Source organism: Rhinoderma darwinii, chromosome 5 (assembly GCF_050947455.1).
Source record: "Rhinoderma darwinii isolate aRhiDar2 chromosome 5, aRhiDar2.hap1, whole genome shotgun sequence".
Classification (NCBI taxonomy): Eukaryota; Metazoa; Chordata; class Amphibia; order Anura; family Rhinodermatidae; genus Rhinoderma; species Rhinoderma darwinii.
In genome coordinates this window covers 24,692,032-24,951,829 of record NC_134691.1, presented here as the reverse complement: position 1 = coordinate 24,951,829, position 259,798 = coordinate 24,692,032, and the positions used below count along the sequence as shown (strand labels likewise).

General features: G+C 43.6%; 4 protein-coding genes across 8 annotated transcripts; 3 read left to right on the top strand and 1 right to left on the bottom strand.

Annotated features, from left to right (window-relative positions):
- The first annotated feature begins 33,538 nt into the window (after positions 1 to 33,538).
- Positions 33,539 to 38,017, top strand: KLHL38 (kelch like family member 38). Its single transcript, XM_075828078.1, has 3 exons — positions 33,539 to 34,888; positions 36,130 to 36,235; positions 37,734 to 38,017. The coding sequence occupies exons 1-3, from the start codon at positions 33,539 to 33,541 to the stop codon at positions 38,015 to 38,017; spliced, it is 1,740 nt and encodes a 579-aa protein (XP_075684193.1).
- An 8,361-nt stretch (positions 38,018 to 46,378) lies between these two features.
- NTAQ1 (N-terminal glutamine amidase 1) lies at positions 46,379 to 190,549 on the bottom strand. Of its 4 annotated transcripts, XM_075825768.1 has the most exons (7): positions 190,455 to 190,549; positions 190,116 to 190,277; positions 189,739 to 189,838; positions 182,865 to 182,915; positions 178,797 to 178,945; positions 176,118 to 176,242; positions 46,379 to 48,179 (listed from the first exon to the last, which is right to left on the bottom strand). In XM_075825768.1, exons 2-7 carry the CDS (start codon positions 190,181 to 190,183, stop codon positions 47,878 to 47,880), a joined length of 795 nt encoding a protein of 264 aa, XP_075681883.1. In that variant the 5' UTR covers positions 190,184 to 190,277; positions 190,455 to 190,549; the 3' UTR covers positions 46,379 to 47,877. The 4 variants fall into 4 exon arrangements, with proteins under 4 accessions (XP_075681883.1, XP_075681882.1, XP_075681884.1 ...); XM_075825767.1 differs by lacking the exon at positions 190,455 to 190,549 and having other exon boundaries at positions 190,116 to 190,411; XM_075825769.1 differs by lacking the exons at positions 46,379 to 48,179; positions 190,455 to 190,549 and adding an exon at positions 166,322 to 166,931 and having other exon boundaries at positions 190,116 to 190,392.
- On the top strand, positions 119,737 to 144,340 carry FBXO32 (F-box protein 32). Its single transcript, XM_075825764.1, has 9 exons — positions 119,737 to 120,135; positions 129,093 to 129,214; positions 129,431 to 129,480; positions 130,298 to 130,390; positions 135,931 to 136,024; positions 137,133 to 137,317; positions 137,868 to 138,050; positions 138,829 to 138,972; positions 140,596 to 144,340. Exons 1-9 carry the CDS (start codon positions 120,023 to 120,025, stop codon positions 140,683 to 140,685), a joined length of 1,074 nt encoding a protein of 357 aa, XP_075681879.1. The 5' UTR covers positions 119,737 to 120,022; the 3' UTR covers positions 140,686 to 144,340.
- Positions 190,550 to 190,646: 97 nt separating the features above from the next.
- Positions 190,647 to 237,050, top strand: ATAD2 (ATPase family AAA domain containing 2). 2 transcript variants are annotated; one of them, XM_075825765.1, is made up of 28 exons: positions 190,647 to 191,029; positions 195,488 to 195,645; positions 195,875 to 195,924; positions 201,999 to 202,164; positions 202,371 to 202,473; positions 204,833 to 204,923; positions 205,752 to 205,895; positions 206,802 to 206,928; positions 207,228 to 207,335; positions 207,510 to 207,618; positions 211,384 to 211,499; positions 211,878 to 212,052; positions 212,466 to 212,554; positions 215,072 to 215,231; positions 217,206 to 217,296; positions 217,409 to 217,720; positions 217,879 to 218,011; positions 221,884 to 222,070; positions 222,447 to 222,632; positions 223,342 to 223,477; positions 223,590 to 223,786; positions 225,807 to 225,966; positions 226,428 to 226,550; positions 226,938 to 227,072; positions 229,081 to 229,395; positions 232,167 to 232,288; positions 232,806 to 232,934; positions 235,786 to 237,050. In XM_075825765.1, exons 1-28 carry the CDS (start codon positions 190,847 to 190,849, stop codon positions 235,819 to 235,821), a joined length of 4,041 nt encoding a protein of 1,346 aa, XP_075681880.1. In that variant the 5' UTR covers positions 190,647 to 190,846; the 3' UTR covers positions 235,822 to 237,050. The 2 variants fall into 2 exon arrangements, with proteins under 2 accessions (XP_075681880.1, XP_075681881.1); XM_075825766.1 differs by having other exon boundaries at positions 190,648 to 191,029; positions 206,805 to 206,928.
- The last annotated feature ends 22,748 nt before the right edge of the window (positions 237,051 to 259,798 follow it).

Sequence of the window (259,798 nt, the reverse complement as noted above, 5' to 3'; positions counted from 1 at the left end):
GCGTCACCAAGACAACGGCCGGTAAGTATGAAAATCGTTTACTTTCACTAGGGAAAGTGCTGTCCCTTCTCTCTATCCTGCACTGATAGGGAGAAGGGAAGCACTTTTCCCGCAGTCTGCAGCAGCTAGTCCGCATCAATGTACTGCACATTTTGTGCAGATCCGCTGCAGAATCTGCAACGCAGATTCTGTGCGGCATCGATGCGGACAGTTGCGGAGGAATTCCGCCATGTGTGGTCATGCCCTTAAACACAAGGAAAACTGATCGCGACTTATATTTAGAAATAAAAACTTGTCTTGAATAGTTTTGTTTCTACATCGCTGTTTTTGTGTTATTATTTTCATTTTCAGATAAAAGTTTCAACAATGTTTCTTGAAAAAACATTAAACTCCCATTTGTGATCAAATTTACAAATAAACAGATCTTATAGCAATAAATATTTCATAATATATTGTATAAAGAGTCGTCAAATCCTCCTGCTCCACAGCTGCCGTCTGTGTTGGGGGCAATTGCTCAGGACCTTTGTTTTCTAATTAACCCTTGAGGACAGGCCCCCATCAGCAATCTGACAATGGAGTGGTAAAATATTCGGCTGCACTTGGGCAGAGTGTTCATTCACCCGGAGCGCTATACCCGACCATGGCAAAAACTGGCAGCTGATATATGGCAGTACCAATCCCTCTGTCTCCTGCCCTGTATTGTATCATCAGTGCAAGGCAGGTAGCTGAACACAATCAGAGTGACTGACCCTGGACTTGGAGTCTAGAGAGGTGAGTTACCCACTGGACACTGGGTATTTAACCCCTACACCTCCAGGGATATAGCCGATTAACCGATTTCCAGCCTTAAACCACCAGGGACTCCTATTAATCCCATTCACTATCCTTAACCACCAGAGATAGAGACTGTACCATTAAATCCTTTGCTGCCCTAGACAACCAGGGAAAGAAACATAAGTCCCTTCACTACCCTAGACCACATGGGATATCTTCTTTAACACTGCCCCCCTAGACTACCAGGGATGTCAACTTTAACTCTTTCACTGATTTAGACTAAGAAGATAGTCATACCACCTCATACCAATTACCATCCAGAATTAAAATCTACCACTTTAGCAACACTACAACTTGAAAATAGGCAACCAATGAGGCGGGGACAAAGTTTATTTTAAAAAGGTTGTTCCGGAGAGAAATTGATGGGATATCGCTAAAATATTCTGTGTACAAATGAGTAGGTAGACCTTATAATACATAGGGGTGTTATGTGCCAATGGGATGCTTCACTAATTCCCAAAAATAGCCAAAATGTTGAAATAGGCACAGAAAATATTAACGACAACAACCTGTTATAGTTGAGACAAGATATATTCTTTGTATAAATATAATGTTATACAAAATCACTATAAAAATAGTGCAAAAGTGTAAAAAGTAATCCCCCTGTATGTAGAAGTTCTTTCAGTCAGATAGGGCGGTAAGGTGTCATGTTTTCCGGACTTGAGATCTGGAGGACTTCAGCAGAGACCTACATGGAGGAAAAGTCGGCGTTTGAGTACGCCAGGTGCGAGAAAGGGGGAGGTCCCCCGAAACATCGCACCTGGCGTAGTCAAATGCCAACTTTTGCACTATTTTTATAGTGATTTTGTATAACATTATATTTATACAAAGAATATATCTTGTCTCAACTCTACAGGTTGTTGTCGTACATTTTTTCTGTACCTAATTCTACATATCGCTAAAATATGCCATCAATAACTGAACGGGATAGGTCTAATCCCCGGCAATCGCTAGAACAACGTGGCAGCTGTGCTAGGCAGCTCTGCTTTCTCTAAAGGCTGCATCGTGAGCCCATTGGTCAATGACCTACCACACGGCCTCTAGAAAAAACCAACTGGAGCTTCGATCTAGCGATCGCTGGGGTTCACAGCCGTTGGACCCTTGCTAATCAAACAGACAACCCTTTAAGGCAGTCTGTGTTACCCCTGGGGAAATTTTCAGTGTTCAGGTTTGATGTCATGGTCCCTCGTGTCTAGAGGTTTAGTGCCACTTTCTTAATGTCTTTAGGTTCGGTGTTCTTGCCTTTCATTTCCAATGGATTTTCTCCCTCATCCTTGGTGTCCATTGCTTTGCCATCTTTGTCGTTTTTGTAACTTTTACATCTTTAAAATAAAGGTTTGACTATCATGGGAGCCTCTTTGAAATGTTGCTATGTGGCCCTATCCTGTCTAGATCGACCTCCAGCTATTAGGACTATATATAGGACTAAAGTTTATTGCCAGAAGTCAGATAGACTTTGCCATTATCCCTGTTATTTCAAAAACAAGAAAACAGAGACTCGGCCATCAACATTCATTTTCCGCTCTGTTTACAGACGTCTCCTATTGCAGTTATTGTAGGACAAGGAACTAGAGACGTTTCTATAGCACCCGTAAATTCTTGTACCTGGATAATCTTTGTATATAAACATTTGCTGGAAAAACAAGGCCAGGACATGCTGTGTAACTCACAACCCCACAAACCTCACCGCCAAAGGCAGGTCACATGTGACAACACCGGCAGCCAGCGTCCAGCTAATATTAGCATCTCCTCTGCTGTCATGCCTGCCTAGAAAGATTCACAAGTTCCTTCACAGTAAACAAAGTTAGAAATCAGAACCTAAAAGACAAGGATTGTTCTGCAGGCAAGAAAATGGCGTGTGGACCATTGTAGCCTATGTGAGGAGGCCGCAAGACAAGAGGGAACGTTTATCCAGGTAAATGATCTATCTATCTATCTATCTATCTATCTATCTATCTATCTATCTATCTATCTATCTATCTATCTATCTATCTATCTATCTCATATCTATCTATCTATCTATCTATCTATCTATCTATCTATCTATCTCATATCTATCTATCTATCTATCTATCTATCTATCTATCTATCTATCTATCTATCTATCTATCTATCTATCTCATATCTATCTATCTATCTATCTATCTATCTATCTGTCTGTCTGTCTGTCTATCTATCTATCTCATATCTATCTCATCTATCTATCTATCTATCTATCTATCTATCTATCTATCTATCTATCTATCTATCTATCTATCTATCTATCTATCTATCTATCTATCTATCTATCTATCTATCTATCTATCTATCTATCTATCTATCTCATATCTATCTATCCATACCTGATGGTAAGCGTGAGCACATGTAAGGCTTTGTTCACATCTGCGCCAGGGTCCCGTTCCGATGTTCCGTCTGAGTTTTGTGTCGGAACGGGACCCTGACTGACACAAACGGAAACCATAGGTTTCCATTTCCATCACTATTAATTTCAATGCTGACGGATCCGGTGCCAATGGTTTCCGTTTGTCTCCGTTGTGCAAGCATTCCGTAGTTTTGACAAAATCAATACCGTAGTCCACTACGCTATTAATTCCGTCAAAACCTATGGTTTCCATTTGTGTCAGTCAGGGCTCCGTTCAGAACGTCAGAACGGAGCCCAGATGCAGATGTGAACGAAGCCTTATACAGATATAGTAGAACTGAGTTTGTTATTTGGCACAGCTTATGCTGATATCACAATGTGTTATCTATGGTTTTTCATAGAACTTTAGCTGCAGGTAAACCTACTGCATTATCCTAACTCAAAGTTATCATAACGCACAAAATGACACTTTCAGCTCTGCTACGTCTGTAATGATTGCTCCACATGGAGGATTTTTTTGTAATCAGTTGTTTGCTGCAATTGTATATGATTACAAAAAAACTGTGAACATAGGTAAACAAACTTGAAGCAGCAGATATCATAGTTGCCATCATTTGATTTTTTTTTCCAGGGACACTTAGGGTCTGGTGTCTTTGGTGGGTGTGCATGGGGCGTGGCTTATCTGATTGGGCGTGGCTTTCCAGAATTTCTGCATACAAATAAACAAACAAACATTTCTGCACTAGTTTGGCTGACAACTACTATGGTGGCCGGTATCTTTCTGGTTTTCTGATTGTATACAGGCAGGTGATGTCTCACTTCGTGACTAGGCGATATGTGCTGACCACTACTGGTAGTGTAAAAACCAGCGTAGATAGTGCCACACTTAGTGCCTATTGTAGATGGTGCCCCAGACTGCCCCCAGTAGATACTGCCACACACTGCTCACTGTAGATAATGCCACATGGCCCCCCCTGTAGATATTGCCACACACTGCTCCCTGTAGATATTGCCACACACTGCTCCTTGTAGATATTGCCATAGACTGCTCCCTGTAGATAGTTCCACATGGCCCTCCTGTAGATAGTGCCACAGTGCCCTCTGTAGATAGTCAATAGATAATCTATTGATTCCATCTCCCAGGGCACAGAGGATTCCACCCGAGGGATAGCAGTAGGGCACCTAGAGAAAGACCATTACTAATATCAATGCAAAGCAGTAGCGTTGTGCCTATACTTGCACAACAAAACTAGGTGAGTGAACCAGCTCACTATGCACTGTTATCTATATACCTTCAAAACAGTATTACCTTAGAGGAGCGCCTTTTTCCTCTTCTCTTCCTTTTGTTTTTTCCTTGCCACACAGCACCCTGTAGATAGAGCCACCTAGCCCCACTGTAGATAGAGCCACACTGCCCCCTTGTAGATAGTGCCACACAGCCCCCTTGTAGATAGTGCCACACAACACCCTGTAGACAGTGCCACACAGCACCCTGTAGATAGAGCCACACAGCCCCACTGTAGATAGAGCCACACAGCCCCCCTGTAGATGATGCCACACATCCCCCTGTAGATAGGGCCACACAGCCCCCATGTAGATAGAGCCACACAGCCCCCTGTAGATAGAGCCACACAGTCCTCTCTGTAGATGAAGCTGCACAGCACCCCGTAGATGATGCCACATAGCCTCCCTGTACTTGATGCCACACAGCCCCCCTGTACTTGATGCCACACAGCCCCCTGTACGTGATGCCACACAGCCCCCCTGTACTTGATGCCACACAGCCCCCCTGTAGATGCCACTCTTTGGTCGGGGATTCCTCTGCTGGATGAGACCCTGAGGTCACTGTCCATAGACAGTGACGTCAGCGGATCCTCCTGGACCGGAATGTGATGTCAGGGGCAACCCCAGAGCATGAGTCCCAGACGGAGCGCTGCTAACGCTCTGCCTGGGACTCCAGCTCTGCTCCTGCCATCACTATTTATATATAGACAGTGATGTCAGGGGCTTCCCCAGCCGGAGTCCCGAAGCAGAGCGCTACTAGCACTCTGCCTGGGACTCCTGCTCTGCTCCTGACATTACTGCCCATATATGGACAGTGATGTCAGGGGGTTTCCCAGAGCAGGAGTCTCGGAGCAGAGCGCTAGTATAGTCTCTGCTCTGGGACTCCTTCTTTGGGGAAGCCCCTGACATCACTGTCCATATATGGACAGTGAAGTCAGGGGCTCCGTATATGAGCGGAATCCGAGGCAGAGCATCGGCAATTCTTTAGCCGGGGATTGCGCTGTAAGAGGTGCCCTGCCCTGACGTCACTGCCCTTATATGGACAGTGAAGTCAGGGGCTCCTACTTAGAGCGGAATCCTCGGCCAAGGAATCGGCAACGCTTTGGCCGAGGATTCCGGCGCTCCAGGAGGAGTAAATGCCACAGCAGGAAGCGGATAGTTACCTGCTCTGCCATAGTATTCAATTGTATCTGTGTCCTGAGGAGGCAGATACAATTCAATGTAGCAGTTGCCAGGACAAGTCCCGGGACAGTAATTTGCCAGGACTGTCTCTGTCAATTCAGGACGGTCCTGGCAAATTCGGGACTGTTGGCAAGTATGAGACATTTGTCAATTTTTGGCATGGTTGAACCTTCTTTTGTATGGAAAACTAAATGCATTTATGTTTTACGATTTGTCTAGGAATGCTGTAGATTAAATGGACACTGAGCATAAAATCTGTCTCATCTGTATTTTTTGTACAGGTAAATACAAAAAATGGTTCCCTGTTATCAGCCATTTCAGGCTGATGAGGGACTGACGATTGTATTCTTCTATGGGAAGGCTGAGAAGAAGCTCAGAAAACTCCCTGCCCTCATGATCAGGACTTTATCTCTCATACATTAGTGTTGGGTACATACATATGGGTGATTGATATTAGCCGCGTGTCTGTATATTAGTACGGTATGTGTGTACATACAGAGTGTCACTGACAAGATTGAAAAGCTTTCATGGGAGCAGAGGAGCCATGGCATTGCCCTGTAACTTCAAGCACTTGACCCGGGACTATAGAGTTCGTTCAGTCTTCATAAAAAGGGTTATGACATGACTTGGATAAGTAGAGTCGTGTAATATAGATTCTACCTTAAACCCCTCACTAACTTCTCCTTAATAAAAAACAACACATGAAACTGAGGTTGGATTGTAATGGCCACAGCGGCCGTTTATTATTTATTTACAGAAAATAAAATTTTCATAACAAAACATTATATCAACATAGAATTCCCCAAAATTGGAATTCTTCTAAATACACAGAAACAGACCCCTAGCAGGGTCAATATATAAAAAACAATAACATAACCAGAGGAAGCCCTTGAGGTTACTGCAAATTAGAATAGCCATCTGCCACCACCACTTGTTTTTACCTCCAGCTGTAACCCGGCACAGAGGCACCACTTACCTCTGCAGATGGCTTTGCCCATAAAGCACTTCAAAGGGGTAACACCCAAAGAGACCTTCCACATATTTTTACTGACCAACCTCAAGGACTCCCCCGCCACTGCAAAATAGGCCTTGACCACCTCAAGCCTGTGAGCTCCTACACACCAACACCCCTCTTTCAATCCCTTCTGCCAGGGACAAACTCCATAAATCCATCCCAACCTCATTTAAATGCACACCATCCTGTCTCCAAAAACAACCTTTCCCTGGACTCCAGATCCCTGGGCCTAACCACAACTTCCCTGTCAAAAATGCTGAAATCGCCCTATTTACCTTAATGCGGGCCTCATTAAGTCTGTCAACTGAGCGTGCATAACGCCATGTTTTCCTGGGCACAATATCAGAACAGACTGTGACCAAGCCCAGGTGCAAAGCCCATAAGCACAACAAGTCATGCTTAACCTCTCTCACTAAGGGCAGATTCACACGAGCGTTGCGTTTTTGCGCGCGCAAACAACGCGGCGTTTTGCGAGCGCAAAAAACATTTGACAGCTGCGTGTGTCATGCGTGTCTGATGCGCGGCTGCGTGATTTTCGCGCAGCCGGCATCATAGAGATGAGGCTTGTCGACGCCCGTCACTGTCCAAGGTGCTGAAAGAGCTAACTCTTTCAGCACCCTCGACAGTGAATGCCGAACACAACAGCGAAAAACATGTAAAAAAAAAAGATAAAGTTCCTACTTACCGAGAACTTCCCGGCCGTTGCCTTGGTGACGCGTCCTTGGTGACGCGTCCTTGGTGACGCGCCTCTCTTGACATCGGGCCCCACCTCCCTGGATGACGCGGCAGTCCAAGTGACCGCTGCAGCCTGTGATTGGCTGCAGCCTGTGCTTGGCCTGTGATTGGCTGGAGCTGTCACTTGAACTGAAGTGTCATCCCGGGAGGTCGGACTGCAGGAAGGAGACAGGAGTAATCGGTAAGTTAGAACTTCGTTTTTTTTTTACAGGTTCATGTATTTTGGGATCGCAAGTCACTGTCCATGGTGCTGAAACAGTTTAACTCTTTCAGCACCATGCACAGTGAATGTCTTCCGACGTCGCGGACCGGAAATTTTTTTGCCGGGTTCGGCCAAAACGAGTTTGGCCGAACCCGGTGAAGTTAGCTTCGGTTGTCGGGGTTCGCTCCTCGCAAAGACACTCCGTTTGGATGCTTGGAAACAGAAAAGCACGTGGTGCTTTTCTGTTTCCATTCATCCTTTTGACAGCTGTTGCGCAAACACGCAGTTCGCACGGAAGTGCTTCCGTGCGACATGCGTGGTTTTCACGCACCCATTGACTTCAATGGGTGCGTGATGCGTGAAATACGCAGAGTTATTGAACCTGTCGCGTATTTTGCGCAGCGAACAAACGCTGCGCAAAATACACGGACTGTGTGTACTGCCCCATAGACTTCTATAGGGCATTGCGTGCCGCGCGAAAACCATGCGCCCTACACGCTGCCAAATCACGCTCGTGTGAATCCCCCCTAAATCACGAAATGGGCGCACACCCAAGTCGTTTCCCCCGACAGGCAGCACCAAGATCTCAGCTGTGCATAAATCTGAAACTCGTGTAAAACCCTGTTCCAGACGATGCCTCGAATCCCCAGCCAATGCAGGACAGCGTCGTCCCGCGGGATCCGAAGTTGATGGCGAACATCAGCCCTCAGGGCTCCTCAATGCACAAAGGAGTGCCCCAATATCAATACAAGACAAGGGCGTGAACCTGTAATGAGAGAAAAACACACTCACACACTTATAAACCATACAAGTACCACACTCATAAGCGACTAAACTCAACAACCTACATGACGAACAGCATTATATCAGATGTGGGCGAACATAAGTGCGGAACCGGTTAGACTCCCATCTCCCAATACGCCGCACCCCAGCGTCATCCAAGCCCCATCGAACAGCCTCTGTCGCTGCGACAATACGGAAAGAATGTGAGGAATAATCTGCAGCACACACCCCAACCACCATCAAACATCGTTTAAACACTGCGCTAAATTGGAACCTAGATAGAAAAGACACATCCTCGTGACAAAGCAAAGGAAAACCCTCTAACTCGACCCGTACCCCCAACTCATTAAAGCAATGAACTGGACACATCGCCAACCCCGCAATAGCAAACAACACTATTCTCTTACCCCGACCAGTTTGATCCGTTTTTGACCGACGCAGAACAATCTCCACTCTATCATCAAACAACTCCACGTCGTCCTGACGAAGGCCGCCCGCACGTGACACACTTGGAGAGACCAGTTCACCCAGTCTAAACGCCCCGAAAAATGCTAACGAAAAAGCCAGTCGAAACAAAACGCACTTCAAAAACCGAACTACATACATCAATCACCGCCGTACCTAAGGAGCAGAGAAGCCGGAATGAAACGATCAGCCAACAATCTCCCCCTACGTAAACCCTTCAACGCTTGACAGGCCAAAAATTCCTTAGCCACATCCTTGTACCCACACAATTTCAAACCAAACGCTAAAGCGGACACAAACTTGTTCACCTTAGACACAGAAAAACCAGACTCATACGCGTCCCCAAGCCAATACAAAAAAGCCACCAACCTGTCCCGGTCAGACCAGACGTCACCCAACAATCTCGCCCAAACCTCCCACTGAGACCAGCCAGCCACATATGCAACCCACGTAGACCTAGCCAATGACCGCTTAATCAATGCTTCTGCTGCAGTGAAACCAGCTCCCATAGATGATCCGGGCAAGCCGTGCCGATCCGATCTGCTTCAGGCGCCAGCTGACGGAAACGATCCCACTGCGAGTGAGAAAGAGTGTCAGCAACACAATTTTCAACCCCAGGCACATGCACCGCTACCACCCAAGCATTTAATGACAGACTAGCACTAAATGCCGCAACAACTAAACAACTGGGGGAGAGGACACCGAGATATTGTCACGAAGGGTCTGTGGACCCACTGGGCCGTACCGCCTTGGCGGTATGGCAGCTGGCCAACAGGGCTCAGGTCAATGTCTATAGTTCGTATAGGTACCTGTGGCAGCTCGGACAGTAGCAAGGCAGGCTCGGCTGGGAATAGGCAGCAGGTAGACCTCAGGTGAGGTGAAGCAGGTCAGGCATGGTATACAGCACGACTTTGGCTCAGCACAGTACTCGACCAGGATGGTATGGAAAGCAGGGAACAGGAACAGGAACAGACCATTGCATAGACAAACTAGGGAAACAACAACAAAGCTCAGGCATCAAAGCAGGGGGCTGGACCCCTCTTATAGTCCAGGGTACTAATGGCCAGATGTTCATCAAAGTCCGGTGCGCGTGCTGCCCCTTTAAGAGCGGGCACGAGCGGGCGCGCACACCCTACGGGTTCCGGCTGAGGTGAGTGGAAGCGAGCACTGGCGTCTCCTGAAGAGGAGGCAGGGACTCGCGGCTGTCAGGGGGAGATTGGAGCTGACGACCCGTAGCCACGGACATGACAGTATCCCCCCTCTTACGCACCCTCTTCTTAGTCGGATACTCCTAGTGTAACGTCTATGGCCGCGGTCTGTCGTTCTAACTTACCCCTTGATGACCGTGGCCATGGACGTCCTGCTGCTGTGCTGCGTCTTCCCCCTGTGAGGCGCCAGCACACACTTCCAGGTGTCGAGCCTGTCTCCCGGAGGGTGCGCACCTGAAATTCATCATCATCAACTCATGAACTCCTGGACTATAAGGCTGGGTTCACACAAGCATGTTACGTCCGTAAAGGACGGAACGTATTTCGGCCGCAAGTCCCGGACCTAACACACTGCAGGTAGCCGGGCTCCTAGCATCATAGTTATGTATGACGCTAGGAGTCCCTGCCTCTCCGTGGAACTACAGTCCCGTACTGAAAACATGATTACAGTACGGGACAGTTGTCCTGCAGCGAGGCACGGACTCCTAGCGTCGTACATAACTTTGATGCTAGGAGCCCGGCTCCCTGCAGTGTGTTCGGTCCGGGACTTGTGACCGAATTACGTTCCGTCCTTTACGGACGTAACATGCTCGTGTGAACCCAGCCTAAGAGGGTCACCGCCCTTCTTATCCTCGCCTGAGCGTTGTTGTTGTTTCCTTTAGTCTGTCTTGCAAATGGTCTCCTAAGTGTCTTCCAGCTTCCCAGTGTTTCCCGTTCCTGTATCCTGTTTCCTGTTTCCCGTCTATCTGTACCATCCTGGTCTACTGCCGGGATGAGCTGTTGTCGTGTTGTGCTGCATCTCCACGACTGTTCTACTACTCCACGTCCGACGTCTACCTGCTGCCTGGTCCCAGCCGAGCCTGCCTTGCTACTGTCTACACTGCCTCAGTTACCCTTTTCTGGACCATAGACTCTGTACCATACCTGTTTGGCCAGCTGCCATCCCGCTATGCGGTACGGCCCAGTGGGTCCACACCCCACCTCGTGACAGTACGCCTCGTGACAGTACGCTCAGACCATGGACCCTGCTGGTCAATTTAAGGGCATGTCACCCTCCCAAGCCATGCAGGAGGACCTGCAGGATCTCTGAACAAGACAGGATCAACTTCTTGTGGCAGTGGACTCGATGGCGCAGCAGCTAGGGGCGCTAACTGCTTCCATTTCCTCTATACAAATTCCTCCGACCGACCTCCTGCTACTTCTCCGGGCGGTTCTTGTTTGGATTCCCGGTTCTCGCTGCCATTACCTTCTCGGTTCCATGGAGACGCAAGTACGTGCAGGGGATTTCTGAGCCAATGCTATTTCCATTTTTCCGTGCACGCCCGAGCATTTCCGTCGGACGGAACCAAGATCGCCTTCATCGTGTCTCTACTTGCTGGCAAGACCCAATCTGGGAACGACAGGGACCTGAGACTCAAGACTTTCAGGGGTTTGTGCGGTTGTTCCGTACTGTTTTTGAGGAGCCAGGACGTGTTTCTTCCGCAGCCACGGCTATCTTCAACCTTCGCCCAGAGGACACCTCCGTGGGCAAATACACCATCCAATTCCGGACCCTGGCAGGAGAGCTGTCCTGGAACAATGAGGCCTTGGTGGCCTCCTTCTGGCATAGCCTGTCGCCCAGAATCAAGGACGAACTTGCTGCCCGAGACCTACCACCTGCCTTAGACGACCTGATTCTGCTGGCTACTCGGGTAGATATAAGGCTCATGGAGAGGTCTCATGAGATGCAACAGGAGAGACGGCTTCCTAGACTGGCGCCCAACTTTCAACAACCCCACTTGCCTTCATCTACTGCTACGCCTGAGGTACCGATGCAGGTGGATGCCTAAAATTGTCTATACAAGAGAAACAGCGCAGGCGCACCTCTGGTCTCTGTCTGTATTGCGGCCTCGCTGGCCATGTCGTGCGTGAACGCCTAGGTTTGGTTGGAGAGACAACCCTGGGCGCAACTGCATTTAATTGTGAACTCTCTTCCAAACTGTTAATTGCCGTGACCATCGTTACTGGCGAGAGGCTCCATCTGGTTTCTGCCTACCTGGACTCTGGCTCTGCAGCTAATTTAATCCATCAAGACCTTGTGGATCTTATCCAGTTGCCCGCTGTCCGCCTGGAAAGGCCGTTGATTGTTGCCTCGGTAGATAGACTGCCTTTGCCTGATCCAGCTTTTTCCGTTACCAAGCCATTGAGACTTCAAGTGGGAGCTCTTCATACTGAGCTCATCTCCCTGTTTGTTCTGCCCAAGGCCGTCAACCCTGTGCTGCTGGGTTTGCCTTGGCTCCATTTGCACGCCCCAGTCCTGGATTGGAACTCCGGAGAGGTTCTCCAGTGGGGTCCCAAGTGTCTCGACCGCTGTCTGGGTCATATTCATCCACCGCAGCCTTCTCCGCATCAGTCATTGGCAGGGTTGCCTCCGTGTTTCTCTCAGTTCACGGATGTCTTCGACAAGAAGGAAGCAGAAACCTTGCCACCTCATCGTGCCTATGATTGTCCGATCGACTTGGTTCGTGATTCATCCCCTCCTCGCGGTAGAGTATACCCTCTCTCCCTGCCAGAGACTCAGTCTATGTCGACCTATATTAAGGAGAATCTGGAGGGGGCTTCATTCGTAAATCCTCATCCCCGGCCGGAGCCGGGTTCTCCTTTGTCAAGAAGAAGGATGGATCCCTCCGTCCCTGCATTGACTACCGAGGCCTCAATCGGATTACGGTGAAGAACAGGTACTCTTTGCCTTTACTTTCGGAACTGTTCGATCGCATACGGGGGGCAATTTTTTTTTCTAAACTGGACTTGCGGGGTGCCTACAACCTGATTCGGATTTGTCAGGGTGACGAGTGGAAGACCACATTTAATACTCGTGATGGGCACTATGATTACTTAGTGATGCCCTTCGGCCTGTGTAACGCCCCCGCGGTCTTTCAAGAATTTGTCAATTACATTTTTCGTGATCTCCTCTATATCTGTGTTGTGGTGTATCTCTATGGCATTTTGATTTTTCCCCAGATCCAGTAACTCATCAGAGTCATGTCCACCAGGTGGTGCTTCGTTTAAGGGAGAATCATCTTTACGCCAAGCTGGAGAAGTGCATGTTTGAAAAAAGATCTCTTCCCTTCCTGGGCTACAACATCTCCGATCAGGGCCTCAAAATGGACCCCGAGAAAGTAAAGGCTGTCCTGGAGTGGCCACGTCCCCAAGGCTTAAGGACCATACAACGCTTCCTGGGATTCGCCAACTTCTACGGGCTGTTCATCCCCAACTTCTCGTCATTGACAGCCCCCATCTCTTCCCTCACAAAGAAGGGTATGAATGCCAAAATGTGAACTTCGGAGGCTGAAGCCGCATTTGAGACCCTGAAAAAAGCCTTCACGTCAGCCTCTATTCTTCACCACCCTGATGTGTCCCTACAGTTTTCGTTAGAGGTGGACGCTTCCTCTGTTGCTGCAGGTGCACTGATGTTCCAGAGAGGTTCTAAATGCAAGACTGTGGTATGTGGCTACTATTCCAAACTGTTTTCTTCCGCTGAGCACAACTACTCGATTGGGAATCGGGAGTTACTGGCCATCAAGCTGGCCTAGCAGGAGTGGAGACACCTACTGGAAGGTGCAGTCCAGCCTACACTGGTCTCCACGGATCACAAGAATCTGACCTATTTACAGATGGCTCAACGGTTGAATCCTCGTCAAGCCAGGTGGTCGTTATTCTTTACTCGATTCCAGTTCGAACTCCACTACCGACCTGCCGACAAGAATGTGAGGGCCGATGCCTTGTCTAGGTCATTCGAAACAGAGGACACTGTGGATTCTCCACAGAATATTATTGATCCTTCCTGCATCTTCTCTGTGAACCCTCTGCAGGTTAAAGACATTCCTCCAGGAAGAACTTTTGTACGTCTGGCAGACAGAGGAAGACTCCTTCGCTGGGGTCACAGTTCCAAGCTGGCAGGTCACGCGGGGACTTGTAAGACCCAAGACCTAATCGCCCGTCAGTTCTGGTGGCCCACGCTGCCCAAAGACGTCAGGGACTTCGTCTCCTCATGCATGGTATGCGCAGATAATAAAGTTGCCCACTCCAGACCAGCTAGTCTTTTCCAACCAGTGCCTGTGCCTGATGCCCCCTGGCAGCATGTTGCAATGGACTTTGTCACGGATCTCCCTGTGGGTTGCAGTGTGATCTGGGTGGTGGTTGATTGATTCTCTAAAATGGCTCATTTTGTGTCCCTGACTTGCTTGCCTTCTGCTGCTCGACTGCCTGACCTCTTCATACAACACATCTTCCGTCTGCACGGCTTGCCCCTGCATATTGCTTCGGATCGAGTGGTCCAGTTCACTTCGAAGTTTTGGAGAGCACTCTGCGGTCTCCTTGGTGTAAAGTTGGACTTCTCGTCGGCCTATCATCCCCAGTCCAATGGGCAGGTCTAGAGGATTAACCAAATTATGGGGAACTATCTACGGCACTTTGTTTCCAGACGACATGATGACTGGATGCAGCTGTTCCCGTGGGCAGAATTCTCCTATAATAACCATACTAGTGAGTCTACTACCTCCAGACCGTTCTTCATAGTCCACGGCCAACATCCTCGAATACCTCTTCCTGTCTCTACTATTTCCCAGGTGCCTGCAGCTGACTCGACTTTCAGGGACTTTCTGCAAATATGGCAACAGACCGGATCTTCTATTCTGTTGGTGGTGGATCGCATGAAGAGAAAAGCAGATACTAGAAGACGGGATCCTCCTCAGTTTCTTCCAGGTTCGAGAGTCAGGTTGTCTTCAAAGAATATCCGACTGAGGGTGCCGTCCTGCAAATTTGCTCCTAGGTTCCTTGGACCCTTCGAGATCCTGCTACAAATTAACCCGGTGTCGTACAAGCTGCAGCTGCCTCCTACACTCAAGATACCTAACTCCTTCCATGTCTCCCTGCTGAAGCCCGTGGTCCTGAACCGCTACTATAGGACTCCTAGTTCCGCAGTGGCTCCTGGCGATTCGTCAGGGACTTTCGAGGTAAGGGAGATTCTAGCCGCCAAGAAGGTGGTAGGAAGGACGTTTTATTTGGTGGATTGGAGGGGACCATACCTGTTTGGCCAGCTGCCATCCCGCTACGCGGTACGGCCCAGTGGGTCCACAACCCACCTCGTGACACCTAGAAGACAGCCAGACCTTCGTGCCAGGGAGAAATTGAGGAGGTTCTCTTCTCCTTGTGTCAGCCTTCCGTTTCATGCGGTCGACTGCCATTAGGACGGAGGATCGAGTCTGCTGCCAGATCTGCAGGAAGTCTCTAAAAGTGGAGTCAGCCGCTGGTACCTCGGAAGTATCGGGCACCAGGAGAGGAATTCTTGGGTGTTGGTCGTAGACAATTAAGAACGGTGTATTCCTTGTAGACTCGCTGGTGCGATTATTATATGAGAACTCAGCCCATGGAAGCAGCTGCACCCAGTCATCATGCTGCTTGGAGATGAAGTGGCGTAGGTAGCTCTCCAAGATCGGATTGATCCTCTCGACCTGACCATTGGACTGAGGATGGTAGGCTGAGGAAAAGTCCAACTTCACACCGAGCAGTCCGCAGAGGGCTCTCCAGAACTTCAAGGTAAACTGAACCCCCCGATCAGACACAATATGCTGCGGCAAGCCGTGCATGCGGAAGACGTGTTGGATGAATAGTTTGGCCAGCTGAGGAGCAGAAGGAAGACCGGTCAGAGGAACAAAGTGGGCCATCTTTGAAAACCGATCCACCACCACCCAGACAGCACTGCATCCGGCAGAGAGAGGCAGGTCCAAAATAAAGCCCATAGCTTTATGCTGCCAGGGAGCATTGGGCACAGGCAATGGCTGGAGCAGACCAGCAGGTCTGGAGTGAGCAACCTTGTTGGCTGCACATACAGAACAGGAAGAAACAAAGTCCATAATGTCCTTGGGCAGCATGGGCCACCAGAAATGATGAGCAATCACATCCCGGGTCTTACGGACCCCCGCGTGACCTGCTGGTCTAGAGGAGTTTCCCCAGCGGAGGATTCTTCCACGATCAGCCAGGCGCACAAAAGTCCTCCCTGGGGGAATGTCCCCAACTAGCAGGGGATTGACAGAGACAATGCAAGACGGATCAATAATGCTCTGTGGAATCTCCATGTGTCCTCTGTCTCGAAGACCTGGACAAGGCATCGGCCCTCACATTCTTGTCGGCCGGGCGATAATGGAGCTCAAACTGTAACCTGGAAAAGAACAGTGACCACCTGGCCTGACGAGGGTTCAGCCGTTGGGCCGTCTGGAGGTAGGTCAGATTCTTGTGGTCTGTAAAAATTAAGATCGGATGAGCTGCGCCCTCTAGTAGATGTCTCCACTCTTCCAGAGCCAATTTGATGGCCAGTAACTCCCGATCCCCAATCCAGTAGTTGCATTCTGCAGAAGAGAAGAGCTTAGAGAAATATCCACATACCATTGACTTGCCCTTGGGACCTCTCTGGAACAAGAGTGCACCAGCACCGACAGAGGATGCGACCACCTCCAATGAGAACTGCAGAGAGACATCCGGATGATGGAGGATAGAAGCTGACGTGAAGGCACTCTTCAGGCTATTGAATGCGGGCTCTGCCTCGGGAGTCCACACCTTGGCGTTCATGCCCTTCTCAGTGAGGTTAGAGATAGGAGAAGTCAGTGAGGAGAAGTTTGGAATAAACTCTCTGTAAAAATTGTCGAATCCCAAAAAGCACTGTATGGCCATCAAGCCTTGAGGACGTGGCCATTCCAGGACAGACTTTACCTTCTCAGGATCCATCTCGAGACCTCGATTCAAGATGATGTAGCCCAGGAAGGGTAAAGTATCTCTGTCAAACACGCACTTCACCAACTTGGCGTACAGACGATTCTCCCTTAACCATAGCAGAACTTGACGGACATGTCTCTGATGCGTCACAGGATCTGGAGAAAAAATCAAGATGTCATCAAAATAGACCACAACACAAACATAGAGGAGGTCACAGAAAATGTCATTAACAAACTCCTGGAAGACCGCGGGAGTATTACACAGGCCGAAGGACCTTACTAGATACTCATAGTGTCCATCACGGATGTTAAATGCAGTCTTCCATTCGTCACCCTGGCGAATCTGGATTAGGTTGTAAGCCCCACGCAGGTGTAGTTTAGAAAAAATCTTGGCACCACGTATAAATCAAACAGTTCAGAGATCAGTGGCAACGGATATTTATTCTTCACCGTGATCTGGTTGAGACCTCAGTAGTTGATACAAGGACGAAGAGAGCCAACTTTCTTTTTGACAAAGAAGAACCTGGCTTCTGCCGGAGAAGAAGACTTTCGTATGAAGCCCCTCTCCAAGTTCTCTTTCACATAGGCGGACATGAACAGAGTCTCTGGCAAGGAGAGAGGATATACCCTACCATGGGGAAGGGATGCACCAGAAATCAGTTCGATTCGGCAGTCATACGCCCGATGTGGAGGCAATGTCTCCGCCTCCCTCTTGCTGAAGACGTCAGAAAATACAGCATACTGACCCGGCAATCCTGCCAATGACCGAGGCAGAGAAGGCTGAACCGAACTAATCTGCACCAGGCAACGGCTTTGACAATCAGGACCCCACTGAAGAACCTCTCCAGAATTCCAGTCCAGGACTGGGTCATGCAGTCGGAGCCAAGGCAGGCCCAGCAACACAGTTAACAGCTTTGGATAGGACATAGAAAGACAGAAGTTTGTAGTGAAGAGCCCCTACTTGGAGCCTCAGCGTCTTGGTCACAGCTATAACTGGGTCTGACAGAGGTGGTCCATTTACTGAAGCAACTGTCAACAGGCTCTCCAGAGGGGTGGTGGGTAATTGAAGAAGGTCCACCAGGTCTCTACGGATGAAATTAGCAGCGGATCCAGAGTCCAGATATGCAGAGACCTGATGCGTTCTCTCACCGGACACTATGATCACAGGTATGGACAATTTAGACTGAAGTCCTTTCTTACCCAAGGTTGTCACTCCTAGCAACCCTAGGCTTTGGGATCTTTGGGGACACAGGCGCACAAGATGGATAAAGACAGAGTCCAGAAGTGCGTCTGCGTTGTCTCTCCTGGGTGGATAGCTTACACTGGTCCATTATCACAGTCTTCTTAGGAGGATCGACATCTGAGGACAGCAGGGGTTGCTGCAAAGTAGGAGCCAGACTAGGGAGGACTCCCTCCCGATGAACCTCTTGGAGGCGTTCTCGGATCCGTATATCAATCCGGGTGGACAGAAGGATGAGTTCATCCAGGGTAATGCGGCAGATCTCAAGCGGCAAGTTCGTCAATAATTTTAGGAACCAGTCCATGCCAGAATGCAGCCACCAGGGCCTCATTGTTCCATAACATATCAATGGCGTACTCACTCACGGAGGTGTTTCCTTGGCGTAGGTTAATCAAAGAGGCCGCTACAGATGAGACCCGACCAGGCTCCTTAAACACCATACGAAAAGTCCGGAGGAAGGATTGGAAGTCATGGGTCTCTGGTCCTTGTCTCTCCCAGATAGGGTTCGCCCATGCAAGAGCCTTGCCATTGAGGAGAGAGATGATGAAAGCGACCTTTGCGCCATCACACGAAAATGTCCTACTATACAGGCTGAAGTGGATCTGGCACTGATTCAGAAATCCACGACAGGTACTTGCGTCTCCATCATACCGGTCAGTGGCAAAGAAACACGCGGGTCAACACTGCCAAGAGGTGTAGTCTGAGGATCAACACTGCCAGGAGGTGTAGTAGGAGGAACGGCAGCTTGTGCCTTTAGGAGTTGGTCCTCTAGAGACCGGAGGTCTAGCATATCTGCCCGCATCTCTTGAGACATCTTCATGGTCTTGAATCGACCAGCGGGGTCCATGGCCTGAGTGTACTGTCACGAAGGGTCTGTGGACCCACTGGGCCGTACCGCCTTGGCGGTATGGCAGCTGGCCAACAGGGCGCAGGTCAATGTCTATAGTTCGTATAGGTAACTGTGGCAGCTCGGACAGTAGCAAGGCAGGCTCGGCTGGGAATAGGCAGCAGGTAGACGTCAGGTGAGGTGAAGCAGGTCAGGCGTGGTATACAGCAAGGCACGACTTTGGCTCAGCACAGTACTCGACCAGGATAGTATGGAAAGCAGGGAACAGGAACAGGAACAGACTAGTAGACCATTGCATGGACAAACTAGGGAAACAACAACAACGCTCAGGCATCAATGCAGGGGGCTGAACCCCTCTAATAGTCCAGGGTACTCACGGCCAGATATTCATCAAAGTTCGGTGTGCATGCTGCCCCTTTAAGAGCGGGCATGAGCGTGCGTGCACACCCTACGGGATCCGACTGAGGTGAGTGGAAGCAAGCGCTGGCATCTCCTGAGGAGGAGGCTGGGGCCAGCGTTTGCCAACTCATGGCTGCGGCTGTCAGGGGGAGATTGGAGCTGACGGCCCGCAGTCACGGACATGACAGATATTATTGATAGCCAATACCACACCAAGATTGTCGCAGTGAAAAAGAACCTTCTTGTTCTGGAGCCTATCCCCATAAATAGTCACAGTGACCACGATGGGAAATAGTTTGAGCAGGGCCAAGTTTTTCGTCAAACCACCCTCAACCCATTTGGACGGCCACCCCCCAGCACACCACCGACAACCGCAATATGCCCCAAAACCACCCACACAAGCTGCATCCCTAAACAGGTCCAAGTCGGCAGAGTCGAGTGCCCCAGACATCCAGAGGGACCGCCCATTATATTGCCCCAAAAAACTATTCCACACCCCCAAGTCTGCCCGATGTTCAGCGCTCAACCGCATGAAGTGATGTGGCACTTGCAAGCCCGCAGTCGCAGCCACCAAACGTCTACTAAACACTCTACCCATAGGCATGATTCGATACGCGAAATTCAACTTCCCCAATAAGTACTGCAAGCTGCGCAACGTAATCTTTTTGAGACGACATGCCTGCTGCACCTCCAAACGAAGAGCCCCCAATTTATCCTCAGGAAGTCTGCATTCCATTGCGATAGAATCAATTTCTATGCCCAAAAAACGAATAACCGTAACAGGACCTTCCGTTTTGTCAGGAGCCAATGGGACACCAAAATCCCTCATGACCCCCTGCAAAGCATACAGGATATTAGCACATACCGAGGATCCACCCGGACCAACACATAAAAAATCTTCGAGGTAGTGAATTACGGAATTCACCCCCGCAACCTCCCGCGTTACCCACTCTAAAAAATAGTTAAAGGCCTCAAAATACGCGCATGACAATGAACAGCCCATGGGCAAACAACGATCGACAAAAAACTCCCCCTCCCAAAAACAACAGGATGTACCGGCAAAAGCAGGAACGCCACCTCAATGTCCGTCTTTGCAAACAGTGCTCCTTCCTCCACTGCCCTAACTAAACCCACCGCCTTGTCAAAAGATGCATACACCACCGAACATAACACTGGATCTATGCCGGCATTAACTGACGAGCCCTTTGGATAAGAGAGATGGTATATCAAACGAAAGTTGTTAGGCTCGCGCTTAGGCACCACACCCAACGAGGAAAACAGAAGATCAGCCACAGGCGGCTCCAAAAAAGGACCCGCCATGCTACCTAACACCACTTCTTTCTGGATTTTCTCGGACACAACGTCGGAGTGCTGGTAACAGACCGAAGGTTCCGACGAGTGACTGGAACTTCGTATGGGGGAGGGGGAATAATAAAACCTACACTAAAACCATCGTAAATTAAACCTACCCCCGCCCTATCCGGATATCTACTTAGAAAGAGGGCCATCCTTTCCAACTTCACTGGCGTCACCCCCTTGACCAGCTAAACCCGACTGACTGCCTTCTCTCTTGCCCTTTCGCAAGCACTTAGACGAACCATGGGAAGACCCGCTGCAATTGGAGCAAACGTGCTTGAACTTGCACGTTGCTCCAAATTCACATTGGCCGTCGTTAAATTGCCAGCAAAACCCGAGTTTGGATCCGGAACCCTGACCGGACTGGCCGACCTGCACCGCAGACCCACAGCTCCCTGGAAAGGACTGACCCGGCTTAACTGGAGCAGTTACCTTTAACCATAACTCAATATCCTTCTGATCCCACCTAATGCTTGGCCTCATCGCCTTCCGCTGACAGAACTGCTCGTCGTAACGCAGCCACGCTAGACCTCCGTAAACACGATGCGCCTCCCCAATAGAATCCAAATAACAAAAAAGGGCAGAACAATTGTCTGGCGCCTTCTCCCCAATCACGCTAGCCAATATAGCGAAAGCCTGCAGCCAATTGACAAAAGTCTGCGGAATGAGCCGATAACGCCGACGTTCCTCCTCCTCCTTCTTACTCTCATCCCTTTTTCCCTTATCCAAATTAAATTTAGCCAGGGGAAGGAGAGAAAATATTTCAACATACTCGTCTTTCCAAATACGTTCACGAACTTCCTGTTTCAGTTGCGCCCCCAGCGGGCCCTCAAAGCACACATACACTTCACCCTGCGCCCGATCATCAAGCCGAACCCTGTTCCCATTCTGTGAAGCATCCGTCTGCACTGAAACCGCCACATGGAGGTAGCTGAGGGCTGGGAGCAGACCTGCTCGAATGGGCGGGATCTATATCAGTATCGATCCAGTTCATTTAACCCCTCAGATGCGGCGCTCAATAGTGAGATCCGTATCTGAGTGGTTTTGGAGGGAGAGGGCTCCCTCTCTCACCCCATCGGCATGCCGCAAAGCGATCACAGGGTGCCAGTGTTGCTATGACAGCCAGGGGCCTAATAAAGGCCCCCAGGTCTGCCTCTAGTTAATGCCTGCTAGGCCATGCCAGAGGCCGAGGCATGGCATAGCAGATGCCTATCAGTTTTACACAGGCAGGCACTAATACAGTACACTGCAATACAGAAGTATTGAAGTGTATTATAAAAGCGATCAGATGATCGCATAGTGAAGTCCCCTAGTGGGACTAATAAAAGAGTTAAAAAAAGTTTAATAAAAATTATAATAAATAAAAAATGAAAGTTTAAAAAAAATGAAAAACCCACTTTTTCCCCTTACAAAATGCTTTATTATGAAAAAACAAAAGAAATTTTAAAAAAGTTACACACATTTTGTATCGCCGCATCCGTAACGACCCCAACCAGTGGCGTAACTACCGCCGTAGCCGCTATGGCTGCTACAGCGAGACGCCACTGAACACTACGGCAGAGCAGGGAGGTATCTCCCCGATCTGCCATTAAACAAAAGACATGTATACCCTATCCACAGGATAGGGGATACATGTGTGATCGCTGGCAGCGATAAGGAGAACGGGGGACTGAAAGTCCCCTGAAGTTCTCCATCACAAACCTCGGACTTCCGGGGTCTGTGTCGGCAGATCCGTAGAAATGAATGGAGCGCCGGTCGCGCTTGTGCGCATGCTTGACCAGCGCTCCTTTCATTTTTATTGAGCTGCACAGACGCCGGAAGTCAGAGGTCAGTCATGGAGAACTTCGGGGGACTTTCGGTCCCCCGTTCTCCCTATCGCTGCAAGCGATCACACATGTATCCCCTATCCTGTGGATAGGGGATACATGTCTTTTGTCTTTTCACACTGTAGGTCGCATTTTTTTGGGGGGTTGGGGATGCTGTATAGCGTTCCCTACAGGGGGGGCTGTATGCCGTTCCCTACAGGGGGGGCTGTATGGCGTTCCCTACAGGGGGGGCTGTAAGGCGTTCCCTACAGGGGGGCTGTATGGCGTTCCCTACAGGGGGGCTGTATGGCGTTCCCTACAGGGGGGGCTGTATGGCGTTCCCTACAGGGGGGCTGTAAGGCGTTCCCTACAGGGGGGCTGTATGGCGTTCCCTACAGACCCCCCCTGTAGGGAACGCCATACAGCCCCCTGTAGATAACGCCATACAGTCCCCCCTGTAGATAACGCCATACAGCCCCCTCTGTAGATAACGCCATACAGTCCCCCTTGTAGATAACGCCATACAGCCCCCTGTAGGGAACGCCATACAGCCCCCCCCCCTGTAGATAACGCCATACAGCCTCCCCTGTAGATAACGCCATACAGCCCCCCTGTAGATAACGCCATACAGCCCCCCTGTAGATAACGCCATACAGCCCCCCTGTAGATAACGCCATACAGCCCCCCTGTAGATAGTGCCATACAGTCCCCCCTGTAGATAACGCCATACAGCCCCCTCTGTAGAGAACGCCATACAGCCACCTCTGTAGATAGCGCCATACAGCCCCCTCTGTAGATATCTACAAAGGGGGCTGTATGGCGTTATCTACAAGGGGGGGCTGTATGGAGCTATCTACAGGGGGGCTGTGTGTAGCGCTATCTACAGGGGGGCTGTGTATGGCGTTATCTACAGGGGGCTGTATGGCGTTTTCTACAGGGGGGGCTGTAAAAAAGGCACTATCTACAAGTCCATTTATAAGCAGAATCCCCGGCCAGAGTCAGCAACGGGGATTCCGCTCAAGGATTAGCCACTGACATCACTGTCCATATATGGACCGTACCGTCAAGGGCTTCCCGAGCACAGCACTTAAAGTAGCGTTGTGTCCGGGGAGCAGGGTTGCCAGCTGTCTCTGACTGGGGTGACCTCAGTCAGAGACGCACAGACCGTCATTGGGTCGGTGCCGGGACCAGTAACGTGTGAGTCACCTGGTCCTGACCTCATGTCCAGAGACCAGGCAGGGGGGTGCAGGGGTGCTTAATTAGCGTGGGAAAGTTACAAGCAGGGCTGTGACAGGTGAGTCTCACAGTCACTCCCAGTGCATACTGCATATAGCGGCAGCCAGTCTGACTCTGAGTCTCTGACCAGTTACCACCCCCACGCAGCAGACAGACGGTGCCGGCAGGAAAGACTGACAGTGCCTGCCATTATTGAATTTACCCTCAACTACTACTGTTTGGCAGGCATTGAACATGATAGCTTCTATAGTCTAGTAGTTAGCTTGTTTGCCTTACGCTTGAAAGGTTGCTGGTTCAAAACCCAGCAGGTCTTGTTTTTAAAAAAAATATTATTAATATCTTAATTGTATTAGGCTAAGTTCACACTAGCGTTAATATACGTTTACCTCTCTTCCGTCAGAGGAAGAGAGGATCGATACATTGAAAAGAGAGCAACGATTTCATTAGAATTACCATTGAATTTAATGGTAATTATTTTGTATCAGTTGCCTTCCGTTTGTCTCCGTTCGCTAGGTTTCCGTTCTTTTGAACGGAAGTAAAAGTTCTGCAGACTGCACTTTTGTTTCCTTTAAAAAAAAAACGGAAACCTAGCAAACAGAGACAAACGGAAAGCAATGGTAATTCTAAAGGAAACGTTGCTTTCCGTTTAATGTATTGCTCCTCTCCGTCTCTGACGGAAGAGAGGTAAACGTATAGATACGCTAGTGTGAAAGAAGCCTTACTTTAATTGTTTTTTCATTCAACTTCAGTTGTGCCCGTGCTCTTCTTTTTACTATCCCACTCGTGTGATCACTTATAAAAGGTGTTAGTTATGCTCTTTATAATCATTGAGGCCCAATGCACACGACCGTGCCCATAATCACAATCTGTGATTACGGGTACGGCCGGCCGCGGATGGCTGCGGACAGTGATCCGCATTTGCGGACCATGCTCCCATTATAAAGTATGGGAGCATGGCCCATAAAATAAAAAAAATAGGACATGTCCTATTTTTTACGGAAGGTTTCTATGGCCAAAGAAATGAATGGGTCCGTAATTACGGTCGTGTGCATGGGGCCTTACTCTTGATTTTGTAATGTGTCCGTAAAAATTTTGGTCTGTCCGTGATTTTTAGCTCAGTTGTCCAGAAATTTCTGAAGTGAAGGTTGGCAACCCTGCCGGGGAGTCTTCGTCGAGCGGAGGATCTCCTTCCGCCCTGAACTAATTCTGAAGCAGGGAGCTGATAGTTCCCTGCTTCAGAATTAGTGGCTACTCCTTGAGCGGAATCCCAGTTGCCGATGATCTGGCTGGTGATTCCGCTCCTAGAGGAAACCCCTGGGGTCACTGTCCATATATGGACATTGACGTCAGTGGCTCCTCCTGGAGCGGAATCCCCGGCCAGAGTCGGCAACGGGGATTCGCTCAAGGAGTAGCCACTGATGTCTCTGTCCATATATTAACAGTGACATCAGGGCTTCCCTCTAGGAGCGGAATCCCCGGCCTATGCTCTGGCTGGGGATTCCGCTCCTAGAGGGAACCTCAATGGCGTTATCAACAGGGCGCGGGTAGCGCTATCTACAGGGGGGTGGCACTATCAACATGGAAACTGTGGGACTATAAATGGGCACTATCTACATGGGCACTGTGGCACTACCGAGAGGGCACTGGCACTTTATATATGGGCACTGGCACTAGAGGCAGCTTTGGGGGTATTATACTGTATAAGGGCAGCTAGGGGGCATTGTACTGTATGGTGGGCCAGCTATGGGGCATTATACTGTATGGGGCAGCTATCGGGCATTATGCTGTAGGGGGGCTTTAAGCTGTATGGGGGCAGCTATGGGGCTTTATACTGTATAGGGCAGCTATAGGGGCAATATACTGTATGGGGGAATCTGTATGGGCATTTTACTGTATGGGGCAGCTATGGCGGGCATTATGTTGCATGGGGCAGCTATGGGGAATTATGCTGTATGGGGGAATTTGTTTGGGCATTATACTGCATGGGGGAATCTGTGTGGGCATTATACAGCATGGTAGAATCTATGTGGGCATTATACTGTATGGGGGCATTTGTGTTGGCCTTATACTCTATGGGGGCATTATACTGCATGGTGGCAGCAAGAGGGCAATATACTGTGGCACTACCTACATGGGCACTGTGTCACTATCTACAAGGGCACTGTACTGTATGGGGGAAACTATGGGGGCATTATGCTGTATGTGGGAGCTATGGGGGCGTTATGCTGTATGGGAGAATTTGTTTGGCCATTATACTGCATGGGGGCATCTGTATGGGCATTATACTGCATGGGAGAATATGTGCGTGCATTATACTGTATGGGGCCATCTGTGTTGGCTTTATACTGTATGGGTGCATCTACGGGGTATTATACTGTATGGTGGCAGCTAGAAGGCATTATCCTGTGTAGGGGCAGCTATATGGTATTATACTGTGTGGGAGGCACTATGGGAGCATGCGTGGGCTGAATCCGGTGTGTATGGGTGGGGATTGGGTGGGATTAGAGGTGTGGCTTAAAAGAAAAAAAATTGTCACGAGGGTCCCTCTTTGCGATACTTGAAAGTTGGGAGGTATGAAAGAAGGACAAAAGGAAGTTCCTCAGCACAAAATATAAGAAGAGCTTTATTCATTAATCTTTAAAGAATCCAGGGAGGGCACAGGTTGGGCGTGTTACATTATTTAACACACTCGGCGAACACCGTAAAAAAATAAAACAAAAGACAATGCAAGAATTGCTTTTTTCTGTGCATCCTGCCTTAAAAAATGAGAAAAAAAGTTGTCCCACAAAACAAAAGCCCTCATACAACTGCATCAGCAAAAAAATAAAGAAGTTATGGCTCTTCAAATATGGAGACACAAAAACAAATAATTTTGAAAAATAAGTGTTTTTACTGTGTAAAAGTAGTAAAACATAAGAAAAATATATAAATTTGGTATCGCCGCAATTGTAACAACCCGCTGAATACATTTTTTTGTATTATTTATACCACACGGTAAACAGTGTAAATTTAGGACGCAAAGAAGAGTGGCAAAATTGTTGGGTTTTTGTTATTCCACCCCAAAAAAAGTGTATAAAAGTTACTCAATAAATTATATCTACCCCAAAATGGTGGTATTAAAAAATACAACTTGTCTCGCAAAAAACAAGACCTTATACAGCTATGTCGTCGCAAAAATAAAAAAGTTATAGCTCTTTGAATGAGACGATGGAAAAATGTAAAAAATATCTTGGTCATTAAGGTCTAAAATAGGCTGGTCACTAAGGGGTTAAATTTCTCCCAAAATGTATAATAATAATAATATTTTTTTAAAAAAAGCATTTTATAATATACGATTATTTACCGAATGTCTTCTTTTTAGTTGGCAGAAGAGCAATGCCAGGATTCAGATGAAAACCATCATCACATATAGACAGGCCCACCTGCCAGCACAAATTACTGAGCCCTGGTTCCTGGTTTTGAGGTGCCCCTAAATTAATAATTATGGGAAAGTTCATGAGCAGGGGCAGACTGACATATATATTTTTTTTCTTTACATATATCACATATATTTGTCTTTACTAATTAAAATCAGTATAGTTCAGTCTATGGAAGATGTTAATAAATTACAAGCTGATTTCGACACACTGACTGTTTGGGCGCCCACTTGGCAAATGAGGCTTAATGTAGATAAATGTAAAGTTATGCATCTGGGTACCAACAACCTGCATGCATCATATGTCCTGGGGGGGGGGCTTTATTGGGGGAGTCACTTGTTGAGAAGGATCTGTGTGTACTTGTAGACAGGGACAATTCTAGCTTTTCTGCTGCCCGAGGCAAAAATTGAAATGGCGCCCTCCAGATCTTGATTGACATCCCCCTAGCTGTTCTACATCTCTAGCAGCCTCCTCCAACACTTGCAGATGCCCCGTTGCCTTGTACTCCCCTGGCATGAGCAGTGCAGCGATGAAGCCGGGCAGAGAACACCTCGACAGTGCCTAGACAGTGCCTCCCAGAGAGCCCCCTGTAGACATTGCCCCACATAGAGCCCCCTGTAGACAGTGCCCCACATACATACTGCCCCATAAAGCCCACTGTAGACAGTGCCCCCCATAGAGCCCCCTGTAGATAGTGCCCCCCTGGATATAGTCCCCTACATAGATCCCCCTGTAGATAGTGGCCCCCATAGATCCCCCTGTACATAGTGGCCCCATAGAGCCCCCTGGAGATAGCGCTCTTGTAGATAGTGCCCCCTAGAGATAGTGCCCTACATAGATCCCCTGTAGATAGTGGCCCCCATAGATCTCCCTATAGATAGTGGCCCCCATAGATCCCCATGTAGATAGTGGCCCCCATAGAGCCCCCTGCAGATAGTACCCCATGTAGATTGTGCCCCCTGGAGATAGTGCCCTACATAGATCCCCATGTAGATAGTGGCCCCCATAGATCCCCCTGTAGATAGTGACCCCTGTAGATAGTGCCCGACATACAGCCCCCTGTAGATAGTGCCCCACATGTAGCACTATCTAGAAAAAATACAGTGAAAACCTGTTCCATGTAAAAAAAAAAACGCAAAATACAAGGGGGCACTCCCTCCTTCTGGAGAAAAAAAGTTTCAATCTCAAGAGACGACAAGCCTTCTTTACTGTGAGAACTGTGAATCTGTGGAATAGCCGACCGCAAGAGCTGGTCACAGCAGGGACAGTAGATGGCTTTAAAAAAAAGCTTAGATCATTTCCTAGAAGGAAAAAATATCAGCTCCTATGTCAATGAGTAGAATTCTTGTTTGATTGTTGATCCAGTCAGATTGCCACTTGGGATCAGGAGGGAATTTTTCCTTTTTTAGGCTATGTTCACACGGAGTATTTTGGGGGAGGAATATCTGCCTCAAAGCTCCAAACGGAATTTTGAGGCAGATATTCCTCCCCCAAAATACTCCGTGTGAATAGCAATTATCGCGCCGTTTTTCGCCCGCGGCCATTGAGCGCCGCGGGCATAAAACACGCTTTCTCCTGCCTCCCATTGAAGTCAATGGGAGGTCGGACGCGGAAGCGCCCGAAGATAGGGCATGTCGCTTCTTTTTCCCGCGAGGCAGTTTTACTGCTCGCGGGAAAAAGACGCCGACGCCTCCCATTGAAATCAATGGGAGGCGTTCTCGGGCCGTTTCTGCCGAGTTTTGCGACGCGGTTTCCGCGTCAAAAAACTCGGCAAAAGACCCCGTGTGAACATAGCCTAAGAGAAGATTGGTTAAAGCCTTATGGGACACTTTTATATTTATTTATCTAATATTTTAAGTTGTTTTAAAAAAAATAAACTTCCTCTGGATCAATAGGGGCAAAACAAAGTTATATAATTTCTCCCATCCCTTGGTTGGACTTTATGGACATATTGTATGTCTTTTTTCAACCTTTCTATGTAACTGTTTTGAAACATATAATTTTTCTTACCAGCTTTTATTTTCAGATTGCATATTTTTTATTTTATTTTCTCTAAATGATTATGGGGTACCATCGTGCCTGAGCAGCAGCTCTGCTCTGTTAACAGCATTTAGAGATATGGACCATAGGAGAAAATAGTCTGGAGCTGACCAATTAGTTTCAATCTAGAGTGTAGTAGGCATGCTCTAGTGACCTGTGCAGTGGTCATTGTTCAGAGAGGGGGAGGAGGGGAGCTGTGTCCATCGCCTATTGTCAACGGTGGATCCTGTGTTATCTATATATAGGTGTTACCTGTCAGTGTAATCCTGCCTGTGATGATAATGAGATGACTGCTGAGCAGTGATCTCTACAGAACAGGAAGGATCAGTCTTTTATGAATAGCGGATCCTGTGTTATCTATTAAGAGGTGTTACCTGTCAGTGTAATCCTGCCTGTGATGATAATGAGATGACTGCTAAGAAGTGATCTCTACAGAATAGGAAGGGTCAGTCTATTGTGAGGCTCAGTGGCCAGTGTGAAAAAGATTTTAGGATTCTTTTTTAATATAGATAATGACATAGGAAAAAAAAAAAAACACCAACAATTCTTAAAAAATATGTTTAACATAAAAACTTGATTTAAACAATAGATCATTATGTGATGACACATTCCCTTTACGTGAGTACCCATGCTGGGGGACACTGTGCTTATCATTCTCTCTATATTCTCCTAAATAAGCTGAGAACCCATAAGTATACAGACATGGAGGCCGCACCATATTCTTCTACCTTATACCTGTGTGACAGGAACCTGTCTAAGTATCAGCGGTGGCTGATGATAGAAGTTTCTTTCCCCCCTGTGTAATACTAGGGTGGTACAAGAACTGCTGAAGTCTGTGATGGGTGACAAATAGATAGATCTCCATAGACTCAAGTAGAGAAAGTAGTCACCGAGCCGGATCCACACTGCTGCTAAGCAACTGTCCCAGTCTGATATATAGAGATAGAAGCAGCAAGAAAAATAACAGGTGAGAGACTGACACATGGAATACCACAATGGTACACGTGGGAAAATTTAGTTTTGGCCGGAATTTCCCTTTAAATGTTAAAAAGGCATAAGTCCTCCTCAAAAGCAATATATTAAACCTAACCAAGTGTATCATCCCACAAGCGGTTAGAAAAGAGCCCATGATTTTAAATACCTGGAGGCCCAGTTACCGAACGTAAAAACACCCGTAATCACGGGCCGTAATTACGGCCCATAATTACGGGCCCATAGACTTCTATTGGCCACGGGTACCTCCCCGTATGCTTACGGGAAGGTGCCCGTGCCGTTGAAAAATATAGAACATGTCCTATTTCAGGCCGTAAGGCCCATAGAAGTCTATGGGGCTCCCGTAATTACGGGCGACTACGTGTGTGCACCCGTAATTAGGGGAGCGTTGCTAGGCGACGTCAGGGGATGGTCACTGTCCAGGGTGCTGAAAGAGTTAAACGATCGGCAGTAACTCTTTCTGCACCCTGGACAGTGACTTCCGATCACAATATAGATCAACGTGTAAAAAAAAATATAAGTTCATGCTTACCCAGAACTCCCTGCATCTTCCTCCAGTCCAGCCTTCCGGGATGACATTTCAGCCCATGTGACCGCTGCAGCCAATCACAGGCCAGTCACAGGCTGCAGCGGTCACATGGACTGCTGCGTCATGCAGGGAGGTCGGGCTGGATGTCGAAAGAGGGACGCGTCACCAAGACCACGACAATACGGGTTGAATACGTGTGACCAAGGACCCGTATTTACGCCAGTATTTACGGGAGGGAAAAAATATGTTCGTGTGCATGAGGCCTCAGTCCACTCCTTTTGTTCATGGTGCAAAATTATTGTAATGATACAAAGGACCAGGTGGAGAGTAGAATGAAAACTGTAAATGGTAATAAACAACGAAACCGGAACTACAGCCATCAGACCTAGAATAGGTAGTCTGTCCAGACTGGCCAAAAGTGAAGTTATAAGCCAGGACAGTCAAATATAGAATGGGGCTAGGGAATTGCCAGAAGAAGACCAGTCAAAACAACCCAGTGTTAAGAATTAATGCTGCGAAACAACATAAAAACATAAAATTAGTAGCAGAGTTGGAGACAAGTCTGAAGACTTTAGGTGCATCGTACTTCCTTAACCCGTTAGTGACCGCCCCATAGTGTTTCTACGTCGGTCACTAACGGGCCTTATTCCGATGCAATAGATTTTTTACGTCGCTGAATCAGAATAAGTAAACAGAGCAGGGAGCTGTCAAATCTCCCTGCTCTCAGCTGCCAGAGGTAGCTGAGGGCTGGGGGCGTCCCTGCTCGAACGTGTGAGATCGATATTAGTATCGATCTCACCCGTTTAACCCTTCAGATGCGGAGCTCCCTCTCATCCCACTGACAACCGGCGATAAGATCGCCGAGTGTCTGTGTCTCCGATGGCAGCCGGGGGCCTAATAAAGGCCCCCAGGTCTGCCTGTAGTGAATGCCTGCTAGATCATGCCTCTGGCATGACCTAGCAGATGTCTGTCCGTTTTACACAGACAGGCATAATACACTGCAATACAGAAGTATTGCAGTGTATTATAAATGCGATCAGATAATCGCATAGTGAAGTCCCCTAGTAGGACTAGTAAAAAAGTTAAAAAAAAAGTTTAATAAAAAATGAAAAACCCACTATTCCCCCTTACAAACTGCTTTATTATTAACAAACAAAATAAAGTAAGAAAGTTACACATATTTGGTATCGCCGCGTCCGTAACGACCCCAACTATAAACTTGTTACATCATTTAACCTGCACGGTGAACGTCGTAAAAAATAAAATAAAAAACCATGCAAAAATTTCTGTTTTCTTTGAATCCAGCCTTTAAAAAAATGTGATAAAAAGTGATCAAAAAGTCGCATCTACTCCAAAATGGTACCGATAAAAACTACAAAAAAAAGCCCTCCTACAATTGCATCGGCAAAAAAATAAAAACGTTACGGCTCTTCAAATATGGAGACACAAAAATAAATAATTTTAAAAAAAAAAGTGTTATCACTGTATAAAAGTAGTAAAACATACAAAAACTATACAAATTTGGTATCGTTGCAATCGCAACAACCCACTGAATAAAGTTATTGTGTTATTTATACCACACGGTAAACGGCATAAATTTAGGACGCAAAAAAGTGCTGCAAAATTGCTGGTTTTTTTCTATTCCCCCCCAAAAAAAGTTAATAAAAGCTAATCAATAAATTCTATGTACCCCAAAATGGTGCTATTAAAAATTACAACTTGTCCCGCAAAAAGCAAGACCTATGTCGACGCAAAAATAAGAAAAGTGTATAGCTCTTTGAATGAGACGATGGAAAAACGTAAATAATTTGCTTGGTCATTAAGGGGTTAAAGTATCTTGTAAATAAGCAATGGGATTTGCCAAGAAACTAAAAGAAGGATCTAGAATCTAGATGCTATCTATTAAAAAAAAAAGTCCATTGCCAAGTCATCTGTACTGCTATCTGCAGCCATGGCCATCCAATCCTATTAATGGTCTCTAACCTTTGCAAAAATCCCAGCATGCCCTAACAGCCACGACATACCTACTACGATATTGATAGGCTTTCAGTGCATGCTGGGAGTTGTGGTTTTGTGATTTTTGAAAATGTATAGAACTAGAGTGTGTATATGTCTGGTTAGGAATCTGTCCCAATTACCATTCTGATACAGCCTCTTATGTTAGAGAGTGGAATCTCGGATTAACCTCCATGGGGAGCCCTGGATTTAAAGGCCAATTCTTTTAAGACCTTGACAACATCATTAAATTTGTAAAAAACAAATGCAGCTATACCATAGAATATTACTTTATAAATTCCTGATCTGAACCCAGTGTAAAATAGAATAAACTCTTTTTAATTCAGATCCCAGACAGACCACAAAATTAATTTATACATGTCATAAAATAATTTAAACCCTAGATCAGACCCTTAAATAAATTTAGACCAGACCCCTTAAAATATTCAGACCCCAGATCAGACCTCTAAATGAACCAGACCCCAGGCCGGACCCCTACATTTATCATACCCCTAAATGCAAAGTCGAGGGTTCATGTATGTGGGGAGTCGGCCGACAGCTAGCTAAAGAGTATTGGCACATTTACTGAAACCTGAGAGGGGATCATTTCCAGTAAAATCACATACAAGCTTATATTGTGAGGAGATTAATATTTTTCTACTCTTGTGAACTTTTTCTGAGATCATCAACCAGAAATCATAGTTAATAGTGAATTAAAACTGATAATTCTCCTTTTTTATAGACTGGAAGAGGACAAGAGGACGTCGACATTAGTATGACTTCTGGCACGGTCTCTCTCCCACACAAGCTAATGTGCTGTAGAATTTTTTGAATTGGGGACAATTTGGAATAATCGGGTCATCATGGATGGTACAACAAGCGAAGTCTTACTCTTCCATGATGAAGACTTCTCCAGTGACTTATTGAGGCAGCTGAATAAGTTGAGAGAATCCAGATTACTTACTGATGTTATCATTTGTAGCGATGACTTTGAGTTTCCTTGTCATAGGAACATTTTGGCCTCCAGTAGCCCATACTTTAAGGCAATGTTCTGCAACAATTTTAAGGAAAGTAGCCAGGACAAAGTGGTTTTAATTGGTATTGACGCAGATACACTTCACCGGATTATTGTCTACGTCTACACCGGGGAGATCCTTATAACACTTGACAATGTCTTTAGTCTCATTCAAGGTGCTTCACTACTACAGTATGAAAAACTTTTGGGAACTTGCTCAAAATTCCTCCAGGACCAAATGACTCCTCAAAATTGTTTAAGTATGATCCCACTTTCGGAATTCTTTAATTGCAAGACCCTCAAAGTAATGGCTAGACAAATGTCCTTACAATATTTCAAAGACGTGTCCCTTTCTGAAGACCTGAAGGATCTTGGTGTCTCGGAACTGTTGGACTATATAGGAGATGATGACCTTTGTGGTGAAGAAGAACATGTATTTGAAGCTCTGATGACCTGGATCAGACACGATGAAAAAGGCCGAAGGTGCTATATACAAGAATTATTTCAAAAAGTCAGACTCCAGTATGTTCATCCAACTTTCCTTTTTCATTTCATTGCCAATGACCCTCAAATTCAGTCTTCAATGCCTTGCAGGAGAATGTTAGAATCGGCATGTAGAGTACTGTTTGCTCATAACGCAACCATCTCCCCCAATGTTAAGCCCTTGTGTCATGTCCCACGTCGCTTTTCTCATCAAGAATTTCTCATCAATGTTGGGGGCCGTAAAGACAACCAGCAGACCACCAGAGACGTCTTGCTGTATAATGAGAAAACCAATCAGTGGTTGAAGCTTGCCAAACTCCCAATACGTCTACACAAGGCTTCTGCTGTTGGGTTGCATGGAAATGTGTATGTCCTAGGTGGGTTATCCATTGGCAACAAAGGGAACACTGTTGCCTCAAGTGTTTATATTTTATCTCTCAAATTAAACCAGTGGCGCATGGGAGAACCCATGCTTGTTCCGAGATACTCTCACAAGAGTATAGGATTCAGAAACTATATCTTCTCAATGGGTGGAATTGGAGCAAAACAACAAGTTCTGAGCTCGGTGGAGAGGTTTGATAGCATTTATAACTCCTGGGAGGCAATGGCTAGCATGCCCGTCGCTGTCCTTCATCCAGCAGTAGCTGCCAAAGACGAAAGGATATACCTTTTTGGTGGAGAAGATGTGATGCAGAATCCGGTCCGACTCATACAGGTATTTAAATTCATAGCGTCAGCCCAGATTTATATATTATGTAAGAATGTAAAAAATAATAATTACATTTACCAACACCAGCTCCTCTATACCACTATGGAGCTATAACCTCATTGGTGTAAAGTCGGAGGATATGAAGGTACGGTATGACACTGTAGACTTCTAAGGGTGTTCTATTACCGACCCATACTTCTGGGAGATAGAACAAAGATATAATGAGGCCAAAGACTAAGTTATGAGATTTTTAGTCCCGGACTAAAAGCCAAATCGGAGAAAGAAAGTGCAACACTGACATCCGCAAATCATCGGAAGGGAATGCACCTGGTCAAATTAAATATTTTCTGATAACATTGAGTGGATAAATCAATTTATAAGATAAGATGTAAGATAAAAAAATGTACAGATGATCACTTTTAAAGTTACGGCATACTTTTGTGAATTACACAGAAGTTTGTTTGCACTTGGTGGTATTCTCCTTTAATTATGTATCATCTTTAATGTTTTATGTGGGAGTTGTGCCTTGAGCAGTATAGAATTAGAACAATATGCATGTGTGTCCTTCGATCCTTCTTGGGATATAAAGGGCTGTTCAAAAGTTGTGTAAATGAATATCTATTGTTTTAGAGTAAGGTTTTTACCCCACGTGCATTCCTTTTATAAAGCAACCTTCTAAAAAATACATGCATTTATTATAAAAAATAGAGACAATGCTATAGTAGAAAAATAGAGATTTTTGAGGGGTGGATTATTTGTAGAAAAATAGCTTTAAAAAAAAAAAAAGGGTACTGGGTACTGTGCCTAGCATCCAGCTGGAAAGGACATTTGTGAGGAGCATTGTGAGATACTGTCTATAAGACTGCCGCTCTAAGCCAATGGGCATGAATGGGAGTGTCCTCAGCAATGGTAATTGGATGGGATGGGCTGATTGACCGGTCTCTCCTCATATGGTTCCTCCCAAATGTCTTATTAAGCTGGATGCTAGTCACAGTGGTTAATAGCATGGTCAGCCACAGGTCCCCCACAACAGTAACAGACAGACAGATTCCCATATATGGGGCGGAAGGGCAAGAGTAGGTAAAGTTTATGTAGTTATTTCCTGTAATGAATCTAGAAATCATGGACACAACTATAAACACTATGGGATCCTTGTGATGTGGATTCACGTCTGTAAAGCAGAACTTTACCTTTCTTCGAATAAGATGAACATATCAATTGTGTCAATTTTTGTCCTTCTGTTTTAGGTTTATCATGTTTTCAGAAACATGTGGTTCAGGATGGAGACAAGAATGATCAAAAATGTCTGTGCCCCGGCAGTTGTTGTTGGGGAGAAGATGATAATAATCGGAGGTGAGTTCTTAATATAAAGTTTCAACACATTGATTATTAAGCATTTGTACCTACTTGTTTGAATCAATTTTAAGGTGAGTTTGAGAAGCGGCAATATTTTATTTTTCCTGATAGGCATTAAAGTGCCTCCATTAACAGCACCAGCAGAGTGCACCCCATATACAGTGCCTGACAAGTGCACCCCATATACAGTGCCTGAAAAGTGCACCCCATATATTATGCCAGCAGTGTCCCAAATTAACAGTGCTAGCAGAGTTCACCCTATATACAGTGCCTGCAGAGTGCCCCTATATACGGTAGAGTGCCAGAAGAGTACCCCGATTAACAATGACAGCAGAGTGCACTCCATATACAGTGACTTCAGAGTGCCTCCATATACAGTGCCTGCAGAGTGCCTCCATATACAGTGCCTGCAGAGTGCCTCCATATACAGTGCCTGCAGAGTGCCTCCATATACAGTGCCTGCAAAGTGCCCCCATATACAGTGCCTGCAGAGGTCTCCATTTCTATAAAGTTCCCTTTTAAGTGTATAAATACATATGCAGCTAGCTTCCCTTAAATTGGCTGTTCAGTTCAGAAAACCCATTTTAAAATATACTAATAGGGAATTCTGAATAAATAGATGGGTGTCTCCCGTTCAGGATCATAATCTATTGGACTAAGCAGAAAATGGCTGTAAAGAGTGTCTCTTGCTCTGGAGGACCCAGCATGTCCATGCGTTACATGGACATCCCATAATGTAAATAGAAACTGTGTAATACTTTATCTCTCCTGTGGTGGCGCTGCAGGGAACATGAATGAACACTTGCTGACAGGTTCCCCCACTGATTACAGCTGATTGCTTGAATGTCCAGGAGTGGGATAACCTGTAATCATTTTATCTCCGGGGGACTATTCTAACACCAAGGGATTATCCAAAGTAGACAAACCCTTTAATGATGGCCTTTTGTGGGAGTGCGGGAGTTCTACCCCACTTATGTTAGTGTTTTGAAAAAAATTGTGGAGACCCCAAAATAGAAGGTGCACTTTCAGGTGTACTAGTGTTAAAGGTATTTAAATGCTAGCATAAAATTAGCCTTTTTGGTGGGAAGGATGGAACACAGGAAAATCTAAAATGGGTCCCCTTTGGTTGCTGGTTCAGGCCATCAAAACCCACTATAACTTGACAGGGGGGACTAAGTTGTTGCAAGACCCATCTTGAAGGGCGTTGGTTCAGCCTGAGCTGGATGCATGACTTCACATCTAACCTTGCCCTTGCTAAATCAATGGCTGTACAGAGCATGTCCTACTATGGGGCATTATGAATGCCACTCTAGATGTGACTAGAGTACACAGTTGTGGGCTAAAAGTAACACTACATAACTTCTTCTAGAAGGACTACATGAGGATTGTGGGCCAATAATCTGGACATTATGCGTTATAAAACAAAATTTACAAAACCATTTATGCCGTGAATGTTCGCCACAAAGCTGAATCTCTCGCCATGATTTTGTTTCAGGTTACACCAGAAGAATAATAGCCTATGATATGACAAAAAATACCTTTGTCAAATGTGCCGACATGAAGGACAGAAGAATGCACCATGGTGCCACCGTCCTTCAAAATAAAGTTTACGTCACAGGCGGCCGGTGTTTGACCGTGGACAACACCATAGAGGACTCTGATTCCTTTGACTGCTACGACCCTCATACCGATACGTGGACTTCAAAGGGGAAACTGCCTAGTAGATTATTTGACCATGGCTGCCTTACTCTGCAGTGTATCCCAACACATTTCCCATAGCAAAGCCGAACGTGTGGCCAAGATGAAGTACTGTCAAGAGGGGGTCCAAGAATGCTTCATAAACTATGTGACACGTGCAGTGGTGTACTAATAAGAAAGGGGGCCCCATATTAAAATGGGCCCCTATTATAGTGTATGGGTTTGCCACCCAAGACAGAAGCTCCTGGTGTTTGTTCTCCCCTCCACACCCTTTTAATGTCCCTTGGGCCTAATCCCCACCATTTATTTTTTGCTAACATAGGAGTTGCTCTGGAGTGTGGAGTCCTGCACAGGTTCTCACCACCCATAAGCAAAGGGGATGGGACGGCTATTACCATGGTTACAGACTACAAACTTTGTGTAGTCTGATGTTGCAGTCACATTAGGCTATGTTCACATCTGCACTAGGAATTGCATTTTTTGTTCCGTCATAAGAGCAGAAAAACAGAATTCAACGCGGTGACATATGCATAACATGACGGACACCAACTGTGCCTTGACTTTAATGGCTTCCGTCGGGTTTCTATAATTTTTGTCGGAATCTGAAATGGTGGCTCCAACGCAGGTGTAAACGAGGCCTTACACCACTCTGCCTTCTTTGTAACCTACGAGTGCTCGTTCTCCTGATCATTTTCTCACGTAAAAGGCCTAAACACATGACAGCAGGATCACACTACACAGTTTGTAATCTGTTTACCATGGAGACACATGTAAAGTTATACACCTGGGTACAAACAACCTGCATACATCATATGTCCTAGGGGAGCTACACTGGGGGAGTCACTTGTTGAGAAGGATCTGGGTGTACTTGTAGATAATAAACTAAATAACAGCATGCAATGTCAATCAGCTGCTTCAAAGGCCAGCAAGATATTGTCGTGTATTAAAAGAGGCATGGACTCGCGGGGCAGGGATATAATATTACCACTTTACAAAGCATTAGTGAGGCCTCATCTAGAATATGCAGTTCAGTTCTGGGCTCCAGTTCATAGAAAGGATGCCCTGGAGTTGGAAAAAATACAAAGAAGAGCAACAAAGCTAATAAGGGGCATGGAGAATCTAAGTTATGAGGAAACATGAATAGAATTAAACCTATTTAGCCTTGAAAAAAGACGACTAAGGGGGGACATGATTAACTTATATAAATATATGAATGGCACATACAAAAAATATGGAGAAATCCTGTTCCATGTAAAACCCCCTCAAAAAACAAGGGGGCACTCCCTTCGTCTGGAAAAAGAAAGGTTCAACCTGCAGAGGCGACAAGTCTTCTTTACTGTGAGAACTGTGAATCTATGGAATAGTCACCGCAGAAGCCGTCACAGCAGGGACAGTAGATGGCTTTAAAAAAGGGTTAGATAATTTCCTAGAACAAAAAAATCTAAGCTCCGATGTGTAGAAATTTTTTACTTCCCTTTTCCCATCCCTTGGTTGAACTTGATGGACATTTGTCTTTTTTGCAACCGTACGAACTATGTAACTACGAACTACTACGTAACATAGGCCTGTATAGGAGCTGTAGGCACAAAAGTAAAATAGTTTTTTTTTTAATTAAATTTTTTATTAAGCTTTTTTGTAAGGAAAAGTGGAAAGGGACGTGGGGGGACAACAGTAATGTATTATAGTAAATATCTCTGCTGAACAATAGAAATGAACTACGTTTAGCATATAGGTAATCGTGTATATAATACAGGCTAAGTACTCTATAAAGTGTATATATGGTAAGTATGTCTTGTGTGTATTTGATTTAAATGTATATTAAAAGGGATCCAGGTGTAAAGTTAGTGTATTAGTGGAGGGTCTTAGATGTTGGGTTATCATAGTTAGAGGAAGACTTCTATTGCTTTTGAATTCTGTAAATGTGACCACTTGCCCCAAATAAGATGGAATTTATCAAGGTTTTGTTCTCAAATTTATTTATTTTGTTCAAAAGATTTGATTGTGTTTATTTAGTTCAATTATTCCAATTTTGTCTGTGCCTCTGTGTCTTTCCAACGCCTGATTATGAGTGTTTTGGCTGCATTAAGGAGTGGTTTAATGGCTGATGTGAGATATTGTATCTAAATTGAGCAGGATTAGTTTTGAGGTAAGAGTCATTTTTTATTCCTTACATGTTGTAAATAATTCCTTGAATAATGTTCCAGAATGGTTTAATTTTAGGGCAGGTTTGCCAGATGGGTCATTGCCTGCCTCTCTCTTTATTACAACCTCAGCATAGAGGAGATTGATTTAAAATCAATTTTATACAACATTTCAGGCGTTTTATACCATCTGGAAATTATGTAAAGAAAAGTTAATGTTACTCCTCCCCCTGGGGTCATCTACACCCATAAAGGGACTGAAGGAGGATCACAGATTCTCCTCCTCTCTCTGCATGCTGCCAGCACGTCTCCGCAGCCCCCCTCCAAACGGACTGAAGTCAGAGCTCCCACATCAACCTGCTATAATTCAGGATAGATCGCAGCTAAAACTATGTCTTGTTTTAAATCTAAGATTCTTGACTTTAAAACAAGACTTAGCTGTGATCCAGCAAGAAGGTATCAGATATGTCCTTGACTACTGAAGTGCCTCCCTGCCACAACGTATGAGATATATATTCCCATCTTAAAGGCTATGTACACATTCGAAAGTATTTTTTTTTTAAGTCAGTGGGTCTGGTGCATGTCACGAAGGGTCTGTGGACCCACTGGGCCATATCGCCTTGGCGGTAAGGCAGCTGGCCAACAGGGCACAGGTGAATGTCTATAGTTCGTATAGGTACCTGTGGCAGCTCAGACAGCAGCAGGGCAGGCTCGGCTTGGACTAGGCAGCAGGTAGACGTCAGGCGAGGTGAAGCAGGTCAGACGTGGAATACAGCACGACATGACTTTGGCACACCACAGTGCTCGACCAGGATAGTATGGAATGCAAGGAACAGGAACAGAAACTGGAACAGGAACACACTAGGAGGCCATCACATAGACAAACTAGGAAACAACAACGCTCAGGCATGGAAGCAGGGGGCTGGACCCCTCTTATAGTCCAGGGTACTCTCGGGTCAAAGTTCATCAAAAGTCCGGTACACGCGCTGCCCTTTTAAGAGCGGGCATGAGAGCGCGCGCACCCTACGGGATCCGGCTGAGGTGAGTGGAAGCGGACGTTGGCGTCTCCTGAGCAGGAGGCTGGGGCCAGCACTTGCCAACTTGTGGCTGCGGCTGTCAGGAGGGGATTGGAGCGGACAGCCCACAGCCACGGACATTACAGTGCAACTTTCAAATTAGTTTTTATTAAAAATTATTTGTACTTTTTGAGATACAGCTGCTCTGTATACAGAGCAGCTGTATCGTTTGCTAAGACCTGAATCCGTCAGGTCCACTGGACGGACGAGTTCAGTGTCAGCGGGTCCTGCGTCTCTGACATACAGGATCCACCTGTAACAGCGCGATCCTGTGTGTCAGAGACAAGCAGGACCAGCTTCTACTGAACCCGTCAGTCCCGTGGACCTGACGGGAACAGTATTCAGCAAACTATATAACTGCTCTGCATACAGAACAGCTGAATCTCAAAAATAAAAATAATTTTTAATAAAAACTAATTTGAAAGTTGCACCAAACACACTGACATATTTTTTTTATTTTTTTTTTTAATTAATATCGCTTTTAAAGGTGTACATAGACTTTAAGCATTTGAGATATATCCACAAGACATAGGTCCCACCTCGGGGGCCATTACCTATTGGGAGAACCTGGTCCAGTGAACGTTTAAGCAGTGTTTGGCACACTGGGTTGACACTGCTCTGAACTGGTTATATAAATGCCAAACCAAGGTACAGGCACTGCGTGGTAATATGGTACAGTTGTAATTATATAGGCATTTGATATTAAGAAGTACTGCAGGAATATAGTTAAATTAGAAGATGTCCTTATAGACGGGTGTGATAAGAATACATCATTCTCATTACACACAGTATACTCCAGATTTGACTTCACTTAGTCATGTCTGACATCTCTGTATATTAGGGCACGTTACGTAATGAACATAGATTTCACTCATTGACGTTTTTTACTAGTATAAGTCAATTTTTATTGGATCTTTATATCCACGTTGAAATTACAGTCATTCTTGAAGCTGTCATAACTGAATGTAAAGTATGTGCACCTTGCAAGATCTTCTACTGCCCATACTAGATGGGTACATTCTCCGGATAGGGCGGCATTTCTTGGGTATGACTAATATAATAGATTGCTACCATGCTAATTTGGGACTATACCAACTAAATGAACACAAATTAGTTGTCATGGATACCTCTACGCCAGAGGGTATATTGAGATAATTGGGGGTTCGTCCTCTGCCCTCATTTGGACTCCTCTCTGTTAATTAAGCCACCAGATGTGTCCAGCATGGGTCTCAAATATGGAAGACTACATCCACATCAAATCTGAATTCAGAATTCTGCTGGTTTCTGGTTATTAGAGAGCAGTGCATTGTGGGCGTTTAATGGACAGTTAGGCCCCATGCGCACGACCGTAGAATTCATCCGTAATTACGGACCCATTCATTTCTATTGCCCACAGACACCTTCCCGTATATTTACTGGATGGTGTCCGTGCCATAGAAAGGCTCCGCAAAAGATAGGACATGTCCTATTTTTTGCTTTTTACGGCCCGTGCTCCCATATAAAGTAGATGCAGGTGGCTGTCCGCGGCCATCAGCGGCCGGCCGTGCCCGTAATCATGGTCGTGGGCAGGGGGCCTTACACAGCTGTTTCTCAGTTATTAGGTCACATGTCTGACAGCAGGGTGGAGCTAAACTGCTGTCTGATTCCATTGGCGACCAGCACAATTTTTTTAAGCAGCTATGAAAATAATACATAAAAACCGAAATAATTGTACAAATACAGTAAAACAGTACATTAAACTTAACCTTCAGGCAAAAATGGCATACTGTATTATGCCTAGTACTGGGCCTGGGTCGGTGGTGATTGACAAAGATATTCTGTGATATGGTCAATAGAAATGAATGGGTCCGCAATTTTATCCGTAATTACAGATGAAAACTACGGTCGTGTTCATGGGGCCTTAATCAGTTTAGCCTAAAGTGTTTCTTTAACTAATAAAGTTTTGGGCCTAGGTGGTGTACAGCTCTATGCAGGATTGTTGTGGTAAATATGATATAAAGACATGGTAGCGCAGATCCCCAAAAAATAATAAATCAATAAATAACACAGACAATTGAATATTGGATAATAAAGGCCACAATGTTTATTAAAAGGAATGTGTTGCTAGAATTTTTTTTATTTTTTTTTAGTTAAACTATTATTATTTGAGTGATTACACATTGTTTTAATTTTTTAACAAGTCAGGAAATATTATAAACTAGATCAGGGGTGGGCTTTTTGACTCGCGGGCCACAATGGGTTCTAAAATTTGACAGAGGGGCCGGGCCAGGAGCATTTGGAGGGAGTGTTTGGGCCGGATATACTAAAGCATTAAATGGAGTGTGTGCAAACCTCATAGCACAGTAAGAACACTACAACCCAATTTATTAACTGTCTTTCAAATGTGAAAAATAGCCCTTATCAGTTAATAAATTTGTCTCAAGGAATATGCAAGATATGGCATTTACATACTATTTCGCAGATACTGGGAGGAGGAAATGTAAATAGATTAAAATAACATACGCACTGTGATTTATCAAGATTGCGTCTGTTTTTAATAAGTTTCAATCGAAGGTGCAAAGTTAAAGAAATCAACATTTATTGAAAAATGGAATCACTTTCAACATTCAAAACATATTATTACACAACGAAATACTCAAGCTCAATAATATCTACTTGTGTTAAACTCCGCAAAATCATGGATGGATTGTCCTGACCGCGCGCTCTACAAACTCGCCACGGACACCCTCGCCTTCACGCGCAAACAGTACACGTGTATCGTTGCCAAGCACACAGACATAGGCTGTATTAAATATCCTACCTGCAGCTGAAAATTTAAATTAAGAGCGATGTGCGGCGTGTTAATTAAGCTACTGTACCGCTGCTGTGCGTAAATGCGCATTGCTCTTAATTAAAAGACGCACTTCCAAACTTTCCATATGCATTTTTTCATAACACAGCAGAAAAACTCACCATTTCAGTGGGAACATTGTTGTTGGTCTCCCTTTTTTGCCAGTGCATCAAAGTCTGGAGTTAGTTTTGTTGTGGCAATTCTCAGGACAGATCTGAGGTGTTGGTCAGTTAACTTGGATCTGTGATGGGCTTTGTTGATTTTCATGACGCTAAACGTCTGCTCACACACGTAGGTCGAGCCAAACAACACCAGCATCTTTTGCGCCGTCCTCCGGAGGTTTGGAAACGCGGTCTCGTTAAGTGAAGCTGTCCACTTTCCTTCTCTTTGGTCCGCTCATTTTCACAGAAGGGCTTAGGGCATGACCACACATGGCGGAATTCCTCCGCAACTGTCCGCATCAATGCCGCACAGAATCTGCGTTGCAGATTCTGCAGCGGATCTGCACAAAATGTGCAGAAAATTGATGCGGACTGGCCGCTGCGGACTGCAGGAAAAGTGCTTCTCTTCTCCCTATTCAGTGCAGGATAGAGAGAAGGGACAGCACTTTCCCTAGTGAAAGTCAAAGAAATTCATACTTACCGCCCGTTGTCTTGGTGACGCGTCCCTCTTTCGGCATCCGGCCCGACCTCCCTGGATGACGCTCCAGTCCATGTGACCGCTGCAGCCTGTGCTTGGCCTGTGATTGGCTGCAGCCGTCACTTACACTGAAACGTCATCCTGGGAGGCCGGACTGGAGACAGACGCAGGGAGTTCTCGGTAAGTATGAACTTATATGTTTTTTTACAGATACATGTATATTGTGATCGGTAGTCACTGTCCCGGGTGCAGAAACAGTTACTGCCGATCGCGTAACTCTTTCAGCACCCTGGACAGTGACTATTTACAGACGTCTCCTAGCAACGCTCCCGTCATTACGGGAGCCCCATTGACTTCCTCAGTCTGGCTGTAGACCTAGAAATACATAGGTCCAGCCAGAATGAAGAAATGTCATGGTAGTAAAAACAATACGCTCCGCAGCACACATAAGATCTGCGGACTTCATTGCGGAATTTTGACTCTCCATTGAAGTCAATGGAGAAATTCCGCCATGAGTCCGCAACCAGTCCGCCACTGCTCCGCAACAGACAGAGCATGCTGCGGACACCAAATTCCGCTCCGCAGCCTATGCTCCGCAGCGGAATTGTACGCATCGTGTAAACGAACACTGCTAAATTAAAGTGAAAGTCAATGGAGAAACGGCTCCGCTGCGGATTAACGCTGCGGAGTGTCCGCAGCGGAATTTAAGTGAAATTCCGCTATGTGTGAACCCGCCCTTAATGGTGACGTGAAACGAAGTGAAAATTAAAGTGAAATAAAGAGAAATACGCGCCACATTAACAACGGTCAATGTGTTTTGAGTGCGCCATCTATTGGGAAAACGTGGGCATTGCAGGGAAAGGGGAAAAAAAAGGAGGTTTTTACTATAATTTGGACAAGTTCGGCGGGCCGGATTAAAAAGCCTAACGGGCCGTATGTGGCCCGCGGGCCGTAGTTTGCGCATGTCTGAACTAGATTCTAATTTATAACATTTCCAGTGCTGGTCACTAGAGGGAGCAGTTCCCAAAATTGTAGCATGGTCAATGTGGTAAAGCAACCTCATTGCTTTATGCTGCAAATTTGGGGTAGACACACTCTCTCCTCTAGTGTCCTCACACAATCCCCGCTCCCTTATTCTGGCTAGTGCCAGGAGAAGGAGGGGGTTGAATCTTCAAACCTCCTACACTGTTTGCCGCCATTATCTGAGCGACTGCACAGTGTAGGAGGATTAGATACAGTGGTAATTACACAGTATAACACGAACATACACAAACAAAATACACACATCACATACACAAACATAAAATACCTGCTCCTGCCGCCGCCGCCTCTGCTCCTATTCCTTGCACCTTCGCTTCCTTAAACATATGGCCAGAAGCCACGGCCGGAAGTCGTCATCTTACTGTCCGGCAGCGGCTTCCGGTCCACATGAAAATGGCGTCGGATTTCGCTCTGCTAACGAGCTTCGTTTTGGTCTGTGTGGGAGCGGCGCATGCGCCGTTCCCACACAGACGGCGTACGCTGCAGAGAATGGAACGGCTCCCGTTCGCATTCTCTATGGGGATGTATGTGCCGTATTTCATCTCTGTATGTGTTGTTACTCGACACATACAGAGATGAAAAAAAAAATAGCAGCCCCCATAGAGAAGTAAAAGTAAGAAAAAAAGTTAAAAGTAGAACACAAGAACACAAATAAATTTATTTTATTTTATTATCATACTAAAAGCAATTTGATAAAAACAAAATTCATGACACCTTCCCTTTAAGGGTAACATAAATTCAATAATAATTAAAATATATAAATCAACATAAATTAAAATCAAGAAAACCAATAAAAAATCCAGCTTTTATAATAAAAGACCAAGTCTGCCCAGCATTAGCTGGGTGACAAAACCCCTCTAACAAACATCGTGACAGGAAGGAAATTCAGAACATAAAGGAGTGAGGGTGGGCGACGGTCCGTGCTTCCAGACGACTGCTTGACCACGAAGAAAACTCACTCATTTATAGATCAGATTCCCGCCTTTTTGGAATCCAAATGTCCAATCAGCTGTACCTAGGAGAAAAACTGCCTGGAAATAGAAGAAGATTCTGGAACATGCTCATGCAATTAGCACAGCTGACCTCGTCCAATCAGCTGTTCACCAGGAAACATCTGCCTGGAGATAGAAACAACTGGAAACCGCTCGTACCACCTGTACAGCTTACATAGGGGATGTCAGTATGGTAAGTACCATTCTACTACATATGGAAAAAAGAAGGGGAAGGGGAAGGAAAAATACACAAACACAAATCCATGCTACATAACAGACCAAAATACCAATAAAACAAATTTTGCGGGGCTCGTGCGACCATGTGTCCCTCAAGCAAATAGCTCGGGGCCCCTGTCAGAAGTGATGGAAAAATACAGAGTCTCTACACCGGCCGCGGCCTCAGCAGACAAACAAACACTTCTCACACTTGAGAGGCAGTCTCATATACAACTGTGGCCCAGGTTGGCTGGCTCACTCGCAGGACATGTCAAGCGCACTCCTTCCTGATATAGGAGTAACGTCCTGGATAATTTCCGGCCTAGTCTGGGCCCTACTGGCTTGCTGACCTGCTTTCTGCTCCATTTCGCTCTCACTTAGGGCACGTTCAGACGTGGCGGAATTGCTGTGGAATTCTCCAGCGGCCGTTTTTTTCATTTCTTTCTATACATTTTTAGGACAGTTAGTTCAGACGTTGCGGAAAATAACTGTGCGGAAATTAGGCTGCGGTGCAGAATTTTCCCTCCGCAGCATGCTCTTTCCATTGCGGAGAAGAAGCAGAATTTCACTGCGGATTTCAGCCGTTGCAATGCAAAAAATTTAATCTGTGGCAAGTCCAGCGTGATATCTGCAACGTCTGAATTACCTGTCAAATATGCAAATGTTGGTGCAGATTCATTGCGTAATTGCCCCAAATCTGCACCAACATTTGCAGCTGAAAAATTCCACCACGTCTGAACGTGCGCTAACTCATATGGGGAGACTTCTGCCCATCATCCACTGACCACATCGATGCACCGCACACGTACACTTGAGGAGACTCCTGTCCGTCACCCACACAGCGGTTCTCCAACTCAATTGGACGGTGTCTGCCCTTCACTCAACAACCACAACGATGCACTACACATGCACATGTTGAGAGGGTCCTGCCTATCACCCACACAGTGGTCCTCCGACTCAGAATGGAGGCTCCTGCCCGTCACCCGCAGAACAGTTTCTGGACCCCTCAGACTAAACAGCCGCAGCTTACTCTCAGGGCTTTTGCCCACACTGAACACCACATTGGCGGGAACACTGCCCTTTTATAACGTAAATGCCGCTCCCAGTGGCCGGAGGTGGAGCAGTCATGCTGAGATGTCCTGGAGCTTTTATGGTCTGTAAAAGAGCTAGCTAAGATGGCGTCTGCACCGTTCATCCCCGCATTAAGCAAACTTAGATCCACAGCGAGCCAACCACCATTTGTCTTATCTGTCACTAAAACATACGTTACAGGGCAAAACAACATGTCTCCTTCCTGGATAACGCCTCCTGGAGGGAAAAAAAAATACGTTAAAACAGCACACTTAAAGATACAGGGCACAAATTAAACCAACCATACCACAATGAATTGTTGCTAGAAGTGGAATGACCCTTTTAAAGAAACAGCATATTTATATATGTTACATCAGTATTCTGGCCACATTATTAATAATGCACATACATTTTGGGTGCCACACTCAAAACGTCAAAAAATCATTTTGGGTGCATCCAAAAATACATGATATATTTTTTTTCATTCACTCCCCTCCGACACAAACAAAAGTTCATCAATAATATGTGTTTCCCAAAATGATGCCATACAGCTCGTCCCATACAAACCAGGCCCTATTAAAGCTACATCAATGGAAAAATAAAATTGTTCTTGGAATGCGGTTATGCAAAAATAAAATGGCTGCATCCTAAAAGCTTAAAGGGGTTTTCCCCATCAGAGACATTTACGACATAGCCACAGGATATGTCATAAATGCCAGTTAGATGCGGGTCCCACCTCCGGGACCCACAGCTGGCTGAGCTGTGCTGGTTCTGTAACTACCATTCAGTTCTATGGGACTTATGGAAACAGCTTCCGTAATTCATGGTCGGAAATCACGCGCTACAGCCACAACCAGAGGTGGGACCCCCATCTATTGGACATTTTTAACATATCCTGAGGATATGTCATAAATGTCTCTAATGGGAAAACCCCTTTAAGGCTCTGTTCACATCTGCATTGGTCATTTCCGTTGTTCTGCTCCGTCATAAGAAAAGAACAATGAAAAAGACGTCAGTGACCGACCTGTCATATGACAGGCGCCAACAGCGCCTGCCGGAAACCATTGACTTTAAAGGGTTGTCGGGTTTCCGACATTTGGTTGTACTAAATAGTGTTACAGATTTTTTATGTAATCTGCAGCGGTGGCTCCTAACAGAGCATCCGACGCAGATGTAACCGAAAACGGGTTGTCCTTTTTGGATAATTCCTTTTTTTCCTTGACAATAAGCAGATCTCCAGGTAATCTCCTGCAGGGACCCGAGCGATCAGCTCTAATGTGTGGGGAAAACCTGGTAGCAAGTGTTCAATTTCCCTGCTGTAAGGGCACATTCACACGTGGCGGAATTGCTGTTGAATCTCGCTGTGGACAGTCCGCAGTGGAATTCTGCAGCAGCCGTATTTTACATTTGTTTCTATACATTTTTAGGAAACTTAGATCAGACGTTGTACAAAATAACTGTGCGGAAATCAGGCTGCGGCGCAGAATTTTCCCTCCGCAGCATGCGCATTATGTTGTGGAGAAGCAGCAGAATTTCACTGCGGATTTCAGCTTTGGAATACAAAAACTGAAATCTGTGGCAAGTCCGCTGTGATATCCGCAACGTCTGAATTACCTGTCAAATATGCAAATGTTGCTGCAGATTCGTTGCGTAATTGCCCCGAATCTACACCAACATCTGCAGCGGGAAAATTCTGCCACGTGTGAACATGGCCTGAGTGTGACGATAACAATGATGTGATGATTGCTCTTTATCTGTAGTTGCGTAACCTTTGAGTCATGTCATATTTCTACTCACAGATCAGCAGTAATTTCTCTCAGTTTTACAAGGTCATTTTAATAATAAATATAATTGCAGTCAGGAAAGATCCCGTGTTCTACTGAATCACAGACTTCACCAGTTTTATTACTGTACTGTGATGACATCTACGGCCTGTACATTATGTACCGCACAGCCAAGAAGTCCTGTCCCGATGGATAATCTGCATCTCTATCCACAGTACAACATACTTAGTAACTATAATCTGGAAAATCCCAGTTTATAAGCAGTACATGAAGAAAATGGGGTAGTATTATAGTAGTTATATTCTTGTATATAGGGGGCAGTATTATAGTAGTTATATTCTTGTATATAGAGACAGTATTATAGTAGTTATATTCTTGTATATAGGAGCAGTATTATAGTAGTTATATTCTTGTATATAGGGGGCAGTATTATAGTAGTTATATTCTTGTATATAGGGGGCAGTATTATAGTAGTTATATTCTTGTATATAGGGGGCAGTATTATAGTAGTTATATTCTTGTATATAGGGAGCAGTATTATAGTAGTTATATTCTTGTATATAGGGGCAGTATTATAGTAGTTATATTCTTGTGTATATAGGGGCAGTATTATAGTAGTTATATTCTTGTATATAGGGGGCAGTATTATAGTAGTTATATTCTTGTATATAGGGGGCAGTATTATAGTAGTTATATTCTTGTATATAGGGAGCAGTATTATAGTAGTTATATTCTTGTATATAGGGGCAGTATTATAGTAGTTATATTCTTGTGTATATAGGGGCAGTATTATAGTAGTTATATTCTTGTATATAGGGGGCAGTATTATAGTAGTTATATTCTTGTATATAGGGGGCAGTATTATAGTAGTTATATTCTTGTATATAGGGGGCAGTATTATAGTAGTTATATTCTTGTATATAGGGAGCAGTATTATAGTAGTTATATTCTTGTATATAGGGGCAGTATTATAGTAGTTATATTCTTGTGTATATAGGGGCAGTATTATAGTAGTTATATTCTTGTATATAGGGGGCAGTATTATAGTAGTTATATTCTTGTATATAGGGGCAGTGTTATAGTAGTTATATTCTTGTATATAGGGAGCAGTATTATAGTAGTTATATTCTTGTATATAGGGGGCAGTAATATAGTAGTTATATTCTTGTATATAGGGGCAGTGTTATAGTAGTTATATTCTTGTATATAGGGGCAGTATTATAGTAGTTATATTCTTGTGTATATAGGGGCAGTATTATAGTAGTTATATTCTTGTATATAGGGGGCAGTATTATAGTAGTTATATTCTTGTATATAGGGGGCAGTATTATAGTAGTTATATTCTTGTATATAGGGGGCAGTATTATAGTAGTTATATTCTTGTATATAGGGAGCAGTAATATAGTAGTTATATTCTTGTATATAGGGGCAGTATTATAGTAGTTATATTCTTGTGTATATAGGGGCAGTATTATAGTAGTTATATTCTTGTATATAGGGGGCAGTATTATAGTAGTTATATTCTTGTATATAGGGGCAGTGTTATAGTAGTTATATTCTTGTATATAGGGAGCAGTATTATAGTAGTTATATTCTTGTATATAGGGGGCAGTAATATAGTAGTTATATTCTTGTATATAGGGGCAGTGTTATAGTAGTTATATTCTTGTATATAGGGGCAGTGCTATAGTAGTTATATTCTTGTATATAGGGGCAGTATTATAGTAGTTATATTCTTGTATATAGGGGGCAGTATTATAGTAGTTATATTCTTGTATATAGGGGGCAGTATTATAGTAGTTATATTCTTGTATATAGGGGCAGTGTTATAGTAGTTATATTCTTGTATATAGGGGGCAGTATTATAGTAGTTATATTCTTGTATATAGGGAGAAGTATTATAGTAGTTATATTCTTGTATATAGGGGCAGTATTATAGTAGTTATATTCTTGTATATAGGAGCAGTATTATAGTAGTTATATTCTTGTATATAGGAGGCAGTATTATAGTAGTTATATTCTTGTATATATGGGGCAGTATTATAGTAGTTATATTCTTGTACATATGGGGCAGTATTATAGTAGTTATTTTCTTATACATAGGGGCAGTATTATAGTAGTTATATTCTTGTATATAGGGGCAGTATTATAGTAGTTATATTCTTGTATATAGGGGCAGCATTATAGTAGTTATATTCTTGTATATAGGGGGCAGTATTATAGTAGTTACATTCTTGTATATAGGGGGCAGTATTATAGTTGTTATATTCTTGTACATAGGGGGCAGTATTATAGAAGTTATATTCTTGTATATAGGGGCAACATTATAGTAGTTATATTCTTGTATATAGGGGGCAGTATTATAGTAGTTATATTCTTGTATATAGGGGGCAGTATTATAGTAGTTATATTCTTGTGTATAGGGGGCAGTATTATAGTAGTTATATTCTGTTATATAGGGGGTAGTATTATAGCAGTTATATTCTTGAATAGAGGGGGCAGTATTATAGTAGTTATATTCTTGTATATAGGAGCAGTATTATAGTAGTTATATTCTTGTATATAGGGGCAGTATTATAGTAGTTATATTCTTGTATATAGGAGCAGTATTATAGTAGTTATATTCTTGTATATAGGGGCAGTATTATAGTAGTTATATTCTTGTATATAGGGGCAGTATTATAGTAGTTATATTCTTGTATACAGGGGGCAGTATTATTATAGTTATATTCTTGTATATAGGTCCAGTATTATAGTAGTTATATTCTTGTACATAGGGGGCAGTATTATAGTAATTATATTCTTGTATATAGGAGGCAGTATTATAGTAATTATATTCTTGTACATAGGGCGCAGTATTATAGTAGTTATATTCTTGTACATAGGAGGTAGTATTATAGTAGATATATTCTTGTACATTGAACAGTAACAAATGTAAACTATGTGACTTCTCACTTAGACCATGTGGAGAATGCAGACAAGGTATCCACAAGGTTTATAGATACATAAGCAGATGAGGGCAAATAAGGATACCATATACACAACGTTACTTTGCTATAGCAGTGAGTGTCTGGTGTAATGTATACATTGATATCCAGATGTGATGACAAAAACTGTCTGTGTAATGGAGCACAGGCTGGCATTGTTGAAGACACTGTAGTTCACATTTTTAAGGGGGTTCTACAGTGGGTCATGTGCTGACTATATAGCTGGCAGTGTAATCGGGGCACTGGCAAATGCTTGAATTGTTATGAAATTATTTACTGCAAATGGCAAATGCAACGTTTATGTACTTGTCCACAAATACCTTCCAATAGTAAACTTAATTTAAATACACTTTTTTTAATAACATTTTCAAATACAGGAGTCATCAGCGGTGTAGATTATTATAGTTGCAGTTGTTTTTATTGCAGACTCAGGGTAGACTCCAGGTATATAATTAGTACGGACCATTAAGACCAAAGAGTAATAGACACCAGGAGCAAGTGATCTGCTTCTCCACCAGGTGTTAAGTACTGAAGCTTATGGCTCTTTTAAAACTAGGTTCCATTATCATTTCAAAGCCTGGAGCCACCAGAGGAAGGGCAGGCCTTACGTTGAATGATGCCCGGTGTGGTATATTTCTTTGGTACCCCCCATATAGAGCACTGACATACAGTGCACAGATAACCTTGCCATACAGTGCCTAATTATAAGCACCAGACAGTATGGTGCCTAAATCACAGTGCTGTACAGTGCCACCACCATCATACACTGCAAACATAATATACTGTGCATAAGTAGTATACAGTGACTATGTATCAGTGTCACACAGAGTAAATACCACCATACAGCGCTCAAATAAAACTAACATACAGTGAACATATAACAGTTCTATACATAAAGTAATCTAATACCAGTGCTATCCAGGGTCTAAATAATACTGCTATACAATTAAAATGATTGTCTATGGTCGCAAGCCTTAAGCGCCAGGCCATCTGTGGCACCCCCTTCAGCAGAGGATGGTAATGCACCCTGTGCAATTGCACAGGTCGCAGACATCTAAGGCCGGCCCCGACCAGGGGATCATCTGTAGGCTAGTCTAACCGTAGTCATCACCTATTTTTGGAGAAAATGTGTCTGAGATGTGTGATTGTATGTTTGTGCAGTTGTGTGTGTGTGTGTGTGTGTGTGTGTATGTGTGTATGAGGTGCAAGCTGGATGTCACTCAACTCAGTTTGACAGTTTTCATATTGACAGTTTTCATGAACCTCCCGTATATATATTATGTATGTATTATAGCACTATATGTTTAGCACTACTGTATAATATGTTTATAATGTATTTACCACAGTACGCTATGTATGAAAAGTATACAGAACTCCATATTTTGACTATATTCTCATGTTCCCGTTTCTCTCCATTTGCACACTAACCCTTCTTAAGGGTTGTTTCTCTGGTTTCTTGAGAGGAGCCACGCACTCGCTTCTTATATTGTTTAAGAAGTTAGATTTATGAAGAAAACAGACGGATTAAAGAGCTGGAAGATTTCCTAGAACAGATCAGTCCGAGACTTTCTAAACATATCCATTCTCAGAGGAGCTTGGCTGCTGTTATGATTTTGTTAGGAATCGTCTGTACTTTACAGAAAGCAGCAGCGGCTTTCATGAAATGTATATTTTCATTCATGGTAACACAACAGCACAATGCCATCCAAGTAGCATGAATACCAATGTGGATACCGCCTGGACATGGCACATGTTTTCTTTGCAAAGTACACGCTGTGATTTGTATAGAGTTGCCGGTAATTTTGGTATTCAGTAATCTACATGTCCCTGGTAGAGACAGATGGGGCATTATACATACTATGTAGCTGTATATTCAGCTATGGGTGGGATCCTTGCACCTAGTGGCTTACAGGGCATCTTTTATCAGAACAGACCCCTTTAACTGGAGGCAATTTTGCCATTTTACAATTCAATTTAGATAGAGCAAACCCTCTAAATGTACAAGAAAATGTGCATAAACTTTCTTTTCCCCCATAATGTCAGCCAAAGTGCTTCCATTAGCACCGCCCAACAAAGTGACCCTAATATCAAAGTCAACAGTGTCCCTATAAACAGTGCCATCAGAGTACCCCTATAACCACTGCCATCAGAGTGCCCCTATTAAAGTGCAAGCAGTGTTCCCTATAAACACAGCCCTCAGAGTGACCCTATTAGAGTGTTCCCTTTAAATAATGCCATCAGAGTGCCCCTATAAACAGTGCCAGCAGTGTCCCCTATAAACACTGCCATCAGAGTGACCCTATTATTAGAGTCATCAGAGTGTCCCCTATAAACAGTGCCTTACGAGTGCCCTTATAAGCAGTACCTTTAGATTACCCCTATAAACACCGCCAGAGTAACCCTATTATTAGAGTCATCAGAGTGCTCCCTACAAACAGTGCCATCAGAGTGTCCCCTATAAACAGCGTCTTCAGAGTGCCACTATAAACAGTGCCATCATAGTGTCACTCATAACCCATACCCACATACCGTCACTGCTTTATTTATTATAAATAACATCAAAATTTTGAGCTATTTCATTTCATAATATATATTTACAAATTACATGAATGGCAACAACTTGTGAAAAATTAGTATACATAAAAAGCAGTGAATCTTGCATTGTTGCCTGAGGCAGCATGGAAAGATGCTACGTACATCCACATTTGAGCGCCACTTTATAGCCAATACATAGAAATGATCTAACTGTGTACATACATGACATTACTTATCTTATACTGATCCTGAGTTACATCCTGTATTATACTCCAGAGCTGCACTCACTATTCTGCTGGTGGAGTAACTGTGTACATACATGACATTACTTATCTTATACTGATCCTGAGTTACATCCTGTATTAGACTCCAGAGCAGCATTCGCAATTCTGTTAGTTGTTATAAGAAACAATCAGTAAGCTTGCTGACAAACACGTCTCTAACAGCTCATCTGAACTCCTGAGCTGCAGCTTGTAGATAAATTAACTAAAGAAGTTGTCCAAAAATAAAATATAATATTTTTCTTTTAGATGAGGCAAAACAGCAATTTTTCAATTGGAATCATTTAAAATAAATGTTTTAGTGTCCAGATATTTCTGTTACATATTTGGTATGGCGCCCCCAGTGTTCTTCTAAATATCACCTAGTGCATTCAAAGCAGATGAGAAGAATCCGCTGCTAGTGTGCTGTTTCATATTGGCTGGCCTGCACAATAGCAGGAAGCTTCTGAGCATATGTGACCACCAGCACTGGACACATTAGGTAGAAGAGGGTGCCATAACATGTATGTAACAGAAATATCTACACACAGGAGAATTGATTTTAAATGATTCCAATAGGAAAATTTGTATATTTTCCCTGATCTAACCAAGAAAACTAATATTTTATCTTAGGACAACCCCTTTAATGTTTGGAGGAGGGGGCGGCCTCTGATTGACAGACAGCAGACAAAAAATGGTGACAGCACACTGCGAACACTAATGTAACCTAAACTGCTAAATATAAATAAATATGCATTACATGCTAAATCTATTTACAAAAGGGAGGTTCTTAGTGCACATTTTGATCAAAAAGTGTTTGCCCACCTGCCACGACAAGGCGACCTCTGTAAGGTGGGGACCCACTCTGCACATACACCCAGAACTGGGACTAAGCCTACATATATATCTGGGGATGGTAGGAACCAGCATTAAACTAATTAAAATCACCCAGGGCAGAATGGGAGGAGTGCAAGAACAAAAATGGAGGCAGTCACTAACCCCACATATATGGATCACATAAAACACAACAAAAATTTGAACAGCACATTCCAACAAAATTATACAAAACGTGTATGCAGGTGCAAGAACACCTGCGACTGCAAATATACAGCAGACAAAAAAAAAATGGCGACAGCACACTGCGAACACTAATGTAACCTAAACCGCTAAATATAAATAAATATGCATTACATGCTGAATCTAGTTCTCATTGACAGACAGGCTAGCCTACCAATAACAGCAGAGAAGTCTTCCTGCCATGATTTACAGATCGTTCTTCCCCCATCATCCTGTCAAACTCACAAAGATGAGCAGCGCAATGTCCCTTAACCCGGTAAGGAAATGTGTCATATTGGCCTACAGGAGTTTATTTTTCTAGTTTTGCCTCACTGCATATTAAGAGACCTAACTTTTTCTTTTTATCACTGACGTTGCTGTGTGAGGTCTTGTTTTTGCATTTCGGTGTGTATTTTTTTTTAGCTATAACAATTTTTGCCCCTATATAGTAGTTAGCTGCCCTAATATAGTAGATAGGTGCCCCCATATAGTAGTTAGGTGTTCACATATAGTAGATAGGGGCCCCCCATAAAGTAAAAGGTGCCCCCATATAGTAGATAGGTGCCCCATATAGTAGTAGGGAGCCGCTATATATTAGATAGTTGCCCTCATATATTAAATAGGTGCCCCTATATAGTAGATAGGTGCCCCATATAGTAGTAGGGAGCCGCTATATATTAGGTGCCCTCATATATTAAATAGGTGCCCCTATATAGTAGATAGGTGCCCCCATAAATTAGATAGGTGCCCCCATAAATTAGATGCTTCAGGAAGCTAGACTGGCGTCCACATTAATGTCTAGTACGCCACGGGCCTAAAACAGCCTGTGGCTTACTAAAAATAGTTTGGGGCAGGGAGCTAATGGCTCTCTGCTCCGCCATAGTAAATGATGAGCCGCTCCTTCAGGGGTCTGGTGCTGCCAAGCCCCCTTCCCCTCCAGACCCGTCTTACCCTATGCGACCACGATCGATATGCCCCTGGGCCTGCTGCAAGTGCACAATTTTCCCAATGGTTAAAGTGACTCTGACGTGGACAGCCATTCATCTACAAGGGAAATGTCTGGTTGGCCGCCACTTTCCCTGGCAAGATCAGCTGTTTGCTGGAGGTGCCGGGCCTGCGGTGATCAGCTGATAGCTATGGCGGCTCTATCCTGATGAGACAACCCCTTTAACACTTGCAAAGGAGCTGAGCTTATTAGTGAAGTTTTGGTGGCACCTACGCAAAAATTTTGCTGCCCCTGCAGTCAGGGAAAGGTACTTATCTTGCCTCAAGGATGGTGTACCCCTGTATGTGATATGTATAGCTAGTTTCCATCAGAAGATTACATTAATAACAATGACGATGGTAATAATAAGGGTGATGGTGTTTATAATGGCTCCTCACAAACAGCAAGCAGCAGTCACTGTGTCTTCTCTGTGTAATAATACGTCACAGCGTGCACCGACTCTCCACGAGATGTTTAGTTTAGAAGCCTGTACAAACTAGCAGTGTTTATAAGAGCTGCCAATTGTTGTGTTTTCTCCTCAGAGGTTATGCAAGAAGTTGGCACCGTATTTCTAACTGTGATCTGAAGTAAACCTTGAATATCACTGGTGCATTTTTATTTAGAGCATAAAGATGTCTTAAAGCATTGAAAGAGATTGTCAACAGAGTCAAGAATTAGCAGTTTGATAAGATGCGATAAGAGTCATAAAATGCAAGACGACTACTGCTTATCCTCATCCAGTATGAACGTGTATGTTCTCCTTCATATTGTAACCTTATTTATAGCTTAAAGCCTACAGCCTGCCATGTTTGGCATGATTGCGGTAATTGTGTGTGACACCTCCTTCTCCTCCAAACGATGTCCTTCCTGTCGCAGTGACCAGAGTCTCTTCTCCTAACAGGATTAACTGTTATGGTCACAGACTATAATTCCCAGGGCCTGGGAGAGAACAAGGCATGGAGGCTCGACCCATGAAGAGAGCAAGGCATTGAGGCTCCACCCATGAAGAGAACAGGGCAGGGAGGCTCCACCCATGAAGAGAACAGGGCAGGGAGGCTCCACCCATGAGGAGAACAGGGCAGAGAGGCTCCACCCATATAGAGAACAGGGCATTTAGGAATGCTTGAACTACGGAATGGAATACAGATACATAGAAACAGGTGGGTTTGTGCATAGACATATGGGTTATGTTCAATTAGTAAAGAGGAGTTCTTACAGAGGAATGATACTTTAATGTCTTGAGTCTTAAAGTCAAATCATATCTAGAACTGCATTAAGAATTCTACTGCTTTCCAGTTAACACTTAGCTTACAAGACCCTCAATGCCTTGTGAGAGTAATTTTTGCAGCACTGAAGGGAATTATGACAAAACATCCAAAGGTTTGTTCAAATACATGTTGCACTTAACTGAAGTCAGTAAAGAAAATAAAAGTGCAACCACTCCCCATCACTTTGGCTTTGACAGGACTCCACATTTGGTCCTTGTCCCCAAGATGCCAGACTACATGCCCCTCATAGGTTTTTGCCCCAATTATATAATATGGCTAAAACAAGCAGTGGGATTATCCTTGTGACCCCCTAAATGTTGAAACAGGTAGGGTTGCAGGAGAAGGTTGAGCTCTGCAGCACTACATGTGAGTGTACATGTGAGTGTAAATGTGAGTGTACATGAGTGCATGTTTAGGTGTGCGTTTATGTGTATTGTGTGTGTCAACCATCTATTTGCAAAATTCCTCTATAAGCCAGTAATGTAGCCTGTGGATTAAATAATAGTTTTTTAGGCTAACTAGATGTTTGTCTGAAGAGGGTTGCATTTGAAAGTTTGAAGAAAGAGAATGTTTTATATGTTCTGTGGCCGAGGATTCAAGAGGAGGGAAGAGGCAGTAAAGTAGTCATAGAGGAGAGAGTGAGAGAAGAGGGGAGTAGAGACGAAGGGTAGAGAAGAGAGGAGAAAATATGAGAGTGGAGGAGAGGAGAAGGGTGAGGAGAAGAGAGAAGAGCAGAGGAAAAGAGAGAAGAAAGCAGAGGACCACAGGGGAGCTGAGAAGAGAGGTGATAAAAGAGAGAAGATGAGAAGAAAGGAGATGAGACTAGAGGATAAGATAATAAAGGAGAGTAGAGGAAAAAGAGATAAGAGAAAAGGAGAGGAAAAGGGTGAAGAGAAAGAAAAAGGAGAACAGAGGAAAAGAGAGGAGATTAAAGCAGAGGACAGCGTAGCCGAGGTGAAGAGAGGAGATGAGATGAGAAGAGAGGTGATTAGAAGAGCGCAGAAGAAAGGAGGATAGAGAAGAAATAGGTGCAGATGAGAAGAGAGGAGCGCAGAAGAGGAGAAGAAAGCAGAGTAGAGGAGAAGGGTGACGAGAAGAAAGCCGAGAAGAACGATGAGAGCAGAGGCAAGGAGAAGAATAGAGGAGATGATAGGGGAATAGAGAAGAGGAAATAGATGAGAGCAGAGGAGAGGAGAAGGGTGAAGAGAAGAACAGAGGAGAGCAGAGAAGACACGACAGCATAGGGCAGAGGAGAAGAGAGGACAGCGAGGAGAGGAGTAAAAGTGAAAAGCGCAGAGTAGAGCAAAGGAGAGGAGAAGAGAGGACAGCAGAGAAGAGAAGAAGTGAGCAGAAGAGAGGAGAGCAGAAAAAGAGATGAAAGCAGAGGGTAAGAGATGAAAGCAGAAAAGAGCATAGGAGAAGAGAGGAGAAGTGAGTAGAAGAGAGGAGAATTGAGCAAAGTAGGAGAGAGCAGAGTAGAATAATGGAGAGGAAAGGAATGAGAGCAGAGGAGAGGGGTGAAGAGAAGAGGAGAAGGGTGAAGAGCAGAGAGAAGAACAGAGTAGAGGAGAAAAGAGGACAGCAGAGGAGAATGGTAATGAGAAGAGAGGAGAGCAGAGTAGAAGAGAGGACAGCAAAAGAGAGCAGAGGAAAAGAGTTGAGAGCAGAGGAAAAGAGTTGAGAGCAGAGGAAAAGAGATGAGAGCGGAAAGGAGAGATTCAAGCAGACGAGAGGAGAAGAGAGTAGAGTGGAGATCAAAGTCATAGGCAGTGGAGGTTCTGTTTGGGATACACTTATTAGCTCAATACCAAATAACAAGGAATAATAGTCATATACAATCTACATTCAATTACCTATTTCCATAAAGTGCAACTTATCTATTCGTGTTATGGTTGTAATAACACTGCAAGGCAACAGGAACGTCTATAGCAAATTACAGTGTTCCAATGACTAAATGACACTGACAAGTTCTCACCTGGATGACATAGTACACCTCTTAAAGTAGTTATTTAATAGGACCCGTAGATCATAAGTGTCTGGTGGCCTACATACAGCTCTGATCCTGTACTTATCTGAGAATCCTATTATAATTGTTAGGATACAATGGTGATATCCAGGTGTCTCCTTTCTCAGTGACCTCTCCAGATTAACTCGTCGCTCAGCTTGACAGCCGAGGAATGAATTCATGTTCTTTTTATCCATTTTCAGATGCTAAAACCACAGTGTACAGTGTGAAGTACAGCTGTTAAACTACTGATGTTGTGTGATTCTCCTGAACCTTTACCCCAGATCTACAATGTCTTGAGGCCTAACTTATAGTTCGTGGGCCCTAATGCAAAATCTGAAACAGGGTCCCACCTACAATATGCCATTTATAATACTGGTGTGTTCTCATGTGGCAGAGGGGTCTTTGGGCCCCCACTGGCACCAGGGATTGGGTACAACTGCTACTTTTGCACTGCTATAGCTACGTGTCCCAGCAGCAGCTAAACAGATTTTTACATGAATATACTGAATCAAATCATAAACTATATATCCCCAAGCTCAGCATCTTCCCCTATATCCTATGCTGCTCTCAAATAGGAGACAGATCCGCCTTAACTGTGGTCTTTATGATGTTGCCTTAATGCAGCTAGCTTTAGGGCTTGTCCACACACAACGGAATTGCTGCAGAGAATTTCTGCAGCAATTCCGTTGAAAAACGCAGACCTTCCGCTGAGGCAAAAACGCACCATTTCCTGCATTTTTTACGCCGGAAAATGGTGCATATTTTGCAGCGTTTTTTTACAATGTTAGGAGATAGAGGCATCTCCTCTGAAAAACGCAGCAATTCTGGCCATTTTCCGTAGCAGGAGTTGACATGCTGCGGTCCGAAAAATACGCACTGCAGGTCAATTTCTGCTCTGAATTTTTACGCGGCATATGGATGAGATTTGTTAAATCTCATCCACTATGCTGCTACTGTATTCTGCTGCGTTTTTCCGTATGAAATACCGGCCGGAAAAAACGGGGCAATTCCGTAGCGTGTGGATGAGCCCTTATAGTTGTACTCAGAAAATTCCCCCTCCCCTGAGATGCCCATTAGGGGTCCAATGTGAAACATGCCAAATGTGGTATGAGGATACGTGGTGGTTTCCTTTCCTATATCATCTTCTTTTTGCCAGTCATTGGTGCCAAGATGGATCACTCAATCACTCAACAAACTTTGGGATTGCAAAGAAGAAAGAAGTGTCATGTGGTCCTTCCCAATGCTGCTTATGGGGCAAAAGGTATAACTACAGGAATAAAATTCTCTATAAATGTTTATTTGCATATGCCCAAAAGCTTGAAAGTAGATAAAATGTCCGGGGTGTATGAAGAGTATATAGTTCACTGGTGCCCCACAGCTACTTTGTAAAGAGTAAAGGGATCATAATATAGCTTCTATCCCATGGTTCTCCAGCCAAGTGTTCACTAGTGTCAAGACTTCTCTTGTGGATCCCGATCCACGAACAGGTCTCATTACAGAAATCCAGCGACAGTGGCAGAAGGTAGGATGGTGATGTGGGTCCCAGAGGTGGATATGCCATAAATATCCAACCTGGGATTACCCCTTTAATCTTGTCGTGCCTCAAAGAAGTGAAAAGCCAAATGCTTGTGTACCACTGTAACAGTTGTCTTTAGTAAAATATCTTATTCAACATATCTTTGTTCTGCCATTATATTTTTCTTAATGGAGAACCATTCCAGTAAATCCATTTTACAGGCGGACCCCATGTGTAGAGGCTGCCTGTACAGCTGCCCAAACTACACATATGCTATGTCCACCATGGTTATCAACTCTTCTGGTGAGTGATGAACCTTATCAACTTCTCAAGAGGATGCCTATACCTTGTCATCTAGTACAACAGAGATGTGAAAGATCACAAGACTGAGGAGGTAAGGAGTGGGGTTGTAACTAGATCATACCCTGCATAATACTCACTTTTCTATGTGGTTTTGTGAAACAGAACCAAGGAGCAACATCACTCCATCTAGAAGTTTTGTGTTTTGCTAAAGGCCCTTTTACACCGGCCGATAATCGGCCGGTGCAGCAAGTGCTGATCAACGAAACATCGTTGATCGGCGCTCGTTTGCTCCTCTCACATGGACCCGCCAAGCAAAATCCGCCATGTAAACACAGCCTTAATGTGTTTCCTAACAGTTCTGGAGATATTACCTTTAAGAAGAATCGTTTTTTCATTCTAACTGAGCAAGTTTGCACAGAGCTGGAGGAAAAAGATCATTACCAAAGTGTGTTGGAGATAGCAGGCGATGGCGTAACACCCCAAGATTAACAGCAGCAGGTGAGCAGATTGCAGTCACACTACAACATGATGAAATGGGAACACAAACTAGTTTATGGACACTCGAACTTTCAATGTCAGAAGATAAAGGGTTAAATCAGTGGTGGGATTCACATTTTTAATAGGGTCCTTACCTGGATGACAAAAACATACATCCGGGGTGCCCACGGTGTAGTGTGCCATGTAAAAATGTAAAATGAATCCTACTTCTATAACTAAGTAAAATAATAATATACTGTGATGGTGTGCAATGTAAATACATTTTATTGCTTAGTTATAAAATCCTATACATTTTCTAAACTTGTGTGACACCGCCCCTTCCCAGGCTAGAGTAAAAAACTTGTTTGTGACACTGTGAATACATACATACCAACCCACACTCCATTACATATATCCATTGCTTATGGACCTATATGTGCCCCTGAATAAAATAAACACGTCACAATGTGCCCCCTGAATGAAACAAAGGCTTAGGCCTCATGCACACGAACGTGTGTTTGCGGCCGCAATTCATTTCTACGGGCCAATGCATACGATAGTGGTTTCCACGGTCCGTGCATTGCCCGGGAGCCTGAACTGCAAAACGATAGGACATGTTTTATTATGGTGGCATTTTGAGGTCCAGGCTCATTGAAATGAACGTACACGGCCAGGTGCACAGCCCGTGATTTGCGGGCAACCCGCAGATGACACTCCGAGGCCGTCCGAGCCGCAAATCACGGGCCGTGCACACCACTATGACCGTGTGCATGAGCCCTCAGACAATGGACCCAGAATAAAAAAAATTGTCCACATTGCATGAATATTTGCCATTTGATTCACAAAGGTACTTGAATTGCCTAAGTAGAGTCATGTGTTATTGAACATTTTGCTTATCCTTATTCCACCCATTCGCTCAAGAAACAGACACGTGACACCGAGGTTGGATGTGAAATGGCCACAGCAGCCGTTTATTAATTTACATTGTTTATAAAATGCAATTTGATCAGAAACATTCGGATAACTACTTAGGAATTCAACCAGAGAATTCCTCCTATAATTCACATGACCCAACATGGGTCAGAATCATAAATAACAATTAACATTAACACTAATCAGAGCAGGGGAAGTCCTTGAAGCCATTTTTCCGATATGTTTACCTCGAGTTAGCCATCTGCAACCACCACCAACTCTTTACCTCCAGCCGTAAACCAGCTCGGAGGCACCGCTCACCTCTGCAGATGGCTCCAACCACCAGAAGACCACTTCAAAGGGATAACACCCTATGAAGTCTTCAAACAATGTACCTTTTTGGGGGACGCACACCCCCGATGCGACCCCCCCACCATTTCGTACTGACCAACCTCAAGGACTCCCCCCGCCAGCCGTTATGACACCTGGACCTGCTTCTAAAATGAAAAAACAACAAGTTACATGAGCTTACAACAAAACAGAAATAAGAATAGACAAACACACACACACAAAACGAAAACAAGGGACACAACCCAATTAAAGGGCGGGAGCTCGTGATTTTTACGTGCTCTTTCTCCCGCCGCTGCTTCCGGCTCAATGCCGAAAACAGCGGGAAGAACTGATAACGTCCCCTAACTCCTCCCTTCCCCTTCCCCAACTCCTCCTTATACTCCCTCCTTCTCTAACGAATTAACCCTTTCCCTCCTATGTCAGTCATGGAGGCTTCCCTCTGAAGCCCTCCGTGCTGCGTCCAGCCTCTTCTTTACTTGCCTAAGTAGAGTCATGTGTTATTGAACATTTTGCTTATCCTTATTCCACCCATTCGCTCAAGAAACAGACACGTGACAACCGAGGTTGGATGTGAAATGGCCACAGCAGCCGTTTATTAATTTACATTGTTTATCAAATGCAATTTGATCCGAAACATTCGGATAACTACTTAGGTATTCAACCAGAGAATTCCTCCTATAATTCACATGACCCAACATGGGTCAGAATCATAAATAACAATTAACATTAACACTAATCAGAGCAGGGGAAGTCCTTGAAGCCATTTTTCCGATATGTTTACCTCGAGTTAGCCATCTGCAACCACCACCAACTCTTTACCTCCAGCCGTAAACCAGCTCGGAGGCACCGCTCACCTCTGCAGATGGCTCCAACCACCAGAAGACCACTTCAAAGGGATAACACCCTATGAAGTCTTCAAACAATGTACCTTTTTGGGGGACGCATACCCCCGATGCGACCCCCCCCCACCATTTCGTACTGACCAACCTCAAGGACTCCCCTCGCCACAGCGAAACAGGCCTTGACCACCTTAAGCCTGTGAGTTCCGCCAAACCACCACCGCCCTTTCAATTCCTTCTGCTAGTGCCAGGCTCCACAAATCAATCCCAACCTCGGTCAGATGCACTCCATCACTCCTCCAGTAGTTCCCCTCTCCCGACTCCAAATCCCTGTGCCGCACACAAATGCCCCCATTCTTGGCCACAAAACGTGACACTGCCCGATTCACTTTAATGCGGGCCTTGTTAACCCTCTCCACACACCGTGCCAGCCGCCAATGCTTCCTCGGAAACTATGTCGGACCAAACTATCACTAGGCAGGGATAAGATGCCCATAAACACAACATATCGTGTTTGATATCCCGCACCAACTCCCGAAAAGGGGGCGCACCCCCAAATCATTGCCCCCCACGTAAGGACCCGAACCGACTCCGACCGCAGCTAAACATTTTCTAAATACTGCGCCAAATTTATATCTGGACAAAAATTACCCATTTTCGTGACGTAGCAACGGCAACTCGGGCGCCCCCACACGTAGCTTAAAAGCAAGCATACACGCAACCGGACCCATCGCCGATCCCAGGAGGGTCAGAATCAGAAATAACAATCAACATTATTAACACTTAACAGAGCAGGGGAAGTCCTTGAGGCCATTTAAACCGGATTTCCTTTTAGTTAGCCATGTGCAACCACCACCAACTATTTACCTCCAGCCGTAAACCAGCTCGGAGGCACCGCTAACCTCTGCAGATGGCTCCAACCACCAGAAGACCACTTCAAAGGGATAACACCCTATGAAGTCTTCAAATGATATACCTTTTTGAGGGACGCATACCCCCGATGCGACCCCCCCACCATTTTGTACTGACCAACCTCAAGGACTCCCCCCGACACAACTATGCGCTTCCCTTTTCCCATTTGGTCAGTTTTTGACCGCCGCAACAACAACTCAAGTCTATCCCCATATAGACCCACATCCTCCAATCTCAACACCCCTGCCCGATCGGTACTAGGCGAAACCAACTCGCCAATTCGAAGCGCACCAAAAAACGCTAAGGAAAATGCTAACTGAAATAACTCAAAAGGTGAATGACAGACAGACCCTAGCGATAAACCCAAAGAACCGAGGAGAGCAAAATGCACGGGCCGCCTCCGATATGCTTTGGCCCTACCTCGACGCAGACCCTTCAAAGCTTGCCCTACCAAAAAATCCTTAGACACATCCCGTAGACTCCGCAACTTAAAACCAAAAGCCAATGCAGAGACGAAACGATTGACCTTAGCCAGGGAAAAACCCCGCCTCCCAAGCGTCCCCCAACCAATACAAAAGTGCCACCAACCTGTCTTGATCCGTGCTGACGGTACCCAAACCTCTTACCCACTCTTCCCACTGCCTCCAACAAGCAGAATAAGCACTCCATGTCGTACGTGCCAACGACCTTTCAATCAACCGTTCTACGGGACCGAAACCAGATCCCAGAGATGTTCCAGACAAGCCAAACCGGGCAGCTCCGCTCCCGGTGCCAATTGACGGAATCGATCCCACTGTGACGAGAAAGATCTGTCAGCTCTCCTGTGTGGTGTAGTATAGAGGATCTGTCAGCTCTCCTGTGTGGTGTAGTATAGAGGAGCTGTCAGTTCTCCTGTGTGGTGTAGTGTAGAGGAGAGGTCAATTCTCCTGTGTGGTGTAGTATAGAGGATCTGTCAGCTCTCCTGTGTGGTGTAGTATAGAGGATATGTCAGCTCTCCTGTGTGGTGTAGTATAGAGGATCTGTCAGCTCTCCTGTGTGGTGTAGTATAGAGGATCTGTAAGCTCTCCTGTGTGGTGTAGTATAGAGGAGCTGTCAGTTCTCCTGTGTGGTGTAGTATAGAGGATCTGTCAGCTCTCCTGTGTGGTGTAGTATAGAGGATCTGTAAGCTCTCCTGTGTGGTGTAGTATAGAGGAGCTGTCAGTTCTCCTGTGTGGAGTAGTGTAGAGGAGAGGTCAGTTCTCCTGTGTGGTGTAGTATAGAGGAGAGGTCAGCTCTCCTGTGTGGTGTAGTATAGAGGATATGTCAGCTCTCCTGTGTGGTGTAGTATAGAGGATCTGTCAGCTCTCCTGTGTGGTGTAGTATAGAGGATCTGTCAGCTCTCCTGTGTGGTGTGGTATAGAGGATCTGTCAGCTCTCCTGTGTGGTGTAGTATACAGGAGCTGTCAGCTCTCCTGTAGGGTGTAGTATAGAGGATCTGTAAGCTCTCCTGTGTGGTGTAGTATAGAGGATCTGTCAGCTCTCCTGTGTGGTGTAGTAAAGAGGATATGGGCGGTCTGACTCAATGATTGACAACTTTTCCAGTACGAGCGTGCTTAGAGACATAGCTGTCAATTGCTGAGAACAATCCCCCACTGGACTCCTAAGCCCAGAGGTAACAGTGTTTTTGATAAATTACAAATTATACTGAATCCACAAAACCATATATCAATCTGCTCAGCATCTCCTGCTCAATAAAATGCTGCCTGCAGATAGGGGAGCATGTGCAATGTGACTTATGGACCACCCATTCCCTAACTTAACTCTAAGGCTGGGTTCACACTACCTATTTTCAGACGTAAATGAGGCGTTTTATGCCTCGATTTACGTCTGAAAATACGGCTCCAATACGTCGGCAAACATTTGCTCATTCATTTGAATGGGTTTGCCGACGTACTGTGCCGACGACCTGTCATTTACGCGTCGCTGTAAAACGACGACGCATAAAAAAAACGGCTCATCAAAAGAAGTGCAGGACACTTCTTGAGACGTAATTTGAGCCGTTTTTCATTGATTCCAATGAAGAACAGCTCCAAATTACGGCCGTAATTGATGCCTTGCAAAACGCAAGTACATGCAATTACGTCTGAAATTACGGAGCTGTTTTCTCCTGAAAACAGCTCCATAATTTCAGAAGTAAATGCGGTTATCGTGTGCACATACCCTAACTGGTTCCTGCTCATTTAATAACCTCCTACCAATACCTATGCTCAAAACCCCTTCCCATTCATCAATTTGTTTCTACTACATTCTGCCACGGATGCACCCTGATCCGCTGCTCTCAGATTTGTCTATAGATCGATTATACAGGATTGAACTGATGACAATGTACTTATTTTATTACAGATTTGCATCTATGCCCATTTTTCTGGTGAAAAAAAAAAGTTTTTCTATTTTTTTCTTTTACAGTTTACAATTGATTTTATGTCTTGATCACTTTTGTTACTCAATATTTTCATCTGTTATTTTATGGACTGATCAGTCACATGTACATTTCCTCTCTCCATGCTTCCTGGGTGGGCAGGCTCTCCCTAATGTGAAGTTACTGCTGTGTACAGAACTCTAAGCCAATCAGATGTCTCCTCTCTTCTGATCCCCCAGAGAGAGGGGGATAGAAACTGCAGCTGCATCCCCCTCCTCCCTGTCTACTTTACTGTGTAATTATTGAGGAATGTTTTAGGGACTGCGGGTGGGGTGCTGCATATTTACAGAAAAAGGGGGACTACAGGCTGATGGGAGATGAGGAGTATGTACCTAATGAGACATATTACAAAGTTGTATGATTTTGAGGGGAAACCAGATGCGGTGTGCGTGACTCACCCCTAAATATATACCACATCCCCTTAATGTTAGCTAGTTTGCCCTTATAAAAGAGCAAGTCGCAGTGCGCCATTAATAGTGTCATTAACTATTCCGGTATGTGCCGCTATGTTTAAAACAAAAAAAAATAACACCTAGAACCAGAACATAACCTGTATCTCATACCTGTGGTAGGAACACGAGCCATCGAATCACATGGGACATACTTAAACAGATTGTGTTTTATCATTCATTCTGGATTTATTAATACATCATTAAAATCTACAAAAAAAAGTTTAAAAACCTTGAACATACTAGACCTTCTCAATGAATAAGAATATCATCAAAAAGTTAATTTATTTCAGTAATTCAATTCAAAAAGAGAAACTCATATATTCTATAGATTCATTGCACACAGAGTGATCTGTTTCCAGCATTTTTTTTCTATTAATGTTGAAGATTATGGCTAACAATTAATGAAAACCCCAAATTCAGAAATTGTGAAAATTGGGTAAAAGTTGAAGATTGTAGACGCATGGTGTCACATTCTAACCAGCGAATCAACACAAAACACTTGCAAAGGTTTCCTAAGCCTTTAAATGGTTCAACAGTCTGGTTCAGTGGCTACACAATCATGGGGAAGACTGCTGACTTGACAGTTGTCCAGAAGAGAAGTCATTGACACCCTCCACAAAGGATAGCCACAAAAGGACATTGCTAAAGAAGCTGCTGTTCACAGAATGATGTATCCAAGCAGATTAATGGAGAGTTGAGAGGAAGGAAGGAAAAAGTGTGGTAGAAAAAGGTGCACAGGGATAACCACGGCCTTGAAAGGATTGTCAAGAAAAGGCCATTCAAGAATCTGGGGGAGACTCACAAGTGGACTGTGGCTGGAGTCAGTGCTTCAAGAGCCACCGCACACAGATGTATCCAGGACCTGGGCTACAACTGTCACATTCCTTGAGACAACCTCAGAAACGTCTTACCTTGGCTAAGGAGAAAAAGGACTGGTCTGTTGCTCAGTATCTAAAGTTTTGTTTTCAGATGAAAGTACATTTTGTATTTCATTTGGAAATCCAGGTCCCAGGGTCTGGAGGAAGAGTGGAGAGGAGTCAATCCAAGTGTCCTGCGATCCAGTGTGAAGTTTCCACAGTCCGTGATGGTTTGGGGGCCGTGTCATCTGCTGGTGTTGGTCACTGTGTTCTATCAAGTCCAGAGTCAGCGCAGCGTCTAGGAGGAAATTTTCAAGCACTTCTTGCTTCCCTCTGCTGACAAGCTTTTTGGAGATGCTGATTTCATTTTCCAGCAGGACTTGGCACCTGCCCACACTGCCAAAAGTACCAATACCTGGTGTAATAACCACAGTATCACTGCGCTTGATTGGTCAGCAAACTCGCCTGACCTAAACCCCATAGAAAATCTATAGGATATTGTCAAGAGGAAGATGAGACAAAACAATGCAGACGAGCTGAAAGCCGCTATCAAAGCAACCTGGGCTTCCATAACACCTCAGCAGTGCCACAGGCTGATCGCCTCCATGCCACGCCGCATTGATAACACCTCAGCAGTGCCACAGGCTGATCGCCTCCATGCCACGCCGCATTGATAACAACTCAGCAGTTACCACAGGCTGATCGCCTCCATGCCATGGACGCATTGATGCAGTAATTCATGCAAAATGAGCCCCCACCACATATTGAGGGCAGATACTGGACATACTTTTCAGGACGACGACATTTCGGTATTAAAAATCATTTTTTAAATTGGGCTTATTTAATATTCTCATTTTCTGAGACACTAAATTTTGGGTTTTCATTAACTGTTTGTTAAGGATCTGCCAGGCACAGCTTCTGTATCCACGCCCATAGGTAATCAGTCTGCACCTGCTTCTGTGTCTGTGAGACTGACTCCATCTTCCACCACTCAGGATGGCAGGCTGAGGAGTGGGAGAGCCTATTACAGCCTGGCCAGACGGAGCTAGCTCCCGCCCTCTGTCTATTTATACCTGCCTTTCCTGATCCTCCTTGCTTGTGATTCTTCTCGTTTTGTTTCCTGGCCCTGCTGCAGCTTCTTGTACCATTTGACCCTGCTTCATATTGACCTTGGCTTACTGACTACTCTCCTGCTCTGCGTTTGGTACCTCGTACACTCCTGGTTTGACTCGGCTTGTTCACTACTCTCCTGCTCTGCGTTTGGTACCTCGTACACTCCTGGTTTGACTCGGCTCGTTCACCTCTCTTGTTGCTCACGGTGTTGCCGTGGGCAACTGCCCCTTTTCCCTTGCTTCTGTGTACCCTTGTCTGTTTGTCGCGCACTTATTGAGCGTAGTGACCGTCGCCCAGTTGTACCCCGTCGCCTAGGGCGGGTCGTTGCAAGTAGGCAGGGACTGAGTGGCGGGTAGATTAGGGCTCACTTGTCTGTTTCCTTACCCCCATCATTACACTGTTACCATACTAATCAACATTAAAAGAAAAAAATGCTGGAAATAGATCACTCTGTGTGTAATGAATCTATATAATATGAGTTTCACTTTTTGAATTTAATTACTGAAATAAATTAACTTTTTGATGATATTCTAATTCATTGAGAAGGACTAGTACTTTGCTTTATGGTTTTTGTACTTATTTTGAGTGATTTTGTGCCTGTTTCTCCATGTGTATCAATGGCTGCTTTCAGAACTCTGCTGATCGCCATTGGAGAAGGCTAGTGTTGTATCTCAATTTCACTGTCAGACATGCCAACAGCCGAGCTCTTAGGCTTTGCCCTAGAGATGAGCAAATTTCTCGAAATTATCTTTGGGTCCGATTCCATCCCAAAAAATTTGCCATAAATCACAAGCACCTCGATTGCCCAGATGCCGTCTAGGTCTGTATTTAACCCCTTTCAAGCTCTTTAAAGCCAATCCAGCATTAATAATGTCATCCACCTATACCCCTCAGGATTGGCAGAGGGAAGGATAACTGCAGTGCATTTTGGGAATGTTGTATGAAGGGCAAACCGCCCAAAGTAATTTTTCTTTCCTTAGGCGTTTGTGTTATCCGCCGAGCGTATATGTTTTTAAACACTAAAAAAGTATTTCAACTTATAGCTCGGCCTAAGCATAGACTATAATGGGTCAAACGTAGACCAAAATAGTATCCGTTTGGTCTGTTTGTCATGGTTTACATTGGGATACTGTTTTTTGAAAGTACTGAAAAACGTAGTCTGCTGCGCTATTCTGTACTTCAAAAAAAGGTTTACGCGAGGTAAAGTTTTTTTAGTACTGATCTCAATGGACGACGTAATGCTATACATTTGTATCTGTTTACATACAGTAAATATATCCGTATACGTTTTTTTAAGGTAAAAGACGGACAGAAACGTATATAGACGTATGAGTATTCGCTAAACGTAAACGCTATAAAAAACACCAACGTAAACAGAAAATGGTACACGTTTGTAAACTTTTTCAATGGTCAATGTTTTTATTTAAAAAACGTATACGCCCAGCGGATGGCACAAACGCGATGTGAATGGGGCCTTACTGTGTAGCAGTCAGCTGAGCCCCCACAATTCAATGCTTTCTGATAACAGGAAACCAGCAGTATTCTGAATTTCTCCTTATATGTAAGTAGACAAGAATACAACAATATATGTAAGGTAACCTGGCAGATTCAGTCAGTGGAGGTAAAAAAAAATACCAAAAAAAACAAATCCTGTATAAATAGCAGCTAGGACGCCTGTGTGAACAGAGACTAACTCTAAATCGGTGAAGAAAAAGTTACAAAAACACTAAATTTTTGTAAATCATAAATGTGGAAAGTTGTTTTTTTTTTTTTCTTTAATGGGGTTGTCCACTTTTTACAATCCTTTTTGTTAGAAGGCTCCCTCAAAAATAAGTGGATCCAAAGTTGGCTGCTACTGGGACTCCTAGCGATCACTTGTAATCTAGGGGTAAACCAGGCATCATGTATTAATTTTGCCTACAGCGCCACCATAAGGGAAATGAAACATTACATAGTTCCCGTTGAAATAAAAGCTCTATGTATGTAATCCATGAACATGCCGGGTAGCCACTAAATGAGGGTCTTGAGACACTAAAACATATAGAGAAAGTGCCTGGTACTGTATGTTATAGGGGGAGAAAGGAGGGGTATAAGTGCGGGAAAAAATTGGTGGGTTAAGGGGATAGAGGAGGGGTTATAAGAGTATAAATATTTGAGGTCAAGGGCAGTTCACCCTCTTACCTGCTGTAGCTGCAAATGTCTGGTCCTGTGTGAGTTCTTCCTCTGCGGTCCAGGGCATTTTCCAGAGTGTAAAGATGGCGGATGAGAGAGGTGGCACAGCAGTTTGCCACGGACGGAACGAGTTGGCTAGAGGTGTTCCTGGCTGTGGATCGCGGGCAGGAGGTGCTACCTGCAGCGGTCGTCGGTGGAAGCAGCAGTGTTGTCCCGTCGGCGTCAGAAGTTAGAGGTAGGCCGCGCCAGATTTCTCTGCCTCCTCCTCGTTTGAGCCCCAGCCCACCTTCAGCCACTCAGAGGCGGGCCGACACCGTTCACTCATCTCAATCGCCTGCTTTCTCCTTCACCCGGTCCCGATGTTGTGCCGCCCACTCCACTGGCTAGGGGAGCGTCCGCGGTTTTTCCCATCCAAGCTGCAGGCAGTGCAAGGCCTCAGGCGGCCGCAGAGGCTGTGTCAGGTATTAATGCTTTTTTCCGGCCCACCAGCTTTATCCCTCTCACAACAGGCCGGGTCTGAGAAGGGAGCTGGGGAGGGGCGGTTTCAGAGGCGCAGCCACCAGTCACCAGCAGGCTAGGAGTGCGGTCTTTGACATCTGCTGGTAGTTATGGGTATGACACAGAGCTGGGGAGAGAGGTGGTAAGTGGCCTGTGGTTTCCAGGCACATGCACTGCGCACAAGCAAAATTTTCCTAGCAGATTGTCGTGCGGTAGCAGTGATTTGCTGCCTTGCGGGCAATTTGCGGATCGTTGTGATTTTCCTGTTTCCCTCTCTGAGTTTTCTCTTCCAGGTGAGGTGTCAGCGAGATGCAGACGGCGAAGGAGACGGCATGGGAGAGGACATCGGTGTGGTGGTCACGGGCGTCTACACCTTCAGGTTGACAGATATCACCGTTCCCGGGGTAGAAGTGTGTCATCCAGTACAGCATTTTCTTCGCCGTCGCAGTCGTCATCTGGAGCAAGTACACCCAGCCGCACGGGAAGGAGACACACCAGGAGGAGTCGTCGGGAGCAAAGGTATCAGCTTTCTTCTTCGGTTGTTCCGGTTCCAGAAGCCGCCTCAGCCTGTCCACCTGGTGGGGATCTGTCTGTGGTTCCTGCATCCGTGATGGGAGTTGATGCACCCTCGGAAGCCGCGAGGATGCCCTTATCCGGTGAGTCTCCATGTGGTAACGCATGGCTTCCAAGGGGTGATTTATCTGCTATCGATTTAGTTTCAGCGTTTAATAGTTTGTTGGATGGTTTGTGTACAAAAGGCAGAGCTTCGGTTCCGTTGGCTTCGCCAGGGGGGGCTCAGCCTGAGTGGGTGGCTAGCATGGCTGGCTTGACATTTCGTGATTCATTGTTTTGTGGTGTTGCTCCTTTAGGTACTCACCTGTCGGCCGAGATTAAGGACAAGATATGGACACATGAATTCGTGGATATTTGGTCCTTGGTTTCAGTCGATTATGTGACGGTGGATTAGGAGCACGTTGTTCGAAAGAGGTTCGGAGAAGAAGGTTAAAGTTGCGAAAAGCTTTGGCAATTGGCTACAGGGTTTTTCTACCTTGGCTCATGTCATTTGTCAATGTTTTCCCGGAAAAAGGGGCCGAACTGTTTGTGTATTTAGATACTATATTCAGTACTCACAAGTTGCACGGAGGTGCAGCTTGGTGGAGATATGACAAGGAATTTCGCCGTCGGTTGGCTTTGACGCCTGACATTGGTTGGGCGTCGAAGGCAACGGACGTGTGGTTACAGCTAATTTTGGCTCAAAAGCAGGCTCGGCCCTTTCAGGCAGGAGCCGCAGTTTCGGATTCAGCACCCGGTACTGCGGCGCAGCGCCCAACTGGAGCATGTTGGCTCTACAATGAGGGACATTTCAGGTTCTATTCTTCCTGCAAGTTTCGTCATGAGTGCTCCGTCTGCGGGGGTGCACATACCGCACTTCGCTGTTTCCGATGGGCAAAACAGCCTTCCAAGGTGGGTCCTGCCGGTGCAGCAGTGAACTCCGGTAAACACTCCCGCGATGGAGTCGTGGTTCGCCAGGTATCCCAAGAGACGGGAAGCAGACCTGCTAGGTCGGGGTTTCAGTGAAGGGTTTTTCATTCCTCATGTTTTTTCTTCGGTTTTGTTGTCAAATAATTTTAAATCGGTGAAAGAAAACATGGGTGTGGCACGGGAAAAAGTGCTGAATTAAGTGTTTTTAGGCAGGATGGCGGGCCCCTTTGGGGAGCCACCTTATCCAAATTTATGGGTCTCCCCTCTTGGCTTGGTCCCCAAAATGGAGCCTGGGAAGTGTAGGTTGATTCATCACCTTTCCTTCCCTCGTGGGGATTCAGTTAACGATGGGATCTCCAGAGATGAGGCTACAGTGTCTTACACGTCTTTTGATGTGGCTGTGCGGTTAATATGGGAGGCGGGCGTAGGTGCCTTGCTTGCTAAGTCGGACATAGAGTCGGCTTTTCGTTTATTGTCCATGGATCCTGCCTGTTTTCATTTGTTGGGTTGACGTTTGGATGAGCAGTTTTTTGTAGACATGTGTTTGCCTATGGGGTGTGCCATATCATGTTACTATTTTTAAATTTTTGGTTCCTTCCTGGAATGGACGGTTCGTTTTAAGACAGGTATTTCATCAGCTATTCACTATTTAGACAACTTTTTGTTTGTAGGTCTGAGTGATTCGGGGATATGTGTTTACTTGTTGAAAACCTTTCGAGTTTTAATGTCTGAATTTGGTGTCCCGATAGCAGAGGACAAAACGGTTGGTGCTGTCACGAATTTGTCATTTCTGGTTATCGAAAATTGATACGCAAGAGATGGTTTTCAAATTACCTGAAGATAAGCTTGCGCGTTTGCTTTCCACCATTGATGAGATTGTTTTGGCAAAAAAGGTTACCCTGAAGCATCTTCAGTCACTGTTAGGGTATGTTCACACGGCTTATGTACGGACGTAATTCGGGCGAAAATGCGGCTCGATAGCGTTGGCAAATATCTGCTCATTCATTAGAATGGGTCTTACGATGTTCTGTGCACAGGGTAATTTTTTTACGCCCCGCTGTCAAAAGGCGGGGCGTAAAAAAGACGCCCGCGTCAAAGAAGTGCCTGTCACTTCTTCAGACGTAATTGGAGCCGTTTTCCCTTGACTCCATGGAAAAACAGCTCCATTTAACGTACGTAATGGACGCAGCAAAAAGCGCCTGCACATGCCATTACGGCTGAAATTATGGAGCTATTTTCACCTGAAAACAGCCCCGTAATTTCAGCCGTTACGGACGCTGCCGTGTGAACATACCCTTAGGGTTGCTGGTTTTTGCTTGCAGGATGGGTCGCGTTTTCTCTAGGTGCCTATCATTAGCGACTAGGGGTATTTCACGTTCACATTTCATTCGTGTCACTAGACAAATGAAAGATGATTTGCAGGTGTGGCAGACTTTTTTGCGATCCTTTAATGGTAGGGCGATTTGTCAGAATGAAGAGGTTTCCAGTTTTGAGTTGCAGTTGTTCACAGATGCTGCTGGCAGTGTTGGTTTCGGTGTGATTTTTAGTGTGGAGTGGTGTTTTGCATGTTGGCCTGTGCGCTGGAGCAGTATGGGTCTGACTTTGAATTTGACACTTTTACAACTTTTTCCCATTGTGGTCGCAGTATAATTGTGGGGTTGAAGATGTTGAATAGTCGCATATGTTTTTGGACGGACAATATGGCAGTGGTGCAGGCTGTTAACAATTTGTCTTCCAGATCTTTTCCGGTTTTGGCGTTACTTAGGCATTTAGTCCTGCGTTGCATGCAATTGAATATTTGGTTTCGGGCCACACAGGTGCCTGGCGTGGAGAATAAAATAGCAGATGCCTTATCTCGTTTGCAGATGGGGGACTTTCGGGAGCTTCATCCGGGAGCACGACAGGAAGGGGAGCGTTGCCCTTATGGGCCCTGGTCAAGGGGAACTTGCTCGGCTAGCCCAAAATTCTATTGTACCCGGTACATGGCGGAGCCATAATAAGTCCTGGGCGGTGTGGTTGGAATTCTCTGGCGGGGTTTTTCCTATGAATGATGAGCGTAGTTTTGAGGTTGCTTTGGTGTATTTGTCTCGGATGCGTGCTAATCGTTCTTCTGTGGCTGCGGTTGCGAAAGGTTTGACTGGTATTGCGTTTATGTTAAAGTTGTGGGGTTGTGCTGATGTTACTAAAATGTTTGTTATTAGACAGGCATTGAAGATGTGGAAGAGGGAACATGTTGTGAAGGATGCTAGGAGGCCCATCACGTATGCTTTATTGCAAAGGATTTTGATCGTTGTTCCGGCAGTTTGTTTTGATCCTTATGAGTCTGTTTTGCTACGCACTGCTTTTTCTTTAGCCTTTTTCGTAGAGTTGCGGGTGAGTGTATTGGTGTCGTCGAGTGCAAAGCGCTTTGGGGGTCTTATGTTTGCGGATGGTTTATTGGATGTAGAGGTGGTCCGGGTATGTGTGCGAATATCCAAGACTGACCAGATGGGAGTTGGTGTTTGGTTGTGTGTGAATTCCTTGGTTGGTGAATTTTGTCTGGTTCGTTTGGTGCGTGAGTTTTTGTCTTTTCGAGCGGATGGTGTTCCTTTTTTGGTACATTCTAATTCTTTGCCACTTACCCGTTTTCAATTTGGAGCCATTCTTAAATCTTGTCTGGTGCATTTGGGCTAAGATCCTGCTGAGTGTGGGACTCATTCATTTAGAATAGGGGCAGCTACTGAGGCTAATGCGTTAGGTAAGGGGGAGGAGGATATTAAACGTCTGGGTAGGTGGAGTTCAGCTTGTTATAGGTCCTATGTGCTTCCAGATCTTGTTTTGATTTATTTCCTTGTCTTTGCAGAATGTCGGCCGCAAGTATGGATAATTGGCCACTCTTTTGTTTTGTGGGCGGCTCGTCGGGCCGAGTATCGTCCTTTAGGCCTCAGTCTTGGCGTGTTATCGGCTGATGTACAATGGAAGGGGATCAGGGGGCTAAGGTGGGTTTATTTGTTTCCAGTAATAGTCGAATTTAGTCGGGAATGTCGCGGTCCAATTGTGCTATTTTTACATGTTGGGGGAAATTATTTGGGGATGGTGAAATTGACTGAGTTATTGTCCCTTATTAAGGCTGATTTGGGGCATTTCAAACAGATCTTTTCTGATTGCGTTATTGTTTGGTCCGAGGTGATTGCCAGTAAACATTGGCGAGGAGCTAGGAGTGTCTCGGCCATCGAACGGTCACGAAGGCTATTAAATGTTCGAATTTCGAGGTTCGTTCGTTCCATTGGTGGTGTATCGATTCGTCATTTGATGTTGGAAGGCGATAATGGGGACTTATTGTTATTTGATGGTGTTCATTTAAATGACATCGGGATCGACATCATGCTGTTGGATCTGCAAAATGGTGTGGAGGCTGGTTTGGCATTGTGTGGTGGGGGTGGTCGGAGTACCGCGTAGGTGTTCGCGGTATCCTTCTTGGCGGAGATAGGCTCTGAAGAATTAAAATTCGTGAGAAGAACCTAAATGCGTGCCGCTTCCCAGTGGGTGGCATCACAGGATATGCTAATGAGTTAAGTGGATACTTCAGGGCCATGTGAGAAATGTTGTTGTTAAATAAAGATGTGGCCATTCCCACAATTTTCCAATAAACAGGTTTCTTTGCTTTATTTAATTATTAAAGTTGGGTAACGATGTTTAAGCGACATTTAGTATAGTTATAATATTATTACATGCAGTCCTGAATGGAGGACCTCCACTGTCAACTCAGAATGTCATAATGGGGAAATTAAAACTGGGTTCTCTAAAAAAAGACAACCTCTTTAAGGGTCAAGGCTTGCGTGCTGCCATTATACTGATGCCACAAGTAAGAGCTGTGGTCCTGCCCGTCATCATTACGCACCCGCGTTATGTAATACCGTCATCCAATGCAGGATTCATCCATTATACAGTATGACGATTATATAATGTGTATTGCTGCCAACAATAGGACATTCCTGACATGCTTGTTCTGACTTATATAAAACCATTGTGTGTCATACTACAAATATAAGAAAAGTTTCAAGGTGTTCCTGTCACTAAGAATATATTGGAACGTGCGGACCACAGTGACCAATGAGATTGCAGCTTTTATATGTCAAGTGTATGCTCAAGGGGTTGTCATATGATAACAACCCCTGTCCACATGACTTATTAGGCTATATGGATGTCATAGAAGGGGGATACCGCAAGGTACCCCCTTCTATGAGCCAGAATTGAGGTCCACTATAAGAGTGGCTCTGGACCCACCATGCATTACATGGTCGGCCATTCATTTAAAGGGCCGAATGCACTATATCCAACTAAATAATTATAATTTTTTTAACCCTGGGTAGAGCAGAGTTTTCACATGACTGTGTTGCTCACAACTGACACCTGGGAAGATATGGCTCATACATTTCTTGGTATAAGAAAATACGTGTCATGAAGATAACAGACATGAGCAATTTGAAATTTTTTTATTAGCGTTTTTCTTTGAGGGTATGTTCACACGCTTAACAAAAAACGGCTGTAAAATACGGAGATGTTATCAAGGGAAAACAGCCTCTGATTTACAGCCGTTTTTTATGCATCAGGCATTTTTTGCGGCGGTTTTTACGGCTGTTTTTGGAGCTGTTTTTCTATTGAGTCAATGAAAAATGGCTCCAAAAATCAGCTCAAGAAATGACATACACTTCTTTTTACGAGGCTGTTTTTCTTTACGTGGACGTTTATAAAAACGGCCACCTAAAAAACGCCCCGTGGGAATTGAACACTGTTTTCCCCATTGAAATCAATGGGCAGATGTTTGGGGATGTTCAGTCCGTGTATTTTTTGCCGTTTTTCGGGGTGTTTACGGCCCGAAAAACTGTTGAAAATAGGTCGTGTGAACATACCCTAAAGGGGCCTTCTTGTTTTTGTATTTTTTTTTTGTTTCTTTTTTTAATATAATTTTCACCTATTTTCAAGATCTTTGCTTGGATTGTATAGGTTTGAGATCAAGCGGAGATCTTGAAAATGGTAGTAAATTGATACACAAAGTATATTAGAAAGAAGAACATATAATGAATGAAACATAAAAAGAAAATCTTGAAACTATTTTAGTTGTAGAAAAATTACAGCAAGGGGACAAAAAGTCTTCTACTGTCACCTCCTTCCCCCAGATTGCTACCTGGCTGCAGTAAATCTTCTACTGAATGTGGGTGACGAACATGCACAAGAGATCCAGCTCGTCTCCACCATGGTTACTTTACAATGGTCTAAATATATGTGGGCAGGGGCATTGCTGGGACCCCATTTATTTGTTGTAGTGTCACACAGCTTTCCCAGACTCCGGAAAGGAAAGTCTGTCTAGTAATGCAGTGATACATCCAGAGGCTTTATATTCAAAAGTTCCTGAAAGTTTTCCAAGACCAGACAAGACTAATGACAGAATGGAATTTTTAATAACTTGAAAGAAGAAAACAACTCGAGGATTTACATCTACTGCCAACTTTTTAATTAAAGGGGTATTCCAGTTAATTAAAGGGGTATCTGGCATAAATTCCTCAAATGGTTTAAGATCCCTGCTAGCTTCTATTGAATAGGGGCTTTCCAGTGTTTATTTCCAGTGGCTATAAAAATCTGTCCTGGTCATGTGATCGACAAGTGCTCATCTCAATACAGGATACAGCTCTGATACACATAGGAGGAATATATAAAATGGTTTACACCAGTTATCTGACATAAATAAAATTACAAATTTTGTTGCACGTTAAAGTTGTGCGAAAAGGGGCGGAGTTTAGCAGAAAGGGGCAGGGCATTAGACAGAACAACAGATTTACCATAATTTAAGCCAGAAACTGGCGTCAATTATAGAGCATGTCTATCAGGTGTAGATTTGCACTTCTGTCATACGGACAGCCAAAAATACGCCAAATTTATTAAGCTGTGCATCTCCTTAATAAATTTATTGCGTTTCTTGCTAATGTAAATTCGTGTAAAATAAGTGTTTGAAATAGCCCCCCCATACTGTTACGAATCATACACCTGTGTGTCCATGACTATGGACAGATTAATATCCACTGGAAATAAACAATGTAGGTCCATATTCAACGACTGCAAGCAAATATCTTGAAAACTGTGAGGAATTGATACAGAAAGTATATTGGAAAATTGTATAACTTTTCATTCTACGTAGAATAACTTTTATTCGTTAAAACTGTAATATCTCTTTAAGGGGGGAAATTCCCCCTGGTTACTTGTTTTCTGGATATTTTTTGTGGCACAGTTCATTGTCAGTGGCGTAATGTAACCGGCAGATTTCCCAGTAGATATATTATAGAAAGAAGGACAAACGTATTATGAGAAAATGCATTTTCTTTGTGTATTTTGGACTCTTTCAATCATTGACCAAGATTAAGGTAATTTCATTTACAATGTTTTGCTGCAGTATTGAGTTACGGAGGATTGTGGCTTAATAATTCAGCTGTTCAGTCAGCTGCATGTTCTATTCGTGGGTCCACGGTTCTCAAATGTTACAATCTGTGCCGTATTCATAGACCAGCTCTCCACAAATACATCTAGTGAGAAGTATTGGCCAATAATTGATCACATGTCCCCTGGACGCACGCTCGGTAACAGGTTTTAGTAGACAACATTGTTCTGTTACATAGTGTCAATAGTCAATAAGATGTCATAGAAATATTATACAAATACTATATACACTATACGACCAAAAGTATGTGGACACCCATCCTAATTGTTGAGTTCAGGTGCTTCAGCAATACTCATTGCAAACAGGAGCATAAAATCAAGCACACAGCCATGCATATCCATAGACAAACAAAGCTAGTAGTATGGGTCGTACTGAAGAGCTCAGGGACTTGATCTGCTCTGGTCACCTATAAGTAAAAGCGTCTGTGAGTAACAACAGCTCAGGAAGGTAGCGGTAGACCACGCAAATTCACAGAGCGCAGCTGCGGAGTGCTGAACCATGCGATATGTAGAAATCTCCTATTCTCCGTTGTATCACTCACTGCAGAGTTCTACACTGACTCTGGAACATCAGCACAAGAACTGGATTCTCCGGAGCTTCATGAAATGGGTTTCATGGTCGCTACACACAAGCCTAAGATCATGCACAATGCCAAGTGGCGGCTGTAGTGGTGTAAAGCACGTCATCAATGGACTGTGGAGCGGCGTCTTCTCTGGAGTAATTAATCACATCTCACTATCTGGCAGTCTGATGCAGGAATCTGGGTTTGGTGTATGCCAGGAGGACGCTACCTACGGGAATACAAAGTGCCTTGTGTTGGCAGTGGAGGGATAATGGTCTGGGGGAATTTTCAGGGTCTGGCCCTTTCAGTGAAGGGTAATATTAATACTTCAGTATACAAAGTCAATTAACATAATTGTAGCTTACAACTTTGTGGTAACATTTTGGGGTTCAGCACTTTCCTGTTCCAGTATACTATACCCCTTGTGCAAACAGTGAGCTCCATAAATGCTTTTTTGGCGGAATGGGCACAAATTCTCCACAGACACTCTCCAAAATCATGTATAAAGTCTTTCTAGAAGAGCGGAAGCTGTAATAGCTGCAAAAGGGGCCCAACTCTATAATAATACCGTGCAACATATACATGCGATGGTCCCGGGTCTTCATACTTTTGGCCAGATAGCGTATATATATATATATATACACACACACACACACACACACACTACATATATTTGTATGAATAGACTGTATATTTATGAAATCTGCATCTCCATAAAGCTGTCAGCAGAGGGAAGAATGAAGTGCTCTAAAATGTCCTGCTAGACGCTGCGCTGACTCTGGACTGGATATAACACAGTGGACCAACACTGCTGCTCAGTGTCCAAAGTCCTGTTTTCAGATGAAAGTAAATTTTGCATTTCATTTGGAAATCCAGGTCCCAGAGTCTGGAGGAAGAGTGGAAAGGCGTCAATCCAAGTTGCTTGTGGTCCAGTGTGAAGTTTCCACAGTCATTGATGGTTTGGGGGCTGTGTCATCTGCTGGTGCTGGTCCACTGTGTTATATCAAGTCCAGAGTCAGCGCAGCGTCCAGCAGGACATTTCCCAGCACTTCATGCTTCCCTCTGCTGACAGCTTTATGGAGATGCTGATTTAATTTTCCAGCAGGACTCGGCACCTGCCCACACTGCCAAAAGTACTAATACCCGATGTAATAACTACAGTATCACTGCGCTTGATTGGCCAGCAAACTCGCCTGACTGAAACCCCATAGAGAATCTATAGGGTATTGTCAAGAGGAAGATGAGACACCAGACCCAGCAATGCAGAGGAGCTGAAGGCCGATATCAAAGCAACCTGGGCTCCATAACACCTCAGCAGTGCCAAAGGCTGATCGCCCCCATGCCACGCTGCATTGATAACAACTCAGCAGTGCCACAGGCTGATCGCCACCATGCCACGTCGCATTGATAACACCTCAGCAGTGCCATAGGTTGATCGCCTCCATGCCACGCCGCATTGATAACACCTCAGCAGTGACACAGGCTGATCGCCTCCATGCCACGCCGCATTGATAACACCTCAGCAGTGCCACAGGCTGATCGCCTCCATGCCACGCCGCATTGATAACACCTCAGCAGTGCCACAGGCTGATCGCCTCCATGCCACGTCGCATTGATAACTCCTCAGCAGTGCCACAGGCTGATCGCCCCCATGCCACGCCGCATTGATAACACCTCAGCAGTGCCACAGGCTGATCGCCTCCATGCCACGCCGCATTGATAACACCTCAGAAGTGCCCCAGGCTGATCGCCTCCATGCCACGCCGCATTGATAACACCTCAGCAGTGCCACAGGCTGATCGCCTCCATATCATGCAACATTGATAACACCTCAGCAGTGCCACAGGCTGATCGCCCCCATGCCACGCCGCATTGATAACACCTCAGAAGTGCCCCAGGCTGATCGCCTCCATGCCACGCCGCATTGATAACACCTCAGCAGTGCCACAGGCTGATCGCCCCCATGCCACGCCGCATTGATAACACCTCAGCAGTGCCACAGGCTGATCGCCTCCATGCCACGCCGCATTGATAACACCTCAGAAGTGCCCCAGGCTGATCGCCTCCATGCCACGCCGCATTGATAACACCTCAGCAGTGCCACAGGCTGATCGCCTCCATATCATGCAACATTGATAACTCCTCAGCAGTGCCACAGGCTGATCGCCTCCATGCCACGCCGCATTGATAACACCTCAGTAGTGCCACAGGCTGATCGCCTCCATGCCACGCCGCATTGATAACACCTCAGCAGTGCCACAGGCTGATCACCTCCATGCCACGCCGCATTGATGCAGTAATTCATGCAAAAGGAGCCCCGACCAAGTATTGAGGGCAGATACTGGACATACTTTTCAGTAGATCAACATTTCGGTATTAAAAAACATATTTGAAATTGGCCTTATATAATATTCTAATTTTCTGAGACACTAAATGTTGGGTTTTCATTAACTGTTCGCCATAATCATCAACATTAACAGAAAAAACTGCTGGAAATAGATCCCTCTGTGTGTAATGAATCTATAGAATATATGAAAGACACTTTTTGAATTGAATTACTGAAATAAATGAACTTTTTGATGATATTCTAATTCATTGAGAAGGACTAGTATATATCGCATATACCTGAAAATAAAAAAAAATATTGTCTCAAGTCCTTGCGTTGTGAGCAGTTCTCAGTTTCATCTGTTTCTCAGAACGCTGGGTGACATCCAACATTGCCGCCATTACAGCTTTCACAGAGGTTGCCAACCAATCTACTCAGATTCCTTTGGCAAACCCGCCTAGTTATGCAATCATATATCCCCACTCTCGTATTGCTCCACAGTTAGGTATAGAGTCGGCCTGGTTTACCCTGAGCACAGATCAAGAAATGATCGAGCCTCCAGTTACACAGAAGAAATGAATGTCCCCTTTCAATTTTATTATAAATATCTTTATTGCTTCATAGCCCGAAAACACAACGTGCCCTCATAGCGGATAGACAAAGGGTGGGCAACAATGTTACTATAAGGAGATGTTCACACAAGGCGGATATGCTGCGTAAAAGCACGCAACGTATCCGCACTGGTCGCCGCAGGAAATTCAAGGCCAAAAAACAGCACCAAATTGTGGTACAGTTTTTCAGCCAGAATGTCCACTGCGGAAAACTACATGTTAAAAAAAAAGTTCCATACGTACCCGTAGCCATAGCGATGCATCCCTCTTCCGTCCTGCAGCACGTCCTCCTCAACCCATGTGACCGCTGAAGACTGTGATTGGCTGCAGCGGTCACATGAGATGAAACATCATTCCAGAAGGCCGGCCTGAACGAAGTAGCATAGAATTCTGGGTAAGTATAAATCTTTTTTTTTTTCGCGTTGCGTTTTTTGCAGAGGAATCGCTGCTTTTCCGATGCAAAATCGCAACATCTACTATTTGTTGTGGGTTTTAACTCCCCATTGAATTCAATGGGGAAAACCCGCAACATGAAAGCAGCAATTACGCAAATACAATTGACATGCTGCGGATTAAAAAAACGCACCACAGGTCAATTTCTGAGTGTTTTTTTTCCGCTTATCATTTATGCATCGAGTGGATGAGATTTGTTCAAATCTCACCCACTCTGCTGCTACTGTATTATGCTGCAGATTTTCCGCAATGAAATCCATTGCGGAAAATCTGCACTATTTACGCTACATGTGAACCTGGCCTAATGGTGACAGTGACATTGCCCCATAGTTGTTCTCCCCCCATAACAGTAAGTCACAGTGCCCCATAACCATGACAGTCACAGTGCCCCCATGACAGGGACAGTCACAATGCCCCTATAAATCAAAACCACAGTGCCCCCACAGTACTATCAGTGAATACATATCATAGAGGCAGTTCATGCAGCTGCTATGGGGCCAAGGGAAAATAGTCCCCGCTCATGCTAGCCTTTCCCATTTTCTGGGCCTGTCTGAATTTGCATAGAGCCCCTTTCTCTATAATCGCAGCAACACTGGTACACCAGTGATGGGAAATGCTGCCCTTCTATTGTACAAAGGGACTGGCAGGTTGTGGAGCAACAAGATGGCACATTATGATAGCATGAACCAGGAGCCCTATTCTGATTTTTGCTCTATTATGCCTTTGGCACATGATTTTTTTTATTTTGTGGGGGGGGGGGGGGGGGAATGCCCTTTGGTTCCATTGATTTTAATCATTTAAAATGCACAAACTGCTGACAGAAGGATTGCCAAAGGACTGATAATACACGGTAATACCGATATCTGATGTATTATATTAATGGAGTACTTGGCTACGGTCAAATTTGCAACATCTAGATGGTAATCGCAGCGAAGCTCCAAGCCATGGACATGAATAGTCGTGCGTTGTACCCGTTACATGGAGAGGTCATATTATACAAGGTTCCCGCGTTCAGGGATCATTTCTCCAGACTGATGTCTGCGGGTCACGATCTGACGTGTTGTGTTTTCTATTATTAAGGTCTTGGGCTGCAGCCACCAGAATGTTTGAGCTCATGCAAAGAATATTCCCCTGGGGAAAAATATCTGTATATACACAATCTCATTCATAATAGCGCATTTCTTCCCAGCAATATCGATGTCAGTGATCGGTTATATGAGGTTTGATATTTATACATTTTTATAATACACATATTATACATGGTCAGGGTCGGATTGAGCGAAAGCAAAAAGGACAAATGCCCAGCGGCCTTAACCACCTTGGGGCCTCCACCTCCTAGTACCTGGGTCTTTTCTGACTCGGAAATTCAGTGGATTAGCGTTAATGTTTATTGCCTGAGAAAGTGGGGAGATAAGTAGCTGTCAGACACCTCCGTCTCTGCTTATCTCTGGGGAACAAAGGAGTGGGCACATTGACATACAACGATTCTTTTTGTTCCGAACAGCAGACATCAGGGGCAAAGAGGCTACCCCCATCCCCATCAGATTGTCGGTGGATCCCATTGACATCGGGGGGATCTGCTGACAATTATCTAATGTGTATGGTCAACTTCATATCACGCTGTTACGAATGGTGGCCTCTGCTATTTTTTTTCCCAGGGACCTCTACCAACCTTGATCAGCACCTATAGGTAATGTTTAATGTTGTATCTCATATACATATAGATAAGAAAATAAGTAGTTACCATTAAAGAGCCATTCCAGTTCCAATTCATATTATCCTCAATAGTAAAGCAAACCTTCCTATGTTAAACGGCACAGCAATTTCTGAAATTCGTTTTTGCCATTTTTTATTTTGACTATTCCTCCCAGCTTTCTCCTGAGCTCATTGCTGCCCCCTACTGAGTAGTGCATTTTGATTAAGCTGCCAATGGAGTGGGGGAAGGGAAGTGACAACTGCTATGAGAACATTTCTGGGTCATAAAACTGGTTGTCAGTTCTCAAGCCCAATTAGGCCTTTTTCACACAGGCACTCCAAAAAAAACGACGTGTAAACACGTAAAAAACGCTAGCATTTTTGCAAAGCGCTTTTTAAAATACAGGGGTTTTTGACGCATTTGACGCGTTTTTCTAAGATCTGACGATAAAAGTTCTTAGAATGTGGGAGTGATCCCTCATTCTTAATGGGTCACTAAGAATATTTATTTAGTATAGTGTATATATGGAAGTCCTATGTAAATATTAATTTACATTCTGTTTGTGCTAAATGTGCTTTTCCCCACAGAGTTGCAGTTCCAGAGGAAGACATGTCCCTGCTATGTATTATTTGACAATAATATTGCATTGTATTTACCACTTTCTAAATCTCTACGTGGAATTTTGTATACAGTTTAGGACACCAGTGCACAAGAAAAACATAGTGGAGCTTGAGAGGGTTCAAAGGTGGGTAATTTAAGTAATACATGAAATGGGTGGACTACAATACCCAGAAAGATGATCAAAATGACAGTTATTTCGTTTAGAAAAATGATGGCTGAGGGGTGACCTAATAACTATGTATAAATACTGTATATGAAAGGTCAATACAGAGATCTCTCTCATGATCTATTAATACCCAGGATGCTAACTATAACAAGGGGGCATCCTCTACCTATAGAGGAAAGAAGGTTTCCACACAAACATAGAAGAGGATTCTTTACTGTAAGAGTAGTGACACTATGGAAATCTCTGCTAGAGGAAGTTGTGATTGTGAATTCACTGAGAGAGTTCAAGAGGGACCCGGAGGCTTTTCTTGTGTGTAATAATATTATAAATTATGGGTACTAGATTACTAGAGATATGGTGCTGATAAAGGGATTTATTCCGATTGCCATATTGGAGTTGGGAAGGAATTTTTCCCTAAGATGAGAAAAATTGGCATTTGCCTCATGGGGGTTTTACCTTCTTCTGGATGAACAGATAATAGGCTTTCTTTTTTGGCTTTACAAACTATGTTACTATGCATTGGTTGTGGTTCACAGGTAATGATGGATGCTACTATAGCTTTAAGGAATTTGGCGCCAGGAGAAATGGCCTAAACGCCATGTTAGGAGGTAATGCTGTGCCATAGCAGCTGTGCGAATGTTACCAGTGTAGCTACACTGCATCCTCGCACTGGGGGCAGTGTTTAGTCTTTAAAAGTTGGCTGTCTCCACCTGATGGGGTTCAGTACGCAGGCTACGGCCCATCTGGAGAGAAGTGCTGCTAGGGAGCCTAAGTACAGGGTGGGTCCGGAGGGTGCCCTCTTTCCACGACTACCCTGCACACATTGGCCCTACACCACCTGGGCCTACATTACAAGCCTAACAGCGAACCAGGTGGTCAGATTTCTGTCGCATATAGCTGTTCACCTCACTACAAGGATTCACGTGACCTGTGGAAACAACATCACGAGACACCCAGGTTGGTTTTCCACGGCCAGTGAGCTGCGGACAAGAATGAGATTACCATGTGCAATGCCAAATGTGGACTGGAGTGATGTAGCTCAAGCCATTGGACTCTGTAGAAGATAAAACCTTTTTTTCTGGAGATCTACTGGCTGTACCACTGCCATGACAGCTGCTTGGAGGAACCAAACCTCAAAGTGTCTTATTACATGTCCGTACAGCAGGCAAATGCTACAGTACATTATAGGGGGTCAGCTACCACCCAAGAGCCACTGGACCCACCATATTTCACTTGTACAGAATGAATAGGTTAATTTGACAGACATTAATGTGCAACAATTGGGCCCGTTAATTTTACAAGCCCCAGTTATTCTGTTGCCCCGTCCCCATGAACCCGCAAGATTTATGGTTGGTATGAGCATGAAATGCTGCGTAAAAGTCATATTGTTCCATTTACCCTAGAAGGACCCACAAATTACAAAAGTTGAGGACCACTGTACATGGGAATTGTGATAACATGATCTTTATATTGCAGTTCTTTTTGTTGCAGTACGATCATGTTATCCCCTTCCCGAAAATACCCTCCTGGCCCCAAATGACCATGTTAGAATGGTGGCCCTGTGAGAGGACATAGGAAACCCCAGAGAAAACCCACACAAACATGGGGGAAGCATACAAATGAGGCCCTTGTCCGGTTTTGAACTCAGGAGCCAGGACCTAAGTGCCCATGATACATGACCCCCATCGTCTTATACACAGATCAGCCAGTCTCTTACTGACTCACTGAGAGGATCTAGGCCAAAGCAAATAATAAGCCGGCAAATGCCAAGGGAGACTTCAGGAACCACAGAGGTACAGTAACTTCTATATCTAATTATATAATGAGCCATTATGCACAAAACTAGGTTAGCCCTAGAATAGTCTGTCTATGTGAGGACTCTTCCAAGACACCAAGTTTATAAACTAAAAAATATCCCTAGAAATGTTTATTGAAACCCTTGTGACTGCACCATGAGTTCTGGACCAAGTTCTGTATTCTTTTCATGTTAATCTGTGTATAAATTGTACTAAAATGTGTTATGCAGCTTATTAAATCCAGTATTCTTCCTCCAGATTCCCTGTCACCATCATATAACTTACAATCTTTCTTGTTTCTGCCATGTTGTTGTCTAGTGTGCTTTTTCCCCCTCCTATTTTGTTGTTGATTTGTTGTGTAACCCCTCAAGCTGCCTATTGTGACAATTTCCATCAGTTCCTGTGTTCGGCCGACACTCCATTCAATACCTCCCAACAAGTAATCTTGATGCTGGAGGGAACGAGAGACACAGAACCCCTGTTCTGGCAATCAGTAACGGTCCCAGCTGTTGGACCCACACCGATCTACCAGTTAGCACCTATCCAGTGGATTGGTGAAACATGGTAAACATTCTACACAACCGGAATACCCCTTTAAAGCAAGTCTGTGCAGCATTGGGAAGCAGTCTATTGTATATCAGACAGAATTTTCTGGAGTCATTTAAGTGCATAAACATGTATTGAAATGTACCGTGACTTGGGTTGCCACCAGGACGGTAAACTACCAACTTAACCGGTGTTAATCCTGGGAGTCAGTGCCAGTAAAAAAAAATTCCAGCGATAGCAAGTTTTGGTAATTTTGGATAATAAGACCGTGCATGTGCAGTCAGGTTACTTCTAATTTGGACTAGATACTGCTCTTTGCCAGGCCGACCTTACATAGTTACATTGTTACATAGTTAGTACGGCTGAAAAAAGACACATGTCCATCAAGTTAAGGGAAGGGAAAAGGGAAAAATTTCTACACATAGGAGCTAATACTTTTTTGTTCTAGGAAATTATCTAACCCTTTTTTAAAGCCATCTACTGTCCCTGCTGTGACGGCTCCTGCGGTGGCTATTCCATAGATTCACCGTTCTCACTGTAAAGAAGCCTTGTCGCCTCTGCAGGTTGAACCTTTTTTTCTCCAGACGGAGAGAGTGCCCTCTTGTTTTTTGAGGGGGTTTTACATGGAACAGGATTTCACCATATTTTTTGTATGTGCCATTAATATATTTATATAAATTAATCATCTTAGTCGTCTTTTTTCAAGGCTAAATAGGTTTAATTCTTTTAATCTTTCCTCATAACTTAAATTCTCCATGCCCCTAATTAGCTTTGTCGCTCTTCTTTGTATTTTTTCCAACTCCAGGGCATCCTTTCTATGAACTGGAGCCCAGAACTGAACTGCATATTCTAGATGAGGCCTCACTAATGCTTTGTAAAGTGGTAATATTACATCCCTGTCCCGCGAGTCCATGCCTCTTTTAATACACGACAATATCCTGCTGGCCTTTGAAGCAGCTGATTGACACTGCATGCTGTTATTTAGTTTATGATTTACAAGTACACCCAGATCCTTCTCAACAAGTGAATCCGCCAGTGTAGCTCCCCCTAGGACATATGATGCATGCAGGTTGTTGGTACCCAGATGAATTACTTTATATTTATCTACATTAAACTTCATCTGCCAAGTGGACGCCCAAACACTTCGTTTGTTTAAATCCGCTTGCAATTCATGAACATCTTCCATAGACTGAACTATATTACATAGCTTGGTGTCATCTGCAAAAATATAAATAGTGCTATTAATCCCATCCTCTATATCATTAATAAATAAGTTGAATAATGGTGGTCCCAGCACTGAACCCTGGGGTACACCACTTATAACCGGTGACCATTCAGAGAAGGAATCATTGACCACAACTCTCTGGATACGGTCCTTGAGTCAATTCTCAATCCAATTACAAACTATATTTTCTAAACCTATAGTCCTTCATTTACCCATTAGGCGTCTATGGGGGACAGTGTCAAATGCCTTTGCAAAGTCCAAAAACACTATATCCACAGCGGCCCCTCTGTCTAAGCTTCTGCTCACCTCTTCATAAAAACAGATTAGGTTAGTTTGACAATTTCTGTCCTTAGTAAAACCGTGCTGGCTGTCACTTATAATGCTATTTATTGTCACATAATCCTGTATATAGTCCCTCAATAGCCCCTCAAACATTTTCCCCACGATGGATGTTAAGCTTACTGGTCTATAATTACCCGGGGAAGACCCAGAGCCCTTTTTGAAAATAGGCACCACATTTGCCCTGCATCAGTCCCTTGGCACTATACCAGTCACTAGAGAATCTCTGAATATTATGAAAAGGGGGACAGAAATAACTGAACTAAGCTCTTTAAGAATTCTAGGCTGTAACCCATCTGGTCCCGGGGCCTTGTGCACATTTATTTTATTTAATTTAGCTTGGACCATCTCTACATTCATCCAATTCAGTATATCAGCCGATATATTAACAGCACTGGCACCGGCTACATCAGCTGCTCTTTCTTCTGTTGTGTACACAGAGCTAAGGAACCCATTTAGTAACTCTGCCTTCTCTTGATCCCCTGTTACCAACTCCCCATTACCACTATCTAGGGGTCCTACATGTTCAGACCTTGGCTTTTTAGCATTTATACCTGCCCTGAGAATGTCAGCAGCTTCAGGACTAAGACAAGAGGGAGATTGGGGCTGGCGGGAGTTTGCAGCGGTCAAGGCAGCAGAGAGCCGGAGACCCTCACATTCAGCAGACGGACATGGGTACACTGCTTGCCTGTAAAGCCCCGAGAGTCAAGAGCGGAGGAGGAGACTGAGTTACAGGAGTCATTGTCTGTCCAAAGCTTCCAGAACCAAGTAGCAAATCATATTCTAGGTGAAGTCACATCCCAAAACCACTCCAACATTTCTCCCCCTAGAGCAGGGGTCTCAAACTCGGCCGGGTAAGTGGGCCGCATATAGAAAAAATGGGAAGTTGACGGGCCGCATTACTTTCAAATTTGATACAATACTAAATTATTGTTAATCAATTAGTTATTTGAACTACTATAACACTACAATACTATAATAATAATAATACTACTACATTACTATAACAATACCACATTTCTATAATAATACTACATTACTATAATAATACCGCTAGGTTTAAAATTTGAGATATTTCTCCACGTGCTTATTTCAACAATCCAGCTTTCCATTTTAAGTGTCGCTAAATGCAGTCCGGCGGCTCAGTTAGCACACATGTAAAGATTGGGCAGCCCCTTTTTAGATAGTGCCACAGTGCCCTCGGTGGATGCTGCCGCAGTGCCCACGGTGGATGCTGCCGCAGTGCCCTCTGTGGATGCTGCCGCAGTACCCTCTGTGGATGCTGCCGCTGTGCCCTCTGTGGATGCTGCCACAGTGCCCTCTGTAGATGCTGCCACAGTGCCCTCTGTGGATGCTGCCACAGTACCCTCTGTGGATGCTGCCGCTGTGCCCTCTGTAGATGCTGCCACAGTGCCCTCTGTAGATGCTGCCACAGTGCCCTCTGTAGATGCTGCCACAGTGCCCTCTGTAGATGCTGCCACAGTGTCCTCTGTAGATGCTGCCACAGTGCCCTCTGTAGATGCTGCCACAGTGCCCTCTGTTGATGCTGCCACAGTGCCCTCCGCAGATGCTGCCACAGTGCCCTCCGCAGATGCTGCCACAGTGCCCTCCGCAGATGCTGCCACAGTGCCCTCCGCAGATGCTGCCACAGTGCCCTCTGCAGATGCTGCCACAGTGCCCTCCGCAGATGCTGCCACAGTGCCCTCCGCAGATGCTACCACAGTGATGTCAGGGGCTTGCCCAGAGCTGGAGTCCCGGATCAGAGCCGCTTCTAGCATTCTGCCTGGGATTCCAGCTCTGCTCCTGACATCACTGTCCATATATGGACAGAGCTGTCAGGGGCAACCCCAGAGCTGGAGTCCCGGGCAGAGTGAAGGTAGGCTCTTCCTGGGACTCCAGCTGTGCTCCTGACATCACTTGGACTCCTGCTCTGGGGAAGCCCCTGACATCATTGTCGATGTATGGACAGCGATGTCAGAGGCTTCCCCAGAGTCCCAGAGCAGAGCCTATACTAGCGCTCTGCCAGGGACTCCACTCTGGGGAAGACCCTGACACACTGTCCATATATGGGCAGCGATGTCAGGGAATTCCACAGAGTCTCGGAGCAGAGCCGATACTAGTGCTCTGCACGGGACTCCGCTCTGAGGAAGACCCTGACACACTGTCCATATGTTGACAGCGATGTCAGGAAATTCCACAGAGTCCCGGAACAGAGCCTGTACTAGCGCTCTGCCCGGGACTCCGCTCTGGGGAAGACCCTGACACACTGTCCATATATGGACAGCGATGTCAGGGAATTCCACAGAGTCCCGGAGCAGAGCCTATACTAGCGCTCTGCACGGGACTCCGCCTCGGTGGAAGCCCCAGACATCGTGTGTCCAAACATGGGCAGCGATGTCAGGGAATTCCACAGAGTCCCGGAGCAGAGCCTGTACTAGTGCTCTGCCCGGGACTCCGGCTCTGGGGAAGCCCCAGACATCGCTGTTCATATGTGGACAGCGATGTCAGGGAATTCCACAGAGTCCCGGAGCAGAGTCGATACTCCGCTCTGGGGAAGACCCTGACACACTGTCCATATATGGGCAGCGATGTCAGGGAATTCCAGAGTCTCGGAGCAAAGCTGATACTAGCGGCTGTGTCCTGCGGGCCGCAGATGATAGCTCCAGGGGCCGCATGCGGCCCGCGAGCTTGAGACCCCTGCCCTAGAGTATATTTACACGTGGCAAGAGTACAGGGGTGTAGATATCAGGGGTCCAGAGGTAGCATTTGCAAACGGGGCTAAAGGACCCTCTGCAATACCAGTATTATAGATAGCACATGGTAAGTGGTGGGATCTGTTACATATTTTGCATTATCGCCCGGGTGCTTCAAGTTATGCCTCTGTAAGATACATACTGACAGAGACTAAAAAGTTGGGTCACAACCCTTATCGAAGATGCAATACCTCCCAACTGTCCCGGATTCAGCGGGACAGTCCCAGATTTCAGGCGGTGTCCCGGGCAGTGGGTGGTATGTCCCGGACTGCCGGTGTCAACTGTATCTGCTTCCTCAGGACGCAGATACAGTTGAAGCCAATGCTGAAGCAGGGAACCGTCAGCTCCCTGCTTCAGCATTAGTACAGAGGACTCAACGGGCGCAGCGCTACTTTAAGCTGAGCCCGGGGAAGACCTTGACGTCGTTGTCCATATATGGACAGTGACGTCAGTAGCTCCTCCTGGAACGGAATCCCCTGCCAGCGCATCGCCGATAGGTTGGGGTCCTATATAAATGAGCGACATAAGGTAAAAACATTTGTGTGGCGCGCTGCGAGCTTTACGCTTCATGCAACGCTTTTCAAAATCTCCCTGATGACCCTTCTCAAAAATTGGCCAGTATGGGTATAGAAGTGTAGTGTTTGGATGCTGGATCCGCTCACTTACCAGTGCTTCAGTGTTAGGGTATGTGCACACACAAAATTAAAAACGTCTGAAAATACGGAGCTGTTTTCAGGGGAAAACAAAACTTGCGTTTTTCGCTGCGTTTTTTACACCCGTTTTTGGAGCTGTTTTTCTATAGTCTATGAAAAACGGCTCCAAAAACGGCTCAAGAAGTGACATGCACTTCTTTTTCGCGGCCGTTTTTAAAAAACGGCCGTGTAAGATAACGGCCCGCCGGAACAGAATGAAGTTTTTCCCATTGAAATCAATGGGCAGATGTTTGGAGGCGTTCTGCTTCCCTTTTTTGGCAGTTTCTCGGCCGTTTATGGCCCAAAAATAAGCCGTGTGAACATACCCTTAGGGTATGTTCACATGAGTCAAAAACGGCTGAAAATTCCGGAGCTGTTTTGAGAGGTGTTTTTTGAGGCGTTTTTTTCTAGACATTTTTGGAGCCGTTTCTCCATTGACACAATATAAAACAGCTCCAAAAACGACTCAAAAAGTGATATGCTCCTTCTTTTTACAGGGCATATTTTTACGCGCCATTTTTTAAAAATGGCGGCGTAAAAAAAGTGCTCCGTCTCAAAAAAGAAGCGCTGTTTTTCTCATTGAATTCAATGGTCAGATGTTTGTAGGCGTTTAGTTACCTTTGTTCAGGCGTATTTCGAGGCATTTCGAAACACAGCATGTGGACATACCCTTATATTCATGGGGGAGGTCTTGTGGAGGGATTGTGGTCAGCAGAGGGTGTGCTCGGACTGGATAGAGCCTGTTGATGTTGTTCTGGGGTCTACTGCATGAAGGGTACATCTCTGACCAGTAGTAGTCTTGAGACATCCACCACTGTTGTCAGAACTTTGGAGAATTTTGTGCAGAATGAAAGCTGTAATGGGGGGGGGGGGGTGTCACAGAGATTAAGGGTTAATTCTCTTCTCTCCAAAGATGATTCATGCATTTGACAGGCAAGGGATTAAGAAAAATAAACCTGTGGCTGGAGATATTTAAGGTGCTGCAGCCTCAAATATCTTCCTTTGTCAACTCAGGAGACTGCACATACTAGACTGTATGACATCTCTCCATGTAGACTTTCAGCCTAGGTGGCTTCCCATCTTGGCTTATGATCAGACACAGACCAGCACAAAGGACATAGTGCGCTTCAGTCCATAGACCACCCCTTAATATTCTGGGAGAACACATAGTAACATCGTGCTAGAAAAAAAATGTATTTAAAGCATGCCTGTCACTCCAGGTGAATTTTCAGAATAAACCTTCATGAGGGACAGGCTCTAGCTGCTATAATGTTCTCCCACACTCAGAATCACTGCACCCTGTGCCCCTGTCTATCGTTCTGTGCCTGCTTATAATGAACTCTTAGGCTGGATTCACACGAGCACATTACGTCCGTAATGGACGGAACGTATTTCAGCCGCAAGTCCCGGACCGAACACACTGCAGGGAGCCGGGCTCCTAGCATCATAGTTATGTACGACGCTAGGAGTCCCTGCCTCGCTGCAGGACAACTGTCCCGTACTGTAATCATGTTTTCAGTACGGGACAGTAGTTCCACGGAGAGGCAGGGACTCCTAGCATCGTACATAACTATGATGCTAGGAGCCCGGCTCCCTGCACTGTGTTCGGTCCGGGACTTGCGGCTGAAATACGTTCCGTCCATTACGGACGTAATGTGCTCGTGTGAATCCAGCCTTAGGGTATGTTCACACGCTGTGTTTTCAGGCGTAACAAAAAACAACAGTAGCTGAATGCCTACAAACATCTGCCTATTGAATTCAAAGGGAAAAACTGCATTTCGCTCAGATGGGGCGTTTTTTTTACGGCCCGTAAAAAGGAGTATGTCACTTCTTGAGCCATTTTTGGAAATGTTTTTCATTGTGTCAATAGAAAACCAGCTCCAAAAACTTCTAGAATAAACCGCTTCAAAAACTTTTTCAGACGTTTTTGATTCTGCGTGTGAACATACCCTTAGATCTGGGGTCTCAAACACGCGGCCCGCAGGCGCATGTGGCCCTTGAGGCTGTGATCTATGGCAGTGATGTCAGGAGCAGAGCTGGAGTCTCAGGAAGTGCGCTACTAGCACTCAGCCCGGGACTCCGGCTCTGGGGTTGCCCCTGACATCACTGTCCATATATAGACAGTGATGTCAGGGGCTTCCCCACAGTTCTGGAGCAGAGCCTATACTAGTGCTCTGCTCTGGAACTCTGACTCTGGGGTTGCCCCTGACATCACATTCTGGTCCAGGAGGATCACCTGACATCACTGTCTATGGACAGTGACGTCAGGGGCTCCACCAGCAGAGGAATCCCCGGCCTAAGCGTAGGCAACGCTCTGGCTGGGGATTCCACTCCTAGAGGGAGTCCCAATGGAGCTATCTACTGGGAGGTGTGTGTGTGTGTGTGTGTGTGTGTGTGTGTGTGTGTGTGTGTGTGTGTGTGTGTGTGTGTGTGTGTGTGTGTGTGTGTGTGTGGAATTATCTAGAGAGGGCACTGTGGCATTATCTACAGAGGATACTGTGGCATTATCTAAAAAGGGGCTGCCAAATCTTGATATTCTTGTGTCTGCCAAACGCTGCCAACTGAGCAACCAGACTACATTTAGCGACACAAACTGGAAAACTGATTTGTTGAAATAAGCATGGGGAGTAAACTTACAAATTTCCGTTAAGTTTAACCCTATCGGTATTATTATAGTAATGTAGTATTGTTATAGTAGTTTGAATAACTAATTGATTAACAATACTTTTGTATTGTATCTTTGAAAGTAATGCGGCCCATCATCTTCACCTTTTTTTTATATGCAGCCGAGTTTGAGACTACTGCCCTAGATAGTCCTGGATAGAGTCCTGCTTAGCTCCCCATGTTCTCCCAGCCTCAATACTGCGACCAATCCTTTGCTCGGACTTTCATGCCTCATAGTTTTTGTGGTTTTTCAGTGAGTGCAGAGATTCTGAACAGTTACAGACATTACAATAGCCAGGTATAGCGGAAAAGATGCATTTTTCTTTCACAAGATATATTACAAAGTTTATTATCTTTGAACACACCATTGATTTATGAAATAAAAATGTACGGTACACTTTAAGGTTTATTAACCCATACAGGGTTCGGATTGAGTACACATGGATAAACTGTTCGATCGGAGCATAACTTGTGGGGGCAATCATAAGAGCAGAGTTTACCAAGCTGGAGGGTTAACCTCAAAACCATTTTTTTGGGGGAGCCCAAGCCTCCTCCTCTACAGGAACTACCTACTGAAGCATTATAGTAATGTGGAGTGTTAGATAAAGACGTCTTGTTCCAGAGAGGAATCTCTAAAGAGTTTCAAGAGCCGTGATAAAAATATTAGCATGCATTAGCTGGATTATGCAATGTTCGAAGTCAAAGGTGAAGGGCTGAAGGAGGTGTGAAGTAATGCCAGTCTATGCCTCCTTCCTATGCTCACAAGTGTGAATACAAACTTAAGTGCTATCATATAAGATTGGCATGCCACACTCGAGAGACACTGGTGGACATTCTGTATTTAAAGACCAAATTAAGACCAAACTGTAACGTGATATGAAGAGCAATTCCAGCAATTGTGAATAAATATTAGGGCAAGTCTAAAATAATCACAACTTTTTTTATGGTCCTCCTAAATAGGATCCGAACTAAAGACTACGATACAATTCACTAGTGACAAAATCTCTTCCTCAGTTGCGTTATATATAAGACAAGATCTTCTGACGCCCAAGGTGAACTTTACAAAACTCCAGGTGACACAACTTCTCTAGTTGGCTCTAGTCCTTGACTCACAGCCCTTAATATATCTCGTCAGATACAGAGCTCTAAAATCCCTGTCATAGAGTTAAATGATAAGATTCTGGATACCTGCAGCCACCACTAGAGGGAGCTTAGAAGTTTACTGTATACTGTGTTATGAGAGATGAGCGAATCGAATCTAAACAAATCAAATTTGGTCCAGATTTCCCCAAAATTTTGAACTTGTCGAAATCGGAAGCTTTTGGGGTTCACAGCACTTGGATCGCAGTGCTGCTGTTCAAGGCCCACTATTCCCCCTGGCTCAGCTATGTCTTTAAACAGTGGACCGTGGTGGTGATCCCGTCTATAGCTTTAAAGATGGCGGCGATCATGTGAATCAAGAAGGCGGCGGTCATGTGATTTACTCACATGACCACCATAGCTCTCAAGATTGAGGTGGTTATATGATTCAAGATGGCAGCAGTCATGTGCTTTACTTACATGGCCGCCTCCTTAACACCTGTTCTTTTGCGCCGATGCATGCAGAGATACAGGAGATTCTGCTGTATGAACTTGCGCATGCGCTGAACGTGTTTAAAGCCTGTGCAGAAGGCGATCATGTGAGTAAATCACATGACCACCATCATCTTGAATCACATGGCCATCACCATCTTGAGCGTTATGGCAGTCATGTGAGTAAATCACATGACCGCCAACATCTTGAAAGCTTTGGATGATAACACCGACGGAATCCAGTTTACAGACAGAGCCGATCCATGGGGAGCAGGGGGCCTTGAACAGCAGTGCAAGGGTAAGTAATAGGGGTAGTTTTTAGGGCAATTAAGGCACTTTTGATTCCCGACATTTTTTTGGGGATCGAATAGAATCGAGAAGAATTTCAAGAACTTTGCTAATCTGTAGTTATTATTGAGTTCAATGTATTACGTAATAAGTAATAAGCTTCTCCTAGTGGTGGCTGCAGGAAACCAGAATTTTCAGAGAACCTTTCACCTGGCCAAAAACGGCAACCGACATCTAAGATTGCCAACGCCTCACAGATTTAGGCCTTATTTACACGAAGGTGTTTCACGCGCGTCGCACGGACCTATGTAAGGCAATAGGGACATTCAGACATTCCGTGTTTTTCACGCAGCGTGTGTCCGCTGCGTGAAACTCACGACATGTCCTATACTTGAGCGTTTTTTGCGCATCACGCACCCATTGAAGTCAATGGGTGCGTGAAAATCACGCGCAGTACACGGACGCACTTCCGTTTGCTGCGCGTGATTCGCGCAACAGTAGATCAAGAAATGAAGGGAAAAATAAAACCACCTCCTTCATTTCTTTTTCTATACCTCTAAACCGCATATCATAAGGATGGCATATGCGCGAAAACCACACAGCCACGCACCAAACACTTATGACACACGGAACTGCAACGCCCAAAAAACGCTGCGTTTTTTTGCGCGCACAAAACGCACTCGTTCGTGTAAATAAGGCCTTACTCACTGCCGCCCGTGCTGATGATCGTAGGTGCGCCGGAGTACATGAGCAGCCATGACGCTGTCCGCTCTGATTGGTTGGCATCAGAGTGGCAAGGTACACTCCTCTTTCAAGTGAGCAGTGTTATACACCCACTTGATAGTCAAAGCCCTCATTTGCATGTAGAGCGCCAAATCAAAGGCACTGATATCTCAGCAACAGTGGTAGCTAGAAGAAGAAAAAAAAACGCCAAAATCTGTGAAACGCCAGCAATCTAAGGCTACATTCACACAAGCGTGACAGATTTACACGCGTAAATCTGGTCCGTGTGCGTTGCGTTATTGCATCTGTGCTTTGCGAGTGGCAAGTGTTTTTCACGCACTCGCAAAGCACATTTTTTTTTCCAAAGGAATTGATGTGCAAATCACGCACCGCACACGGATTCAATGGGCATGTAGGTGCGTGAAAACTCCTGCATGTGTGAACGGTCCCATTGAAATCAATGGGGCCGTCTGCTGTGCGTGATTTTCATGCGCAGCACACGGACGAAATTCGTGTGAATGGGCCCTAAGTGAAATGTCAGTTGCAGAAGACAGGTCCTTTTTAAATCTATGTCTTGTCTATGCGGGGGATTTGGAGCTATGTATCAGAAAACCAAAGCTCCGACCACTATACAGATATATTAATGAATGAATCAGAACAGATATGTGAACTTATTTAGATCTGAAAAAAAAATTGTGTTCAATGGTAGACATTCACTTTAACTTTTGTGGACTGCGACTGCATTTATGAAGGTCCGCGGGGACAGTAGACACAGTCGGACTAGAGAACCAGAGGATCCTCCGGTGGGCCCAGGCTCTAACACAATAATGGGCCTTACAAGGTCTAGAGCCAGTTAGGGTATGGGCACACACACTAATTATGTCCGTAATTGACGGACGTATTTCGGCCGCAAGTCCCGGACCGAACACAGTGTAAACATGATTACAGTACGGGAGAGTTGTCCTGCAGCGAGGCAGGGACTCCTAGCATCGTACATAAGTATGATGCTAGGAGCCCGGCTCCTTGCACTGTGTTCGGTCCGGGACTTGCGGCCGAAATACGTCCGTCAATTACGGACGTAATTAGTGTGTGTGCACATACCCTAACTCGCCACGAGGGTCTATTTCCTCTGGGATGATTTACAAATGACCTATTAGACCTTATTGATGATATGTCCTTTGTGTACAATGATAACAATAAGGACTATGATGAAATGAAAAGTGGACATGTGCATGTTTTATATCGATGAAGGGTGGGCCCTCAGAATAATCTACTCTGGTGGGCCCTAGGGACCCCAGTCCGACGCTGACAGTAGATGTGTGATGTGCTCAGATGCTCCAGCTCAGAAGTGAAGTGTCCCTGGAAACTATTTTGAAGTGTTGGCATCTCCTCCTACATGTGTTTCCATTTGGTTGATTAGTATCTTGCTGTATTACCCCATAGAAGTGCCCTGACGACTGTGCAGAACTTATTTTGGCTGCACTAGTGATTGTAAGAAGAGAAGTCTCATGTGACCCGGGGCTGAGCACATGGTTCATAACTCCTATTCCACCTGTTATTAACCGAAACTCATACATCTTAATCTATAAACCCCTGTGCCAGGTCGAAACATGGCACAATGACAGTATACCATCAGCTGGTTAGTCGGTGTTTAAAACTTTGTGGCTCATTCATGAATTTACTATGGCTATACCTCTGTGAGCTGTGTACAATGCCTTTGGTGAATAGAAGCAGCTGCACAGAGCTCTATTGCAGAGCTCTGGTGAAGAAATGGTTGTTCTTTTCTGCTGTTAGATGGTCAAAGATGGCTGACTGCACAAAAATAAAGACCTTTTTTTTTAACCATGTATTACAAATGTGTTCATGCCTCAGTTTAATTAGATATAGTAGGAATAGTAACAAAATACATTTAAAGTTATTGTTCACTCTTGAATATCATTTCGTTTTTGTTATCTAAATTGGTGAAATATTTTGCACTGAAAAATTTCTTAATATATCTTTATAGTAGTTTCCATTTTTTTCAATACAGAGTTCGAAATCTCCTGCGTAGATGTAAATTTAAAGGAAAGGTGTCGCGAAAAAAAAAATTTTTATATCAATTTTCTTTTAGTGTTTTATTAAAATAAATTGTATTTATTTGTGAGTTTGTGTTTTACTTTTTTTTTTTCTAACTTTTACTTCTCCATGGGGGCTGTCATTTTTTTTTTCATCTCAGTATGTGTCGATTAACGACACATACAGAGATGGAATACGGCACATACATCACCATAGAGAATGCGAACGGGAGCCGTTCCATTCACTATGGTGTACGCCTTCTGTGTGGGAACGGCGCATGCGCCGCTCCCACACAGTTTAAAAGGAAGGTCTTCGGCCGAGCGACATCCGGCGCCATTTTCATGTGGACCGGAAGCCGCGGCCGGACAGTAAGATGACTACTTCCGGTCGCGGCTTCCGGACATGTGATTAGAAGCAAGGACTAGGAGCGGAGGGAGCAGATGGAGCGAAGGGAGCGGCGGCAGCAGGAGCAGGTAAGTTATGTCTGTGTATGTTCGTGTTTTACAGTGTGATTACCACTGTTTGTAAACCTACTACACTGTGTATTCGCTCAAAAAATGGCAGCACACAGTGTAGGAGGTTTGAACATTCAACCCCCTCTCTTCTCCTGGCACTAGCCAGGATAAAGGAAGGGGGATTGTTTGAGGACGCTAGAGCGAGTGTGTCTTCTCATATTTTGCAGCATAAAGCAATGAGGTTGCTTTACCACATGCCAATGCTGCAATTTTGGGAATTGCTCCCTCTAGTGACCAGCACATGGAAATGTTATAAATTAGAATCTAATTTATAATATTTCCTGACTTGTGAAAAAATTAAAAATGAGCGTCCGTGATTTTCACGCACCCATTGACGTCAATGGGTGCGTGATGCGCAAAAAATGCACAAGTATAGGACATGCAGTAAGTTTCACGCAGCGGACACACGCTGCGTGAAAAACACTGAATGTCTGAATGGCCCCCTTGACTTGCATAGGTCCGCGTGAAGTGCGTTATTTTCACGCGCGTAACACGGATGTGAAATATGCTCGTGTGAATTAGGCCTAAAACTGACAAGCACCCGCTAGGTCATACCTCAGACATGGCCTAGCAGGCATCCACTACAGGCAGACCTGGGGGCCTTTGTTAGGCCCTCAGCTGCCATAGAATCTATTGGCGCCCTGCGATTGCAATCACAGGGTGCCGATGGGGTGAGAGAGGGAGCACCCTCCCTCCAAAACCACTTGGACTGGGCCCTGTGAAAAGGCGTATTGGCGGTCGTTAAGGGGTTAAATCAATGTCTGTGCAGGGGATTTGGAGCTTTGTATCAGAAAAACAAAGCTCTGGCTGCTATAAAGATATATTAAGAGATTAAACAGGACTGAATTTTTGACCTAAAAACGACATGAGGTGGGGATTCATTTTAAGCCACACATTAGGGTTATCTAGGGCCGAATCGATGAGTACACGTACTCACATACAAACACACACATGTACAAAGACACACAGACACACACACACACACACACACACACACAGACAGACACACACACACACACACACACACACACACACACACACACACACACACACACACACATATATATTTATATGCAGCCTTGTACATAGTTTATATTTCCCCATGTATTTTTAGCCACAAGCGGGATTAGATTCCAGAAGAAGAAAAAAGAAAAACCTTTTCCAAAGTAAATATTTTCTCGTCTCACTCTGCTGAGACTTGCTGTTGTTTTTGGCAAAATATATGCAAAGGAACAAAGAAAACGGCCATGTAAATGATCATGTGTATATGGATCTACCTCTTGTGCCGACTCTCGCTGGACGTGAGCAAAACCAGCGCCATAATTCTAACAAAATGTAGTAACAGTGACACCACAGTACTCCCATAACAGTAATAGCCACAGCCCCCCATAACAATGACAGACACAGTACTCCCATAACAGTAATAGCCACAGCCCCCCATAACAATGACAGACACAATAATGTAAAGTCTTCACAAAATTACTCGTTTTTTTTGTCAAAAAATTATATTTGTAAACTGTAAAATGTGGACACACCCAATATATGTCCACAATTTTACAGTTTACAAATAGTATTTTTCTACATAAAAAGGGATACAAAAAATGAAGGTACAAAAAAATATATTAAAATATATTAATAATTTCATAAAGACCATAAAACTCACTCGGAGGTTGTAGTCGGAGGTTGTACTGAGCCATAATACGACCATATGCATGAGCCCTAAGGCTGGGTTCACACGAGCATGTTACGTCCGTAATGTACGGAACGTATTTCGGCCGCAAGACCCGGACCGAACACACTGCAGGGAGCCGGGCTCCTAGCATCATAGTTATGTACGATGCTAGGAGTCCCTGCCTCGCTGCAGGACAACTGTCCCGTACTGTAATCATGTTTTCAGTACGGGACAGTAGTTCCACGCAGAGGCAGGAACTCCTAGCATTGTACATAACTATGATGCTAGGAGCCCGGCTCCCTGCAGTGTGTTCGGTCCGGGTCTTCCGGCCGAAATACGTTCCGTACATTACGGACGTAACATGGTCGTGTGAACCCAGCCTTAGGCTATGTTCACACCTGCAAATCGCAGACGTATTTCGGCGAGTAATACACCACAAAATACACTTGCAATACGCCTAGAAACAGCTCCCAATGAATCCAGTGGGAAATACGCTGTGTAGTTAATACGAGGCATATTTTTATGGCGCTTAATTCAAATACGTCTCGTAAAGAAAAGCGGCACGTCACTTCTTGAGGCTTTTTTGAGGCAGATTTTTTACATTTTCAATGAACTCTGCCAAAAATGCTTTGAAGAAACGCTTCAGAAATGCTTGGCAAAATTGCCTCAAAACTCCTAGTTTCTGGGAGCTGTTTCTAGTCTATTTCGGGGCACATAAGTCAGCAACCCGTGTGAACAAAGCCTTATTTTAAGGGAACACTCAAGTCACTAAAAAAATTATATTCATGTCTCTGAAGGACACCAGTGATAATAAGACGTGAAATATGTAGAGTGGGAATGTGTAATTACTTTTTTCTATTGTAGTTATGTCCCATAATGCACCATTTCCAGTTGTCTTGAAACCTAAGGCCCCATGCAGACGCCCGTAAAAATCGTCCGTAATTGCGGTCCGCAATTACGGCTCCATTCACTTCTATTGTCCATGGACACCTTCCCGTTTATTTACAGGAAGGTGTCCGGGCTGTAGAAGTGTACCGCAAAACATAGGACATGTCCTATCTTTTGCTTTTTACAGGCCGTGCTCCCAGACTTTGTATGGGAGCACGGGCCGAAAATGCGGACGGCTGTCCGCGGCCAGCCGTGCCCACAATCGCAGCCCATGATTACAGGCACGGCCGTGTGCATGAGGCCTTACTTACCATGGGCGGAGAATAGCTGTCACATGACCTAACTGACAACTGTGTAGGGAAAATAAATCAATTACCACACAGCTAAGGCCTCATGCACACAAACTTATTTTTTCCTCCCATAAATACAGGCGTAAATACGGGTCCTTGGTCACACGTATTCGACCCGTATTGCACCAGTATTTACGGACCCGTGCCCGTAAATACGGATCCGGTGTCACCCGTATTCCACCCGTATTTACGGGCACGTTTTCGCTGCAAAATTGCCAAGCACTAATCGACAGCCCCTTCTCTCTATCAGTGCAGGATAGAGAGAAGGGGCAGCCCTTTCCGCAGTAAAAGAAATTGATACTTACCCGGCCGTTGTCTTGGTGACGGCGTCCCTCTTTCGACATCCAGCCCGACCTCCCTGGATGACGCGGCAGTCCATGTGACCGCTGCAGCCTGTGATTGGCCTGTGATTGGCTGCAGCCGTCACATGGGCTGAAACGTCATCCCAGGAGGCCGGTCTGGAGGAAGAAGCAGGGAGTTCTCTGTAAGTATGAACTTCTATTTTTTTTACAGGTAGCTGTATATTGTGATCGGTAGTCACTGTCCCGGGTGCTGAAACAGTTACTGCCGATCGCTTAACTCTTTCAGCACCCTGGACAGTGACTATCCCCTGACATCGCCTAGCAACGCTCCCGTAGATACGGGTGCACACATTACATTAATTACAGGAGCCCCATAGACTTCTATGGGCTGCCCGTGCCGTTATTACAGCCTGAAATAGGACATGTTCTATATTTTTCAACGGCACGGGCACCTTTCCGTAAGCATACGGGGAGGTACCCGTGTCCAATAGAAGTCCATGGGCTCGTAAAAACGTGCCGTAATTATGGGCGTTTTTACGTTCGTGTGCATGAGGCCTAAAACATTTCCTGGTGTGTGAAAACATTATCATGGAGATGACAGCCACAATCTGCTACAATGTAGAAACCATACTGTAACATCAAATAAAAGTTAGAGAAAATATTCAAACAACAATAAAGTTTCGTTTATGACTGGAGTTTTACTTTAGCGGTTAATATTCAATGATGTTAGACTGGCGGGACTGTGACAAAAAGATCTATGTGGCACCCCCCCCCCCCCCCACCTTCCCTTCACATGATGCAGTTCATGGATTAGTCACTCTGTTAATATTTAGTGTCTAGTGAACTTTACTGGTTATCGGTTGTCACCACTTCCTCGTTTGACATGTAAGCTGTTATTATATTTCAGTCTTCAGGAGCCGGCCATAACATATGCTTATGACAATGCTCGTATTTCTAAGAATTCACTTCCTTGTTGTGTTACTATGGGGGGAGAGCGAAGCAGTTGCCCATAGGAACCAATCAGGTTGCTTCTTTCATTTTCAAAAGGGACTCTGAAAAATAAGAGCTGAAATTTGATTGGTTGCTATGGGCAACTGCTCCAATTTTCCTTTGAATCAATGTCACACAATGTGTTTTAATACACAATCGTCCATCATCTTTGAAATTGTTTGCCAATAGTTAAGATGGTTCCCACCGCCACCATTAAAGGTGTTTACCGGTTTCTTTCAATTGATGTCCATCAATATTAGATAGGTAGGGGTCTAAGAATCGTCACCCCTGACGATCAGCCATGTGTAGGGACAGCGGCGCTCGTCCCCTTCATTATTGAGGCTACATTCAGACGAGCGTGTCTGATATGCGCGCGTAAAAAAACGCTGCGTTTTTCCTACATGTCCGTGTTAGTTGTGTATTGGCATCAGTGTGCTTTGCATGTGGCATGCGTTTTTCACGTCCGTGCAAGCACTTTTTTTATTTTTTTCATTTCTCTGCTTTTCTATGTAATTGATGCATAAAACACGGACAGCACGCGGATGTCGTCCTTGTGCTGTCCATGATTTTCACGCAGCCATAGAGTTCAATGGGCAAAAATGCACCAATATAGAAGAGGCTGGACGCAGCTGCAGGCTTAAGGGAAGCCGACATGACCGTCCTGGTAGGGAAAGGGTTAATGTTACGAGGTCAGGGAAAGTTGAAGGAGCTGAAGGAGGGACGGGGAGGAGTTAAGGGGGGCGGGGGGGCCGTTACTGCGCTTCCCGCTGTTTCTCGGCATTGAGCCGGAAGCAGCGGGAGGAGTAACACACAGTAAGCAAAGCTCCCCGTTGCCCGGTTTTTTAGTAATGGCAGAGGCCTTGATTTTAGAGCGGCTGCGCGCCGCTGCTGTGCACCACGGTCCCGGATGGCTGGAGGAGACCGTGGCTGCATTAACGCGGATCCCGGACGCCGTTTCGCCACGTCGGGCACGGCGTTCGGGGTCTGTTGTAAGGGACAGGCTCCCCTCCCCCGGCCCCCCTACGAGCATGGCTATGGCGGCGGGGGGGGAGTCGGCAACAACCGCTCCTGCGCTGGGCAGGCAGAGAGCGGTGGAAGGGGTGACGGCGATGCAGGCTGTGTCGACCCGTCCCTCTCGGCGGTCCCGACCTCCAGAGCGCCTTAGTCCGGAGGTAGTCCCGCGGACACGGCGTCGCAGAGGGAGCCCGATCCCGGACGCTGCAGGCCAGGCAGCTGGGAGGACCGCCCCTTCCCAGGCCCTGCGTCCTGGCAGGAATCCCAGGCCGCGACGGGGTCCGGCGGTAAGCAGGGAGTCGCAGGCCGGGCTCCCTGTCACCCCTCCCCCATCAGATGGAAGATGTCGAGAGCAAGGTACGGCCGCCCCGCATGGTGATGTTCCGGCCAGGGGGCAGGCTTCGTCAGGATCGTCTAGACGGACGACTAGATCTGCAGCGACGTCGAGGCAACAGGTCCGGTCGGAAGTCTGGGTCCCGGCGGTCGGGCGGCAGGTTGCCGGCCCATCGGTCAGCGCGTCCTCATCCCCTTTCCGAAGATGTCGTTGGGAGGGACAGTCGTCGGCGAGAGAAGAACTGGAGGAAGGTGAACTGGACGTCTATCGTCGAGGTCAGGATGGTCCGGCTGACGGGAACACAGCGCCTGTGCAGCCCGGTGAGTGTATAACTCCATTACTGTCTTATCCAGCGATTTTTATGTCGGGTGTCGGCGGGGGGGCTGCTAGCATAGCATCGGGGGCCGGTAGTGGCGCGGGCGGACGCGACGGAACGGGTTTGGCAGATTTAGTGGGTTGCTTACGGGAGCTGGTGGGGCGCCTTGATAGGGCCGCGGCGCCGGTTGTAACGGAAGTGTCCCCTGCGGTAGTTTGGGAAGGCCCCAGGGACGTGGGATCGTTGCAGGCGCGTCCTGTGGTGGCGGTTAGAGAGGCGGTCGCGGTGTCGGTGCAGACTGAGGCACAGAAGGACGGCGATCGAGTGCGCATGGACGATCGTGCTCGGGGGGAGGTGTATGTTTGTTTTGAGGGTCCGTTGGGGGCGCATTTAAAGCAGGAGGTGCGTGATCGGATCTGGAAAGATGAATACGTTGAAATTTTTTCTCTCTTGCCGCTGGCTAAATTCAATTTGGATAAGAGCAAGCGGGATGAGAGTAAAAAGGACGAGGAGGAACGGCGGCGGTATAGGCTTATCCCGCAGACGTTCGTTAATTGGTCGCAGGCGTTCGCCATATTGGCTAGTGTGATAGGGGAAAAGGCGCCGGAAAATTGTTCGGCGTTATTTTGTTATTTTGATGCTATTGGGGAGGCTCATAGGGCGTATGGGGGTCAGGCGTGGCTGCGATATGATGAGCAATTCCGTCAGCGGAAGGCGGTTCGGCCGGCGATTCGGTGGGACCAGAAGGATATTGCTCTCTGGTTACGGGTTACGGCTCCGGTTAGGCAGCCCTTTCCCGGGAGCGGTGGCCAGGGAGGCCAGACTAGTCAGAGTGGACCAAGCGGCGGGGGAAAGGCGGGGTTTTGCTGGCAATTCAATGAAGGCCAGTGCAAGTTTGGGGCCACGTGCAAGTTCAAGCACGTGTGCTCCGAGTGTAATGGTGCATCACACGGGGCGGCAAAATGTCTGCGGAAAAAGAGGTCCGGGAACCAGCACGGGGCTGGTCAAGGGGGTGTCGCCGGTGAGGGTGGAAAGGATGGCCCCTTATCTAAATGAGTATCCGGATAGGGCGGCAGCTAAGTTGCTTTATGAAGGGTTTAGTGTTGGTTTTGTTATTCCTCCGCCTCCTTATGAGGTTCCGGTTACGCGGAGAAATTTAAAATCGGCTTACTTGCATGCGGAAGTCGTGTCGGAAAAGTTGTTAAAAGAAGTTTCGTTGGGGCGCATGTCGGGGCCATTTGTGGAGTCGCCGGTAAAAGATTTAGTTGTGTCCCCTTTGGGTATTGTCCCTAAACGCGAGCCCGGAAAGTTTCGTTTGATTCAACATTTATCGTATCCCAAAGGTTCGTCGGTAAATGACGGGATTGATCACGAGTTGTGTTCCGTAGTTTATACCTCATTCGATAAGGCGGTGGGGTTAGTGCGGGCTGCGGGTCCGGGGGCGCTGCTAGCAAAAACCGACATCGAGGCGGCGTTCAGGTTGTTGCCGGTCCACCCAGAAAGCCAACGGCTGTTGGGTTGTTTTTGGAATGGGGCCTTTTACGTGGATCGGTGCCTTCCGATGGGGTGTTCTCTTTCTTGTGCATACTTCGAGGCGTTTAGTAGCTTCGTGGAGTGGGTAACGAGGGGAGTATCCGGGGTCGATTCGTTGATCCATTACTTAGATGATTTTTTGTGCGTTGGCCCGGGGGGTTCGCCGGTTTGCGGTAACTTGCTTCATGCCCTGCAGAAGGTGGCGAGGGATTTTGGGATCCCTTTGGCGCCGGAAAAAACGGAGGGCCCGGTAGCGACGATTTCTTTCTTGGGAATCGAAATTGACTCGGTGGCAATGGAGTGTCGGCTCCCGGCGGATAAGTTGGGTGCTTTGAGGCTGGAGGTGCGACGGGCTTGTAGAAGGAAGAAAATGTCGCTGAGGGAGCTTCAGTCGCTGCTGGGGAAGTTGAATTTCGCCTGCCGGATTATGCCGATGGGGAGGGTGTTTGGTAGAAGGTTGGCGGCGGCAACGGCGGGAGTGCGGGCGCCGCATCATTTTGTGAGGCTCAAGGAGGAGCACCGAGCTGATCTTCAGGTTTGGGATGACTTCTTGGGCCAGTACAATGGTCGCTCGCTATGGATGGCCCCAGCGCAGGATACGAGTGATCTGAATATTTTCACGGATGCGGCTGGGGCGGGTGGCTTTGGAGCTTACGGGGGGGGTCCGTGGTGCGCAGGTCAATGGCCGGCTAGCTGGGTGTCCAGTGGATTGACGCGGAATCTGGCCCTGCTCGAGCTGTTTCCCATCGTGGTGGCGGCTACCATTTGGGGGGACAGGCTCAGGGATAAGAAGGTCCGTTTTTACTGCGACAACATGGGGGTGGTGCTTGCCATTAATAACATCACGGCGTCCTCTCCTCCGGTAGTTCAATTGTTGCGACATTTAGTGTTGGTGTGTTTGTCGCTGAACGCGTGGGTGGTGGCGGTGCATGTCCCGGGTGTACGGAATTGTGTTGCTGATGCTCTTTCTCGCTCGCAGTGGGACCGGTTTCGGGAATTGGCCCCGGGAGCGGAACGTCTCGGTTTGGCGTGTCCGGATCATCTATGGGATCTGGTATCGGTCCCGTAGAGCAGCTGTTACAAAGGTCTTTGGCGCGCACGACGTGGAGGGCTTATGCTGCTTGTTGGAGGCAGTGGGAGGAGTGGGTAAGAGAGTTGGGTGATGTCAATACGGATAGAGACAGGTTGGTGGCACTTTTGTATTGGTTAGGGGATGCCTGGGAGGGGGGGTTTTCAGTAGCGAAGGTGAACCGGTTTATATCCGCGGTGGCGTTTGGGCTTAAGTTGCGGGGCTTGCGGGATGTATCGAAGGAATTTCTGGTATCGCAGGCTTTGAAGGGGTTGCGCAGAGGTAGGGTGGAGGCGGATAGTAGAAGGCCGGTGTCGTTTGCTTTGCTGGGCTTGTTGGGCGGTTCATTGGCATCGGTATGTCGTTCTTCAGATGAAATGGATTTGTTTCGGTTGGCTTTCTCGTTGGCGTTCTTCGGAGCATTTAGAGTAGGTGAGTTGGTGTCGCCAAGTACTAAACAGGCAGGGGGGCTGAGATCTGGGGAGGTGAGCCTTTTTGCAGATCGGTTGGAGGTATGGTTGCGTAGATCAAAAACTGACCAATTAGGGAAGGGAAAACTGATAGTTTTGTTCGCTCTCCCGGGGTCGGTCATGTGCCCAGTAGAGTGCATGCGGGGTTTTACAAAAAACAGGGGGTCTCCAGATTTGCCTTTGTTACGTCATGTGGACGGGTCGTTCTTGTCCAGGTTTCAGTTTGGAGCTGTTTTTAAAAAATGTTTGACGGCGGTTGGGGTTGCAGCAGGCTCATATTCATCTCATTCCTTCCGGATTGGCGCAGCAACGGAAGCAGGGCGCTGGGGGTTGGATGATGAGGGGGTGAGGCGTATTGGTCGTTGGGAGTCTAAAAGGTTTAAGTCTTATGTCCGCCCCCATATGTTGTAATTTTGTTGTTATGCTTGCAAATGTTATATGGTGGTGCCTAACTGTGTTTTCCGTTTCAGATTCGCCTCCTTGTCTGGTGTGGTTGATGGGTCATTCGTACGTGCACTGGGGGGCTTTGAGGGCGGACGTCCGCCCGGATGGTCGCCAGTTGCGCATTCCGCGACAGGATGCGGTTGTGCATTGGCTGGGGTTTAGAGGTATGTCGTGGAACAGGGTGTTGGCGGAATTCCAGACATATGTGCGGCTCGATAGGGTTCCGGAGGTTTTAGTGTTGCACGTGGGTGGGAATGACTTAGGAGTCCGCCCTTTTCGTGAGTTGGTGCGGGATATCAAACATGATTTGTTGTGTTTGTGGGTATCTTATCCCAAGTTGGTGGTAGTGTGGTCGGACATAGTCCCAAGGAAGCATTGGCGGTTAGCTAGATCGGTGGAGAGAGTCAATAAGGCTCGGATAAAAGTTAACCGGGCGGTGTCCCGTTTTGTGGCGAAGAACGGGGGCATTTGCGTGAGGCATAGGGATTTGGAGTCAGGATTGGGGAATTTCTGGAGGAGTGACGGGGTTCATCTGACCGAGGTTGGCATTGATATTTGGAGCTTGGCTATAGCAGAAGGCATAGAAAGGGCGGTGGTGGTGTGGAGGAACTCACAGGCTTAAGGTGGTCAAGGCCTGTTTCGCGGTGGCGGGGGGAGTCCTTGAGGCCAGTCAGTACAAAATGGTGGGGGGGTCGCATCGGGGGTATGCGTCCCCCAAAAAAGGTACATGGTTGAAGACTTCATCGGGTGTTATCCCTTTGAAGTGGTCTTCTGGTAGAAGGTATGTCACTTGAAGGCTTCATCGGGTGTTATCCCTTTGAAGTGGACTTCTAGTGGTCGGTATATCACTTGAGGGCTTCATCGGGTGTTATCCCCTTGAAGTGGACTTCTAGTGGTTGGAGCCATCTGCAGAGGTGAACGGTGCTTCCGAGCTGGTTTACGGCTGGAGGTAATTAGTGGTTTGCAGATGGCTAATTCGGTGTGTTCTTGAAAGGAACATCTGAAGGGGCTTCAAGGACTTCCTCTGCTCGGGTTAATGTTAACGTTTAATTGTTATTTATGATTCTGACCCATGTTGGGTCATGTGAATTATTAGGAGGAATTCTCTGGTGGATTCCTAACTAGTTATCCGAATGTTTCGGATTTAAATTGTTTTTATAAAACTGTGAAATTAATAAACGGCTGCTGTGGCCATTTCACATCCAACCTCGGTGTCATGTGTCGTTACTAAATGGGGATGGGGGATAGTATGGTTTAAGGTTAACACACGACTCTACCTAGGCAGGTCAAGAAGAGGCTGGACGCAGCTGCAGGCTTAAGGGAAGCCGACATGACCGTCCTGGTAGGGAAAGGGTTAATGTTACGAGGTCAGGGAAAGTTGAAGGAGCTGAAGGAGGGACGGGGAGGAGTTAAGGGGGGCGGGGGGGCCGTTACTGCGCTTCCCGCTGTTTCTCGGCATTGAGCCGGAAGCAGCGGGAGGAGTAACACACAGTAAGCAAAGCTCCCACCCTCCCACCCTTGTTTTGTTACTCCTTAGGTCTTATGTACGTCTGGCTATGAGCGTTGTGTTTTATTTTGTGTGCTTATTTAACATGTTTTTCTTTTTTCCGGAGTAGGTTCTGTTGTCATGGCAGCTGGCGGGGGGAGTCCTTGAGGCCAGTCAGTACAAAATGGTGGGGGGGTCGCATCGGGGGTATGCGTCCCCCAAAAAAGGTACATGGTTGAAGACTTCATCGGGTGTTATCCCTTTGAAGTGGTCTTCTGGTAGAAGGTATGTCACTTGAAGGCTTCATCGGGTGTTATCCCTTTGAAGTGGACTTCTAGTGGTCGGTATATCACTTGAGGGCTTCATCGGGTGTTATCCCTTTGAAGTGGTCTTCTGGTAGAAGGTATGTCACTTGAAGGCTTCATCGGGTGTTATCCCTTTGAAGTGGACTTCTAGTGGTCGGTATATCACTTGAGGGCTTCATCGGGTGTTATCCCTTTGAAGTGGACTTCTAGTGGTTGGAGCCATCTGCAGAGGTGAACGGTGCTTCCGAGCTGGTTTACGGCTGGAGGTAATTAGTGGTTTGCAGATGGCTAATTCGGTGTGTTCTTGAAAGGAACATCTGAAGGGGCTTCAAGGACTTCCTCTGCTCGGGTTAATGTTAACGTTTAATTGTTATTTATGATTCTGACCCATGTTGGGTCATGTGAATTATTAGGAGGAATTCTCTGGTGGATTCCTAACTAGTTATCCGAATGTTTCGGATTTAAATTGTTTTTATAAAACTGTGAAATTAATAAACGGCTGCTGTGGCCATTTCACATCCAACCTCGGTGTCATGTGTCGTTACTAAATGGGGATGGGGGATAGTATGGTTTAAGGTTAACACACGACTCTACCTAGGCAGGTCAAGGACATGCAGTGAGTTTCACGCCACGGACTCTCGCTGTGTGAAAACTCACGCATGTCGGAATAGCCCTACTGAAATGAATGGGTTCATGTGCTGTGAGTTATTTTCATGCACAGCACACGGACGAGTATTACGCTCGTCTGAATGAGCCCTTACACTGTTCTGCATAACACAGCTCCGTATTTTTAGCGGCTGTGCCTGGTATTATAGCTCAGTCCCATTTACTTGAATGTGTACTACTAAAAGTACAGAGCTGTGCCTGGTAAACACTAAGGCTGGGTTCACACGACCATGTTACGTCCGTAATGGACGGAACGTATTTCGGCAGGAAGTCCCGGACCGAACACAGTGCAGGGAGCCGGGCTCCTAGCATCATAGTTATGTACGATGCTAGGCATCCCTGCCTCGCTGCAGGACAACTGTCCTGTACTGTAAGCATGTTTTCAGTACGGGACAGTAGTTCCACGGAGAGGCAGGGACTCCTAGCGTCGTACATAACTATGATGCTAGGAGCCCGGCTCCCTGCACTGTGTTCGGTCCGGGACTTTCGGCCGAAATACGTTCCGTCCATTACGGACGTAACATGGTCGTCTGAACCCAGCCTAAAGGGGACGCGGCGCTTTCAAACAGCAGATCGGCAGGGGGCCTATTTTAAGGGTATATTCACACAGTGCAGCTTTTGTAACAGAAGAGCCACCATCGCATGGAGTCTCCACACATTTTGATCTGGCCCTTCTCAGTAGGTTATAATATAATCCATTTTCTTTTTTTGACCCTGCAGAGCTAATATTCTTTTGACGAAAAATTCTCGGTTGGTCACAATGATAGGGGCCCCCCAGAGCAGTATTGCTTGGGGGACACAGGATAGTACAGGCATATTTAAATTATTTGGTGTTACTATCGTTGTTTGGGTAATTTTAATGCTGTTTTTAGGTGTTTGGGTGTTGGTTTCTCCCCCCCCCCTTTTTCTGTTTCAGGTGGTACATACCTGTTGGCTTCTAGATGCCCAAATGTTGTTACTAAAGATTCTGCCCAGCACCAGGAGTGGAACGTGATTGGCAGCTCAGTTATTTTGGCGGGAAGATATCCCTTTATAAAGCCACGGTCTTTGAGGTCCGGTGACAGTTCCTGACCGTTCCTGCAACCAGCGCTCACCTGCCCTCCCCAAGAATTAGATTTTCCCCCTGGCTATCGCAATTTTTTATTAGGCTGGGTTCACACAGAGTTTTTTGCAGGCGGAAAATCTGCCTCAAAATTCCGTTTGCGGCGTTCTTCGCAGCATTTTTTGTCCGCTGCCATTGTGCGCCGCGATCATAAAACGCTGCGAAATACGCTTTCTCTGCCTCCCATTGATGTCAATGGGAGGTCAGAGGCGTAACCGCGCGAAGATAGGACATGTCCCTTCTTTCTCCCGCGAGCCGGTTTTACTGCTCGCGGGAGAAAACCGCCTCCACCTCCCATTGAAATCAATAGGAGGCATTTTCGGCCGGTTTTTGGCGAGTTTTGCGGTGCGGTTTCCGCGTAAAAAAACTCTGTGTGAACCCAGCCTTAGGCCTTATTCACACGAAGCTGTGTTTTTTGCGCATTGCAGTTGCGTGTGTCATCAGTATGTGCTGCGTGGCTGCGTGATTTTCACGCATATGCCATCATTATGACACTCTGTTTTTATGTTTACAAACATAAAAGCAGGAGGTGCTTTTATGTTTTCATTCATTTATTTTACAACTGTAGCGCGAATCAAGCGCGGCACACGAAAGTGCTTCCGTGGGCCGTGCGTGATTTTCACGCACCCATTGACTTCAATGGGTGCGTGATGCGCGAAAAACGGCCAAGTATAGGACATGTCGTGATTTTTACGCATACACTGAAGGTCTGAATGGCCCCATTCACTAACATAGGTCTGTGCGACCCACGTGATTTTCACTCGCGTATTACGGACGTATTAAATGTTCGTGTGAATAAGGCCTAAGAGGGGGTTTTGTCTCCCAGCTGGGTGGACTTCTATTGCTGGGTGGACTGATTGATTAAAAATGGTTTATTTATTATATGTGGTTTTTATTATATTGGTTTTAAAAGTAATTTATTATTATGGATTATATTTGGTAACCCTTAATAAAAACATTGCGGCCTTTTCATCCACATATCTGTTTTCTGTGTCTTAATTACTATATATAGTTTATTTGAATTGTGCCTCGTACCTTCATGTTTTCTCCACGTTAGTCAGGCACAGAGACAAAAACAGCTCTATGTGATGAATCCAGGGTGAACAGAGGCGTAACGTGAAGCGCCTGGGCCCCCATGCCAAATCGGTAACTGGGCCCCGATGCCAAATCGGTAACTGGGCCCCCATGCCAAATCGGTAACTGGGCCCCGATGCCAAATCGGTAACTGGGCCCCCATGCCAAATCGGTAACTGGGCCCCGATGCAAAATTGGTAACTGGGCCCCCCAACTATCTGGAATTATTAATAGTACTTGCCTTCTAATAGGGGTAGAGGTACATATGGGGCCCCCCTAAACTCCAGGGTACGACTTCAACCTCTGCACCCACTATAGTTACGTCCCCTTAATGTGAAGACTCAGCAAGCAACTCCCTATATCTCATCTTCCTGGATCTCTTTAAATGTGTCACATGGGATAAGGTAGGGGGATAATGGGGTCCACTCATGGGCGTAACTATAGCCGTAGCAGCTCCTATGGGACCCAGAGGTAGAGGAGGCCCATTCAGATGCAGAAAAAATGTTCATTTTTGTGGGGAATAAGAAGTTGACGGGGTTCTGCTATCCAGCATTACTTTGTGGATTCTCTGATATATGGCGCTATTATCCATACCTTTAAAGGGGTTTTCCAGAGAGAAAAGATTAATGTCCTATCTTCATGATAGGCCATCAAAATCGGATCAGCATCCCCGCCAATCAGCTGTTTTGAAGGGGCCGTGGCAATCATACGAGCACTGCTTCCCCTTTAACGCTCATGCTGCTCAATACTGTGAAACTCCGACACACTTGTAGCAGCGGTTCACAGTATTAGGCCTTATTCACGCGAACGTGTTTAACGTCCGTGATACGCGCGTGATTTTCGCACGGACCTATGTTAGTCAATGGCGCCGTTCAGACAAGATTTTCACACAGTGTGTGTCCGCTGTGTAAAACTCACGACATGTCCTATACTTGGGCCTTTTTCGCGCATCACGCAACTATTGAAGTCAATGGGTGCGTGAAAATCACGCGCAGCACACGGAAGCACTTTCGTGTGTCGCACGTGATTCGCGCAACAGTAGATAAAGAAATGAAGGAAAAAATAAAAAGTCTTCCCTCATTTATTTTTCTAAACATCAAAATGTCATAAGGATGGCAAATGCGTGAAAATCACGCAGCCACGCACCATTCACTGATGACACACGGAACTGCTGCGTTTTTTGCGCGCGCAAAACGCACACGTTAGTGTGAATAAGGCCTTACAGCCTTTTTCCATTCACTTCTAATATAATGAACCGCCGCTACAAGTCTTTCTGCGTTTGACAGCATAAGGCGGATGGTGCGTCGGCTGCATTTCCCGGACTGAGCACACTGCAGGGAGCCGGGCTCCTAGCATCATATTTATGTACGACGCTTGGAGTCCCTGCCCCCCTGCGGGAAAACTGTCCCGTACTGAAAACATGATTACAGTATGGGACAGTTTTCCATACCGGGCTTAAGGAGTAAGGGCTGATTCAGACGTGCGTGGCGTTTTTGCGCACGCAAAACACACAGCATTTTGCCTGCGCAAAAGCCACTTACCTGCTCCGTGAGGCAGCAGCATATGATGCGCAGCTGCGTGCTTTTCGCGCAGCCGCCATCATTATGACACGCCATTTGGATGTTTGTAAACAGAAAAGCACGTGGTGCTTTTCTGTTTACATTCATCCTTTTGACAGCTGGTGCGCGAAACAGGCAGTTCGCACGGAAGTGCTTCCTTGCGACCTGCGTGGTTTTCACGCACCCATTGACTTCAAGGGGTGCGTGATGCGCGAAATACATGGAGATATTGACCATGTCGCGCTTTTTGCGCAGCGGACAAACGCTGCGCAAAAAGCACGGACTGTCTGTACTGCCCCATAGACTTGTATTGGTCTGTGCGTGGCACGTGAAAACCACTCGGCCCACACGGACGCAATACACGTTCGTGTGAATCCACCCTAAAGGGAATGAAGGGGAAGCAGCGCTCGCACGAGCACAACGGCTTTTTCAAAACAGCTGATCAGCAGGGTTGCCGAGAGTCGGACCCCCACCGATCAGATATTGATTGCCTATTCTGAGGTAGGCCATCAATTTTCTCTCTCCAGAAAACCCCTGTAATTGCTACTTATGCGGCTGTTTCAGTCTCCTGTCACTAGGTGGTGGGGCCCATCTCAATTTGTTACGGGGCCCTATAAATTCTAGTTACGCCCCTGTCCTCAATGCAGTCATATCTTAATGTTCATGTTGGAGTGGAGCTAGGCTTTCAATAAGAAATGTGTATAATATCTGCTGTTCATTATCAGCCTATAATGACCTACTTGTTGCAGAACGTCCTACAAACAACCCTCCGCACAGCAACCCGAGCGGTGACACATGTGACACCGTCATTATATTCCTGTTTACAAGGCAGGTCAATCGTACAAGGGTTAATGTTTCAGTTCCATGTAAACCCCGCCATTAGGGGAACATCAGGGAGTGGTGGCGGACTTCACCTGATGAGCAGGGGGGGTGCTAGAGCGACAGCTACACTGTGACAAGGCTGCAGCTGTTGCTCTCAGGACAGAGCCTACAGATTGAGTTTCCAATTTTGCAATAACAAAGCTGAGGTATAAACAAAGCCACATGTCAGAGCCGGAGGCCGGGCCTGCGACTTCCGGCAACAAAAGCCTGGACTATAAATAGCATAGAAAAGGCTGGGAACAGCAGAGAGAGAACAGTGCAAGAAGATATAGAGGCGCAGAAATCAGCCGATACCCAGGACAATAGCTCACATCATATAGGACCATGCCTTTCCTAGGACAGGACTGGAGGTCTCCTGGCCAGAACTGGGTCAAGACTGAGGATGGCTGGAAAAGGTTCCTAGAGGAACATAGCAACTTCGTCAGTGACATCAACAGGTCAGTAATAACAAATTTTATCATTTCTATACAGAATAATGTATATCTCATCCAGATCCCATCTATAAGGGCTGGATTACCTGTACCGGCTTCCGTATATACTCAAGGACCTAGTTCTGTATATAGATGTAGCAGAGCTGAATTTGTTATTACGCACTTTGGGGCTGCATTGTTCGTGTTAACTCTTTGTAATAGATTTACTGTGAAAGGGCAATGATAACACGCACAACTCGGCTACATCTGACAAAGACGGTGCTTTTCTGGCAAACTCAACGATTTAACGTCTAGCAAACTCGGCTCTGCTACATCTGCACATCTATTATTAAGCCAGAGAGAATCTGTTTGTTTTTTAAAATGTTAAATGTATATGGTTGTGTTTATAAGGCACAAACCAGTAGATTTCAAATACATACAAGGGATTGGTGTCCCCTTTGTGTTCCCAAGAGCTTGCAATCAAATAATGTAACGCAATAAACAAATAATGTCTCTATTTTAAACAACAGGGGTATAGCACATCCCATTGATAAGGGACATATTTACCATAATGACTTATAATGGAACAATACAAGTCCCAGAATGTTGCTTAGACCTGCTGGGAGTTGTAGTTGCACAACAGCTGGAGAGCCACCGGTTAAAAATTTGCTGCTGTATGAGATGAGATTTAATTTGGTGCAATGCAGCTACGTTGTATCAGAGCGGGTATAGTAGCATTGTAGAATGTCGGATATAAATGACCTCTATAGCTACTATGGAACTACAAGTCTCAACATCCCCAGCCATGGGGATTTACCGCAGCTGGCGTGCCGTGATTGCTATTCCTGCAGGCAGCGATACAGCGGATCTATAATAAGGCAACGTAAACAGTGACTCGGCCGATGGAGTTTTCTAGAGATCAGTTTCTTCGCGACGCAGAGCTGTTGTTTTTGTTTCCCTTCAAAAAAGCATGTGACCTGCAATGCCCCCTGCTGCCCTGTAGGTGGCGATAGAAGCAATCATTGGCAGAAATCCTGGCACATCACAGGCAGGGTGACATTGCCCAGAATTGCTGGCAGCGGATATCACCCTGTATACTGTGTGGATATTATATGTACGCTGTATGCGGTGACAGTGGAACAGAGACGCGGTATCGGAACTTATAATAACCGTGTTGGCTCTGACATGGCGCAAATGTTTTGATTGCAGAGATGACTGAGTAAAATATATACGTATAACTAATCGCCTGACTATAATGTTAATAAAGTCGCTGTCAATATTTAATCCCGTTAAGCGGGCCGTAGACGCATCATCGTTCGGTTTTTATGGCGGATAATGGATAATAGGCGCCTATATGGGTAAAGGCATCATTTCCGACTAATGTAAATCCATCTAAATTCTATCGCTCAGAAAATTGGACACACTTTAAAAAAAATGTTGCCGCCTTTGTAGCATTCAAAGGGGTATTCAAACCATGGTGAGGGTTGTACCTCCGGGACCGTCACGTATCAGAATAAGTCAAGCAAAATGGCTGACGACGGCCAAGAAAGCGAGAAGAAGGAGAAAGAACGTCGAGCCCTCTCTCAAGTCTGCGGGAGTTACAGGGACAGTAAGAGTATGTTCACACAGAGTTTTTGACAAGTTTTTTGACGCGGAAACCGGTCCGAAAATGTCTCCCATTGATTTCAATGGGAGGCGGAGGCGTCTTTTTCCCGCGGGCGGTAAAACTGTCTCGCGGGAGAAAGAAGGGACATGCCCTGTCTACGGGCGTTTATGCCTCTGACCTCCCATTGACATCAATGGGAGGCAGAGAAAGCGCATTTCGCTGCGTTTTATGCCCGCGGCGCTCAATGGTCGCCGGCAAAAAACTCTGCGAAGAAAGCTGGGAAAATCGGCGTGCAGGGAGAGGAAAATCTGCCTCAAACTTCCAAACGGAATTTTGAGGCAGAAATTCCGCCTGCAAAAAACTCTGTGTGAACATAGCCTAATAATTTGCTTCGCTATTTTTGTGACTCCCATAGACTACAATGGGGAGAGCCGTGCACATAAGGGACCCCTATTCGGTCCCAAAGGTGGAGCCCCCACCCCCCTATAAGACATTTATGAGGTATCCCAAGAAATATGGAATCATTATTTTACGACAAAAATTTCCAATTTGGGGACATGCAAATATTTCAACAGAAAGTGGATTATTAATTATAGTAATCAAATAAAATAGAGGAACTTTTTCTATCACTGCCTGGTCTTCATTTCGATTGCAAGCTCTTGAGTTTAGGGAAATCACTCAAGTGCGTCATATTTCTTAAGAGAGTCTTTCAGTTTTCTTAATGAACATTTATATTTTTGAGAGCATACATCAGCAGCACAAACCTCTCTCCTGTCCTGGTAGTTTGCTACAATGTATCAGAGAAGGTAAAATTGGAGTCTTAGGCTGGGTTAGCCCCGAATTACGTCCGAAAATGCGTCTCAAAAGCGTTGGCAAACATCTGCCCATTCATTTGAATGGGTCTTACGATGTTCTGTGCCGACGGTCATTTTTTTTTACGCGCCGCTGTCTAAAGGCGGCGCGTAAAAAAGACGCCCGCGTCAAAGAAGTGGCTGTCACTTCTTCAGACGTAAATGGAGCCGTTTTCCATGGACTCCATAGAAAAACAGCTCCAATTACGTCCGTAATGGACGCAGCGAAAGACGCCTGCACATGCCATTACGGCTGAAATTACGGTGCTGTTTTCTCCTGAAAACAGCACCGTAATTTCAGTCGTAACGGACGCTGCCGTGTGAACATACCCTTAGGCTTTGTTCACATCTGCGTCAGGGCTCTAGTCTGACGTTCCGTGTGAGCTTTCCGTCAGAACGGAGCCCTGTCTGAAACATCATTGATTTCAATGGTGACGGATCCGGTGCAAATGGTTTCCGTTTGTCACCGTTGTGTAAGGCCCTGTTCACATCAGCGTTGGCTTTCCGTTCCGGGGTTCCGTTGGAGGTTTCCGTCGGGTGAACCCCGCAACGGAAAGTCAAACTGAAACCACAGCTTCCGTTTCGGTCACCATTGACGGAAACATTGCTAATGGTTTCCGTTCGTCAACATTCCGGATGGTTTCCGTTTTAACGACGGAATGAATAGCGCAGTCGACTACAGTATTGATTCCGTCAAAACGACAGAACCCTTACACAACTGAGACAAATGGATGGTTTCCGTTTGTCTCAGTCAGGGCTCCTTTCTGACAGAAATCTCCAACGGAACGCCAGAACGGAGCCCTAGCGCAGATGTGAACGAAGCCTTAGCTGTTCACAGTGGATTTTCTAGAGTGAATACAATTGCAACAAAACCTCAGGTGTGAAGAGTATTAGGTCTGTAGTGGTATTTAGACTTTGGATATAAACCAGAGAGTTTAAATTCACAGCAAGCAGAGTTCTTCATTATACAACGATTATGCTTTATTTATACAAAACCGGAAACCATTAAATTGTAACTAAAGTATAAAAAAAAACTTTTCACATGTCATATTGACCTGTGAGAAGTTTTGATCGGTGGAGGTCCGAGCACTGAGACCCCCGTCCATCGCTAAAACGAAGCTGCAGAATCGCTTAGGTCGGCTTTTTTTTTCTGATTTTATATTAGGGTATGTTCACACGACAGCGTCCGTAACGGCCGAAATTATGGGGCTGTTTTCAGGAGAAAATAGCCCCGTCATTTCAGCCGTAACGGCATGTGCAGGCGCTTGAACGCCGCGTCCATTACGGACGTAATTGGCGCTGCTTTTCATTGGAGTCAATGAATAACGGCTCCAATTACGTCCCAAGAAGTGACAGGTACTTCTTTGACAGCAGCGCGTAAAAAAATTACCGTTTGAACAGAACATCGTAAGACCCATTCAAATGAATGGGCAGATGTTTGTCGACGCTATTGAGGCGCATTTTTGGACGTAATTCGGGGCTAAAACTCCCGAATTACGTCCGTAAATAGTGTGTGTGGACATACCCTTAGGTTATGTGCACACGATGAGAGGCTTTTACGTCTGAAAAGACAGACTGTTTTCAGGAGAAAACAGCTGCCTCGTTTCAGACGTAAAAGCTCCTCCTCGCATTATGCGAGGCGTCTTTGACGCTCGTAAATCTTGAGCTGCTCTTCATTGACTTCAGTGTCCTGCACTTCTTTGCCGAGGCAGTCAATTTACGAGTCGTCGTTTCACAGCTGTCAAACGACGACGCGTAAATGACAGGTTGTCGGCACAGTACATCGGCAAACCCATTCAAATGAATGGGCAGATGTTTGCCGACGTATTGGAGCCGTATTTTCAGACGTAAAACGAGGCATAATACGCCTCGTTTACGTCTGAAAATAGTTCATGTGAACCCAGCCTTAGGAAATTCCCATAATCACTCTCATCATTGCAGATATATTGGGAGCTATGATACGCCACTTTCTGCCTATATAATATGTCATTTATAGACCTTCGTGTCTAAGGATATGTTCACACGACAGCGTCCGTAACGGCTGAAATTACGGGGATGTTTTCAGGAGAAAACAGCCCCGTAATTTCAGCCGTAACGGCATGTGCAGGCGCTTGAACGAGCGTCAATGAATAACGGCTCCAATTACGCCCCGAGAAGTGACAGGTCCCTTCTTTGGCGCGGGCGTCTATTTACGCGCCGTCTTTTGACAGCGGCGCGTAAATATACGCTTCGTGTGAACAGACAAACGTCAGCCCATTGCTTTCAATGGGCAGATGTTTGTCAACGCATTCAAGCCGTAATTTCGGACGTAATTCGGGGGTTAATACACCCGATTTACGTCCGTAATTAGCGTGTGTGAACATACCCTAAGATTGTTACTCCGTCTCCTTTGCCGTCAACGTCTTCTGTGATCTGCTGTTGCGTAACATGTGACATGTGACAATGACAATCTTTCCACTTGCTTAAAATAATCCTGTTTCTGGGGAAGCTGGGGGTGACAACTGATATGGACGTCATTACAGCTCCCACAGGGGTCATCACCCAGCTTTCCTAGATGCCTGATACATTCCTGCTGCCTAACTAGACGCATTTGTCGAAGAAAAGAGGTGGATCCAGCGCTGATGAAAATGTAAAAAGAAACTTTTTCCAAGTTTTAATTCAATAGGTTAAAATAAGGATCGATAGAAAAAATGATGGAGTAATGGTATCCTGTGTAGCCAAGATGATAGGTTTATAGAATGGATGGCCTACGCGTTTCGAACGCCGCTTGCGTTCTTAATCATGGCTTTTGTCATTCAGGAGTCCGAGAAAAGATGGGTGACAACTTTTTGGGTAGCTTTAACAGTGGCCATAATGGTAGTCACCCAGATATTAAGGAAATATTCTTTTTATAATCTGCTGTTGCGCAAGAGCCAAAACAAATGCAAACCAAGGGGCTTATTTAAACTTTATATTTTTAACTTATTTAATTGATTCCATTTTCATACAAGACTTTACTTTTCTGGTTGTTTAAAGATGTTGTATGAGTTAAAAAAAACAAAACATGGCTGCTTTCTTCCAGAAACAGCGCCTCTTTTACTCATAGGCTGTGTCTGGTATTGCAGCTCAGCCCTATTGACTTGAATCTACTCATCCTGAACTCCCTGCTGCATGAATAGAATTCTAGAACTACAGAATTTCCATAAGAGCTGTAATACTTACACAGGCAGCATAGTGGAATAAAGTAGCATGGGGTATAATAGAATTTTTCACAACAATGCAGGTGTATTTGCCACTCAGGGTTTGTGGAAAGCTGGGTGACAACTCCTATGCGAAACAATAGTAATTTTTATTAGTTGGATTACACTTCCAGATTATTGTCTTTCACAGAGAACCTGTTTCTTTGATATGAGCTGAGCTTAGGAAGCTTTCCACCTTACCATGGCCCCCCGTTCATTGTGGTATTGTGGCTCTGCCTTCTAGCGCAGTTGGCCCTGATACAAGTGAAGGGGTAAACCATTTGAAAGTTAGGGGTGTTATCCAGGCACCCCGTTCATGCTGTACCCACTACAGAAGCCGCATTATATGAAGGATTTGTAATCCTTTCAGAAATCCGCCTGGCTCTAACATATCGCTGTTCATTTTCTCTATTATATAACCTATTGTTGGGCAATATTTGGAATAATAAAACGATTATTCTGCACAGCCGGCGCACGATTGTTGGCGCCCAATCAGCTGTCAAGAAATGATCCTTTTTAGGACTGTAGGAACTATTCCCAGTAACGCTTCATTTTTGCAATTAAAGGGAACCTACCTATTTATTACACTCTACACATGCCACAATAATCCCAGCCCTGCTTAGGGTATGTTCACACGAGGGCGTCCGTAACAGCTGAAATTACGGGGATGTTTCAGCCTGAAAACATCCCCGTAATTTCAGCCGTACCGGCATGTGCAGGCGCTTGAACGCCGCGTCCATTACGGACGTAATTGGCGCTGCTATTCATTGAAGTCAATGAATAACGGCTCCAATTACGGCCAAAGAAGTGACAGGTCACTTCTTTGACGCGGGCGTCTATTTACGCGCCGTCATTTGACAGCGGCGCGTAAATATACGCCTCGTGTGAACAGACAAACGTCTGCCCATTGCTTTCAATGGGCAGATGTTTGTCAGCGCTATTGAGGCGCTATTTTCAGACGTAATTCGGGGCAAAAACGCCCGAATTACGTCCGTAAATAGGCCGTGTGAACATACCCTTATTCTCACCCCCAATTAACACCTGTGTTGTCATCGGGGGCGTAGCTATAAGCGGTGGAAGTCGTACAAGGGCTCTGGTGCCTGTGGGGGCCCAGAGACCCCTTTGCCACATAAGACACCGGTATTATAAATGGCACATGGTAGGTGGGCATTCTTTCCAACATTTAGATCCCCATTTGAGGGACGTTGTAAGCACTGCCCCCGATTTGCCTGAAAACACTCACAAAACCTCATAGAAATGGCCCTTTTGGGGCCGATTTGTATAAGCAGTTGCCTTTTGAGGTCCATTTTGCGGGACAATCTCATGAAAAACAGGCCTTTAGTAGGTATGGGTGGGGGCCCTGTAACAGATTTTGCATTAGGGCTCTGAAGCTTGGTTACCCCTCTGTGGGTGAAATAGAGGGGCGAGTGGGCATATGAAGGGACAATGTACAGGTATGATCATAGTCGTGTTTTGCCAATAGCTTGCCCAGAGGAGTTACTTAAACTTCCCGGGCCCCGATGCAAAATCCCGGGCCCCGATAGTACTGCTGTCCCCTTTTGTGGTAGAGGGGCGATTGCCACCTAGGCAACCCCTGTTTTTACGTCCCTGGGCTTATCTGAAGTCAGTGGCACCAGGGTCTTTTATAGAAGCCGTGTTAGTAAATGTTCTAAAATTTGCATCATTTGGCAACCAGACCAGGTCAAATTTTAACGGAAAATGCAGCTATTCGTTTGTGACGGTGTCACTTTAAGTTAGCAATGTTGATGCCATGAGAAGTAAGCAGCAATTGTTATGTTACTAGCTCAGCTCTGCTGCACCGGCATGTTGAGGCTTGTCTCTGTATAGCTATATATTATTATTGCCCTCTATTTCGGTACTATGAGTCATTGTGAACTATAAAAATAAAAGATAAAACTCCCCAGGCGCCATTCCATATCCATACATCATGCCAGGGAACTTAAAGGGGTTGTCCATTTTTTTTTTTTAAATAAAATGTATTGAAATAGACACAATGAGTATATTAACATATTGCAAAACAAACATGATCTGATCTTGTTCGGAACTATATAGTGGATTAAAACCAGTATAAATGAACACAAATATTCCCATTCAATGACAACAAGCAGAAATCTTGAAAACTGTCAAAAATTAATACAAAGTATATAAAAAAGTTGAATGATTACAGGGGTTTTACGATTTTCTGTAACTCAAACGTAATCCTTGTATAATGAAATGTCCTGCCACTTTCTAAAATACTTTTGGGCAGATTTAATACGCACTCTACGCCTGATTTGTGGGGTAGAAAAGTCTCAATTTACGCAAAAACGACTTAATGAAAGGGGGCGTGGCCTGTCACACCCCGCCAGAATCTGTCGGAAATTATAGCGAAGATATACGCCAGCTCGTAGCTGGCGTAGATTTAACTTTCAGGCATACAGGCGGCCAGGGATGCACCTAATTAATTAAAAGGCATGCACCTGTCCTAATAAATCTGCCTCTTTGAGTTTTAATTTCTTATTGTTTTCAAGATCTCTGCTTGCTGTCTGTGAATGGGAAGATTCTTGTTTACACTCACAAGCTGAGCTATTAAAAGCCGTGCACCAGTCTTAATAAATCTGCCACTTTATGTTTCAATTTCTTACCATTTTAAAGATCGCTGCTTGCTGTCTCTGAATTGGAACATTCTTGTCTACACTTAATGGCTGAAAACCCACACAGACCTCATTATTCTCACAGCTTTGTTACACTTGTATCCAGTCTAGGCAATTTTCTGTGACGTAAATAGTGCGGACTCCAGATTGATACCATTTACCTGCACTGACACATTGTAGCAAACTATCAGGACAGGAGAGGGTTTGTAATGCTGATGCATTTAGGTCACAGACAATTGTCTAGATCAGGGGTCTTCGGCACTCCAGCTGTTATAAAACTACAATTCCCAGCATGCCCTAATGGCCTATGGCCACAATAATAAAGCCTTTGGCTGTTAGGGCATGCTGGGAGTTGCAGTTTTACAACAGCTGGAGTGCCGAAGGTTGCTGACCCCTCGTCTAGATTGAATGCAATTGCAGTAAACTCTTAGCTGTGAGAAGTATTAGGGCTGTACAGGTTTTTAGCCTCTGGATACAAACAACTATTTTCTTATTTACTGACAGCAAGCAGAGATATTGAAAATGGTAAAACACAGTGTATATTGGAAAGATGTGTAATTTTTCATTATACAATGATTAAGATTTATTTACATAAATCTCGACCCTACATTAAATATGGTCAGGTCTAAAAGATGGAATTCCTTTGTCTTCACAGTTATTGCCACATGGAAAACAATGTGGAAAACAATAAGGAGAATCTCATTACAAATCTGAATTACGATATCGCTGCTAAGAAGAGAAAGAAGGATTTTCTCAACAACAATACAAAGACACAATGTAAGTCCCTGTGAATGTGTCCCTTTACATCTCCGCACACCCGTGTATGGGCTGCATATTCATTGCTTCATTACACAGAAGACCATTATAATGCAGTGTATAGGACTGATACATTGTTCTAAAATAAGGAAGGATTATTCTATACTAGGGCAACGGGGAAAGAGACAAAATAATGAATCGTCCTTTCACCTAATTCTGTATCTAATTTTGTTGCAGATTTCTACCAAGAGAAGTGGATCTATGTACACAAAGGGAGCACCAAAGAGGTAAGATTGGTGGATTTTCGGGACTTTGAGCACCATTGTATTCATTTCTTATCTACTCTGTAAACTGGAGAGCAGTGGAGCAAACTATAGCCAGTTAAGATTATGGAAATGATCATAGCAGCAGGAGATGAGTGTGCTGATCTTGTAGGAGACAGTGACCTGACCACTTGTGATAAGGGAATGAAACACATAGCCAATTAGATTATCGGAATGATGACAGCAGCAGAAGAGTGCGCTGAACTTCTAGTAGGCAGTGACCTGGCTCTCCATTGTGATAAGGGAAGATATGGCTGTAGGCGATAGCTTCAGTGCCATGAAGTGAGCAGGAATAGAATACCTTGCAGCCAATAGGAACATGGGAATGACGACGTCAACAGGAGTGCAGCGTATTGATTTTGTGGGAGAAAGTGATCTGTGATTTAGAACTGGGTTGCATGTGGCAAGGTAAATATCATAAAGGAGGTGGGCATACAACACTTTGAAGTGAATAGGCTCATGGGAATCAAGATATCAACAGGAGAGCTGTGTATGTTGACTTTATAGGAGGCAGTGACCTGTTCATTGATATGGTTAAGAAATGGGCTGCATGAGACAGGGGCGAGTAGAGGTCACAAATTAATGGTGGAAGCCAAATTCTTATGGACATCCAAAAAGTTTTCTCACTGTCCTGTTAACCCAACCTGAATCAAACCCTCGTGACTCATAGCATAGGAATAAAGGGCAGTAATAATGCATAGTTAGACCCAACATGCCAGTCCAGCAGATTAAAAAAAAGAAGTATTCACCTATAACGCTCAAATTTTCTTTGTTTCTACAGCGTCACGGGTATTGCACACTTGGCGAGGCGTTCAACCGCTTGGATTTCTCCACTGCCATCTTGGACTCCCGGAGGTTCAATTATGTTGTACGAGTGAGTATCCACAACGTTGTTACTCTGGGCCCATTAAAGAATTTGATGGAGAAATATTTTTTTTTTAAAAAGTGTATCTTATTCCCGTACATTGCCTTCTGCCCATATGTTATACTGGGATTATCTATTCAGCTGTGGAGCGTCAGGGAATAACCTAACATTAGGTATCTAGTTATTCAAAAATATTCTCTGAAGCAGTCACTATTTTTGTCATAGCAGAAATTCAACGGAATAGGAGGGACAGGAGCATTTGCCGACTATTCTATTGTGTTGTCCAACGAGCCTTGAATATAGGTCAGGAACAAATATTATTTTTGCCCAGGCTTTTTTCCATAATAATATTTACCTTGGACTTGGCAGGCCCGAATAAAATGTAATTTACACAGTTGTCTGTGTGCCATCCTAGGAGCATCTGTGTAATCGCACTGCGTAACCAGATGCTTTGTGTATTCATTTCAAAAACAAGAATACCACGTGTCTTGGCAGAACCACTGGATGGGTCATAAATCATATTGCATTGCTGAGACTCGTCTTGTAAACTGTGCCGTGACTGGCCAGCAGAAGATAGCTTGCTTTCTATGTCTCCTTAGCTGCCCTTTTTGTACAGCCTTAACAAAAACTTCTAATTTTTCCAAAAAGTTTACACACTTTTTTTTTTTTTTTAAAACACACACACACACACACACACACACACACACACACACACACACACACACACACACACACACACACACACACACACGTGTGGAAGGAAACCGGGGATCCAAAGAGAAACCCAAACAAACACGGGGAGAACATACATATTCCATGTCGATTTTGCCCATAGTGGGATTAGAACCCAGGACCCAATTAGAACAATCACATCCTGAAATTTGAAGTGTCCCAAAGCAATGTCCAAAAAAGTTTAATCATTCTGTCACAAAGGGCGATGACAGATAAGGGGTGAAAACAGATCCACTATGATGTCCTCTGTTTGTTTTGGGATAAGACCCTTTATATGTTTTCTGAACGATCACTCACGACTTGTCTCATAATCCTACATGGTGAGGAACAAGTAGCAAGAAAGAGATAGAATATATTGCTGGTGAATCTTGGGTAATCCTTGCAAAAGTGATTGCATGAATCTTTGTAAGCGCTCAGGACTAACGAAAAGTAATTAATGGTGCAGAATACAGAAGGATAATCTCTGTCCTTGTGGTCGATGACATCACCTCTGATGAATCTCTCATGGTGATGTCATCTTCACATGATATCATGTTTTTTTTTATATAACCTGGAGGAAGGATGATCTCAAGCTTTTCAATACTGAGCTCATGTTTGTTTCTGTAAAGTATTAAAATAAATCTGTCTAAAATCTGCAGTCAAGAAAGAGTTGAGGGACTGATCATCTTACATTAAAAAGTGCAGTCACACATAACACATATTACAATACTAATTATTTTATCATTAGTTTACCTGCTATTTTTGCAATGCCCCCCAATTGCATTATTTTAACTATGAAACCAAATGAGGTTGTCACAGCCACACCCTTTTTCCCGGCAACATGTGTTTAAAGGAGAACTCCATTCAAAAGATTTTTCCAACAGCATTCATTAGTAGGCAGATATCGAACTGACTTTCTGTGTCAACCCAGGATAGTCATCATGGACTGGCAGGAATCAGTTTCTAACCATCCTTAGACCCCCTATATTCTATGCCAGAATGTGGGTGATTAATCGTCCGTGGGATCATACAAATGATCCCACCAGCAACATGCCAGACTAAACTGACGGACCAGGGAGAAAAAACAAACAAAAAAAAAAAGACTGGCGTTGCGCCAAACAGCAAATGAGAAGCCGAATTCAGACAATCATGCTATACACTTCTATTTTGAGCCGACCACAGTCAAAAAATACAACTTAAGGCCTGATTTACACCAGCGTGTGCGTTTTGCGTGCGCAAAAATTAACAGCTGCGTGTGTCATCAGTGTATGATGCGCGGCTGCGTGATTTTCTCGCAGCCGCCATCATTTTGACACTCCGTTTGGATGTTTGTAAACAGAAAAGCACGTGGTGCTTTTCTGTTTACATTCAGAGAATGTCAGCTGTTGCGCGAACCACGCAGTTCGCACGGAAGTGCTTCCTTGCGACCTGCGTGGTTTTCACGCACCCATTGACTTCAATGGGTGCGTGATGCGCAAAAAACGCAAAAATATAGAACATGTCATGAGTTTTACGCAGCGGACACACGCTGCGCAAAACTCACGGACTGTCTGCAATGGCCCATAGACTTGTATAGGTCCGTGCGACCCGCGAGAAAAGCACGTGCGTCGCACGGACGTATATCACGGTCGTGTAAATGATGCCAAACTCACCACATTTTTGTCAGACGTTAGTCTGCCGCCAGTTATCCCGAACCATCGTTGCATAGAATTTTCAAACAATGGTCAGCCCTCAATAATCTTATGTGTATGGCCAGTTTTAGGATAGTTCATCAATGTCTGATCTGTGAGGATTCGACCTCAGGGACCTTCCTGATCAGCACAATGGAGGGGCCCCTTCATTTTTTATACAAGCAGAGCGGCTTGTCAAGTTAATTACACCGACCTGCAGTACTAGACACAGCCACACTCGTATGTATGGGGCTATGCCAATGTAAACAAAAAGGGAGACACAGCAATCCAGTGTGGAGGTCAGACCCCCACTGATCAAACATTGATGGCCTGTCCTCAGGATAGATCATCTATGTTAAAGTCCCAGAGAACCCCTCCCCTGTAAAGGTGTTATACAGGATTAAAAAATACATGGCTGCTTTCTTAAAAAAAAACAGCACTACACCTGTCTATGGGTTGTGTCTGGTATTGCAGGTCAGCTCTTGAAGTTAATGGGTCTAAGCTGCAATACCGTATACAACCTGTGGACAGGGGTGGCGCTGTTTTTTGCTAGAAAGTAGCCATGTTTTTCTAATCTTGTATAAAGCCTTTAGGATCAAGCTGTTTATGAACATGCGTTATGTCCACCCTGAGGAAATAGGAATTGACTCCATGACTGAGTCTATGCCAGGTCCCCTCTATCTGTATGGCACTTGGGAAAACATCTGTGAGCAAAAATGTTAAAATTAGGGGAAAAAAGTTTTTGTTTTGTTGGCTGATAAAGTTGAGAGAATGATCGATACAATGTAATCCACGAACTGTTACATGATCCACATCATTCATATTTAAGCCAAAGTAAATCCATCAACATTTCATCACATCCCGGAATATATAATACAATAAAATTACTATCGTTCTATCCAATTTTTCATAACCCCCTGGATATAATTCACAGATCACTACTCTGTTAATCAGTCCTTGAGTCGTCGTCTTCTTCTGTGAAGCTGATAAAAATTCTATTCAGTTGCTCCTTAGTTCTATCTGTTAGGATGTACTCACGCGGTGCGGTTTTGCCACGTGTTTTGGCGAAAACGGCACCCTATGAATACACCTTACGGGTATGTTCACACAGCCTATTTTCGGCCGTTTTTCGTGCCGTAAACGCCCCGACAAACGGCTGAAAATACAGGGGCTGAGCGCGCCCAAATATCTGCCCATTGATTTCAATGGGAAAAATGGCATTCCGTTCCCATGGAATGTTTCTTATGCGGCCGTTTGTAAAAACGGCGCGTAAAAAAACGCCCAGTAAAAAAGAAGTGTATGTCACTTCTTGAGCAGTTTTTGGAGCCGTTTTTCATTGTCTCAATAGAAAAAACTCCAAAAACAGCCGTAAAAAATGCACAAAAAAAGCTTGATGCTTAAAAAACGGCTGAAAAGAAGAGTTTTTTTCTCTTGAAAACATCTCCATATTTTACAGACGTTTTTGCTTTAGCGTCTGAACATACCCTTACTGGGAAAGCTGATTGCTAATAAATATGGCTGCCATAAGAACTCCCACGGGCGCTGTCCCAGATTCTTGAGTATCAGATATGTCTCTTAATGTGGCAATAAGGGACCAGGGAATGGATGATATACATTGATACTGTGACTGGCACTATTACATGGGCACTATGACAATACTAATGTGGAGAGTTATATGAGCATTGATATGGCTATACTGGTATGATATGGGCACTTATGTTGTAAACAGCATTATATGGCAACTAATATAGCGGTTAATAAAATATGAAGTTGGTGGGGGAAAATGTCTAGGTTTGCCCGGCCGCTGATGGTTGACTCATAGCAGTAGCAGGTATTTATTTTTGTAAAGTATATTTGGCTTTAGACTGATCAATACATTCCTGAACTCTGCGTCCGGAGGTTGCGCACAGGGTTGTGTTTGTGTTCTCTGGTGCCAGTCACATGACGTACAATCCGGTCGCTGACAACCTGTAAGATAACGTTTTGCGGGAATGTTTTTGTTTGTTTAAGTCCCAGTCATCGCAGTGAATAAATGACTAAGCTGTGTAGACTTCCCCGCTGCGTTAAACTAATATATAACTGATTGTTCTGTTCCAGCAAATACAGTTACAAAAAGATTAAAAAATTTGCAAAAATTCTAAACAATTTGCTCGATCCTAATGCTGGGGGGCAGCCGGGGTAAGCAGGGAGCCGACTGCCCCTAGTGGGAAGACTAGTGTTGATTTGTGCAACGGAAAGGAACCTGATCCCCTCCCCCCCCCCCACTGAGTCATGATGCTGGCGTCCTACTGACAAGTCACATGCCGGTGACAGTACAGAGTGACGGCTGCAGGTGGATGACACTTGATGATGGGCTGACAAAACTATTTTCCATATGGCCATATGACACCAGGCTGTGCCAGTCACCCATTCCGCTTCATAATCTCGGGAACATTTAGTAGTAAATAAATAAGGTATGACATGTCACCGCCTCTGTACTATTGTAGTGTGTATAGCGCTGGGGCCATCTGGCAATGTTGTGCCTTGTTGCAATGCACTGGGTTGCATAAGACTCAATGGGAATGAATGCTTGGCATGAAACCATCGGAAACGTTCAGTATTTTATAACATTATAGATTCCATTCTTTTATCACATGAAGGGCATATGGTGCTCACCATGCAAAGCAGATTGACGCCAGCACCAGGCATGCACGGGCATATGCCAGGGTATACTAAGTGCAACGTTTGTCAAGGAGAGAATAGGGTAAACAGGGGGGGGGGGCATTGTCGCTCTCTCGACCAAGGACAAACATGCACCTAGAACAAGCCTTGACGCAGAGCATCCAATTATAAGCAGATGTTTCCCCAACCATTGAGACAACATCGATGCCCACCTTAAAGGGATATTTCCATCTCGCACCCTCACCCTCGGCTCTTTCTGTAACTCCCATAGACTTTAATGTAGAGAGCCAAGTATTGATTTCAATGGGAAACTAGCTGCTTTGAACCGGCGAATGACAGTGACAACCTCTCTGGGAGCAGTAATGGCGGTCATATTGGTAGTCACCCTGCTTTCTAAGAAAAAGCTGTAACCCACAGAAACAATTCTGTATTTCTGTTCATTACCTGGTAATTAGTATATGATACACTTCATTGATGATTTAAAATGATTATTTTCTTTTCTCCCAGCTCTTAGAACTGATTGCCAAGTCTCAGTTGACGTCCCTGAGCGGCATCGCCCAGAAGAATTATATGAACCTACTGGAGAAGGTTGTACATAAAGGTACGGGCAAAGTATCTCCAGGGAATCCCACTGACCATGACCATCGCCAGGTTCAGGATGTTTCCCATGTTTATAATCCAGAGGCACCAAATTAGACAAAAAATACATATATATTCCCTGGAAAAGTCTTCCTGTTAAGAGTCACCTTTAAGGCCCTGTTCACACGGAGTTCAGGAATTTTGAGGCAGATTTTGAACTGCCTGCGCTTTTTTCCCGTGTTTTTTCATGCCGTTTTTCGCCCGCAGCCATTGAAGCTAATATAAGGACTGCGGGCAAGAAAACGCCCGTGAAAAGCGCTAGCAGGTTTTTCTGCCTCCCATTGATTTCAATGGGAGGTCAGAGGCGGAAACTGTGGCAAGAAAGGAAATGTCGCTTTTATTTCCATCGAGCGGCCAAAAGCCACCTGGGAAAAAACACCTCTGCCCCCCATTTAAAAACAATGGGGGACCATTTCTTTGCGCTGATTCTGATGTGGTTTCCACGTCAAAATCAAGCCAAAAAAAACTGTGTGAACAGAGCCTAAGACTCGGACCTGTTCATGCAGTCGGATACCCCAGCGATCTAAAGATACATGTTTGTGGCGGAACACCCCTATAAGATATCAGTAGTTCCTGCCCCTTTCTGTGTCAATAGGACAATGAAGAATGGAGTGAATAGGGGTAAAAGTGGCAATTGTCCCAGGACCTCCACAATCTCACATTTACATCACACCTTGACCCTGGGGACAGTTTGGAGGATTTTTGTATAATATTATATAATAAATATAGACACGTTTCGTGTTTTAGGATATTTCGCTCATATAAGAATAGAGTCCTAGGGTGTGATGAGGAATAATGCAAGTATGAGGAAAGAGTAATGGGGAAAAAGGTCTACACGGCCTTTATGCCAGATTAGGTTTTGTAACCTATTTACTATAAACCAGTAGGGGGTTTGAACGCTTCTTTGTTAGTTGGGTTGGGTTTCCCAACATTAAGCAGATCATAGTGTCCCGCAGCTAGGACCATCAGCGATAACATTGTAATTACATTATTTCCTCAGTAGGAGCTTGTCCTGTAACTAAAGATTTTCTTGAATACTAAATCAAATTTTTCCTTTTTTTCAATGTCAGTTCTTGAAGATCAGCAAAGCATTCGTCTGATCAAGGAATTGCTGATAACCCTGTACACGTCCCTGTGCACCCTGGTCCAAGGAGTGGGCAAGTCTGTCCTGGTGGGGAACATCAACTTCTGGGTTCACCGAATGGAGACCATCTTGGATTGGCAGCAGCAGCTCAACAACATCCAGATCACCAGGGTAAGATGATAGATAGATCGATCGATCGATATGGGATAGATAGATAGATAGATATGGGATAGATAGATAGATAGATAGATAGATAGATACTTTTCTTTATCTATTTGCTACTGATTTTAAACTAATGTTTTGCTCTATGTTCAGATACAAAGCAAAGCTCTGAATTCCGCTGATTTCCTGTTACCAGTGAGCAGTGCATTGTGGGAGCATAGTGACAGTTACAGTTAGAGCTCAGCTGTTAGGTCACATGTCTGACAGCGGGGGGGGGGGGGGGGAGCTAAACTGCTGTCTGTTTCTAGGAGCAACCAGAAGCATTTTGAAAGCAACTCTAATTAGAGATGGTGAGAACAACATACAACAACTCAAAAGCAATACAGAAACAATATAACAAAAGTATTTGCAAAGTTACTCAACTTTTTATGTAGATTTAATTTGTGAAATGTTGATAGAAGCCGAATTTAGCTTTAAAATCTGAAAAACAAGTGCGGTGTCATCATGTGCAGTTCTCCACATTCCTCGTAGCTTAACGCATTGTCTCTTCTATCTTTAGCCTACGGGTAAAGGAATGACCTTAACAGATCTGCCCTTGTGTCTGCAACTGAACATCATGCAGAGGTTCACAGATGGCAGGGATATCGCGTGTTTGGGCCAAGTGTCCTCAGATTTGCAGGTTCTCAGCGAGGACCGTCTGTTGTGGAAAAAGCTCTGTCATTATCACTTTACGGAGCGGCAGGTAACTCGATCCGCATGCACAAAACACATTATGTCCACCTTTCACAGCGTTCCGTCAGTCGTTACAGTATCCGCGTACACGAGGTACACAGGGAGGCCTCTCCGGTCACTGCGTTCTCATTAGCGCTTCATCGAACACTTTGGAAAAAGTTCAGATGGGTGTACAGAACATGTTTAGTAGAAATTGACCTCAATTCATTGCTGGGACTAAGTCCAATGAGAGATGACTGTGGGAGTAGTAATAATCTCATACTGATCTGCCAAAGCCCCCTCCCCCACCAAATTAATGGAGTAGAGCACTTAACAATTAGCTATAATACTGTGATTGGTGCTGGACGTTCATTGTGTTCTAGTATTACTCATCCTATTATTACTTTTATTTTTAAATCATAATTTCAGCCAAAACTAAAAACATGGCCGTGCTCTCGGATCTATAAATGCAGTAAATTTATGTGATCTAAGCTCATTTATAGGTGCTTCAGAACTCTACTGCCTTCAATGTCTGGAGTAGTAGTCGTTACAACTTGTTCACCATATTAGTTCTCAGGGAAGATAGGGATGATTTTTCTTTTACTCCGTCACCTAGAGGGTGCTCCTCCTCCCTCCCTACCTCAGCTCTCCCTGGCTATCACAGCAGGCATGATTGATCAATCAGTGACCGGATATGTATTTGTCCATCAGGAATCAGACCAAAGCCTTCATCCTACATTATCGATAAGATTAAATAATAAAGATAATAGCATTTTTATATCTAATAAATTTTTTACTGTTATTTGTAGATTCGTAAGAGGCTGATCATGTCAGATAAGGGGCACCTTGACTGGAAGAAAATGTACTTCAAACTAGTCCGGTGTTACCCCAGAAGAGAACAGTATGGGGACACATTACAGTTCTGCCGTCATTGTCACATCTTGTCCTGGAAGGTAAGAAGCAGAGATGATGGGTGTAGAGGTTCAGCTGGGTCTTCCACCTAGACACTAATGACTAATGAAGATACATGTTTATTGTGGAATAAATAAAGACCAGCTCCCCATAACATCAGCCAGAGTGCCCACATAACAGAACCAAAGTGTGCCTATAACACAATCGGAGTTCCCCCATAAAAGAGTTCCAGCCAGAGTATCCCTATAGCAGTGCCAACCAGAGTGCCTACATTATAGAGCCAGGGTGCGCAACTAACAGTGCCAGCCAGAATGCCCCCAAAACAGATGTTAGACTGTCCACATAACAGATGCCATAGTGGCCACATAGCAGAATTAAAGTGTCTCCATAATCGAACCACAGTGTCCCCATAACAGTTCCAGCCAGAGTACCCCTATAACAGTTTCAGCCAGAATGCCCCAAAACAGTTGTCAGACTATCCACATAACAGATACGAGTGCCCACATAGCAGAATTACAGTGTTACTATAACAGAACAAAAGTGTCACCATAATAGTATCACAGTGTCCCCATAACAGTTCCAGACAGAGTATCCCTATAACAATGCCAGCCAGAGTGCCTACATTACAGTCAGAGTGCCCAACTAATAGTACCAGCTAGAGAGCCCCATATAACAGTGCCAGAGTGCCCACATAACAGATGCTAGAGCGCCAACATAACAGAGCAAGAGTATAACCCTTAAAAATTAAGAGTGACACACAATAGTTCCAGCCAGAATGCTATAAAAATGCCGGCTAGTGTCCCATAACAGTGCCAGTCTAAGTACCCACATAGCAGAGCCGGAGGGCCTACGTTACCGAGCTAGCTAGAGTTCCCTCATTATTATTGACAGCCTGTACCATGCTGCTAATCATAGTGGCCCCATAACAGAACCACAATGTCCCCATAAACAAAAAGCAGAGTGCCACATAACCGTTACAGCCTGAATGCTCTTATAACAGTGCCAACCATAACAGTGCCAGTCAGAGAGGCCACATAACAGAACCATGCTGACCAAATAACGCAGTCTGAGTATCCCATAACAGTGCCAGCCAGAGTGCCCCCATAATTCCAGCAAGTGTCCCATAACAGTGCCAGTTAGAGTACCCACATAACAGAGCCCGACTGCCCACATAACAGAGCCAGCCAGGGTTCCCTCATTAATATTCACAGCCTGTGCCATGCTATTTTATTTACAATGCATTGCATTTTGCAAACCACGTCTAAGAAAATCACACTAATGTCTTATAAATACTACGATGAATTATATTTACCAGATTACCAAATTAAACATGAACAAGTAGGATTCCTATATACGTATAGTTCGTACATGGGCGTGCTCGGTATAAAGAAACAGTGCGGTCCTTGAAGCTGTAGTCCCCGTTATCACCATGAGCACGTCCTGTGTTCTCTTCAATACCCTGAAGTCTGTACAGAGTTATTATAAGTAGAATATTGCCTCCTTGATACTATCATTGCATGAAATTCTAATTAGCAAGACTGACACCTGTTGGCCAAGCGTAGTATTACCATTTTTGCAAAAGTTCATTATGGCAAAATAGACTCAACCATAATGTTCCATGTATTTTATTCAAAGCCTTAAACTTTAATTTTTTTCCCTCCTAGGGAACAGAGCATCCCTGCAAAGCCAACAACCCAGAGAGCTGCCTGGTTTCTCTGTCCCCACAAGATTTTATCAACTTGTTCCGATTCTGAACCCATTGGCTGAACATAACAAACTGATGACTTCCATGGCCGAACTTAATCTGTAAATATTGTAAATTTCTTATATGACATTGATCGCTGCTTTTGGAAATGGCGACGTTCACCATGAGAGTATGCGTCTGAAGAAAAGATTAACAAAGTCGAAACAGAAAAACTGGTGGATTTGGATCAAAGAAGCTGAAATTGAGGGGATACTGATTATATAAAGTACCTCCATTTTCCGCGTGAATGAATGTGGGCCCCCATGAATGATGTCATAAGTGAACTATTATAAAGAGTTTATTAGGATCTACGCCAAACGGCCCATTTTACTGTAATCCAAGTGTTAACTAGCGCCCCCATCCAGAGAACTTACACACTACACGTATCTCTACCTCTTCTTCACCCTAAAACAATAGAAGTCACACGTCTCTTGGAAGGACGCAGGACCGAGCAGTCAGGTGTGAATAAGTGATAAGAGTAAATGTTTATATTGAAGAATTGTGAGGATAAGAGAAATTTCGAGGATACGTCAACAAATTTACGTTATAGCAGTAAACATTTACTCGGTGTCTTAAGCTTTTTAATGGGGAAGCTTCGTTTTGTATAAAGACAAGTTACACAGCACTTTTTTTAAGCACAAAACTATGTATATTTTCACACAAAATGCACTTTTTTACTTTTTATATTTGTTTGTCTGTTTGCAAGCTTTCGAAAGCAGGTTTCTGTAAATTCTGGACAGAGGGCCTGCAATCTTCACCCTATGTGGGTGGTGTATAGGTACAATGACATATCATGTTAGTGCAATGATGTAAAACACTAGGCAAAATTATATTATAGTATAGTATAGTGCAATACCATCTAGTGGTTGAGTTGGGTTGTGGTTAGTAGCTTTTGTTCCGAGACCCAGGGACTTCAGATTAAGCCTTTTCTCTCGGCTACCCAGACCAGCAAGGAGAAGTTGTTTAGGGCTCTCTGTATTCTAGAACTCTGCATGTTGAGATGTCAGTCATGAGTATCATCTATAGTGCAATACCATCTAGTGGTTGAGTTGGGTTGGGTTGTGGTTAGTAGCATTTGTTCCGAGACCGGACTTTAGATTAAGCCTTTTCTCTCAGCTACCCAGTAAGACCAGCAAGGAGAAGTTGTTTAGTGCTCTCTGTATTCTAGAACTCTGCATGTTGAGATGTCAGTCATGAGTATCATGTATAGTGCAATACCATCTAGTGGTTGGGTTGTGGTTAGTAGCTTTTGTTCCGAGACCCAGGGACTTCAGATTAAGCCTTTTCTCTCGGCTACCCAGACCAGCAAGGAGAAGTTGTTTAGGGCTCTCTGTATTCTAGAACTCTGCATGGTGAGATGTCATGAGTATGGTGTGACGAGTTGACTTCTTCCTCTAGGCTCCTTCCCATAGTAGTCTTGGTTACAGTCCTATTACTGCTTTTTGTTTTTCTTACCTCACCAGTCCATAGTTGCCAGCCATCCAACGGATTTATGTGATGTGGCATTAATATAAAGGAACTCATTGTACCACAATGATCAGGTGGCATTTTTAATTACGATTTGATAGTTAATCTGGAGCTCAATGCTCAACATATTTCTGAATAGATCATCCAGGATGACATTGTATTGGCAATTGGTCAATGACTATCATGTTCTTGCCAATAAATGAAGATGAACTCGTGTACTTTTATGTTAGGGTTCTCTTTTTAGGTGTTGGGCACCAGGGGATGACATTTGTCTTAATTTCTTGGGGATGTCCGCTGTATTACCAGTTGTCCATAAGCCGGGAGACTTTCCTCTAATGTCTATTCACAGCTTTGAATCAATTTCTAGCTGTCTAGCAGTTACTCAACCCAGCTCCAACCAACCAGTGGTGATCATGGGAGGATGTTTAGCAGAGATATTGAGCAGATCTCCAGCTACAACCCAGTACGTGATCTTCAGGATTTTACTCTTGCAATTGTGAGGTGCTGTGATGATGGCCTTGAGGTGGCCAGAAGAAAATGTATATCTAATCTAACAACATGTCTCCATCTTATACATCTTCAAGGAACAGTCTCCATTTTCCTACCCTTGAAAAGTGGCCATAAATTAAGGATTTCAAACGGCCATTTTCTGTACGACTTTTCGTTCATGGTTGGACTTTGATGGTGGTCATTCTGGACAACAAGTCCATATCGTAAAACGACAAATCACTGATCAATCTCTGCTTTGATCTGTGGCCTGGTCTGGGCTTCTAATTGGTTGGGCATGAACCACTCTACAGCACTGAACTGGACAACAACCATAAAAATCCAACATGGTAGATCAACTTTTTTCACAGATATCCGTCTTTGGTCGGTCTTGAAAAATCTCCACAGTTGGCAGAATTGGTCTTAATTCGCCATTTTGGCCAACTAAAATCTACTGTATTAGTGTATGGCCAGCTTAATTTGTTATAAATGGGTGGCTAGGTGCAGGATAGTTGAAGGCAGAGGTTGGCTCCATCCCAGTTTCAAGAATCTTAGCATTAGGTGGTATGAAGCTTGATGTTTCCTTTAAAAATGATATCTGTAAGGTTATGATGAATGCTCCCTGGTGAGTTATCAGTCATTATGATACTGAATATTTGCCGGAGAGGAAATTCACAAGTTTTATGTAAAATGGTCTCTAAGAACCTGCTGCCCACATATGGTCAGATATGATTTTAAAAGGTTCCTGTAGCCCTTAAACTGAGATCTCAATTACATTAGCATTAGTCCTGGCAACCAAACTGAGGCATTGAATAGAAGCTGCTTTCTTAGGACCGAAAATGAGAACCTCCTTTTTACAGATCAGCGGTCCTCATCACTATTGGTCCCTTATCAGCTGTAATGATAATGTGTTGATCTATAAGACAAGTTCCCATGTTTGAAATGCCCCAGAATTTGTCATCATGACTTTCTTATCTAAGTTAGAGATGTTGGACAAGGTTAATATAGATGCCCCCGAAGTCTTCTCAACTTTTGCATCCAAAAATTGGGCAGTAGCCAAGTCCTCTACGGCTAAATGTGTAGATGATGGCAATTGCAATCTAGTGTACAATATATATATATATATATATAAAATATATATTCCAAAATGGGATTTGACTTTTCCACTTTGCATATCAAACACATATTTTTTTTTCTGTGAAAGATATTGAAAATACAAATGTACAATTTATAAACTTGTTTTGTAGAGTGTGTACGATATCTTCTTTCCTACATTTGGGATGCTGCAGCACTACAATATGTATGGTACGGAAACTACAATGTAAAATAGATTTCTTATAATGCAGAAACATCTACAAAATTATATTGTATTGAATAGGGAGAAACACTTTTTTTTTTCCCCCTATCCATACAGTGGCTTACATGCCATAGAAGAATACCACACCATAGGGGCAGACCATATGGATGCTATGAGACCCTTGGAGAAATGTGGTCCAGTCCTGGTTCTTCTTTGCTTATATTTACTATCCACCTTATTTCTTTTGTGATACATCTGCCACATTGCAGAGAACTATTCCGTGGGACAGATGGTTAACTACTGTGAGAGTATGATAATAAGAAGGACCATAAAGCTGTTCACCCATCATGACCTGTGAAATTTTTACTGTATGAACTCATACACTGCAATAAAACATGACATACAAACATTCTAAGACACTTCCTGTCATTCTTTGTGATGGTTTCTTTAATATCAAAAGGGGTGTTTGCAACTAAAAAAACAGGTCTTTTTTTCCCCAGGAACCGCGCAATTCTTGTCCATGGGCTGTGTCAGATATCGCAGCCCGGCCCCATTCACATGAATTTAGCTGAGCTGCAATATCAAACGCTCTTCATAGTCAAGAGTGGGTCAGGACTTGAATGTGGCTGAGCTACTATACCAAACAGAGCCCATGATCAAGAGTGGGTCAGGGTTCGAATGAAATTGAGCTACCACACCAAACACAGACCATAGTCAAGAGAGTCAATAGTGGGTCAGGACTTGAATGTGGCTGAGATAAAACACCAAACACAGCCCATGGTTAAGAGCGGGTCAGGACTTAAATGACATTGAGCTACCATGCCAAACACAGCCCATAGTCAAGAGTGGGAAAGGATCAGAATGAGGTTGAGCTACAACACCAAATACAGCCCAAAGTCAAGAGTGGGCCAGGAGTTGAATTGGGCTGAGCTGCAATACCAGACACAACCCATGCTTAAAAGTGGTGCTACTTCATTAAAAAAAAAACTATTTTCTAGTCTCATACAACCACTTTAAGTCTAGGGATAAACATCAACTGTCATTATAAGGAATTAACGTTCATTGAGTCTCACATTAAGGCGGGATTCACACGACAGGGCCCCGCACGAGCCCGAGTGTCGGCCAGGAAAATTGGCCATTTTGCCCGGCCGGTTTGCATAAAGTTTTGCATCCGTTCCAGTCCGGGCAGATCTGGACAGTGACATCAGCGGCAACTCCTGAAGGGGAATCCCCATGTGTTCGGGGATTACGCTTCAGGAGTTTCCCGATGTCACTGCCCAGATATGGACAGAGACATCAAGCGCTCTGTCCAGGAGCGGAATCCCCAAAAACACGGGGATTCCTCTCCTTCAAGGAGCTAAAGTGGGGCTAGCACATAGCAGAGCGGGGAGATACCTCCCTGCTCTGCTATAGTGGCGTCGCTACAGTAGTAGCAGCCGCAGCTGCTAGCGGCGCCATGGAAGGTGTCGCCGGGCCAGGGCGCTTTTAAAACAAGCAGGGGAAGGGAGCCAGCGCAGTGCTCCCTTCCACCTGCTGTACACCCCGGCCCTGCCACACAGTGTATCTCCAGCGTAGCCATTCGTCCGAATGGCATCAACTCCTCCTCACATGATCTCTGCGCTGTGAGGAGGAGATAGAGCGCAAGCGACGGAAAACCCGGCCATCACTCGGGACACATTCCGGTGATGGCCGTGTATTACCCGGCCCCATAGACTTCTATGGGAGCCGGGTGGCCGGGTACCCGGCCGAAAATAGAGCATGTCCTATTTTTTGACGGCCGGTTTTCCCATTAGGGGTCTATTATTCCTAATGCAGCCGGGTACCGGCCGATTTATGAACGGCCGGCACCCAGCCGGGAAACCCTGTCGTGTGAATGAGGCCTAAGTGCAATTAAAGAAACAATACCCTATTTCCGCACTACTAATCCCCAATATTGTAGAAACCATGAAAAGATTCTAAAACATAACTTTTATTTAATACATCTAGTAACCTAACACATTTTAAAAGGTATACAAGAGTACTGTCATATAACACTAAGGGTATGTTCACACGGCGGGGGTCCGTAACGGCTGAAATTACGGGGATGTTTCAGCCTGAAAACATCCCCGTAATTTCAGCCGTAACGGCATGTGCAGGCGCTTGAACGCCGCGTCAATTACAGCCGTAATTAGCGCTGCTATTCATTGGAGTCAATGAATAGCGGCTCCAATTACGGCCAAAGAAGTGACAGGTCACTTCTTCTACGCGGGCGTCTATTTACGCGCCGTCATTTGACAGCGGCGCGTAAATATACGCCTCGTGTGAACAGACAAACGTCTGCCCATTGCTTTCAATGGGCAGATGTTTGTCAGCGCTATTGAGGCGCTATTTTCAGACGTAATTCGGGGCAAAAACGCCCGAATTACGTCCGTAAATAGGCCGTGTGAACATACCCTTAAGGCCTCATGCACACGACCACATTGGTGACACAGTGAAAGCATCACTAGAATGACGTGCAAAGACCTACATGAAGAAACGTAACTCGGGATGCATACGTAACTCGGGATGCATACGTAACTCGGGATTCATACGTAACTCGGGATTCATACGTAACTCGGGATGCATACGTAACTCGGGATGCATACGTAACTCGGGATGCATACGTAACTCGGGATTCATACGTAACTCGGGATGCATACGTAACTCGGCATGCACACGTAACTCGGCATGCACACGTAACTCGGGATGCACACGTAACTCGGGATGCATCCGTAACTCGGGATGCATCCGTAACTCGGGATGCATCCGTAACTCGGGATGCATCCGTAACTCGGGATGCATCCGTAACTCGGGATGCACCCGTAACTCGGGATGCATCCGTAACTCGGGATGCATCCGTAACTCGGGATGCATCCGTAACTCGGGATGCATATATATTTTTTAAATACTGCCAATGGGGAAAAGTATAAGGCTGGATTCACACGAGCATGTTACGTCCGTAAAGGACAGAACGTATTTCGGCTGCAAGTCCCGGACCGAACACACTGCAGGGAGCTGGGCTCCTAGCATCATAGTTATGTACGACGCTAGGAGTCCCTGCCTCTCCGTGGAACTACTGTCCCGTATTGAAAACATGATTACAGTACGGGACAGGTGTCCCGCAGCGAGGCAGGGACTCCTAGCGTCGTACATAATTATGATGCTAGGAGCCCGGCTCCCTGCAGTGTGTTCGCTCTGGGACTTGCGGCCGAAATACGTTCCGTCCTTTACAGACGTAACATGCTCGTGTGAATCCAGCCTTAGCTTCAAATAAAGAGTACTTTTAGGTGCACTTTCGTTTGTGGCACAACACCCTTTTTAATATTTGGCTTGTTTTTCCAACATCTATTTGCATGTTCGTTCTAATGCAGGTTGTCTCAGATTTTGGTAGTTCCGGTTAATGTTTTAAGCAAGGTCCTTCCAAGCAAATAAAAGCTGTGGCCGACCCCCGCAGATCAAACAGATATAAAATGTGTGGCCTCTTACTTCAACGCCGTCATAGGCGCGAGCAGTCTAACCCTTCCTTTGTAGTTTTCTAATGTGTCTTTAAAAGTTTTCATCCTGTTCTTTTTCCTCTACTGGCCTTGACCTGAGTATATTCCCCCAGTGTCCCAGATGTTCTACCGTTCCTCTCTAAGGCTATGTTCACACGGAGTATTTTGGGGGAGGAATATCTGCCTCAAAGCTCCAAACGGAATTTTGAGGCAGATATTCCTCCCCCAAAATACTCCGTGTGAATAGCAATTATCGCGCCGTTTTTCGCCCACGGCCATTGAGCGCCGCGGGCATAAAACACGCTTTCTCCTGCCTCCCATTGAAGTCAATGGGAGGTCGGAGGCGGAAGCGCCCGAAGATAGGGCATGTCGCTTCTTTTTCCCGCGAGGCAGTTTTACTGCTCGCGGGAAAAAGACGCCGACGCCTCCCATTGAAATCAATGGGAGGCGTTCTGGGGCCGTTTCTGCCGAGTTTTGCGACGCGGTTTCCGCGTCAAAAAACTCGGCAAAAGACCCCGTGTGAACATTGACTTTAATGGGAGGCAGAGAAAGCGTATTTCGCGGTGTTATATGCCCGCGGCGCTCAATGGCCGCGGGCGAAAAACGGCGCGAAAATCGGTGTGCAGGGAGAGGAAAATCTGCCTCAAACTTCCAAACGGAATTTTGAGGCAGATATTCCTCCTGCAAAATACTCGGTGTGAACATAGCCTTATAGGCTGGGTTCATACAGAGTTTTTTGCAGGAGGAAAATCTGCCTCAAAATTCAGGTTGGAATTTTGAGGCAGATTTTCCTCTCCCTGAACGCCGATTTTCGCCCGCGGCCATTGAGCGCCGCGGGCATAAAACGATGCAAAATACGCTTTCTCTGCCTCCCATTGATGTCAATGGGAGGTCAGAGGTGTAAACGCCCGAAGATAGGGTATGTCCCTTCTCTGTCCCGGAAGCTGGTTTTTCCGCTCGCGGGAAAAAAACGCCTCTGCCTCCCATTGAAATCAATGGGAGGCATTTTCAGCCATTTTTTGGCGCGCTTTCCGACACAGTTTCCGCTTAAAAAAACTCTGTGTGAACTGGCGCTAAGACTTACCTATCTCCTTAGTTCTAGGCAAGTGCGTCTGCGCTTACCCCCTGAGCACCCAGTGTTTCGGTTGCCTTTTCCCAGTATACAGACGCACACATCTATAGTGTCTCCAGGACGACGCTTTATATATGACCAATTAAAGTCATGCGCATTTGTGCCCCATGGCGATTTTTACAAACGTGTTTTTTCGTCTTATTCAGCTGTACTTTTAATATAATTGTTACTTTTTCCATATTAAAGTGTTAAATAAACTGCTGAATTTAGAGTGCAGTATGTGATATAATATTTTGACATTGTGTCAGTTAACCTAAATGGCGGCTCATTTGTTTGGAGCCACAACCTACAGCCAAATGTCTTGTCTGAACTGAAGGAGTCAATTCCACATTAAAAAAAAATTCTGTCTGTGATTTTTGCTAAGTTGTAAAAAGAAAAAAAAAAAAAAAAAAAGAAGGTAAATCTGAATAAAAAGGTCCATGTAGACACCAAGTCCAAGTACCTGGACCCTGTACGGCACTCCATGTTACATATTACGGAAAGGTAATCCTGGAAAAATACCGTTGTAATATGGCATATAGCAGGGTGACTGGACCCTAAGCTTCTGACTCGGCATGTGTAAATGTAACAGAGACAGCACCAGGACTCTTGGGGTACCCACTGATCAGCAGGACCTTCAGTGTTTATCTAGACATAGCGGCACCTCCATACTGTGGCAGTGCCTTGTACTGGAGCTCGGACAAACAGATTGCTGCGGCCCACCGATCACAAGTTAAGGATAGATTATCAACATATCTTATATTTATCACTAGTTTAGTAGCTTGTAGTTAAAAGCTATGTAAACCTTTGAAAATGTTTTATTTTTATTTAAATAAAAATGTCTATCAGGATGCCTCTCTGGTATATGTGGTAGATGCAAAATACCTCCCTCGAGGTATCTCAGACCACTCTCCCCTTATGATAATTTTGGGATTCCCTTTAGTTGCAAAACGGAAAATATGGAGAGTGAGTCCCCTATGGCTCTCCTGTACAGAAGTTGCGACTTCTCTAGAACAAGAAACTACTGGTTTCTGGAATACTAACCTGGGGTCTACTGATCGCAATCTGGTGCCAGCAAGATCTTTGCATAGAAAGGGTCTAGCTAAACAGCGTATAGGGTTGGTGGCTGAACTGGCTGTGGTGAAGGAGGAATATCTTAGGTCTTGGGACCCCTCGACTTGACTACCTTCACGGCAAAGCAACGGGAGTATACTCTTCTACGTACTGAGAACAGAGGGTCTTTGAGCAAGGGGATAAGAATGGTCTCTTGTTGGCTTACTTGGCTAAAGAGGAGACCACACCAAATCCTGTATTAGAAATCACCTCGCCTACTGGGATTCTGGTCAGTGACCCCTTAGCTATTAATGACATCTTTGCTAAATTCTAATTTGTACTCATCCAAGGTTTCAAGTGACCCCTGGAAACATACCTTGATAACATTGTATTCCCCACCCTGGACAGTGAAGCTGATCTGACCATAGAGGATGTTACAGAGGCTATTAGTTCCTTCCCAAACAGAAGAACCCCGGGTCTGGACTCATACCGACCTATCTCACTCCTTAATTGTGATATTAAAATATTAGCCAAAATTTTGGCGATGCGTATGCATGTTATTCATCCGGACCAATCTGGCTTTATGCCGGGGAAGGCCACTGATGTTAATCTTCGGAGACTCTTCACTAACATATCATCTAATATGGAATTAGGCGGCACCAGAGTTATTGCCTCCTTGGATCTTGAAAAAGTTTTGACTCGGTGGAGTGGTCCTATCTGTGGTCTGTGCTAGGCAAGTTTGGATTTGGCCCTAGATTTATCTGGTGGGTACAGTTGCTATACTCTCAACCTACAGCAAGTATTAAAACTAATTGTCACATTTCCCCTTCATTTACACTAGCCTGAGGAACTCGGCAAGGCTGACCGCTATCTCCTTCCCTTTTTGCACTGGCCATTGAGCCACTAGCACTTGCTATAAGGGCTTTAGGATGGAGGAGAGGGAGGAGCGTGTCTCCCTCTACGCAGTTGATACTCTCTTATTCCTCAACTATCCAGGTCCATCTCTGCAGGCACTATTGTCATTGTTCGATTTATTTTCCTCCTTCTCTGGGCTCCGTGTCAATTGGTCTTTGGTGACGGCGATAGATGATGCGGCTAGGAGTGTCGTACTTCATTCCCCAATACAGTGGGCAGAAAAAATTACTTATCTGGATATAGTGATCAGCTCTAATATTGGTAATTTTATACCGGACAATGTTACTCCACTGGGGCAGTGACTTAGGGTGGACTTTGATAGATGGAAACACCTCCCTCTCACAGTCACATGCAGGATTAATCTGTTCGAAATGAAGGCCCTACCTAGATTTTTGATAGATGGAAACACCTATTGAGTATGGTGGGCTGGCCCTCCCGAATCCCTATCTCTACTTCCTTGCTAGCCAACTGGTATATGTTTTGGTGGTGGTTTACCCATAGACATTTTAATCCCTGTACTGAACTGGAAGCCTCCTTTCTTTGTTCCTATAAAGCCCTGGAAAATTCTATCTATAGACAGGCCCCCACCACAGGGCATGCGCTTACAACTCTAATGCAGACTACTCTGAAGGTTTGGCAGAGATCAATGCTGCTCTTTAACTCAGAGGAGCAGTCCTGGTCGCCTAGAACCAGGACTCTGGTATAACCCGCTTCTACCACAGCTACGAACACTTCCTAATCCTTGTCAGTGGGCAAATCTGGGTATATTGACTTTGGAGGATGTGGTGGTGGTGGAAGATAAGGTGGCTACTTTTACACAACTTAAGACTTAGCACCAGATCCTGACCCATCTCAAGTTCCAGTATTTCCAGCTTAGACACGCTCTTTGGTCACAATTTGCAGGATATGTTAGACTATGTACATCCCCGGTGGAGGATTGGGTGACACAGGAGACGTTGGCTAAACCATTATCTGCGCTTTATAAACAGTTGATAAGGGTATCTTCCAATAAACTTGATAGAGCTCTGGACCGATGGTCTCAGACTCTTCCCTCTGTATCTACTGACGACCATAAGGAAATGCTAACCGCTCTAACAGGTCCCTTAATATCTGCAAGAGATCGTATAATTCAATAAAAAAAAGGATTCACCAAATCTAATTACACAACTTGCAAATTGTTTAGGCTGGGACGCATACCTGCTCCTGTCTGTCCACGTTGCCAGAGAGATAATGGCTCCTTCTTGCATATATTTTGGGAGTGTCCAATTATTAATAATTTCTGGACTGAAGTACTGGAATTTCTTGAACTTAAGGTCGGACTCCCTCGTCTACTTGAACCACGGGTTTGTCTTTTATTGCTGGTGGAAGAACTTATATCCACTGTAGCAGTTAGGTCTCTTATGATGCTCCTTTTGTTTTATGCCAATGAAACACTACCCCTGAATTGGAAACATCCTAAAGGTTCCTACATTATCAGCATGGCTTAAATTAGTAAACTCTACCCTGCCACTTTTTAAGCTCACCTATGAAGCGCGTGGATGTCCTGTAAATTTGACAAAATATGGAGCTCCTGGATAGCCAATCCTCATACTAGCTTATAGACCTGACATGGACTGGGCTAATTGGGCCTGGGGTTTCTGACGTCTGTTTGCTCCCCCTTTCCTCTGCACTGCAGAAGAACTTTTCCCACATTGAGCAGGGTGCTCCTGAAGCCCGGGCTGTTGCTAACTCGGGCTTCTGGGCAACGATCAGAGACCACTAACATAAACACACTATAACGTTACTCAAGTGTCCTGACAATGAATATACATGACCTCCAGCCAGGACGTGATGTCTATTCACAATCCTGACACTTCTGTAGCATCTGTGTGAGATTTACAGCAAGGCAAGCGTAATCTTGCGAGATTACGATGTAACCTTGACATTTAAAACGATATTATGCTTGCCTTGATATAAATGAAAATATAAAAATTTGATAGAAAGTGATCAAAAAGTCGCACGTACTCCAAAATGGTACCTATAAAAACTACAAGTCGTCCTGCAAAAGAAAAAGCCCTCATACAGCTGTATCGGTGAAAAAAAAAAAAAAAGTTACCATCTTTTAAGAGCCATAACACAAAAACAAATAATTTAGAAAAAAATAAATGAATTTTTACTGTGTGAAAGTAGTAAAACATACAAATATGGTATGTTCGCAATTGTAACGACCCACTGAATAAAGTTATTATGTTACTTATACCACACGGTAAACGGCGTAAAATTAAGACACAAAAAAGAATGGCGAAATTCCACTTTTTTTCCACTAAAAAAGTTAATAAAAAAAACGTAATTAATAAATTATAAGTACCCCAAAATGGTGCTATTAAAAAATATAACTTGTCCAGCAATAAAAAAGTTATAGATCTTTGAATGCGATGTTGGAAAAACGTGGAAAAAATGCTTGGTCATTAAGGTTTAAAATACCTTCGGTATTAAGGGCTTAATTAGCCCCTTAACGACGAGCGACTGATATATCCGTCCTTTACAGGTGTTAGTTCCCACGTAGTGATGAATATATCCGTCGTTTTTATTGGGTGGGCACTGCGTGTACCCACGCGATCAGCGGCAGGAACACAGCTGTTATACACAGCCTGGCTCCTGCCGCAACTACCGGAATTGAAGCGCCCTCAGATTGCGGCAGTTTAACCCATTAGATGCCGCTGTCAAAAGCGACAGCGGCATCTAATGTGTTTGACAGAGGGAGGGAGCTCCCTCTGTCACCCCATCGGCGCCTTTGGGTTTCCATGGCAGCCGGGGGCATAAGAAAGGCCCCCAGATCTGCCTTCAGCAACTGCCTATTAGGCCATGACAGAGGCATGGCCTAATAGATTGCCTGTCAGTCACTTTTATTTAGTAAAAGTGTAAAAAAAACAGTAACACATACACATATATGATATCACCACCATCGTAAAGACTCAAACAATAAAGCTAACGCATTAATTAAACCGCCGGGTGGACGGCGTCCAAAAAAACCCGCCAAAAAATATGGCAAAATGCCTTTTTTTCTGCCATTCCCACCATAAAACAAGCCCACATATGGCTACATCAACGGTAAGAAAAAAAAAAAGTTATGGCTCTTGAAATGCGGCGATGCAAAAACAAAAGTAATTTTTTTTTTTTTTAAAGGGTTTTTGTTTTGCAAATGTAGGAAAACATAAAACCTCTACATATTTGGTATCCCCATAATCGTGGCGAACCATAGAATAAAAGGTAACATGTTATTTATGTCACATAGTAAACGGCGCTAATTTATAACGTGAAAAATGGAAAAGCTGTTTATTTTGAATTCTTTCCTACAATAAAGTTATTCAATATATTATTATCCCCAAAAATCATGCAATATAAAAATATAACTCTTCCCACAAAAAACAAGCCCTTATACGGCTATGTCGACGGAATAAAAAAAAAAGTTACGACTCTTAGAAAACAAAAACGAATCCTTCGTCATTAACGCACAAAATGGCCCGGTCATTAAGGGGTTAATTAGTATATTAGTTTTGTTTTTTCGCAACTGATCTACCTGTCAATATCTGAGAAAATGTATCTGTGTGTTCTTTGTTCATAATTGACCTGATGCCTTCGGTACTATTGTATTGCCTGTTCTGCATACCACTCAGGTTAATATATTTTTGTACTTGTACCATTGTTTTGATATGAGGAGGTCTTAATAAAATTACCTTTAAAAATAAAATAAAAATGTCTATCAGTTTGATTGGTCCCACTTTGTAATTACATTTTATTAAAAATAATTTTTACTTTTTGAGAAACAGCCGCTTTATATCCTGTATAGCTCGATATACAGCTCGATCCTCCATGTCAGAGACACATAGGACCTGCTGACACTGAACCCGTCAGTGCCGCTCATCTGACGGATACAGGTTTCAGTGCTAGATACAGCTGCTTTGTATACAGTATACAAAGCAGCTGTATCTCAAAAAGTAGAAATAATTTTTAATAAAAAGTAATTAGAAAGTTGCACAAATCACACTGATAGACATTTTTATTTAAAAAAAAAAAAAAACATTTTCAAAAGGTGTACATAGGCTTTAAACGGCACTGAATAGGTAACCCCCAATTGTTTGACCCATTGACTGCTGAACTTTTAATATTCTCTTTCACATTTTTTTTTGCAAAACTTGGCAAACAAAACGTGGCCTTAATTTATACTGTAGTAAATGTAGTCAGGTCTCGGCTATGGTTTGCAGTGGCAGCTTCTAATATAATCATATACAATTCCTGTTTTTACCACTGTCTAGACACAATCCTATCACTGAAACCCTGCAATGAATGAAGCAAAGCGAAACAAGACGCATCACAGAATTACATATCCAGCTTGACTGCATCTCCTGCATATCATAATAATAATCTTTATTTATTCAGCATATTCCGCAGCAACTTTACAATTTAGAGGGAACATGTACAGACAATATCAGACATTACATAGTGACAAAACGAATATACAATTCACACAAGAGGAGTGAGGACGCTGCTCGCAAGAGCTTACAATCTACGAGGAAATAAGGGAGACGCAAAATGTAAAAAGTGCTTGTTCAGTACAATGGTGCCGCCATCTTTTATACACATGGGGTAGTAACATAAAGCTGGATGATAGGTCACCAGCCAGTACCGGTGTATGACCAGTATATGTATCCGCTTGCCAACTCTCCCAAATCGTTTTGAAGACTCCCCGGAAATAGTAGCGATCTGACGGACTCCCTGACCCAGCGTCAGGATGTTGTCTGGAGCTGCGACCGGAAATGCTGGGGTGCAGGAATGGAGAGAGATGAGAGTATCTGCGCGTCTGGTCTGAGCTCTGTATAAGTGGATAGTTTGGTCTGGAGTGTGTATTAGGGTCATAGTCTGGATTGGGGGTCAGATTTAGGGGATAGTCTCAAGTGCAGTCTTTATTTAGGGGGGAGTCTAGTCTGCGGTCTTTATCTAGGAGGTCTGGGACCTATATTTTTTAGGGGTCTGGAATCTTTATATGTTTAGGTGGTCTGGTGTGATCTCCCTGAAGGCCATTTCCGAAGTTGGCTAGTATGGCCTAAGGCCTCATGTACATGGCAAAGTTGCATAGATCTTGTATAGAGGTAAAAGGAGTCCATAATGTATCGTATCACCAATCCATCCAGTATGGGGCCTCTACACAACACAGTATTTCCCCTAGCAGCATTGGCTTCATAATATGACATGCAATTGAACAAGACATGAATGAAATGGAGGCTCATGGAGGAATAGTACGGGCCCATAGATTTCTAGGATAATATGGCTTTGTGCATGAGCCCGTAAATAAACTGCTGACTTAGAATTATTCAGGTCTCGTAGCTGGTCATCTAAGCTCTGCCATCTGTTTCTGGTCTTTTAACCCCTTAATGACCAAGCCATTTTTCCATCGTCTCATTCAAAGAGCTATAAATTGTTTTTTTGCGTCGATATAGATGTATAAGGTTTTGTTTTTTGCGGGACAAGTTGTAATTTTTAAATAGCACCATTTTGGGGTACATATAATTTATCGATTAACTTTTATTAACTTTTTTGGGGGGGGGGGGGGAGAATAGAAAAAACAGCAATTTCGCCTTCCACTTTTTTGTGTCCTAAATTTACGCCATTTACCGTGTGGTATAAATAACACAATAACTTAATTCAGCGGGTTGTTACGATTGTGGCGATACCAAATTTATATAGATTTTGTATGTTTTACTACTTTTACACACTAAAAAAACTTTTTCCCAAAATTCGTTTTTGTGCCTCCATATTTGAAGAGACATAACTTTTTTATTTTTTTGCCGATGCAGTTGTATGAGGGCTTTTTGGCGGGCGTAGATGCGACTTTTGATCATTTTATTGCATTTTTTTTTAGGCAGGATTCAAAGAAAACAGCAATTTTTGCATTGTTTTTTATTTTATTTTTTACGACGTTCACCGTGCGGGTTAAATGATGTAATAACTTTATAATTAGGGTCGTTACGGACGCGGCGATACCAAATATGTGTTTTCTTAATTTTTTTTCACTTTTTATTTTTTAACTAGTCCCACTAGGGGACTTCACTATGCTATGCGATCCTCCGATCGCATTTATAATACACTACAATACTTTTGTATTGCAGTATATTAGTGCCTGTCCGTGTAAAACGGACAGGCATCTGCTAGGCCATGCCTCTGGCATGACCTAGGAGGCTTACAGTACAGGCAGACTTGGGGGCCTTTATTAGGGCCCCCCCCCCGGCTGCCATAGAAGACAGCTCCCTCCCTCTCTCCAAAACCATTTAGATGCGGCGCTCGCTAAGGAGTGCCGCATCTGAGGGTTTAAACGGGTGAGATCAATACGGATATCGATCTCACCCGTTAGAGCAGGGATGCCCCCAGCCCTCTCTGGCAGCTGAGAGCAGGGAGATTGAACGGCTCCCTGCTGTTTATTTATTCTGATGCAGCGCCGTAAAAAGGCTATTGCATCAGAATAAAGCCCATTAGTGGCCGCCGTGAGAACACTATGGGGCGGTCACTAACGGGTTAATACTCAATATTATTTTATCGTTTTGTGCCTGTATTATGTGCAAGAGTTTTGAAAATTAATGTAATGCCGGGTAAAGGTAATTTTGCCAATATAATGGCAGGTTTTGTCTTTAATATCTGTAACGATAAAAACCTCAGCTCATTGGTATTCAATCCTTTACGATGTTCAGATGTTTCAGTATTTATAGTTTGTCCTCTGCTCATGTAGAACAAAAAAAATCTCTCACACCTGACAAAAGTTCTATTTTCAGCCCCGTAAAGGTCGTGTCCTGCCTATAATGGACGGGGCGGACCTGAGATGTCCCAAGGTTCCCATAGAAAGTTTTGGCAAGTAAGAGCGCTCCATTAAAGACTGAACATTGCTTAAATCAGGATGTCACAACATTTGTGTCTCTCTGAAGATCAATTTTTCAAGCAAAGTAAATCGGATTAAGCAGCAAATCCCAAATATTAGCCCATAAAAAAGTAATGTAACCATTTTCTAATAACATTATAGGATGGATCAATCACATTCCTGAACCGGGACCGATATTGGCCTTATCAAAACTGACAAACCACAAAACAGCAGAATTCCTTTAGTCAGGAATCCGATAATCCAGAAACTCTGATAATCCGGCAGAAAACTGCAACGTGATGTGAAATTTCACAAGACTAGACACAGAAGACTGAGAAGAGAAGCAATAAGGAAATTTATTATAGTAGCAGATGAGGATTTTGTGTTTCCAATCTATTTTTGGCTTTGTTCTTGACTCTTCTTTACGCTTTCAAGGGTGAAGCTACAAAGAGTGAAACACGTTGGTCTCCGCTGGTTAAGCTTTGTGAAGTGGTCACTGAACTGGGGTTGTTCGAAGTAGACACCCCCTTTAAGAATGCTTTGACTACATGAGTAAAGGTATGTTCGCACTTGCGTCATGACTTCCGGAAGCATAAGGATCTGAGCAAGTCTGACGGAGGGCCAAATTGTGATGTTTACGACTGGGTCAGAGCATCTCCAAAACGGCCGGTCTTGTGAGGTGTTCCCGGCTTACAGTGGTTATTACCTACTAAAAGTGGTCCAAGGAAAGACAACAGGTGAACCGGCGACATTGTCATGGGCACCCAAAGCTCATTGATGCATGGGGAGAGAAAGCTAGCCCGTCCAGTCCAATCCCAAATCAGAGCTACAGCAAAATTGCTGAAAAAGTTACCGCTGGCTATGATAGAAAGGTGTCAGGAGATGAGGAGCATCACGGCTTGCTGTATATGGGGCTGCATAGCCACAGACTGGTCAGAGCGCCCATGCTGACCACTGTCCATTGCCGAAAGCCCCTATAATGGACACATGAGCATCATAACTGGACCATGGAAGAAGGCGCTCTGGTCCGAAAACTTATAGCGTCTTTTACATTTTGTGGATGGGCGGGTGTGTGTTCGCCACTTACCTGGGGAAGAGATGGCACCGGAAAGCATTATGGGAAGTAGACAAGCCAGTGTGCAGTGTGATGCTCTGGGCAATGTTCTACTGGGAAACCTTTCGTCCTGGCAATCATATAGATGTTACTTTGGCATGTACCACTTACCTTAACATTGCTGCATACCAAATACACCCTTCATGGTAACGGTATTCCTTAATGGCGGTGGTTTCTTTCAGTAGGATAATGCGCCTGTCACACTGCAAAAATTGTTCAGGAATTGTTTGAGGATCATGACGAAGGGTTCACGGTGTTGACTTGGCCTCCAAATTCTCCAGATCTCGATCCGATCGATCATAAGTGGGATATGCTAGAAAAACAAGTCCGATCCTTGGAGGCCGCACCTCACATCTTACAGGATCTGCTACGGCCATCTTCGTGCCAGATACCGCAGGAACCTTTAGAAGTTTTGTGGACTCCATGCCTCAACGGGTGAGAGCTGTTACAAAATGATCCTATATCAATCGACCAATCTGTTGTCTTTGGCAAACAGCCTGTAAATTTCACACCACGTTTGCAGACATCACACTCATTTACAATAAGTGCCTTGTTGACCTGTGCCAAATCACAAACACAGATCTGCTATATCTCATTATTTTTCTAAACAGATAAAAGAGTTTGCGATCTATTCCTTCATTTTAATAATGAAACAAGTTTGGCTCATGAAGGACATTGCTTCGGTCATCTCCCAAATTCCCCAGCAGATTAGCATTTATGGTGGGGTGGGAAGTTCCCACGATCGCACTTCATTCCTGCTGGATGATCAGCACAAATCTATGCGGGTGGCCGGTCCAAGTGTCTGTTTACACGGCAGAGTATGACAACCTGGACAGGACAACATTAATGTGTTTTATCAGTGATATATATCATGGCCTTATTTCATCATCTCAATAGTTCATGTAGATGCTGAACTAGAGGGATCACTTCATCATATTACAAATATATTTAATGGAATAATCCTTAAATTCTAATATTTCTTCTCGCCAGAATTGGACAACACGTGGCTTTTGAGATGGTTTGGGACGTGCTCAGTCCGCCAGAATAAACAGCACTAGAGCAACAAGGCTGCGGAAACGTCCATCAATAATCATGGCTTGTTCAGACGGGAAACAGCATGTGCTTTTTGCTTATATATATATATATATATATATATATATATATATATATATACACACACACACACACACACACACACACACACACACACACAATGGTCACTTTTAGGTCAAATGAACCCCTGGTTATTAAAGGGGTTGTTCATCATAGACATGGGTGGCATATGCACCAATGTCTGATTGGTGGGGATCTGACTGATTTGAGCCTCATCAATTAAGACCTTGGTATCATATCCAAGCAATATACCACCAATTTCTCTCAGCCAATCACATGGCAGCTACTCAATGCCAATAGGCTGCAGATATGGTCAAAAGGTTCAGTTCTTCTTCAAACCAAACACCAGAATTGGGATGAAATGTGATATAGAAGGACTTAACGCCCTTTTACACTGGCCAATTATCAGGCAAACAAGCGTTCACAGAAAGCTCCTTCCTGATCATTTCCCTGTGTAAACAGGGCAACGATCAGCCGGTGAACGAGCAGACGCTCGTTTATTAGGAGATTGCATCGTTTTAACTACTTAATGACCGCCCATCGTCTTGAAATCAGGCGGTGCATGTCCTAAGTCTACAGCGACGTCTTTTGGCGTCGCTGTAGAAGAGGCTTATGAGTGCTCATATGAGCGGTCATCCTCTAAGCTGGAGCTGTAACTAACAGCTCCTGATCTTAGAGCAGCCTGCTGAATACAACTGGGGTCGGAAAACATTCGGACCCCAACTATTTTACCATTTAATCGGATCAAAGGGAACTGCCCGCTTTGATCTCATCATCGGAAACACAGTGCCGTGACCAAACACCGGGGAAACCCTCTGCAGTCAGCCCTGAGGACCTACAAAAGGACCCCAGGGCTGTCTGATCAGTAAGCCTGCTATTCGGGCACACAAATGTGCTGCCCTAACAGCAGCCTGTGTCATAGTGACACAGTATGATGTATTAGCATTCAGGAGTATGCTAATACATACAAGTAAAAAAAATATAGTTATAAATAAAGTTATCCCTTAATGGGATTTAAAAAACAAAAAAAGTACCAAAAAAAAGTCATTCTTTTGCATAAAACCCCCAAAAAAATCAATTTTAATTCAAGGTTGTAATGCCAGAAAACCCACCAAGGGGATGAAGACTTTCGTAAGGCACTGTATGTATATAATCAAATAAGAATTCAATAATTGTCAGGCTCATATTTTTACACTTCATCTCCTTCCTATTTTTCGCATTTTAAAGATTAAGGGTAAATTCCTTTGAAAACGTTCCATAGTCAAAAGCACAAAAATAAAACTTCAATTTCTTTTTGTATACAGAAGTAATGATTAGTATCAGCGTGCACGCTGTGTTATGTGATGGCCACGTGCACTAGGTCTTTGGCAAGTGTTTCACAATTTAAGAAAAGCTACAACAAAAAAATCCATTTAGCTGTGGATTAAAGAATTAGACCGAGAACCTGGAGAGACTTCATCATTAGATTGATTGCATCTTGAGAGCTTTTGTGAGTCCTGGCAGCAACACAACACCTGGGAATTCTCAGAACTGGTGTACATCATGTTACCGAATCTTAAAAAGCAAAGACAACATGAACCCATCAAAGAATGCCATAACAGAGGTCCATTTACAGAGCAACTCCAGGCACAACTGATAATAACCTCAATGTTACAGTAAATGTTCCTAAATTGTAAGGTAGATGGCTGCTAAGAAAAAATAAGTTATGCTAAATGTAAATTTAAGCTCTGGATTATATATCTATACACATGCAGATTCTTCTATTCCAACATTTCCATATATTGTCCATAAGGTGTATATATACACACACACACAACATAACTACTATAATACTGCCTCTATATACAGGGATATAACTACTACAAGGGTATGTTCACACAGCCTATTTTCAGGCTGTAAACGACCCGAAAAACTGAAAAAAAAAATGCAGGGACTAAGCACCTCCAAAAATCTGCCCATTGATTTCAATAGGGAAAAACGGCATTGCGTTCCCACGAGGCATTTTTTACGCGGCTCTTGTTAAAAACGGCCACGTAAAAAAAAGTCCCATAAAGAAGCGGTGCAGGTCAGTTCTTGACCCATTTTTGGAGCAGTTTTTCATTGTCTCAATAGAAAAAACAGCTCCAAAAACAGCCGTAAAAAATAAAAATCAAAACACGCTTGATGTATAAAAAAAATAAACAAGAATATAACTACTATAATACTCCTCCTATATACAAGAATATAACTACTATAATACTGCTCCTATATACAAGAAAATAACTACTATAATACTGCCCCCTATATACAAGAATATAACTACTATAATACTGCTCCCGATGTACAAGAATATAACTACTATAATACTGCCCCTATATACAAGAATATAACTACTATAATACTCCTCCTATATACAAGAATATAACTACTATAATACTCCTCCTATATACAAGAATATAACTACTATAATACTGCTCCTATGTACAAGAATATAACTACTATAATACTGCCCCCTATGTACAAGAATATAACTGCTATAATACTGCCCCTATATACAAGAATATAACTACTATAATACTCCTCCTATATACAAGAATATAACTACTATAATACTCCTCCTATATACAAGAATATAACTACTATAATACTGCTCCTATATACAAGAATATAACTACTATAATACTGCTCCTATATACAAGAATATAACTACTATAATACTGCCCCTATATACAAGAATATAACTACTATAATACTGCCCCTATATACAAGAATATAACTACTATAATACTGCCCCTATATACAAGAATATAACTACTACCGTATAATACTCCTCCTATATACAAGAATATAACTACTATAATACTGCTCCTATGCACAAGAATATAACTACTATAATACTGCCCCTATATACACAAGAATATAACTACTATAAGGCTATGTTCACACAGGGTATTTTGCAGGAGGAATATCTGCCTCAAAATTCCGTTTGGAAGTTTGAGGCAGATATTCCTGTCCCTGCACGCCGATTTTCGCTGAGTTTTTCGCCCGCGGCCATTGAGCGCCGCGGGCATAAACCAGCGCGAAATACGCTTTCTCTGCCTCCCATTGAAGTCAATGGGAGGTCAGAGGCAGAAGTGCCCGAAGATAGGGCATGTCGCTTCTTTTTCCCGCGAGGCAGTTTCACTGCTCGCGGGAAAAAGCCGCCGACGCCTCCCACTGAAATCAATGGGAGGCATTTTCGGGCCGTTTTTGCAACGCGGTTTCCGCATCAAAAAACTCAGCAAAATACCCCGTGTGAACATAGCCTAATACTGCCCCTATGTACAAGAATATAACTACTATAATACTGCCCCTATATACAAGAATATAACTACTATAATACTGCCTCCTATATACAAGAATATAACTACTATAATACTGCCGCCTATATACAAGAATATAACTACTATAATACTGCCGCCTATATACAAGAATATAACCACTATAATACTGCCCCTATATACAAGAATATAACTATAATAGTGCCCCCCTATATACAAGAATATAACTACTATAATACTGCTCCTATAGATAAGAATATAACTACTATAATACTGCCCCCTATATACAAGAATATAACTACTATAATACTGCCCCCTATGTACAAGAATATAACTACTATAATACTGCCCCCTATATACAAGAATATAACTACTATAAGGGTATGTTCACACGCACTATTTACGGACGTAATTCGGGCGTTTTTGCCCCGAATTACGTCCGAAAATAGCGCCTCAATAGCGCTGACAAACATCTGCCCATTGAAAGCAATGGGCAGACGTTTGTCTGTTCACACGAGGCGTAATTTACGCGCCGCTGTCAAATGACGGCGCGTAAATAGACGCCCGCGTCAAAGAAGTGACCTGTCACTTCTTTGGGCGTAATTGGAGCCGTTATTCATTGACTCCAATGAATAGCAGCGCCAATTACGTCCGTAATTGGCGCGGCGTTCAAGCGCCTGCACATGCCGTTACGGCTGAAATTACGGGGATGTTTTCAGGCTGAAACATCCCCGTAATTTCAGCCGTTACGGACGCCCTCGTGTGCACATACCCTAATACTTCTCCTATATTCAAGAATATAACTACTATAATACTGCCCCTATATACAAGAATATAACTATTATAATACGGAGGGAAGCATAGAGAAGTGACAGACACACAGATTGAATTACGGAATATTTTTCCCTTAACCCCTTAGTGACCAGCCCATTTTAGGCCTTAATTACCAAGCTATTTTATTCGTTTTTCTATAGTCGCATTCAAAGAGCTATAACGTTTTTATTTTTTTGTCTACATAGCAGCTGTATGAGGACTTGTTTTTTGCGGGATTAGTTGTGCTTTTTAATGGCACCATTTTTGGGTACATATAATTTTTATATTAACTTTTATTAACCTTTTTGGGGGGGATTATAAAAAAAACCTGAAATTCCGCCATTGTTCTATGCGTTTTTAAATTGATGCCGTTCACTATGCGACGTAAATAACATGTTACCTTTATTCTATGGGTCGGTACGATTACGGCGATACCACATATGTGGAGTTTTTTTTATGTTTTACGACTTTTGCACAATAAAAACACTTTTGAACTAAAATTATTTGTTTTTGCATCGTCGCTTTCCAAGAGCCGTAATTTTTTTATTTTTCCATCAATGTAGTGATTTTTTGGGCTTGTTTTCTGCGGGACAAGACGTAGTTTTGAATGGTACTGTTTTGGGGTACATGGGACTTATTGATTCATTTTTATTATGACTTTTTTGGGGGGCAATGGAAAAAAATTGCAATTTCGCCATCGTTTTTTGCGTTTTTTTTTTACGGTGTTCACTTTGCGGTTTAAATTACATATTAACTTTATTAATGGAGTCATTACGGTCGCGGCGATACCACATATGTGTACTTTTTTTTTTTTTTTTACACTTTTACTAAATAAAACCACTTTTTATGGAAAAAAATGGATTTATTTTTTTACTGTACTTTTTATTAATAATCTTTATTTCACTTTGATGACTTATTTTATTAGTCCCACTAGGGGACTTTACTGTGCGATGTTCCGATCGCTGCTATAATGCATTATTGCCTGTCAGTGTAAATCTGACAGGCAATCTGTTAGGACGTGCCTCCGGCGCGTCCTAACAGGCATATGTCCAGGGCAGACCTGGGGGCTTTTATCAGTCCCCCGGCTGCCATGACACCCCATCGGAGACCCGCGATTGCATTCGCGGGCCGCCGATGGGTGACAGAGGGAGCGCACTCCCTCTGTAAACAAAGTTAAATGCTGCGGTCGCTATTGACGGCGGCATTTAACGGGTTAAACGGCCGCGATCGAAGTAAACTTCAATCGCGGGCGTTGGAGCAGGAGCTCAGCTGTCATCAGACAGCAGTGCCCTGGCTCCTGCCTGCACGGGAGACCCGTGCAGGACTTAGACTAGGCTGACGTGAAAAGGCGTCAGCCTAGCCTAAAGCCCATTAGTGAATCACGTAAAAAGGCGTATTAGTGGTCACTAAGGGGTTAATACATCATCCAGTTGTCCACAGCGTGTACAAGGCAAATACACCATATTCATATATATTCACGCACCTTTCCGTGCATAGGAGCAGCTGTAGGGAGTGTATATAAGAATATAGTCAGAGAAGAAGAAGTTCTAAACACTCCTAAATGTCTAAGGTGGGAGTAACCTTTTACTAATAGCGGCTTCCATCATATATATCACATAGTATCAGTCTCTGGTTACTTAATTTTGAAACCTCTAAGTGGCCTGGACGCCCAGCACATTACACATCAGTCCAAGAGAGAGAGAGGCAAGACAGTGTAAAAGAGTCATAGGAAAACAACGGAAAATGTATCCCTGTTTTATAGATCGCTCGTGAAAACCCATGCAAACCTAGTACTTCACACAGGTGAGGAATTGTTAGGGTATGTTCACATGGCCTATTTACGGACAAAAACGCCCGAATTACGTCTGAAAATAGCGCCTCAATAGCGCTGACAAACATCTGCCCATTGAAAGCAATGGGCAGACGTTTGTCTGTTCACACGAGGCGTATATTTACGCGCCGCTGTCAAATGACGGCGCGTAAATAGACGCCCGCGTAGAAGAAGTGACCTGTCACTTCTTTGGCCGTAATTGGAGCCGTTATTCATTGACTCCAATGAATAGCAGCGCTAATTACGGCCGTAATTGACGCGGCGTTCAAGCGCCTGCACATGCCGGTACGGCTGAATTTACGGGGATGTTTTCAGGCTGAAACATCCCCGTAATTTCATCCGTTACGGACGCCCTCGTGTGAACATACCCTTACAATGTAGGCAAATTTCTGTGAGCTACATACAGACAGCATCAGCCCAAAATCTGTCTCCTGTTCTTACCTCCAGACTGATGGATTTTACCTGAACTGCTATGCTACATTGTAGAAAATCCTGAGCCTCAGCTTTGAGCAGGACTAAACGAGGATGGTTTTCAGTTTATGAATGTAAACAAGAATGCTTCTATTTATTGACAACAAGCAGAGATCTTGAAAACAACAACTGAACCGTTAAAATTTAGATACCTTTTCTAAATTTTCCATTATTAGGATCCAAAGCCATGAAATAAACGATGAGGAAAACCAAATTTAATGCTATTACACCACATTCTAGGACGGCAAATATTGTGGCCAAAAAACAAAAGCGGTCAATTGAAATTTGTAAAATATGTGCTTTATTATTTTACCCTCGTAAATATAAATAACAGCACGATAAAGGTTTTCTTCAGCTTTCCTCTTTAAGAAAAAAAAAAAAAAAGGAAGTTTCTCCATCTCCTCCTTTCCTCTCGTTATACGGAATTGTATGAAAGGGGTGGGGCTTAGCCACTTACACTGCTCGGTCTAAGCTGCAGATAAACCAAGCCCCGCCCCCTGTAGATAAACTTCCAAAAAGGAGGGTTCCAGCAGAAGGTAAACCTAGGTTCTCTCCCCCAGATTTTTCTTCCTATATGCTTCTAGGCAGTGTCCCTTTAATTGGCAGATACCGTGCTGTACTATTAGTCAATGCCTCGTTGTTTTCTCATGTGCGCTGAACTGTAGGAATCCACTGAGCGGTGGAACATTTACAATGCCCAAATGAATTATGCATGGTGGAAACTTCTTCACAATGGCTCATTTCAAAGTGTTGTCCCCATGAACTAGAGCGGCACAATACGTCAGACAGGTGTACCGAAACGTTCTGTGAAAGCTGCCAATGTGTACACAGCGCCGTAACCTACACGTGGGTCCATACTGATGAAGTCATCCAGGTTCATAGAAGATCCTATAGAAGGGGATGGAATTGCACTAATTAATTGCACCTCTAGTGTCATAGTCTAAGTCCCAGCATGCCCTGCTCTATAACATTTTATGACCTGTAAAATAATATATATATATATATATATATATATATATATATTCGGCAGGATAGAATTACCTGTTTGTAGCCTATCCCTCCATTAATAGCCTATCCAACAGTCTGCAGCTTCATTCTTCCCTATACTTTGATTGGGATGAAATTGTAAATCAGTCACACTGTACAGCGATGGGGGTCACCAAGTCTATATGGTTGGATTAATGGCCAGACCATCGAGCGCTTGCCCTTACACACCGTAATTTGCAGCTCTTAAAAGCGGTTGTCCCCTACTGGACAACTGATGACCTCCCCACTGGATTAGGCCTTCAGTATATCATCAATGCAGGTCCGACACCCAGATGGTTGGTCAGATTTATTTTTAAGGACACACCTCCAACTGGTAAAACATTGTTGTCAATTTATTTATATATTTCTAAAGAGGAATAAAATAGAAACAGCACAACGTAGAGTTAGAAGAATTTTTTTTCCCCAGAATCATTACTTTTAGGCCCCATGCACACGACCGTAAAAAGGCCCGTAATTACGGGTCCACTGTGCGGGCTAAATCATGTCAAAACTTTATCGTTTAGGTTGTCACAGATGCAACGATACCAATTATGCATAATTTTTTTTTTCCCATAATAAAGCTACTTTATGGGAGGAAAGGGTTTTATACACACACATATATATATATATATATATACATACATACACACACACACACATACACACACTTTTCACTGAGAAGGAATTGCTGCCTCGTATTTTTGGGAATAGTGGTGTATCTTGGGACACTGGTCATGTGTCTGAACGAGGAGGTCTTTTGCACCCTTTCATTATTTGCAGTGTGTGCGCGCGCGCGCATATATAAAAATGCATTTAAATCGCTGCAATAATACTTCTGTATTGCAGTATATTAAGCCTATTAGCGTTATACTAAAAGGGGTCACGTCTATGGCAAACCATTAAGGGTAAGAACACACGCCACGTGTTCAGGGCGGATACACTTCAAGCTGCACAGCGTTTCTGCCCTTAATACCGCAGGGAATGCTGTCCGAAAAACAACATGGTGCGTATTTTCAGGCGAAATTTCCACTGCGGAAAGCAGCGCCGGAGAAAAAAAAAATAAAATGTAAAAAAAGTTTATACTTACCCCCTCCCTCTCTACTGTGCATAGTCCAGCCTCCTAAGATGACAGTGCAGGCCATGTGACTGCTGCAGCTTGTGATTGGCTGCAACAGTCACATGGGATGAAACATCCCAGGAGGCCAGACTGGAGAAGAAGCAGGGAACTCTAGGTAAGTAAGTATAACTTTTTTTTCTTACGTGCAGTGGGGAAAACTTGCAACACAGCATAAATTGACATGCTGCGGCTGAAAAAAAAAATCTGCACCGCTGGTCAATGTGTGTGTTTGTTTTTTTTTTGGGGCTGATTCTTTCCGCTATGTGGGGATGAGATTTGCTGAGATCTTAACCATGCTGTTGCTACTGTAATACGCTGCAAATTTTCTGCAATGAAATCTGTTGCGGAAAATTCAGTGTTTACACCGTGTTTTCTTACCCAAACACATGGCCTGGTGGCCTTACAAAGGCAGCCCCCTCCCTCCGTGAAACAACTTCAGTGCCGCAGTTGCTCCTGAGCCCGCAGCATGTCAGCGCCGTACATCCTGCTGACTAATACGAGACACGCGCGTCGAGGTGATACGCTGCACCTTTCCCGTTCCTATATTTAGGTGAGCCAGTACTATCCTAAATTACCAGTCACACACATACATACATTGCTGCACACACTCAGGCTTTTTAATTTTTTAAGTCAACCAGATGTTTTTTTTAGATCTTAAAATACCATTGGTAGCCTATAGATTATACATTTGGTTGTTTATTGCATATTACCTTGTATTCAATATACTGTGCACACCCATCATAAAGTATTTTATATGCCTTAAAGACGGTTATGGTTCATAGAACTTTTTTCGTCCGATTTTTGTTATATATTTACGGCGCTGTGCAAAGTACTGCTTTTCGCCAGACCTGTAAATGTACGGCACGGTGCGAAAGCGGGTTAATGTAATGAAACGCCTCGTAAAAAGAAGTGCATGTCGCTTCTTGAGCCGTTTTTCATTGCCTATAGAAAAACCGCTCCAAAAACGCAAGTTGCTTAAAAACCGGCTGTAAAATACGGAGCGGATTTCTTTAGCGTGTGAACATGGCCTTAGAGTGACATCTTCATCAGACGTATCGGTCACACCCTGATGTTTGTGCGGTGACTGCTGTAAACATTTCTCAGCAGGTTTATAGAACGCGAGCAGATCCGTCAAATCTCTGTTCAGAGCGGATCAGGACGAGCCAGATAGATCTTGGAACTCTCCCTCAGAAACTAAAAAACAACTGGTGTGTATCCAGAAGTAGGAGCAGCGAGATACAGACAAGACAAAATGGTACTGAACAATATTCCGTAAATCTTTATTAGATAAAGTTTTAAAAACGTATATAAAACTCACCTCCGATCCCTATTTTCAGGGGCACGCGTCAGGGGTGTCCTCTCACCGTTACTTTTTAACCTGTCCCTAGATCCCCTTCTCCGTCATCTCCAGTCCCTAGCATGTTTTCAGGGTATACAAATCGGAGGCTCTCAAATTAAATTATCGGCATTTGCAGATGATATTTTGCGGTTCATATCCAACCCTACCTCTACGCTACAACCAATCCTCCAGGATATCTAGTTTTATGGCGCCTAGTCAGGTTTTAAAATCAATATACAAAAATCAGAAGCCCTAATACTCAAGGGTCCCCCTCCAGGCCACTCTGGTCTTCAAAACATGCAAATGGAACTCTGACTACATTCCCTATTTGGGGGTGCGAATAACGAGACGACCATCACGTTTATATCAACAAAATCTTACTTCCTATGTAGCATGTTTGGAATCCCAACTCGTTGCTTGGAGGCACTTTACCTTATCGTTTTTGGGTAGGGCAAATCTATTGAAAATGGTTGTCTTCCCTAAATTGTTATACTTACTACAGTCATTGCCTATATACTCGAGACCAGTGGACGTTAGGCGGCTGAATGCTCTTTTCCAAGGGTTCATATGGAACCAGAGGAGACCACGAGTGAGTCTATGCATACTGCAACAATGCCGTGAACATGGAGGGGTTAACTTTCCGCAGATTCATTTATACAACATGGGCTCAACTGTGAGTGATTGGGGATTGGATAACCGGCAGCTCCTGCTTTACTGATTCGACATTAGATCTACAATTTTCCAGACCCATTTCCTTAACATGCCTTCTACACACTCCCTACTCGGCCCTAACGCCTGATCAACGGGCTAATCCCCTAATCATGTCCGCCTGGAAGACATGGACCAAGGTCAGACAACATGTAGGCTATGTTCACACGGAGTATTTTGCAGAGTTTTTTGAAGCGGAAACCGCGTCGCAAAACTCGGCAAAAACGGCCCGAGAACGCCTCCCATTGATTTAAAAAAAGCGACATGCCTTATCTTTGGGCGCTTCCGCCTCTGACCTCCCATTGACTTCAATGGGAGGCAGAGAAACCGTATTTCGCGCTGTTTTATGCCTGCGGCGCTCAATGGCCGCGGGCGAAAATCTGCGTGCAGGGAGGGAAAAATCTGCCTCAAAGTTCCAAACTGAATTTTGAGGCAGATATTCCTCCCCCAAAATACTCCGTGTGAACATAGCCTTAGGATTAAACCCTAGATTCTCCCTACTCCTCCCCTGGACCCATAACCCTGACTTCCAAAACGCCAATTCCCATGTGGTTTTTCGTGGATGGGCTCGGAGGGGGTTGACATGTATTAGTCAGATAATTAACACGCTCACCCGCCTTCCCTATTCATTTAATGAACTACGTATTCAGTTTGATTTTTTGGGCCAACACCCCTTTTACTACATGCAGGCCTGTAGCTATGCTCATAAGGTCATTAGACAGTTACAAGACCAAGACTGGGATGACTTCTTCTGTCAATTAACTCCATCTCACCAACACCGAAAGAGACTAATTACTACATACTATAATGTTCTAAGACAGCCACTGGACTACGCTAAATCACGATCGAGTGTATCTTATTGGGTTGACCACTTAGATGACATCACTCATGATGATATCTTATCATCTGTAACCACGGCAGCCAAATACCTCCCATCAGCCATGTACTGGGAGATGTCCTTTAACCTGTTAGTGACCGGCCCATAGTCTTTTTACGTCGGTCACTAACGGGCCTTATTCCGATGCCATAGACTTTTTACGTTGCGGCATCGGAATAAGTAAACAGAGCAGGGAGCTGTCAAATCTGGCAGCTGAGGGCTGGGAGCGTCCCTGCTCTGCCGGGTGAGATCGATATTAGTATCGATCTCACCCGTTTAACCCCTCAGATGCGGTGCTCAATAGTGAGCACCGCATCTGAGTGGTTTTGGAGAGAGGGAGGGAGCTCCCATTCTCTGCCCCACCGACACCCGGCGATACGATCGCCGAGTGTCTGCGATGGCAGCCGAGGGCCTAATAAAGGCCCCCAGGTCTGCCTGGAGCGAATGCCTGCTAGATCATGCCTCTGGCATGACCTAGCAGATGCCTGTCCGTTTTAAACGGACAGGCATAATACACTGCAATACAGAAGTATTGCAGTGTATTATAATAGCGATCGCAGAATCGCATATTAAAGTCCCCTAATGGGACTAGTAAAAAAAGTTAAAAAAAAAGTTTAATTTAAAAAAAAAAAATTGGAAAAAAAAAAATGAAAAACCCACTTTTTCCCTTACAAACTGCTTTAGTATTAAAAAAAAACAATATAGTAAAAAAGTTACACATATTTGATATCGCCGTGTCCGTAACGACCCCGACTATAAAGCTATTACATTACTTAACCCGCACGGTGAACGCCGTAAAAAATTAAATAAAAAAAGATGGAAAAATTGCTGTTTTCTGTGAATCCTGACTTTAAAAAAATGTGATTAAAGAAGTGATCAGAAAGTCGCATCTACTCAAAAATGGTACCAATAAAAACTACAAGTCTTCCCGCCAAAAAAAAGCCCTCATACAAACGCATCGGCAAAAAATAAAAACGTTACGGCTCTTCAAATATGGAGACACAAGAACAAATAATTTTGAAAAAAAAAGCGTTTTTACTGTGTACAAGTAGTAAAACATACAAAAACTATACAAATTTGGTATCGTTGCAATGGTAACAACCCGCTGAATAAAGTTATTGTGTTATTTATAGCACACGGTAAACGGCGTAGATTTAGGACGGAAAAAAGTGGCGAAATTTCAGATTTTTTTCTATTCCCCCCCCCCCCCAAAAAAAGTTAATCAATAAATATGTGCCTCAAAATGGTGCTATTAAAAAATACAACTTGACTTTTGGCATAAGATTCAATGTTTTATGTCCAATACCCTGTCCATACAATGCCCCTCAACCCAACAGTGGGGTCTCTTTGGGATCCTACCACCTTCCATGCTCTATATCCCGAACCATCATAAAAAACTGCTGTACTAGGTCTCTGCGGCTGCTAGGAAGGCGATTCTACAGGTCTGGATAACTAACAGCCCCCCCCCCCCCCCCTCATCGTATCTTCCTAGAAAAACTATCCTACCTTTTCCGCATAGATTGGGTGGAAACCTCCCTCCGGAAAGAGCACGAAACCGAGGGATTTTTTAAGTTGTTGGAGAATTTTATACCTCTCTTGCCACTTCACATTAAACAAAAGCAGATTGCATGTTTTGGCTCCTCAACCTGGTACCTGGAGCGTCAGCTGTCTGGTGTGACACCGATCAGGCTATGAATCCTTGTACACCAGTGTGGAATTATGGTACTGCGGGGGATACACGTGTCCATCCTCTCCCCCCCCCCCCCCCCCTCTTCTCTCCTTCCCTTCTTTATGAGTTACATGTCCTATGAACATTGATACTCTTTTTTTTCTTCTCCTTGTTTTTGGGGTAAAATCTCTCGTACCGTTTTAACGAGGATCATTTGTAATAATTTCTATTACTTGTAGGATATATTTTCTGCAACATATTGATATCAGTGTTCGGAGAGGTTATTGCCATGGGACATGCTGTTGAATTTTTGAATATTTGTTTACTTGTCTGCGATTGTTGAAAAATAAAAAATACATATTTAAAAAAAATAAAAACGTATATAAAAATACATAAGAAAAATACACAATAGCGAAACGTACCTTGCGGCTGGCGTCTGCTCGGTCTACTCTCATCTAGAACTTCCTACTGGCTGCTTTTGCATGTAATAGGTCTTATTGCCAGCATTCTATGTAGCATTCTACATAATACGGTACTTCTGGACATACAATTGGTGTCAGTTTACTATACTTGGAAAATTATATATATAGACCTTACACCCCCCCCCAACTCATCGCGGATTGTCAGCCTCCCTTTTTATATATACACATTTTAAAACATTTGTCATCCAATATAGGTTTACGTAATATTTTTCGATGCTATTTTGTCTTGTGTGTATCTCGGTGCGCTTAGGGTATGTGCACACGATAACGCCAATTACGGAGCTGTTTTCAGACGTAATTGCTCGTACTCGCGTTTTTGCGAGGCGTCAATTACGGACGTAATCTGGAGATGTTCTTCATTGGATTCAATGAAAAACGGCATCAATTACGTCCCAAGAAGTGTCCTGCACTTTGACAAGGCTGTTATTTTACGCGCCGTCTTTTGACAGCGACGCGTAAAATTACAGGTCATCGGCACAGAACATCGGCAAACCCATTGAAATGAATGGGCAGATGTTTGCCGACGTATTAGAGCCGTGTTTTCAGGCGTAATGCGAGGCGTAAAATGCCTCCATTATGTCTGAAAATAGGTCGTGTGAACCCAGCCTTCCATTATACCACACGAGTCAGTGACATGTTCTTGTGTCATTTAGCCCATGACTAATTGGTCACACTTCTTTTCAAAGTGGAAATCCAAGGACCCCAGTAACAGAGGCGCAGTGTAAACCCCTCTTCTATTCTTATATTTGCACCCCTAACATTGTGTTTTGCTCGCCTGTTTAAAATGAATATTGATGATATTTTCCTTAAGGGTTATACCACTCAAACACTTATGGCAGATACATCTATATCCAGACCGGGGGGGGGGTCCCACAGGGCAGGGCGACCTTCCGCATCCAGGCGGAGAACGAATGGAGAGGTGGCCGCTCCAGGATACGCCAAACATCACTGACCTTTGCTGCTGTATTTAGCGCACTGAGGATTTGATGCATTTACTGTAGCAAACACTCAGCTTTGAGAAGCATTAATTATGAACAGGTTTCATGCCTCTGGGTGTAAAGCAAAATGTTCCAATTTCCTGACTGCAAAATAAGAAATTTTGAAGGTTGTTGCATAGTGATGGCATATCCGAGTAATAAGCGATCACTTTGTCCATATGTCCTATTATCGGATACAGACATCCCAGAAGGGGGGACACATGACTTGGTATATTAGCCAGAGTGGGGAGTCATGTTCACACGCAGTGACCAGAAACTTCTGAAAATACAGAGCGGTTTTCAGGCGAAAACAGCACCCGATTCGCAGACGTTTTTTTTTTTTTTAACAACTCGCGTTTTTCGCAGCGTTTGTTTACGGACATTTTTGGAGCGGTTTTTCAATTGAGTCAATGAACGCCTCCAAAGACGTCCCAAGAAGTGTCCTGCACTTTTGACGAGCTGTCATTTTACGCACGTGGATTATGACAGCGACGCGTAAAATTAAGGCTCGTGGGAACAGAACATCGTAATTCCCATTGAAAGCAATGGGTAGATGTTTGTAGGCGTATTAGGGGTGTTTTTTCATGTGTAATTCGAGGCGTAAAATGACCAAATTACATCTGAAACCACCGTGTGTGAACATACCCCAAGACTGCTCTCCAGTGCTGTAAAAACACTTCACAAAAACAAAAAAACAACCAGCATCTCTCGCTCTCTGGCGAGCTACAGTATCGATGTAACAGGACGCAGAGTAATTATGCTCAGTCATACCTGGAATTATTCACTGCAGGCAATGCTTTCTCACCATTATCAAGATCATTGCTGGCTGTCACTAAATTAAAACATTCATTATTTACATCCAGAGGCTGAAACAATACTAATTGTGTCCAACTGAGGCTCCGTACACATCTGCAGAGGCTTTGTTAGGGTCTTTCGTCAAAGATTCTATCCTCCTGGACAGCGCTAATCTTCCCGCCAAAACGACAAACAGAACCCGACAAACGCCATTAGAAGTCAATGGGTTCCATCGGGCACCATTAGTGTCTATCGTGCGGCAGATCGAACATTTTGTTTTTCTGCTCCTATGACGGAGCAGATCAACGGAGTTGACAATGCAGGTTTGAACACAGCCTGACCTAGGTGCATGGCTCGTTACAGTGTACCAGATGTGTAATGATCCGTAGGGAAAATGTAGGCCTTGTTGACATCAGCGTTAATTTAAATCTATTAGGGTTTATGACAAAAACAGCCACCCATACAGCATTATTTCAGTCAAAAATCCTTGAACTCCGACCGACCCCCTTAAAGAAAACCGGGTTTCAGGATTCACGGGTATCTTCTTATAAGCTGATCCGGCATAGCAGTCATGGCTTAGTTATAAACACAAGCCATGATGAAAGCGTGAATAGAGCCTTAATCTCCCATTGAATTATAGCTCAGCTAAGCTGCTAGGGGGGTGTCTGACAACAAGCTTGTAGATCATTTCCAGTAGTAACCAGCAGAATAGTGAGTGCAGCTCTGGAGTATAATACAGGATGTAACTCAGGATCAGTACGGGATAAGTAATGTAATGTATGTACACAGTGACTCCACCAGCAGAATAGTGAGTGCAGCTCTGGAGTAGAATACAGGCTGTAACTCAGGATCAGTACGGGATAAGTAATGTATGTACACAATGACCTGAACTGTAGATTAATTCAACATATAAACGGTTAAAAGCTGAACGTGCTAGGTCACTAGCCTCCCAGGAAATGTTAGCCACAGATACTAGATAATTACATTTTCAGAAATAGGGGATTCAGACAGATGAAAGGCTGGCCTTTAAGAACACTTAACCCAACAGAGGAGGAAGCCGCCTGCAGAGGAGCGAATCACTCACCTGGTGTCTTTATATACGGATAAGGGGGCGGCGGTTTCCTCCACTCGTTGTTGGAGTCTTTCATATGGGATCGGTCAGATGCAAAAGTCCTGAGATACTCATCTGACGGGTTCACCCTTAGCTTCCTAGAGGAGAACACACGTTCTTGTATATTAGGAGAGCGGAAAGATACTAAATCAGCAATATAAAGGAGAACTCCACCCACACTGCAGATTTGGCAAGTTTAACCCTATTTGATACTTTAGGCCTCACTCACCACTCCGTGTACTGTGTATTTGCACCATATCCGGAAACCCCTAAATACAAGGTCAAGGAAGCAATACATGCGGCCATATTTTTAACATCCATATTCTAAATACTTAAAGGGGTTGTCCAGATTAGAAATCTCATTTTCTCATAACCAATCGAATTCCGAGTTGAGAGAGGGGTCCTCATCTCTTCAGTGGAGAGCGGTTACAAAGATCACCTCACCCTGGAGGACCTGTCTTGTATTACACAGACAACACAAATATAAAATGTCACTGTGTAATGCTTTATTTCCCCTGTGGTGGCGCTTCAGGGAAATTGAATACTTACTGTAAAGCTATGTTCACACGCTTAACCAAAAACGTCTGAAAATACAGAGCTGTATTCAAGGTAAAACCGCTCCCGATTGTCAGATGTTTAAGCCACTTGCGTTTTTCGCAACATTTTTTATGGACGTTTTTGGAGAAGTTTCAATACAGCATGAAAAACTGCTCCAAACACATCAAGAAGTGACATGCACTTTTTCGTGGCCGTTTCTTTTTTACCGTTTTCAAAACAGCCACGTAAAAAAAACGGCCCGTTGGAACAGAACCCCGTTTTTCCCATTGAATTCGGCGGCATTCTGCGCCAAATTTTCGTATGTTTTTCATCCGTTTATGGCTCGAAAATAAGCCGTGTGAACATACCCTAGTTGTTCCCCACAGATAACAGTTGATTGCTGGGGTCGCAGCGTATTGACAAAGGATCCTTTAAACAAATTGGGATTGTCCAAAGCGGAGAAAGGAGTTTTGTAAACTTATGAAAGAAACAGAATAGTACCTGTATGTGTCTGAATGCTCACCAGGTAATGCCACCATAGCTCAGAAGTCCTTATTTTTCATTAGATTGCCCAGTTCTGTGCAGAACAGTTTATTTTGCTAGGGTTTGCTGTGGGCAGGATTACCATGTAAAATACTACAGTTCCCATGATTCCTCTCAGACATTGCCTATATTTACAGCGGACAACATGCCCCCTTCATTACATGGTGTAAGGTAGTGCTGTAATTATGCAGTGCAAAATCAGCGAGCAGCAGAATCTGCTGCCTAGCATGTGAAACACACTACCTCCAGAGAAAGGTAGGGAGGAGCAGGGAAGATAAGATAGAATCGGTATCCAGCATATGTTAGAACTGGAGACGGATTTCACTTGACAACGAGAGCGCAACGCTTGACAGCGGCAAAAGCAGGGGGGCGATAAGAGTGAAGGGACAACAGGAGAAAAGAAACATAGGCCATAGAGGCAAGCAGTATACATTGTGAATATGTAATGTATTTTCTATTGGAAATGAGAAATAGAAAATTGCTAAGCTTTTCAGGTACACTTTACAGCATTTAAGGAATTTGACTCCATTTTCTAAAATGTTATGTTTAAAGGGCAAGGTAAAATTTCCCTGTAATTTAAAATAAGTTGTCAAAAAAAGACAAAAAAAAAGTACTGTAAACACTGACATCAAGTGGACATATTGAGAACTGCAAAAGTTCAAAAACGGACTACCAAAGCTCAATTACTTATGCCTAAACTATAGGTGACTTTCGGTACTAGATTGACCCATCCTCTCTGGTTTTAAGAATATAATTACAGTAGTTAAATGTTAAAGGGGTTGTCCAGGATTAGAAAAATATGGCTGCTTTGTTTCAATGGGTTGTGTCTCGTACTGCAGCTCAACTTTGATGAAGTAAATGAGGCCGAGCTGTAAAACCGTATAAGACTTATTTCCTTAAGAAAGCGGCCATGTTGTTATAATCCTGGACTAACCCTTTAAATGTGTGCGCGATTCCACGTCTCCCATGGGCTGAAGTTTCTGAATAATAAAATATCAGGTGGGATCTGATTGGGCTGCTGCACAACAATATGGGAATGCACTTGACGAATGGCTGCTGTCTGTGGATGATATAAAAGTCTATTGCCAATCAGTCACATCTACCCCATCCTGCAGTGAACTGAAGTTTGGATACCACCTGTAACATGCATGCTGCTGCACAGGGCGCAGTCTCCAGCCTCTCCTGTGCTTTGTACCTGTATTTCTGGATCGCCGGTATCCTGCTCACAATTTTGAATACTCTAGAAAACTATAGCTGCTGATAGAGGTGATCTCACCACAACTCCCTATGTGATGTCTGGGCAAGGAATCATGGGATATGCAGACAATGATTTCCACAATAAAGATGGCGGGCAAAAACTGGATTACTAGAGGTGGCATCGGAGAAAATAGAAGTGTAACGTTATAATGTGGGATTGGATAGGGGTGGGAATGGTTTCATGTGTCTGCTGGAGTTTCTCTTAGATACATTTTTACAGACTGCTTTAAAGCGAAACTCTGGTTAAAAGTATGTTCCATGTACTTATCTGTGACCGTCTGATAATCCGGCATATTTGTTAATCTGGCAGTTTACCTTCTGAAGTCCCTATGGATATTGTGTTCTGAGCGGAGAGCTTCCTTAATGTATGTATCACAAGGACATGGAAATGGCAGCACAGTATCCAAATCATAGATAAACTTCTGCCCATCTCTGCAGTCATGAAGCAGAACAACATGATAATCCTGTAGAGAAAACCAAAATGAAGGTTATTATTTCATCGTTATATAGTGGTTGTAGTTTAGAGAATTTACGTCCATGCTCCAGTTAATTTAACCACAAACCATCGTTCACGTTATTCCCACAGGATGAGCGGCAGCAGGTCACCTCTGATGCCGCTTATCTCCAGGAGAAACCATAGGATTAAACAGGAGACAAATCCTGACAGCAGAGGTCAAGATATACAATCCCCACAGATAAAATTGTATCAGCAAATCCAGAAAAAAAAGGATGGCAGGATTCAACAATAAATGGAATATTTATTGCTATTTTAAAGTTACTTTCCAACATTTAAAGCCCTGTGCTTTTTAAATCCAACATTCAATGCCGATTCATTTCTTAATATATCTTTATAGGGCTAGATCTGTTTCGGATACAAAAGATAACTACTCTGCATAGGAGAAAAGTTAAATAAAATTCTGGCTGCCTCCTGCCCTCACTAGGGGGCGCTTACTGCATACTATTTATACATTGAACTCAATAATAACAGTATGCAGAGAGCTTCTAAAATCCCTCTAGTGGTGTGACTGAAGACCGCACTATTGTGATCATTATAGACACCTTTGCACTGAAATTATGTTCATCCGCTTACTAAATGCAAATTTAAGCAACTTCCTAAAAAGTAAATTTCCTTTTTTAAGTAAAATAAATAAATCCTATCATATTGCTGCTGTAGAGTGTTTAACTCCTGTACATCTCTGGTTGTCCTGCTGCTTCTGACAGATCCGACAGCACAGTACTCCTATCAGAGGCTGACATCATCTGCTTTCCCCTCCTGCCTCTGTTATATACGCTCCGTAGGTCAGCCGCATTTCCTGGACCGAACACAGTGCAGGGAGCCGGGCTCCTAACATCCTAGTTATCTATGACGCTAGGTGTCCCTGCCTCTCTGCGGGACAACTGTCCAGTAGTATAATCATGTTCTCAGTACGGGACAGTTGTCGCGCAGCGAGGCAGTGACACCTAGCGTCATAGATAACTATGTTAGGAGCCCGGCTACCTGCAGTGTGTTTGGTCCAGGAAATGCATCCCGACGTATGGAGCGTATATCACCGACCAAACATGCTCGTGTGTGAGGCTCCTTAGAGATAGCAGCAAGGAGGGGGAGGAGGTTTTATATAGCAGTTCGGAGAGGGGGGAGAGCATTCAAGTGTTGAGGAAATGCATATCACACAAGCTGAATTGAATCAGCATAAATAGGGACGATAGTACAGTGAGGGGGGGGGGGGGTGAATATATAAAAAAAATAAATAAAAAAATAAATCGCAGGCCAGGCTATGTAGCACTTAATCTACAGGAGGAGAGATCACACATTTCTCAGCATCAGTGTCTGTTGGCACATCCCTCATGGGCTGCAGAAGACAGCAGCATCCGGGAGTCACAGACCTTACATCCAGAATGTATTACTGGGCTGGACACGACCACATCCGAAGTCTGAAACCAACGAAGGTCTGAAGACTGCAGGTGTAAATGTAGTGCAACATTTTGGCCACGTAATGGAATTACTTCAGAAAATTTCTCGAGCCACTCCGCAGAAACTAGCCGAAATTCCGCTGAGGAAAAACTGCACCATTGCCTGCGTTTTTATACTGCAGAAAATGGTGCGCATTTTGCTGCATTTCTCTCAATGCCGGGGGATGGTGACATCTCCACTGAAAAAGGCAGCAATTCATTCCACTTTCCGCAGCAGGACTTCACACGCTGCAGTACGAAAAATACGCACAACAGGTCAACTTCGGGTCGGAAATGTTACGCAGCGTGGGGGATGAGATTTGTTTAATCTCACACACTTTGCCGTTACTGTATTCTGCTTGCGGAAGGCAAAAACGCAGCAATGACGTCGCGTGTGGACGAACACTTTTAAACTCCAGTTAACCATTAACATATGTAAAAAAAAAATGTTTTACCTCAAAAGGTGTCCATAGCATTTAGCTTTACTCCTATGTAGGTGATTAGGGGGTGAGGGGCTTCCCCATGAAGGACATTTATGAGATATCCTCAGGATGTCAAATAGATGCGGGTCCCACCTCTGGAACCAGCACCTATCTAGACCGGGGCCCCCTAAACCCTGTTCTACTGCTCTGTGTTGCGGTAGAACCAAGTAAATTCCAACCATGACTTATAAAATAGCCTAGCTCGCATGCTACACTGCTTCCGTAACTGCCATTTACTACTATGGGAGTTACGGAAACAGCGTAGATCAGCGAGTTACACTGTAGCCGTCTTAACTCCCAACCCGACGGAAGCAGGAAAAAAAAAAAAAAAGTAGAACTGGGTTTAGGGGACACCGTATGCGCCACTCCCACACAGACCAAAAGGATGGTCTTTGGCCGAGTGACATCCAGCGCCATTTTCATGTGGACCAGAAGCCGCGGCCGGACAGTAAGATGACGACTTCCGGCCATATTTTCAGACGCAAGGACTAGGAGCAGGTAAGTTATGTATGTGTATGTTCATGTTATACTGTGTGATTACCACTGTATCTAATCCTCCTACACTGTGCATTCGCTCAAAAAACTGGCGGCACACAGTGTAGGAGGTTTGAACATTCAACCCCCTCCATTCTCCTGGCACTAGCCAGGATAAAGGAGGGGGGATTGTGTGAGTACACTAGAGCGAGTGTGTCTTCTCCAAATTTGCAGCATAAAGCAATGAGGTTGCTCAATGCTGCAATTTTAGGAATTGCTCCCTCTAGTGACCAGCACATGGAAATTTTATAAATTAGAAACTAATTTATAATATTTAATGACTTGAGAACAAATTTCAAAAAAAACGTGGAATCATTTATATACTAACTCTTTAACAAAAAAAAAAAAAAAATCCCAGCGACACATTCCCTTTAAGAGCGACTGCTATAAGGGCATATTCATACAGCGATAAAATTTTGTTTAATAAAAAAAAAAAAAAAAAAAAAAAAGTGTGAACATGTCAAATACGCTAGCGTTTTTTTTTTAAAAGTGCTTTCGGCGCGTTATTTCCATGTGGTTAAGAGTTTTGTGCACACAGACTATGGGAACATTTGGCGTGGTTTCAGCACACTTCACGTGACAAAGATTTTTAATGATTTTTTATTTTTACGCAACGCATAATTTCAAAATTATTCTGGCGGGAAAAAAAACTCCCTTATGTACTAATGACACTCTCCCCTTTATTTCAATGGGAAGCTCAATCAAGCTACTCCCAACGCATATTTTGGTGTGTAAAACACGCCAAAATATATGTGTTGGGTGCACGCTGCATGGACAGGGCCTAAAGATATTACAATACGAAACAGAAAAAAAAACACACGAGTTGCTGTTCAAGGGAGAACAAACTTTAATGTAAAGCTTTAGGAAACAGGCAATGTAGAATTGAAGCTGTTAAGCCGTCATGCGGTAGGCACGCTAGTCATCGTCTTCACATAGGGCTCTTCTGTCTCATTGGCCACCCAAGGCCCCATGCACACGAACGTGCTTTTGCGGCCGCAACTCCCCCCCGAAAATCCACGTGAGAATTCTGTCCCCATTCATTCCTATGGGGCCATGCACACAAACATGCTTTTCATGGTCCGTGCATGGCCCAGGAGCCGGGACCGCAGAAAGAACGGACATGTCTTATTACGGCCGTGTTCTGCGGTCCGGGCTCACAGGAAATAATGGATGTGGCCATGTGCATGGTCCGCGATTTGCGGGCGGCTCGCAGGTGACACTCCCTGGCCAGCCGACCCGAAAATCACAGCCGTGCACATGAGGCCTAACACCTTGACTCCGTGATAAGAGTCCGGAACACAATATTTTGTCTACAATGGAACACTTTGGCTTTAATAGTAAGAAAACAGCGGTCCATCCTTCATATTTAGGGATAACCCTGGGAGCTTGAGGTTAGAAAAGAAAAAAAATTACCAACCCAAATTACTGGATCCTCCCTGTTGCCAGACCGCTGTTTCCATATAGGTATCTGAAAATAAGAAACATGGTAGATGTACCAGAGCGAGCAACAGGTAGCAGCAAAATAATTCATACATTGTAGAGATCAGGAAAATAGTGACATTATGTATAGACACAACATGCAGCGCAACATCACGTACAAACCCAAGAAAATCTCCCACACAGCCAAGAACCCTGTGATAGCAGAGCAGTATTACATGTTATATTGAGATGCATAGAGGACACAGTATTATAGTAGTTATATTCTTGTATATAGGGGCAGTATTATAGTAGTTATATTCTTGTGTATATAGGGGCAGTATTATAGTAGTTATATTCTTGTATATAGGAGCAGTATTATAGTAGTTATATTCTTGTATATAGGGGCAGTACTATAGTAGTTATATTCTTGTACATAGGTGTCAGTATTATAGTAGTTATATTCTTGTATATAGGGGCAGTATTATAGTAGTTATATCCTTGTACATAGGGGACAGTATTATAGTAGTTATATTCTTGCATATAGGGGCAGTATTATAGTAGTTATATTCTTGTACATAGGGGGCAGTATTATAGTAGTTATATTCTTGTATATAGGGGGCAGTATTATAGTAGTTATATTCTTGTATATAGGAACAGTATTATAGTAGTTATATTCTTGTATATAGGAGCAGTATTATAGTAGTTATATTCTTGTATATAGGGGGCAGTATTATAGTAGTTATATTCTTGTATATAGGGGGAAGTATTATAGTAGTTATATTCTTGTACATAGTGGACAGTATTATAGTAGTTATATTCTTGTATATAGGGGCAGTATTATAGTAGTTATATTGTTGTATATAGGGGGTAGTATTATAGTAGTTATATTCTTGTATATAGGGGCAGTATTATAGTAGTTATATTCTTGTATATAGGGGGAAGTATTATAGTAGTTATATTCTTGTACATAGTGGACAGTATTATAGTAGTTATATTCTTGCATATAGGGGAAGTATTATAGTAGTTATATTCTTGCATATAGGGGAAGTATTATAGTAGTTATATTCTTGTATATAGGAGCAGTATTATAGTAGTTATATTCTTGCATATAGGGGAAGTATTATAGTAGTTATATTCTTGTACATAGGGGGCAGTATTATAGTAGTTATATTCTTGTATATAGGGGCAGTATTATAGTAGTTATATTCTTGTACATAGGGGCATTATTATAGTAGTTATATTCTTGTATATAGGGGGCAGTATTATAGTAGTTATATTCTTGTATATAGGGGGCAGTATTATAGTAGTTATATTCTTGTATATAGGAGCAGTATTATAGTAGTTATATTCTTGTATATAGGGGACAGTATTATAGTAGTTATATTCTTGCATATAGGGGCAGTATTATAGTAGTTATATTCTTGTACATAGGGGGCAGTATTATAGTAGTTATATTCTTGTATATAGGGGGCAGTATTATAGTAGTTATATTCTTGTATATAGGAGCAGTATTATAGTAGTTATATTCTTGTATATAGGGGGCAGTATTATAGTAGTTATATTCTTGTATATAGGGGCAGTATTATAGTAGTTATATTCTTGTATATAGGGGCAGTATTATAGTAGTTATATTCTTGTATATAGGGGCAGTATTATAGTAGTTATATTCTTGTATATAGGGGCAGTATTATAGTAGTTATATTCTTGTATATAGGTGGCAATATTACATGTTATATTGAGATGCATAGAGGACAGTATTATAGTAGTTATATTCTTGTATATAGGGGGAAGTATTATAGTAGTTATATTCTTGTACATAGTGGACAGTATTATAGTAGTTATATTCTTGTATATAGGGGCAGTATTATAGTAGTTATATTGTTGTATATAGGGGGTAGTATTATAGTAGTTATATTCTTGTATATAGGGGCAGTATTATAGTAGTTATATTCTTGTATATAGGGGGAAGTATTATAGTAGTTATATTCTTGTACATAGTGGACAGTATTATAGTAGTTATATTCTTGTATATAGGGGAAGTATTATAGTAGTTATATTGTTGTATATAGGGGGTAGTATTATAGTAGTTATATTCTTGTATATAGGGGCAGTATTATAGTAGTTATATTCTTGTATATAGGGGGTAGTATTATAGTAGTTATATTCCTGTATATAGGAGGCAGTATTATAGTAGTTATATTCTTGTATATAGGAGCAGTATTATAGTAGTTATATTCTTGCATATAGGGGAAGTATTATAGTAGTTATATTCTTGCATATAGGGGAAGTATTATAGTAGTTATATTCTTGTATATAGGAGCAGTATTATAGTAGTTATATTCTTGCATATAGGGGAAGTATTATAGTAGTTATATTCTTGTACATAGGGGGCAGTATTATAGTAGTTATATTCTTGTATATAGGGGCAGTATTATAGTAGTTATATTCTTGTACATAGGGGCATTATTATAGTAGTTATATTCTTGTATATAGGGGGCAGTATTATAGTAGTTATATTCTTGTATATAGGGGGCAGTATTATAGTAGTTATATTCTTGTATATAGGAGCAGTATTATAGTAGTTATATTCTTGTATATAGGGAGCAGTATTATAGTAGTTATATTCTTGTATATAGGGGCAGTATTATAGTAGTTATATTCTTGTATATAGGAGCAGTATTATAGTAGTTATATTCTTGTATATAGGGGGCAGTATTATAGTAGTTATATTCTTATATATAGGGGGCAGTATTATAGTATTTATATTCTTGTATATAGGGAGCAGTATTATAGTAGTTATATTCTTATATATAGGGGGCAGTATTATAGTAGTTATATTCTTGTATATAGGGAGCAGTATTATAGTAGTTATATTCTTGCATATACGAGCAGTATTATAGTAGATATATTCTTGTATATAGGGGGCAGTATTATAGTAGTTATATTCTTGTATATAGGGAGCAGTATTATAGTAGTTATATTCTTGTATATAGGGGCAGTATTATAGTAGTTATATTCTTGCATATACGAGCAGTATTATAGTAGATATATTCTTGTATATAGGGGGCAGTATTATAGTAGTTATATTCTTGCATATACGAGCAGTATTATAGTAGATATATTCTTGTATATAGGGGGCAGTATTATAGTAGTTATATTCTTGTACATAGGAGCAGTATTATAGTACCGTATTTTCCGGATTATAAGGCGCACCGGATTATAAGGCGCACTTTCTATGAGCGCCTTATAAGCAATCTTGTTTCATATATAAGGCGCACTGGATTATAAGGCGCAGCACATTACCGTTAAATAAACCATTGCTCAGACTGCAAGTCAAAATTTATTACACTTTTTAACAATAACTTGCAACTGGTTCAGCTGTAATTGCAAATCAAAACGTTTACCGTACTTTTTCAGTTCATTCCTCCACCAGAAATCCATCAAATCCGTCATCTTCAGTGTCGGAGTTGAACAGTTGGGCGATTTCGGCATCAAGCATGGGGTCCTCCTCTTCATTATCCGAGTCGGTCTCGTTGCTGCTGCTAGGCTCTTCAGTGGTGATTCCAGCCTTCCTGAAAGCTCGGATGACACTGGAGACTGATACATTCTTCCAGGCATCCACGATCCACTGGCACATAGTGGCATAACTCGCACGGCGTTGCCTCCCTGTGTTGGTGAATGTGTGGTCACCTTCTGTCATCCAATGCTCCCATGCAGCTCGCAATTTAACTTTAAATGACCTGTTGATGCTGATATCTAGCGGCTGGAGCTCTTTGGTTAATCCACCAGGGATGACAGCAAGCTCCGAATTAGTTTTCTTCACTTGGGCTTTGACAGTATCGGTCACGTGGGCGCGCATCGAGTCACAGACCAATAGGGATGGGGATTTGTGAAAAAAGCCACCCGGTCTCTTGACGTAGACCTCCCTCAGCCACTCACTCATCTTCTCCTCATCCATCCAGCCCTTTGGGTTAGCCTTAATGATGACACCAGCAGGAAAATTTTCTTTAGGCAAAGTCTTCCTCTTGAAAATTACCATGGGTGGTAGTTTCTGGCCATTAGCCTGACAAGCGAGAACTACAGTGAAAGATGACTTCTCATTTCCTGTGGTACGTATAGATATCGTACTGGTCCCTGTTTTCTCAACAGTACGGTTTACGGGGATATCGAAAGTGAGGGGAACCTCATCCATGTTAATAATGTGTTCTGGCTGGATATTCTTTTCATTTATCTTGGTTATGCAGTAGGTGCGGAAAATGGCCAGCTTCTCTTCATAATCCTTTGGTAATTGCTGGCACACAGTAGTTCTGGTGCGAATGGAGAGATGACGCCTTTTCATGAAACGAAAGCACCATGAAGGACCTCCTCGAAAGTCCTTGATCTCCATGTCACGTGCTAAAGCAGTGGCTTTGAGTCGAATAGAGACAGTGGAGACGCTTCTACCTGCGTTTCTCTGTTCCATAACCCACTGTTCTATTTTGTCCTCCAACTGTGGCCACCTTGCTTTGTTTCCTCGGAAACTCAGTTTGGTCTTCTTTACTTGGCGGAGGGCATCTTCTTGTTTTCTCCACTTACGCACCATGGATTCATTAATGTTGAATTCTCTTGCAGCTGCCCTATTTCCATGCTCTACTGCATAACTTATAGCTTTAAGCTTGAAACCTGCATCATAAGCATGTCTCTTAACAGGAGGCATTTTTTGGGGTAGTGGGTATAGTTAACGCTAAAGCACAGATATATTGCAAGGATCCTGCGCACAGAGCTGTAAGTATCACTCAGTGTGGCTCCTGACTACGGTGGCCGTAATGCTCAATCCATTTATGGATACTGTAAAAACCCAAGTGAAGAATAAATTCATAGGCGCACGGGGGGGAGGAGCATGGTGTGTGCTGTGGTATGCCGCCGCCGACCCCTGCCGCCCACGATAGAGGTAAAGGATCCTGTATGAACCCCTCTCTTTACTGTCGGGTTCATATATAAGGCGCACCGGATTATAAGGCGCACTTTCTATTTCTGAGAAATTCTCAGCATTTTATGTGCGCCTTATAGTCCGGAAAATACGGTAGTTATATTCTTGTATATAGGGGCAGTATTATAGTAGTTATATTCTTGTATATGGGGGCAGTATTATAGTATTCATATTCTTGTATATAGGAGGCAGTATTATAGTAGTTATATTCTTGTATATAGGGAGCAGTATTATAGTAGTTATATTCTTGTATATAGGAGGCAGTATTATAGTAGTTATATTCTTGTATATAGGGAGCAGTATTATAGTAGTTATATTCTTGTACATAGGAGCAGTATTATAGTAGTTATATTCGTGCATATACGAGCAGTATTATAGTAGATATATTCTTGTATATAGGGGGCAGTATTACAGTAGTTATATTCTTGTACATAGGGGGCAGTATTACAGTAGTTATATTCTTGTACATAGGAGCAGTATTATAGTAGTTATATTCTTGTACATAGGAGCAGTATTATAGTAGTTATATTCTTGTACATAGGAGGCAGTATTATAGTAGTTATATTCTTGTACATAGGAGCAGTATTATAGTAGTTATATTCTTGTATATAGGAGGCAGTATTATAGTAGTTATATTCTTGCATATAGGGGCAGTATTATAGTAGTTATATTCTTGTACATAGGGAGCAGTATTATAGTAGTTATATTCTTGTACATAGGGGGCAGTATTATAGTCGTTATATTCTTGTATATAGGATCAGTATTATAGTAGTTATATTCTTGTACATAGGGGCAGTATTATAGTAGTTATATTCTTGTATATAGTGGCAGTATTATAGTAGTTATATTCTTGTATATGGGGGCAGTATTATAGTAGTTATATTCTTGTATATAGGAGGAGTATTATAGTAGTTATATTCTTGTATATAGGGGCAGTATTATAGCAGTTATATTCTTGTATATAGGAGCAGTATTATAGTAGTTATATTCTTGTATATAGGAGGCAATATTATAGTAGTTATATTCTTGTATATAGGAGGCAGTATTATAGTAGTTATATTCTTGTATATAGGGGCAGTATTATAGTAGTTATATTCTTGTATATAGGGGCAGTATTATAGTAGTTATATTCTTGTATATAGGGGGCAGTATTATAGTAGTTATATTCTTGTATATAGGAGCAGTATTATAGTAGTTATATTCTTGTACATAGGGGCAGTATTATAGTAGTTATATTCTTGTATATAGGAGCAGTATTATAGTAGTTATATTCTTGTATATAGGAGCAGTATTATAGTAGTTATATTCTTGTATATAGGAGCAGTATTATAGTAGTTATATTCTTGTATATAGGAGCAGTATTATAGTAGTTATATTCTTGTATATAGGAGCAGTATTATAGTAGTTATATTCTTGTATATAGGGGCAGTATTATAGTAGTTATATTCTTGTGTATATAGGGGCAGTAATATAGTAGTTATATTCTTGTATATAGGGGCAGTATTATAGTAGTTATATTCTTGTGTATATAGGGGCAGTATTATAGTAGTTATATTCTTGTGTATATTGGGCAGTATTATAGTAGTTATATTCTTGTACATAGGGGCAGTATTATAGTAGTTATATTCTTGTATATAGGGAGCAGTATTATAGTAGTTATATTCTTGTATATAGGGGCAGTATTATAGTAGTTATATTCTTGTATATATTGGGCAGTATTATAGTAGTTATATTCTTGTACATAGGGGCAGTATTATAGTAGTTATATTCTTGTATATAGGGAGCAGTATTATAGTAGTTATATTCTTGTATATAGGGGCAGTATTATAGTAGTTATATTCTTGTGTATATAGGGGCAGTATTACAGTAGTTATATTCTTGGAGATAGTACTATTAGTCTCACCATCTTATTTTCATTGGATAGGAAGATGGCATAAAAGTCTTCCAGAGGTTGCTGCGCCCGATCTCGGACATACTCACACAGCTTCCACACATTTTCTTCACTGTCAAAAGCAATATAAATGTATTATTACATAACACGTTATTACGGTACATTCCTTCATTACTCCTGGGCTTACGATAAAGTAACATTTCCTCCGTAGTCCCATGGCAGTGAATGGACTGACGTATATTGTGTTCTACTGGTTGAAGGTTTTTTTGTATAAAAATTGTTTACATTTTGAATAACCCCTTTACATGACAAGTAAATAATCCACTATAACGCCATGTGCTGTGCCTGCCTATTACTCCATGGTGACTGGTGTTTCATAGGAGTCTTACCAATAGCAGCTGGTGTAGCAGCAGTCACCGCGGCCTGGCAGTACTGGGGACGCTAATGCTGCCTGCATGGCATCCAGCCCGTGAAGCTCACGACCAAGTCACAGCGTGTCTCCAATCTCCCATCCTGCAGGATGACAACTACGGCAACAGGAAGTCGTTACCCTAGAAACCAGGAGGCAAAGACTATTTAAGAATACAAGCGCAGTCACGTGTCTTCCCCGCCAGACCGTTTTTTAGCCTACCAGACCCGCTCCCTCCATGAAACTACAATATCCATGAATCCCTCAAGTCGTTTCTTTGGAAAGGAATCATGGGAGCTGTAGTAGCGTTCAGCGTTACCTGCAGTGAATCTATCTTGCTAGTGGCGCCTGGTTTCGCGTAAGGGGCGTAGCATCGTGGAATTGAACCAATCAAATCCCTTATTAACTTCCCGCGCTAAAACTCAACTGTACCAGGCTATGAAATAACATGTACATCCGCTGAGGATGTGTCGTAGGAAAAAAAGTTCCACATAAGTTTTCATTCTGACAGACTGGGCGTAGGATAAAGTGTTGTTTATTGAGGGGTGTGTCGATAGAAAATGATACACTGTGTTTTTTGGACGCGATTCGGCTCCCCGTAGTTATTCGTATTAGGAAAAAGGCCCAGCGGCGGAGCGATCTGAGTGTAGCAGTACGGTTCGTGAGGGAAAGTTTGTGGCGCCAGAATTTGGAAGTGTACGCGGTGAAAAGATGGTGCAGCTTCGCAGCTCGACCGGCTCTAAGGGCGGTGCAGAGCCCCAGTATTGCGAGATTAGTACGCTGCTGGATTATAGCTCCGATGTTTTGAGTTTGGAGTCTCCGCAGGCCAAATATACGAGAAGCTCCAAGAGACCGCCAAACAATACCTCAGGGAGTAAGGAGCGGCGTCGACGTGTGAGTATTGTAGTATTTACCGAGGGGCTGTGGTGCATGCAAGTGATGTAGGGCGACACACCGCGCCCTGTGGGTGACTGGACATGTTTTATGGCGATCTGGCAGCTACAGGATCATCAGTGTGTTTTTTCTTGTCATGGAGGATGCTCGCTGCGCTGCTGTTACATATGTGGGTGACTTGAGTTGCGTTTGGTGGTGGCGGTGCCCTGTGTGACTGGTAGTCGGTTAGTAGTGGTGCCCTGAAGCCAGCTATGGGGGAGGGGGCAGCACTGGCTTGGCCCTGTGTTGTGGCTGTAGTCTGGGCTTGTCCTCGCTGGCTGTGAAGGGTCCTGGGTGCTTGTGAGTTGTGCCTGGCGGTCATGTTTGTAATCTAGCCACAAATCCTGTCTGGATGAGGGGCAGATCTGTACGTTATTTCTGGACGCTCCTCACACTGCTATGATGTCGTATTGAATGTTGTGGATCTGCGACCGTCCTCCCTAAGGCCCCATGCACACGACCGTAAAAAATCTCTGTAGTTGCGCACCGCCATACGGTCTGCAATTACGGACCCGCCCGGTTCTATTGGCCGCAGACACCTTTCCGTATCGCTGCGATAGGCTGTCTGTGCCGTGAATTATGTAGCATGTCCTAGTTTTCGTGTTTTTTTTTTTGTTTTTTTTTTTAACGGGCCGTACTGAGCACGCCCCGAAAATGTGGCTCGTGGCCTGCCGTGATTACGGGCACAGCCGTGTGCGTGGGGCCTTGGTACATTACTTGGGGTCCTTTTTTATACTTGCCCGTTTCGGCCGTAACTGCGCGCATACCAATGAGATGGCTGGTTGATGCTCCTTTCGCACGGAGCTCTATAAGGAGACGAGCGCTCGTTACTACGATCTCTAGTCCCCAATGCATTTCTATCATGTCGGAAGCGCGTCTCCCTGTTTACACGGCCAGATGTGCCGCCGACAATATCGTCTGCTGTGTAAATGATACGATCAGCCGATGAACAAGCGTTTTCTCGTTCATCGGCTGATCGTTGCCCTGTTTACACAGGGCAATGATGGGGAGCGAGCGTCGTGTGAGCGCTAGTTTGCCCGATAATTGGCCCGTGTATAAGGGCTCACGTGGGCCGTGTGAACGAACGTCGATCAGCGAGACAGGTCATTGATGGGCGCGCGTTTGCTCCTTTCACATGGCGCTAGCGTGGGGACGAGCACTTGTTACTCCCGTCGCTCGTCCCCATGTATTTCTATCATGTCGGCAGCGCGTCTCCTTCTTTACGCAGCAAGATGTGCTGCCGACAATGATATTTTCTGCTCATGAACGAGCGTTCCCTGTTTACACAGGGCAATGATTGGTAACTAGCCGCCTGTGAGCGCTCGTTTGCCCGATAATTGTATCTGATTTCACTAGTCGCATGGTTTAGTTGTGTCAAGTCTTCGTTGCCCGTGACGCCGCGTTATCTGGTAAAACCTTAATGGAGCTATTATAAGGATAGAGAATAGACTGTCTTATATCGGTCACGGAACCTTTAAAAATAAAAACCATTGCCCCGTGTGAGCCGTACCCGACATACATCCACCCCTTGTGCTGTCAGTCACACAGGACACATAAATGTAAGGGTGGGGAACAAAAGTAACAGCCACCCACTTTATTGAAGATAAAGACTCAATTGTAAGTATATAAACAAGAGAAACAAGAAGTCCATAGATATCAAAAGAAAGTTGGAAATAGATTTTTTTTTTATTACAAATCAAAAAACATAAGAATCTAAAACAGGTCTTTATAACTGGATCACAGTGTAAATAGAGTATGAATGACCTAACATAACCTCCATGTTATGCTTACCCATATTTCCGTAGTGTAGTGGTATGACCCAGTGGATAAGGGGCGCAACCTTATCCACTGGGTCATACCACTACACTATGGAAATATGGGTAAGCATAACATGGAGGTTGTTAGGTCATTCATACTCTATTTACACTGTTTACGCTTATTTGTGTTGACTCTAGCTTTACTGCCTGTTTCATCTGACACATACTCTCTATCTGTGCATACCTTGCTGGTTTAGGATTAAGATAGATGTGTCTTTTGATATAGCAGAGAAAAGGGAAGGTGAAACCAGCGCTGAAGTGGAAAATCTGTTAAAAACGGGAATCTTCTTCCAAGGTTTAATGTTGCTTTGTTAAAAACAATGGACAACGAAAAATAGTGGTGACGGGCAGGTAATGTCCAAAGTACAGAGAGTGTTGAGGGAGATAGGCGGTAGCCTACGCGTTTCAGACCCCTGCTGGGTCCTTAGTCATGGCTTATGGTTTCTTTTGATATACTCTATTCCGTTTATTTCTGTGATATATTGTGTCATACTGTGATCCAGTTATAAAGACCTGTTTTAGATTCTTATGTTTTTTGATTTGTAATAAAGATTTTCTATTTCCAACTTTCTTTTGATATCTATGGACTTCTTGTTTCTCTTGTTTATACAATCTTCTTGTTTGTAGTAAATCAGGTCACAAAATCTACTGATTAAACCAAAAAGAAAAATCTTGATATAATATTATTTAATCAAAATATTTTTATTAGTAATTTATTACACATAAATACAAAAAATGCAAATACAAAAATAACCCCCCTCCCAAGTATATACTATAGACATTTAAAATATAATAAAAATCTATATGCCAGGTGTAATATAATAGGTTTCAAAAGATAGTAGATATGATAATATCAATGTTAGGTCCTCATACAGCAAAGCAAGCACCCTAAAGATAGATTAGAGAACATGTATATACATGCAATAGCAAAATCAGAACACTCAGGAACTGATGTGAATATCGCTACGCTGACAGGTCACTCCAGTCACAAGAGTATGGTGATAATAATAAACCATGGAGCAAAAAAAACAATCAGAAGAAATTAACTACCAAAGGTGATAGAGATGGACTATACCTGCAGAGGACATGATGAATGTGAGAAACACCTGGACACCGAGAACCTCGACGCGCGTTTCACAACCTTCGTCATGGACATTGCAGGCGCTAGACAACGAACGTCTCCCTGGTGTTCTCCACAGCCGGCAGATATACAGCACTTGTCATGGTTGGGGTCACATCGGGGCATTGTAGACGCCTTGTTGCTTTCTGTAAAGGTTCTTCTCTGCGTCGGAGCCTCAGTCGTCGATCCGGTCAGGAACGCGTGCTGCGCTGTTTTGTCTTGCAAAACGATGGACAACGTGGCAGAAACTTGACAGAAGCCGTTACAGGGAATGTGTCAGCTGAGGCCTCAAAACTGCTGAGCGTGATATAGCGGAGGCAGTGTAACGGTCACCAAGCAATCAACGTTAAAGGGGTCTTCCTATCAGTGACATTTATGGCATATCACAGGATGCGCATCCCACGCCTATTTCTGATTGGATAATTGGGAGTTACAAAAGCAGCGTAGCTTGCTGAGCTATGCGGTTTCCATAACGCCAGAATAAGTGAATGGCTGTTACAGAAGCAACGTAGCACGCGGGCTGCGCTGTTTCCGTGACTGCCGTTCACTTCTATGGGAGTTACGGAAACCACTTTGCTCAGCAAGCTGCGCTATTTACATAACTCCCGACCTTCTAATCGGAAAGTCGGGAGCCGAGAAAGGTAAAATGGGATTTAGGGGACCCAGTTCTAGAGATAGGTGCGGGGCCGTCATCCATCTGACATTTATGGCATGTCCATAATAATTTTAGCGTCCCTGTTACAGCTGCAAGTCCTGGCCCAACTGTGGGTCTGTTGATCCTATTAAATAGTATCCCAGCTCCCTATGTTGCTGGTAATTCGTGTCCTTGTACCCGTGGTTAAGCCATGACTTCCGGCCGTAATACGGATGCTAAAGTTATTACTGCCGCCTGGATGAGGCCTTTGGCTGATGTCACACAAGCCTAACTTGCATTTTTATTTTTATCTCTATTTTTGTCAATTCCACTTGATGCTTGATATGAGGATGGATATTTGAGTTAGGGCCTGTTCACATCACCGTTCATTTCCGTTACGGGGTTCCGTCAGGTGAACCCCGCAACGGAAAGTGACAGCACAGCTTCCGTTTCAGTCACCATTGATCTCAATGGTGACGGAAACATCGCTAATGCTTTCCGTTCGTCACCATTCTGTCTGGTTTCCGGTTTTACGACGGAATCAATAACGCAGTCGACTACGCTATTGATTCCGTCAGAAAACCGGAAACCAGACGGAATGGTGACGAACGGAAAGCATTAGTGATGTTTCCATCACCATTGAGATCAACTTTCACTTTCCGTTGCGGGGTTCACCCGACGGAACCCCTGAACGGTGATGTGAACAGGCACTCAACTGCAATTGCATCTGAATTTCAAGGTTTTGAGTGGAGTTAGGCACTTATTGTAATTTGATTACTTCGTGACTAAATGGTGGCATAGTGTTACCTCAGGATGATTACATTTTTCTTCCTTCTATTTTCTACTAGGGTTCATCCTCTAACAAAAAAGATAATGGTGGCGGCCATGCTCTGCGCTCGCTAACCAAGAAAAAAGCTGAAAATGGGCACAACCTTTCAGATTCAAGCTTGGACAAAACTAACGAATCACTAAACATGAGTAACACAGAAGAAAAAAGATTTTCAAGGTATGTACATCCGAGATTCTGGTGTTCTACGCTGCTGCTAGTTGGTAGGTGTGTGTGTGTGTGTGTGTGTGTGTGTGTATATATATATATATATATATATAATACGCACGCACGCACAGTTTTTAAAATAAATACTAGACCTTTCTATGTATTTCTATTGTTCAAAGTTACATCCGTATGTTATGTCTGGTAAAAATTAGCATTGAAAACTTCTTGTCTGTCCTTTTAGGAGACTCGCCAGATTGCAAGCAGATTCAACAAATGACAGTTGCAAAGAAGGTACTGAATCTCTGCTTCAACGTTTTGTCACGTTTTTCTGTTGCTTCGTGTCACTGAAAAAAATGTAGACTCCTCAGATAAACAATATTTTGCACGCTACTTCTCATTATTTCAAGATCTAATCCTTTAAAGGGCACCTGTCACCAGGCAGACCCCATTAATAGGGTATCTATAATGTGATTCTGTGATGCAGCTTGATTTAATTTAGATCGTAAGATTTCCAGGTGCATGAAATGAAGGCAAAGTGATCTACATGGTCGTGGATGCAACTACATTCAAACACAAGTGCCGTGACCACGTGATGTTTATTAGGCCAGGGGGTGGTGTAAATTTGCATTAGGCGCACTGATAATACCCGCTGAATCACTTTTTAAAGAACATCTGATAAGATTCTGTTTACAGGGATGATGGAATTACTTCAACCCCTTAAAGGGAATGTGTTGCCAGAAAAACATGATTTTTTTTAAAAAATTAAACATTTAGTGTGTGGGTGATTAAACATTGTTCAAATTTTGTTTATTTTTTTGCACGAGTCCATGTAATATTATAAATTATTTCTAATTTATAATACTACCCATTTTTGGTCACTAGATGGAGCTGTTCCCAAAATTGCAGCATTGCAACATTGGGTTAAAAGCCCTCGCTCTAGTGAGCTCTCAGCATCCCCCCCTCCTTTATCCTGGCTAGTGCCGGGATAAACGAGGGGTTTGAAAGGTTTAACCTCCTACACTGTGTGTCGCCATTTTTTGAGGTAACCCACAGTGTAGTAGGTTTACATACAGTAGTAAACACACACAAACACTAACATACATTGAAATCTCTTACCTGCTCCTGCCGCCGCGGCTCCCTCCGGCCCGTCCGCTCCCTTTGCTGCCGCTGTTCCATGTGCACAAGTCCGGAAGCCGCGACCGGAAGTAGTAATATTACTGTCCGGCCGCGACTTCCGGTCCACAGGAAAATGGCGCCGGACGGCGCCAATTTCGAATAGGACTGTGTGGGAGCGGCGCATGCGCAGTTCCCACACAGACGCCGTACACGGCAGTCAATGGGACGGGAGCCGTTCGCAGTCCCTATGGGACTGTGGCTGCCGTATTCCATGTCTGTGTGTGTCGTTAATCGACACACACAGAAATGGAACAAAAAATGGCAGCCCCCATAAGGAAGAAAAAGTGTAAAAATAAGAAACAGTAAAACACAAACACACAAATGAAAATAAACGTTTTTATTAAAGCACTAACATCTTTAACATATAAAAAAATTATTTGTGATGACACTGTTCCTTTAATGACCGGGCCATTTTGCACGTTAATGACAAAGGATTATTTTTTGTTTTTTCACGGTTGCATTCCAAGAGTCGTAACTTTTTTTTAATTACGTCGACATAGCCGTATAAGGGCTTGTTTTTTGCGGGACGAGTTTTATTTTGTAATTCTACCATTTTTAGATGCTTATAATATATTGATTAACTTTTATTAACTTTATTTTAGGAGAGAATTGAAAATAAGCAGCTATTCCAGCATTAATTTTCACGTTATAAATTTACGCCGTTTACTATGCAGCGTAAATAACATGTTAACTTTATTCTATGGGTCGGCACGGTTACGGGGATACCAAATATGTAAAGGTTTTATATGTTTTCCTACGTTTGCACAATAAAAACCCTTTTAGAAAAAAATTACTTGTTTTTGCATCGCCACGTTCCAAGAGCCGTCATTTTTTTTTTTTTTTTTCCGTCGATGTGGCCGTATGTGGGCTTGATGTTTGCGGGCCAATGTGTAGTTTTCATTAGTACTATTTTGGGGTACATAGGACTTATAGATTAACTTTTATTTTATTTTTTATGGGCGGAATGGGAGAAAGTGAATTTTGCCGTTGTTTTTTTTGGACGCCGTTCATCCGGCGGTTTAATTAATGTGTTCATTTTATTGGTCAAGTTGTTACGATCGCGGGGATACCATATATGTGTATGTGTGATTTGTTTTGACACTTTTACTGAATAAAACCACTTTTTGGGCAAAAAAAAGTAGTTTTATTTGATTTTGACTGTAATTATTATTTATTTTTTTCAACAAACTTTATTTAACTGATTGACATTTTTTTTTTTAAGGCCCACCAGGGGACTTCACTATGCGATGTGCCGATATAATGCTTTAGTATACTTAGGCAATAATGCTTTGGTATACTGTCAGTGTAAAACTGACAGGCAACCTGTTAGGTCATGCCTCCGGCATCGCCTAACAGGCAGTGGCGGAAGACAGACCTGGGGGTCTTTGTTAGACCCCCGGCTGTCATGGAAACCCGACGGCGACCCGCGATTTTTTTGCGGGGGTGCCGATCGGGTGACAGGGAGCTCCCTCCCTCTGTCAAACACATTAGATGCCGCTGTCACTATTGACAGCGGCATTTAATGGGTTAAACTGCCGAAATCGGAGCGCGATTCGATTCCGGCAGGAGCCAGGCTGTGTATAACAGCCGTGCTCCTGCCGCTGATCGCGCGGGTACAGTGGCAGTACCCGCGCGATCACAGGACGGATATATGCGTCCTCCTGCGCGAACTAGCAGCTGCTGAGGACGGATATATCCGTCCTTCGGCATTAAGGAGTTAAAGAACTTAGATGGCTTTTCCCATTGCAGACTCATGGTGTTGAATAGCCTTTGCTGAGATGCGTTTACAAAATTTGCCATCATTAAAGTGGTTGTCTCCTCAGCTGATAACCTCAGGCCCCATTCCCGACAGACATCTGATTTTGCTGGTGGAAGCTGCGGCCAGCCAGACATTAATGAAAGTCTGTTCTTGTATTGCAAGGATGACTCGAGTGCTCCAGAGCAGGAGGCTAGTAGGGTATATTGAAGGGTTGTCTTTACCTTCGCCTATTTTCAGGTCCCTTCATCAATGTCCTCCAACCTGTCTCTTTCCAGCTGTTGCCAAACCACAAATCCCAACAAGTCCTGACTGCCTGTATCTGTCAGTGCGTTCTAAGGCCTCATGCACTCAACCATGTTCGGTCCTTGATAAACAGACCACATGTCGGCCGCGTTTCCTGGACCGAACACAGTTGAGGGAGCCGGGCTTCTAGCACCATAGTTACACTACCGTTCAAAAGTTTGGGGTCACCCAGACAATTTTGTGTTTTCCATGAAAACTCACTCTTATATTTATCAAATGAGTTGCAAAATGACTAGAAAATATAGTCAAGGCATTGACAAGGTTAGAAATAATGATTTTTATTTGAAATAATAATTTTCTCCTTCAAACTTTGCTTTGGTCTTTGAATGCTCCATTTGCAGCAATTCCAGCATTGCAGACCTTTGGCATTCTAGCTGTTAATTTGCTGAGGTAATCGGGAGAAATTTCACCCCATGCTTCCAGAAGCCCCTCCCACAAGTTGGATTGGCTTGATGGGCACTTCTTGTGTACCATACGGTCAAGCTGCTCCCACAACAGCTCTATGGGGTTGAGATCTGGTGACTGCGCTGGCCACTCCATTACAGATAGAATACCAGCTGCCTGCTTCTTCCCTAAATAGTTCTTGCATCATTTGGAGGTGCTTTGGGTCATTGTCCTGTTGTAGGATGAAATTGTCTCCAATCAAGCGCTGTCCACAGGGTATGGCATGGCGTTGCAAAATGGAGTGATAGCCTTCCTTATTCAAAATCCCCTTTACCTTGTACAAATCTCCCACTTTACCAGCACCAAAGCAACCCCAGACCATCACATTACCTCCACCATGCATGACAGATGGCGTCAGGCACTCTTCCAGCATCTTTTCAGTTGTTCTGCGTCTCACAAATGTTCTTCTGTGTGATCCAAACACCTCAAACTTCCATTCGTCTGTCCATAACACTTTTTTCCAATCTTCCTCTGTCCAATGTCTGTGTGCTTTTGCCCATATTAATCTTTTCCTTTTATTAGCCAGTCTCAGATATGGCTTTTTCTTTGCCACTCTGCCCTGAAGGCCAGCATCCCGGAGTCGCCTCTTCACTGTAGACGTCGACACTGGCGTTTTGCGGGTACTATTTAATGAAGCTGCCAGTTGAGGACCTGTGAGGCGTCTATTTCTCAAACTAGAGACTCTAATGTACTTGTCTTGTTGCTCAGTTCTGCAGCGGGGCCTCCCACTTCTCTTTCTACTCTGGTTAGAGCCTGTTTGTGCTGTCCTCTGAAGGGAGTAGTACACACCCTTGTAGGAAATCTTCAGTTTCTTGGCAATTTCTTGCATGGAATAGCCTTCATTTCTAAGAACAAGAATAGACTGTCGAGTTTCATATGAAAGCTCTCTTTTTCTAGCCATTTGGAGAGTTTAATCGAACCCACAAATGTAATGCTCCAGATTCTCAACTAGCTCAAAGGAAGGTCAGTTTTATAACTCCTCTAAACAGCAAAACTGTTTACAGCGGTGCTATCTTAATTGCACAAGGGTTTTCAAGTGTTTTCTAATCATCCATTAGCCTTCTAACACAGTTAGCAAACACAATGTACCATTAGAACACTGGAGTGATGGTTGCTGGAAATGGGCCTCTATACACCTATGTAGATATTGCATTAAAAACCAGACGTTTGCAGCTAGAATAGTCATTTAGCACATTAACAATGTATAGAGTGTATTTCTGATTTAATTTAATGTTATCTTCATTGAAAAAAAAACAGCTTTTCTTTCAAAAATAAGGAAATTTCTAAGTGAACCTAAACTTTTGAACGGTAGTGTATGTATGATGCTAGGTGTCCCTGCCTCACCGCGGGAATACTGTGCTGTACGGAAACATGTTTTCAGTACGGGACAGCAGTACTGCGGAGAGTCAGTGACTCTGTGTCATACATAACTATGATGCTGGGAGCCCGGCTCCCTGAACGGTGTTCGGTCCGGGAAATGCGGCCGACATGCGGTCCGTATATCACGGACTGAACGCGGTCTTGTGAGTAAGGCCTAAGAGTTGTAGCTTCACTCTAGCTGCAGAGCTACAGAGTTTAATACTACTGGTCCTATACACTGCTAGTGGCATAAAATCATTGACCAACGTAATTTCTTCTGCCAGAAAAACAGGATCTTGTCAATCACAGATATATTCCAATATTTCTATCATTAGCCTGATACTTGCCCTGTTGTCTGATCAGCGCAAAGACTCCGAACTGGCATAGTCAAATTTTACCATAAAGGAGCAGTAAACCTAAAGTGGTCAGCTCATAACCTATCTGCTGATGTCAATCATACATATCTGTACTGTATGTAGCTGCATCTTAAAAGGTTCTCAAAACTTGAGATTTCAATTATTTGACCTTTCAGACAGACCTAATTCTGCTACATCATAGGGGTCAGTTTACGGACACAAACGTTGAACCATATGCAGTTCTGCTAACGTGGAATTAGATCACCATAAGTTTCTATGATGATCTAAGTTTGGTTCTGTAGAACTGTGGGGAATCCTGGTGTTAAAGAGGCTCTCACCAGATTATAAGTGCCGTATCTCCTACATAATCTGATCGGCGCTGTAATGTAGATAACCGCAGTGGTTTTTATTTAGAAAAACTATAAATTTTGACCAAGTTATGACCTATTTTACATTTATGCTAATGACTTCCTTAAGACAACGGCACGTTTTTCCCTTTTGACCAAGTGGGCGTTGTAAAGAGAAGTGTATGACACTCACCAATCCGCGTCCTACACTTCTCTCCATTCATGTACTCCGCACGAGATCACGATGTGCTGTCACTTACTCACACATTAACTTTACTGAAGTGTCTTGAAAATAAATAGACATCGCTTCCAGCCAGGACGCGATGTCTATTAACACTCCCAACACTTCGGTAACGTTTGAGCTGTGTGAGAAAGTCACACACCAACGTTACCGAAGTGTCGGGAGTGTGAATAGACATCGCGTCCTGGATGGAAGCGATGTCTATTTACTCTCAAGACACTTCAGTAAAGTTAATGTGAGGCGCTTATAATGTGGTGACAGAGCCTCTAAGTCTGTAATGTAAGTGCGATACACCTATTTGTGGAAGCTTTAAGTCTTTATTTCCATAAAAAAATGTCCTCCTAAACTTGTAAACCTTTTTTTTTTTGTCTACAAATCAGAGGATCTCCCAATTGTGGAGAACAGACCATTGAAAACGACAAGCACAGAGCAAGACAGTACACGTGAAGTGAATGGTGATGTTGAAGTTCGCCGCAGTGGCAGAATCAGAAGAAGCAGATACAGCACCACAAACCAGTCTGTGCTGTTTGATAAACTCATAACGAAGTATGTATAAATCGCTAAAGATTAGTATATCAAAACTAGTGTAAAGATAGTTGAGCTGGAGGGAAGGGATCCTCTTTCCTTTCGTACTAATGTATCTCTTCTTTAAATTGTTCAAGTGGCATTGTGGTAGGTCACGTTTACACACTTTCGACAACTTAAACCATTCTTTATATATGTGTGGTTGATAAATCTGTCATTTATTTCAGCACCGCTGAAGCTGTACTACAAAAAATGGATGATATGAAGAAAATGCGTCGCCGCCGCCTACGTGAACTTGAGGATTTGGGGGTTTTTAATGACACTGAAGAAGTAAATCTTGAATTTTATTTGCTTAACACCTCCATTTATAAAACAAACATAGATTCGCTTAGTGTAAAACTGTCTTGCCATCGTCGGCTTTTTGAGGAAAATAATTTTAAATTAATTTAAATTTTCTAGGAATACATTAACTTCAAAGATGAGCATTCTTCCTATGAATGAACAGTCTGTTTATGGGTTGTAGATCAGCAAGAATTGACTCCCTTATAAACATTACGTCATGTGCCATAATATTTTAAACCTGAATGCTTAGATCACCATTGAATGCCTTATCAAAACTTAGATCATGCAGGCATTAAAGAGGCTCTGTCACCAGTATTATAAGTGCCCTATCGCCTACATAATGTGATCGGCGCTATAATGTAGATAACAGTGGTTTTTATTTTGAAAAACTATAATTTTTGAGGAAGTTATGAATAATTTTAATTTATGCTAGTTTCTTAATGCTAAACTGGGCATTTCTTTTGACCAAGTGGGTGTTGTAAAGAGAAGTGTATGGTCATTGATAGGTCAGCGTCATACACTTAGTCAATAGAGGGAATGCCTGCAGGCAGACAGAACCATTTTCCTGACCACCCAAAAGTTAATAGAGTACATTTTATTATCAAATTTTATTAAGCTACGTATAGCACAAAACAGACCACATATAACAGTTTAAAATTATCCCTGCCAAAGACCGAAGTTATAGTGAAGGCAACCAGCTGGAGGAGCCAGCAAGGTATTAGACAGCCAGGAATGAATGCCGGCTGACAGTCAGTCAGGAGGCAGCGTGCCACACTTAAAGTAGGGCAATAGATTCGGTTAGGCAGGAATTAAAAACACTTAGAGCCCCCCCGACATGTTTCGCTAACTAGTAGCGTCCTCAGGGGTACACGGGGCTAAGGACGCTACTAGTTAGCGCTGCCTCCTGACTGACTGTCAGCCTGACTGTCGGCATTTATTGATAATAAAATTTACTCTCTATTAACTTTTGGGTGGTCAGGAAAATGGTTCTGTCTGCCTGCAGGCATTCCCTCTATTGACTTTATGTAATGTACCTGCTGACTACCCAGGGTCAAAATCTGTCTTTGTCTTGGCGTCATACACTTCTCTCCATTCATGTCCATTTGTATTCACAGCACAGCGAGATCACGCTGTGCTGTCACATACACCCACATTAACATTACTGAAGTGTCTTGAGAGTGAATAAACATTGCCTCCAGCCAAGACGCGATGTCTATTCACACTCCCGACACTTCAGTAAAGTTACTGTGGGACTTAATCACGGCACAGCGTGATCTTGCGAGATCGTGCTGTGTGATTAAGTCTCACACAACTTTACTGAAATGTCGGGAGTCTGAATAGACATCGCATTCTGTCTGGAGGCAATGTTTATTCACTCTCAAGACACTTCGGTAAAGTTAATGGGGGAGTGTGTGACAGCAAAGCGTGATCTCACGACATCACGCTGTGCTGTGAATACAAATGGACATGAATGGAGAGAAGTGTATGACGCTGATTGGTCAGCGTCATACACTTCTCATTACAGCATTAAACGAATTAGCATAAATCTAAAATAGTTCATAAATTGCTAAAAAATTATCGTTTTTTAAAAAAAAAAACGCTTATCTGCATTACAGTGCCGATCAGATTATGTAGGAGATAGGGCACTTATAACCTGGTGACCGGTCCTCTTTAAAGAAACGCACCCTTTTGCGTGGAGCAGATCCTTTTAATGATGAGCTGATCACTGGGGGTTCGGTTGCTGAAACTCCCGACAATCTGATTTAATATACTGGGTAAACTACTGATGTCTGTGCTTTTTGCTGCCAGGGGAAATGTTGTATTAGGCTTGAGAACCACAGGCAGTTTTTGGTGCAGGTTTTTGGAGCCAAACACTAGAGTGGATACAAAAGAGATTTCTTTCCTGTATATTCTTTTCCTTCCCTTTTGGATCCATTTCTGGCTTTGGCGAGGCACCCAACCAAAAACTGCATGTGTGGTTCCAGCCTTATACAGCGCCTGTTGAAGTCGCTGGGTGATAATGCAGTAATGTTGCAGTTTCCTCACCAAAGTAATATCCTTGCTCTGCTCTGACTTTTAGCTAACCTGCAGCAGAGACCCCACTTCTATGATATCCATATAGTCTAGTAGGACAAGAGGGCTGGGTTTTCTTTATGGAGACAACCCATTTAAATAGATTTTTGTGCCCCCAAGCTATTGAAATAAAATCTATTTAAAGTTCACTGAAAAGTATGGATTTCAGATGCATGAAACAAAGTAACCTTGAAAATATTTCCTACTTTTCCCAAATACAGAGTACTTCGGTTAAGTGTTTGTGAGTTTTGATAATTTTTTTATTTTAATTTAGACAAATGTTGATATGTATTCTCGTGTAAAGAGGAAATGCAAAGATCCGCAACTTGATGAAGAAACCACGGACAATCAGGAGGAAAGTGAAGGTAAGTTGGTATATGCCTATTTAATGTAGCTCTTAGACATTTGATTTCAGGGCTTATAGCTCCACTGTGTATTTACATTATACTCATCGACAGATGAGCAACGCGTGCGTAGGTTATCTGCTCAAATTAGTTTGACGGGATGTAACCAAAACATCAGCTCCTGTACTGGTGGTATTCAAGGCTGCCCGTGTAATGGAGTGAAGACCCAACATACGATGCTAACCATGTGCTGCTGTTAGTGGGTTGTCAACATCTTCCTTCACAGTGTCTTACGTTACAACTGTGATTTATTGTAGAAAAGTTAACGCTTGTTAGAAACTTCTGCAAGAATTTTTATGGTTTTACATGTTGCGGCTTTGCGCCACTTTTTTTTTTTTTTTTTCTTTTAAAACCTTGTGCACACTACCGCAGCACGTGAAGCCTTTTCCATGAAATAGAAATCTTGTGTGATAAAGTGACTCTGTAACCCTAGTCTTGTATATAGAATTTGATCTGTTCAGATGTTGAGATAGTTCAAACTGGGTTTTCTTAAAACATCTCATGTCATTCACATGTTTCCTGGTGGTCCCTAGGCTGGGATACCCACCTATTACAAAGGGAACATGGTACTGTGCCGCTTTGAGTTCACCGTTTACACACAGATGTTTAGGTACAATGGAACAAGGGCATAATGCTTGTTCGTGCCATGTGCCCTACTAATGGCCATCTTACTGGCCTCCACAGACAGATTCAATGTCTCAAACTTAAAAACCTTAATGTATTATGAAAAGAAAACGTAAGATAATTGATAAATTTACAAATTGAACTAAAATCAAACAAACCTGTTAGATTCCTCAGAAGAAGGTGAAGATCATGAGGATGAGGATGAGGATGAGGACGAAGATGAAGACGAAGATGGCGAAGAAGACAATCAAAAACGCTATGAGCTTAGACAAAGAAAAGCTGCTGTGCCTTATCAAGTTCCTTTACAAGGTAAGACAAGAAAAGAAAATAGATCAGGACATCTGCTGAACTTGTAACGAGAATTAAAGAAGCTTCTGTGTATGGGGGTTACTCCCATCTATGTGTTGCTGGGTATTACATTTGCTAAGCCCTCTTGCACACGACAGTTTGTGCAGCCCAAGTCCCGTCCGTGGATAGATAGGACACGGTCTATCTTTCCACGGATCCCAGCCAATGGAGTGAATGGGTCTGTGAAAAGTATCGGATGCCATGAAAAACTGCCCCAGTGGCACTCAGGTTGGTTTGTTTCGATTTTCATGAAGCCAAAACTTTATTGGAACTAATGAGCAGTTCCGCAAAGCATTTCTGATAATAGTGTTGCTGTACAAATAAATCTTGGATCAAAACATTCTTCGTATGTATGTAAAATGTATGAGTGGGAAAAAATGTTTCATTGATGTAGATTAGTTCTTAAATTAAAAAAATGTTGGTGTGTGAATGTGTTTGAAAGTGTTCTTCAGATTAAACAATCTTGAATGCATATGAACACTCTTAGTGCTCGTCCACAGACTGCGGAATTGCCGTGTTTTTTCCGGCCGGAATTTTGGACTGAAAAAACGCAGCAGCATAGTGTATGGGATTTAACAAATGTCATCCACACGCTGCGTAAAAATTCAGAGCAGTTGTTGACCTGCTGTGCATGTTTTTCTGACCGCAGCGTGTAAACTCCTGCTGCGGAATGTGGACCGAATTGCTGCGTTTTTCGGAGGAGATGTCACCATCTCCCAACACTGGAAAAGGCAGGAAATTACTATGGCAAATTTAAACTTGCAAACGTTCAAGTAACCATGAGTGTGGGCAGCTTGTTGCTATCTCTTGTATTGAGTGTCTGTAGTACATTTTTATGTTTGTTTGACCAACAAAACATTTGTTAAGCAGAACCCAGACACCATAAGAAGCAGGATCTGTTTTATGAGACCTCCTCATCTCCTGTGCGAAGGCGATCTTACCGGTTTGGAACTGCTGGACCAAAAAGTCCTTATTGCAAGAGGCGACTCAACAGGTTAGAAAGCAAAACTGTGTACGCTAAAGGTTAAAGCATTTCTCTCATGTAAGATATGACCTATACGTACGATGCGCTATAAATGTCTGAGATCTGATTCCTTGGACCCCCTCTGAACGTATGAAGTTGCAGATGACTGCAACAAGTGGTGTTCGGTTGTCTCCATAATTCCTATAAACTGTAATGGGGAGGCTTTTATTTATTTTAAACTTTGTAAGTGGACACGTCCAACATATTCAGACTATGGAAACGTTAATTTGTAATTGTGTCAAGTAGAATGATATATCTTGATGTTTTAGGAGAAGACATGCCATACACAGCAGTGACTCCACTTCTTCCTCCTCTTCGGATGATGAACAGCACTTTGAGAGGCGTCTGAATCGGAGCCGTAACAAGGCTATCAGCAGGTACAGTGTTTGTCGGACTGTAGTATTAGTTTAAAAAATGTTTACTGGCATATTAAATTAGCAATGGGACATTGTTTTAACAAGTATATTTTACAATAATAGAAAATACCTCTGTGTACCTGGCTATAGCCATACATAAATGTGTCACTATAGATAGTTACTTTTTTCTTAAAGGTGCCTTCCAATGAACTTGATGAGAGACGATTTGAAGGGTGTACATAAAGATCGGATGAAAATTGGTGCCAGCCTTGCTGATGTTGATCCAATGCAAATTGATACAACCGTAAGTGGAGAGGCAATCACGATTTCTTGACTTTCTGTAATGTGTATCTGGTTTTAACTCGGTTCAGAATATAATTGGAACAATGGCAGTAATACATATTATATATTACACTACAAATTAATGCAGAGCTATTCTAGCAAAACAATGTTAAGTTACACTTATGCACCTGTCGTCTTGGCCTTGAGGCTCAGAGCCCATTTTTCAAATCTGACGTGTCTCACTTTATGTGCTAATAACTCTGGAATGCTTATCCAAGTGATTCTGAGATTGTTTTCTCGTGACACATTGAGCCTTATGTTACTGGTAAAATTTGGTCGATATATTCATTGTTTATTTGTGAAAAATAGAAAAATTTTGCGAAAACTTGGCAGAAATAGCTTTTTTCTGAGTTTAAATGTATCTGCTTATAAGACAGATAGTAATATCACACAATAGTTACTAGTTCACATTTCCCATATGTCTGCTATATGTTGGCATAATTTTTTGAACATTCTTTTCTTTATAGGATGTTACAAGGCTTTGAACATAAGCAGCAATTTCTCATATTTTGAAGATAATTTCAAAAGCCTTTTTTTTTTTATTTTTTTTTTAGGTACCAGTTCAGTTCTGAAGTGGCTTTGAGGGCCTTCTATATTAGAAAACCCCATAAAACATCCCATTTTAAAAACTAGACCCCTCAAAGTATTCAAAACAGCATTTCGAAAGTTTCTTAACCCTTTAGGCGTTTCACAGAAATGTAAAGCACAGAGGTGAAATTTACAAAAAATAATTTTTTGCCAGAAAAGACATTTCTTTTTTTTTTTTTTTCTGTAAAACAAGCTTTTACCAGAGAAACGCAACTCAATATTTATTGGCCAGATTCTGCAGTTTTTAGAAATATCCCACATGTGGCCCTAGTGTGGTAATTCACTGATACCGGCCTCCGAAGCAAAGGAGCACCTTGAGGATTTTGAGGCCTCCTTTTTATTAGGCACCATGTCCGGTTTGAAGAGGTCTTGTGGTGCCAAAACAGTGGGAACCCCCACAAGTGACCCGATTTGGCAAACTGCACCCTTCAAGGAACTTATCGAGTGATTATAGTGAGCATTTAGACCCCACAGGTTTTTTGCTGCATTTCGTGGAATTAGGCTGTGGAATTGATAATCTAATTTTTCCGATAAAAGATACAAATTTTTATTTTTACAAGGAATGAAGAAAAAAAAGCGCCCCAACATTTGTAAAGCAATTTCTCCCAATTACGGCAAAACTCCGTATGTGGTCATGAACTGCTGGTTGGACAAACGGCAGAGCTCAGAAAGGCAGGGGCGCTATTTGGCATGTAGATTTGCTGGATTGGTTTCTGGGTGCCATGTCATTTGCAGAGCTTCTGATGTACCAGTGCAGGGGAAACCCCTTAAAAGGACCCCATTTTGGAAAGAAGACCCCTTGAGGAACTCATTGTAGTTTTCATGGGATGCATGCAACTTTTAGATCAGTTTATATTTAATTTTTTAAGAGGCGTTGTGACTAAAAAAACAGCAATTCTACCATTGGTTTTATTTATTTTTTTAGTGTTCAGCATGCGCTATAAATGACATATTATACGTTTAATATATTACTATTGAAACCGTCATGATTTCTCAGAGCAGGTAATTCAGACCTTGCTTAGACTAGAAAACAATCTTCCTCCTGGACTTGCAAATCCTTTTTTTTTTTTTTTTTTTTTAGGAGCTACATTTCCAGCCAGTGCCATTCTTCCTTTTTCTTACTTTACTTTTCTTCCTTCATGAAGGTCTGTGGATGAGCCTTGGCCTCCGCTCCCTCAGTAGCCAGTTTTCCGCCCAAAGTATCCTCTTTCAGCGCTCCTTGACTGCTAAATTAGCCATATCTTTTTTTGCAAGTGGTGCCGCGTGCTGTGCCCCCCATACCTGCAGCCCAGGGCTCCATAGCACCTTAATCTAGTCTTTAATGCCCTGCTGTCTTACCTTTTTGGACCTCAAGACAGCACCTCCCTTTGTCTCCTTGGAAGGTTGCGTTTCTGGTGGTTGACCTCTATATGGTACATCGTTGAACTGGCCGTCCTATCTTGAAAATCTCCATTCATGATACTTCTGCAAGACAAGGTGATGCTCAGCCCAGTCACAACTTTTCTGCCTAAAAGTGGTATCGTTATAGCCTTCTTTTGTCGCTCTACTCGCCGTCCTAGAGAACTTCACAAGCTGGTATTAGTTTGCGCTTTGCAGAATTTTGACAAATACTTCATTCCGCTGATCTGAAACTTTTGATTCCAAAGGGACACCGGTGCTATGTCAGCATCCAAGGCCACCATAACCCGCTGGATTCAGTCAGCAGTGGGGAGTTATAGCGGTCAAAGGGAAAAGCGCTGCCCTATTGGGTAATTGCCCACTCGATCAGTAGGTGCTTTGTGGTGGCTCAAAACTTCTTTGGCTCTACTGGTGTGCTGCTCTCTATACACCTTTTCTAAATTCTACAGGGTGCATACTTTCGCATCCTCTGACGCCTCTCGGTATCAGTTCTGCAGGCAGCACTACATTGACCACCCTCATTCTTTGTTGTTGTTCACCCCTAGGGACGTCCTAAGTTCGTCAGCTGTTTCTCCTAATATGGACAAGTTAGATTTTTGTTCACCGTCAAATCCTTTTCTCATCCCTTTTCATTAGGGGACACAGAACTCGCCCAAGTTGTTCCCTTTGGGTAGTACGACCATTTTCTTGTAGTGGTTTTGGTTTTTTTCGCGCATTCTCTTATGGGTCTTATTTTTTCGTTACTGGTTGGATTGGTTTCATTCTCTGCTTTGCCTGCTGCTTTTGAGCTAAACTGGTTTAGGCTGTGTTCACATCAGCGTCTTTCAGTTGAGGGGTTTGGTCGGAGGTTTCCTTCGGGGTAACCCCTCGACGGAAAGGAAAGTGAAAAACTTTGCTTCCGTTTGCATCACCATTGATCAGTCGCACTATTGATTGTCAAAAACTGAACCCTGTCAACGGTGACAAACAGAAGCCATTAGCAAAGTTACCATCACCATTGAGATCGATGGTGATAAAACTGAAGCCAAGGTTTGTTTGCCTTTCCGTTGAGGGGTTACCCCTGACGGAACCTCTCAACGGAAAGCGACGCTGATGTGAACAGGCCCTGAGCTCAGTGCCTGCAGGAGGGATATAGCTGGTAGGAGGCGCTAACACTTTTTACATAGTGTCCGCCTCCTAGCAGCAGCTGTTCCCAATGTTTTCCCCCAATAAACGTGATGAGAAAAAGATGCTACGTTGGTAAGAAAAAAAAATATGAAATTCTACTAAGACAGTTTGAACATTAATAGCCTTTCTAAAGGATCAGTGTAAAACCACCTTTTAAAGGCCTAGTTCACATCACGTTCTCGCTTTCCGTCAGAGGTATAAGTTGGTAGGACTCCTGACATATACCTCCGACGGAAGTCTTCAACTTATCCCACTGTGTAGGTACATTGGGAATACTATGCCCGAACCCCAGGGATGGAATAGCCGTCTACTAAGCTATTCCACCCCTCAAAAAAAGATATATTCATGTATACCAACCCAATAGAGGCCAAAAGGACACACCTTGTTCTGCTGGGCTAATAGAGCCCTATGAACAAGTTTAGCGTGTATGCCGGGAGCTTTCCCAACATACTTACTAAACATGGGGTAAAAACGCGATGCGAACTAGGCCTAACTCGGCATTTTCTGATCATGTTCAGAAACTTTTGCAAACTTCATTACTAAAATCTTTTTATTTTGTTTGTGGTTTTCTTAGGTGCGGTTTAGCAGTGTCGGAGGCCTATCCAAACATATAGCCTCTCTGAAAGAGATGGTGGTTTTCCCATTGCTTTATCCAGAAGTCTTCGAAAAATTTAAAATCCAACCTCCACGGTATGTTTGAGTGTACCTAACCTTTAGTGTGATATTATTTTTTTCAGACTATGCTGGTGTGTGTGCATGAAGTCACACAATTTCAGGTAGTTATATGGCTTTTTTTTTTAGCGGTTTTCCTTGAGCTAGTAGGTGGAGCTTAACTGCGAGCATGTTTGCCATATACGTGGAGACGAGAACATCCTGGTGCCCTATCTTTGTCGCACACCCTCAGAAACCACGTCAACATGGAGAACATTGCACAGCAGTACCGAGCGCTTTCGCTCGTGCGCTCTTTTCTGCTAGTGTGCACACTACCTGATTTTCAGCCTTGCATGATAATATTTGATGACTAAATGTATTTACAACTTATATTTTATTCCAATACTTTTGTTTCAGTGGTTGTTTATTCTATGGTCCACCCGGTACCGGCAAGACCTTGGTTGCTCGTGCTTTGGCCAATGAATGCAGTGTGGGTGATAAAAGAGTCTCCTTCTTCATGAGGAAAGGTGCAGATTGCTTAAGCAAATGGGTTGGGGAGTCTGAGCGCCAGCTGAGATTATTATTTGATCAGGTAATTGTTACCTTTCTGTTTCTTGGGCGGGGTTTACGCACTACAGTTCTTCAGGTAAAGATGGCACTTGCCACCTTGTTCTCAAGATTGCAAACAATTCTTTACATGCAAATGTTATCTTTTTATATATATATATATATATATGTGTGTGTGTGTGTGTGTGTGTGTGTGTGTGTGTGTATATATAATATATATATTTGCTGCGGTACAAACTATTTATCAGTTTGCTTTGAAATGAGTTGCCTACCAATGTCAACTGATTGAGACTCCTGTTTACATTCCATCACCACCACAATTTAGCTTGTCTGACTCCAATCAGACCGCAATTATCTACAGTTGATCATTCAAGTAAAATGAAAAATTGTATTGGGCAAAAAATATATTTTCTTAACTAATCTCACTTTTATGCACAGGCTTATCAAATGCGTCCTTCAATCATCTTTTTTGATGAGATTGATGGCTTGGCTCCTGTACGTTCAAGCAGGCAAGACCAAATTCACAGGTAAGCTTGTGAACTTTCTATTTTATTACTTTTTGGAATGCTAAAGCTTAAATCCAAGGTTAGGATGGTACCAAGTATTTATTATAAATCTTTGTTGTATGGTACTGAGAAGAATACCATAAGCCTGTTGGCGCTTTTTTTCCCCCCCTATTTATTGGATGATCTTGTGGTCTTGGTTCAAAAATGCTTTAAAACTGCACTGTGTGAAGAAGGCCTAAGATTGTTAGTTGATCAGAGTTTGTTTTTTTCTTTTTTGCTTTTTTTTTACCCATACTATGCTTGTCATGTCCATTAGCTATACAATGTGTCTGTAGACGTGGCTGCATATGTGAGCAGTACTACGGTCTGTTCCTATACCTCAAACTTTAATGGAAGGTGACTGTGCCTTCCCTGCCGCTCTCTGCATGTTGAATGAGCACCATATCAATCAGACTGTCATGGGAATCCCTCTAAGACTTCACGCACTGTTAAAGAGAATGTATCCCGTATAGTTTTTCTTAAAGAGACTCCGTCACCACATTATAAGTGCCCTATCTCCTACATAAAGTGATCGGCGCTGTAATGTAGGTAGCAGCAGTGTTTTTTTTTTATTTAGAAAAAAGATCACGTTTGACCAAGTTATGACCCATTTTAGATTTATACTAATGACTTTCTTAATGCCCAACTGGGCGTTTTTTAGCTTTTGGACAAGTGGGAGTTGTAATAAGACAACTGGGCGTGTTTTTACTTTTTACCAACTGGGTGTTGTGAAGAGAAGTGTATGACGCTGACCAATCAGTGACCAATCCGCTTCATACACTTCTCATTGTTCTAGCCCAATTGGATTGTGCAGTGAAAGAAGCTGGGCTGGAACAATGAGAAGTCTATGACGGTGATTGGTCAGTGTCATACACTCCTCTCCACAACGCCCAGTTGGTAAAAACACGCCCAGTTGTCTTATTACAACTCCTACTTGGTCGAAAGCTAAAAAGCGCCCAGTCTGGCATTAAGAAACTCATTAGCATAAATCTAAAATAGGTCATAACTTGGTCAAAATTGATCGTTTTTCTAAATACAAAAACACTGCTATAAGCTACATTACAGCGCTTATCAGATTATGTAGAAGATAGGGCACTTATAATGTGGTGACAGAGCCGCTTTAACCCTTTCCCAACATCCCAAGGCGAGGAAGCAAATTATGAAGCGGGCTCACAGGCTGATCCTGCTCCATAAGTTGCGTGTGTCAGGTGTTACAGCCGACAGACACTTCCCTGCAACAAGGGGGATCTTGCTAGTTTAACCTTAGATGCTGCAGTCAATAGCGACTGACATTTAAGCCTCTGGCGTCTCTGAGCAGGGTGCCAATGATTGCCTTGACAGCCTGGGGGCCTGAAGAAGTCTGCCATCTTTGTGCTCCTATCAAGCCCTATAGTAGCCTGTAAAAATCACGGTATACTTCAATACATTAGTATTGCTGTATAGCGTGCAATCGATCCAATGTTTGCTAATTCAACTCCCCTTGGGGACTAATTAAAAAAAAAAAAAAGTTAGGTTGAAACTTTTATCTCGATCTATGGTCCATGTTATCCTTTTCTTTGTTTTGTTATCGTGTTTTTTTATTTTATTTATATCTTGCATACATATGTTGAGATGCTTTTCTTTAAAGGGAATGTGTTGCCAGAAAAACATGTTTTTTTTTTAAAAATTAAACATTTAGTGTGTGGGTGATTAAACATGGTTCAAATTTTTTTTATTTTTTTCACGAGTCAGGAAATAGTCAGGAAATATTATAAATTAATTCTAATTTATAATACTACCCATTTTTGGTCACTAGATGGAGCTAGTTCCCAAAATTGCAGCATTGCAACATTGGGTTAAAAGCCCTCGCTCTAGTGAGCTCTCAGCATCCCCCCCCTCCTTTATCCTGGCTAGTGCCGGGATAAACGAGGGGTTTGAAAGGTTTAACCTCCTACACTGTGTGTCGCCATTTTTTGAGGTAACCCACAGTGTAGTAGGTTTACATACAGTAGTAAACACACACAAACACTAACATACATTGAAATCTCTTACCTGCTCCTGCCGCCGCGGCTCCCTCCGGCCCGTCCGCTCCCTTTGCTGCCGCTGTTCCATGTGCACAAGTCCGGAAGCCGCGACCGGAAGTAGTAATATTACTGTCCGGCCGCGACTTCCGGTCCACAGGAAAATGGCGCCGGACGGCGCCAATTTCGAATAGGACTGTGTGGGAGCGGCGCATGCGCAGTTCCCACACAGACGCCGTACACGGCAGTCAATGGGACGGGAGCCGTTCGCAGTCCCTATGGGACTGTGGCTGCCGTACTCCATGTCTGTGTGTGTCGTTAATCGACACACACAGAAATGGAACAAAAAATGGCAGCCCCCATAGGGAAGAAAAAAGTGTAAAAATAAGAAACAGTAAAACACAAACACACAAATGAAAATAAACGTTTTTATTAAAGCACTAACATCTTTAACATATAAAAAAATTATTTGTGATGACACTGTTCCTTTAATTGTCAGTTCCATCGTTTCCACACTGCTGGCTCTAATGGACGGTTTGGATAGCCGAGGAGAGATCGTTGTAATAGGAGCCACCAACAGACTTGACTCTATAGATCCAGCTCTCAGACGACCTGGTCGTTTTGACAGAGAATTTCTATTCAGCCTACCAGATAGAGTTGTAAGTACAGTTTTTTGTTTGTTTTTTTTGTTTTGTTTTTTTCAAACCCTTTTGGAGGTTACTAAAAGCTGCAGCAGCACTTCTGGATGTGTCTTTCACTTTGCCTCCTTCTCCTTGCCTCTCCATAACCTTCTAGTAAATTCAGAGTGAGTCAACCGTTTTGTGGCAGAAAGTGTGTAACGTGGCTTATTTTCTCGCGTAGTTTGGATGGTAAAACGGTCGCTTTACGCTCTGAAATACACCTCAAACGCCTGCAAACAGCTTTCCGGCAATTTTTTTAATGGTTGGTTTTGTACGAGGTGGTTTTACACCGTTGTTTCAAAAAAATGCGGAGTCAAAATATTCTTGTAAAGAAAAGGCATGTCGCTCGTAAAAAAAGGGACATATTTTAGGTGTTTTTGGAGCAAACTCGTAGCTTTCTCAAACTTTTTTTTTTTTTTTGCTACCCACATAATTGTGTGAATAGTCCCTCAAAATATATATTAATACGTTTCTTATATTCGCTTATACAATTGATTTATTTAAAGCTTGTTAAAATAATGGCGTTTATGATAATGAGACCGGTCACTGCTGCTTGTAGTAAGGGAAGCATTCACATAGTTCCTTTAAATGCATAGGGCAGGCTGTTATCTGTGTTCTGGAGCCTAGATCTGTGTTCTCATGGCAGGCTTCCTGTATATTGCAGATATCGAACAATAAAGCTGGCCATACATTTCAAATGGCTGTCGGCCATACGATAGCTTGGCCGACAGCTATTCTTCCCAACTGTCGAGCGTGCATGCGTTATCAATAGGGAGGTGTAAAGCCGCTGACAGACTGCTCTGGCTTATGTTCTTGCAAACAAAAGGATCAGGCATGTTGGAGTCCAACACGACCGACCCTTCTCTCCCACCCCATCTTCCATCTGGGGGGAGAGTCTGGACACCAGCCATGCACATTAGATGGCCGGCCGACATCGGCAGGTTCTGTCGACCTACATCTAATTTGTATGGCCATCTTAAGATGCTTTGTGACGTCTGTGTTGTCGCTGCAGAAATTACTTTGTCCCTTAACTTTGGACATTATCTGCGTTTGTCTGAGTTCCAAATTAATTAATGCTCGCTCACTGGTGGATTTGAGAGAGGCCGGCCGGCTGCAGAGAGACCATGACACACAGCGTTGGTGTTCAAAACAGTCTCTGCCCTAGGGGCCGGATCCATCTTTATTTATAAGTAAATGAGCGTAGGGGTTACCCTCATAATTGCATACATATACATTCTACATATGCTAACATACAAAATCCCATTCTAATCTTAGTATGTATCTTTAGCCAAAAGGAATACAATGTGATCAAGTTTGTCACGTCCGCCTTTGTAACAGCTGAATGCAAAGTCATAAACTAGAAGTCTTAGAAAAAAATAGCCCATCCCCCTCTGTAGGCTGTTTTCAGTTTCAGCTGTCTGTCATGTTGAGCAATTTAGGTTCACAAATATGATACTTTGACAGTATGTGCACCGTTCAACAATAACATTAGAACTACAGACAGGTGAAGAGAATAACATTTATCATATCATTACAATCTGTGGGATTAGGCAACAAGTATAAGGATCTGAGTGACTTTGACGAAAGCTAGACGATTGGGTCATGGCATCTCCAAAACAGCAGGTTTTGTGGGGTCCTAGTAAGCAGTGGTTAGTACCAATCAAAAATGGTCCAAGGAGTGACAAACCCCTGACATGGTTGTGGGTGCCCCAGGTTTATTCATGTGCATGGGGAGTAACGGCTAGCCCGTCTGGTCCTGGAGTTTCTGTAGCACAAATTGCTGAAAAAGTTAAAACTGGCTATGGTGGAAAGTTGTCTGAGCGCAGAGCATCACAGTGATTATGGTAATTTAGACATCCGAACTGGACATGCAAGAAGGTGGCCTGGTGACTGACGTACGTACACCCCTGTTCTTGCTTAATCGCCTCATTTTTTTGTTTCATACATTTCTAGGCAAGACTGCAAATTCTCAAAATTCACACACAAGAATGGAATCCCAAACCATCAGAAGTATTTCTGCAAGAGTTAGCTGAAAAGTGTGTAGGTAAGAATTGCTTAGAATGCACTGGCAAATGTAGGTTTAGCAATGAGCAAAGTTGCTGCTTTTATATCTGCTTTTTTAAATCTTTAGTTTGTGCTTTATTTCCCACTTCAAGGTTATTGTGGTGCAGATATAAAGTCAGTATGTGCTGAAGCAGCCTTGTGTGCTCTACGCAGACGTTACCCTCAGATTTACACAACATCTGACAAATTATTACTGGATATAACTTCTATTAAAATCGCTGCTAAAGACTTCATATTAGCCATGCAGAAAATTGTGCCAGCATCGCAGAGAGCTGTAGTTTCTCCAGGCCAAGCCCTTTCCTCCATTATTCAACCACTGCTCCAGAATATTCTTCAGAACATCTTGAACACTTTAAGGAAAGTTTTCCCTCATGCAGATGAAGGACTCAAGAGCATAGAGTGTGGTACGTATTCATTGTGATTGCACTGTTCAGTTTTGTTGCATCTAATGTTAAAAATGAAAGCTGTTCACATTTTTATTATATTTTCAGTAATCTTATTATTTGAACCATGTTGTGTCCGCTTTAGTGGTGCAGCTGTAGTAATAGATTTGCCCTTTCAGCATCTTCAAGTCACATGCTGGATGAAGATTTACTGTACAGTGATGATGAACAACCCTCTGTGTTTGACAATGGGATTAATCACAAGCTCCTCAGTAACCAAAAAGAAAATCGTCAGCTTCTTCACCTCCGTGTGTAAGTAACGTTTTTGGATTTACTGTAATGGATCTTTGGCAGCTTGATTCTATCAATAAATTAAAAGGTTGTTCCCAACTTAGACATTTCCACAGGATATGGCATAGTTGTGTAATAGATGCGAGTCTCCGCTCTAGGAACCGCACCCCCAGTGAGGCGGCCACTTTCTGCTGATTCCAGGCGTGAGTAAGTGGAGAGGAGGCAGCGTATGCACGCGGCTCTCTATCCTTTTCTATGGGAGTTACAGAAATGGGTAAGCAAGTGCTGCTCTGCTGTTTCTGTAACTCCCATAGAATGTAATGGAGAGAGACGTGCGCATGCATGGCCACCACTCCACTTAGTCCCGTCTGGAACTGGCAGCCAGTGGTTGCCTCACCTGGTGAAACGGGGGTTGGGTGACCCCCGTTCTGTATAAATAGATGAATTGGGACTTTATCTATCAGACATTTATAGCATATGCTGTGGAAATGCCATAAACGTCAAAGTTGGGAATAACCCTTTAAAGGGCAACAACAAAAATTGAATTGCCTATATTTTCACACTAGCCCACTGTCTGCTAATTGATAGGTCTGCCTATTACTGTGCATAGGGAGACGTCTGTCATTGGAGGATGGGTGGAGCTACAGACACTTCATGAACATGCTGGACTCCTCCGGCGTCGCTGCCGAGGCTTTTGAATGTTCGTTTTCAGAAATGGGTACACATTATCACAGACGTGACAGACTGCTGAAATCTGCATCTGTCACTACATTAGGCTGCCCTCAGTCAGGACAGAATAATGTCGATGACAGATTTACTTTAATGGAGGTGAGCTTAAAAAAGTTGGGTAGCAAGTACTAAGAAAATAAACAGCAGGTAAGCATAGTTTAAAGGTACTGACTTGTATATAATTTTTATACTCCCATCTGCACAGTCACTTTATTGTATAAATAAAGTTCTGTAATTTTCTGATATACTTTGTTTCAATTCCTGGTCTTTTCAAGAACTCTGCTGTCACTGGAAACATTCTACTTTACATTAGAAGCTCAGAACCCTTTCTGACCTAATGTATTGTTTTAGTCAATCATCTGTGAGCTAAAGGCCTGTTGATCAGCGCTGGCCTCCTTTCATCTGTTCCATTCAACCTTTATGCCAGGAACAGAATCTATCGCTTCCGTTTGCATTACCAGTTTGATTTCAATGGTATTAATTTTTTCTTCTGTCAGCTTGCCTTCGTTCCGCAAGGTTCCCGTTTCTTTTTCACAAACAATAGCGTAGTCGGCTACGCTATTGTTTCAGTGGAAAAAAAACCGAAATGTAGGCAAACTGACACCAACTGAAAGGAAAAAAACAAATACTGTTGAAATCAACTGTAATGCAAACTGAAGCGTTAGATTGTGTTCGTCTGTTCCTATGATGGAAAGGTTGAACGGAAACCAAGGTGGATGTGACCTGGCCCTAAATGCCCATGACAGTATAAATTTCTCCTGTCCTCCACACCATGCTGATGGCACTTTATGCCTCATGCACACAGTGCAGATTTGATTTAGTATTTTGTATCCTTTTAAACGCCCCAGGAGCAGCTCTTAACTACTGCTCCACACCAGTGTCTCTCCCTGAGTGAGTATAGTGGATAACCCTCTAGCTGCCTGCATCTGTCGCAAGGTCGCACTGCCTACTCACGTCTCTGCCGTACTTGGAGCATCCACAAATTCATGTCCACCTCTGTTGCGATCTTGACCTCCCGGCAGTGTCCAGTTGGTTGCTCTTCTGGTATTGGATGGCAGTGGGCATGTCTACCAGGACCACAAATCGCTGCGTCGGTGGAGTGATTTTTCTTTTCAAGATTCTCTCTGTGGTCATGGCAGTTTTTTTTGTGCAAGGGGAATCAATCAGTTGGATTATAAACAACTCCAAATCCTGCTTATCCTCTTTCCAGACACTTACCTTTCTGGGCATGACCTTCGACATGTGGTCGGCAAGGATTCAGGAGAGGTTATCTGCTAATTTGGATTCAAGTCTGGTCCTTGCAGAAGGTCTCTCGTAGCTCTTTGAGTCAATGGCACCATGGTGGCCTCTTAGCCAGTTTCATACTCGACCCCTTCAAAAGTTAATCCTCTCCCGGTGGAACTGCTCTCCTGACTCATTGAAAGATTATTTTTCCCCAGTCAGTTCCTTCGTTGGTTGCTCTCCTTTCAGGCCATCCCCTGCTGCTGCTTGTTCTTTCCACAAGTGAGTCTCTGGGGGGAATATTCCAGAACCTCATAGCACAGGGTGGTCTCAGACAAGAATGTTCCAGCTCCATCAACGTCCTGAAATTGATGGCGATCTTTCTTTTTGCCTGCAGCGTTGGATATCCGTTCTGTCTAGCCTTCCGGTCCAAGTTCAAACTTGTGTCCAAACTTTGTCACGGCCGTGGCTTGCCTAAATTAGAAAGACTGGATTCGAAACGCATCAGTGAAGGCGGAGGCCGCGAGGATGCTAGCATGGGCAATGCGCCAAGTTCCAGCTCTCGAGGGTGAAGAACTGGGTCATGAGAATAGAGAAACTGACTTCCTGTCCACAACACCCTGTGTTAGGCCCCATGCACACGAACGTAAAAACGCCCGTAATTACGGACCCATAGACTTCTATTGGCCACGGGTACCTCCCCGTATGCTTACGGGAAGGTGCCCGTGCCGTTGAAAAATATAGAACGTCCTATTTTAGGCCGGAATTACGGCACGGGCAGGCCCATAGAAGTCTATGGGGCTCCCGTAATTACGGGTGACTACGTGTGTGCACCTGTAATTACGGGGGCGATGTCAGTAAATAGTCACTGTCCAGGGTGCTGAAAGAGTTATGCGATCGGCAGTAACTTTCAGCACCCTGGACAGTGGCTACCGATCACAATATAGATCAACCTGTAAAAAAGACGTTCATACTTACCCAGAACTCCCTGCTTCTTCCTCCAGTCCGGCATCCCGGGATGACGTTTCAGCCCATGTGACGGCTGCAGCCAATCACAGGCTGCAGCGGTCACATGGACTGCCGCGTCATCCAGGGAGGTCGGGCTGGAAGTCGAAAGAGGGACGCGTCACCAAAGCAACCGCCGGGTAAGTATGAATTTATTTTACTGCGGAAAGGGCTGGCCCTTCTCTCTATCCTGCACTGATAGAGGGAAGGGCTGCCGATTAGTGTAGTGCAATTTTGCATCGAAAACGTGCCCGCAAATAAGGGTGGAATACGGGTGACACCGGACCCGTATTTTACGGGTCCGTAAATACTGGTGCAATACGGGTCGAATACGTGTGACCAAGGACCCGTATTTACGGAAGGAAAAAAATATGTTCGTGTGCATGAGGCCTTAGTTGTAGAGTCCTAATGCTGGTCACATGACACCAGATGAGAGTGAATAACTCAAATACAGCCACTAGTAAGATTACCTTCACCACAATTTACATAATGTGCCTCTTGATTCTTACCTTGAATTCAATGGGGAAAACCCGCAACAAAAGAGCAGCGAAGCGTAAATTGACATTCTGCAACTTAAAAAACAAAACAAAAAAAAACTCGCCAAGGCAATTTATAAACAGTTTTTCAGCTGTTTTTGGGTTTTTGTTTTTTGCTTTGTTTGGATGAGATTTGTTCATATCTTACCCACTCTACTTCTACTGTACTACGCTGTAGATTTTCCGCAATGATATCTGTTGTGGAAAATCTAGTGTTTGCGCTTTGTGGATGTAACCGTACTGTTGGTTTTCAAATAAAATGCATGGACTTTTTAATGTCAGGATTTTTTTTGGGATGTTTTAGGCTTTGTTTCACTTGGCCATGTGACTCTGTCTTAATATCTCTTTGAATTGCATAATTTTAGTCTGTTTCCTAGGAATAATCCTATTATTTTGTTGTAGAAATGCAAATCAACAACCAACATCTTACAGACCCAGGATGCTATTATCGGGAAGTCCCGGACAAGGTCAGGGGACGCACTTGGCTCCAGCAATCATACACGCTTTGGAAAAGTTTACCGTGTACACATTAGACTTGGCTGTTCTTTTTGGTGTTAGTGTTGTTTCTCCAGAAGAAAACTGTGCACAGGTAAAAACAAATGTGTTAATAAAGGAGAGTACAATATATTTACCTGAATACAGCGGGCAACAAATGAATGGCTCACTGTACTTCTGGCCGATAAGACCTCAAACATACATAATAGATTTGGCATTTAATGGGGGGGACAATTTATTATTTTTTTCCATAATCTACATGTTTAGGGCAACTATTAGCCAAAAAAAATTAAATTCAAAATGACAGATTAAATGTAAGTCATTGGCCGTTTCCACTAAAGAATGTGACTGATGGCTCAAGCTATTGATGGGTTATTTGGTTCTCTATGGAATTAACCTGTGTATGTATGTTTTGGTATATGGACATATAGTTAGTGTGTTTTTTTTTGTTTTTTTCACTTTCTATACAGCTTTTCCGTGAGGCAAAAAGAACTGCTCCAAGCATCCTTTATATCCCTCACATTCATCTGTGGTGGGAGACTGTCGGTTTCACTCTGAAGGCAACATTCATCACTTTACTTAAAAACATCCCATCATTTTCTCCAGTTCTTCTACTTGCAACCTCCGATGTCAGATATGCTGAGCTGCCCTCTGAGGTATTACAAAAAAGAGACCCATGTTTTATACTTCACACCTCATTTTCCATACAATCGCTGTATGCATCTGGAACCATAGACCATATTCATAGACTTTTTGTGGGTCCTGTGGGCTGCACAATTTTTCCAAACCGTACAAAGGGACCACAAAATAATAAACATATACCTTATGTCTGAAGTATCCAAGCGTAAGGGTACACGTTTGCACAGTATATGTTCAGATCCTTCTAGAAAAAAGACAATTTTCATTTTCCCCTTTTTAGAAAAAATAAAGAAAGCTGTTCTGTTAAAAGTTCAGTTGCATCGCTTTTTGGCAGAATACTTGTCTGGGGGAGAAAATTGTAGTGGAAAATAGCCTTAATTTATTTATTTATTTTTTCACACCATTAAAATCATTTTCTCATCCAGTTGATTGGGGGACACAGTAATCCTAGGTATAGGCTTCAGCCGCTCGGCGGATCCTAAGCAGAAAGTGTTGAGCTTCTCCTACACCCAATTTCAGGAAGTGAGATAATCTGTTCCACCTAGTGGCAGAAGTCTATACCCGTGGTTACTGTGTCCCCAATGACAAGTGAGAAGATAATGCATAGCGCTCAAACAGTTTTACTGCATATACCAAACATTGAGCCTTGGTTTGCTTCTATGGTTATGCATTTCACTTCGGATGGCTTTTAATTAGATCTCTACTCGCCACTAACTTTCCCTATAGCTGAAAGAACTTTTCCTGGATGATTATGGGGAAGTTTTTCATGTTCCCCTACCCAGCAAGCAAGAACGGAGAGCTTTCTTTGAGGATCTTATCTTGAGTCAAGCTGCCAAGACTCCCACTTCAAAGAAAAAGGCAGGTTAGTGATATTTTCTATTGTGAATGTAAGAACTTAGTTTATAATGAGGCTTTAGTGTTTATATGTTCTAGTTCTCTCCGTATGTACAACCCTGAAAGTTTTCCCTGATTAGTTTTGCAGGCCCTTGAGATTCTACCAGTGGCTCCTCCTCCTGAACCTCGGCAGCTGACCGCTGAGGAGTTAAAGAGATTGGAAGAGCAAGAAGAAGACACTTTTCGGGAGTTGCGACTCTTCCTTAGAGATGTGACACACAGGCTTGCTATTGATAAACGTTTCCGAGCATTTACAAAGCCAGTGGACCTAGAAGAGGTAAATGCATTGAAAAGTATTTGCTTTGTATGTACTCTTGCCTCCAGTAAATACGTTGACTATTTTCATGAGATGTAACATTATTGGATAGTGTACTACTTTCACCTTTTGAAATACTTTGTCTTTTTTAAGTAAAAATGTATCACTATGTTTTGTGCAACTTTCTAAATACTTTTTTTTATTAAAAATAATTTTTACCTTTTGAGATACAGCTGCTTGGTATCCTGTATCTAGCGCTGAGACCTGTATCCCTCAGGTCAGCGGCACTGATGGTTCATTGACAGCGGGTCCTATGTGTCTGACACGCGGGATCGAGTTGTTACCGATCACATCTAAGTTTATAACTCAGGTGGATCCAGCACGTCATACATGCAGTACCCGCTGACACTGAACCAGTCCGTGCCATTGACGTGATTGATTCAGGTCTCTGTGCTAGATGCAGCTGCTCTGTATACAGAATACAAAGCAGCTGTATCTCAAGAAGTAAAAATTATTTTTAATAATTAGAAAGGCGCACAAAACAGACATTTTTATTAAAAAAAATATACATAGCCTTAAAGAGGCTCTGTCACCAGATTTTGCAACCCCTATCTGCTATTGCTGCAGATCGGCGCTGCAATGTAGATTACAGTAACGTTTTTATTTTTAAAAAACGAGCATTTTTGGCCAAGTTATGACCATTTTTGTAGTTATGCAAATGAGGCTTGCAAAAGTCCAAGTGGGTGTGTTTAAAAGTAAAAGTCCAAGTGGGCGTGTATTATGTGCGTACATCGGGGCGTTTTTACTACTTTTACTAGCTGGGCGTTCTGATGAGAAGTATCATCCACTTCTCTTCAGAACGCCCAGCTTCTGCCAGATCACGCTGTGACGTCACTCACAGGTCCTGCATAGTGTCAGACGAGCGAGGACACATCGGCACCAGAGGCTACAGATGATTCTGCAGCAGCATCAGCGTTTGCAGGTAAGTAGCTACATCGACTTACCTGCTAACGCCGATGCTGCTGCAGAATCAACTGAAGCCTCTGGTGCCGATGTGTCCTCGCTCGTCTGACACGATGCAGGACCTGTGAGTGACGTCACAGCGTGATCTCTGGAGAACACGGCTGTGTCTGCACTGCCAGAAGCTGGGCGTTCTGAAGAGAAGTGGATGATACTTCTCGTCAGAGCGCCCAGCTAGTAAAAGTAGTAAAAACGCCCCGATGTACGCACATAATACACGCCCACTTGGACTTTTACTTTTAAACACACCCACTTGGACTTTTGCAAGCCTCATTTGCATAACTACAAAAATGGTCATAACTCGGCCAAAAATGCTCGTTTTTTAAAAATAAAAACGTTACTGTAATCTACATTGCAGCGCCGATCTGCAGCAATAGCAGATAGGGGCTGCAAAATCTGGTGACAGAGCCTCTTTAAGTATAAACTAGGTAAAAGCCGCCAGCACAAAATGACTGGAATATTGTCACTTTAATATCTTCTAATCGGTCCTCCCAATAAAAGGTTTTACTGTTGCCATTCAGAACCATACAATTTACATAACTATCTAAACACCTCTACGCTGTTGTGCAAATTTCTTTCTCGTGTACCTATAATGGCTGAAGCTGCCCACACACATTAGACTGTCTGCATATACTGACGGCTTTCTAAAGTCTACCAGGGCCTCCGCACAGCGTGGATCAAGCCTGTGGAATTTCCACAAGCCCGACCCTTGGTTCTGCCAGGACATGTGATGCTGCTAGAAGTGTCTGGCAACCGCTTGTCTCCCTCTCCCTATTGAAATAAAGATGAATATTTGACCACGCGTGCATGTCTCTGAAGATGGTTGTCAGCCAGTTTGACTGTTATATATCGCTGTAGAGGCTTCTGAGGAAAACTTAAAAAAAAAAAAATATACGATCTTGAACGATAAATAACAATGTTAACTGGAAATAGTGTGGTCGTTTTGGTTTTTTTTTTCACATTACTGTAAATTTTATCTTTTTTATTAAGTAAACTTGAGGTTTTGATATTTTGATTTCAGGTTCCTGATTATGTTACAGTAATTGCACAACCAATGGACCTTTCAACTATTATAAGCAAAATTGATCTTCATAAGTATCAAACCATAAAGGAATATTTAATAGATATTGATCTTGTATGCAGCAATGCACTAGAGTACAATCCAGACAAGGACCCAAGCGGTGAGTTTTTATTAATGTTCTTGTATAACATCATTGTGTGAACTTTAATGACTCCCCCTCCCATTATTTATACCTATCCCATACATCAGTATTTCTCAATGTTCCTAAGAAAAGTTTTCCCAAGGCTATGATCATACTCTGTGCTGCCTATAAGAACACAGTGTAAGTACTCCCCAGAGACATGGCAGAGACTCTCCCCGGGGTACATGTTTAACAGGTTACTATCTAGGCTATAGCTGAGTCTTAAAACATTGTGATGGGGGAAAACTTCTTTACAATCCATGTACTGCAGTATGAGGCAGATACCTCTTAAAACCGCAAATCTGAGGGGTTGCCGAGATTCAGACCCCCTCACCGATCTAATATTGATGGGCTATCCTAATAGGCCATCAATTTTAAAGAACCAGTAACTGCTACTAATGTGACTTAGTGTATATATTTTTTCTTCTCTACACTTTCAGATCGTTTAATCCGCCATAGAGCGTGCGCTTTAAGAGATGTCACATATGCAATAATAAAACAGGAATTAGATGAAGAATTTGAAAAGCTATGTGAAGAAATTCAAGAATCTCGAAAAGAGAGAGGTAAGAGAAATCTGATTTAATCCGTATCTAGACTGATGAGAATAGACAATCGTCCTGGTTTCTTATTCACCCTCCACTTCTTGATGTATAAAATACTGCGTTTTTCCAAAAAGCCAAAACTTCCAACCTCATAATATAGTACTGTGATTCTCACTATCCCAGAAACTGCAACTAGTTGACAAATTCTTTTTCTTGTTACATTAGAGGACAAAGACCGTGGGTATAAGCTTATGGCAACAGCATATACCCGCATTCTGTCCCCCAATGCCAAAAAATGATTTTACGCTGAGTACTTAAAAAAAAATCCTGTTCGTATAAACTACTGATGAATGTAATTCAAAAAGTTATGTCAATGACCTTTAAATTTGTGTAAATCTACTCATCTAGGTTTTTCATCTTCAAAGTATACTCCATCTTATTACTATGTGCTTCCTAAAAATTGTACAACTCCGGATGGAAAGAAAACGGACATGGAAAACCCTGAAAAATTGTCTCGATTTGCAGCAAGTACTCCCAGCACAGGTGTGTTGAAACAGTCTTGATTTTCAACTTTGTGTAAATTCTGATCAGATGTTTTGTCTTAAAGGGCAGCTAAACGTGAGACACCCACCGATCGCTAAAACTAAGCGGCAGACGTACTCTTGTGAGCGCTGAGCCGCTTTTTGTTTCTGTTTGGTTTTTTCCCGGAAATCGATTTGTAGCGGTTTACAGGCTCAATGACATTCTATCGAGCCCGTACAACGCTACATTGGTTCTGGAAAAAGCCGAAGCGCTTCGGCCACTTCGTTTTAGTGACTGGTGGTTCGTTTTAGTGACTGGTGGGGGTCCCCCACCAATCAAAACTTCTGACATGTCCGTTTGTTGAATGTTTAGTTACCATTTAAAAGGTTATTCCCAGAATAGACCTTTCTTGCTTATCATTGGGGTACACAGAACACTGTGGGTGTAGGCTGCTGCCACTAGGAGGAGACACTAAGCAAAAAAGTGTTAGTTTCTCCTACACAGGCCCTCCTGCAAACACGCTTATTAATTTTAGCTTCGTGTCTGTTGGAGGCAGACGCTCTTCTTGCCAATGGACAGTGTGACAAGCCCATCAGAGCTCGTGTGGCGTCCACTGGCCCAAGGGTCATCCAGCCTGCTCTCAAACGGGTCTCCCTCACACCAGAGAGGTGCCCTGCTGGTTTGCAGCTGAAAGATAAAGCAAAGAGAATGAAATGGAGGATTTAAGAATTAGGGGAGCATGAGGTGACGCATAGTTGGATACTACCGTAGTCCCGATCATGTATCTTTAGCGCCTCCATCCTTTTTCGTCGATGCAAGCATCGCTTGCCCTCCTGAGAATTTAACCCCTGGTCTCTTCAGGCCTAACTTGATTCTTTACTTTCGTCCTTGTAGTTTAATCACGCCATCTTAAGCATTTGCTGTGCTCCGTTCAACCACCTCCCCTTTCAGGCAGCATGTAACCTTTAGGACAAGGATGCCATCCGAAGCCCCGCCTGCTCCAGAGTCGGTCCCACTAAGCCGGACTGGGCATGATTCTTGTCTTTGGCAGAGGCTGACCTCCCTAGGTCTCCCTATCGGTTATGGGAAACCTGGGGCAGTCTAACCAACCAATCCTTCCTCAGAAGACTGGCCACTGCACCTCTGTGTGAAGGCCGCCCCCCCTCACAGGGGTCCTTGTATAAAGGGCCTGGTCTGATTCTCACCTAGACCTTTAGTAGTCCAACTTCCCTTGACCGGAGGTTCGTTCTGAAATAAAGGCCCCTTCACTAATCTCCTTTCGCAATGTCATACGTTTTTTCCTACCCACTTGGTCACAAGTCTCTCGAACAGTAGAAGCTTCCCCCAATGGCCATTCCTCCTGCTCCAAATGCGTGGATCTGAAGACCTGGCCAAAGCAGCTGGCTTGGCCTATGGTAGAATCGCCAGTCTATCAACTGTCTAAGGCTTCCCCCTTGGCAAGACCATACCTTCTTTAAATGACCAGGTCACCTTGTCAACGAGCTGATGGATAATGACCAGAGCGCACCTCCTAACCGGCCAGAATGGCGGGAGAGCGTCCGATAGGCACCCTCAGGGGGTTGACTAAACTGGCAGTCAAGACTAACCACAATCCTGACGCTATAAAGACAAATAAAACCAAAAAAGAGCGCAGTAGATCTTAGAAGTAGGTAGTGTCTGCCTCCTATGGACACTAGGCTAAAACTGATTATTCTAGTATCTGAGAAGGGAGGTTATGACCTGCCTGGGCGGAGAGCTTTTTTTTCCCCTTTACCACCTAGTGCTGGCAAGGGCCTATACCTATGGTGCTGTGCCCCTCAATGAATTAAAAAAGGGTTTTAAGGTGAGTAGGAAAATCCAATTTTATGAAGAATTAGCCATTGAAAATTCTGTGACACCCCCTTACTGGTGCCTGAGCTTGCAGTTGTAGAGCTTGACTAAAAGCTTATGAGTTATGCAATACCTTTTTGAGCTGTATTTCGTTTTAATTCGTGTTTTTTTTTTTTTTTTTTTGCCTTGGCTTTCAAAGGAAAGAAAAGATATAAGCGGAAAAGTCGTTGGAGCTCTGGCTGCATTGATAAAAAGAAGAAGGTTTCACGGGTTGATAAAAATAATGAAGAAAGTGATGCTGACCACGAACCGCAAGAGTCCAGTTTGGATCAGACTGAAATAGACCTTCTAGACGAGTCCTCATTGGAAGCAGAGAGTAGTAATTTGGAAGGTGAAAATTCGACAAAAGAAGCCACAAAAGCTTCTCCCTTTAAGGATTCATTTAATTCAACATTTGAGAAACCTGTGGAAAATCCTTCACCATCCGAAAATGGTGACCACGTGGAAACAAACGGTACGGCTGCATTTGACTAATTCTGCAATTGTCCTAGATCCTTTTTGCTTTGTCAGTCTAAACTGGGCATATGTAAACAGCAGTAAATTCCATTTATTAGATCCTATGTAATCTACGCATGCTCTAGCTTGGCATTAGTACGGTGAAGTAGTTATCGTCTTTGGCAAACACTATTGATTACCATCTGGAACTCCGAACCACGTTTCCACCAAGTTAAAGGGGTTGCTAGGCTATTCCAATAGTGTCCAATCGGTGGTTGTGTCCGGCTTTTTCCTTGGACTGCATAGTTGACCATTGATGTAAAAGGCTGACCATACGGCTTTCGGTAAAAGCAGAGCCAACACTTTCCTAGCGCCACGGTCTCTGTTCTAGTGATCGGACATTGACGGTATATCCTAGCGATTATGCTCTCAATATTTCTACTGTGACCAACCCTTCTAAGAGATGCTCTCCTATATCATACATCCGCTTTAGCTTTCCACATTATGTGGAAAAGTCTGAGTATTTCACTGACCGCTATTTCAGGTACGGCCACCTTTTACAATTGTTTTGTAACTGTTAACATTGGCAAAGATGGGGAAAGTATACTGGTTGGGTTTTACCGGTTTTAAAAAATATTTAACAGACAATGCTTGTCTGAGCCGGTCTTGTTATCACAACGTTTTTTTGGTACAGGAACTGCGTCGGAATCGCCGCAAAATATTCCCCAAATATCCCTCCACTGATTTCAATGAAAGCAGGAGGCTTTTTTTCTTTTTCTCGGGTGGTTGACCAGACGCCAAAAAAAAGTCATGCCCTATCTTTGAGCGGCTTTCGCCTCCTAAACCTCCATTGAAATCCATAAGAAGTTTAAAAAAAAAAAGTGCATTTTCTTAATATAAAAACAAAAACCGATTGCATTTCAAAATCTGCCTCAAAAATCCTGAAGGAGATTCCAGGCAGATTTTTTTTCTCTGTGAACATACCCAAAATATAGATAGAAAGCTGAGAGGTGTTGAATATGAGGTCGCTAGATAGATAAGTTAGGTCTAAAGGCCCTTTTACACCGGCCGATGCAGCGAGCGCCGATCAACGAGACATCGTTGATCGGCGCTCGTTTGCTCCTGTCACCCGGAGCTATGGATGGGGACGAGCGGTCGTTACTCCGATCACTTGTCCCCATCCATTATCCTCATGTCGGCAGCGCGTCTCCCTGTTTACACACCAAGATGTGCTGCCGACAACAATAATATTTTACTTTTTTAAAACTATACGACCAGCAGACCATCGCTCGTTTGCTTGTTCATGAGCTGATCGTTCCCCTGTTTACATGGTTAGTACGATTGAAAAAGACACATGTCCAAGTTTAACCTAGGGATGGGAAAAGGGAATGCAAATGTTATATGAACGCTTGTCTGCCCGATAATCGCCCAGTGTAAAACCACCTTTAGTCCTTGATTTTGTTTGCAACCCATTTCCGTGGAATATGAGTTTATATGGCTTAGATTTTTAGGCTGCTTTCACACTACAGTTAGTACAAGTTTACCTCTCATCCGTTCAGTGGAAGAGAGGATTGAAAGATTCAATGTAAAGCAACGGTTCCGTTAGAATTACCATTGATTTGCCAGGTGCCCTAGATGTCCGGAAGAAAAGGCAGACATCTTTCACATGTTTTGGTCCTGCGGGTTTTTGGGGACCTTATGGAAAGAAATGTCAGTTACTGGGCCGAGTGTTTGAGGTGCGGATTCCGTTGGATCCCGTGGTAATGCTGCTGGGGTATGTTGGTGACCTGGAGGGGGATAGGTTGTCCTGTTTGGCAATTGCGAAAATATTATACCAAGTTAGGAAGGGAATAGCAAAGCACTGGCTGGATGCGGAACCACCCTCGAAGCAAGAAATTATAGGTGCGCTTAACTTTCAGGTTCTGATGGAATACAGGATATATTCCAAGAGGGGTCCAGGAACAAGTTTGAAAAACAATGGGCTAGGTGGATTGATCACTCTGGTGTGCTTCCTCAGAACTCCTGGCGCTCCACGCGGTGGTTTCAGTTTAAATGGTCCTGAGGTTCCAGGGAATGCTACTGGCACATGGGGCACTGGAGCAGGGGTGGCGGGTTCCCACATTCGGGAATGGTGGTACTGACGGGGGTGTGCATATGGGGAGTTGAAGGGGGAAGGGGAGCGGAACTGGGGAGGAGAAGGAGATAGGCTATGGAAGCCTGTGACGGCCGGCTGGGGGTTGCGTTGGGGAAAGGGGACTGTTTTGTTGGAAATACATGCTTGGGTCTTTGAAGCTCTGTTTTCACAGCTTATCAGATTGTATAATGACTTGTACCGATGTGTAGTCTGTTTAATAAACTTGAACTGATTAAAAAAAAAAATAATTACCATTGATTTCAAAGGTAATTATTTTTGTTTGCTGCTTTCCATTTGTCTCCGTTCGCTAGGTTTATTTTTTTATTTTTATTTTTTTTTTTTTTACGGACGCAAAAGTACAGTCTGCAGAACTTTATTTTTTATTTTTTTTGTTTCCGTGGAAAAAACCTGAAACCTAGCGAATGGAGACACAGAAAGCAACATTACCATTGAAATCCATGGTAATTCTAACGGAACCGTTGCTTCCTTCGAACCTCTCTTCTTCTGATAGATGAGAGGTAAACTTATACTAATGGCAGTGTGAACCTGGCCTCAGATCGGTGCTGTGATTCCCACCTAAATAAATAAATATATATATATATATACACATTTTCTCATGTCTTTTTTTTTTTTGTTGTTTTTTTTAATGTAAGCAGATGTGTGTGTTTTGACAAAGGCCCGTGGCAAACAAATCCACGTGGAGCAGCAACACCTTATTAGCATGGATATACTTACTGAGCCAGCACAGACCTTTCAAGTCAATCACGAGCACCTTAAGGCAAGTTTTAATATTTCAATGTCTTTTGTGAGAGAAAGTGCTGTTAAAAGTATACGTGAAGTAACCCAAATATTACATGTCTGTAAGGGGTTTTCCTGCCTTAAGTGAAAACTGAAGGGCCCCTTCAGCATTTTTCCTGCACAATGCTGCTCCCGTCCAGGCGCTGTAGAGAGAACTGCAACTTTCCCCATTCAAATAAAAGGGGGTATCCACAAACCCTGGACGAGAGTGGCGCTGCACAATTCAGAATCCATCAATAAGGGTCTCGGCAATTGGACCCCCACCGATTAGTGAGAGACCGCATATGCCAGCGATATGCTGTCACTTATTTTTGTGGGTAAACCTCTTTAAGGAACATCAACTTTGGAGTGAATGTTTCACCCCTGCAATTTTACGAATCCAGAAAGTTTTTAAATAAAAAAAAAAGGCTATGATCTGTAATCTGGTTTATGATGATTTTGGTGTGGATTATATCCCTAATTGTTTTTTTGTTTTTTTTGTTTTTTTTCCCTTCTAGGGACTTTTGAACAAAGTTATTAATAAAAGCAGCAGATATAATGTATTACAACTGGAAAAACTTTATGCGTTGCTGTGCCAGTGTATTTACAGACACCGTAAAGACTATGACAAAACACAATTAATACAGGTAAGGGGGATGAAAGCCGCTGCAAAACACCCAATAACTACTTTACTGGAAAAGCCTCTCACTAACCGCCTGTGGGACAGACTGCAAGCAAATGGTAAACCCGGCCTGTTTCTTGGCCTTTTCTGGGATCACTGGCAATTCGTCAGAATCTTGTTGCTGCTGTTCAGGCAAACAAAATGACAGTCTACTTGTTGCGCTGCTACTCTATTTGAAGGCGTCTTTTGCAATAAATTTGCATGAAAACAAAGGCACAATAAAATTGAAACCTTTCTAATAATGAAATGAGACCCCAATTTTTTTTCCTGATTAAATTGCTGCTGCTATTTGGGGTAAAATCTCACCCCCCGCCCCGTCCTAGAATTGCCTTCACATTGTAACGTAAGCCCAACCTAGTAGACTTGTTTGTACTTGATAGCCCATTCCTTTTGAATTGACTCCATCTAATGCTACACGTACTTTACAAAATGAACTGATTTGGGGTTTCTGCACTGGACCTGCGGGTGGGCAGCTTGGTTTGGATGGGGGTTTCCAGTCAACAATATAGTCCTACTAAAATCTACATGTGGCATTGAACTCTGCTCCCAATAAGAAGTGATCTAGGTTCAATAAACTGAGATATAGAGATAAAGATATATATATATATATATATATATATATATATATATACGCAGACAAATCCAATACACAGGTCAGCACTCCAAGGTAAAGTGTAAAATAAGGATCCTTTATTCACCACAAGCGCAACGTTTCAGCCCTGCTCAATGGGGCCTTTCTCGCTTGAGAAAGGCCCCATTGAGCAGGGCTGAAACGTTGCGCTTGTGGTGAATAAAGGATCCTTATTTTACACTTTACCTTGGAGTGCTGACCTGTGTATTGGATTTGTCTGTGGATTTGTGACACTGGTCGTGTGTCTGAACAGGGACTTGCACCCCACACTGGAAGAACGGTGCTGCTTTTACTTTACTAGCTTATATATATACGCACATACAGGCTTGTGTAGATTTGGCACACTTCATATTAGGGAAGTCACGATACCAGAATTTGGACTTCGATACCGATACTTCGTTTAGTATTGCGATTTCGATACCAATTTAGATACTTTTGCCAACAGTAATAAAAAAAAAAAAAAAATCTTCCGTTTTCTGATGTGACGCGCGACGTGATGAATTTTGAACGCGCCTCACATTAATAGTAATCGCATCATGTTTCTCAGTCATAATGGGTTAATGTGCGAGGTACATATTAATGTGAGGAACATGGAGGGTAAATTCATCGCACCTCGCGCCTCACATTAATAAGTGAATGAAAGCCGTGTTTATTTCATTTTTTTACAGCGTACACATCATAAATGATGCAAAAAAATTGTTGTGCAGGTTATTACGGCCGCGCCATTACTGAATGTGTGTATTTTATGTATTGAGACTTATTTTAATGTTTATTGTAAAAAAGGTGAATGTGTATTTTTTTTTAAAATTTAACAATACTTTGTTTTTACTTTTATTTGTAAACTGTAATGTACTGACATATATCAGATATATCCCAGTACATTAGCCTGTGGACAGATAACACACAGACATATATCAGATATGTGCCAGTACATTAGCCTGTGGACAGATAGAAACACAGGCAGTTGTTAGGACATACTTTGGTATGTCCTAACAACATGAAATATGGTAAGACAGCCCTGGGGTCCGTCAATAGACCCTGGGCTATCTGCTCATATATGGTATGGCCCTCGATCGCTTCACAGGAATTCCCTGTGACTCGATCCAGGGGCATCCCCCCTGCTCATTTTCCCCTGAATGCTGCAGTCAGCTGTGATCGCAGCATTCAGGGGAATAGCAGCGGAGATGAGAGGTTTCTCTGATCTCTGCCGTTATAGAGTGCGGCTGTGTAATACAGCCATTGCCCCGCTCCTGACAGGAAGTGCGCGCGCGGTCAGCATGAGGTGATGCGGCCGGCGCTGCACTAATGATCGGCGGTTTAGGCACTGGAGACAGAACATGGGGGTGTTTTGTAGAGCGCCCGCCATGTTCTGTCTTCAGTGCTGCCGCTCATTAGTGCAGCGCTGGCCACATCACATCATCCTGACCCCGCAAACTTATCATGACTCAGGAGCGGGGCTGTGGCTGAATTACACAGCCGCAGCCGCGCTCCCATACATTCATGTGTTACTATACTGAGCTGTGCGGCCGCAGCCCCGCTCCCATACATTCATGTGTTACTATACTGAGCTGTGCGGCCGCAGCCCCGCTCTCATACATTCATGTGTTACTATACTGAGCTGTGCGGCCGCAGCCCCGCTCATACATTCATGTGTTACTATACTGAGCTGTGCGGCCGCAGCCCCGCTCATACATTCATGTGTTACTATACTGAGCTGTGCGGCCGCAGCCCCGCTCCCATACATTCATGTGTTTACTATACTGAGCTGTGCGGCCGCAGCCCCGCTCTCATACACTCATGTGTTACTATACTGAGCTGTGCGGCCGCAGCCCCGCTCATACATTCATGTGTTACTATACTGAGCTGTGCGGCCGCAGCCCCGCTCTCATACATTCATGTGTTACTATACTGAGCTGTGCGGCCGCAGCCCCGCTCTCATACATTCATGTGTTACTATACTGAGCTGTGCGGCCGCAGCCCCGCTCCCATACATTCATGTGTTACTATACTGAGCTGTGTGGCTGCGCAGCTCAGTATCGAAATACAGGAAATAACGGTATCGAACTGTTTAGGGATGCAGAGTATCGAAACAGTATCGAAGTTTTGATGCACCGTGCATCCCTACTTCATATTGGGCTGTCTGTGTCCGTTTATTTATCTTTCACCTGTTTCTTTTTTTCTTCAGGGAATGGAGAAGGAGGTTCTGCATTTCAGAGTTTGACATCGTTCGCTGAACTTTTAAATTGCTTCAAGATATCATTTATCTAATATATTAAGTGTATAACTGTACATATTCTGATAGTCCAATCATGCGATATGTTCTGAAGATTCTGTTTTTAAAGATTTGTTATTTTACGGATATTGTATATAGGCAGCATTTTTTTTTTTTTAACCTTTTTGGGCTGATAGAATTTCTTTCATGGGCTTGCTATATTAATAATGTCTGTATTCCTCCTGTCTATGGCATCTCCTCTTATCCTGGGAACACTTCATTAGGATTCCACCACCACATCTCAAGGCGGCCTGTTCATTTCAACTTAAAATAACCACTGGTCTTCCAGTGAACGCAAAGCTGCGCCAAATAAGATTTATGTGGTCATTTAAACATCTCTAGCCTAGTCCACTGTAGCTGCCGCTCTCCTGCTGTCACTATGAAATTTCAGGTAGGAGACGTGCAGGTACACTGACAGCAAGTAGAGATCTTTACATTGGTGAAGAATGGAAATGTGAAGTATATTAGAAAAGTGTACATTATCCAATAAAGGGGTATTCTAACCATAGACCGCTGCGGCCCCAGCACTGTATCTTAAGATGTGACCAAAGAAGACCCAAAAATGAATTTTACTTAGCAGGTTTACCTTCAATCCTGTGGAGAAACACTTATTAACATATCATGATATCACCAGGAGTTGTCCCAGATGATGAACTCCGCTTTTCTACATCTCTCGACTGTTTTTTGGATCGGTGCGAGGGATAAGAAATCACGGAACCTAAAGTCTATCAATTCTTAATTTGCTGTAAAGTTTAATTAAATCTACTGTTCTCTATTATCAGCCACTTAAGGCTGTGGAGAGGCTGACTAATGTTCGACTGCGGAATCACTGAAAAGTCCTGGAAAATCTTTCGGGACCCTCCAGATCCATTTGCGTGCTCACGTGACTGATGTCGGCCATTCCTCTTAAGACGCTTCTGTTCCTTTATGAGCTGTGAACTGGAGTCTATTTTTAAGTCTTGTATTTTTTCCTCTTGCTAGGGATGAGTCGTAAAATTTGATAACTTCCCAAAACACGTTAAAATGTCCGCTCAATCTTATTGGCTGTTACCCAGAAACTGTTTTCATGCTTCTAAGAGTCTTTTATTGTCTTGCCTTTCTTTCTATTACACTGTACAAAGCTGATTTTCACATATTCTTCTAAATAAATAAGTCACAATAAATGTAAATCTTGAGAATTGTGTGTTTTTTTTTTGTTTTTTTTTACAGCAGCGCTGTAAATGAATTTTATGATTATATGAAAATGTTTGGCTTTGTTCACAGCAAATAGTGTAATCTGTGGTGTTCGGTGTGTTTTTTGTTTTTTTTTGTTATGCAATGCTTTACTTCATACAATTTTCCTTTGAAAGGAATTCATAAAAATTAAGGTTTGGCTAAAAATCTGACCCAAGCAGAGCCGGAGACACATGTCTACATAGTTTAAGATGTGCAGAGCTATGTATGTCTATATGCACATTCTATATATATATTTTCTTGTAAACTTGAGAAGTAAACATGCAAAAAAAAAACACAATATTAACAAATTTAAGACAATTTTTCTAGTAAAGCATTATAAATAAGTTATGGAACCACTTATTTTCTTACGTTTTTCCAAGCTTTTCCCACACTTCAATATGTGAGACATCAAAAACCCTTATTAGGCTGCGTTCGCATCTGCATCAGGGCTCCGTTCCGTAACAACGGAGCCCTGACTAACAGAAGCCATAGGTTTCCGTTTCCATCACAGTTGATTTCAATGGTGACGGATCCGGTGCAAATGGTTTCCGTTTGTCTCCATTTTGCAGGGGTTCCGTCGTTTTGACAATCGATAGCGCAGTCTACTACGGTATTCATTCCATCAAAACGACGGAACCCCTGCACAACGTGAACAAACGGAAACCATTTGTACCGGATCCGTCACCATTGAGCTCAATGGTGATGGAAACGGAAACCTCTGGTCTGTTGGTCAGGGCTCTGTTCCGGCGGTACGGAGACCTGACGCAGATGTGAACGCAGCCTTAATAGTAATATTCACAGCCTCCTTCAATAGTAAATACTCCAACTATTATTCATTTGGCAGGTGTTTTGTTTTTTGGGTTTTAAGCTCTGCAAAGCTCATTAATTTTCCTTCATTTTATAATCTGTTCTGTCTCCCTTTTTATTTAAAATATTTTCCACTTCCCATGTTCTTTAACCCCTTCCCGACAAGTATACATCATGGAAATCCAGTGCTTCCCGCAAATTGTCGTATACTTACGACAAATGGATGGCACCAGAGTCTCTGCCATCCCCGGATGTCAGCTGTAATGGTGGGGACTGAAGTTAGCTTTGATTTTCCCCCCCCATTAACCCCTTATATGAAGCGGTCAAGTGATCGCTGCATTTAAGGTGTTTGCAATCTCATCCGCACCCCAGCAATGAAATTGCCGGGGTGGCAGTGGCTGCAATGGCAACCGGAGGCCTAATAGTGGTCTGCCTAGTATGGAAACCTACCGGGCCCCTGCCTGGTGGCGGGGCCTAAAAGGCTTCCGTAGCCGTTGGCAAGATGGCGGTGGATGTTACAGCTGACATCCACCTGTAATGGCAGGAACTGGAGCTAGCTTACGTTTCCTGCCATAACCCCTTAGATGCAGCGATTGTTGCATCTTAGTGGTTGACAGCAAATCGTCTGCCCTGCTGCTATGGCAACAGGAGGCCTAACAACTGCCTCGTGCTCTGCGATTACGGAAGCCGATTAGGTCCCGCCCAGAGGCGAAGCCTAATCTGCTTGCTATCAGTGAATGACTGTCCGATCTTATACATTGCACTACATAGGTAGTGCTATGTATTAGAGAGAAAAAAAAATCTTAGTGGGACTGAAGAAAAGTGGGGGGAAAAAAATATAATAAAAGTTAGAAGCTCTGTCACCAGATTTTGCAACCCCGATCTGCTATTGCAGCAGATAGGCGCTGCAATGTAGATTACAGTAACGGTTTTTATTTTTTTTTTAAACGAGCATTTTTGGCCAAGTTATGACCATTTTTGTATTTATGCAAATGAAGCTTGCAAAAGTCCAACTGGGCGTGTATTATGTGTGTACATCGGGGCGTTTTTACTAGCTGGGCGTTCTGACGAGAAGTATCATCCACTTCTCTTCACAACGCCCAGCTTCTGGCAGATCACGCTGTGACGTCACTCACTTCCTGCCCCAGGTCCTGCATCGTGTCGAACGAGCGAGGACACATCGGCACCAGAGGCTACAGATGATTCTGCAGCAGCATCGGCGTTTGCAGGTAAGTAGCTACATCGACTTACCTGCAAACGCCGATGCTGCTGCAGAATCATCTGTAGCCTCTGGTGCCGACACGATGCAGGACCTGTGAATGACGTCACAGCGTGATCTCTCGAACACGCTGTGTCTGCACTGCCAGAAGCTGGGCGTTCTGAAGAGAAGAGGATGTTACTTCTCTTCAGAGCGCCCAGCTAGTAAAAGTAGTAAAAACGCCCCGATGTACGCACATAATACACGCCCACTTGGACTTTTGCAAGCCTCATTTGCATAAATACAAAAATGGTCATAACTTGGCCAAAAATGCTAGTTTTTTTAAAATAAAAACGTTACTGTAATCTACATTGCAGCGCCGATCTGCTGCAATACCAGATAGGGGTTGCAAAATCTGGTGACAGAGCTTCTTTAAGTAATAAAATAAAACACAATTGCCATTTCTCCCTTATCAAGTCCTTTTTATTATTGAAAAATAAATAAATAAACCAAACATATTTGGTATCGCTGCGACCGTAACCGCCTGAACTATAACATTTTTATTTATTCCGTGCGGTGAACAGCATAAAAAAAAAAACTCCAGAATTTCTGATTTTTGTTGTCGTACAAAATTTGAAGTAGTGATCAAAAAGTTGCAATTATCCCCAAAAAAAAATTATGGCTCGACTCAGAAACAAGCCCTCATACAGCTCCATCAATGAAAAAATTAAAGTTATGGTTCTCACATCATGGCAAGAGAAAAAATACATTCTTTTTGCAAAAGTAATTTTATTGTGCAAAAAGTTGTAAAACAAAGTGCTATAAATTTGGTATCGCCGGAATTGGACTGACCCGCAGAATGAAGTTAACATATCATTTATAACGCATGCTGAACGCTGTATAAAAAGAAAACTATGCCAGAATTGCAGTATTTTTTGTCACCTTGCCTCCCAAAAAAATAAGATAAAAAGTCGCATGTACCCCAAACTGGTACCAATAATAACTACATTTCGTCCCACAAAAAAAAAAAGCCCTCATACCACTAGGTCTATGAAAAAATAAAATTAGTTAAGGCTCCAATAAGTCAGAAAATAGAAAATATGCAGTTGTGCAGATGAGAGGGGAATATTTCTTCTATTTCAAGAGGCGATTTATCAAGGCCCCTAAAATTAGGGAACCAGGAAGGGGAGGGGCCAAACATCTGCTGGAAGCGAGGGTGCCCAAACTGCATCCCTCGTAAGTGGAAAACGGCAGTCCCTCCGCTGTTGGATGAGTGGTTCCAGGAGGTCGCTTTGATACAGCGAATGGAACACCTGGCTCGTTCCCTGGCCACTTCTATACTGTACAAGGACGCCTGGTCTCACTGGCTTACGTTCCTCTCTTCCACCTATCGCACTGCAGTGACCTGAGAAAATCATCCTTTCCCATGAGACTTCATCACCGTAGGGACTACAGGCTGGTGTTTTAGGGTTTGATTGCTCCAACCTCATCTCTGACAGGTGCATGGCTGCTGCTTCTCATTTTCTCTATGATGTTCCGGTGCTGGAGTCCAGGTCCTCCACTACCTCCCTTTCTTTTCCTTTGCCCGTGTTTGTTTCCCATTCTGTCTTTTCCTTCCCTCATTGTGTCTATTGTGAGTGGTCATTGCTTCCTGTGATTGCGCATACATGCTCTTACCATTGCATCTTAGGAGGTCTGGGGGGCTGGATTGGTGTATTTTCTTTTCTTTTTGTTACAATGCTCATTTCCTTTCAGCTTCCTCAGACTGCTGTGATTGTATTTTGCTCTTGTTATGGCTTGTGATGTTCACTCTCCTGTTTGGGTTGTGCCCTTATTGTCATGTTCTTTTTACTAGGGGGACACATTTTTCCCGATTGTGTGTGTAATTGTTTGTATTAAAATCAATAAAAATCTTGAATATGAAAAAAAAAAAAAAACCCCAAACTGCAAATGTGCGGTGTGGACCAAAAGGTTGATAAGGAATGACATTTATCAGTGCGACACTGGCCTGTACAGAAAGGATTGTGTCAGAGCGTAACAAATATTTATGGATTATTTTATTGGGGTTTTTACCCCATAATTATGCCACCTGACTATGCTCCTTATACACTCCGCCCGGCTTACATATGGCCCCACATTATAAACTGAAATACCAGTAAAACTTCAGACAAAACTACTACCAAGCAAAATCCACGCTCCAAAAGCCAAATGGCACTCCCTCCCTTCTGAGCCCTTCACTGTGTCTAAACAGCTGTTTATTTCCACATATATGGCATTGCCATACCCGGGAGAACCCTTTTAACAATTTTTGGGGTATGTGTCTCCAGTGGCATAAGCTGGGCATGACATATTTGCAGCTGAATTGGCATATCTAGGGAAAAATTGAAATTTTTACTTTGCACATCCGCAGCGCATTCATTTATGGAAAAGTCCTGTAGGGTGAAAATGCTCACTTCACCCCTTAATAAATGCCTTGAGGGGTGTAGTTTCCAAAATGGGATCACTTCTCAGGGGTTTCTTTTATTACTTCACATCTGAGCCTCTGCAATTGTCAACCAATTCTGTGTAAGTCGCCATGTTAGGCCTCAACTTCGCATGGTACTCTTTCACTCCTGAGCCCTGTCGAATGTCCAGGCAACAGATTAGGGCCACACGTAGGGTGATTCTAAAACCGGGAAACACCGCATAATAATTAGAGAGCTGTCTTGTTATGGTGGCACAAGCTGGGCACCACATATTGGCATATCTATGGAAAAAAATCCCATTTTCAATCTGCAACATCGAGTGCACACCAATTTCTGCCAATCACCTGCGGGGTTAATATGCTCACTACACCACTAGGTGAATGCATTGAGGGGTGTAGTTTCCAAAATGGGGTCACTTCTGGTGGGGGGGGTTCCAATGTTTTGGTCCCACGGGCTTTGCAAATGCGACATAGCTTCCAGAAGCCAATCCAGAAAAATCTGCACTCCAAAAGCCAAATGGCGCTCCTTCCACTCTGAGCCCTGCCGTGTGCCCAAACAGCAGTTTGTGACCACAAATGGGGCATTGCCGCACTCAGGAGAAATAGCTTTACAAATGTGGTTCTTTTTTTCCTTTATTTGTTGCGAAAATGAAAAATTTTGAGCTAAAGCTACGTCTTCTTGAAGAAAAAGGATTTTTATTTTCACTGCCTAATTCTAATAAAATCTATGAAACACCTGTGGGGTCAAAATGTTCACTATACCCCTAAATGAATTCTTCAAGGGGTGTAGTTTTGTGAATGGAGTCACTTTTGGGTAGTTTCCACTGTACTGGTACCTTAGGGGCTTTGCAAAAGCGACATGGTGTCAAGAAACCAATCCAGCAAAACCTGTGCTCCAAACCTCTGATCCTTGCCGTGTGCCCAAACAACAGTTTATGAGGCATTACCATACTCCAGAGAAGTTGCTTTACAAATGTTGTAGTACTTTTTCTCTTTTAGTCCTTGTGGAAATGAGAAAAATTAGCTAAACCTACATTTTCTTTGAAAACATTTAGATTTAAATTTTCACGGCCGACTTCCAATAATTTCTGCAATAAACCTGTGGGGTCAAAATGCTAACGCTACCCCTAGATAATTTCCTTCAGTTGTGTAGTTTCTCAAATGGGGTCACTTTTGGGGGATTTCCAGTGTTTTGGCACTGCAAGAGCCCTTCAATGCTAACATGGTGCCTAAAATATATTCTAGTAAAAGGAGGCCCAAAATCCACTAGGTGCTCCTTTGCTTCTGAGGGCGGTGCTTCAGTGCATAACTAGGACCACATGTGGGATATTTCTAAAAATTTCTGAATCTGGGCAATAAATATTGAGTTGCGTTTCTCTGGTAAAGCCTTCTGTGTTACAAAAAAAAAAATGGATTAAAAATGAATTTCTGCAACAAAAAAAAGTTACATTTGTAAATTTCACCTCTACTTTGCCTTAATGCCTGTGAAACGTCTAAAGGGTTTAGGAACTTTCTAAATGCTGTTTTGAATACTTTGAGGGGTGACGTTTTTAACATGGGGTGACTTATTGGTGGTTTCTAATATCTAAGGACCTCAAAGCCGATTCACAACTGAACTGGCCCCTGTAAAAATAGCCTTTTGAAATTTTCTTGAAAATGTGAGAAATTGCTGCTAAAGTTCTAAGCCTTGTAACATCATAGAAAAATAAAAGGATGTTCAAAAAAACGATGCCAATCTAAAGTAGACATATGGGGGATGTTAATCAGCAACAATTTTGTGTGGTATAACTACCTGTCTTACACTAAATAAAAAATAAAAGGAGACACGGCGCCACATAGTGCAATAAAAGTGATGGAGCCAATGGGAGCAAAATTGAGAATTCGCTCACCTTAGATAATGGACACCGTATAGATGTCACAAAAGCGAGAAGCTGCTGCCAGGTCCATACACACACAAACCAAGTTTGCTGTCAAGGTAAAGCTGATTGCAGTAGGACAAAAAGGACCAACGGCGCTGCTAGTAAGGATGTCGAGGTAGAACAGACTGAATTAAGGTATTTATTGCAAAAGACGGCTACGCATTTCAACGCCGAACATGTTGCGATACACACACGTTTAAATACAATGGGAAGTGAGGACTAATTGGCTGGCAACACAAAGAACCGCCAATACGGGCGGGTCAAGGGTCAGACAGAGCACATTATGCAAAGCGTTTTTTTCAACACAGCGGAAGACAACATACAGTGAAGGAAATAAGTATTTGATCCCTTGCTGATTTTGTAAGTTTGCCCACTGTCAAAGACATGAACAGTCTAGAATTTTTAGGCTAGGTTAATTTTACCAGTGAGAGAGATTATATTAAAAAAAAAAATGAAAATCACATTGTCAAAATTATATATATTTATTTGCATTGTGCACAGAGAAATAAGTATTTGATCCCTTTGGCAAACAAGACTTAATACTTGGTGGCAAAACCCTTGTTGGCAAGCACAGCAGTCAGACGTTTTTAGTAGTTGATGATGAGGTTTGCACACATGTTAGATGGAATTTTGGCCCACTCCTCTTTGCAGATCATCTGTAGATCATTAAGATTTCGAGGCTGTCGCTTGGCAACTCGGATCTTCAGCTCCCTCCATAAGTTTTCGATGGGATTAAAGTCTGGAGACTGGCTAGGCCACTCCATGACCTTAATGTGCTTCTTTTTGAGCCACTTCCTTTGTTGCCTTGGCTGTATGTTTCGGGTCATTGTCGTGCTGGAAGACCCAGCGACGAGCCATTTTTAATGTCCTGGTGGAGGGAAGGAGGTTGTCACTCAGGATTTGACAGTACATGGCTCCATCCATTCTCCCATTGATGCTGATAAGTAGTCCTGTGCCCTTAGCAGAGAAACACCCCCAAAACATAATGTTTCCACCTCAATGCTTGCAGTGGGGACGGTGTTTTTTGGGTCATAGGCAGCATTTCTCTTCCTCCAAACATGGCGAGTTGAGTTAATGCCAAAGAGCTCAATTTTAGTCTCATCTGACCACAGCACCTTCTCCCAATCACTCTCAGAATCATCCAGATGTTCATTTGCAAACTTCAGACAGGCCTGTACATGTGCCTTCTTGAGCAGGGGGACCTTGCGGGCACTGCAGGATTTTAATCCATTACGGCGTAATGTGTTACCAATGGTTTTCTTGGTGACTGTGGTCCCAGCTGCCTTGAGATCATTAACAAGTTCCCCCGTGTAGTTTTCGGCTGAGCTCTCACCTTCCTCAGGATAAAGGATACCCCACGAGGTGAGATTTTGCATGGAGCCCCAGATCGATGTCGATTGACAGTCATTTTGTATGTCTTCCATTTTCTTACTATTGCACCAACAGTTGTCTCCTTCTCACCCAGCGTCTTACTTATGGTTTTGTAGCCCATTCCAGCCTTGTACAGGTCTATGATCTTGTCCCTGACATCCTTAGAAAGCTCTTTGGTCTTGCCCATGTTGTAGAGGTTAGAGTCAGACTGATTAATTGAGTCTGTGGACAGGAGTCTTTTATACAGGTGACCATGTAAGACAGCTGTCTTTAATGCAGGCACCAAGTTGATTTGGAGCGTGTAACTGGTCTGGAGGAGGCTGAACTCTTAATGGTTGGTAGGGGATCAAATACTTATTTCTCAGTGCACAATGCAAATAAATGTATATAATTTTGACAATGTGATTTTCTTTTCTTTTTTTTATATAATCTATCTCTCACTGGTAAAATTAACCTAGCCTAAAAATTATAGACTGTTCGTGACTTTGACAGTGGGCAAACTTACAAAATCAGCAAGGGATCAAATACTTATTTCCTCCACTGTACTTAACATACTTAATAAAATATAGAAGAATATATATATAATAACATATATTACCATAGATGATAGATAAAACTTGCGTTTGTTAAAGAATATACTCACAGTATAAAAGTTGGACACGAGGTTGTTTAAATACAAGATTGTTTAAATGAGGAATTTATCATAAAAACCATATAAAACTTCATATAAAATGGGTACTCACATCTTGCAGACTGGAGATGAACAATTAATACCGGGAGGAAATGATATACACAGTTGGTTAAAAAACAACGATTATCGCAATAGCGAAAAATACACAACAAGCGTCCCTAGGTAACTAGGTAACGCAAAATGTACGGTGGCCGAGTAAGGACATATTTGATGCTGAACCGCATAATGGAACGCAAGCTGGACCAATACCATCAAGTGACTCTTGAGCCGCACATGGAACGCAAAGCTTACAAGATTATATGGACAACACATACAAGGGAGCGATACAAGATCAGAAGTACTACAAAAACGTAAGTAAAAGGATTATGATATATTATAATTACGACAATAAAAATTATAAACGAAGAGACTATATATATGTGTATATACACCTATTCATAATAGCATTTCTCCTTAGTACTTGTGTTAAAGCTACAAAAAGAGAAGTATGTAATTAAATAATTAAATAAATAAATAATAATAACGCGTTCTGTGTAGTGTGTAAAATACTTTGTTATTCTAATGACGTTTCGGTAAGGTCATTCAGGCCACTAGGATATAATGTCTCAAGCTTAAAAATCCAGAAATGTTCTCTTTGTTTAAGCCTATTGAATCTATTAGGCACATCCACTGAGATCTGTTCAATTGGGGTCACAACTATATTTTCAAATTTACACTCGTGCTTAAGTGCACAGTTGCGTGACACACTATGTTTAAGGAAACCCTGCCTGACATTGGATCTGTGTTTATTAACACGATTTCTCAATGTTTGGGTGGTCCGGCCCACATACTGTAAATTACATGTACAGTGTAATAAATAGACTACATAGGTGCTACCACAGTCTAGATGACTTTTAATGGGAAATTTATCACCAGTTTTTAGTGAGACAAATTCCATAGATTTATTGGAGATATTGGCACAACACAGACATCTAGTATGACCGCAGGAAAAAGAACCATTTTTTGCCATTACTGAAACAGAAACCTTCTTTTTATTGCAAAGGTAACAGGAAGATTGGATCCAGCGCTGGATTGTAGTAAAATGGAAACTGATTCCAAGTTTAATGTTCTTTAGTTAAAAGATCCACAAGGATGGAGTCCTGGTGTGCAGGGTAGGTGATATCAATCCGGGGATAGAGCCTACGCGTTTCGGACGACTCTGGCGTCCTTAGTCATGGCTGTATGGCTCCATCCTTGTGGATCTTTTAACCAAAGAACATTAAACTTGGAATCAGTTTCCATTTTACTACAATCCAGCGCTGGATCCAATCTTCCTGTTACCTTTGCAATAAAAAGAAGGTTTCTGTTTCAGTAATGGCAAAAAATGGTTCTTTTTCCTGCGGTCATACTAGATGTCTGTGTTGTGCCAATATCTCCAATAAATCTATGGAATTTGTCTCACTAAAAACTGGTGATAAATTTCCCATTAAAAGTCATCTAGACTGTGGTAGCACCTATGTAGTCTATTTATTACACTGTACATGTAATTTACAGTATGTGGGCCGGACCACCCAAACATTGAGAAATCGTGTTAATAAACACAGATCCAATGTCAGGCAGGGTTTCCTTAAACATAGTGTGTCACGCAACTGTGCACTTAAGCACGAGTGTAAATTTGAAAATATAGTTGTGACCCCAATTGAACAGATCTCAGTGGATGTGCCTAATAGATTTAATAGGCTTAAAGAGGCTCTGTCACCAGATTTTGCAACCCCTATCTGCTATTGCAGCAGATCGGCGCTGCAATGTAGATTACAGTAACGTTTTTATTTTTAAAAAACGAGCATTTTTGGCCAAGTTATGACCATTTTTGTAGTTATGCAAATGAGGCTTGCAAAAGTCCAAGTGGGTGTGTTTAAAAGTAAAAGTCCAAGTGGGCGTGTATTATGTGCGTACATCGGGGTGTTTTTAATACTTTCACTAGCTGGGCGCTCTGATGAGAAGTAACATCCACTTCTCTTCAGAACGCCCAGCTTCTGACAGTGCAGATCTGTGACGTCACTCACAGGTCCTGCATCGTGACGGCCACATCGGCACCAGAGGCTATAGTTGATTCTGCAGCAGCATCAGCGTTTGCAGGTAAGTCGATCTTATTGTATTTAAACGTGTGTGTATTGCCCCACTTCCAGCACTTCCTAATATTTCCCGTTACTTTTGTTTTGTAGTGAGCGATGAATGTCTGTCAATTAGGCTTGGGCTTTATATTCGCTGCTATAAATCACTGTCTATAAGAATTTAATTTCTTTAAAATTGCTCCAGACAAGCGATTTGCTAGGTTGTTGTTTTTTAATGCTACATGCTACGGCTTTTTCTGGAAATAAATGTATCGTGTACGGACTCAATACAAAGTCTAGGAGCCCGTACTCCGAAACATCGGCTTTCCGGAAAAAGCCGAACAGACATGAAGCGGCTGCGCGCTCACACGAGTGCTTCAGCTGCTTCGTTCTAGCGATTGGTGGGGGTCTCAGTGCTCGGACCCCCACCAATGCAAACTTCTGACATGTCACTATGAGATGTCAGAAGTTTGTCGAATGTTTAGCTACACTTTAACCCCTTCAGGACTGAGCCTGTTTTGGCCTTCAGGACGAAGCCGATTTTTCAAATCTGACATGTGTCACTTTATGTGGTAATAACTCCGGAATGCTTTTACCTATCCAAGCGATTCTGAGATTGTTTTCTCGTGACATATTGTACTTTATGTTAGTGAAAAAATTTGGTTGATAAATTCAATATTTATTTGTAAAAAACACCAAGATTTGGAGAAAATTTGCAAAAATTAGCATTTTTCTCAATTTAAATGTATCTGCTTGTGAAACAGATAGTAATACCACACAAAATAGTCACTAGTTAACATCACCCATATGTCTACTTTATGTTTGCATCGTTTTTTGAACATTGTTTTATTTTTCTAGGACGTTACAAGACTTAGAACTTTAGCAGCGATTTCTCATATTTTCAAGAAAATTTCAAAAGGTGATTTTTACAAGGACCAGTTTAGTTCTGAAGTGGCTTTGAGGACCTTATATATTAGAAAGTCCCCATAAATCACCCCATTTTGAAAACTGGACCCCTCAAAGTATTCAAAACAGCATTCAGAAAGTGTATTAACCCTTTAGGCGTTTCACAAGAATTAAAGCAAAGTAGAGGTGAAAGTTACAAATTTCATTTTTTTTTTACAAAATTCATTTGTAATAAAAAAATTTCTATACCACAGGAGGTTTTACCCGAGAAATTTAACTTATTATTTATTGCCCAGATTCTGCAGTTTTTAGAAATACCCCACATGTGGCCCTAGTGTGATAATGGACTGAAACACCGGCCTCAGAAGCAAAGGAGCACCTAGAGGATTTTGGGGCCTCCTTTTTTTTAGCATATATTTTAGGTACCATGTCAGGTTTGAAGAGGTCTTGTGGGGCCAAAACAATAAAGACCCCCAAAAGTGACCTCATTTTGGAAACTACACCCCTCAGGGAATTTATCTAGGGGTATAATTAGCATTTTGAACCCACAGTTTTTTTTGCTAAATTTATTTGAATTCGTTTGTGAAGGTGAAAATCTACTTTTTTTCTGAAAAAACGTAGAAATTTGTAATTTTTTCAAGGAATAAAAGAGAAAAAACACCCCAACATATGTAAAGCAATTTCTCCCGATTATAGCAATACCACATATGTGGTAATAAACTGCTGTTTGGACCCACAGCAGGACTCAGAAGGGAAGGAGCACCATTTGGATTTTGAAATTCTGATTTTGCTGGAATAGTTTTCAGTGCCATGTCGCGTTTGAATTGCACTGGAGGGAACAAAATAGTGGAAACCCCCGGAAAGTGACCCCATTTTGGAAACTACACTCATCAAGGAATTTTTCTAGGGGTAAAGTTAGCATTTTGACCACACGGTTGTTTTGCAGAATTCATTGGAATTATTCTGTAAAGGTAAAAATCGACTTTTTTTCTGAAAAAAGGTAGCCATTTTTAATTTTTACAAGGAATAAAGGCGAAAAAGCACCCAAACATTTCTAAAACCATTTCTCCCGATTACGTAAATACGCCATATGTGGTAATAAAGTGCTGTTTGGACCCACAGCGGGGCTTAGAAGGCAAGGAGCGCTATTTGGCTTTGGGAGCTCAAATTTAGCTGAAATGGTTTTTGGGTGCCATGTCGCATTTGCAAAGCCCCTGAGAGGCCAAAACAGTGGAAACCCACCAAAAGTGGAAATTACACCACTTAAAGAATCTATCTAGGGGTATAGTGGGCATTTAGACCCCACAAGTCTTTTGCAGGATTTATTAGAATTGGGCCATGAAAATGAATATGAACATTTCTTCCACTAAAATGTTGCATTTTTTTCAATTTTACAAAGGATAAAGGGGGTAAAAGCTGCCCAACATTTGTAAAGCAATTTCTCCCGAGTACGGCTATACCCCACGTGTGGTCATAAATGGTTTTTCATTAGAAAGTAATTAACCCTTTCTGGACTGATCCATTTTTTTCTTTTCCTTTTTAGTTTTTTCCTCCCCGCGTTCGAAGAGCCACAACTTTTTTATTTTTCAGTCAATAGAGCGGTATGAGGGCTTATTTATTGAGGGACGAGCGGTCGTTTTTATTGGTACCATTTTTTGGTACATACAACTGTTTGAGCACTTTTTATTACATTTTTAGCTAGAGCGAAGGTGACCAAAAAAATTTTGCCGTTTTAAATTCTTTATTTTTCACGTGAGACGCTCCATACATCACCCCCCACACTAAGACATGCTATGTTGTGGTGCGCGAAGGGGTTAATGCGCAGCGCATGGTGCGGAGTGAAAATTACAATTTTCCACTCATATGCCACTTTAGTGCACTATATGTTATGCCCAGTTTGTGCCACTGAAGACAAATACCTCATAAAATATTAACCGGGTTCTCCCGGGTATGGCGATGCCATATCTGTGGACGTAAACTGGTGTTTGGGCACGCTGCAGGGCTCAGAAGGGAGGGAGCGTCATTTGGCTTTTGGGGCGCAGATGTATCTTGGTAGTTGTTCTGTTTGGGGTTTTACTGGTGTTTCAGTTTGTAATGTGGGGGCATATGTAATCTGTGCGGGGTACATCAGGGTACATGTTATCTGTGCGGGGTACATCAGGGTACATGTTATCTGTGCGGGGTACATCAGGGTATAATAAGAGGGTATAATAATGCAGTAAATAAATAATAATCCGCAGATATGTGGCCGGTGTCGCACTGGTAAATGGTGCCCGATCTTATCTGCTTTTGGAACACTCCGCACATTTTGCATCGCCATATTCTTAGAGCCAGAACGGTTTTATTTTTTCTCCACCGGAGCTGTGTGAGGGTTTATTCTTTGCGGGACAATCTGTAGTTTTCATTGGTACCATTTTGGGGTACCAGAAATTTTTTTGATCACGTTTTATTCCATTTTTTGGCAAGCAAGGTGACCAAAAACCATCAATTCTGACAATGTTTTTTATTCGGTTTTTTTATGGCCTTCACCCTGGGCTATAAATGACCATTATACTTTATTCTGCGGGTCGATACGATTACAGCGATACCAGATGTATATAATTTTGTTATGTTTTGCAGCGTTTGTGCAATAAAATCACTTATTTATAAAATAAATACATTTTTGTGTCACCCTATTCTGAGAGCCATAACGTTTTTATTTTTCAGTCAAAAAAGCGATGTAAGGGCTTGTTTTTTGCGGGACGGGATGTAGTTTGTATTGGTACCATTTTGGCGTACGTGCGACTTTTTGATCACTTTTTATTGTATATTTTGGGAGGGTTGGTAACCAAAAAATTGTGATTCGGGCACTGTTTTTTGTTTATTTTTTTTGCGGTGTTCACCGTGCGGGAAAAATAATATTACAGTTTTATAGTTGGGGTCGTTACGAACGCGGCGATACCAAATATGTGTACTTTTTTTAACGTGTTAATTTTTTTCCTATAATAAAAGACTTATTATAGGAAAAAAAGCATTCTTTGTTTATGTCACTTCTAACTTTTATTTTTACACTTTTTAAAAACATTTTTATTATCTTTTTTTTACTTTTTTTACTTGTCCCACTAGGGGACACTTAGACTGGCAGCTCTGATCGCTGCTGGAACACATTACACTACACACGTAGTGTAATGTGTTCTAACTGTCATTGTGACGTAACTGTCACACTGACAGGAAGCATCGGAGGACCGGCCGGGGGCTGATCCTCCGAGGCTTCCGTACATGGCAACCCGGAGGTCATTGTCTGGCCTCTGGTTGCCATGATAAGGATCGCCAGCCCCCGCAAATACATGTGGGGGGCTGCCGATCCGCTGTAAACCTCTTCGATGTGGTGATCGCAATCGACCACCGCATCGAAGGGGTTAATTGCCGATTTCAGCGGCGACAGGCCGCTGATCGGCAACGGGGAGAGCAGGGCTGACACCCTGCACAGTTAACCGCCGCTGCGGTGTAGCGCCGCGCGGCGGTTAACTGTTAAAGCGCGGACGTAACTGTACGCCAAGGTGCGCAAAGTTACTGCTCACCTGGACGTACAGTTACGTCCAGGTGCGGGAAGGGGTTAAGGTTTTCTCCCCAATCCTTGTGAGTAAGAATAACCAAAAGAGATTGTTTTGGTTCTCGGTCAGGTATTGCAACTGTGAACTGATCTAGAGGGGAAGGGGGTTTAGCTTTACCCAACTTTTTTTTTTTTTTTACTTTTTATTTAACACAAACCTTGCATTAAAGATACAACATTACAACATGTTATACAGTGAAATAGGAAAAGTTACACACCGGTCAATGTACATACAAATGCATGATCGTAGCTCAACAAATTACACCAAAATTATAATCGCAAATCAGTGAATCGAAAAAAAAAAAAAACACTATCTCAAAGTTACCACAGGGCCGATCCTACTCATCTATCATCCAATATCCCTTCCAGTGAGGAACGGATCGTCCCTTCTGAATCCAGAGTCAGGGGGAAGAAATTCAGTCGTCCCAAATCTTACCAAACTTGAAGGGGCATTTTTTATTACGATATGCAACTCTTTCAAATTGTTTCATTTACCAGGGATTTTCATTGTGATATCAAGGGGGTCTATCGGCCGTCCATCCCAGGGCAATAGCTTTTCTAGCCAGGAAGAGAGTTTCTCTAAGGAAAGCTTGTAAGTAGTGTGTCCAGTGCTCTTCCTGCAACAAACCTAGCAGGCACATTTCACTTCTGATTTTTTCAGCAATGGCTGTGAGGTGATACTAGAAAGGTAGTAACTTCTACCCAGAAGGAACTAATATACGTATACTCCCAAGTATGAAATTTGCCAAGTATGAAATTTGCCCCCTGGTGTGCAACATCTGTGACAGTCTGAGTGAGGTAAATGGCCCATTCGGTGTGGTCTAATGGGGGTGAGATAGCATTGATATGTTATATAGGGTTGGGATAATCTCTTATTTACTGACGGAGGGACAGATAAATGTGCCCCTGCCCAATCCTACTTAGGCTGGGTTCACACGAGCATGTTACGTCCGTACTGGACGAAACGTATTTCGGCCGCAAATCCCGGACCGAACACACTGCAGGGAGCCGGGCTCCTAGCATCATAGTTATGTACGATGCTAGGAGTCCCTGCCCCTCCATGGAACTACTGTCCCGTACTGAAAACATGATTACAGTACGGGACAGTTGTCCTGCAGCGAGACAGGGACTCCTAGCGTCGTACATAACTATGCTAGGAGCCCGGCTCCCTGCAGTGTGTTCAGTCCGGGGCTTGCGGCTGAAATACGTTCCGTTCATTATGGACGTAACATGCTCGTGTGAACCTAGTATTAGAGAAGGAATGACCGCTTTCCAGGCAGCCTCCAGAGATAGTGTTTGTGAGTCAATTTTTGCATTAAGAAGTGTGTATATCGCGAAAATAATGCCCTTGGTTTTAGGAATCCCTATCACAGGAAATTTCAATATAGATGGAGTCTCCCTATAAAACTACGACAAAAAGCATTAATAAATTGCAAGTATCTAAAAAATTGAGTACATTCCAGATTATAACATTCTACCATTTGTGTAAATGACAAATGTCACATGGGCAGAGAATGTCTCTGGATTTCCAAAAATCTGCACCTTCTAGCGTCTAGGTGAACATTGGGTTGTCCCATATTGGGGTGTCTTCCACTAAATCCCTAAACCCACATAACATAGCTGCCCTCCATACATGATGAGTAAGTCTGCGAAGCAATAATAGTTTCCCTCTAAACAACGTGGGGCTTTCCAGGATAGGCCAAATGGTAGATTGCCCCATAATCTTCCCCAATACATACAGATGTAGCCGTCTTTATCTTGACTTTTAACGCATTAAATAAACAATGGCTAGATCTCTTATCTTGACTTTTTCAATGGCTTTTGTTGCATGATATCAGGCTGCAGCAAGTTATCAGAGTCCAGATAAAGATGGCTACATCCGTACTCCAAATAAGGTTCTTGTGTCAAGGCGAGCCAACGTATTTGACCTCCCAAGAAATAGATGTAAAAATCAGGTAACACCAATCCACGCTTTATTTTTGGGTGATTCGTGCAGGGTGGCACTTGTGCAGAAGTCATCTCTGTGTAAGTGTCATATTGACAAAGTGTCCTGGCAGTTATACATGGCACAGATCTAACATCCATCCCTCCTCTTCTCTTCATACAGGTATATAATCCCTTCCATCCCTGCCTAAACCTATCTCTGTGCTGAACTGGTATATAACTCTGCTTTCCTGTCTTCCTCTATATACTAATGTTATCTCTGAAATGTGAACAAACTGTTTGATCCTCATTAACCCCTTAGTGACCACCAATACGCCTTTTCACGGCGGTCACTAAGGGGCCTTAGGCTTGGCCGTCGCCTTTTCACGGCGGCCCAGTCTAAGCCCTGCACAGGTATCCCGTGCATGCTGGAGCCGGGACTCGGCTGTCTGATGACAGCTGGGCCCCTGCTCCAACGCCCGTGATCGAAGTTTACTTAGATCGCACCTGTTTAACTCGTTAAATTCCGCCGTCAATAGCGACCACGGCATTTAACATGTTTACAGAGGGAGGGAGCTCCCTCAGTCCCCCATCGGCGGCCCGCAAATGCAATCGCTGGCCTCCGATGGGGTGTCATGGCAGCCGGGGGCTTGATAAAAGCCCCCAGGTCTGCCCTGGGCATATGCCTATTAGGACGTGCTGGAGGCACGTCCGAATAGATTGCCTGTCAGATTTACACTGACAGGCAATAATGCTCTGGTATACGAAGTATACCAAAGCATTATATCAGCGATCTGAAGATCGCACAGTAAAGTCCCCTAGTGGGACTAATAAAATAAGTAATAAATGTGAAATAAAGATTATTAATAAAAATGACAGTAAAAAATAAATCAATTTTTTTCCATAAAAAGTGGTTTTATTTAGTAAAAGTGTAAAAAATAAATAAAAAGTACACATATATGGTATTTCCGCAACCGTAAAGTTAATATGGCGAAATTGCTATTCTTTTCCACTGCCCCCAAAAAGTCATAATAAAAATTAATCAATAAGTCCCATGTACCCTAAAACAGTACCAATCAAAACTACATTTCGGCCTGCAAAAAACAAGCCCAAAAAAATGACTACATTGACGGAAAAATAAAACGGCTCTTGGAAAGCGACGATTCAAAAACAAATAATTTTAGTTCAAAAGTATTTTTATAGTGCAAAAGTCGTAAAACATAAAAAACCTCTACATATGTGGTATCGTCGTAATCGTACCGACCCATAGAATAAAGGTAACATGTTATTTACGCCACACGGTGAACAGCGTAAATTTAAACCGCATAGAACTATGGTGGAATTTCAGGGTTTTTTCTAATCCCCCCAAAAAAAGTTTATAAAAGTTAATGGAAAAACTATATGTACCCTAAAATAGTGCCATTAAAAAGTGCAACTAATCCCGAAAAAAACAAGTCATCATACAGCGATGTCGACAGAAAAATAAAAAAGTTATAGCTCTTTGAATGCGACTATAGAAAAACGAATAAAATGTCTTGGTCATTAGGGCCTAAAATAGACCGGTCGGTAAGGGGTTATCACAAAAGCTAAAGGGTTTAGGGGAACCCGTTGTAGAGATAGGTGCGGGTTCCAGATGTGGGACTCGCATCTATCCCACATTTATGACATATCCTGAGGATATGTCATAATTGTCTCACATCGGAAAACCCCTTTAAGGCTAAAACTATAGAACAATCTGGGCAGCACAAATATCCATCTAGAGTGCCAGTCGACGTTTATAAAAACATAATAAATCTCCGAAGAAGAAAACATGTATATCAGACTGCACCTCAAATGTAAATAATTGTATTATACTATTACATTATACAAAAACAGACAACATTTAAGAACATTTATAAATGCACAACCATGTGCCAGACCAAATTCCAAGCCCCAAATAAGGCTCAAGGACAAATCACTCATGGAGAAAGAAGCACAGATGATTATAGGTCATGAACCATAAATAAGAGCAAGTGTAAACCCACGTAACTTGAAACATATGTATAGCAAAGGCTTATCCCCATAAACAATCTGAAAGCAATCAGCATGTCCATATAATACCAGGAGAGCAAACACAAGTAGCTATAACAATATATATATGATCTCACAGAATTTGTCAGAAAACAGGGGAGTTGGTTGAAGACTCTGGCTCCATGAGGTTAAGAGGAGCTGACGCATATTGCCATATTACCGGCTTCATCAGGGGTCTTAAACTGGCTGCGTCTTAAAGTGGATGCGTCGTTAATAGCTGAAAAATGGACCATTGGAATATTATGCTTTAACCCCTTACGAAAACCATCTTAAAGAAACTGAAGAACAAGGAACGGTTGGGGTGTCAACTGAGTTCTTCTGACACCAAAGGTTGAAGACCGTCCACACCCTCAGGGCTGCCATCAGGAATTTCTGGGCCCCATACTGCCAAGGAGTCTGGGCCCCCCCTCATTATGGGGGGGGGGGGGGTAAAGGGGCGGGTGGTAGGGCACAGTGAAAAGCAAACTAGCAGGGTCTCTTTGGAGGGGCAGGGCAGAGAAAATAGGTGGGTATCAGGGAGCAAAGGGGAGAGACTAAGTGCCTAGGATCGGTGAGGGAAGGAGAGGGCTGGGAGAACTGAAAGTGGCAGGGGTGGGAGAGTGGCCAGGGGAGAGACGCAACCTGACATAGGCTCTGTGGAGTGACAGGGAAGCGGCTCTGTGGGGGGCAAAAAGGCAAACAGTGTAGACACTGGGTGGCATGAGCAGGGGGGAACACAGATTAAGGGGCTCTATAGGTGAGAGGGCAGTGAGGAGACACCTTGACAGGGGCTTTGCATACCTCCCAACTCTCAAGTATCGCAAAGAGGGACAACGAATGCGGTGCGCATAGCATGGCAAATTTTTTTCCTATTAAGCCATGCCTCTAATCCAACACAATCCCCGCCTATACACACCCGATTCAGCCCACACAGTATCATGCTCCCATAGTACCTCCCACACAGTATAATGCCAAATAGCTGCCACCATACAGTATAATGCCCCCATAGCTGCCACTATACAGTATAATGCCCCCATAGATGCACCCATACAGTATAAAGCCAACACAGGTGCCCCCAGAAGTATAAAGCCCACAGATACTCCGATGCAGTATAATGCCCCATACACTATAATGCCCCTATAGATTCCCCCATATAGTATAATGCCCTCATAGCTGCCCCATACAATATAATGCCCCTATAGCTTCCCCATACAGTATAATGCCCCTTTAGCTGCCACCATACAATATAATGCACCCTTCAGTGGCGTAACTACCGCTATAGCAGCCGTAGCAGCTGCTCCGTGGCCCGCAGCATGAAGGGGCCCGTGCCACCCGCCGGCACAGGCCCCCCCCCCATAGCCGGAGGCTCCGCTAGCAGCTGCTATGGCTGCTACAGCGCGACGCCACTGAAGGGGTTGTTCCTACAAAAGACATGCATTCCCTATTCACAGGATATGGGATACATGTGTGATCGCTGGGACGCCCAGCGATAAGGAGAACGGGGGACCAAAAGTCCCCCGAAGTTCTCAATGACAAACCTCGGACTTCCGGAGTCTGTCTGCAGCTCCTTAGAAATGACTTGCGCACCGTTCACGCTTGTGCGCATGCGTGACCAGCGCTCCTTTCATTTTTATTGAACTGCGCAAACTCCGGTAGTCCGAGGTTTGTCATGGAGAACTTCGGGGGACTTTCGGTCCCCCGTTCTCCTTATCGCTGCCAGCAATCACACATGTATTGCCTATCCTGTGGATAGGGGATACATCTCTTTCGTAGGACAAACTATAGGCCATTCTTTTTTTTGGGGGGGGGAGCTATATGGCGTTATCTACAGGGGGGGTCTGTATGGCGTTATCTATAGGGGGGGTCTTTATGGCGTTATGTACAGGGGGGAGGGTCTGTATGGCGTTATCTACAGGGGAGGGTCTGTATGGCGTTATCTACAGGGGGGGTCTGTATGGCGTTATCTACAGGGGGGACTCTGTATGGCGTTATCTACAGGGGGACTCTGTATGGCGTTATCTACAGGGGGGTCTCTGTATGGCGTTATCTACAGGGGGGGACTCTGTGTGGCGTAATCTACAGGGGGGACTCTGTATGGCGATATCTACAGGGGGGACTCTGTATGGCGTTATCTACAGGGGGACTCTGTATGGTGTTATCTACAGGGGGGTCTGTATGGCGTTATCTACAGGGGGCTGTATTGCGTTATCTACAGGGGGGGCTGTATGGCGTTATCTACAGGGGGGACTCTGTATGGCGTTATCTACAGGGGGGACTCTGTATGGCGTTATCTATATTGGGGACTCTGTATGGCGTTATCTACTGGGGGGACTCTGTATGGCGTTATCTACAGGGGGGACTCTGTATGGTGTTATCTACAGGGGGACTCTGTATGGCGTTATCTACAGGGGGACTCTTTATGGCATTATCTACAGGGGACTCTGTATGGCGTTATCTACAGGGGGGTCTGTATGGCATTATCTACAGGGGGCTGTATGGCGTTATCTACAGAGGGGATTTGGGGCTGTAAGACGTTATCTACAGGGGGGCTGTATGGCGTTATCTACAGGGGGCTGTATGGCGTTATCTAAAGGGGGGATTTGGGGCTGTAAGACGTTATCTACAGGGGGGCTGTATGGCGTTATCTACAGGGGGGCTGAATGGCGTTATCTACAGGGGGGCTGTAAGGCGTTATCTACAGGGGCTGTGTATGGCGCTATATACAGGGGGCTGTGTATGGTGCTGTCTATAGGGGGCGCTGTGTGGTGGAATCTATAGGGAGGCACTATCTACAAGGGGGGGGGGGTTGTGTGATACCCAGCGGAGGGGGGGCCCCAGTCAAGTTTGCTATGGTGCCCAGTCTTTCCTAGTTACGCCCCTGGCACCCTTAGCTTCCCCATACAGTATAATGCCCTATAGCTGCCCCCATACAGTATAATGCCGCCTTAGCTGCCCATACAGTATAATGCCCCCTTAGCTGCTGTAACGTAACGTCCACGGTCGCAGAACGCAGACTCCTATCATCCTGCAGACATCTTCCTCCCCAGAGATGCCAGCACATGCGGCCGTCCTGTCCTGCAGTGACCACTAGGCTGCGTGCTCGAGCTCATTCCCAGCCTTAATGAGCCGGATCACACACATGTTTTAGATTGACTGATTTCTCCCATGATCACCCTGGACTATAAGAAGGGCCCTGCCCCTTCCTTCATTGACTGAGACCTTCTCCTGACGAAGCCGGTCTTAGGCGAAACGCGCATCGAGGCGTTTTTGTATGCCACATCTCTCTACGCCTCCACCATGCCTTTGGGTAAGTTTTTTTAATCTATATTCCTGGTGATTTATGTAGCCTTGCTATTTTAGCTCTCATCGGCATTGCTGTATCCTGTTTTGCCATATGTATTTTTCACCAGTTAGGATTTACCCTGCATACCTATAAGTCCTACATTTGGGTATTTGGCTACTGCTGTTCAGCTACATATTTTTCGTATTTATGGTGAGGCAGGGAATGGGACATCATTTCTGAGATGGGTTGTTCTGTCAACCTCTGGGTATATTTACATCTATACCTCACTGATGCTACTCTCCGTTTATGACCTTTTTTATTGAGTTTATTTATATATTTTTCTGGGATACCATGTATTGTTGCTATTTATTATTAATAAAGATTTCTATTTTTGACGATACGTGGTAGTTATATA

Bases quoted from the DNA above. Each gene is read 5' to 3' on its own strand.
- NTAQ1 (XM_075825768.1), bottom strand. From the start codon at position 190,183: ATGCAGGCAGCATTAGCGTCCCCAGTACTGCCAGGCCGCGGTGACTGC. The intron at 182,916-189,738 runs GTGAGACTAATA...TCTTATTTTCAG, and splicing joins TATCCAATGAAAATAAGATG to ATACCTATATGGAAACAGCG. The intron at 48,180-176,117 runs GTGAGTGATTCG...TTTTCCCTCCAG, and splicing joins TCCGTATATAAAGACACCAG to GAGGCGTTATCCAGGAAGGA.
- KLHL38 (XM_075828078.1), top strand. From the start codon at position 33,539: ATGGATGGTACAACAAGCGAAGTCTTACTCTTCCATGATGAAGACTTC. The intron at 34,889-36,129 runs GTATTTAAATTC...CTTCTGTTTTAG, and splicing joins ATCCGGTCCGACTCATACAG to GTTTATCATGTTTTCAGAAA. The intron at 36,236-37,733 runs GTGAGTTCTTAA...ATTTTGTTTCAG, and splicing joins GAAGATGATAATAATCGGAG to GTTACACCAGAAGAATAATA.
- ATAD2 (XM_075825765.1), top strand. From the start codon at position 190,847: ATGGTGCAGCTTCGCAGCTCGACCGGCTCTAAGGGCGGTGCAGAGCCC. The intron at 217,721-217,878 runs GTACGTATTCAT...TTGCCCTTTCAG, and splicing joins ACTCAAGAGCATAGAGTGTG to CATCTTCAAGTCACATGCTG. The intron at 226,551-226,937 runs GTAAGAGAAATC...CTACTCATCTAG, and splicing joins AGAATCTCGAAAAGAGAGAG to GTTTTTCATCTTCAAAGTAT.
- FBXO32 (XM_075825764.1), top strand. From the start codon at position 120,023: ATGCCTTTCCTAGGACAGGACTGGAGGTCTCCTGGCCAGAACTGGGTC. The intron at 129,481-130,297 runs GTAAGATTGGTG...TTGTTTCTACAG, and splicing joins ACAAAGGGAGCACCAAAGAG to CGTCACGGGTATTGCACACT. The intron at 138,973-140,595 runs GTAAGAAGCAGA...TTTCCCTCCTAG, and splicing joins GTCACATCTTGTCCTGGAAG to GGAACAGAGCATCCCTGCAA.